At 34.6% G+C, this 288,358-nt stretch overlaps 1 protein-coding gene across 1 annotated transcript; it reads right to left on the bottom strand.

The window, feature by feature from the left end:
• Positions 1-94,061: 94,061 nt before the first annotated feature.
• LOC130885217 (60S ribosomal protein L7a-like) lies at positions 94,062-202,916 on the bottom strand. The gene is made up of 4 exons (XM_057786659.1): positions 202,810-202,916; positions 113,808-113,854; positions 94,292-94,716; positions 94,062-94,241 (listed from the first exon to the last, which is right to left on the bottom strand). The coding sequence occupies exons 1-4, from the start codon at positions 202,914-202,916 to the stop codon at positions 94,062-94,064; spliced, it is 759 nt and encodes a 252-aa protein (XP_057642642.1).
• Between the last annotated feature and the right edge of the window lie 85,442 nt (positions 202,917-288,358).

The following is a 288,358-nucleotide window of genomic DNA, read 5'->3' as shown; positions in this document are numbered from 1 at the left end:
TAATGGCCACCCAACACTGGTTGCTATTACTGGCGGGTTGATCAAGGACAGAGGACTTGGCACCTTGATTCCAACCTGTCAACTCAGTCTACGCCTGATAATTCACCAGTTTAGTCTTGACATGGACTTTGACCTGTGGATTCCTGTTCTTAGCCCATTTCTAGTTATGTCTTCATGACTGAACTGTGAAGTTTTGTTATCAAACCTGATTTCTGCAGCTCCTTCTGGGCACTTGTCTGGTTCATTATCTTATTTATACAACTCTTTCTCAGACCTCTTTTGAGACCGTTTGAACTCTGCTGAAGTCTTTTTAACTTATGCTCATTCTGTAACTCAAATATGCATCTATGGACATGGAGAATTATTAACTGTGTAGTGTGTGATATGAGAAATAACATGAGTAATTAAAGTTGGAATGAACAAATTTACATTCACTTTGAACAGACTACGAAGGTAGTTAAATTATAAGACAAATTACTTTAATTGAAACAAAAAATATTTTGAATTTACTTTTATTAAATAAATCCTTACCTTATAGAAAGACACAGACATGGTTGCTTGTATTTATAGCATAGCACACTAGACACAGGTATTCATTTGTACCTGGTTCTCTTTCCCAAGAGCAATGATGCAGAATGTGTAAATATGTATGTGCTACCCAGTTCTCACACCTGAGTAAAGTCTTCTGACCATCCTTTTGACTAAAGTGTTAAACTTCCCAAGTTCAAACAGACAAACAAACAAAAAACAAAAAATAAAAATAAAAAACCAAACAATGAGAAAAGCACAAAATACTTAAAATATAAAATTCTCTTCTTTTTTTTGCGGGGGGGGGGCACAATGTTAGGTGGCACAAGTTTTCATTTCAGGAAATGAAACTAAATTAAATTAGATGATATGCTTTTACATATATTTTCTTCCTAAAAGGGTGAAAGCTATGAACTTTGTGTTAAAAAGGAAAAGATATTCTTTCTTCTTTACAAAACAGAAATGAGATGGATCTTCTAAATCAAAAAAAAAAAAAAAAACCCTTTGAAATCATGGAAAAGAAAAATCAAATAAACAGGAAGTTTAAAAACATATGTCAAATGAATTTCATAGAAACATAATCCACAAAGATCCAAAATAACTATATAAATTGTAACTTAAAACAATACAAATTTAAAATTCTAGCCTATATAAGAAACAAAAGGTTTTTTTTTATTTTCTATTTATCTTCTTTATAGTATATAGTGCAAATAAAATTGAAGTATGATTTTAAAGTTAGAGAAAATTTAGGTAAAATACATAAAAGAACAAAATAGAAAATTAACCAAATATTTTATTAAATGTCAATGAATATGTACAATATTATCAACAAAAGAAAAACAAACTGTCTTTATCTATTTATATATCTGTTTATTCATCTGTATGTTATCTATCTAGATGTATGTATACATACATATGTAACAGTATGATCACTGATTCTAGTAATTAAATAGAAGAGCAGAGAAATTTTAATTCTAATTATGATGATATAATAAATAATATCACTTTAAAAATCATATCCAACTGGGCGGTGGTGGCGCACGCCTTTAATCCCAGCACTCGGGAGGCAGAGGCAGGCGTATTTCTGTGAGTTCGAGACCAGCCTGGTCTACAAGAGCTAGTTCCAGGACAGGCTCCAAAACCACAGAGAAACACTGTCTCGAAAAACCAAAAAAAAAAAAAAAAAAAAAAAATCATATCCATAACAGATTAGAACATAATTTTATAATATAGATACACTTTCAGAAGTATTATACATTCATATTTATTATTATATTTTATTTAACAGAGTGTATTTAAAGTTTATTTTCATGGGTATGTCATACAAAAATTTTGTCTCAGTCTCTTCTATAAAAATGAATAATAATATCATTGAGTTATAGTAGAGAGAAGTATAAAGTATATAAAATATTAAACTTACAAACACATAAAGTGTGCAACATCATTATATTTTAAAACTCTTGAATAAAAAAGAATATTTAAAGCAAGTATATCAGCAGATGATAGAATACCTTTCAGTATCTGAACTTAAAGTTTCATGTGTTTGGATATAAAATATTCAACTTCTTTATACTAAAAAAGTTCATTTAAATTAATAATGGATGCACTAAAATATGCTTAACTTTTTACACAGTTTGAGTATTATTAAAGAAATGAATTACAACATTCTGAGAAAAAGAAAATTAAAGTAAAATACAGCCATAGTTAAGTTTACATGGCAAAGATTAGCAAGACTGTTTTTATTCCTAATGCCCAGAATCGGTATTATTACCATGAAATATAGAGTGCTTAATAAATCACAAGGTGTGTAAAATTAATGACTCAGAAAATAGTTTAAATCCTCAACTCATTTAAAAAATCTGCCATTACCATGAAAAACGAAATAACAGTGGCTCTCTTGGAAGTGAGGAAGACTTTGTTGAATTACTTATTGACAAACAGAAGACAGCAAAGCACTTGGTTAGTATTGAAATGAATGCAAACAAGAAGGATACATAACTTGCATTCTATAGAAAATTAAAAATTCTACTTACTCTGTTGATGTTTTTTTTTTTTGTTTTTTTTTTTTTTTTTTTTTTTTTTTTTTTTTTTTTTTTTTTTTTTTTTTGCCAGTGAAAGTGCAATGATTTATTAAAAGGGAACTCAGTGAAGGAGACATGGAACAACTAATGATTTTAGGTTTGTATAAAGATGGTATGATTATAAGTTCCTAGATTTTCACTAAAATAATGACAACAAACTAGAAAAAGAAATACATCAACTTCAAATCCTAGGACATACACAAAAATACAATAGCAGAATAAATGTAATATTACAATGTATAAGATTAGATGATGGTTAATTTGCAGTAGTCACAGTAGTCACATAATTGAATAAGGAGAGATCTGGAGAAATGGTCTTTTAATATTTGAGGATGTTTTCCTGGAGGAATTTGTAATGATCAGCATGTTAAATGTGAGTGGTTCTTCTGGGGAACGTCCATCCTCACGGCAAACAACTACCATCTATTTAATGGTGGTTTCACTATGAACCCAAGAATTATTGTAATTCCTGGAGCTGGATATACATATTTTAATTTTCTGCTGGTTTCCATCACACTTACAAGTTCTCTGCTCTTAGAACACCAGGGTTGACAGCAGTGGCCACACAGATCCTCAGGCCTTTATTTAGGGACAGGGAATGAAACTACAGTTTTCCTAGTTCTGGGATTTAAGATACTAGGATTGAGGCACACTACTGACACACTGGGAAATCAATTGTGTAATGATTTACTGTGGAAGTACTTGTTCCCCATAGATTAATGAACCTGTGTGTATGCATATATATGTACATAAAGCCTTTGTATCACCTAATAAATACCTATAATCCATCTATCTATCTATCTATCTATCTATCTATCTATCTATCTATCTATCTATCTATCTATCATCTATCTATCTCTATCATCTATTTATCTATCTATATGTCATATATCATCTACCTATTAGAAATATTCATATGTTTCTAATCTGTATGTCATCCTTACCTATCATCTATTATCTATTCTATCTTCTACAAAGCAGCCTATCAATCTATTTATCTACCTATTTACCTCTCAGTGCTTCCCTCCATCTCTCAAGAACTCAAATTAAGGCAACATGTAAATTAAATTTGGTAAGAAACCATTCAGACACTACTCTAGAAGAGAAAAAAAATCCCTAAAACACAGGAAATCTTCTTTTCCTGTTTTATATATGGTTGCCATTTTTCGGAGTCAGAGGCCCAAGTATAGAAACCATAACCAAACACATCAATCAAAAAGGAAACATCCAGAAACCAAAATAAATGAAGATGTTAAACAAGAAAGCAAAAGCTTTTAAACATTAGACAGAAACCACTCATTTCTGTAAATTTAATATATATGGCCCTGGAAATATACACTTTTTCTTAGCTTTTACATTTTTCTTTGATTGTTTAACATCTATTGAATGTTTGATTTTCATTCTCAAGTCTACATGCTAAGTATGAATAAAAATAAAATCAATGAATTGTATTAATCTCTCAAACCTGATAAAACAATAGGATTGCCTTCAGAGTTATGAGAGAGAAAAAAGATGATCCTACCATCAGATGAAATGTTTAACTATTCTTGAATGTTTACGCGTGGTTTTATTTTATACTTCTCTACCATCTTTTTTCCCACCTTCCTTTCTTTTTCCGTCCCTCCTTTCTTTCTTTCTTTCTTTCTTTCTTTCTTTCTTTCTTTCTTTCTTTCTTTCTTTCTTTCTTTCTTCCTTCCTTCCTTCCTTCCTTCCTTCCTTCCTTTCTTTCTTTCTTTCTTTCTTTCTTTCTTTCTTTCTTTCTTTCTTTCTTTCTTTCTCCCTTTATCCCCCTCTCTTACTTTCTTTACTTATTTCTCTCCATTTGATGTATCATGGAATCCAATATCAAAGAAAGTTGGAGAGATACTACTATGTTTGTTCCACTGTACTTTGCAACATTGAAGGCCTTGAATTCAATAATAACCTGATGATCTATTTAGGATACTCTATTATACATTCATATCTGTATTACCAGGAAACAATATACTTAGATATCTGATGAGTGAATAAGCAAAAATTGTAAAGTAAAAATAGAATATTTCTTATAACTCTAAATGAGAGCAGCTTATGTTCTATTTTTAAAAATTTTGTCAAACATTTTCTATTCATATTAATGAATAAATGTTGAAGAATTCTAGATTTATTTTTAAATTAGATGTTACTAGCTATTTTTATGGTATGATGATTACAGATTTATCAACTTTTCCTGTATCTTACATACTTCTCATTAGTATTACAACCATGACTTGTCTTGTCTTAATCCCATGCTTTCTTTGTTCTCCTTTATAGTAGCTCTTGTATGTTATTCTTTTTGTGTCAACATATAACTGGAGGTTTCTCTCCCTCTGCCATTTTCCAAATATATACACATATATATGTGTATATATATTCTGAGGTTTAATATTAATTATGTAAGTATTGCTGGTGGATCAGGCTTATTAATAACTAGTCCTCTCTTTAAATTAACCCATTTCTATTATTTTATATTTTACCATGAGTCTTGTGGCTTGTTACCTCACATCTTACTCCTCTAGTTGCTGCTCACATTCTCCCTCAACTCCATCTTCTCTCCATTTATCTTTGCTGGCTCTATTCTTCCTGGCTATTGGCAAAATCAGTATCTTTATTAACCAGTGTTAATAAAACATATTCATAGCATACAAAAGGGCATCTCACACCCTCTTAACTTTTCTGTCTAATTAAAAAGGAAGGTTTTAACTTTAACATTATAAAATTACATATAACAAAATGGTTATCAAGCAAGAATTGATAACCTTTGCTTGATATTTTTAGTGTATTTTTATTTGGCAAAATTAAAGAAAATATTCTATTATCTTCTTTACCTATGTTACTCTAAACTTTTAGATCTAATTTGTCATTTTTCATAAATAAGGAAAATTATAACTTTCAAGTCTTCAATGACCATCAAAGACCCCCCCAAAATATGATATTGCCTTAGTAACTAGGAAGTGCATTGTAACCAACTTATAAAACTGTAGAAATGACAGAGACATCTGGCTGCCTGGACAGTCATCCAAAGTACTGTAACATTGGGTCATTCTTCTTTAGCCTATAGGCCTAGAATGTCCTGCAGGAAATTTGAAGGACGGTTCCACCCATTTTGGCCATCAAAAAAAAAAAAAAATCAAAGAAAACACAATCCTGTACATAATCCAGACTCTGTGTGTTTTTCATTTTTACATGTCTTATTATTTTTATATTACTTTTACTATCTTCTTAAGAACTTAGTTTTATTTTTTAAAATTATTTCTTTTTATAACTGCCTATACTCTTTTTCCTCTCTCTCCCAAGACTACATACATTTTTAAAACACACTGTGACCCATTTAGAGGTTTACTTTTGCCTGAATCTGTCTATTTTGTTTCTTTTTTGTATTTTGTGATCACTGTTTTAAACTGGCAAGCAGGCATGGGTAAGACCTAAGTTCTTTGAAAGGCTTTGACCATGGGTTCTGCCCCCTTTCACTTTTCAACGTGGCAGAGGTATGTTTACCACCACTTCTGGGAGCCATGCTGACTTCAAGAACTCTGGGAAGCAGTGTGTCCATGCTGCCATCGAGCACACTTCCAATTCACCCTATTCACAATGCTCCCCAAACAGCTCTCTGTGCCTCCAACATGAACCAGAAAGTTGTCTCTTAAAGAAACCATGCATCTGCTTGTGACCAGAAAACAGAGATTATCTGCAAAAAAAATAAAAAAATAAAAAAAAAAAAAAAATAAGCTGTGCTTGACTCCCAATTTTGTGGGTCTGGATGCTTTTTTTTTTTTTTTTTTTTTTACCATTTCTAGGCTTTGTGTGGCTGTACTTGCCCCATGCCATGTGCCATTTGTAACTGGATGTTTCTCTCCCACCCACCAGTTCCTGAACATCCACCTTGAGGCTTAGTATTAACTATAAAAAAAATTGCTGATGGCTCGGGATTTTTACTAACTATCTGTTACTTTTAAATTAACCCATTTCTATCAGTTTGTATTTTATCAAGAGGTTTAGGGCCTGTTACCTCATTTCTTACTACTCTGGCAGCTGCTGGCCTCTCCCTCAACTCCACCTCCTTTCCCTTTATCTTTGCTTGGAATTCCTGCCTGGCTTTATCCTTTTTGGCTGTTGGCCAAATCAGCTTCTTCATTAATCAATGATAATAAAGCATACTCACAACATACAGACGGGCATTCCAAATCATCAACATGAGTATATTACACATATTTTAGATCTCTTGGAGTACTTGATAATATTTAAGACAAAGCTAAGTTCCTGCATTCCTTAGGACAGTGAATGCTTGCTATCGTCTTTTCCTATCATATCAAAATTATAGAAATTGCAAAAGAGATATACGAACTAAAATTATGTGGTAAATATTTAAGAAAGCTTAAAGTTTTGGTACACTGTTAGTGAAAGTGTGTACACTTTCACTTGGAATTGATTTCTGTAGACATTCTTACCTGATAGTTAAATGGAAAGTAAATATTAGAAATTTTTGACTGTCTCTACACTGTTAATGCCATTGATGATAGCCAGGAAATCAGAATTGCCTCTTGGGTTTTATAGTCTTTATATTAATAGAATTTAAAAATGAAATCAAGTAAAACCTCAAGTACAATTTTTTTAAGTCAAAAAAAAAATGCCTGCACCACACGTATATTGTAAACTTTGGCAGCTAACCAAATGAGGACAATGGAAAAGAGAAGGAAAGAGGCCATGCTATTTAAATTGAGCTGGCATAGAGGCCAGCCTCATGTTTAAAAAGCAGCTGCATGTTGGGTGAAAAGTAGGCTATTTAGAGAAGTTGTATAGTCCAGAATATTAGGGGAAGAATATTTTGAAAAGACTTAAAAAGAAAAGAAAAAACTTAGACCAATCTGATTAATTCAGAAAATTTTCTAGACAAATCTGTAGCTCAGTAAGAGCTACAGTGCACTAGTTCACAGTCTCTCAGAAAGTTACATTATTTCCTTGAAGGGATGATAGTTCCTCCCATCACATTAGTAAGACCTAATATGGATCTAACTTTCTGAGAGCTTCCCTAGTCAGGCAATTAACCCTCCAAAATGGAAAGTTAGTTTTTCACACAGATCAAAAAATTTATTTCATTGACTAAACCTTGCCACTTTAGAAAAAAAAAAGCAACCTTAAAGTCATTTGGAAACCAGACTGGACATTTCTGAACCCCTGCCAAGGCAGGACCAAAGTCACCTTAATTTTAAGACGAATGACATGAAAGGAGATTCCAATCATAAACTACCTGTTCCATTTTTATTTTTTGCCTTCATTTTTTCTCTTCTGAAGAAGTTACCCTGACTTTATTTTAGAAAGTAAAGGAGATTCCAATCATAAACTACCTGTTCCATTTTTATTTTTTGCCTTCATTTTTTCTCTTCTGAAGAAGTTACTCTGACTTTATTTTAGAAAGTTGAGGCAATGACAGAACACATGGTCTTCCTAATAACTGGGGGTCACTGATGTGGAAGTTGGGGTAACTGTACAGTGGACCTATCTAGGAAATCTCAAAATTTTATCAATACTGCAACTAGGTGTAGGGCAGAAAGAAAATCCTTGTCAAATGCTTGGAAAGAGAAACTATAGGTAAGGAAATCAAGTAACAAGAAAGGAAAATTGGAAATAAAGTCCTTTCCAAAAAGATTTCATCCTACTGACATGGGTACGAGTTAGCAGGAAGTTTAGTATCAAAAACTGTGGTGAGAGAAGCAGAACAAGCCAGAATAGGTAAAATTTTAAATTGTTCAAATCAATATTCATTAGAATCTCTGGATAGGATCACAAAAGCATCCCTTTTGGGGCTTCTACTCAGTGTAGTGTCTGTGGTTTCCAAGACTGAACTGAAGAGTGATGAACCCAGGATTGTCTTTCAGGAGCATCTATACCTGATGGGTAGCTACAATCATGGTGGGACATCACTCCTATGTGGTGTTAAGAGTAAGTGGGAGGAATAGAGGGAAGGAAAAAGAGGAGAGAGAGAGTGAGAGAGAGAGAGAGAAAGAGAGAGAGAGACCTAACCACCATTGATCATTGGATTCCCAGGTTGAAACAATAGTGCACATGTCACTCAAATGCAAATAAGCACTGTGCAGATGAATTAAACAAGGTTACAATGCCATGTCACTGTGTACTAAATACTTGTAAAAAAAATCAGTAGTGAGAAACATTTGTAGAAATAGAATTTCATATGGGTTTGAAAATATTTTCTGGGAAGTATGAATTTTGAGATTACTAAAATAATATATCAATCACTTAATTTTTTTGTTTGAACATTCTTTGAAGGTGTGCAAGACCAAGCAGGTGTCTGGTGTAACTGACTGTCAATTCTCTGTCAAGGACAGTTGAGTATCTGGTACTCAGGTATCACTTGGACCTAGGAGGAGCCCTTGACTCCTTAAACATTGTTTCTTTGTTTTGAGAAGTTGTTCTGTATATGGAGAATGAGTTAAAGACCTTGGTTGAATTTAGTTTCTATCAGTGTTTATCTTAATGCACAGTGGTGTGGTGACCATTTCCCCAATGGCATGAGCTCTAAATCACAACCTAGTTAATACCTAATTGGTGCAAAGGGGAATGGTGTAATAGTAAGTCAAGTCTCAGGCATGTGTAATAAACAGGTATGCACATAGCAGTTTCACAAGTTTTGTTTAGAATACTGACCCTTGGGGGGGGGTCACAGCTTTCTTTTATAGAAATAAAAAATTCTCACAATCTCTTTTTTTCTCACAATTATCATATATTTTCATACTTTTAAAAAACAAAGCTAGAAAATTCTGATTTATGAAATCCCTAGTAATAGTAAATTTTTGTTGTATAATAAGTTGTTGGAAATTTATTGTTGAGAGTGGTCTCTGTGAGTCTCTGGAGGGCTTTTCTAATGATAGGAATGATTTATTCTGATTATACCTCAACATGGCTCAAAGTAATCCTCACTCTTATCAATGTTTGATTATCGTTTATGCCAGAAATTCAGTTCTCTTAACTGTAAAAGTTTTCTTCTTCAGGGTCTTTACTGCTATTCACCCACTCATAAACTGAATAAATAACCATACCATCATTTACAAAACTGATCAATATTCAGAGACCCCAAATTCTTGTGGAATCTTTAAACTCTGGAAAGAATAATATGGCCAATAGACTCAATGACATTTCTGGCTTTTAGCAGAACAAACATAAGAGTGGGTTTTTTTTTTTTTGGGGGGGGATAGGATTCTTACTGTAAACATGACCAATTTATATCTCCTATTCTTCCCTATTTTTAGCGTTTTGCCATCTGCAAAGGTTACCCTAATCTACCATTATGTAATTCCATGCAAGTGTGACAGCTTTATAGCGAAAGGTATCCTGACTGTTAAAGGGACGTTATCCTAGATACAGCTCTGAAGAGAACGGTATCCTGACTGTTGGAAGTCAGATTATTCCTACAGCTAAGAAGGGAAGTAATCCTAGATATGTACAGCTGTGATTAGAAGGGTGTATGGACTGCTGGAAAGTTGGGCTTTACCTGAAGCTGTGAAGGAAAGTTATCCTACAGCTCTGAAGAGAAAGGTATCCTGACTGTTGAAAGTCAGGCTATACCTACAGCTGTGAGGGAAAGGTATCCTTGATACCTAGAGCTGTGAGCTGAAAGGTATCCTGACTGTCAGGAAGTCAAACTATACCTGAAGCTGTGTTCCTGTTGGTCACCTGGCAGGGCGTGGAAATCCTGCTCCTCTCTTAGAAAGAGTTATTAAAGCCGAGCTCTGCTCCACTCTGCTAAGCTAGCTTCCCAGCAGGTATCATTATCTCTCTGCTCCACTCCAGTAGGGAGTTTCCAACAGAAACTCTGCTCCACTCTTGTGAAAGAAGTCCTTCACTGAAAACTCATTTGAGATATTTATTTGGGAGAAAGGAATCCAGGCAAGTGACTACCGCCGCTAGAGTGAAAGAGGCAGCTACCAGCTGTACAGCCCAAGGCTTGGATAGTGCTTTTTAGGAGCATAGTTTTCCAGGGAGAATATTTTCAGAGTAGGAATTCGTGGGATTTCAATCCCCTGAGCTTGGATAAACTCATATATTGGCTAGATTTTGTGTTTAGGAATTGATTGGTTTTGTGCTCAGTTTTCAGGGCCAAAGAGTATTTCTTTCATTGCCCCCTCTCCCCCCTTTTTTGGTTCTCATTCCCAGTATTTCTTTGGCTCTGGTTTCAGGATAAAAATGTTTCTTTCACTGTCTCTGCTATGAACGTAAGGGTGTATTTCTTTGGCTGGCCCTTTTATGCCTAATCGACTTTTTTTACAGTTGCAAATAGCCTTCTATGAGCTTTTTCTAAAATAACAACAATAACAAAGTCAAAGTCAATCTTTGAATTTGTTTGTATAACTATCAGAAATAGAAAGGAACAAAAGTCTTTGATTGATAAAAGAAGTGAGGGATAGGGAAAGGTAGGAGTGGTTAGCCTTGCAAATACTAGGCAGGGTATTATGGAAAACTAGAATAAAGACTGTTTTTAAAATTCCCAAATCAAAGTCCATTAGCATCCACTGATGGGTTCACAGTGGAATCTGGTTTTTTCCTTCTCAGGTTTTTCACTTGTTTGATTGATTTGCTGCGATTATTTTATAGTTTTTGTTAGTTTGCTTTGCACTGGCCTCCAATGTTGGTCTTGAGAGTGATAAAGCCAACACCTCTTCAAGCATTTTGCCATCTGATGGAGTAGCTAGAACTTTAGTACAGCTTCTAGAGAGGGAAATAAAAGTAGAAAGTGAATTAAGTACTGCTTGATTTTCAGTTTAAACTAACAATGGTCCTGTCTCTCTTGAATGTAAGAAGGTAGTACAGTTGAGTTAAACTGAGGTTTGATAGCATTCCTCTTACCAGATAAAAAGAAATCACTACTAAGAAATATGTGTTCAGAAATATTAGGGATCAAATTATTCCTGAGAAACATCTGTTTAGAAATGTTAGGACTCAGTCCACTTTTAAGCAGAGAGTATCAGGCAGATCTAGGTAGTATGTGTCTTAATCCTAGCACTTGGAAGAAGAAGATGAGTATCTGTGAGTCCAAGGCTAGCCAAGTCTACATTCAGTTTAGGCCAGTCAGAAATACATAGCTGGATACTGTCTCAAAAAAAGAATACTATTGTTAAGCAACAATAGGAACAATGACAACAATACTGCCTCCAAGGGAATAACAATAATAACAAAAGAAAATATATAAGAATATTGAGCACTGGAGGTTCTATTAATGAATTTTGCTCTTTATGTGGCCAAGTATATGAGCCTCAGTAGTGTGTACATAAAATCATTTTTTTTCATATTTGGGAGAAAATGTCTAGATCGCAAATGTTTTTGCTAACTGTAAAAGTGTCCAAGACTTTAGCAGCCCTCAAGACTTTAGGACAACTGACTCCATGAGTCAAATCCCAGTTAGGCTATAAAACTTATCACGTAGAAAGTACCATATGCCAAAAATGAAACATAGACGAACTCCATCAAAGCCCATAGATCTAGGAAATAATCTCTAAAATGTACTAGCCTTTTTTTCTTTTTTGGCTTCTATTGTTCTTCTAGCTAAATGTTTTTGTTAGCTGATTTCAACCAAAAACATGTGTTTGTTTGTTTGTTTGTTTGTTTTTGATTAAAAGCTAATCTCAAGGAAGGCTCCGTGCTTCCCTAAGATCCTGAAGAGCCTGCATTGTTGCAGACTGGCTAATAAAGACTCTCTCTTGGCTTAAACCCTTAGCCATGTCTGAGCAGTATTCTCTGGTGAATGCCCCACAACACTAACCTCTCCTGAGGATCCCTCAGCTAAATTATATTATGGAAAATGGGAGCATAATGAGATTTCATTTGAGAAAATATCACATTTAAAGGTGGGAACAATGCAATGGGGGAATGGCTAGCTGTGCTCATTAAAAATGCACTTTCATGGAAATAATTATGGTTGGACATGAAATTTCTTTCACAGATGCATGTGTTTCCGTGCTTGCATCTAAAGCGGTGACATTAATTTAGACCTGTGGGACTCTTAGAATATTGGGCCTCATGAAAGTGGTTTTCTGATATGAAGTCGGGTGTTAAGGGTTATAGCTTAGCTCTACGTTTACATTGATACTTCCTCTGCTCATGCTTTCTCTCTCTCTCTCTCTCTCTCTCTCTCTCTCTCTCTATCTCTCTGTGTATGTGTGTATGGGGGTGGGTGGGGGGATTGGGGGTGGGGGAGTGGGGGTGTGTGTGGGGTGTGGTTGTGGGTAATTTCTTGGATGGTTCAGATATGAGAACTCACCCTGATGTTGTTTCTACTACAAATGTTATCCACTCCTGCCAGCATTCCTGTCTTATCCAGGTAGAAAATAATCATCAAAGTAGTCAAACTAGAGGCTTTCATTCTTAAAGTGCCTTTGGCTAATTATTTGGTTGAAGCAATGGAAATGATAACTCATAAGGGATAATTTGAGAGTCTACAAAGTGTAGATTATCCTTTCCAAGGCTAGCAGTATCATAATCACTTTCAGTAGATTCTGCCACTACGAAGACCAAATATTAAGCACATCAAAACTTAAGAACAGAATCAAACCATATCCAAATGATGACAGTTCCTGTTCAATTACTTGTCACTAAAAGGCCTCTGCTTTTGATTTGTTTCCCAGGTGTTCTTTATGTACAATATAGTGACGCTATCCCTAGATTTACAAATATTTCTTAGGAGAGATTATCCCAAGACTTTAAGACTTAATTCTGTCTTCTAAAAAAAAAATGACTGACAAGCTTCTTGGAAATAAATCATTATTCAAAACATGCTATCTGTGTGGCTAGTATTATCAATTTGACACAAAAACTAGCTTTACCTGAAAGGCGGGTTCCTTAATTGAGGAAATGCCTCCGTAAGATCTGGCTGCAAAGTGTTTTCTTAATTGCTTTTGACAAGGGAGGATTCCATCCCTGGGCAGGTGGTCCTTAGTTCTATAAGAATGCAAGCTAAGCAAGCCAGTATGCAGCACCCCTCCATGGCCTCTGCATCAGCTCAAGCCTCCAGATTCCTGCCCTGTATGAGTTCCTGTCCTTATTTCCTTCAATGATGAACAGCAATATGAAAGTATAAGCCAAATACACCCTTTTGTCCCATCATGTTTTTAGTACTGTTGTGTCAGTATAAACGCTCACTTTGCAGCAGTATAAACTCAACTAAGATAATATCTGCATACAGAAATATAGTCCACAATTTTTGGGTTTTTGTTTTGTTTTGTTTTCAGAGACAGAGTTTCTCTGTAACTTTGGAGCCTGTCCTAGAACTAGCTCTTGTAGATCAGTCTGGTCTTGAACTCACAACGAGCTGCTTTACTTTGCCTCCCGAGTGTTGGGATTAAAGGCGTGCAGCACTACCATCTGGTTCTAGTCCACAATTTTTAAACCGTATAGGAAAACTGTTTAAATCTTTTAGCCCCCAGAGCAACACCATGGTATATCAAAGAACCAATAGTCCAAAGTAAGTTCAATGATTTTTTTTTTCAGTTTATTCAGTTTCCTCTTTGTTTCAGTGTTTTGAATTTGTCCAAAATCCCAGTGTTATTGTGATGGATTTCCAACTGTGGCTTTGGATAATTTTTTTTAACTCACAAAGACTATTCTTGTACTCATGGAGTGAAGTCCCTTTACGCATAATTCACAGAGCATTTGACTAGTGATCTCCTGCTCTTCTCTCATTTTGACAGCCCAGGGTTTGCCCTTCTGCCTCCGTGACTTCTGCCACGTGAACTAGAAGTCGCTCATTAGACAATGCCTTCATTTTGAGACTGGTTAACTTCTAAAACCTGGAGAAATAAACTTTGATCTATGCAAATTGATACGTTAATATGGTATCTATGCAAATTTATTGAAATGCAAATATGATATGCCAACTTGAGTTTTTGATATTCCTTCATGGTAATACAGCCGGCTACCCCTGAATGCCCAGCAGAGGCACTATCCTAAAAATGATTGATTAGTAAATAGTCTTGCGTTTTACACTTAAAATAATCACAGTTACAGCCTTAAGATTTACTTTTATCTAAATATGTATACTTAGGATAGAAATCACCATAGAAATGAGAAATTATTAGTTCATTGTTTTCTTGCTTTTCATGCTACTTTTGTGTCAGACATCTTGTGAGAGAAACAGCAAGAAGCTTTGAACTGCAGGTAAAATAGCTTCTTGATCAGCATAATCCTGGAGGGTGAGTCTTGGAGAGGCAGAGCTACAAGGACTAAATTTCCTGAGGACCTCATGCTGTATTTTAGCATAGCTCTGCTTATTGCCCCCTGAGGTCACAACCTCCCTCATAATCTATGTTGTGTGGAAACTGTAAAGGCGTTTTTAGGTCCTCACTGGCCAGTGTCTTTGGTGCTTACAATAATAGTGACTGACTTTTTCCAAGTATTGCTGCTAGAGCAGACTAGTGATTCACAAACGAGTCTTAAAAAGAATCTAGAACTATAGATTATTAGTAAAGTTAGGTTAAGATGTTGATAATAGTTTTGATGCAAAAAATATTGGAGGACAACTTAAAATCTAGAAGGGCACACTTTTGTTAATTGAGATAGGGACTCATTGAGGTCAAGAAACAAGAACAATGGCAGCCCAGTTATTGCTAGTTGATTATCTTTCTTGCTAAAGATAGGTTAATATCCCAAGGCAATGATTAAATTTCTTGTGCCATTTTGTGCCCTCAGTTCCCAGTAGGTTTTTAAAAAGTATTGATAAGTAGGTATGCACTCTAAAGACTTAAAGTAGAAATATCTGATTGTGTTTTATATATAAAAGTTGTGATTTGTCATTGTTTTAAGAATTTTTATAAGATTATATTTTGAGATTAAATAATAATACAATAACTGATCCTTTCTTTTAACTTCAAACAGCTGCCTGCCGTACAAAAGGAACTGGCTGAAATATATTTGTCTTTCTTAAAGCTTTGTTAATCAATTATAAAAGAATCAGTGCTTTAGGGTGAAGATGTAATGGTAGGAAAAATGAAACAGAGGAAAATGTCTAGCTACTTATGTATTGCTATGAAAAGCATATAACTTTGTGAAAATAATGTGATTTCTTCCAGTACAATAATTTTAATTAATTTTTGGAAAATATGTCACTTGTAGTTGTGAATAAATCTTTGTCTTAGGACATTTAAAAGGAATCAGAGAAAAATTAGAGAGGTAGAAGAAAGACATCAGGGAAGTGGTAGAAGGAAAACACCAGGGAAGTTGGTGCAGGAGGTTCTTCTTTCTATGTATTGCTTTTATTGGTTAATGAATAAAGAAGCTGCCTTGTCCTATTGATATGGCAGAACTTAGGTAGGCAGGGAAGACAGAACTGAATGCTGGGAGAAAGAAGGGTGGAGTCAGGGGATGCCATATATCTGCTGCCAGAGATAAATGTGCTGGAACTTTGCTGGTAGGGCATGACCTTGTGGTAATATACAGATTAATAGAAATGCATTAAATTAAGATGTAAGAGTTAGCCAGTAAGATGCTAGAGCTAATGGGCCAAGTAGTGATTTAATTAATACAGTTTCTGGCTGATTATATCAGTTTTGGACAGCCAGGACCAACAAGCAGCCTCCCAGGAAGTAATAGAAGGAGCACTACAGGAAAGAATAGAATATTGCTGTGAAATAATGCTTTTGTGTATTGTAAAGATTTGTCACTCTTATTGGTTTAATAAAATACTGATTGGCCTGTAATCAGACAGGAAGTATAGACAGGGCAGACAGACTAAGAGAATTCTGGAAGAGGTAAAACAGAGATGCAGTTGCCACCCAAATGCAGAGGAACCAAGATGAAATGGCCTTACTTAGAAAAGGTACCAAGCTACATGGCTAAACATAGAAAAGAATTATGTATTAAGTTATGAGTTAGTAAATAGTAAGCCTTAGCTAATAGGACAAACAGTTTATAATTAATATAAGTCTCTTTGTGCTTCTTTGGGACTAACTGCTGTGAGACTGGGCAGGACAGAAACTTCTGTCTAAAGAGAACGAACATAGCAACAACAAAAAAGAAAAATAAATGAAGAATTAAGCTTTGACCTCTTCAGATAAAGTCTCCTCTGCATGTATGCAATTTCACCAACTTAGTGCCTCTTTTTCAGTACCTGACCTGCTGACATCTAGTTACCTTGGTACTTTTGTGTATTCTGCTACAACCCTAGCCTTGCTTAATTCTAGGTGATCTATTTATTTCACTCTAGAAGCCATGGTGTCACTTTTTTCACTATCTTTAAGTTCTATTCAACTTTATTATTTTCTCATTATATTACCCAGTGGCAGAACATCTGTGGCCTTGATGTAAGGAATCTTGCTCACTCTGGAACTTTTAATAAGGTCAATTAGTATACAATAAAGAAAGATTGTATACAAACTTCACTATTAGTTCCAAGAATTTATTAAAAATACAGCAACACCACAAAACCAAAACCAAGCCAACAAACAAAAACCACAGAAATCTCGACATAACAGTAAGAATACTTTTTCATCAAGTTCTTTTTATTTATTTATTTATTTATTTATTTATTTATTTATTTATTTATTTAAGATTTCTGCCTCCTCCCCGCCACCACCTCCCATTTCCCTCCCCCACCCCCAATCAAGTCCCTCTCCCTCGTCAGCCCTAAGAGCAATCAGGGTTCCCTGCCCTGTGGGAAGTCCAAGGACCACCCATCTCCATCCAGGTCTAGTAAGGTGAGCATCCAAACTGCCTAGGCTCCCACAAAGCCAGTACGTGCAGTAGGATCAAAAACCCATTGCCATTGTTCTTGAGTTCTCAGTAGTCCTCATTGTCCGCTATGTTCAGCGAGTCCGGTTTTATCCCATGCTTTTTCCGACCCAGGCCAGTTCTGCATGCTCAAATGGAAGCAAGGGTGAGTTGCATGAAATTAAAGTAATTATTTTAAAAAATGTTGTTTCATGTATACATATAATTTTTGAGGGTTCATTTAAAGCAGCAAATCGTTGCAAGACAAATTATCCAAGAATCTACAGTAAGTGACCTCACACTTAGTAAAGATGGAGTTAGGCCCTATCTATGCATCAGTATTTCAGTTTCTGCAAATTTTAAATTTGCCCAAAAATGCAAGTAATTTTTGAATGCAGACTCTTGAATGGTTACTTCTCACTTTTCTTTTCTAAGTGAGAGAAATCAAAATATAGAGCAGGGAAATGAAAAACAGATATTTTTGAAGGAAGGAGGAAAACAGATGCAGAAAAGGTGAATGCAGGAAAAATATTGAAGTCGTTAAAGAGCTTACTAAAGAAAGGCCCTCAGTTTCAATTTCTAGCAATAAGAAAATGGCCTTGAGAACAAGGTTCCTCACAACAAGGCCACAGATGTTCAGAAGGCAAATTCATTTAAAAAGGAAAAACAAGACAGAACCTCCTGTCGCTGTGTTAAGTAAGTAACTTCTACAGAAGTGTGCTGGGTCAAGGTCAGTCAGCTAGTTCTTTAATGGCCTAGGAAGTACTTGTAGGCCAACCAATCAGCTGCTTAGTGACCTTGGAAGTACTTGGAGAGGTTGACTATGACTATTCAATGTCCCCTTTATTCTCTCTCCCATAGGTACACCTGGCTGCTGAAAAGGCATTTTGCTGATCAACAGCTCTTGACTATTATTCTGTGTAATATATCAGTGATATTAGTTACACAGCTACACACATTTCTAGTCAGATAGGTAGAGCATTAAATTTACTGAAATCAATTCAAAATACTTGCTTTACAAGACAGTCATTTAAAGACTGGAACACAAATTGATCCTTAAATGAACCTTAACTTCAAAACAATTTTCTAAGTAACTGAAAGTCAGAAACACAAATGGTAGAAAATATGAAGTAATTTTTTAACAAAACACAAAATCATATCTTAGATTTACAACATGAAACAGTTTCTTTCCGAAGATAGCAAGCCACTATTTATGGGATATAAATACATATAGTCCCCACTCAGGTATACAAAGCATGCAGATTACTTGGAAAACAACTACCCAGATCCACTCACCATATTAGAATCAAAGTGACTAAAGAGGAACTGCACTCTTAAAAATAACTTCATATAATTTTTTCAGGTTGGAAAAATGGAAAGTTACAAAACTGGTTGATTAGCTATCCTGTCTTCCAAATTGCATACATGTTGAGATACTAACTTAAAACACACAAGCATAGTCACACTTTGAAATTGGTTAAGAGATCAAAACACTGGAATGTTAGCTGGTTTTAAGGGACAATGATCAAATGACCTAGTAGGAACCACAGATAAAGCATTTACACACACTCTTTCTCTCTTCCTCCCTCCTTCATAAATGTGAAAGAAATAAAAGACATTCTTTTGAGCTTCTGCTTGTGTCTCTGGTTTTATTTTCTTAATACAACTTCCCCACCCCTTAAGCAATCAGGGACACATTTTGCATGATGAACATATATCAGCTAAACTAAACTGAACATTTTCCTTTTTTTTTAAAAAAAAATCTTTTTTAAAGTAATAATTTACATATTGCTCATGTAAGTAACATCTTAAACTACTGTAACAAAAGGAAGACACAGCATCAGAGTCTTTGTTATTGTTTTATTTCTTTTTCCTTTGGGGATACAGTTTCACAGTAGCTATGGAGCTTGTCCTGGAATTCTCTCTGTGGAGCCAGCTTGCCTTGAATTCAGAAACCCAGCTGCCTCTGCCTCCTGAGTTCTGGAGCCAATGCCTGGCTCAGTACCAGAGTTTTAAACAAGCAAAATACTTAGCACTGACCACAGTTAATGTAATTCCAAGCTTTTAAAATGAGAAGGGCCCAGTATTTTGAGGAAATATAACTATTTGAGCAAAATGGAAAGAATGAAGAAATTATCAGGTGATGAGAGAGAATGGAGTTCAAAAAGCATTTTTAAGGGATATCTGTCTGATTAAGAAACAAGTAGCTAAGTAGACACGTAAGGTTTTTTTAGACCTGCAAAAAATTTTCAGAAGAGTCAGCACAAAACTCCTCTCTTCAAGGAATTTTTGGTTGTGAATAAAGAAGTCATTTAAGCAAGGGCTTTTAAATATATTTTCCCCCAGGGATCTCTCATTTCTGTTGTAAGAGGACTGTTCATATATCCAATCCACCCTGCCAATAAAACAATCTTGAATCAAAGGCCTGAATCAGTGATTGGCTGACCAGGATTAGCCATAAAGTTCTTGGAGGATTTAGGAAGGTGGCTAGAGAGGACAGGAAAAGAGAGTGAGAAGTTCCTGGGTGATTCCAGGGCTTGTGGTTCAGAGAAAAATGTGGAGAGATGGTCTATAAATCATTCTACTTTCCTTGGATATTTCATGTCTTTATTTCAATTTATGTCCCTGGGTTTTTATTAGACTGAAACAAATTAGGCAATTGTTACCTCTGGCAACCTCATACTTCCAACACTAGGCCTGCATAGTGTTTTTTCAAGCCAGAAATCAAATGAAACTATGTTGTTTGCTTCATTTTGAGACAGGTTCTCACTATGTAGCCTTGCTTGGTCTGAGCTGATTTTGTAGTTCAGGTTGACCTTGAACTCAGAGAGATCCTCTTTTGTCTGACCCAGGAGTACTAGGCTTACATGTGTGCATGACTATATCCAGTAAAGAAGCAGTGCTAAATATTTTCTATGTTCTTGCTTTCTGTATTAAAATGAATATAAACCTCATTTATTACCAGTATGTAAAATATTTGTATTATATAAAATATTTAAAAGAAAAACACTAAAAACTATCCCTTACATTTCAGGTGTTATAATTTATGAAGTTACTAAAATAACAAGGGTCAAAGTCTATTGAATAGCTAAATATTTAATATCTTTGATATCAGTATTATTTCTCATTTTCATTTTAAGAAAAACTGTCTAACAACAATACAAATGTAAGAAGCAAATAATGTTTATTTTGTCAGGCATCTATGATTTTATTTTTTAAAAAATTTAGTTCTTCAATTTAAATCCACAACGTTATTGACTCAAGAAAAATTATTCTTTAACTCATTACTTGAAAATATATTTAATTTATTTTATTTCAATTTTAGGTTTCTGGAAATGTTAATGGTTATTTGATCCCAAGAAATTTATGGCTAAATTTTCAGTAGAGTGTTGAAATGACAGAGGGGAATTAAAGAAGTGAAGGAAGGATAAGAACAAAAGCAAAAAAAAAAAAAAAGTGTATGAGAAGAGAGAAAAAGCAGACTATAAAAAAAAGGAAAGGAGACAATTTGGAAGCTTCCATTATATTTTATAATTTCTACCTATCTTGCATTTCCTCCCACAACATAAGAGCTCCTCATTAGTTTTAATTCACTGGACCTCTCGACTATCAGTCCACTTATCATAAGTTTGAACTGAGTCAAAAGCTCCATGCTGTAACTTTATTAGTTTCCCCATGGCTTCGAAAGATCAAGGAAATTTTCAAATTTTACCTACGGAGTCACTATTAACCTTCATGTCACATGAAGCTGTAGGCCTGTTGAGTATCTTTGCCGGCAGACACAGAGGCTAATGATTGATGAACTGAGGGTTTGCAAGCAGAGTGTCCTAGGAGGAATGACATCTTTAGCCTCACATTTAAAGAGGTAAAACTGAATTTTGTTATGCCTAAAGGAAGAGAAGATCTTTGTTCATTTTGTAGTTGACCTTATTTTCAAAGGAACTCACAGATTTTTTTTGTTCTGCACTGAAAAAACAAAATAGATACAAGCAGATAGATTTTGGACAAACTTTTAGGAAGAAAGATAATATTTTCTCATGTCAGTCATTATTGACCCTACTTTGTAATTTTAGAATATACAGAAATAATTAAATTTTCTATTAGAATTTCAATAACTAATAGAACTCTCCCCATTGTACCTGAATTTTATTTTGAAACTTAGAAAGTTGTGATGAATGGTTTGCAGGTGAAATATACCAGACATTTTAAAACTGTCTTTCTGAGCGTGACATCACTTTTACCTTATCTGAAATCCATTCTGGGAGTCTCAGTGGGAACAGATATCTGTGGAAACTGAAGTGCACTTCTCTTTGACTTTTTGGTTTTCAAAACTTTAGAGTAACTTTCACTGTAGTTGAATTCTTTTTTGAAGGAGAAGCAGACTTTCTGTCAATATTGTACTTTGCCACTTTTACATTATAGGGTAAGTAATAGAGACAACTCCTTGACTTCATTTTTATGGAAAAACAGAGAGAAGATTTTAATTTCTTTATGGGGGAAAAATTCCTATTCTTGAGCCCCTTTTGAAAAAGGTAGCTAATTTTATATAAGAACTAATAACAATAAATATGTCATTTGTCCACATGCTGAAATATGTCTGCATACTTTATAAACATACCCTTTAAAGAATCCCCTCAGTGCACAAATATTAAAAAAATATATTCATCAAGAATGGTGCATTCAATAGATCAACAGCAAAATGGAAACTCAAACTTTCTTTGTGTCTTCTGCTGAATGTGTCTGGGGTTAAAAGTTCGATAGGTCATGAAATAAGGAAGGACAATTTTATACTTATCTCACGCTTCTGCCTCTTAGACTTCCATTTTCTATTTTTTAAATTAATTTATTTGTGCTTCTAGTCTGCACATATAGGTATGAGGGTTCTCATAGAAGTCAGAAGAGGATGGCAGATTCACTGGTGCTGTCCTTTCAGGCAGTTATGAACAATTCTATGTGGATTTTGGGCACCAAAACATGGGTCTTCTGGAAGAGAAACAAGTTCTCTTTCCCACTTTGCCATCTGCCCAGCCTGGCACCCTGTTATTTAGGTTCTGTGTCTCATCAGTCCCATCTCTGCAATGGCAACAGTATGCATCAGACTGATGATCACTTTAAGGAATAGCATCCATTCTTGGAAAAATGGTATTGGTAAGCCCCAGAGAATAGGTATTGGCCTTAATAATCTCAATGAGCACTTGCCAAGCAAATTATATTCACAGGGCAAATTATATGCCCTGCCCTTGGCTATTTTAGTAAACAATATTAAAAGTGCTGCCAAAAAAATAAGATGGATTTGAGTATGCAAATCTTGAAATTGTATTTGTTAATTAAAGTCAATTTTCCCTATAATATTATTATTTTGTCATATAAGTGATATAATATAAAAATGAATTAATAGCTGTTGGGCTCAGGGTTTCCACACTGCTCCTGAAGAGTCCAGTTTTCACAAAGTTATTCCCTAGACCAATAGTTCTCAACCTTCCTAATGCTGTGATCGTTTAATACTGAAATATTGTAATAGTTTAATACTGTAGTTCCTCGTGTTGTGGTGACCCCAACCATAAAATAATTTTCATTGTCACTTCACAGCTGTAATTTTATTGCTGTTGTGAATCATAAAAATGTTGCCAAAGAGGTCATCACCCAGAGGTTGAGAAATCATGCCCTAGAAAACATTAAAAATCTCCTTAAGATTACATTAGTATGGTCACTAGCCATAAATGTGATTGATTTTATTTGCTCATATTTGTGATTGATTTTACTTACTTTTTATGCTATCTTCATCATATGCACTACTATTTAACAGTCTAAACGTTTTAGAAAAGTTAATAAGTAGTTAATGATTTTATACATAGTGATCTCAAAACACACATAAGCTAAGAAATTTTCACAGAGCCACACCATCCAAAAGACATTTGAACCAAGATATGTTTGTCTCTGTGTATCAACCTCTTTATCTGATTAGAAGACACAAGAGACATGTTCAATGCTGCAATGTGCTTTATTTAAAAATTTACTAAAATATATATCAGGATGAAAGTGAGTGTATCAAGCTCTTTATCTGATTAACGAACACAGGAGACATCTCTAAAGCAGCAATGTGCTTTATTTAATCATTTTTTTTTATTTTTATTGAGCTCTACATTTTTCTCTGCTCCCCTCCCTGCCTCTACCCTCCATATTCTAGAATATATATCAGGATAAAAGTGAGTAACTCTTTCTAAAAACTCCATGTTTTTGTAATTTTTCTACTTTAATTTCTACATTTAAGGAACTAATTCTAATTTTATAACATAATTCTATATAAATTCTTTCGGAGTTTTCTATCATGTAATCCAATCCTGCTCACCTCCCAGGCCCAACATACCTGCCCCTCACCCCTGTAACATCTCCCTCATAATTAATAAAATCTCCCCCAAAATTAATAAATTAAAAAAGCCAACAAACAGCCAAAATCTACTAAGCTCCTCCATCTTTCCAAAACCTCTTCATTCATCGTAGTGGCACTGGTTGGTGCAATGTGTCACGCAATATATACCCTTTTGTTCAGGCGATCCCACCCACAAGTGTTCCTCGTAATAGTTCGTCTGGTTCAAGGCCTTTGACACACTCTCATAAGAGGACCCTTTACCAAAATTCCTCTCGAATATACTTCTGTTGCCCTGAGTCATGGAGATCCTGTCGTTAATTTTCCAGATGTTCAGTCCCCTCGCACACTGGAGCAGGTCATAGATAGGATAGACGCTAGGATGGGCCAGTTCAAGGGAGAGGATGGTCTGTGCCCCTGGAACATCCCCTCCTTAGTTGGAGGGCAGAGCCAGCTCTCCTAGGCCCATGCCACTGGGGCCAGCTCTTCTGAGTCCGGAGTTGCAGCTCTTGCACTGGGAGCAGGGTCAGGGCTGGCTCAGCAGCGCTCTTGGAATTCAACAGTCATGGTCAGGAACTATAATCTAATAACTAAATTTAGTAACACTTCCTAGCTATTTCGTTGAAAACAGATCATTTTAAGTTTTTAAATTTATTTTTGAAATATTTTGCATAGGTTCAAACGTGGCTGCTATATTTACGTTACTTCCATCTGACTCTTCAGCCCCTCTGAACTCCTCCAGTTTACCTCCCACTCCCTCTCAAATTCATATCTTCTTTAGCTTTGTTTATGTATGCTTGTATACAACCTGCTGAGTCAATAAAGTGCTGCTTGTATGTACATGTACTTAGGACTGACCATGTGGGCTTAGATAACCTGTCAGAGAACTTCTCTCTGGAAAGAGTCTATTCCTCATCTTTCAGCAATCATTAGTTCTTCTGGAAGTGAGACCTTCTGAAATTTTTTACCATCCACATTGATGTATCAACTGATCATTCTGACCATCTGGTTTCGGCAAGCAAAATGCTAGTATTTCATGGGGGCAGGTTTTCTGATACGTTTAGAAGACACTATCTTGCAGTAGACACTTTAGTCATCTGTATCTTACAATCTTTCTGACCCAGCTTTTGTATATTAAGTTCTCTGCGTTTTTACCCTTTGTGGCTCTCTGTAATAGTCTCCATCTGCTGCAAAAAGAAGCTTTCTTGATGAAAGGTGAGAGTAATATTTATCTGTAGGTATATGGATAAGTATTCAGAATATATATAGAAATTTTTTATTGTTCAAGGGAAGCAGCAGTAGTATCTTTATCTTCCGGGTCTGTCTCCTTTCAAGCTACTAGTAATTGGCTAGTTTTACAGTAGCAGGCATAAATTCTCTCCTATTGGGAAGGCCTTAAGTCCAATGACATCAAAATTAGATATACCCCATCTTCCCCACTCCCCACATAAATGTGCCACTATTGCACTACGGGAAACACTTTGCCTGTTCATCACTATTACTGTTCTTAGGCTTTACAACTGGGTAGGACTATGAATTGCTTTTCTCTCCTGTTAGCTTGCATAACACCTTCTGTGTAACCACAGGAGCCAGTCCTTGGGGAATAGGTTTTTGGGTTAGAATTGCAGACATAACGCTGTTTCTATTCATAATTCTAACATAACTCAGTGTCACCAATGTTATATGTTTAATTCATAGGTTTAAGACATATTTAAAGCATATTTCAATTGTTATACTGAAAATATATGGTATGATACAGTTTAAATATTCTTGTACATATTTTATGTGCATTGTTTGTATGGAATTAGACAGTAGTCTGATTATTTGAATGATTTCTGACTAAGATAGCATGCAATGTTACTTATGTAAATCCTGAATTACCTTTTCATAATTTTGTTCTTACTATGTATATACTATCAATAATACAAAATAATAATATTTTCTAATCATAATACATAATTATGTAATAATATAACTGTATTAAAACATGTTGTGGAAGTTGATCCATACAATATTCTATTTTTGAGTGTACACAAAATTATATATTTGTGGGATACTTTGCAAAGTTTTTTCACGAATGTGTTGTGATAGTTCAGAAAGAGTAAAACTAGCTATTTTCTACAATATCAGTTTTTCATACGGAAACATTCAAAATATTTTTCTGTATTTTTCTAAATATACAGAATATTATAATTTTGTGTTAGCATGCTTGTGTATACCAGAAAACAGAGCAGCTGACTATTGTCAACTGTAACTTAAAGTCCACTGATAAACTGCTCAAAACTAGTTCATTCGTAAAGGACTTTTCTAATAAGCATAAGACCTAAAGTGGATTCCCAGAACCATGTAAAACCTTTACCAAAGTGGCATTTATCAAAGTGCTTGTAGTATGAGTGCCGGGGAGGTGGTGAAGGGGAATCTCAGGTGCTCACTGGTAGGCAACCCAGTCTTATCTGTGAATTCCAGGCCAATGACAGACAGAAATGACAAATCTAAAACAATAAAGTGATTTGAAAAACGAATTTAGGCAATTCAATACAGAACACTATTGGCTGAGAATTCTGAACACAAGCCTATGTAGAGCTAACCATTAAAGTCTCTTTATAAGGATCTGTAAGGTTCAGAAGCACTAATAATATGGAAAGATCATTCATCTTGGAATAGGCACAAGGATTCTCTTTTAAAAAGGTACCTGGATCATGATTATCTTAATAGGTTTATTTGTGGACCACTGGTTGCTTGAGAAATATTTTTTAAAAGGTATATATTATATTGATATGATTTTATTACAATTGAAGTGTCTAATGATTACAAATACTTTTTATCTTTCCAGTATCCATGTATAAAATTGTCAGAGAATTTCTAATATTGAATTTTGAAATTCAATAAAGAATATTTAAAACTCAAAATATTTTACTGTAGTCATTATAGATTATGAAAATAGAATATTTACTTAAGCTCCATTTTACCAACTGAAAACTGCAAATCTTCCCAAAATCATTCACTGCATCTTTAAAAATGTTGTTGTTGTGTGTTGCTAGGGAGGAACAGAACCTCTGACTTTGTTTTTCTATGAAAAGGATGCAAATGTTTTTAAATGTATTTTCAAGTAAGGCTTTTTACAGAAACTTTCTCACTGCTCAACTTTCCCAAACAGTTCAAAGTCAATCTGAAATGTAATCCTTTTTAAAGAAAACTAAAGTAACAATCACATAGGTTTAAGAAAACAAACAAATGAATTTCATTTTGTTTTGAGTTGACTTTTTCCCCACAAAAATACTGATTTATGCCACTGTCAGGTTTCAATGCATATAATACAACTTTCCCAGATTGAATCCAATTGATTTTCTATAACAATGTCAAGCATTCAGTACATCACAGGAGCACCGAGAGTGTAATAAATAATTCTTTCAGGAAGAAAGTGATTCTTCTTTCCTTAAACACAGAAATAAAACTTGTTTGTTTTTTAATTTTTCTATCTTTAGAAACTAAGGTGCTACAACTCTTAATTTTTTCTGTGCAATTAATGCCAAATTACTTCCTATGAAATTTCTTCATGACCTTCTTTTCTTGCATTTTCTTTCTCTGAGACAATTGTCAGAACTAATTTAATTTCAAGTAAAGGACTCTGAATTTGCATTCTAAAACTAAGTATGGGAATTCAAGATGATGTTGACAGAGATGGTTTTAATTTGTGATGCATATAAAATGAAAGTTTGATTCATAACAATTTGCAAGAGATTTTTTGTACTGTAACTGAAACAGGATAAACAAATAGAGAATTATCTTATTTTGATGTATGAAAGAGAGCAACAAAGCAGGTAACAGGAATAACTTTTTGTATGTACAATTGCAGTTCATAAAGTAACAGTCTTTGCTCAGAAACAGGTTTGAACTGCACAAACATCCCTGAAGCTACAGCACAATAGTGTTAGGGGATATTTTGACTGTAAAAGTTTATTTGTTGCCTTATTTTCATTTGTGTATATCCATTCTGTATAAATAGTCCTGTGTTTCATAATTCAGTTGTGGAAGTATATATAATTATTGTTACTTATATAACAGACCATAAGATGGCAATACCCATCTAGTTGCAGCCTGGACAGAACAAGACTCAAGGAAATAGCAGTCCTGTTTGCCTGCCTAATTTCACTCTAAGTTTGTCTGTCTCGGTGTTGTTGCTGCTCTTATCCTTTGCTGTAATTAGAGCTCAGGTTCAGCCACATTACACATTAGAAGCCTTTCTACAAGACCTGTAGGTCTTCAATAATAGACAGGGACTGCTCTTCTTTAGGTGAGCATTAAACTTTGTTCCCAGCCTCTCTAGCATGTATGTATATGATTTTATTGAGCTTTACACTTTCTCTGCTCCCATCCCTTTTTCTCCCCTCCACTTCAATCCTCACCTATGGTTCTGATGTGGTTCTGTCTTTGTGTTGCTTTCATTGGTTAATAAAGAAACTGCTTCATGCCCTTGATAGGGTAAAACGTAGGTAGGTGGGGAAAATCAAACAGAATACTGGAAGTAAGAAGGCATGGATCCTCCACCTGAGACAGACACCGGTTAGAATCTTTACTGGTAAGCCACCGCCATGTGGCGATATACAGATTAATAAAAATGGGTTAAATTAATATGTAAGAGTTAGCCAATAAGAAGTGAGAGCTAATGGGCCAGACAGTGATTTAATTAATACAGTTTCTATGTGATCATTTCGAGTGCAAGCTAGCCGGGCGGCCGGGAAGAAGAAGCATCTCCCTCCTTGCAACACCCATGCTCAGGAGATCTTGTCTTTGCTTACTTCCCATGTAGATTAGGTCCATATATGTCTCTTTTAGGGTCCCCATTGTTGTCTTGGTTATCTGGGGTTGTGATTTGTAGGCTTGTTTTCTTTGCTTTATGTGTAAAAACCACTTATGAGTGAGTGCATATGATATTTGTCTTTCTGGGTCTGAGTTACCTCACTCAATATGATGTTTCTAGATACATCCATTTGTTTCATTTATTCATCCATCCATAAATTTCAAGATGTCATTATTTATTTACCCATTAACCTGTTAAAAGTTGCTTTAAAACATCTTTTGAGCCAGGCTGTGGTGGCGCACGCCTTTAATCCCAGCACTCGGGAGGCATAGGCAGGCGGATCTCTGTGAGTTCGAGACCAGCCTGGTCTATAAGAGCTAGTTCCAGGACAGGCTCCAAAACCACAGAGAAACCCTGTCTCAAAAAACCAAAAAAAAAAAAAAAAAAAAAAACCAAACAACAACAACAAAAATCTCTTGAAAGTGTGTTTCTTCCTTCCTCTCTCCTTTCTTCTTGTCTTCCATCCTTCCCTTCCTTATTCCTTCCTTCCTTTCTTTTATTTGATATCATAGCATTTTGCTTTTTTGTTTTAATTCTTCCAAACTTTCCTCATACACCTGTTTATGTTCTCGTTCAAGCTGATGGCTTCTTTATTCACTAATTGTTATGGTATGCATATATATTTATATAAAAATTTAAAAACAATCAGTTCATGTTAGATACAGCCATTCTACAAACCAGAGAAAAGTGGAATGCTGTTAATATAGTTTTCACTCATATCTATGTTTAAAATATTTTTGTATGAAATACCAGTTAATTTGGAAAGGTGTTTCCAAACAAAGGTACATAAAGCTGAAGTGGAAATGCCAAGAGTGTCTGTTCATCTGTAGAAAGAATTGTACATCCAACATTCCCCACTGTTGCTATAGTTGTTTATCACTGTGAACATACTATAAATTGTTAGTTGGTACAGTTTTAAAGAGAAGGTTTTACATTGTATGAATTGCATTTCAGTAAAACTGATTTTAAAAGGAGGGAAGGAAATTGGGGAACAAGACCTGAATCAAAGTTTAGCATCTTTTAAATGACCACGCAACATCTACACAATAATTCTGCCTCACATCTGTCCTCAGATGGATGAATTTATGTTTAGCTATAAGTAAGGGACGAAGAAATTTAACATCTTGTTAGAAAAGACTTTATGGAAGTTAACTCATATATAGGACAGTGACTGGTAGATTGTATTGGGGACAGAATAGCTTATACCAAGGGAAAGTGAGGCGACACCAAGTAATAACTAGAACTGCAGTCTCCAAAGTTGCTATGGCTTTGTAGGTAGAAGAGGAAGTGAAGGTCAGAATTTCCTGTTTTCAGGTTAGTTAGATACTTACAGCTTGTCATCAGGCTCTAAACTGTTTATATTTTCCTGGAATAAACATTTTAAAAGTTTTGGTTGTTACAAAATAAATTGCAATGAATCAATACAATATGTTTTCTTAAATTTGTGGTGTGTTTTAATATAAGTATCTTTAGGAAGTTAGAATGTATAAAAATCTACAAATTGCCAAGTGGTGGTGGTGCACACATTTAATCCCAGGACTTGCGAGGCAGAGGCAAGCAGATCTCTGTGAGTGTGAGGTCAGTCTGGTCTACAAGAGCTAGTTCCAGGACAGGGACCAAAGCTACAGAGAAACCCTGTCTCAAAAAAAAAAAAAATCTACAAATTATATAAATAAATTTGCATATTTAATCCACTTATCTTCAGAATTTTCTTTCGTACAAGGTATTTAGGGATAATGTAATACCAGGTTTGTTAAAGCAATGTAGAAATAATGCAAATCACAGATGACAATTAGGAATCAGCAGGATTCAAGTGTTTTTATGCCATTTTGCATTTTATGTGTTTACAAAGTAGCAACCTATTGGCATTTAATTCCATATTTACTGTGTCTTGTGTCTCATTTCACAGTAGGAAATAGAATGAGCCATAAACCTGTTATCATAAGTGTTGCATCAAATAAAAATTTAATTAAATCACAAGACTTTAAGATTTCCTTTCTGTGTTACCCTTGGGTTTGGCATTCTTTGCTCACACTCTTTTTATCACTTTATGTATACTGAATTATAAAACTATATACTAAAGAAGATTGCTGTATATATCAAATATTGGGAGCCAAAAGACTTTTCCTTAAACTCTAAGTGTATTAAAATAAGTTATTTAACTTTACTGACTTGAAAATTCATATAAGCCTGTAGTTTAAAGTACTAAGGGCCCTAAATATAAACATAGTACTATTACATGGAAAGAATATTTTTTAATTATGAATACTTCATGTAAAATTTGCTGTAAGCTGAACACAGTGTTGCAAAATTGCCTGTTGGGACTTGGAAGGCGAAGGAAGGAGAAGTAGAAGTTTAAGATCAGCTAATATTTTAAGCAAGTTCATGTTAAGTCAACTCCTATCAAAAAAATTCCCTGATTGTATATTTTAATTCAGATGTAAACATACATGATCAAATTACATTTTATATGGCCTGAAGACTAAGTTATTTTATACTGGAAAATCAGACATATTTTTTGGCAAGGATTTATTTACTTAAGAAACTCATTTCTTACAAAGGAATAAAATAAAGATAATTCTTCACCTTGTCTTCTGCAAGTGAAGTAAAACCATAATTATGTTAAGTGCAGTTTCTTTGCAGCATTTTTGAACTAGCTAGGGGTAACAAGGGAGGGTGGAAAGGTGAAGATCCAGTATCTATAATTTGTTCACATCAGAGTATTATAAAACTCTGAAAACCTCATTGCAGTTCCATTTTAAAAGTGAGAAGAAAATTAGCAGAAAAAAATGATTTCTCATCAGGATGTGGGGTAGTACTCAGAATTTCAGTTGAAAATAGTAATAATTAAAGAAATGATATGACAAAGAGAGTTCAAATCTAAAGAATTTACAACAATGTGAAGAAGATTTATAATTGGTCTAGTTGAGAAAAAGTTCAAACAAATGTTCAAACATTAAAAGCAGTTAATTCAGTTCAAGCCAACAAAGAGGTTAAGTTCAAGAAATTCAACCTTATAAAGACCAGGAATATTTAAACCACCTACAAATTATTGACAAAAATTATATTGAGATAATAAATAAGATTTAATAACATGCCCATAACAAATTGGAAATTTGGAAATGAGCTTTAATAATAAAGTGAAAAAATTGATTTTGTTAAAACATAGTTTGATGTGAACCAAAAATTATGTCATTATAGAACATGTCTTTCCCAGCTCTGATTTCATATTTGTATGTTGTTAACTATGCACAAATGAATAAAATAAAATTTTTATGAAAAATTAAATAAAAGAATTTACATAGAAGCAACGAATTGCCTCTTAAATATCAGTGTTTTATAATATATTCTGGAATTAATCTGGCTATCATGTAATTTAGTAAAAACACACCACTCCTGGGAATATACCCAAGAAATGTTCTATCATACTACAAAAGCATCTCTTCAACTATGTTCATAGCAGCCTTATTTGTAATAGCCAGAACCTGGAAACAACCTAGATGCCCTTCAATGGAAGAATGGATCAAGAAAGTGTGGACTATGTACACATTAGGGTATTACTCAGCAGTAAAAAAACAATGACATCTTGAATTTTGCATGCAAAGGATGGAAATAGAAAACACTATCCTGAGTGAGGTAACCCAGACCCAAAAAGATGAATATGGTATGTACTCACTCATAAGTGGATTCTAGCCATAAATAAAGGACATTGAGCCTATAATTCGTGATCCTAGAGAAGCTAAATAAGGTGGATATTGGAAGGAGACAAGATTGCCAGGCCAAAATTGGAAATTTGGGGGTGGGGGTGGGGTGGGGGAAAGAGGAGATGGGGAGAAAAAAGTGAGAAGGGGGGATGGGGAGAGCTTGGGGAAATGGGGCAGTTGGGATGGAGGAAGGGTGGATATGGGAGCAGGGAAGTATAGATCTTAATTAAGGGAGCCATTTTAGGGTTGGCAAGAGACTGGACTCTCGAGGTGTCCCCAAGTGTCCAGGGAGATGTTCCCAGTTAGTTCCTTGGGCACCTGAGGAGAGGGAGCCTGAAATGGCCCTATCCTATAGCCATACTGATGAATATCTTGCATATCACCATAGAACCTTCATCTGGCGATGGGTGAAGCTAGAGACAGAGACCCACATTGGAGCACCGGACTGAGCTCCCAAGGTCCAAATGAGGAGCAGAAGGAGGGAGAACATGAGCAAGGAAGGCAGGACTGCAAGGGGTGCGCTCACCCACTGAGACAGCGGGGCTGATCTAATGGGAGCTCACCAAGGCCAGCTGGACTTGGACTGATGGAGCATATGATCAAACCGGACTCTCTGAACATGTCGGACAAGGAGGGCTGACTGAGAAGTCAAGGACAATGGCACTGGGTTTTGATTCTACTGCATGTATTGGCTTTGTGGGAGCCTAGTCTGTTTGGATGCTCACCTTCCTAGACCTGGATGGAGTGGGGAGAACCTTGGACTTCACACAGGGCAGGGAACCTAGACTGCTCTTTGGACTGGAGAGGGAGGGGGGAGGGAATGCGGGGAAAGGGATGGGGGGAGGGGGAGAGAAATGGGAGGAGGAGGTGGAAATTTTTAAGTAAAAATAAAAAAAATTAAAAAATAAAATAAATAATAATATAAAAAAAACTGATTTTACTTCAATGCAGTGTGAGGAATAGGTTCCCAAGATGCAGTCAAAGTTTAGGGACAGTTGCTACTACCATTGTTAGAAGTTCCACAAGTAGACCAAAGTAAACCACTGTCACATATATGTAGAGGTCCTAGTCCGGTTTCATATAGGCTCCCTGGTTGTTTCAGACCTTGTGAGTTCCTATGAGCCAAATGAGTTCCTCTCTCTCTCTCTCTCTCTCTCCCTCTTTTTCTCTCTCTCTGTATCGGTCTCTATCTCCTTCCTCCCTCTTTTCATCAGAATCTAGAATTCCCCAAACACGGTCTAACATTTGGGTATCCATCTCTGCATCTGTTTACAGAAGTTAGTGGAGGAAGGCTCTCTGATGACAATTAGAGTACTCACCAATCTGATCACAGGAGATGGCCAGTTCAGGTTATGCATCCACTATTGCTAGGAGTCTTATCTAGTGTTATCCTTGTAGATTCCTGGGAGTTTCCTCTGCATCAGGTTTCTATATGACCTTGGAATGCCCCCCCTCCATTTTCAGTTATCTCTTCAATACTCTTCCTCTCTATTCACGGCGGAGTCAATTGCTCATGTTCCCATCCCCACCTGCCCCTGCACTTCCAGGAGATCCCTTTTATTTCCCCTTCCCAGGGAGATCCATTAGTATTCTCTCGGGTCCTCCTTTATCCGTAGTCTCTCTTAGACTATTAATTGTAGAGCGATTAAAATTTATTTTACAGTAATATCCACTTATGAGTGAGTACATACATGACTTACTAGTCATCTGGATCTGGGTTAGTTCACTGAGGATTATACTTTTTTCTAGTTCTATCCATTTGCCTTCAAATATCCTGATGCCATTGTTTTGAATACCTGAGTGATAATCCATTGCATAAATGTATCCTGTTATCTTTTATCCATTCTCCAGGTTTTTTCCAGTTTGGGGCTATTACAAATAAAGCTACTATGAACATAGGTGAGCAAGTCCTTTTGGTATGAGTCAGCATCCTTTGGGTAAATGCCTAATAGTGGTGTATCTGGGTCTTGAGGTAGATTGATTCCCAATTTTATGAGAAGCCACCACATTGATTTCTAAAGTGGCTGTACAAGCTTGCACTCCCACCTGCAATAATAGAGTGTTTTCATTATTCCACCTCCTGTCCAATATTAGCTGTCATTTGTGTTTTTGATCTTAGTTGTTCTGACAGGTGTAAGATGGAATCTCAGAGTCATTTTGATTTGCATTTCCCCAATAGCTTAGGAATTTGAATACTTAAATGTTACTCTGTCATTTGAAATGATTCTGTTGAGAATTCTCTATTTAAATCTCTATCTCATTTTTTAAAAATTGGATTTTTTTATATCTAGTTTCTTAACTTTTTATATATTTTAGAGATCAAACCTCCATTGGATGTGTGGTGCCGAATAACTTTTCCCAGTCTGTATGCTACCATTGTCTCTTATTGTTAGTGTTCTTTGCCTTACAGGAGCTTTTCAGTTTCACAAAGTCTCACTTATGGATTGCCAATTTTAGCATTCTATGCTATTATGGCATTCTATTCAAGAAGTTGTCTTCTCTGTTAATGTGTTTGTTTAAGGCTTTTTCTCACTTTCTCTTCTATCGGGTTCTGTGTAACTGGATTTATGATGAGGTTTGATCCACCTGGGCATGAGTTTTGTGCAGTGTGATAGATGTGACTCTATTTGCATTCTTCTAAATGCTGACATCCAGTTATGCCAGCATCATTTGTTGAAAAAGCTTTCTTATGTCCATAGTATAAGTTTGGCTTCTTTTTTTTTTTTTTCTCTCAGAACTTCAGGTAGTCTTTATTTATTAAATACAATTAAAATGCCTCTACATTTCCCCTTTTTGTCAAAAAATAATAAAAAGAAGGCTATAATTAACATAAGAAAACTGAATACAATAAGTACAATGAATATATATATACTACATACAGGGAAGAAATATATCTATATTATTTTGTCCATTTGCATTTGACAAATTCAGAGAAAATATTTCATATATATGTTATCTTGTTGAGTCCAAAGGCTTATTCCTAATTTAGTTCCTATCCTTGACTTTTGCCACAAAGAAAGTAAACTCCATGAAGAGTTTCTTCAGTGTCAGTTATCGTCTATGAACTAGATTGGTCTGCTCTATTTTCCTAAACAGTTGATATGCTACTTTTCTTTTTTTTTTTTCCTTTTCCATTTTTTTTATTCTTTTTTACTTAAAATTTCCAACTGCTCCCCGTTTCCCATTTCCCTCCCCCTCCTCCCACATATTGCCCCCTCCCCCCGCTCCCCTCCCCCTATCCCCACTCCACTTCTCCTCCCCCTAGTCCACTCCCCCTCCCTCTCGATACTGAAAAGCAGTCCAAATTCCCTGCTCTACAGGAAGACCAAGGTCCTCCCACTTCTATCTAGGTCCAGGAAGGTGAGCATCCAAACAGGCTACGCTCCCACAAAGCCAGTTCATGTATTAGGATCGAAACCTAGTGCCATTGTCCTTGGCTTCTCATCAGCCTTCATTGTCCGCCTTGTTCAGAGAGTCCAGTTTCAACCCATGCTTATTCAGTCCCAGTCCAGCTGGCCTTGGAGAGCTCCCAATAGATCAGTTCCACTGTCACAGTGGGTGGGTGCACGCCTCGTGGTCCTGATTTCCTTGCTCATGTTCTCCTTCTTTCTGCTCCTCATTTGGACCTTAAGAGCTCAGACGGTTGATCCAAATTGGGTCTCTGTCTCTCTCTCGATCCATCGCCAGATGAAAGTTCCTGTGCCATTCTCCTTGGCCTCTCGTCAGCTCTCATTGTCCACCACATTCAGAGAGTCCGGTTTTATCCCATGTTTTTTTCAGTAGCAGTCCAGCTGGCCTTGGTGAGCTCCCAATAGATCGGCCCCCCTGTCTCAGTGGTTGGGTGCACCCCTCATGGTCCTGACTTCCTTGTTCATGTTCTCTCTCCTTCTGCTTCTCATTATAACCTTGGGAGCTCAGTCCGGTGCTCCAGTGTGGGTCTCTGTCTCTATCTCCATCCATCGCTAGATGAAGGTTCTTGCTTGGTGCAGGCAGGCTGGAGAAACAAAGGAAGTCTCGCCTGCCTACTTGCCCTGAGGATTTGCCCCCAGCGCCAGACAGACTGAGCTGGATGGTGTTATGTGCCCAAAGAGGAAAGGGGGCAGAAGGAAGAATGGTTCTGGATGCAAGCTGGGTGGGACCAAGTTTGGCTTCTTATAAAAAATCTGGTACACATCAGCATGTGGATATACCTGGGTCTTGGATTTGATTCCATTGATACATCTGTTTTTTTTTTTTGAGTGTGTGTGTGTGTGTGAACACCATATTGTTTTCATTACTACAGCTCTGTAGTAGAGCTTAAGATCAGAGATCCTGATACCGCTGACAGTTCTTTCATTGTCCAGTACTGTTTTATCTCTCAAGGGTTTTTTTTTCATATGAAATTGATTATTGTTTTTTTTTCTTGCTGATTTTTTTTATTAATTAATTAATTTAATTATTAAAGATTTCTGCCTCTTCCCCGCCACCACCTCCCATTCCCTCCCCCTCCCCCAATCAAGTCTTCCTTCCTCCTCAGCCCAAAGAGCAAGCAGGTTTCTCTGCCCTGTGGGAGGTCCAAGGACCACCCACCTCCATCCAGGTCTATTAAGGTGAGCATCCAAACTACCTGGGCTCCCACAAAGCCATTCCATGCAATAGGATCAAGAACCCATTGCCATTGTTCTTCAGTTCTCAGTAGTCCTCATTGTCCATTATGTTCAGCGAGACCGGTTTTGTCCCATGCTTTTTCAGTCCCCGGCCAGCTGGCCTTGGTGAGTTCCCGATAGATCATCCCCATTGCCTCAGTGTGTGGGTGCACCCCTCGCCGTCCTGAGTTCCTTGCTCGTGCTCACTCTCCTTCTGCTCCTCCTTTGGATCGTGAGACTTCAGTCCAGTGCTCCAATGTTGGTCTCTGTCTCTGTCTTCTTTCATCGCCTGATGAAGGTTAATATTCAGGGGGATGCTTATATGTTTTTCTTTGGGTTCACCTTCTTATTTAGCTTCTCTAGAGTCACGAATTATAGTCTCAATGTCCTTTATTTATGGCTAGAAACCAAATATGAGTGAGTACATCCCATGTTCCTCTTTTTGGGTCTGGCTTACCTCACTCAGGATAGTGTTTTCAATTTCCGTCCATTTGTATGCAAAATTCAAGAAGTCATTGTTTTTTACTGCTGAGTAGTACTCTAATATGTATATATTCCATACTTTCTTCATCCATTCTTCCATTGAAGGACATCTAGGTTGTTTCCAGGTTCTGGCAATTACAAACAATGCTGCTATAAACATAGTTGAGCATATACTTTTGTTGTATGTTTGGGCATCTCTTGGGTATATTCCCAATAGTGGTATTGCTGGGTCAAGAGGTAGGTTGAACCCGACTTTCCTGAGAAACCGCCACACTGCTTTCCAAAGTGGTTGCACAAGTTTGCATTCCCACCAGCAATGGATGAGAGTGCCCCTTTCTCCACAACCTCTCCAGCAGAGGCTATCATTGGTGTTTTTGATTTTAGCCATTCTGACCGGTGTAAGATGGTATCTTAATGTTGTCTTGATTTGCATTTCCCTGATTGCTAAGGAAGTTGAGCATGATCTTAAGTGACTTTTGGCCATTTGAACTTCTTCTGTTGAAAAGTCTCTGTTCAGCTCAGTGCCCCATTTTATAATTGGATTGATTAACCTTTTACGGTCTAATTTTTTGAGTTCTTTGTATATTTTGGATATCAGACCTTTGTCAGTTGCGGGGTTGGTGAAGATCTTCTCCCAGTCAGTGGGTTGCCTTTCTGTCTTAGTGACAGTGTCCTTTGCTTTACATGATTATTGTTTTTTGATGTCTGTAAGGAATTGTGTTGGAATTTTGAATTTTGATTAGGATTTCATTAAATCTGTAGATTGCTTTTGACTTTTTTCTTTTATATTTTCCAATTTTGTGGAGCCTCTTAACCACTTAGTCATTGCTCCAGAATCCCAGTGTGTTCTTATTTTATAGTATTATGCTATGCTGTCCCTACAATGTATGTCACCAATTGTTTTAGTTTCCATTCCGCTTACAGTTCAGAAATGCTAATAAGATGAAATAACTAGAGCTAAATTAGGAATAGGAAATGTGCATTTTTATGGAAGAAAATGTGCTCACTCTTGCTTCAAATGTGTTATTTATAAAACATATTTTCCATAGTATAAACTTGAATTCATAATAAATCAGCAAAACTTCACAAAATAATATGTTGTCACAGAATGGTATACACAGGAATCATCAGCATTTTTATGGTAATAATAAGAATATTTACTTTATAATATAACTATAAGTTAAGGATTTGGCATTCTTCATCTTCTGAAAAATTTCACATCAAATGATAAAATATGAGTTCTTATAGTTTTAGAAAAAAACAGATTCTGAGAAGGATAAGATTAAGATAATTTGCTTAAAATCCCAAGGCTTTTCAAGTGGCAAAGGTAATATTCAAAGCTTTCAAATATGTTTATGTAATTTAAAAAATATTTCACGTGATTGTGTGTGTGTCTGTGTGTGTGATGTAAACACAGACACCAGAGGAAGGTTCTGGGTGTGTTGTTCTGTGTCTCTCTTGTCATTTCTTGAGACAATGTCTCTGACTCAATAGGGTGAGCAAGACTGGCTGGACAGTGAGAAAGCCCAGATACCCTTCTATCAACACACAACTGAGCTTTAAGGCACACACAGCCTGTGCTTTTCTAGGTAGGCAGGAAATGGAGATTTGATTTTCAGTGAAAGTGTTCCAGGTCATTTGTGTAGGAAATTCTGTAACTTCATTTTATTAATTCCATTGAATTTTTAACAAGAACTGTCTGTGTGACCACTGGATTGACATTATTCTTTGAAGCCTAAGGGCTTGTTAATCGATACACAGGTGAAGATCATGGCTGTCCATCTCAGAATTCATCACGACATGAGCTGCTTCCCAATGCATGACTGGCTGTTAGTAGACTTAGTCTTGTGTAGACTTAGTACTGGCAGAACTGGCTGTGAGATCTGGCTTGCAATTATATTCTCTTTGAAGTTAGCATTCCCCAGCCCTGCTCTCTTTCTTCTGTCTCTTCAAGAAATTTCTCTGAAGCTTGAGAAGGTAGTATGCCAGTCTTGTTTAGTGGTGAGCATTCATCCTTTATGTTCTTTCCTCTGGTATGAACCATTAAAACTATAAATTTAAATAGGATAGTAACAAGAGAGATAGCTGGGCCTAAAAGCCTCTGCATATTAAACAAAAATCTTAGGACTACATTCATTGTTGTTCATTGCAAATATATGCTTCTATACTTAAAAGCAATGGAAGCATTTATCTATGATTATAATGCAAAAGCTTAGAATACAAGTTGATACAATGTCAATTTTGTTAAAAGACAGTTATAAGTTACTGGCTGGGCCCTAAAACCTCCTCAGCCATGATCCCTGACTAGGATTAGAACACCAAACATGTAGTCCTTCTTTTGAAGCAGGCTTCAATTACAGCGTGAGTGGACAACAACCCCGATAGCTCACATGGTGCTATTGTACTACTAGGCACATCTTATAGAGCAGGTCATTTTTTTGCTGACCATCCAATGTAGCATCTTTTCTTATTTTTTATTTTGAGATTATAAAGTAATTACCATATTGTCCCCTTTCCTTTCCTCCCTCTAACTCTTTCCAAGCACACTCTTCTGATCAAATTGCAATCCATGGTCTCCTTTTTGGGTCACCTTCTAAGACTATGAAATATAAGAAGAAAGAAAGATGTTTCCATCTCAGTTTAACATGATTTCTCTGTATCTTGAAACCAAGGTGCCTAGCATCTTTAGCAGCAGGTCTTATCAACTCGTTTATAAGATATCAAGAGAAATATCTAGAACAAATATTGAATTGTATTGTATCGGTGCCCTTAGGTGCCTCTCTAGATAACAAGTCATAAGGAAATATCCTATAACTGGCACTTTTTGTTAAATAAACAATGGCTTCTATGAGCAGCATTGTTCACCCATGAAGGACATATGTATTATAAATCTCTTTTCTCTCTATTCTCTCCATATGTCTTCAAAAATTGGTTCATCCAGGTTAATGACTATTTGATTTATTTTATTTTACATTATTACATATTATAGAAATAAATCATGCATTAAATCTACATGTATATAATATTCTAAGTTATTATATAAAACCCAACAACTGCCAATGCTAATGACAGTATATTTATATATGAAGCTAAACCCAACAATTCACTGTTAGGAGTCCAGACTGGTCAGAATCTGTGTGTATAGTCTACTCAAAAATTTAAAAATAGAACTGCCATATGACTCAACTAATCACTTCTGGGCATTTACTCAAAAAACTCCATATCTTACTACAAAAATGCTTACCCATATTCATTTCAGCTCTATTCATGATAGCTAAAAAGAGAAACAGATTGGAATCCATCAAAATGCGAATGGATAATGAAAATATACAAATCAGAGTTTTATCAGCTAAAAAAATGAAGATATGGAATTTCAGAAAAATGAATGGAGCAAGAAAAAATATATCAAGTGAGCTAATCCAGGTATAGGTAACTTTTTCAATATATTATGCTTCATAGTTTGGGATCCATGTTTGAAGAATGCCATTTTATTTGCTTATTCATTATATTTACTAATATATGTGATTATAAAATTATGTTATCTATGTGATAATAAAATTTCCATAACTTTCTTACAATATCAAACACTTGATGTGTTACAATATCGGTAAATCAACATTTCATAGATTTTAATTGTTGAAGATATTGTTCTATTGAAACTGTTAGAAATCTTGCAAATCATTGAAAACATAATTCTCGTCGTCCTTACATCTCCTGATATTCATTTCAAATACAAGTCTACAAATACTAAAGCTAGGACTTGAAATAATATTTCGAGTGAACTCTACTTAGACAAAATACATCAGTACACACAATCTTTCTGGGCAGTCAGCTTTTATCAATTCCATACTGGTAATTTATATTGACCTTCTTTCCAATAATGTCCTTTGATGATTTTTATGTAAACTACTGTCAAGTCTGATCTCTACTCTTTCTTGTGCTCTTAATGATTTCTCTATAGATTTTTAAATACTGCATAAATCAATTCCAGTTTTCATCATGGTTCAGATGGTCATTTCAGAATGTCAGTAATTTATTTTTAATGGGTGTCAAGCAACTTACAACTCCGCAGGAAATTTTTATGTTATGCAGTATTGAATAGCAGCTATCCTATGAGTGGGTACCATGTAAAATAATAGTTACAATTGCAAAGAATAAAGGAAACTAATTTAGTAACATGAATAGGAGTGCCCAAATTCCATTCCTGGGAGCTCAGTCCCAAAATGGGTAGTGGGATTTTATTCCTAAAACAGAGTAACTGAAAAGCAGGAGTTTAGAACTTAAAGTAAGAAAAAGAAAAAAAAAAAAAAAACAAGGAGATGTATGTTCTAAGAATTAGGTAATTCATAAAGGAGGGAAAATGGGGATAAGTTTGATAATTTGAATGAGAATGACCCCCAGAAACTCACAGATTTGAATGCTTGGACACCAGGGAGTGTAGCTACTTGAAAGGATTAAGAGGTGTGCCTTTGTTGGAGGAAGCCTGTAATTGGGGGACAATTTTAAGCTTTCAAAATCCAAAGCCAGACCTCTCTTCCTTCTACTGAGAATCTAGATGTAGAACTCTTAGCAACCTCTCTAGTCCCATGTCTGTCTGCATGCTGCTGTGCTCTCAGCTATGATGATAATGAATTAGACCTCTGAAACTGTAACCGAGACCATAAGAGTTGCCATGGTCACAGTGTCTCTTCTCAGCAGTAGAACACTGACTAAGACAGGAAAGTAGGTGGCAATTTTACACACCTACAGAGGTAGCAGTGGAGTCCAGAGATGGGGAAAACCAGAGACTCCAAAGCACAATCAACACTGCAAGCATCACTGAGAAGTCCTTAACTACAACCTACAGGAAACTTAAGTACAGTGAACCAGATGTGACTGTTCGTGGGGAAATATCTTAACATTTTACTGTACCAACTGGGAGAAGTGAAGCGATGTAAAAATGTTGCCTGATGAGTTGGCTGCTAGATGCCTCTAAATAAAAAGGTCTATCCAGCATGATTTAAGAACATAGGAATTTCTGAAAGGACTGTTCTCAGAGTACAGGTGTTCAGATTACGACCACCTAAGTAGTGAGAGGAGAGGAAAAGTTCAAATCATAACCATAAGTGCTAAATATGTGTACATTGTCTGGAAGTGATTGGATTGATTCTCTTAAATAAGGTGGGAGGTAAAACCACTGTATGCACAATTCTCTGCCCGGGATTTTGGGCAATATAATTCAATGGTTCTCATCCTATGACTTATGATTTCTTTGTGGATGAATGATCTTTTTCTACAGGTCACATATTAGATACCTTGCATATAAGTTATTTACATAGTGATTCATAACCTGATAAAAAAACTTATAAAATAGCAACAAAAAATTTAATGTTTTGAGATCACCACAACATGAGGAACTTTATTAAAAGGTCACAACATGAAGAAGATTGAGAACCACTGTTATAAGTAGAAGTGATATGTGCTACAGCAGGCATGCATAATTTTAGACTTCATATATGTAGATACAATGTGAACAGCCAGCCTCGTTGCCCTTTCATGATGTCTGTAATACCTGCTGCTATGGGCTCCCTGTCAAAAGAACTTCATCAGCTTGAATGGTCTTGGCCAAGTGTCTGTGTTGATTTTCACTGTTTTCTTGGTTTTGAGGATTTTTAATACATGGTAAATTAAGTTGCTATTTTCAAGTTTTTAATGTTATTTTGTACAAATCATAATTTGCTGAATTTGAACTCCATGTTGGTAGTTCTCATGATAATTCTCATTTTCTCATCCATCTTTGTGAGTATTTTTTTTCATTTTGTTTTGTATTTCCTCTTTATGTCCTGAATTTGTACGCTTCCTTGTATTTAAGATCATTGACTGGTGTTACTAGAAAGATTTTCAATGTTAAACCAATATTGGAGATATTTAGTTTTTAATTGAAGCATTACAGACTTATAATATTTTCTAGTTGCCAGTAAGGTTGTCTTTCTTTTCACTGTTCCTAGTGTTCCAATAGTATTATTTGTATGTGTTTTAGGCATCTATTCTAGTTTTGTTTGGGGAGCTTCTTATTAAATGACCCACTCTTGAAGCTCAACCCCTATACTATTCAAAAGGGAGAAAGCAATTGGAGCAGCAAAATGTTATAGATACAGAAATAGGGCTTGGAGGATGGCTCAGTGAGTAAAATGTTTATTTTCCTACAAGTGTGTGATGTGGGAGTGTCATCTATTTATCTGTTAATAAAGAAACTGCCTTGGCCCTGATAGGACAGAAAATTAGGTAGGCAGAGTAGACAGAACAGAATGCTGGGAGAAAGAAGCCGAATCAAGCAGTCGCCATGATTCTCCCGCCGGACACAGACACAGGTTAAGATCCTCCCTGGTAAGTCACCAGCTCCTGCTGCTACACAGAATATCAGAAATGGGTTAGATCAATATGTAAGAGCTAGCCAATAAGAGGCTGGAACTAATGGGCCAAGCAGTGTTTAAAAGAATACAGTTTCCGTGTAATTATTTTGGGTAAAGCTAAAGCTAGCCGGGTGGTGGGAAGCAGCCCCGCTGCTCCTATTACAAGTGTGAGTTCTTGACTTTCGACTTCCAGAATTCATATCATACAGATGTGTTTGGTTTCTGTACCACCAGCAATTCTACTAGAAATGGCTATGCAGAAACAAAAGACACTCAGGAATCTCTTGCTTACGAAGAAGCAAGTGACAAGGAACTGTGTCTCAAGTAGGTGGAATGTAAGGATATTCAGAATGAGGTTGTGATCTGACCATTACATTTCCACATGACACAGGCATAAATTACACGTGAGCATGCATACACACACACAAACACATACATATCACAGCAATATAAACATATATAAAGGTTTTTTAAATGATGTAGAAATGCGGTTAAAATGATAACAGTCTACCAGTACAGCAGCAATGGCCACATATTCAAAGAGCATAAACTAATATAGTATGGTGTGAATTTAAATATTATTTAGTATGCAGATCGAACTAGTAAACAAAGTAGATAAAGGAAGAAGGAAAAGAGAGAAATGGAGGACAAATCAATTTAAAATTAAATAGAAAAGGAGCATTGGAGATAAATTTTATTGAGAGAAAGAAAAAATAACAAAATAATAAATACAAAAAACAAAAAAGCATTTCTCAATATTATTATTTGAAAGAAAATCAAATATCTGTGAGGAGAAAATGCAAAGCTAACAATAAAAGCAATTTCTTAATAAATAAGAGCTAGTAAAATGGAATAAAAAAGTTACTGAAAATACAGTGTAAGGAAGCATACAGGTAATTATAGATAAAGTAAAAAATATAGAGGCAAAGAGAAGAAAGGTAATAAAAACAAGAGAAGAGAATGGTGACAAAGATTTGTCAACAAAAGTAGGCGAATATTTGAAGGGCAATTCAAATAAATAATTAAAGTTATTTGATATGATAAAGGTACTGTAAAATGTGCAGGAAAAATAACAAGAATACAGGGAAGAAATACGAAATCCTGGAACAGTTTCATGTTAATTGCAATTGTCATATATAGATATATAAATCTATACACATTGGCTTTTCTATATTTAGGCTGATATATACCCATATTGTACAGGACTTATGTGTCCGTCATACCTGTCATCATTTTAATAGGCTTCCTGCTTTGTCTATGCAATTTCCACTGGCTGCAATGAGGTTTATCATAGGACTGTGGGCTGTGCAGTTTTTCCCACTGTCTTCTCCCTTCTGAAGAATCCCCAGAAATTACCCATAGTCGTTATAAGAAGTGATAGGCATTGGTAGTGGGAGAAACGAGAAGACGGAAGACTAGTATGAATGGAAGATCTGTCCTGGTCTTTTATGAACTAAGTATAGTTCACCTGCGAGGAGTGCTTCGAATTTTTCTGACTACAATAGTAAACAGCAGCCAGGTGTTTCCATAGGTCAATCAACCCTCTGCCCTCAGGTTCAAGGCTCTCAGATGTCACGGTTATCTTATTTGGTGAGGTTTTATTTATCACGTCCTGGCAGGAATGCTGGTACTTTCTTCTTGACGTTTACTGCCTAAGCCAAGCTGCTTTCTCTCAGCAATTCAGCATCTGCATTCTACTCTCTGCACCTGCTTCCAAGGGCTCTCGCTCATTAAGAGACACAGCTGGATGAATTTTGGCTCATAGAACTTGTTGTCACTGCTTCTTTTCATGCCTGTAGTATTAATAAAAAGGTTTCTTCTCAAAATGGTGTTGAGCACTGACCTCCAAATCAGAGAAGAAAGTGGTCGAGTGGAAATTTTTTCCCACTGCTGACAGAGGTCAAGGGAATCACTTCTCATTAAACCTCTAGGGCTTGTGAGGACTGTAAACTTGCAAAGATGGGACTACCAAGCTTTTTTTCTCCATGGCTACCCAGCTTAACTTTTGGGAGTGACACTGATTTCCGCTTGTCCAGCTGGGGAGCATAGGTATTCTTTGCTAGATTACATGAATTTTACCCTACAATTTTGGATTTCTGATTCAATGTTCCTAAATTGCTCATGTTTGCCATCTTTCTCATTTTCATGTTTATTTTATCTTATCTCTCTGACATTCTTTGTCATCAAAATCACACAGTACTTTCTTTGAGTGTACCATCATACCTGAAAGTCTGTTATTCTTTGATTTTCCATGTAGAGAAATGAAATACAACTTTTTATTTATTCTGCATTTGTTCCACAAAAGTTGCATAACAAAAAGCAGTTTAAAAGCTAATTTACTGAAATTATATGACATTTAATTTAATGACATGGCTTACAGAGATAAATGTACATTTGTGTAGATATCTATATAACTATATATACACATGCAAAAATATATTTGTGTAGAGTATTGTATGTATTCTGTGTATCTGCTTAAAAATATATACAATATACTTACACATATCTACACACATATTTGTGTGAAATGTTATAGTGTATGACTCATTTTATATCATACTAGTCATTAATTTATCAAGTATATAATTAGGATTCAATGGGCTCAATAAAAATGTTTCTAGACTCAGTCAAAAATATTATTACTCAGAACAATGTTTTAAAATCTAGTCTTTCATGTGTGTATGTGCTTATTTTAACACCATTTTCTGATTAAATGAGACAAAACTTTAAAAACGTCAAAGGAGGATACAGAATATCTCTTTAGGATTTTCTGTTGAATTAATACTGTTTTCTCTCTAGTATTTTTACAACTGAAGGTTAATAAGGTGAAGTTTAGGCAAATGATTTTTTTTCTCATAGTAAGTATTATAATTAAGTTGCTGAATTTTTTTGGAATTTTACATGAAGTTAAATATGTATGCACATATTTATACATATAAATATATATAAGTAAATATATTTATTTATAAAATCACAAATAGATAAAGTTCATAATTAAATAATTTAATCTGTGTTTTAAAGACTTTGCCTGTAATTTACCATCTGATATTTAATGAAAATGTAAGATAATCAATTTAGCCCTGAAATCTATATTTCTCAACTATTGAAAAATACCTTGTATCTTTACTTTCTTCTTTTATTTTGCTTAATTACAGATGCTAAAAACATAGTATTTAGTTATAAAATATGTGGAAACTAAACATATGTATTAAATTATACATGGATCATTGTATATATGTGTGTGAATAGAAATATTTCTATACAAACAAAATCTCTATATCTTTGTTACTTAAGGCAGATTCAAAAACATGGGTAGAATCCAGTATATACATCGTACTTAGTAGATTTAACTGTAAGTGTACATATATATATATGTATATATATGCTTGTGTATATGAATAACATTGTCATAAACACACACACACACACAATATCTCTGGGGGGAAATGAAACTTGATTGTCTCTAGTTTTCCTGAAAGTTGCTTATACTGAGACAAAAATCAGGCATCTTATTCATCTCAAGGGTCTCTTAAAATGAAAATAGCTGCATTATTTTGTATCACTTATATTTCCCTGTCCTATGAATTATTAATACATCAAGAACATAATGAAAATTTCATGGGAACAATAGAAAGTGTCTCTAGACTCACCAGTCAAAAACATATTTTACAAAATAGTGAGTTTCTAAATCTACTTTTTCATTTTACAATGTCAACCCAAGACAGAATGGTAAGGTAAAACCTTAGCTAATTCTAACTTCTTTTTAATGACTGGAAGCTTTATAAACTAGCAGCTGTGGAGCACATGAGGAGTAAGATGCAACAGAGTCTTAGAGTATGTGTTCACATAATTATTGATTGAAAACAATCAAATTAAATGCTGATAATTTATGATAAAATGATTTGTTTTATTATTGTCTGTGTAAATTTATGTGCCAAATTTATTAGTTTAAAAGCAGTCATAAACAATAAAATAGTTATCAATAAGAAAATAAAGAATTGATTTTAAACCAATTTTACTATTTACAAAGGACACTAAACTGAATATTTCTTTTAATACTTCTATTTACATATCTATGCCTGAACATGCATAAGTTTATATATGTTATAATATTTATATGCATGTTTCCTTCTGAACAAATCAATTAACTTAATTGACAATTCATACTGCTCAAAGAGATGCCAAAGAAAGTAAAGATATATAGAAGTTGTTATATAAAATGTTAAAACATAGTGGAGGCTTAGAGTAGGATTGTAACCCTCTGCATCTCTCTAATTTTAAGTTCTTGCTTATAGAGTTAATGAAAATCACTGAAGTATCAGCTTTCATCTGTAGCCTCATAGCTGATGAAAGATCATCCTATAATGTCCAGCATCATGTATAATAGCTAAGGTTTAATTTTAGTTTAGGAAGAGAAAATTTTCACGTGCATGCTTAGGATTTTGTGTCTTATATGGAAAGCATTTTCTCAGGGAAGCATTAAGGATGGGAGGCAATCTATTATATGAAGGATAAAGTTCCTGTAGCAGAGATAATTGTCCCCAAGTGATTTGCACTCTACATCCCATGGACAACATTTTATTTTCTATATTGTACCAGACAAAGGTTATACAAATGTGTATGGAAGAAATGTGCATGCAAATGAAACATACTACACATTTTTCTTTATGCCATAAATCTTCATGGAACATTTTTAACAGCATGAGAGGGATAGAAAACATTATCTCCTGAGTTGTTTCTCATAGTCCAATCTTTGGAGAGTATCTCTGAGTATCATTATGTTTTTTTTCTTGCTTTGTTTCTTGATAATTTATATGGTTCTTTTTACTGTCCTGAGTGGCACTATTTTTGTCCCCTTAGATCTGGTATTAGGAGTTCCTTCTTATAAAGCTCATGGAAGTTTTAAGCTATCACATCATCTGGCAAGCTACAAATTAAATGAATTACAGATTTAATTTTTCATCCTTTTTCTATTATTAAGTAATAAAAACATTCCATTCATGTTTAACCCTCCCAAAATAATAATATGTTTTATTAATGCATCTCAATAAATATTTAGTTATAAAGTAATCAACTGGCATGTTTCTGAAATGAATGCTTTTCTTGCAGCATTGATTTGGCATGGTAGGACAGCACCTGATAGTGAATGCTACTCTCATTTCTCATAAAGGCTGAAGAAAGCCAAGAACTACTTTTAACTTTGGTATAATTTTTGAATTACTGATTATATGCATCTTCCATTGTTGTTTGCTATTTATTTATTGAATGGTTCTCTCCATTGGTAGCTGGTAAAATACCTTCCTAGTCTACGACAGCTAGTCCTCAGTGTGGAAGTTTTCAGGACAGATCCAGCTAGGCATCTCTGTGTACCTCATTCAAAGGGTATGGTGTCTTTGTCAATCAGGACTTAATGTCAGCATTTTGGAGGTAACTAAGCACAACAACAATAGCCTGTATTATTTTTCAAGTCTCTGAGACTCCATAACCAATAACTCTAAAAGGAAATTGTCATGTCTGACATTGGGGTTTTTATTGAATTCTCTATAGCTTTTGGGGATATCTTTGCCAGAGTAATTGACTTAACTTCATTTAAGCTATATATGTATATGTGTGTCCACATACACATACATATTGTAAGTAATTTTTGGTAAATAAAAAACAATATTTCTATAGCTTTTGAAAGTGTCTTTTGTGTGTATTTTTCCTCTTCCTTCCCTCTCCTGTGTTGACATTCCTGATCTTCTCCTATGGCCCTCTGCTCTTTCTCTATTCATATTATCTGCATCTTGTACGGCACCAATTTTACTGACAGTTGGAGTAAAGGCAGGGATGGAAATTAATAAAACAATAAGGTAAATGGAAGTTTTAATATTTTATCTGAACTGCAATATTGTTCACTAAACTCTAATCAAAGTACATCCTAGGTCCTTTGGGGTTTGGTTCCAGAACCCTAGCTAGAGGTAGAGAAGAAATGAAAAAGAACACATGAACACACACACACACACACACACACGCACACCTATGGTGGAACTGAGATCAGATGACATTTATCAGGTACAGCTTGGGAGAGGGTTAGGTAGTCTAGGTTGGAGGTCTCTGTAGTCGAGCAGTCTCTGGCTATAAACATCCAGGAAAAGGAAATCGTAGTTGCTGGTATTTGTTCACATCTATTAATTGTCTATAAACACTCACTCCAAGTCCTGAGAGAAGGATTGACATTTCTTCTCAGACTGGTCCATATGGGTAACTTTTTTGCCTATTTCCCATGAGTCAATTGTTCTTTCAGTCCTTGGTAGGCCACACCACTGTCAAAATACACTTTCACTCAGGAAGGGCATCTCCTGCTCCCTGCAGGGAGATTTTAATATTTTTATTATTGTTTTTATTATTTATTATTATCGTTATACTTATAAGGAACATCTTTTAAAATATTTTGTGTACATATTCAAATTTAAAATAACATTGCTCCAAACAAAAACATAGACAACTATAAAATAATTTTTTTCATTTTTGACACACTGAAAACAAAACCTTGACTTTCGCCAGACTTTCATAGTGGAATGTATAATCTTCCTTACAATCTTCAACTACATATTTCTTCAAAAAATAGATCTATCTAAAAGACTTAGTTACAATGCTAGTCTTGTTTATTTGTATGTAGTGTGTTTTGTTACTTACAACTTTTTAATAAAAATGTTTTAAAAGTAAAAGTTGTATATATAAATTAAATATAGAGATTCTATCAATCTATATTGCTGATGAATAAAATTTTATTAAAATCATTATGAAATAATTGAGGCATGAGACAGATTTTCAAAAGCTCGGGCAGTAAAGTCAGTGTGGTCACTCTTAAGAAGTTTACAATCTATTCTATTTCCACTTCACAGGGAGATACATGTGTGCCCACCTTGAATCCACTTGTAATTTAACCTTTATGGCTCTGTGTGGATTTTGTTAGCAAATTGACTAGGGACAGATAGAGATAGGAACAGGAAGGGTTATGTGGGAGATTGGAGGGACAGAGGAAGGGAGAGGGTACTAGGAGAGACAACTAGAGTTGGGGGCCGTTTGGGAGAGGGTCATGGAAAAACCTAGTGTAGTGAAAACTTCCTGGAATCTGCAAGTACGACCATAGTGAGTCTTCTTATAATGAGTGATATGTAGCCAAAACTGGCCATCTTCTATAACCAAGCACGGCTCCTTGAAATGGAACTGCAACATCAACCCAGTCACAAAACCTATAATCTTTCCTGCCTGTAAGAAGTGTTGGCCTAACTGTAGCTCAGAACTTGTAGAAGCCAATCCATGACAAGCATAATTTGTGGCACATGCCACAAGAGGGAGCTCAATTCTTACAATGCCTGGATGGCCAGGAACCAGAGGCAGGATAACCCAAAGACCCAAAATGTAACCAAACATGACTAGGAAAAAAAAGTTAATGAAATGATTCCTAATGATATTCTGCTATACTCATCGATCGGTGCCTTGCCCAGTTGTAATCAGAGCAGTGTCGCAGTATCATCTGGCAACAAATAGGAGCAGGTGTACAGACCCACAACCAAACATTGGGCAGAGCTCAGGGATTCCCATGGAAGGGGGACAGAAAGATTGCAGAAGCCAAAGGAGTCAAGACCACCAAGAGAACACAACCCACAGAATCAACTAAGCAGGGCTGACAGCGGCTCACAGAGACTGAAGAAACAAACACTGCTCTGTATGGGGCTGATGTAGATCCTCTGAGTTTATATTCCTTATGGTTGTATAGTTTTGCATTCTCTCTCTTTTTTTTTTTGCTTTTCACTTTTTTAATTAATTCATTTATTTATTAATTAAAGATTTCTGCCTCCTCCCCAACACCACCTCCCATTTCCCTCCCCCTCCCCCAATTAAGTCCCCCTCCCTCATCAGCCCAAAGAGCAATCAGGGTTCCCTGCCCTGTGGGAAGTCCAAAGACCACCCACTTCCATCCAGGTCTAGTAAGGTGAGCATCCAAACTGCCTAGGCTCCCACAAAGCCAGTATGTGCAGTAGGATCAAAAACCCATTGCCATTGTTCTTGAGTTCTCAGTAGTCCTCATTGTCCGCTATGTTCAGCGAGTCCGGTTTTATCCCATGCTTTTTCAGACCCAGGCCAGCTGACCTTGGTGAGTTCCTGATAGAACATCACCATTGTCTCAGTGTGTGGATTCACCCCTCGTGGTCCTAAGTTTCTTGCTCGTGCTCTCTCTCCTTCTGCTCCTGATCTGGACCTTGAGATTTCAGTCCGGTGCTCCAATGTGGGTCTCTGTCTCTGTCTCCTTTCATCACCTGATGAAGTTTAATATTCAGAAGGATGCCTATATGTTTTTCTTTGGGTTCACCTTCTTATTTAGCTTCTCTAGGATCACGAATTATAGGCTCAATGTCCTTTATTTATGGCTAGAAACCAAGTATGAGTGAATACATCCCATGTTCCTCTTTTTGGGTCTGGCTTACCTCACTCAGTATAGTGTTTTCTATTTCCGTCCATTTGCATGCAAAATTTAAGAAGTCATTGTTTTTTACTGCTGAGTAGTACTCTAATATGTATATATTCCACACTTTCTTCATCCATTCTTCCATTGAAGGGCATCTACGCTGTTTCCAGGTTCTGGCTATTACAAACAATGCTGCTATGAACATAGTTGAGCATATACTTTTGTTGTATGGTAAGGCATCTCTTGGGTATATTCCCAAGAGTGGTATTGCGTTCTCATGGAACTCAAGCTGTGGGAGTAGGAAGTGTCTCTGACACTTTTGCCTTGTCTTGGGATCCTTTTCCTCCCTCTGGGTTGCCTACTTCAGACTTGATATAAGGCTTTGTGCCTATTCTTATTGTTATTTGTTAAGCCATCTTCAGTGTATATCCCAGGGAGGCCTGGTCTTTTATTCTCAGGAAAATGGAGGAAGAGTAGATCTTCATGAGAATGGAGATTGGAGGAGGGACTCAGAGGAGAGGAGAGAGGACAAACTATGGCCTGAATAAATAATTTATGAGAGAAGAATTAAAGAATAACAGCAACAACAAAAGAGAAGTTTAAAATAAGAAAGAAACAGCATGAGAAATTTTAGCACTTTGGATTGTGTCATCGAAAGTTGTGACTGCATTTATTTGCACATCCACGCAGTCACTCTGCAAAATCAAAATGAAGGCCATGCCATCACCTTGGCAGAAAAATAATGCTCTCCATTCCACTGTCTTCCTGAATGGAATGCTTACTGTCTAACCTTTGCTCTTTCCAGCAAAACAAAATTGTAAAAAATTAACAAAAATGCAATTTTCTAGCTTTGAAATAGCTGTGGGTAGAAAAAAAGACCAAGACTAGATTTTGAAAACACTGCTTTCTAAAGCACTTATAGGGTCCAAGATATTTTAGATGTACCCAAGGAAGACTGTTCTTGATTGATAATATCTCCCTGCCAAAAATCAAAAGCATCATCATTAATAAGCAGGAAAACGTTTTAAAATGATAACTTGAAATACACACTAAACATATTTATTTTGTCAAGCATCCTTGCAATGAAAATGATTAGTTATTACAGAACTTTTCTTTCTTTTTTTTTTTTTGGATTTTTCGAGACAGGGTTTCTCCGTAGCTTTTGGTTCCTGTCCTGGAACTAGCTCTTGTAGTCCAGGCTGGCCTTGAACTCACAGAGATCTGCCTGCCTCTGCCTCCTGAGTGCTGGGATTAAAGGCGTGCGCCACCACCGCCCAGCTAGAAATTTTCATTATCATTTCTTATTTAATAAAATATTAGTGGCTTAGGGTATATCTGGTGGGTAGAAGACAAATCAGATCTAGGTTCAATTTCTATCACCCAAAACGTGACCACTTTTTGTTGTTGTTGTTTAATTAAGGAACTGTTCAGCTTTGCATTATTGTTGCTGTGACAAAACACTTCTTTCAAAAAGTGACGATTATTTGTTTGGCAATTACAGATCTTAATCCATCATTGAGGGAAGTCAAGGCCAGATATCAAGTAAAAACCAAGGGACAAAGCTGCTTCCTAATCCACACTATCACACTTGCTTAACTCTTTTGTACAGCCCAGGACCACCTGCCCAAGGAACTGTGACAGCCACAGTAGTCTGAGCCCTTTTAAACCAATTGGTAATCAAAACATTACCTACCAAACATGACCACAGACCTAGCAGATAAACCTGATACCAGTTGCTCTTCAGTCAAGGTTTCTGCTCAGCTAAAGCTAGACAGCATCTAGTTGACATTTAAGATCAAACATGACCCTTCAATGTCATATATTGTTGGAGGGAGAGAGGATGCTTATTGGTTCCTGGCTGCTTAGCCCTGAAATAATTACACAGAAACTATACGATTTAAAACACTGCCTGGCCAATTACTTAAGTGTATTGCTAGCTAGCTCTTACATCTAGAATTAACCCATCTCCATTATTTTATATTTTACCATGAGGCTCATGGCCTACTAGCAATAATCCAGCATCTGTCTCCAGCAAGACTACGTGGCTTCTCTCTGACTCAGTCTCCTTTCTCCCAGCATTCAGTTTAGTTTGCCCCACCTAGCTCTGTTCCCCTATAGCTCTGCTATAGGCCTGAAGCAGTTCCTTTATTAACCAATGATATTCATAGCATACAAGGAGCATCCCATACCAATATATAATTTTAATGAATTATTGTACAAATCTGTTTATAATAACAAGATACTATGCTTCAAATCTTCACTCATGAATCATGTATGATAACTCAGACACAATGATCCTGAGAACATGATGCATTTTGAAGATTGAAGGCGTAAGTCATAAACAATCCCACACCAGTCTGGAATTATGATTAATAGGGTGGTATTTATTTAAAGGGGAAAAAACTTACAGATCACCGTCCCAGACAACAGCCCTCTGCACAATTAGGAAGAAGTCTAGTCACCAGAACCGGAGGAGGAAGTAAAGAGAGCGAGGAGGGAAGTAGCCGCTTTTTTAAAGGGAAAGAGACCACGCCCCAATGGGCTGGTATCTCAGCGGCTATTGGCTGGAGGAGCGGAAGGACCTCCCGCAACAGAAGATCTGAATAATTTTTAAATCAACCTGATCCATAATGTATTTCTTACCTCCTTTTCCATTTTATATCCAGATACATGAGGGATTTGCTTTATTTTTTTTAAGAGAGAACTAAAGCCATAATGTTTTTATTAGATAAAAGTTTTTATTATTAAATGACAATACCATAACTCTTCTGTAACAACAGACTTGTTACTATTTTAAAATAAGAATTTAAAATTAGATTTAATATTTTAATTTATATTTGTGCAAATGGTAAATATAATAGTTTCTAAATTGAGCAAGCTTATAAATTCTCAACTTATTTTTTTAACATTTACAAAAACTGAAGACAGATTCTTAATAATGATAATGTTTTTTAATCTCCTTTATGGCCTTGATATAACCATAATGAAATCTACTTTATGAAGAATATCTACCATGTGCAGAAAGCTGGATCATTCAAGGGGAGAGAATTGAAGGAAAGATAAGCAGAATAATTTAAATTTTGAATCTTTTATTTTCTGGAAGAGTAATTCCATAAATTATTTCAATTTTCTTGTAATATTAACACTAATAAGCACACAGGTACTAGAAACTTCACAAAATAAACAGACTAAAGTAGGGTTCAATAATGATTTGAAAGTTAATCATACCTCTACTGGTGACAGATTTGTTTTAAATAGACTGGTGCTTCACCAGGTACTGATGGTGATTTCAGAAAACATGCTGAGTAAGAGGTAAAGGAAAGACAACCAGAGCAAGAAGAAATACAGTCAAGGCCTGTTCTATAAGAGAACACATTAACTATACTCTGACTGTTTTCAGGAGAGGATTGTATAGGTCATAATTTATAAGGGTAAAAAGAAGAGATTAATGGATCCATGGAGGCTTAGTGGGAAAAGGACTTTGTTTTCAATCTTGATGAACTGAGTTTGAAAGCCAATACCCACACGGTAGAGGAGAACTGCCTCTTGCAAGCTGTTTTCCATTCACTATACATTCACAAAGACCAAAATTTACAAGAGGCAAAAAATGGCTTCTGCACAGATTTGGAAGAAAACAATGTCTTTTTTATTTCTAGTCATATTTTCCTTGTCCCCATTTGTTCAACGCTGGCTGAGCTCTAAGGGAGCTATAGTCTCCCCTCTGTCTAGTATTGTACCATTCCCCAAACTCCTAACTTATTGGTTCAGGATGCAAAGCCTTATCTGACATATGTATACAGGGCTCATTCATATACCAGACTGCCTCTTGTTTTTAAGTAGAGGATTACCTGCTTAAAAGCATGCTTGCACAAGAAGCAAACGTCAGGGAAGATGTGGGCCTAGTGACTCTTTTATCTCTGCTTCAATGTGCCTTTCATGGAAAATGCATTATGATGATTGATTTCTTACATATACATGGACTCACACACAGGCCCACACATGTATCTTAGTAACATACTTTCATTTGGACACACATACCACCAGTGATTGCACAGGCACAAACATGTCAATCTAGCAGATATAGGGGAAAGTTGAAAAAAAAACCTTCCAATCAGTAAATGTTGCATAACTATGAGGATATGAAAATTATTAGTACATGTACTTTCTCTCAGGGTGAATTGAGTGGAAATAATATTAATAATGTGTCAGTATTCATCATCAATAATCTCCATTTTATATTTTCCCAGTAGCTAAAAGTTACTTTTATTCACTAAATTAAAGCCATTTAGGAGAAATAAGCTTGAGTTAACAAACAGACAGCTCAGAAGTTCTACTCCTATTCAACACTTCACAGATGCTAACAGACTGGAGCCTAGGGGCACACTGCAGGAAGTGGCTCCTGGCACCAGTTGGGCAGTGTTTGAACCCTGACTCCAGCACATGTGAGCTAAGCATTTAACAATTACTTAACCTACTGTCATTTTTGTAAAAACAAAATAAATAAATAGAATGAAATTTAAAAGAACATAGCCTGTCAGATTAATTTTTTTGCATATTTAAGAGTGCATGTACAGTTTCCTTCCCCAGGAAGAGTATTTCTTATTTTCTATCTTGGAGACTTCTTAGAACATAAAGAACAAGAATGCATAGTTTTTTTTTATTTTTCAACACTCAGTTCATTACTGGCACTTTATTTTAGAAGTTGGGTTTTTCCTAATTGTGTTCTAATAAGAATATATGCCCAAAATATTCTCTTTTTAGATTCCAAGTTTGGGGAAAATAAAAATCTCCAGTTTGTCTTTTCCTTTTTTTTTTTTTCACTTAACCTGGTGACACAATTGGATTTTTAAGAAATGTAGGATTTAGGATAGTATAAATGTAACAAAGGCTGAGAATTACCAACAAAGCACCAGACGAAGTAAAAATATAACCATATGAGAAAAGCAGACAGACTTCCCTTGGGGAGATAAATCAGGTCTACAAAATGCCCTTCAAATGTTTATGTAATTGTTCTCAACTACTGAGCATCATCTGAATGTATACTTTTCCACTTCCCTCTAAGATACAGTTATTTTCACCTAAAAGACTTACATCTATAATCTTACCACACAAAATAAAATCATTCATTCTATTTATCTCTCCCTGGGGGAGTTTTAATATTGCTTTTAAAGGTGGCAATGTTCAACCTTCATCCAAATACAGACAACCATATTTGTCTCAAACAACATCATAAAAAGGTTTCCATGGATACAGAAAATTATTTTTCTGGAACTTTTTTCAGACATCCATTACCACTAGAGAACTAGAAGATTGGGGCCAGTAGGAGATTTAGAATGCCTTTCCAGAACGCAGTGGCATCCTCTAACTTGTACGTTCTGTCTGCTTGATAGTCAAATGAGAAAGGCTGCTATTTGCTTCCTTTTGCAGTTGAGCTTTGGATTTTGGACATAGTCTTGAAACTTTCTCTGAATACTGCCATCTGTTCAGTTATAGCTTTATTTTAAGATATTTACAACTCTCAATTGCCTCGCTGAGAAAGTCTTTGAGAACATGATAAATTCAAAAGGCTTTTCTTCGGTGATTCTAAAGTGGCAATGTTTCACTCTGCAATCTATAATAACATTAAATCATATCCTAACGCTGTTCTCTCATATACTTAATTCATCAATGCATGTAACTGCTATCATTCTCAACTAATTATCCATCTGCCTATTTCCATTCAGCTCCTCTTTTGCTTAAGTCTCAATTCATCAATTAATTGACCCTCATCTTATTTTACTGAGATATTTAAAAATCCTTGTAGATGCTTCTTCACTGATATATGTTAGGAGAGCTGATAAATGCAATCCATTGTCCAAATATTAAGTGGTGTGCTTTGTTTAAGAGTCTGTGTGGTGATAGTTGTAGCCTCAGTGAGTGAAAATTTCTAGTTGCTAAAGCTTGTTAGTTTGTGATATGAGAAAGTAGAACAAAATGAGTAGGTTTGGAGTTCATAAACTGTAATAGGAAAGTTTTTTTATTAAGGTGTTACTTCAAAAGACTCTGTGAAAATATTGGTTTTTTTCTTATTTATTTTTTTTCTTTATTTTATTCTTTTTAATTAAAATTTCTGCCTCCTCCCCGTTTCCCATTTCCCTCCCCCTCCTCCCACACATCGCCCCTCCCCCCACTCCCCTACCCCTGTCCCAAACCCTCTCCCCCTCCCCCCACTCCATTCCCCCTCCCTCTAGGTACTGAAGAGCAGTCCAAATTCCCTGCCCTGCAGGAAGTCCAAGGTCCTCCCACTTCTATCTAGGTCCAGGAAGGTGAGCATCCAAACAGGCTAGGCTTCCACAAAGCCAGTTCATGTATTAGGATCGAAACCTAGTGCCATTGTCCTTGGCTTCTCATCAGCCTTCATTGTCCGCCATGTTCAGAGAGTCCAGTTTCAACCCATGCTTATTCAGTCCCAGTCCAGCTGGCCTTGGTGAGCTCCCAATAGATAGTTCCACTGTCACAATGGGTGGGTGCACCCCTCGTGGTAAGAGAATTTGACACCAAGGAAGTTGAAGTTACTTCCTGGAAGAAGGGAGACTGGTGTGAGAGCTGAAGAAAGAGTAGGTCTTTTAAATAGGTGGTAAGGGATTTGGAAAGCTTTATCCTGGAGGGAGCAAAAGGTACAAAAGTCCCAAGGATGAAAAGATAATTTTCTGCATACCTTTGATCTAGAGGGTGACACATGAATCACATTGTTCAGAAGATATTCTTCTATTATGATAGTACCATTTTTATCTAGACAAGATGTTAATATAGCATTATTAATTTTTTTTTCTTTTTTTTTTTTTTTTTTTTTTTTTGGTTTTTTGAGAGAGGGTTTCTCTGTAGATTTGAAACTTGTCCTGGAATTAGCTCTTGAAGACGAGGTTGGTGTTGAACTCACAAAATTCTACTTGCCTCTACCTCCTGAGTGCTGAGATTAAAGGCCTGTGCCACAAAGCCCGGCTGCATTATTAAATTTCAAATACATATAAACTTCCATGACTATTATTATTGAAAACAGCAAAAAACGTGGTGCTTATAAGATATATGTTTTTATAATTACTGTAGGTTCTTAAAGAATAATATTTGAAGAATTTTGACACAAGTTAACTTCCATCTACTAGCTACCACAATCAAAATAAAAGATTAAAAAAAAAAATTAAAACTTTGCTTTCCTGTGGTGAAGACTCATGTCAGTATGAATAAGTAGGCCATTTCTGGTTGGCTTTCTTCTTATAATAATACAACTTCATAGTTTGAGGTTTTTATATAAATTGGAAAATATAGCGAGTGCTCCTTAAAACCCGATTTCTTTCATTTAGTATACTTCTGAGATTCAGCCTTTCTGCTATGCAAATCAATAACCCATAACTTCTTTTATTGCTGAGTAGTATTTTATTGTATGAATAAAATATAATTTGTATATCAATTTACTTCCTCATAGGCATTCGGGTTATTCCTGGTTCAGGGTGCTTATGAATAAATATGCTATAAATATTGGAGTTCAAATATATTTTTAGACATACATTTTCATTTCTTAGAATCAATGCCTCAGAGTGGATGTGTAAGAATAGCGGTTATGCCATCCCCTCTTGTAAAACTCTGAACTCTGTTGTTTATTTAAAGTAAGAAGAGTCATATAATTCAAATTATATTTTGATATATTAAGGTAGTATAATAGGATATAACAATTATTTTACTTGATTTAAAATCTAGCATTTTATTCTCACCAATTCTATTCATTCATTTATTTATTTGTGTGTGTGTGTGTGTGTGTGTGTGTGTGTGTGTAAAAGAGGTTAGGGGAGTTTCTTTGTATGTGCTACATGTTGAACTTGAGTTCAGAATCCTTTGGTATGGGCCCCCACAGCTGTGATAAAGGCACTCCAGGATTCATTTATTCTTTAAAGCCCCATATTCTTCATTGCCATCTACCTGTAAAGGCCAGTACTCCTCAGTCTGCCTATTATGTTTCAAACTATATTTCAAACAATTAATTATGCCTTTAGAGACCTAGTGCCTAATCAACCTCATCCAGGAGCCCTCTGCCATCCTATCCTGTCGCTGCTCTATTTTTCATCTCTCCTTGAGTGCCACCTCAAGCCAAAAATCTTCCTTCTCAATTATATCATTTTTCTTTTAATATCTCTTTATCACAATATACTTGACTGGTTTCACTTTGATTTATAATGGTCATATACCTGAATTAAAGCTTCAAGATATAAAACATATTGTATGAGGTTTACTGTTCTGTTTCAGTTGTTTTCAAAATTCTTTAGGCTTTGTTTGTGGGAAAAAGTAAGAATATATGGAGGGAAAACAGCTTGATTGGAAGCAATCTATAGCGGTAGTGATAAAAGATATCATGGTATAGCTATGTATTTATACTGCTTTCTTTGTATTCCTTCATATTCTCCGTGTGGCATGGACCTCCTCTGTACGAAATCTTGCTATCTCTTTATATAATTTCTATTTATGTCCTAAGATAAATGTTAAAAAAAAAAAAAAACTGCTCAGCAGCAGGCTGTATCTCCCTGTTACTTGGTGCTAGATAAGTTACCACATTTTAGGTAGTGAAATGTGAGCACATGTCAAAAGACATGTTATCTACAGAAGACTTTTATCCTACTCCCTCAACATAGGTGTACAAGGATAATGCATTTCAAAAATTTGTGATAGGTACATGTAAAGTGTGACAAAACTGGAAATTGACCTCAGTTCCTATAGAAAAAGAGAGAAAAGAAAGCGCTTTCTCACCTCCTCACAAATATTATACTGAAGAAAAATATCAAAAATTCAATTTGAGAAAGTTTTATTGTTTTATCATTTTTTCCAGATGCTTGGATGATAGCTTGAATGACATCTAAAAGGAGTACTTGACATCTCTTCATGTTTGCCATGTCTTTCCTGTTAATTTGAATTTCTTCATTTTTGCCAGGTGAATTACTCTCATTTAATTCCACAATTCTCATTTGTGGCAACTATTTACAGAGTCCCAGTTTGAATTAGAGGTTAAATCATTTTCAATGCTCGAGACTCTGTCCTATTAAAAAAAAATCCTGTAGGACATCATTTCTCTATCCATCTTATCCATTAAAGTATCTGTTCATTTTTTCTATGAATCATCATTGTAATTAAAACACACAAATTTGTAAAATTTTCATTGGTCAGCAATACGTATGGGTGCCTTCATTTGAGTGGTAGCCCATGCATTTTCTTTGCATCCCCAACTTGATGAGAAAGGAGTGAGAAATGAATTTTGAATTAACTTACGATATTTTTAATAAAACTAACCAGATTTATTTCTGGCCCATTATATTGTAAGTACATTAACTGAGTTACCAAATGACATTCTTGAGACAAAAAGTGTTGTGCTTATAGCTTTCTTCTTCCCCCTTTAGAAAAATATTGTCACTAATTTGGTAGTTTGCATCTTTATCTAATGCACTGTAATATAACTAACATGAAATTTAACTAAATGCCTAATTTAGGAGCATGCTGTCATTCATTCATCTGATCCTCAGTTAATCACAGATTACCAACTACTTAGATCTTGTTCAAAAAGTCAAATGCCAACTTACAACTGTTACAGATACTTATGTGTCTGCCTTTGATTTTTCATATGAACATTTTGTCAGATTACAGATGGAGGGAATCATAAAACCTCTTCTGGCTTCAAGAAATGTTCAGTTTGATAACTGGTTGTTCCTTTAATCTCTCATATATTTGAATTTTCTTTCTTCTAGATGTACTATTTCTTAAAGATGACTAGAAAAATATATTCAATTATTATTTATACACATCTACAGATGTACATTATTGAATTTATAAATACATGATCTGTAACAGCATACTTCAACATTCTCCTTATTGAAGCTTGGCATGATGGCACACATCTTTCTTTTCAGCAGTCAGGAGGAAGAGGGAGGTCTACATAGCAAATTTCACAACATCCAGGGGGGTTACACAGAGAAATACTGTCACCAAAATCTAGAAATGAAGACATGATGAGTAACTTCGAGATTGCTCTAACATCATATCTTTAGAGAAAGACTGAATAAGAACTAAAGCTCCAGAGATCAGAGAAGTAATGAGAATGCAGTTTGAAAGAACTCAGGTACATTAATCTGTGTATTATGGAAAGAGTAAAATCAGTCGTTGGATTCCTAACCAACATTGGTGAAAAGGAACTGGAGGGATATAGAAGTAGTAAACAAAATAGTAAAGGGTTGTGACTGAACTTTTACAATTGCTTTGATTTCAATGCAATTCGATTTCTTTATCTGAATATCACCATAGAATCTTCGTCCAGCGACGGATAAAGATGGAGACAGAGACTCTCATCAGAGCAATGGACTGAGCTCCCAAGGTCCAGTTGAAGAGCAAAGCAGAAGGAGGAAGACAGCAAGGAAGCCAGGACCTCGAGGCGTTGGTCCACCAGCTGAAGCAGTGTGCCTGATCTAATGGGAGCTCACCAAATCCAGCTGAACCGGGACTGAATGAGCATGTGATCAAACCAGACTCTCTGATTGTGGCTGACAAGGGGCCTGACTGAGAAGCCATTGATAAAAGCACTGGGACTTGTTTCTACTGCATGTACTGGCTTTTTGGGACCCTAGTCTATTTGGATGCACAGCTTCCTAGGCCAGGATGTAGGGGGAAGGTCTTGGACTTCCCACAGGGCTGGGTTCTGTGCCCTCTCTTAAGGAGGGAGGGAGGGAGGAGGGTGAGTGGGGGAGCGGGAGGGGAGTGGGAGGAGGGGAGGAAGTGTAAATTTTTGAATAAAAGATAAAAAAGAAAAGAAAAGTCTGACGAACGGGATGTATCCTCACAAACTGGTTTTCTAAATTGCTAGCAACCTAATTAAACAGCTTCATGTGTCAAAAAAAAAAATAACAAAAGGGAGGAATCTCATTAAAAGTGCCATATTTGTAGTGAGTCAATTTCAGAAGACCAAGAGTCAATGGTAAAATTAAGAGAAGAACTTGGGAATACAAAAAACTTAACCAATTATTGGAAGACTATCCTGGATGACAAATCTGGTGGATTTGACTTTAGAGGCGAACAAGAAGTCTAAAATAAGGAAGCACTCACCAATATGTGCGTGATGATAGGATAACGCATGGATGTGCATTAGAGGAGATAGGGTTTAAAGTTCAGCATTGGCTGATGAAAATAGGCTTGAGAGCCTAAAGGATTTTGTCTCAATTGCCTTTCCAGACCGTGGCTACTAAGTGCTGTGGTCTGAGTATTTTCTGTGTTGGCCAGGCAATATATATCCTGAAGCTACTCACTAAGTAAATTGGTAATGGGCCCAGAAATTACAGATGCTGATGGTGCCTGGGCTCTAAGATGGCTGGGAAACTTCTCACTCATGGGATATATTTAAGTGCATGATGTATACTTGCTAACAGTGACTTTATATTTGAATATATAAATTATAAATGGATCCTTACCCTCTGTGGGTGATCTCAGTGTGAGTATGTCTGTACATTATATTTGTGAATTTGTCTGGAAGAGCTCAGCTAATTACAGAAGTGCACTTAAGAAGCCAAGTCTTCAGGTTCATTTCCTTTGGGTGTTTTTACATCTGCAGACTCCACAACACATAATAAGACATTAATAAATATAGGTTTATTAAATGAGTGCATGAATATAATATCCAGAGGGCAAAGAAGGGACTTTGCTTAAAAATATCATCACTCTCTACTCTTTTAAGGATTAATTTTGAATTGTCTCAAGTTATCATGTTTGGGAATTTATGCTTCAATTTTAAAGAAAATCTAATTTAAAAAAATGAACACATGAACAAAACTGTCACTACTGTCAAGAAACAGCCAAAAGGCACATTCTTCCAAGTCAATGTGGACAATATTATATAGTGTGCTAAAAGAGAATAAAATAGTATGTGTGTGCATGTGTGTATATGCATGTGTGCATGTGTTTGTGTATGTGTGTGTGTGTGTTTGATGTGTGTAAGTAACCATTTGATATCTAGTTTGTGTCAAAATTGGATGACAACCTCTAGTTTGGTACTTGCTTACTACCATTTGAGACAGGTTATCATTTGAGACAGGTTATTTGCCTTTTATTCATTGAATATACCAGCATAGCTGACTCTTGGACTTCTGACTATTCTCCTGTTTTGTCTGCTGTTTTATGGTAGGTCTGCTGGAATTAAAGATGCTTGCTATTACATACAGATTTTCATGGGTTTTCAAAACTCAAATGCAGAGCTTCATCCCTATGCTAGAAGATTCAACTAATTGAATTCTGAGCAACATGAATTCTAAATAATTTTGTCAGAGTGTCTCATTTGAATAATTGAAAACACAAGGGATCTCTGTTTTCATAGAAAATAAAAGTAAACAAATGGTTGTTTCTAAATTATTTAATAAAGTAGTATAAATAAAAATTGAATTAATATATTTAATTTAATATGATAAGAGATTATTGCTTATTATTTCTAGGTTACCCTTATATTTTGAAATATGTGACATTATTTAATGTTTCTATTTATTTTCTCATAGTATATAGGTTTTATGCAAATCATATGATAAAATCAAATTACTGTGCTTAGGAAAGTATAAAATATTGAATGTAAATCATAAAATAACTTATCTTATTGAGAATGAATAGAGAGTATATATCCTAATAAATTTTGAAGACATAAGCATTACTTAATATAAATTTCATAGACATTTAATATCTGACAAAATGTTCTAGGAACATAATTTCCATAAACTGGAAATTAAGTTAAATTCAAGATATTTATTACTTATTAATTTTCTCTTTGCATATTAATTTTAATAAGGCCTATAATTAATATTCATTGTTATGTTCTATTTCTTATACATAGTTGGGACTAGAAAAACAGCACAGTGATTAAGGGAATGTGCTGCTCTTAACGAGGACCCAGGCTCAGCAATAAGCATCTATTTGGGTGTGTGTTTAAAAGCATCATAACTTCTTCTAGCTTCTTCAAACCTGTTCATGTACACACAGACACACACAGAAACACACACATATAAAATTTTAACACAAAATATAAGAAAATTCATTAGCACTGAGTGGTTATACTATATTCACCTTATCTATTTAAAACAAAAATAATTATTGAATTCATAGACACAATTCCAAATACACAAATTGTAAATGTTAATGAGATTACTAAATGTTCAATGTTATTTCCATTAACTAATCCCCTGTTCTGTTGGAAAACACGTTTATGACATTGTATAAAAGAATATCATAGCATCAGCAAACTCCCAAATTTCTATTCAAACTCTTGGAGATAAATTTCAAATGTGTTTTATATATTACATGTTATACTTTCATATAAATTTAACAAATATTACATTACTTCATTTTACCAGAAATTCTTTTTGTTCTAGCTAAGTTAACAAATAATGAAACCCAACTAGTTACTGTGGACAGAGGGGAAAAGTGGGGGATTTTGCTTATGCAATATTGAGATTCATACTCTGCAGATGAGGAATTTCTGAGGATATCAGAAAGAAGAACATAATTATATTTAAAACTACTTAGCTCTTTTCACTCAAAAGTTTAGCTGATTAGTTTTATGTAATGTGTTTTAATCCCAATAAACATACAGAGAGACACATGTACAAGCAGAGAATCAATTCTGAACTACCACAAAATTGATGTTAGATTCATTTTAATAGTGGCAGCTGAGTGGTGCCCTGTGGCTTCCTCTCTGAGACGTTTTTGTTTTGTGTATCAGTCTGACTGTCATCATTCTACATCTGTTATGCTGTAGCAACATTGCTCATTATAATTCTGTGTTTGTTCTATCAAAAGGCTCTTTGGGTTCAGTTTGCCCTGCATCTTGACAGATGAACTGTACTATCTCTGCACAGAAGTTATTTTTACACTTTACTTGTGAAACTTAACTGCTTATATGTGCAAAAGGAAAAACACTGTTGCATTCTGTCTCTGTACCATTAGAAGAACTTTCACCATCTGTAGCTCATCACTTTCTTGGTCAATTATAGATGAACAAAGTCCTAAAACACTGAATGGATAATTTATCAAATGTGTCCAAAGGCAGACAACTTTCTCAAAATCATTTTCCAGTCAAGGTATCTGTGCTATTGTTTGAGTATTTTTTTGGTTTATGTGCTTGAACCTGAAATGTTCTATGCAAAAAAAAAAAAAAAAAATTAGTGCGGTCACTTGAGGTTTATAATTAAAAGGAGAGAAGAGTTAACACATAAAAAATATATTACATTTTCTCTATGGTATCTTCAGTGTCTGAGATTCTTTCTTCTATCTCTTGTAATCTGTTGGTAGTACTTGTCTCTGTAGTTCCTGTTTGTTTATCCAAATTTTCCATCTCCATCCTTCCCTCGGTTTGTGTTTTCTTCATTACTTCCACTTCATTCTTCAAGTCTTGAACCGTTTCCCTTACCTGTTTGATTGCTTTTTCTTGTTTCTCTTGGTTTTCTTGGGTATCTTTGAGAGATTTATTCATTTCTTCTACCTTTTTGTTTGTAACCTCTAATTGATTATGGCAGTTTTTCACCTCCTGTTTAAGGTCCTCTATTATTTTCATATAATTCACTTTTGAGTCGAATTCTTCTAATTCTTCTGGAATAGGGTGTACAATTCTTCTTATTTCAGGATTCCTGGATTCTGGTGATGTCACGTTGCCTTTCAGGTTGTTGGAGGAATTCTTGCATTGGCACCAGCCCATCTCTTCCTTCCAATGGAGCCAGGAGAGGCCTGGTGTCTTGGTACAGTCTTTGCTGTACTAACTCCCTGGGTGTATCTCCTCAGTGTAGGGGCAGGAACCCTTCCCTTCAAGATGGACTCCTCAACACCAAAACATGGACGCCTGGTAGTCCAATGACCCGCGGACAAAAGGGCGAATGTGGGGGTAGGGCGGGGTCAAGTAGAACACAGGCGACCCTGCAGCACAAGCTGGAGGTGCCTACACTCCCTTTCGGGGGTTCTTGAGGCCTGCCCTGTAGGCAGGCACTCACCACTCTGAGTGGGTAGCCTTAGTGTAGGAGCAGGAAGGAAGCTGTTCCTCAGCAAAGGACCTTGCAGACAAGGCAGGCTTGGGGGGGGCGGGGGCCTGTGTAGGAAAGAAAGCCCTGCAGCAGGAGCTGCGGGAGGGGGGTTTGTGCTCTCTTCCTGGACAGTCTGCCCCTGGATAGCACACACTCACCCGTCCAGATGGAACTTCTCAGCACCTACACAGGGACACCTGGTAGCCCAATGAGCCAGGGACAAAGGGAAGAACGAGGCAGGCAGGGCAGGTCCAGAAGAGCACAATAGACTCTGTAGCCCCAGCAGCAGGGGCCCCGTGCTCCCTCTCGGGGACCTTGAGGCCTGCCCACTAGTCAGGCACTCACTGCTCTGGGTGGGTAGCCTTAGTGTAGGAGCAGGAAGCTGTTCCTCAGCAAAGGACCTTGCAGACAAGGCAGGCTTGGGGGGGGGGGGGCGTGTGTAGGAAAGAAAACTCTGCAGCAGGAGCTGTGGGAGGGCCGTTTGTGCAATCTTCCAGGACAGTCCGCCCATGGATAGCACACACTCACCCATCCAGATGGTACTCCTCTGCTGGAGAGGTTGTGGAGTAAGGGGCACACTCATCCATTGCTGGTGGGAATGCAAACTTGTGCAACCACTTTGGAAATCAGTGTGGCAATTTCTCAGGAAATTTGGGATCAACCTACCCCCAAGATCCAGTAATACCACTCTTGGGAATATACCCAAGAGATGCCCTATCATATGACAAAAGTATCAGTTCAACTATGTTCATAGCAGCATTGTTTGTAATAGCCAGAACCTGGAAACAACCTAGATGACCTTCAATGGAAGAATGGATGAAGAAAGTGTGGAATATATACATATTAGAGTACTACTCAGCAGTAAAAAACAATGACTTCTCGAATTTTGCATGCAAATGGATGGAAATAGAAAACACTATCCTGAGTGAGGTAAGCCAGACCCAAAAAGAGGAACATGGGATGTACTCACTCATAATTGGTTTCTAGCCATAAATAAAGGACATTGAGCATATAATTTCTGATCCTAGAGAAGCTAAATAAGAAAGTGAACCCAAAGAAAAACATATAGTCATCCGCCTGGATAGGGGAAGTAGACAAGATTGCCGGGCAAAAACTGGGAACTTGCAGGTGAGGTGGCATGGGGCTAAGGGGAAATGGGGTGAGAAACGTGAGAAGGGGAGGATGGGAGGAGCTTGGGGGAATGGGATGGTTGGGATATAGGAAGGGTGGATATGGGAGCAGCGAAATATATATCCTAACTAAGGGAGCCATCTTAGGGTTGGCAAGAGACTTGACTCTAGAGGGGCTTGCAGGTGTCCAAGGAGATGTCCCCAGCTGGTACCTTGGGCAACTGAGGAGAGGAACCTGAAATGACCCTATCCTATACTGATGAATATCTTGCATATCACCTTAGAACCTTCATCTGGCGATGGATCGAGATAGAGACAGAGACCCAATTTGGAGCAACGGACTGAGCTCTTAAGGTCCAAATGAGGAGCAGAAGGAGGGAGAACATGAGCAAGGAAGTCAGGACCATGAGGGGTGCACCCACCCACTGTGACAGTGGAACTGTTCTATTGGGAGCCCACCAAGGCCAGCTGGACTGGGACTGAATAAGCATGGGTTGAAACTGGACTCTCTGAACATGGCGGACAATGAAGGCTGATGAGAAGCCAAGGACAATGGCACTAAGTTTCGATCCTAATACATGAACTGGCTTTGTGGGAGCTTAGCTTGTTTGGATGCTCACCTTCCTGGACCTAGGTAGAAGTGGGAGGACCTTGGTCTTCCTGCAGGGCAGGGAATTTGGACTGCTCTTCAGTACCTAGAGGGAGGGGGAATGGAGAGGGGGGAGGAGAAGAGGAGTAGGGATAGGGGGAGGGGGTGGGGGAGGGGTGATGTGTGGGAGGAGGGGGAGGGAAATGGGAAACGGGGAGGAGAAGGAAATTTTAATTAAAAAAGAATAAAAAATAAATAAATAAAGATAAAAAAATATATTACATTATATCCAGAATAAAGTCTGTTTCATTGTCATTTTAAGGAAAAGATTTAAGTATTGCATGCTGGAATAAAAGGGCCGATGTAGCTTACCCTTTAACCTACATTTTTTAATCTCCTGGCTTGGTTCACATACCTCCAGTTGCTATATCTACACAATCCTTACTGATGACCAACTGAAGGCATGGTGTATTTTAACTAAGCAATGTTCCAAGTTAATTACATCCCTAATTCAAAATCCTAATCCTTTCCTTCCTTCCTTCCCTTTCCTTTTCTTCCTTCTACCCTCCTTCCCTCCCTTCCTACCCCCTTTCCTTCTTTCTTTCCCTTCTTTCTTCCTTCCTTCTGTCTGTTCTTCCTATTTTTCTTTCAATTTCCCCTTTGCTTCCTTCTGTCATTTCTTTCTTTCTATTTTTTCTTTCTTCTTCCCTTCCTTCCTTCCTTCCTTTCTTTCTTTCTTTCTTTCTTTCTTTCTTTCTTTCTTTCTTTCTTTCTTTCTTTCTTTCTCTGTTCCTTTCAACAAAGGGTCCTTTTATTAACTGTGTTTTCTCTTAAAATGACCACAATGTTGGCAAATTGAAAGTGATTGTTCCTTATGAAAAAACTGTATATCAAACTACTAAATTCATCTGCTTTTGATTATTAATCACATATGACTCCACTATATTTTAAAACTATTCATGCTACTTATAAAGCATGTCACAATATCTGTATTAAATATATTTTGTAGCTGGGATACAACACCATAACAAAAAAACTTAGTAAAGAAATTATAGTTTGGATTATAGTTCTAGATCAATGGTTCTCAACCTTTCTAATGCTCTGACCCTTTAATACAGTTCCTCATGATATGGTGACGTCCAACCACAGAATTATTTTTGTTTTACTTAATAACTGAATTTTTTGCTACTGTTATAAATTTTAATGTAAATACATGATATACACGACATCTGATATGTGTCCCTCTGACAGGGTCATTCCATCCCCTAGGATGTCATAACCCCAGGTTGAGATGTGCTATTCTAGATGGTTAAAGTTCACAATGATAGTAGAGCCATGAGAACATGCACATGGAGCTGGAAACTTGTGAACACATTTCAACAACAAATATAAGATATGGAATTAAATGTAAGTGGGCCCAGGCTATAAACCTTTTAAGCCTATCATTATGATGTTTTTACTCCAACAAAAAAAAGTATTTGCTGGTCATTCCGTAGCATCCCCAAACAGTACCACAATTTAGGGAAGAAGTGTAGAATAGTGTGACGTTACATGACACATTACTATTCAAACCACCACATGCCATTTTTTGATCCAATAGTCTCATGGCCATATGATGATATGAAACACACTTAGTTCAGTTTCAAAATTTTCAATAGTCTTTCAAGGTCTCAGTATTTTAAAAGTTCAATGTCTCTTCAGCAAAGTATGACATTTTTTTCCTTTTATTATTAGGTATTTATAATTTTTTTTTTATTTTACAAAGCTATCCCTGTTACCACTCCCTCCCCTCCTCCCACTTTCTTCACCTTCTCCTACCCCACCTCCCCATCCACTCTTCAAAAAGGGTAAGGCTTCCTATGGGGAATCAATGAAGTCTTACACTCCCCAAAAGCTGAACAAGGTATCCCTACAAAAAGAATGTGCTCCTAGACACCACTTCAAGCACTAGGAATAAATCCTGGTCCCAATGCCAGTGGCCCCAAATACTGTCCAAGCCTCACAAATGTCCCCACATTCAGTGGACCTATTGGTCCTATGCAGTTTCGCCTGGTGTCAGTCCAGAGTCAGTGAGCTCTCAGTAGCTCAGGTCAACTGTTTCTGTGTGTATCACCCTAATAGTCTTGACCCCTTTTCTCCTACTATTCCTCCTCCCTCTTTTGGGCTGGTCTCAGGTAGCTCTGCTCAGCACTTCACTGTAGACCTCTGTATCAGTTTCTATCAGTTGCAGGTTAAAGGTTCTATGATGACAATTAAGGGAGTCATCAATGTCTTAATTGTGATTTCCTTTAAATCAAAGGGCAAAACATAAACTTTTAACACACACACACATACTTACATATATGTAAATATGTGTGTGTGGTGTAGGAATTCCTCCTGTCAATAGCCTTTAAATTACCCACCCACTTGGGCGTGGCCTCTTATACTATTTATGCCCAGGTAAAGCATGCAACTGACCTCTTTTCTGGTTGTAGGATTCGGTTGCTGTTCTCCATTCTAGCAGAGGATTATAATTTGTGAGTCTACCCCTAAATAAATAACCCCCTATTATTCTTAATTATGAGCTAGTGTGGAATTTCTTTTAAGCGTCCTTCTTAATCTGGCACCCCACATGGATTCAGTCTCCACATCTATCAGGCGGACAGCTTGATGGCCTAACTGATCCACAGCAGAAAGTCTCCCAACCCTTTGATCAATGATCTAAAATTTCCCATAGTCCACTACAAAGTATGGCCAGATTCATGACATATGATGTGAAAATCTGATTTTGTGAATTTTTGCTAGATTTTTCCACTTCCTTAATCCTCTTTTTTTTTCATGTAGCCACTTAATGGATGTAGACTTGAATTGCAGAACACTTTCGACCATTATATTCTAGGCCAAAATCTTTTTCCTTGAGAGTGTATTGGCTGTATGCCATGATTTTGAGAAGTTATACTTTCAGTATAATTTCAACTCGTCATTAGCTGTTTTCTAAATTCATTCACGATTTCTCTAGCAACACATTAGTATGTTTATAAGTACTTTTTCATTTCTAAATATGGTGGCTGAGAAAGCCTACTGATCTTCTTAGTCTACAGTTTAAATCCCATTAAAGCCACAAAGCATACTGTATATGATGATATTATGTTAAAAACTGACATGTGTGTGTAGTCCAGCAATTAGGGATTGCAAATATAAGCATGAGCTTATACTATTAACTATGACTTAGATAAATACTTAAGAATTCCTTCTTAATCTGCAATATTACTATTGAATTTATGTACTTTACTGATTAGAAATGTTGACTAAAATAAGCAATATGAAAATATGAATATAAATTTTACGATAATTTTCTAGTTCACTTCAATTTTATTTTAATTTCTCTCTCTCTCTCTTTGTATGTGTTTGTGTGTGTGTGTGTGTGTGTGTGTGTGAGAGAGAGAGAGAGAGAGAGAGAGAGAGAGAGAGAGAGAGAGATGATGGGAGATGGTATCTCCTTTCCATCATATGAATCTCCAGTACTGAAGTCAAGTTCTCAGCCTTGACAGCAATGAAAGCAGATACCCGTAGTCACTGAGCTATTTTATCAGTCTTCTTTTTCCCTTTAAAATGTCACAGTGGCAATATTTCTATAGTGTTAATTATCTGAGAGTTGAGGTAAGAGGATTGTTAAGTTCTAAGCCATACTGCGGGTAGCACAAGCACTCAATTAGACTAAACTAAACAGCAACAATATTAGGAATACAGTCAACCTTTCATTCTGTATGCTAATATTCATAAATTCAACTAATCATCAGTCAAAATCATTTGGAAAAGCACATTATTATCTGATTAATTTAGTTTAGAAAATTCTCCTATGACATTTCTATTATGTTAGGTGCCATCCACAATTATTTTAATTATTTTAAAATGGCACCTATTGTACGTGTAAATGCTACACCACTTAAATTAAAGGGAATTGTCCCATGGTCAACTTGACAACCAAGTGCAACACTAATTGGACTCAGTAGGTTTCAGATTTAAGTATATATAGAGAGGTTTTATATATAAATGTAAACATATGTTTATATAATTTTGTTTTATCTTGGCTGTTTTATATATATATGTGTGTGTGTGTGTGTGTATAGATATAGATAAATAGATGACAGATAGATAGATAGATAGATAGATAGATAGATAGATAGATAGATAGATATTTCTAATGTAGTATGATTTTTGGAAGGGACATTTACTAATAACTAATAAACATATTCATTCACATATTTTCCTTCTATCTGTGTTAGATTACTAAAGGAGAGGGCTATACGGAGATGGAAGGAGAGAAAGTCTTGGCCCGACTTTGCTGGGCTAAACAGTCACAGTACATCGTACAAACACATTACATGTCTATTATGTTCATAATTTCATAATAAGTGGGCTTGTTTCCCATGCATGTAAGTGGCCAAAAGGAATAAAATTTACAATGGCTTCATACAGATGCAGAATTAGGCGGAAATAAATTCTATTGCACACAAGGGAATCTGGGAAGTATTGTTTGTCAGCAGAAAAGTATCATTTCTAACTCTGAGATGCTATAAAAAATTCAGGGCAGAGGTATTAAAACTTTTTTGTTTAGTTGGTCTGCTTCTTTTTTGTATTTTTGTTTTGTTTTTGTTTCCTTTTTGCATTTCTTTTTTTTTTTTAATGAGAAACATCTTTGTCAGAGGGAGAGGAAATAGCTCATAGAGTCAGCTCAAGAACTTTATGTCATGGAAGTATATTGTAAATTTAATTCACTTTACTAATTCATTCAATTTTTCATAATAAAATTTTAAAAAGTATTCTTCTGTCCTAGCATTTTTATTGCTCTGAAGACACACCATGGAACATGGCAACATTTATGAAAAATCATTTAATTGCGGTGGCTTACATTCTCAGAGGATTAGTTCAATATCATCATGACTGGACATGGCCAGATACAGACAGACATGGTACTGTCGAAGGAGCTGAGCAATTTACATCTTACAGGCAACAGAAAAAGAACTGGGACACTGGATGAGGCCTGTGCATGTAGGAGAGCTCAAAGCCAGCATCCACAGTATCATGCTTCCTCCAACAAGGCCATACCCACTCTGACAAAGCCATAACTCTCATTAGTGCCACTCCCTTTAGAAATCATTTTCTTTCAAACCAACATATTTCACTCCCTGGCATCCAATGGCTGATAGCTATATTGCAATGGAAAAAAGCATTCAGGCCACATGATCTATCACAGTCTCAACAATGTTCAAGAGTCCAAAGTTCAAAGTCTCTTCTGAGATTCGTGCAATCTCTTAACTTTATTCCCTTATGAAGTAAAAATAATTAAAAAACATTGCATACTTCAAATATATAATGGCATAGGAAATACATTACTGATTCCATAACATATGGAAGGGACCATAGTGAGGAAATATTCGGCCAAAGCAAGAAGGAAAACCAACTGAGAAAACACCAAACTCTGTATCTCCATGTTTGATGGTGAAACGTTCTTCAGACTTCCAACTTCTTTCATTTTTCTTGACTGCAACACGCTTTTTTGTCTTCTATTGGTCTTCCTCTCTCAACTAGGAACTTTCCTCAGGAGGTATTTCACAGCTTCAGCATCTCCAACATCTTGGAGTCTCCAAGAAAGTCCAGGCTTCACCTAAATAGCTTCATGCAATGTCTACCCCATGCCACTACAATTCAGGGATACCCCGGATACATGCCTAACATCAGTTGGTTTTCCCTAGTCATAGAGGGATACTCCATAATTCCTTTCACCTAACCTTGATGATAAAACCAAGGCACAGTGCCAAAGTTCCCAAATTCTGCTGCTTGCTCTGCATGGCCTAGCCCCCTTGTTTAATTTTATCTCCACCAGCTTTCTGTCCTTTACTACTTAAGCTTTGCTCTCCTTCAACTTGCTCTGTAGACCAGAATGACTTCAAAATCATAGGTCCCCGAACTTCTGCCTGTTGAGTGCTGGTATTAAAGGTCGGCAGTACCATGCCTGGCTCTTAACATTTCTTTATTTCCTTTTCACAAGTTGGAAACTTAGCTTGGGGGAATCGGGACCCAAGGCCACCACTCCTTTCTGACATTTGTTTTTTGTTTTCTCTATTTTTTATTGTTTTTATTGAGCTATATATTTTTCTTCTATCTTCTCCCTTCTTCCACCCTTCCCTTCTGTCCTTTCCCATTATCTCCATGCTCCCAATTTACTCAGGAGATCCTGTCTTTTTCTACTTTCCAGGTAGATTAAATCTATGTATGTCTCTCTTGGAGTCTGCTTTGTTGTCTAGGTTCTCTGGGGTTGTGAATTTTAAGATAGTTTTTCTTTGCTTTATTTCTAAAAACCACTTATGCCAGAACCTGGAAACAACATATGGAGTGAGGTAACTCAGACTCGGAAAGACAAATATAATATGTACTCGCTCATAAGTGGCTTTCTTTGATTTCTTAATCTGTTTATCTCGTTGAACACAGAACTTAGATCCATTCTCCTTTCTTGTGCTGCTTTCTCCTCAAATTGTACATTTTATAATTTACCCTGCTCAGCTGACTCCTTTTCCTTATAAATCAATAGAGTTACCACTAATAACCACACAACAGAGCCTATACTAGGTTATTTTGAGATTTTCTCTGCCAATGGAATTAATTCAAAATTCACTTTAATCTTCACTTTAGCTTCAGGCAGACTCTTTGGACAAGGGCATTTTAAAAAGCAACCACACACCATTCTTCTTCAAAACCTCTTGATCGAACCACCCACAGTTCTAATCGCCCTCACCACCACTGACTTCAATGCTCCAACTGTATCTCATTAAGCTGAACTTAGAGCATTCAATTGGCTTCCCAAACTACAGCTGCCAGCTTTTATTGCTATTAAGAGACAGCATGACCAGAGCAACCCTTACAAAGGAAAAATCATTTAATTGGGGTGTTTTACATTTTCAGAGACTTAGAGTCCACTATCATCATGGTGGGACATGGCAGCATACAAGCAGACATGATGCTAGAGAAGGAGGTCAGATTCTATATCTTGCAGGATGTGAACTGGAGCACTGGCTATGACTTGAGCAACTGTGATACCTCCAAACCCACACCCCAGTGACATCTTTACTTCAATAATGTTGATTTTGCTCTGTTTCTCTACTCTAACAAAGCCAAACCTCCTAAGAGTACCACTCCCTTTGAGTCCCTATTCTTTAAAACCCACAGGTATCTGATTTGGAAAATTATTTTACACTAAACAAACTTTGGGTTTATTTCAAGTTGCTTTAGGCTTAATTTTGACAGCACATGTAGAATACAAGTTTCTCCCTGTAAAAGAACTGCATTTGTACTAACCATTAAGTAGTATATCTTAATTTTATTTATGAGTTTACAATAAACTAGAAACTTCTATAAGATTATGACTTAATATTATATATCTTGTTTGTCTTACAAAATTATAATTCTTGAATCAGAGATTCTTCAGTGTCAAAATAAACTTTAAAATAAGTACAGTCCACAGAGAGACTAGAGAACCTCATTTTCCTGATTCTTATATAATGTATTTTCACAAAATATCAATTTTACATATGCCTCACTTTCATAATAAACCTTCTTAGAATCCTAGTGTTGCTTCCTTAGCCTAATAAAAAATATGTACTGATCAGCACAGGGCTCAGTATGTCTTGTTATTTTATGAGTACTGCCCTGCTTGATTTATACCATGTTCGCCTTAAATAAAGTCATGTTAAATCACAAGGCATACTCTTTTTTCAACTTTAAAAAGATGGTGGCAGAAACACCTGACTTAACAGATGACAACAAGATTATCTGGTTGCCATTTACTCCCATGTAATCCTAGGTCATCAGCAAGACACCTCTTACTTCAATGTAAGCCTATCAGGGCCATACCCTTTTTCTAAGCAAGAGTTGAATCCACATTAAATACATTGGTATTATGTGTTGTAGTTTGAAAGTAAATGGCCCCATAAACTTATAAGTAGTGGAATTATTAGGAGGCGTGGCTTGTTGGAGTATGTAGGGCCTTGTTGGAGCAAGTGTGTCACTGTGGGTAATAACTTTGAGGTCTCATATTTGCTCATGTGCCCAAAGTTATAGACTACTTCCTGCTGTCTGTAGGCCAAGATGTATTAACTCTCAACTACTGCTGCAGCATCATGTCTGATTTCATTCATGGCCATTTTTACTTTTTACTCTTTTTTTTTTCTTTGTCACAGAGGCAGGTGACAGGCATAACAAAGGACAGAGAATGTAGTGGAAATTTTTAAACAAACATGATTCTATCTATGGCAGATGGGGCAAAAATCTATCTCCAGATTAAGCCATTTCAACAGAGTGGAAAAACATGAAACAATTTTTCCATACCCAGAAGTTATTTGAATATCCGTAAACTGAACCCAGTTATCACTCTATCCATAACCAGTTTGTGTGTGTCTGCAGATGAGAGGGAAAACCTAAAATCCTTTTACCTCTTTGATCTTAAATCAGGATCTTTCAGGTTTGGAGATACAAAGATACAAGTAGGCCAATACAAAGTGGCTTAAGGCAAAGAAGTTCTATAAAGATGCAAGTGTAGTTTCTGCTTTTAAAAATATAACATTCTCATATGCAATTTTAATCAATATGTGGTGCTGGGGTAAAGTGGCACAGAAATTTGGAGAGGCATCCAAAAATGAATGATTCTGCTTGAGACCCATACCATGAGAGGGAGCCCACCCCTGACAATTTTTTTTTTTTTATTATTATTTTGAGCTCTACATTTTTTGCTGCCCCCTGCCCTATGTCTCCCCACCCCTTCAGCCCTCTCCCAAGGTCCCCATGCTCCCGATTTACTCAGGAGATCTTGTCTTTTTCTCTGTAGTAGAGTTTGAAGTCAGAGATCGTAATGCCTTCAGAAGTTCTTTTATAGTACAAGATTGTTTTGACTATCTTGGGTTTTTGCTTTTCCATATGAAGTTGAGTACTATTTTTTCAAGGTCTGTGAAGAAATTTTGCTGGGATTTTGCTGGGCATTTCATTGAATCTGTAGATTGCTTTTGGTAAGATTGCCATTTTTAGTGTGTTAATTCTACCTCCCCAAAGAGCATGGGAGATCTTTTTACTTTCTGGTGTCTTCTTCAATTTCTCTCTCCAAAGATTTAAAGTTCTTCTCATACAAGTCTTCTACTTGTTTGGTTAGAGTTACTCCCAGATGTTTTATGCTATTTGTGGTTATTGTGAAGGGTGATGTTTCTCTGATTTCTTTCTCAGCCCTTTTATTATCTGAGTACAGGAGGGCTACTGATTTTTTTTGTTGTTGTTGTTAATCTTGTATCCTGATAAATTACTGAAAGTGTTTATGAGTTGTAGAAGTTCCTTGGAAGAATTTTTTGGGATCACTTATGTAAACTATTATATTATCAGGAAATAGTGAGTATTTGACTTCTTCTTTTCTGATTTGTATCCCCTTGATTTCAGTGGGATCGCTGGGGGTTTCTCTCCATTTAGTTTGATATTGGCTTGATTTGTATTGTCTTTATTATGTTTAGGATTGTTCCTTGTATTCCTGTTCTCTCTAAAAAATTTATTTCAACTTTAATTTCATAGTTTTCCTACTGTGGTGGGATTAGCCTTTACTACACATATTACAAGTTTTACAGGTACATTAAAACTCAAATAATTTTTTTAGAATTACTACATTTTAAAAGACCTATTAAGAAATACAATACTTTGGAAGATTTATTCACGTTAAAGAAGAGCAGCTTTTGGATAAATCTGGTCTAAAATGAAGAACAAAAATATATATTTATATCCATATATGTGTGTATATGTAAATATATATATATGCATGTAGACATATATATGTGTATATATACTACACATATAGAGATTTCTAAGCTATAAAGAATCCTAATGTTTTGTCCTTTACAGAAAAACATTGATGATAATCATAAGTGAGTTAAATGAGTTTCAAAAGCACAGATAGCAGGTTTGCTCTAACTTTTGGTCCAGTGTCTTATATAGATACATAAAACCATATACGTATATGAATATACATTCTAAATTCTCCATGGGAACAAAGGAAAGAGATAGAATGAGTAAAAGTTAAGGAAATAAAGAGTAAAAAATATGGTATGGGATATGGTCAACATAAAAAATATACTTACATAAAATTTATTTAAAAAATAAAAAATGAAAAGAAAACATAAAAATTTGTAATACTGATGCTTAATAACAAAAATTTTGGTTCTCTAGACATTATCTGACAAATGGATACACCTTTATTATTATACTATGAAATTGTCATTCCTCTATCTTAGAGTATAATATTCCCAAGGGGAAAAATCAAGTTGAGTATTTCAGTTTTAAAATTTAGAGAAATTATCACCAGAAATTGTCTTTGGTTTTGGAGGGAAAAAAATCAATGAAAGTACCATTTTCAATTCTGCCTTTTCTCACTTTAATTACAGTTCAAATGCTAAAAAGAAAAGGTACATCAAAAATCTAAGGCAAGTAAATTAATATAATCTTTCCCTAGTTATCAACTGTCAGATTTCCTGAAAACTTGTGATAATAGGATCCATTTTAGCTATTCATTCTAATATAGATAACAATTTAGTTAAAAAGATGTAAAAAGGGAATCAGTTGGATCAAAAAGTAATTTATATTATTAAAATAGACTTCTAAAGTGAAAAGTTCTTAGGCAGAGTTATAGATGTGAAAATTTGATTGTCATACATTCATGGTCAAAGACGACTATTGTATGTACTCAGAAAGCTTGCATTAGATTTTCAAATTTTTCAATTTCTATGAAAATTGCTAAGGATGTTAATATTACTTATGAATAAGTGATGCAAATAAATCATTAATTTCAAAATTAATGACCGAGAATAATACATTACTTTGTTGTATTACAACCAACCTTGTTGTGATTCAAATTATTTCTTTTTTTCTAATAATGTTTTTATTACTTTATTAATAATATCATTCAAAATTTCCACTTCCTTTCCTCCTCCCACTTCCCTCCTGCTCCTCCAATGCCCCTTTCCCCTTCCACTTCAGTCCTTAGAGAGGGCAAGAGACCTTGCCCTGTGGTAAGTCCAAGGCCCTCCTGCCTCCATCCAGGCTTAGGAATGTATGCATCCAAATAGAATAGGATCCCAAAATGCAAGTACATGCAGTAGCGACAAATCCCAGTGCAATTATGATTGGCTTCTCAGTCTGGCCCAAAAAGTTTGATCTGCTGCTTGTTCAGTCCCAGTCCAGCTGGATTTGGTGAGCTCTCAAGAGCTCAGACACACTGTCTCAGTGTGTGGACAATGATGGAGGAAGGTCATTGGTTAAATAATAAAGAAACTGCCTAGGTTCATTGGATAGGCCAACCCTTAGGTGGGTGGAGTAAACAAAACAGAATGTTGGGAGAAAGAAGCCGAGTAGGGAGTCGCCATGATTCTCCCTCTCCAGACAGACGCAGGTTAAGATCTTTCCTGGTAAGCCAGCTCGTGGTACTACACAGAATATTAGAAATGGGTTAGATCAATATGTAAGAGCTAGCCAATAAGAGGATAGAGCTAATGGGCCAGGCAGTGATTAAAAGAATACAGTTTCCGTGTAATTATTTGGGGGCATAAGCTAGCCATGTGGGCGGCCGGGTGCCGGGGACGCAGCCCTGCCGCTCCTATACTGCAACAGAGTGGCACCCAACGTGCTAATGAACTCCACGTAAAACCCGAGAGGGCTTAAAAAGGACACAGAGAGAATTTAAGACAGCTTTTTGCTGTTTATGGGTTGCGTGCGGCAAAGAAATTGTCCTGACTCAGCAACAGGAAAAAACTGGCTGTTTTAAAATGCCGGCTTTCTGGGCTGTGCCACCATTGCGATCTCTGTCTGGCTCCTGCGGGAGAAAGAGTCTTTGAATGGAGCATTTGGAATAAAGTGCTATGATTTGTTTGATGGTAACTAGACTCGCTGTGTGCCTAAAAGGAAGTCATTGCGTGCTGTGGCTCAGGGGCACCAAATGGGTCTGATGCAGGAGCGCTCAGCTCCGCCATGCTGAACTCTGCTGGTCTCAGGCAGGAGCTACCGTAATTACCATAATAACAGCGCAGTTAAGGTTTGAACTGAGCAGGGCACAGGCGGTACCGTATTATCTGTACGTGGTGCAACTTAAGTTTTTAAGAAGTGCTTAACATTTTAAAAAATGCTCCTGGATAGTAAAAAATTACAGATTCACAATAGAACTGATTCAGACACTGTTGGATGAATGTACGTAGGCTTGAGAGAGAGAAAAATATATATATAAAGAATAAAGTTAATGTCTTAAAAAAGGGTAAAGTCTTTAAAGAGACAGAGTACAGATAGTTAAAGATTAAAAGAAATAAAGAAAAATAAGCCACGTAAAAATGGAAAATTCACAGAGAGTCTGGATTCTTTGTATTATTGTGTTTTCTTTAAAATTTTTGACTGTGAAGGAGCTAAATACAGAGAGACATTTCATTATATGGGCTGCCAAGCTAAACCAGAATGGATATAAGGGTATTATGATTTCAGAATATGGGTCTAAGGATATGATGCTTTGGAGAGGGTCTTCTTTTGTTTTCACAGAGGATGCAACCCTGTGGATTTCTTCTATCCCAATATGGTATGATAGACCACGCCCTCCTGAAAGGTTACTGTGAACCCCTTCAAAAAATTACTTCACACAACTGCCAACCGAGATGACCCTGACACACAGGTCACACCATGAAAGATCTGAATAACAGCGCCCCCATTCAGCAGGAAGCAGTTTGGAGAGAAAACTGCGCCCATGTTCCCATATATTGTTTATAAATGTTCTTTTTTACATTTAAAGGGGGATATGATATAGATATGAATAATTTGCATTGGTGTGGATTTGAAGGTCAATTTTGTTATATGTATATGCATATTTCTAATCTTGATTAAGGTATTGTGATTGTGTAGTTCATTTAAAAATGTAATGTATAATTAAGAAATATAGATTAATGGATAATCATCAATAGTCAAGCTTGTAGTCATGTTAGTTAGATTTTCTAGATATATAGAGATATATTTCAGCTAGATAGGCATTCTTCATATCTTTCAAAGACTGCAGAATATGGCATTTAAATGTTTTAATAATTTAGGGCTTTTCATGACAATGAGACACGTCTGCTTCTGGCAGCACCAGCTACTTCAAGAGGAAGATGGGCACCGAAGAGGCTCCTTAAGGAGTTTGATAGCCATTTGGGCAAGAAACTGTTCTTGCCTGGACTGTTGCACAAACTGGACACAGAGAACCCGCAGAAAGAGGACTGCTGAACTTGCATAAAGGTCAGATGGTCTTTCGGGGTTCCTGACTCATGAAAGAGTCTGCGAGACATTCTGCAAGACACAGCAGAAAGTGACTGAACTGTCTTTGGAATTTCCTGCTTGATGAAAATGTCTGCTGGATACTATGGGCCTGAAGGCTGAAGATGGATGCCCCAACGGTACAAAAGAACTTTGGGTGACTGTACAGGCAGCAAGATGTCTCTGTCATTTCTAGAGTTTGAAGTATCTTACTTCTTGTTTGCTTAGGTAATATTATATCCTTCTGGAGTCTTTGATGGAGTTGAAGAATGGTTAGTTATAGTTTTCCTTACTTATGATAAAAGATAAAATAGATATAAATATTGTAACTGTAATTCTTGCTTGATAACTGTTTTGCTATATGTAATCTTACTATGTTAAAATGAAAGCCTTTCTTTTTTGTTTAAACAGAAAAAGGGGAAATGATGGAGGAAGGTCATTGGTTAAATAATAAAGAAACTGCCTAGGTTCATTGGATAGGCCAACCCTTAGGTGGGTGGAGTAAACAAAACAGAATGTTGGGAGAAAGAAGCCGAGTAGGGAGTCGCCATGATTCTCCCTCTCCAGACAGACGCAGGTTAAGATCTTTCCTGGTAAGCCAGCTCGTGGTACTACACAGAATATTAGAAATGGGTTAGATCAATATGTAAGAGCTAGCCAATAAGAGGATAGAGCTAATGGGCCAGGCAGTGATTAAAAGAATACAGTTTCCGTGTAATTATTTCGGGGCATAAGCTAGCCATGCGGGCGGCCGGGTGCCGGGGACACAGCCCCGCCGCTCCCACTGCAACAGGACAAACCCCTCGTGGTCCTGACTTCCTTTCTCATCTTCTCCCTCCTTCAGCTCTTCAACTGGACCTTGGGAGCTCAGTTCAGTACTCCAATGTGGGTCTCTGTCTCTATTTCCATCTGTCGCTAGACGAAGATTCTGTGGTGATATTCAAAATAGTCATCAGTCTAACTATGGGACAAGGCCAGTTCAGGCAAACTCTTCTCCACTGCCCAGGGTCCTAGATGGGGACCTCGCCATGGAGACCTGGGAATCCATCTAAAGCCAAGCCTATTGCCAAATATAAAATGACTCCCTTAATTAAGGTAACTTTTTCCTTGCCCTTATTCTGTCCTTCCTCCATATCAACCATCCCACTCCCCCAAGCTCTCCTCAATCCATGCCATTTCCCTTCTCTCTCCCTCTTCCTTTCTCCCCGCCCCACCCCCATCCCCAACTCCCAACTATTGCCTGGAGATCTTGTCTGCTTCCAGTTTCCAGGAGGATCTATATATGTTTTTTGGGGGGTTCACCTTGTTTTATGGCTTCTTTGGGCTTGTGAACTATAGGCTTAATGTCCTTTGTTTATGGCTAGAGTCCACTAATGAGTGAGGTATATTCAACTTTTTCTGTCTGGGTTTTCTCAGGATAGTGTTTTCTATTTCCATCCATTTGCATGCAAAATTCAAAATGTCATTATTTTTTACTGCTGAGTAGTACTCTAATGTGTATATTTTCCACACTTTCTTTATCCATTCTTCCATTGAGTAGCATCTAGGTTGTTTCCAGGATCTGGTTATTACAAATAATGCTGCTATGAACATAGTTGAACAAATGCTTTTGTAGTATGATAGGGCATCTCTTGGGTATATTCCCAAGAGTGGTATTGCTGGATCCTGAGGTAGATTGATTCCCAGTTTCCTGAGAAACTGCCACACTGATTTCCAAAGTGGTTGCTCAAGTTTGCGTTGCCCCTAGTTATGGATCAGTGTTCCCTTTACTCCATATCCTCTCCAGCAGAGGCTATCATTGTTGTTATTACAACCAACCTTGTTGTGATTCAATTTATTTCATGTAGTTAGAGTTTTTATTTCTTTTAATGTTAATTTATTAATGAATATTATTGTATAATTTATCCTAATGTAAAATTTATTCCATTATTTATTTTTCTTTTATATTATATTTAATATTACATTAATAATTTTATTACTACATTAGTAAATGCTTATTTATTTATTTAAACTTACACAATCCATTGTTTGTATTCTCTTCCTCATTTTAATTTCTTGTTTCTGTCTGGAAATACTGAGTATTTCTTCATACTTTGTTTTCAGAATAGTATTGGTTGAATGACTCATGCTCCACCTAGTGTGTTTGCATTTTTTTTGTTGTTGTTAAGAAATTTCTTCCCAGTTGTCTTGATCTCTTCTAGGACCCGAAAGACTAAATGTCAGAGTGCATTTTTAGTATACATCCATTATTTTGTCAAAATAAACTTCCTGTTTGAAAGGTTCCAATAGAGAATCAGGATCATTCTATCATTTTGTTCTCCAACCAAAGTGTGATTAACTTCAAATTTTTCAATTAATTATCATAAAGTTTTACAGACAGATACCGGATCCCCTTTATTATACTTTCTATTTTAAGTTCTATTTGTAAGTACTTTACTGAGATTCTGATATTACTTGCTTCTCACTTGGAAATAGAGATGATAACAGTGGCTATTGTGAAACTTTATTTAATTTCTACACAGTTTGTGTCACTAAATTGGACTTTCCTAATGTAGACTGACATTTCAGGTAATTGCTTTTATATTTTTCCTTTAGTTAAGACATTTCAATATTATTATATTATTGTCAAATAATTATCATTTGAAAGAAGAATCATTCATCATATAGACTTTTAAATTGTAATTAACACTGTTTTTGAAGTATTGTTTTCAATTTGGTAGTCACAATGCTGAAACATTTGTCTAACATCAAAAAAGCACTCAATGTCATTTAAATAAACAGTTAAAATTTTCAATAAAATTTAAGTAAATATTATAAGTATGCAATTTTTATGAAAGCTACTACTATGCTAAAGAAAGCTGATTATGGTTTCCTGATAAATTTGAATTTGTATAAACAACATATAATAAACCTATATTTATCATGTGTGTTTATGAAAAAATATATGCAATCAAAAGAAGTTGATAAACACTAGTTAATGAATTTGAAGTAAACAGGGATAATTATAGGGCATTATTTAAAGAGACAAGAGAAGGGGAAATATTTTAGTTACAATAATAGTTGGGACTGAACAAGCATGTGATCAAATCAGACTCTCTGAATGTGGTTGACAATGAGGGCTGACTGAGAAGCCAATGATAATGGCACTGGGTTTTGATTCTACTGCATGTACTGGCTTTTTGGGAGCCTAGTCTGTTTGGATGCTCACCTTCCTAGACCTGGATGGAGCAGGGAGGGCCTTGGACTTCCCACAGGGCAGGGCACCCTGACTTCTCTCAGGATTGGAGAGGGAGGGAGAGGGAAGTGTGGGGAGTGGGAGGGAAATGGGAGGAGGTGGAAATTATTTAATAAATAAAAAAACACAAAAAGCAAAATAAATATCATAATTAAAAAAAATTTAAAAAGCAATGAAGTACAAATCCACAAATATATATAAATGATTTGGTCAGATGAAAATAAAATTTCAAAATGTATTTGAGAATATATTAACTTCTACCTCAAACGTTCAAAATGACTTGAAAAAATATAATCAATGTCTACACTTTAGAAAGAACTAAGTAAAAATTACAAGACAAAATGTCCCTTGTCAGAGTTTTTGTGGATGTAAGTTAACAGAAAAAGCTGGAAATCCTGAAGCCACATAATAGAGTGGTGAGATGGAACACAAGATGTAAGAATGAGGAATAGTAAGTTTGGCAAATAGAGAAAGGTGCTTGTGACCAATCCTGAGGATCTGATTTCAGTTCTCAGCATACACACGGTGGAAGGAAGTACAGACTGGAAGTTCTTTTCTAACCTCCAGATTCACATCTTGGCATTTGTGTCCCTGACACTATAAACTTGGGGTGCACCCACCCACTGTGACAGTCGAACTGATCTATTGGGAGCCCACCAAAGCCAGCTGGACTGGGACTGAATAAGCATGGGATGAAACCGGACTCTCTGAACAGGGCGGACAATGAAGGCTGATGAGAAGCCAAGGACAATGGCACTAGGTTTCGATCCTAATACATAAACTGGCTTTGTGGGAGCCTAGCCTGTTTGAATGCTCACCTTCCTGGACCTAGATAGAAGTGGGAGGACCTTGAACTTCCTGCAGGGCAGGGAATTTGGACTGCTCTTCAGTACCTAGAGGGAGGGGGAATGGAGTGGGGGGAGGGGGGAGAAGAGTGGGGAGAGGGGGGAGGGGTGAGGGGGCAATGTGTGGGAGGAGGGGGAGTGAAATGGGAAACGGAGGCGGAAATTTTAATTAAAAAAGAATAAAAAAAAGAAATATAATGAAACATGAAAAGAAAAAATAATATTTTTTCATAAAAATTTAGAGATAGAAGACTGTACTGTGGAACAATCTTTTGTGCACTATGAATCCGCATTACTCTTATTAGCTAATGAAAGCTAATTGGCCAGGCAAAAAGTACAGGTGGGGTGGTTTAAAGGTGGATATAGGGAGAAAGAAGGGCAGAGTCAGAGAGTCAAGAGGAACTGTGGACAGCCAAGATGAATGTGGCATGCTAATATAGATACTGCCACGTGACAGAGTGTAAATAAGAATATGGTTAATTTCAAATGTAGGAGTTAATTAGTAATGAGCCTGAGCTATGGAATTTGCATTTACAATTAACATAAGCCTCTTGTGTGGTAACTTGCAAGTGGCTATCAGGACAGGAAAACTCTATCTGTATATGGCACTCATCATTGGACAAAGATCCATAAAAGACCTGAGAAAACTTGAAAAAGGTTCTAAATGCTCTATGGAGCCACACTGGGTTTCCTAGGCTCTCATGCTGGCCACTGGGCAGAGACACACCTCTGAACAACTATCTACAAAATAGAGTTGATGGCCAAATATGCTAAGCCTGACATATTGGCTAAGCGTTTCCAATTAATATAAGTATCTGTGTGGCGATTCAGAACCAGTTCTGAAGCTGAGAAAACTAATCCACCTACAAGAATGAATTCAGGCAATGAAAATATAAGAGAGAACTGTTCTATGTGAGACACAGTTGTATTTTTATATATACTGTATTTTTTATCTCTTCCATAGTCTATGTTTTAAGTATAAGACCTCATGACTTCCAAGAGTATTTTTCCTTCACAGTAATGACACCCTGAGAGTGGCATAATTAAATTGCATGCAAATTCTAAAATCCCAATATGGGTTTTAATTACTAGAAATACCCTAAAATAATAATTTTCTGAGATATAAAACTCATTGATCTAACCTTATTTTACCATAAAATTTCTTTGTGTTTCGAGAATAAGCTTTGCCTTACAGTTTCAAAGAATTTTTTTTCAAATAGCCATAGGATATACTATTCTTTTGCATTTTTCGTTATACTAATAATCTAGCCAAGAGAGAAACCTGACAGCTTTTTCTCTGGCTTTAGTTATGAGAGGATTAACCAGGAGAGAGAGAGAGAGCATGACATAAATTTATTTGGTTTATTTAACTGTGGACACTGGCATTACTGATACTTTTAAATCAACCCCATAGGCCGTAATTTTAGTTAATCCTGAAGTCTTTGGACTACTGTTTTAGGACATCTAAGTAGAATAAACCATGGCCTGGAAGCACAATAAGATTGTATGATGTGAACCCACCTTCTATATATTTGGTTTCCATATTTAAATTACTGCAATTGCTAATCACATCCAGTATTAAACCAAATAGGCTAATTATATAGCATATTAAATTAGTCCAATGTCCACCCCAATGTGTCTTCTTTTTATCATACTCACTCATTAATACATATATACAAAGAAATAAGTTATATTTCATTGGTGTTGCGGGAGGTCCTTCCGCTCCTCCAGCCAATAGCCGCTGAGATACCAACCCATTGGGGCGTGGTCTCTCTCCCTTTAAAAGAGCTGCTACTTCCCTCCTCGCTCTCTCTTACTTCCTGCCTCTTCCTCCTTCAGCAAATCCTACCAGACTGCTCCACCAGAACGGCTTGGTCTCTCAGCGGCTATTGTCTGGAGGAGAGGAAGGACCTCCTGCAACACATTACAGTCATTTTTATTTCTCTTTTCAGGAAAAAAGAATAGAAATATAAAACTGGAGGAAAGCTTCAAATTGTGTTTGACAAGAGAAAGAGACAGGATAAGAGAGATTTGTCAGGCAAAAGATAAATACATTTATATTTTATATAATTTATTTATATTTATCAATATTAGTATAATGCAATAATTTTGGCAGAATTAATATTTGTGTGTGAAGTTGGTTATAACATATACTATACAAATATTCTGAGTAATTTGTAAGGGTGTTTGTGTTGTCTAACGTTAAATTAATCAATTACATTTTCTTCCTTGATTTTTCTCCCTAATGTGGATATGTCTTCTCCAATAGGTGAATAACTGGTTAGTAAAAACTAATTTTCCATAAGGTAAGATAAAATCTTTGCGTCTTTTGCATAGCTTACCCATTTTCCCAGGTCTTCAAACTGAACTATATAACTGTATCTTTCAGGTCTTCAGCTTACAGACTATAGAGCTTAAGACCTATGGTACTTCATAATTACATTAACCAATTCCTCCTCATAAGTCTACAACTTCCTTTATCTGTCAATATCTATTCGTGCTCTCTGAGAGACTCTTATGATCATTATATGTGTAATATCATATATGATTATGCTTCATTAAAAAGAAAGTAAAATATATGATGAAATATTCAAACTAATGAGCTATGTAATACAGTATATAGTACACACATTAAGAATATATGTTTTACTTTCATATTGAATATTATTCTTTTTTTCTTATTTTGGCTTTTTGAGACTGGGTTTCTCTGTGTAACAGTCCTAGATGTCCTATTTAGCTATTTTAGACCGGGCTGACTTTAAACTCTCATAGATCTGCCTGTCCCTCCCAAGAGCTAGTAATAAGAGCATGTGCTAACACCACCAGGCCCTATTATTATTCTTATTTACTCCTTATAAAATCTTAAAGCTATTTTTGAAGCAGATGGTGGTGCAGCACATATTTCATCCCAGCACTTAGGAGGCAGAGGCAGGTGTATTTCTCTGAGTTTGAGGCCAGCCTGGTTTACATAAGCTAGTTCCAGGACAGGTCCAAAGCTACACGGAGAAACCCTTTCTTGAACTGCACCGCCCCCCCCCAAAAGTGATATTTCTGAAAATTAAAGAAAAATTATGTAAACTTTTTTACAAAAAATACTCTGAAAATTCCATCTAAAAGTGTATCAATAATTAAGGGTAATAAATTGATATATCTCTATTACTTCTAAATAAATTTTACAGAAAAAATATTAAAAGAAAGCAGAATTGGTGCAATGAACTATAAGACTTTTTTAGAAGAACAGAATAAGTTTACTTTTTAAATTTACATTTTTTTTGTTTTTTGTTTTTGTTTTTGTTTTTTGAGACAGGGTTTCTCTGTAGCTTTGGAGCCTGTCCTGGAACTAGCTCTTGTAGACCAGGCTGGCCTCGAACTCCCAGAGATCCACCTGCCTCTGCCTCCCGAGTGCTGGGATTAAAGGCGTGCGCCACCACCGCCCAGCTTACATGTTATTTTTTAAAAACATGAAGATGAGATGACAACGATATTTCTATTTTATTCCTTTTATTATTCTGCTGAATTAGCTTCAAATCAGGCTAATAATTGTACTCTAATGTTAGAGGTTTATAAAATGTTAAATGCCAGAAAATAACTTTGATGATTGCTTTTCTTGTCGTTGCAGAAAGGTATTCATCTCTTAAATTTTTAAGGAACATGCTGCAACCTAAAAAACTTTTCTCTGTTTGTTTATTTGTTTCCTATAATCACCTTTGTACAGTACTCTTAATAAGCACAGACTAGGAAATTTCTGGAGGTGTTATAACAGTACATGTACCTTGAAAATAACAGTTGCATTAAGACAATATTGCACATGAGAACCTATTGAAATATTCAAATTTGCTTCTTAGCTTTAATCTTGGTCACTCAAAAACAGGTATTCATAAGCAAAAGATAGGTATGTAGAAGTAAAAATAATGTGTGAACAACTAACAAATGAATTTTGTAGAATTTCAAAGGAATTAATACACATAACCATTAATGTTATATATTTTATCACTATTTAATAGCATGCTATAGAATATCTAATATTTAACAAAGTAGTAAAATTAGCCTTTTTGTGATTTCTGCTGTAAAATTGAAAGATGGGAATACGGTCAAAAACCATAAAAACATCAACTGATCTTTTTCTGTAGGAATAACCTTACAGGGTATAAAGAAAGTAAAAACTGATAGACTTAGAATTTCAGTCTAATTTTAAATAGAATCTGTGATAATACACAATACAGAGCTAGAAAGATGGAAGCTTGTCCAATTATTCTCATTAGTAAAAAGTCAACAGGAAGGAAGAAATTACATAAAGAAAACATCTGGATTATTGGAGGCAAAGTAATTAACTTGGTAAGGGAAAAAAACCATGAGAGCACTGAGCATCAAGAAGAGAGATAATAAAGGTTGTAATCAGAATACTGAAATGGACTGCACTCACCTCCTCTACACTGTTTTTGCAAGAAAACATATATTTACAAGAAATTGTATTCTAAATATACATTTGTGATTTGGAGCACAAAGGTTTTTTTTTTCTGAATTAAAACACATTTATAATCATCGAATTGTGCCTTTTTAAAATTTATTTATTAAAGATTTCTGCCTCCTCCCCGCCACCACCTCCCATTTCCCTCCCCCTCCCCCAACCAACTCCCCCTCCCTCATCAGCCCAAAGAGCAGTCAGGGTTCCCTGCCCTTTGGGAAGTCCAAGGACCTCCCACCTCCTTCCAGGTCTAGTAAGGTGAGCATCCAAACTGCCTAGGCTCCCACAAAGCCAGTACGTGCAGTAGGATCAAAACCCAGTGCCATTGTTCTTGACTTCTCAGCAGTCCTCATTGTCTGCTATGTTCAGCGAGTCCGGTTTTATCCCATGCTTTTTTTAGACCCAGTCCAGCTGGCCTTGGTGAGTTCCCGAAAGATCATCCCCATTGTCTCCGTATGTGGGTGCACCCCTTGCAGTCCTGGGTTCCTTGCTCGTGTTCTCTCTCCTTCTGCTCCTGACCCAGCAATACCACTCTTGGGAATATATCCAAGAGATGCCCTATTATACAACAAAAGTATATGCTCAACAATGTTCATAGAAGCATTGTTTGTAATAGCCAGAACCTGGAAACAACCTAGACGCCCTTCAACGGAAGAATGGATGAAGAAAGTATGGAATATATACATATTAGAGTACTACTCAGCAGTAAAAAACAATGACTTCTTGAATTTTGCATTCAAATGAACGGAAATAGAAAACACTATCCTGAGTGAGGTAAGCCAGACCCAAAAAGAGAAACATGGGATGTACTCACTCATAATTGGTTTCTAGCCATAAATAAAGGACATTGAGCCTATAATTAGTGATCCTAGAGAAGTTAAATAAGAAGGTGAACCCAAAGAAAAACATATAGTCATCCTCCTGGATATTAACCTTCATCAGGTGATGAAAGGAGACAGAGACAGAGACCCACATTGGAGCACCGGACTGAAATCCCAAGGTCCAAATCAGGAGCAGAAGGAGAGAGAACACGAGCAACGAATTGTGCCTTTTATATACTTATTCTCTTTGAGAATTAAATGATATAGTTTGAAATTTCAATCACTGAACAAACTACCACAAATATCGTTTTTGAAAAGAAGTATAAAACACCTTTTATACTCTATGACCTGCAGGCACTAAAAAATATCACCAATCTTCCCTTTCCATTGTAACTATGCATTCTTTTAATAGTTTTTCAAATGAACATATATCAATAAATACTAATTTAGTTTGCTTGTTTGCAATTTGTGTAAATAAAATTATACAATTATATTTTCAATAGTATATTTTATTCCATAGGTAATTTGTGTTTTATTTACTGTATTTTAACTGACATTTAGAATTCATTAAGTGTAATATAAATATATATGCTATTGTATAATTGTGATGTTATATAGACTCAATTCTAATTCAGAAAATAATTTATTTCACATACTAATTCTTATCTCACATCAAGTAGACAATGTTATTTAACTTTTTTTTTCTAGAAATAGAATTATCCTATTATGTTTGAACAGATTCCCAAAGTGTACAACTGTTCTTTGACTCTTGCCTTGACCTTACAATTGTAGGGAAACGTATTTAAGAATATGACTGATTTGTGAGTTCTTGTTATCTAATATAGTTCAGAATAATGCTGTATGTGTTATTTATTTTTTTAACAATCTTTTTGTTGAAAATCTATTCATTTTATTTGTTTGTGGTTTTATTTAATGCAGTTGTTACTGCAATATTGTTAATGTAACATTTAATGGAGAAAAAATAAAAGTTGCAAGCCAAACATCTACCAAACACCACACAAAGGGGACTTTTGAAAGTATGTTAGGTTAGAGATTGCATAAAATCTGCTGTGGAGTGTAAGTATATTACATTCCTACTTTATTACTGGTGTAACTAATGGTTGAAGCTTACCCACTTTCAAGAATGTAAGATTTTTATTGACAGTTCATTACATATTTGAATTGCTGGCCTTCTGAATGAATTCAGTCTCTTACCTTTTGGCAGTAGGAGGTAAGATTCTAACTAAATGGCTCAAAGTCCTGGTCTCCAGTCACATGTTTAGCCTTCCTGACATGGCTACCCTCCATCCTGAAACTGTGCTTAGTCTCATCCTGACTCAAGTCATTAGCCCAAAGTCAGGTGTGGTTGAAAAGCTTGTCATAAATAAGCATGATACTATCTTCTTATTCAACTTTTATTAAGATTTAGTATAAAACTATTTTTCAGTCATATTAATTCTCCCATGATCTCTTCTCAGATCCTTTTCCCTTCCATACCTATGTAACTAAGTGTCTGCTAATAATACTATATGTTGGAAGCAGTGAGACTTCAGATCCTGAATTTCTTGTAATCCCCTGATCTGAGTGCCTACAGCTGCTCTGAGCAAGAGACCTTCAGGAGTTCCTGATGGCAGGAGAGTGGTTTCTGGTAGGTTTGGCTAGGGTGTGGCTATCTCTATGTAATCTGCCCCTGAACACAATAAAGGGGACATTCTTGGGGAATTCAACGATGACCCATGTCGCTGTCTCTCTGTCTGTGTGTGTCTATGTATTTTAGCCTCCAGCCCCCTTGTCCGTAGCTGGCGAACTGGGTCCAGCGCACAGAGCGCAAACACGGGGGTGCGGTACGCGGCAACTATACATACTCAGAACATCAAACATTATTTTTTTGTGTGTGAAAAAATGCTATTTCAAGGTGTCATTCTATGCTAAATAGTGAATTAAGTCATCATGAGGATTTCAGCTCACTGCAGTCCAAACTACCACTATTTTCATATACAAATATTATTTTAATTTTAAGAATTTTATACTTTAAAAGAAAATAGTACATATTAAACTATATCATTATTTTTGTCTTATATGATTAGTTTTATATTGCTAAAAGCATTTTGGTTATTAGAATTATTTTGATGTGCTATGCTGAGGTCCAAATCTAGGACATTGTACACAGTAAGCATCTCCAGGCAAATTACAAACCAGAAAGACTGAACATGTGATCTTTTTGTGTCATTCACTCAGTGGTTACTGCATACATCACCACAATTGCCATGTCTTTCGAGTTTAGTACTAGTCAAAGATAGGGAACAAATTGTTCTTTTTTTTTTTTTTTTTGGAAGGTTTGTAATTATATTTATGTACAGAAATCTCAGCAGTACATTTAACCCACTTTAGTGGTGAGTTCTTTGGCCTTTGCCTTTTCCAGCTTGGCAATTCGAGCCACAGATTTATGATCCAGGACGTTGCCTCCCCAGTGGCGGCGAATCTCATCATATCTGTCGTAACTGGTCCTAATAGCATCCACCAGCTTGTCCAGAGCACCCTTGTCTTCCGAGTTAACCTGTGTGAAGTGGTGCGTGTCTTCCTATGGACCAGCTGCCCCAGTCTGGCCTTTCCCTTAATGATGCAGTAACGGACCCCCATCTTCTGACACAGGGCAGGCAGGAAGACCACCAGCTCAATAGGGTCTACGTCTTGGGCAATCACCACCAGCTGAGCCTTCTTGTTCTCTACCAAAGTGGTGACTGTATTGACGCCAGGTGGTCTCTTAGTTGGGACATCCCCTTTTCCAGAGGCTTTCTTCTCAGCACGGGCCAGCAGCTTTTGCTTCTTCTCCTGCGTTGTCTCTGGCCTGTACTTGTGGGCAAGTTTAAGCAACTGGGTAGCTGTTTGCCGGTCCAGGGCCTGGGTGAACTGGTTAATGGCAGGAGGAACTTTGAGCTGCTTATAGAGGATGGCCCTCTGCTGCTGCAGCCTGATGTAGCGGGGCCATTTGAGGAAGCCTGTGAGGTCTCTCTGGGGCTGGATGTCCTGCCCTGGGAAGTAAAGAGCGACACTATGAATCAGGAGTCATTGCTGTGCCGGGCTCCATCTGGGCACTCAGGATGGTGGCTTCTTTTTACAAGTAAACATTCAATTGATCCTCATTGTACTTTGAAGACTTATGAACTTACATATATTGTTTCATAAACCAGCTGATCAATATTCAGGATGTAAAATGTGCTTGTTTTTCTCATTCCTTATCCTTGCTGTCAAACCAGTATTTAATCGATGACACTTCATCAAACACTTTGATATCAGTTTAATTACGAAGGCTCTGCTGTTGCTTGTATGTTGTGTCCTATGAATATTTACCCTTTGCATTTATGAGTGATTTATAATATGAATTTCCTGTGATGATATACATGAAAATTTAATATGATCTTTTAATTAGCATCTCAGTTGTCAAGTTCTGGTACACTATATAGAACAAAAATAGGTAGACTTACAACATAGTTTCACAACATGAATATGCTATGTTCTGTAATTGACATCTTTATATAGTTTTTCTTAACTTTTACAGATTTGGGGATAAGATAGTATATAATTTTATATTTAAGCTGATGCAATATCCTATAACTATTTACAACAATATACTTTGTGAAAGAATTTTTATTCATTTTAAGTATTTTCTATGTGTATATGATGAATTTTTACTGTAATCATGTCTCACTACCTCCTCCCAGAAAGGTGCTCTCTTTCCTTTGACTTTAATAAACTTATTAAATAATAATTTCTGAATCAAGTTAGTTCTACCTATCCCTAAAAGTAATTGATTCTCATCTTCTGTAGCTTTCAGCTTGCAATAGCTTTTCATCTAGGTTGAAACTTTATGAGCCCTTCCCCCATGCATTGTGGAATACTGACTGGCTTGATCTTGTGAAGGTCTTGTGAATGCAACTCCAGATGCTAAGTTCATAAATGGGATGACCATAAAATGCATTTTTAATTACAGTTACTAAATTTTTGTTTCTATTCTTCTGTTTTGTTTGTCTATTCGGTTTTTAAACTACTTTAGCACTTCTCTCTGTAATGCATCTCTTCATCAGCAATTTTTAAACATTGTGCCAGAAATTGAGGAGGTCTACAATATCAGCAAAGGATGGGAAGTCAATATTTTTTCAAACCATCTTTGATATTGATATATTGTTGGAAAAAGTATATTCATGAATTTGTATGAATGTAATGCATGGATCAATATAGAGACATCTGTAGCTGATCATTACAGTTAATAAGTTTGTGGCGTTTTTGTCTTTAAACCTTGGAGATTTTGATTCAACTTTCTTATTTTGTTATTGAGTTAATATTATATTTGTTTTCTTAAGTTAATGTGTGTGTGTGTGTGTGTTTGTGCTTGTGTGCTTCCATCGCCTCTAACTCACTTTTTATTGATTTTTTTTTTTTTTTTTTTTTTTACCTATTCTAATATAGAGCCCTGGTAACCAGTTCCTGTGTATCTATCCTCGCTGCACTCTGGTCCCTCCAGGCCAGTGATACCTGCTCTCCTACTCATTCATCTAAGTGCTCTCACTTTATACTTTCTCTTTGATGGTTCATTTTTTTCTTAGAGTTTGTTTTCAGGAAATATAGACAGAAAATGAAGAACTTCCATTTCCAAGATGAAATGCAATTTAATTTTTCCCAAACAAAATGAATTTTGAAGTGAAATGAAATCAAATATGATTTCATAACCACGTGGCATTTTGGAGAGCATAGTTTCTTCTCAATAGTCTGCCATCTTCAGGCATGACTGAATTCCTGAAAGCACTTCATGATGCACAGTGGCAGGAATGAACCCAAATACACATAATAGCTGTTCTAACAGGTGACAGACAAATCAATGACCTTCAGAACTCAGGCTTGTCATTTTAAACATAGTTTATATTTTTCACACACAAGTTTGTTCTTACTTCTACTAGTTTATATATAGCCACAGGATCACTTTTGGTTAGAACTAAAACTGTGCACTCAGTTCGTATGATTTGTTACTGAGACATATCTGAAAAATTGATAGCTTGGAGATAATTAATGATAAATGATATAGTTTTTGTATTTTTGAAAATATAAGCAAAATGTCTAATGGCTGTGAAATACTCCCTGATTATTCCTGTTTTGTCTTACACCCTACCAGGTTCTCCCTATGATTAAGCTATTATATCTCATCTTTGTACTTCAGTGGTGGAAAGTTCACCCTTCTTGTTAAATTTGTTACTCAACACAATGGTCTCTCTTAAAAGTACATTTCTCAAAATGACTGTCAGTACATTTCCTCATGCAGCTAATACTTTTGTTAAGTTTTCTTATAATATTTCATAAATGGCCTTCATATATCTTATCATATTTTATTTACCTGCAATTTTATAATTATAATTTTATTAATGCAGTCAACTAAACTGCCTTGAATCTACAAGCTCTATTAATTAATTTGCTGAATGAATGGTAGAAAAGACAAATGACCTGAGTTTGCAGAATTTTGTCACAAGAGCATGGCTGCCTTTCTTGAGAAGACATGTGTAACGTGTAACATATATATATATAACATATATATATAACACATATATTATATATATGTTATATGTGTTATATATGTTATATATATGTTATATATATGTTATATGCTATATATGTTATATATATGTTATATATATGTTATATATGTTATATATATAACATATATATAACATATATATGTGTGTGTGTGTACATATATATATATATATGTATATATCCATTCTGAGGTTTTCTACATACTTCCACTCTTATTTTGTATTTCCTATTAAACCTATCTATATCTAATGAAATAATACTACTGTATTTTTCACTTCAATTACTTTATTTCTAAAGTCAGATAAATGCCTTTCTTTTTCCCATACAAATATTATAAACAAAATTGTTAATTTTTATTAAAGAATTCACAAAACTTAAAATATCATATTAAAATATTCTAATATTGAAATGCCAATCATCACGTATTCTTATATTTTAATGTAAAAGGCATACAAAGATCCCTGAAGAGTCTAAAATTCAATAACTCAGTGATCTTCCTAATGAAAAAAGATGTCCATGTCAAAGATGAAAGCATTAGAGTTCAAAATCAATGTTCATTCCTATCTGAGTTTAAAATCAAAGAAATTAAAGTCTAGTATAATTTCCCTTTCCACTGGATCTTACTCTCAAAGCCTCTCTTAGGCTAAGATAAATGGAGTCTTTTCAGAATCTGTCTTCTGGGCCATTTCCTTAGGAATAAATTTGGTTCAATTGCAAGCTCATAAGTTGAAATAGTTTTGCTACAAATGGTTGATAAAAATTATGTTTTAGAAATCTTACAGAGTTTACCAGAGAATGTTTGATTTCTCTGGCTCCAGTAGTAGCACACCATCATACAGATGTCAATGTCCACAATGCGGTCCAGGTAAAGGAAATAAATTCTTTCATTTCAGAATACATTTGCCCATTCTCCAATGCAGTATTAATGCAGTAAGATACAGAAACTCTATCAGACACAGAAAAAGAAAGAAGAAGGCAAATAAAAACTAACTTCATGCAGTAAGTCAGTATATGCTGGTCATAATTCCAAGCAACTGAAAGAAATACACAAGAAAGTAAATAAACTTGAGGTTATATCTTTAGGATTAGTGAAGCTGTAAACTTTCCTCTTTGTTTTTTATTCCTTGATGTCCTGGGAGTAGTAAATTTTCTATAAAACACCAATTATTAGAAAGGAATGCTACTGATAGCATTAGATAATATATCTTAAAAATCTTTCATTCATTCTTTCATCTGATATTCAAATTTTATCAATTATTTTTGTTATATCATTGTTTTTACTCTGTATTTTTGTAAATTCTCACTATGTATCCTATTCTGGATTCTAATACATTGTTCTCTTGCATTAGTCTCCTGGCAGTTGGAAACAAAGAAATGTGCAATCATATCTAAAAGTTTTTAATTCTTAGTTTTAATTGAACAAATTTTTCCATACATCATAATTTTATCATGTGTTTTTCCTGTCTACTTCTTCTTCAAGATTCTCTACATATATTTATCAAACCAAATTTATGGTTTTTTTTCTTTCTCTCTCTTTCAATTAGACACAAAATAAGAAATAAACCAAATAAACAAACCAAAAACCAGTCTATCCTGGCAATGGGGTTGTTATACACAGTGAAACTCACTCGGAAAAAGAGACTCATTTTTCCCTTTGCACATGGGTATCACATGTAGATAGTTTCTTGTATAAGTGTGGGATCTAGTGCCTATATTCTCATCTCAGTACTGAGACACCATGTGGCCTGATCCTTTTCAGATCTTGTGCATGCTGCTAATTCTCTGTGAGTTTATATTGCATCAGTCCTATTATTTGTTTGAAGATAGGTTTCTAAAAGTTATCCATCACTTCTGTGTCTTACAATATTTCTGCCTCCTTTTCACATAGATCCCTGATCCATGAGGGCAAGGAATTGATGAACACATTTCATTTAAAACAGCATGTTCCTAAGTTTTTTGCTTTGCATACATTGTCAGCTTTTGAATCTCTGTACTAATTTTTATCTACGACCTGAGAAAACTTAGCTAGCATGTTTTGAGTGAGCTATTTATCTGTGAATATAGAAGTAAATCACTAAGAGTCATTTTACTGTTATGTAATATGTTTGACTTTAGCCAAATAATAGTAGGCTTATTTTGTTTTAGCCATATAATAGTAGTATGTTTTCCCCTAGGCCTATAACCTATTTATTCTCAGGTTCTTTGACACTTTATAATTATCAGGTATGGATTCTATCTCATGGAGTGGGTATTAATAAAAAAGTAGTGGTTATTTCCATACATTTATGCCAATATTGCACCAGCATATCATCTAAATGTTTTGATCGCATGGTTTGAGGCTGAGGATTATCTTTCTCCTCCAGCATAATTTTCAAAACTATGAACGATAGTAAGTGGGGGCTAAGTTCCTATTTAGGCATAAGCCTCACTTACTCTGTAAGTAAGTGTTGTTTCATTGCTTTATCACCATCATGTTGTGGAGAATAACCAATAGCCTTTCATTATCTTCCGCTTTAAATTATCCTCTTCTAGTTTGCCTTTTTATCTCTCTGCCATACTGTCTTCTATTTCCCACTCCTTACCTCCTTGAGAGAACTATAGTGGTATTTTAATTGTAATTATAGTAAGTTGCAAGAAGTTACAAAGATACCTACTTATTTCCTCTTTAAAACAATGCATACTCTTAGCGGTAGACCTCCCACTCCAGTAGGTTCCTTTAATATTCATTTTTTATTTCTTATTATTTATTTATTTATTTATCATTTATCAATCAACCTATCTACCTATTTATTTATCTCCAGCCTCATACCAATTTCCCCTCCCTCCCTCCTCTCCTCCCAGTGTCTCCTACCATCCTTCCTTCTCTTCCCCATCCTCTTCTCCTTTATATTCAGGAAAGGACTGGCCTCCTATGTATATCTGCCAACCACAGGATTTCAAGTTTCTTTCGGCCTAGGCACCTCCTCTTCTATTAAGACTGGATGAGGCAACCCAGTAGAGGAAAGTGTCCCAGAAGCAGTTTACAGAGTCAGAGACAGCACCTGCTCTCTCTGTTGGGTGTTCCGTAACAAGATCAAGCTACACAGTGTAACGTATGTATAGATAGCCTATATTAGTCCCATGAAAGCTTTATGGGTGACAGGTTAGTCTCTGTGAATCCCTAATAGCCCAGATTTATAGATTCCGTGGTTTTTCTTGTTCTGTTATTGGTCCCGCTGGATCCAAGTAGATAAAAGACCTCAATCTAAAACCAGACTTTGAAACTGACAGAAGAAAAGTGGGAAATAGACCCTAACACATGGTCATAGCAAACAACTTCCTGGACAGAACAACAATCATGTAGGCATTAAGATCAAGAATTAGTAAATTTTATAAATAGTAAATTAATAAATGGGATCTCATGAAACTGAAAAGTTTTGTAAGGTTAAGGAGACCATCAAAAAAAACCAAAAAAACAAAAAAACAAAAAACAGCAGTCTACAGAATGGGAAAAGATCTTCATGAACCCCACATCTAAAAGAGGATTGATTTCCAAAATATAAAAAGAATTCAAGTAAGTAGATTTCAACAAAACAAATAATCCAACTAAAAACTGAAGTACAATCCTAAACAGAAAATTCTCAATAGAGGAATCACAAATACCCAAGAAGCTCTTAAAGAAATGTTCAACATCTTTTTCTATTTCTTACTGCATATGGAAGCATTCATGTTTAGTAATAAGAAGGTTGTAATTTAAAAGAAAATCTTGAAATTGTGTTATATATTGGCATCATCTTTCACTTTGGTTTGTCTTTTTTTTAAGTAAATTTATTTACTTATTTATATACTTACCATTTTCTTCTCCATCCTTTCCTCCGATTTCCTCCCATCGACCTTCCCTTCCTTCCCCCAATACATTCCTCCTCTGTTTCTATTCAGAAAAGAGCAGAAATCTCATGGATATCAATCAAACATGGCATATCAAGTTGCAATAAGACTAGACTAGGCAGTTCCCCATGTAGAAGGCTGGACAAAGCAACCCATTATGGGAAATAGGATTATAAAAGCCAGAAAAAGAGTCAGGGATCTTCCCATTTCCCACTGTTGGGAGTCCCACAAGAAGACCAAGCTACCCAATTACCACATATATGTAGTGAGCCTACTTTATACCCATGCAAGCTCCCTAGTTATTGGTTCAATCTCTGTGAGCCACTTAAATATATGACAGTACATGCTATTTTTGACCTAGTATCATGGTGATAGAACACACTCTGAATATCATAAGAATTTTAAAGAAATAAATAATCTCTTATCACCATGATCGCTCCTTCCTGTGACTACCTCATATGATTGTTATAATGGCTAGCACTTGCTTTATATTAATGTCAACTTTGTTCTCATTTTAAATAATTTTACCACCATTTGCTGAAACATGTCATGCTAAAGGTCAAACAAAAATATTTTAATTTCTCTATATCTTTGAGTTAAATATGATATATAAAATATTTATCATTTCAACTCTTATGAAGAATACAAATTGTCATTACTAAAATTTATAACAAAATATTCAATTAATACTCCATTACTGAATGAATATAGGAATAGGAGAGATTCAGTTTCATAATAGTTTAGGAAAATGGTTTCATTCTTCAAATATTTTATTAATTTTTAAAGAATTTTTTACAATGTATTTTTGCTATATTCAACTGAATTCCATCCTTTAACTCCTTCCAGATATGCACTCACCTTTCTGCTTGTCTTATTTTGGTGTCCTCTTTTTTTCTTTTGCTTTTATTTGTTTTCAGTATGTGTTATTCACATAATTCTGAGTTTTGGTTATCTACTGAAGGGTGATTTACTTACAAGGAATCCTACTCTTACAGAAAACCAATTTTTCTTTCTAAAGTTAACATCAACTCTCGATAATTGTCTCAATTAAGAGTGGGAACACTATGAGTTTCTCATTATACTAAAATTGAGGGCTTCATCTTGTGCAAGCAACCACAGCTGCATGTTCATAGGTATAGTGGTCTTATCATTTCCAGAAAACAATGTTTTTCTTCAACATTCAGCAAGACCTGCTTCTTACAATCTCTACACAATGCAGAGTTGTCCCTTATACTTGTAAAGTAGTTGTAATACAGATGATCCATTTATAGCTCACTACTCTCTCCATCCTGAACTGTGACCAGATGTGGGCTTCAGCCTTAACCACTATCTTCTACACAAAGAAACTGCGCCAGTGTTGGGTAGTAACTGTGTTGAGATGTTGGCCAAGAGATATATATTTCGACCTCAGCTTTAGAGTGCTCTACATTCATAAAAGTAGATTCATCCTTGGAGTCTGCAAGTTTCCCAAAATGTGTTCTTGGTCAGGTTTTCAGTATTAATCTCTGCCAAAAGAGATTGCTCCTTTTCAGACTTGTACCTTAGATTTGAACTCTTGAAAGTGCAGCATCTAGAAACTTACTGGTAATTTTTCTGATTCCCTGACTTTTTCTGCTCTTTATGTTTTGGAAAAATTCCAACATCAATGCTTCCTCCCCATTTCTAGTCCACAAGAAGCCAGGGATTTGCCTCAGATTAGTGAGGAAATCATATTTTATCTGTCTGAACAAAGGAATATATCTTCTGTAGACATTTTAGACTTCTTGTCTGAAACACTATTTGAGAACTAGGGACAGAAAAAAATGGACTTATTAAATGAAAAACTATTCAAGAAATATGCTTGCTTTACTAAGATTCTCTCTCTTTCTTTTTCATTCTCTTCTCCCCTCTCTCCCTCTCTGTCACTCTCATTTTGAGACAGTGTCTCACTGTAGAGACATGATTAGCCTTGAATGAACAATTTTCTTTCCATGTTCTTTTGAGTACAGCAATTAGAGGTGTGTACACTATGACATTTGCTTTCTTGTTCTTTCTATTTTAATATGCTTTTCTAATTTTTGATTTCAAAATATAATTGTATCATTTTTTCTTTTGCTTTTCTTTACAAATTTTCCTTTATACCTGTCAAAGCTGCTAAAATCAAAAACACAAGTGACAAGTCATGCTGAACAGGATGTGGAACAAGAAGAACACACCTCCATTACTGGTAAAAGTACAAATTGTACAGTCATTTTGAAAATCACTGTGGCAGTTTCTCAGAAAACTGAAAATTATTCTGCTTCAGATTCAGCTATAGCACTCTTTGGCATGTACCCAAAGGATGCTCAATCCTATCACAAGGAAACTCAGTCAACTATGATCATAGCAGCTTTATTTGCAGAAGACAGAACTTGAAAACAATCAAGAACTTGAAATCAACTGAGATGTTTCTAAATCAAAGAGTGGATAAAGAAATTTTGTAATATTTACCAAATGGTGTGTAGCTCAGCTGTTTAAAACAATCACGAAAGAAATTTGAAAGGACATGGAGGAAGGTAGAAAAAAATAATCCTGGCTGAGGTAAGTCAGACCGAGAAAGACAAACATAGTATGTACTCACTCATAAGTAAATTTTAGATCTAAAATAAAGGATAACCGTAGTACAAGTCACAGACCCAAAGAGATTACGTAATAAGGAGTATAGAAGAGGGACACCCAAGTATCTTTGAGCAGGAGAAATAAAAGAGATTTCATAAGTGAAATGCAGGTGGGTAGGGATGAGAGCATGAGAGATCAGGTTGGGGGGTAGAAGAAGAGATTAGTGAAAAAGACAGCTGAAAAACAGGGGGCTCTTTCAGGGTCACTTAAGACCCTGGCACTAAGGACTGACAGTTAATATGTATGTACAGCCAGTAATTTTGGTCAAGTGACTGTGGTTGTTATAATCAGAGCCTGACTCTGACAACTCTAGTGAAAAAGACTTGGTTATCCAACCACAATGTGCTAATTAAGAGACAGGTGAGAGGGTGCAAACAGGAGAAAAAGTTCTGTTTTTTGATCATTACATGGAATGAAAAACAAATGACAAGGTCCAGTGACAATTCTTCCCCATATCCATATTTGAGATCAAGACATAGGTTTAGGCTTAAATTGAGTCCGAGAGGTATGTGTAGCCATTGAAGGGGTGCTCCTGCCCAGCATCATAATTTTAGACAGACTCTCTCCTTGAAAACATCTTGATGATGTTGAATCTGCATGTTTCCTTTTTGGAGAAGCAACTTCTCTTGCCAATAACAGAAGTATAGACTATTCTATTCTAAACTGCAATTCATTGCTGCCCACTGTGTCCATGCTCTAACACCTGTGTTAAGGGACAAGTGCTTCTCTTAGAGTATCTTCTTCCCTTTAAAGATGGTACCAGAGAAGCTATCATATAATCAATCATTTTCTCAAATCTGGTGATGCAAGGTCTTTTGGTCAACATAAATATCATTATTATTTGAAGGGAAATTTTGTCCCTATTATGCAGTGTCTGTTTGCATGATTCCCTATTTCTGGAATGAGACATTTGCTGAAGAGAAGCAAGAAATCTAAACCAGAAGAATTCTAAAATACAAAATGTAATTTGAGGACAGTGACTGCATCTGCCTCAAAATGTGATAGGTGGTATTAGAACAAATGTGGAAGGACTATGTATTGAAAAAACATACTTTCAGTGTAACTGGGAAAGATTATTATCATTGTGCAATTATGGTTGTCTCAGAATATTTATAGAATAATATTTCTTGATTATGTAATTTTATAATTCTTATGTTTTTAATTTTTGCATAGAAGAAATATACATACAACTTAGAGTCAAATAGATTATTGGTCATTTACAGAAGTAAGTGGGTGTTCATATATTTCTACTTCATGCAACTGTCATTTATTTCTAATTTACATGGTTTATTTGATAATATAAATAAAATGAAAAATGTGTAAATCTTTCTAAGAGCAATAAACTTAGAATTTCTCAAGGAATGCTACTTTAGACTCGATGTACAGCAAGTTATTTTCATTTCATATTCAGGAAAATATCTGAAGATCTACTTTGAGCATTACCTAAATATTGGAGGAAGCTATTCATCTTATGAAGCATTCTTTGATATCAGATTGTTCTCACGTTTATTTTTCCAGGTAATATAATATTTTGTTAAGTCTTCCCGGTAAAAATATATCAGTCAGATATCATTATATTATGCTTTAGGATTCTCAACAGTTTAGACTAATTGCTTTTGGAATACTTGGATAATGATGGTCAAATTAGATGCAAATACAACTCAGGTAATTAATGGTTAAAAATGAGTGTTAGTTTTTCTTACTAGGAATACAATCTTTCTTAATAAATATTTTCTTACTGTGTGTGTGCGTTTGTGTATAGGTATGAAACTGAATGTATAGTTCTGATCATGTGTGTATCATTGCATGTGGGCACATGCAAACATGCAGAAGAAAACACCAATTGTCCTTTAATAACTATTTCTCTTGTTTTTTGAGACAACATCATTAATTGGTTTGCAATTTGTCAGTTAGAGTAGAAATTCATGGCCATTTTCTTGTCTCATTCCTACTATTTCTGGGTTATTAGCATGTGCCACTTCTTCATTTTACATATGTTCTGAGGATAAAACTCAGATATTAATTCTTGTAAGGCAAACACATTACCAACTGAACTATCTCCTCAGTCCATGTTCTAATTTTTTAATCATTTCTTATTTTCCATCTGATATTTGAAATGAAATACTTATTTTATCAAATTTCCTTAATTATAACTGAAATTTCAGCATTAAAATGTTCATAGTAAACTTCTAAATTGAAATTACATATGCATGTTTGTATATGATAAAAATATTTTTAATTTACTTGTTTGCTTTTTGTGGCAACAGTTCATGTTGTGTATATATAGCTGAGAAAGGCATTAAGCTTCAATATTCCTGCCTGCCATTGGCTAGAACCATAGGTTTATGACACTATGGTTGAACCTATATAGACTTTGAGTAATGGCAATTCTTTTAGTAAAAACTAAACAAACTACAATCACGTTTAACATATGTCAAATTTTCACTGCCTCAGGAGTGACAAAATAATGACTGACTACCTACATGTAAATATTACTATTGAAGCAAATGGAATAGCAGCTATCATGACTTATTTTTAATTACTTATTAAATGGAAATTATGTAAATAAACAAAGTATATCCATTATTCAATAAACAGTATTCATTACAATCATGCAAACATGCCACTTCACTAGTCTTCTGCAAGATATACAGAGATTTAAAAATTAATAGAAAGAGTAATTTTTAATTTACTTATTATAGAATTCAGTCTGGACTGATAAAAAGGAGTCATATGCAATTTACAGATACACATAAAAAGAAAGATACTGGTCCACGCTCCTGGAGTCCAGTCATAGAGAGTGAGTTGTGATAATACGAGCAAACAGGTGAAGACCGTGATGGAGATATCCATAGAAACAGCTGATCTGAGCAAGTGGGAGCTCACTGACTCCAGAGTGACAGCTGGGGAACCTGGATATGACTGATTAGGCCCTCGGAATGTGGGTGACACTTGTGTGGCTTGGGCATTTTGTGGGGCCACTAGAAGCAGAAAATATTTATCTGCAGTGCATGAACTGATTCTTTGGAGCCCATTCCCTATGGAGGGATACATTTTTGAGCCTAGATGCAAGGGATTTGTTCCTGCCTCAAGTGATGTGATAAATTTTATTGATGCCCCATGGGAGGCCTCACCCTCTCTGAGGAGTGGATGGGGGTGGGGAAAGGAGGGTAGGGAGAGGGAATTGGGATTGGTATGTAAAATAAGATTGCTTTTAAATAAAAAAATAAAGGAAGATATTTAAAAAGAGTAACTGTTCTGCTTTATTTTAGGACAATATATTTACTGTAAAATAAGGATATGCTAGAATTTACCCTTTTTGGTAAAATAGCCTGCACTGATACACTGCAGATAGTTAAAGTGAGATTAGAGTAAACTGGCTAACATATGTTATATGTAGACACATATGCGAGTAGATACTTTGGAAAAGAAAATGTATGTGAATACAATTTGCTCAGTTCATATGACATTGCTTGTGAACATATAATTTCATCTCATTTTGCTTAACCACCTGAGGGGCTTTCCTATAGAAGCCTGTCTTTTCCCACTCTCAACAATTTGTGTTTTCTGATGTTCTTTGTGTTGATGTGGGGCCACATAACATTTTCCTGTCTATGTTCTTTGTCTGTTGGTGTTTTCCTTATTCAGGTCTTGCTTGACAGCTGTATTGTAAACAAATTATTATTTTTTATTTCAGATAGCTACAAGTTAATAAAGGCACTAACGTCAGTATAATATAAAGAAGCATCATTCATAATGAGTGATTTATAAATTGAGAATACAATTCTACCTTGAATTGTTAAATTTATATGCTGAAAATTATATTTTAATTGTCCTTTGGATTGAATTAAGATGTGAAGTAAAATTTGGAGAAAGGTGATAAACCTTTAAATATAATCTAAAGAAAAATTAAAGGTGTATTTGACTACTATATTATGGTAGTTGAAACACAGAACTTATACATAACTGTTACATATGAACATTTATATTTTATAAGATCATTTATGATGTTTATATTGTTTGTTGCAGTTACAAACATATTTTTTGAATTAAATAATATTACTATTCTTTCTTGTTTCTCAATGAATGATCCAGAAATTCAGAATCTGAATTCCTTGTTTATAATCTCAAAAGAACTTCCATGATTTGAGGCAGCAGCAAAATTTTCATAGGAACTTTGAAGGGGAAACGACATTTAGTTTGCTGAGCATATAAATAAGACCTTTCATTTAGCATTAATAACTTTGCAGTTTAAGATAAAAACAAAAGGTCAGCAACAATGAAACCCAAGTAATTGCAGAATAGAACAGGATATGGTGGAAAGAACTAAGAAAATTGCATACCTTCTGTAGTAGAACTATTTATATTGCCCTGGTTTCTACATTTATAAACTAATTCCCAGTGCCATTACAATAGTGATCTACCATTGATATTTCCTGGTCATCACATTTTTTCATTTTTGGTTATTACCCATCTGCAGTATGAATACTCCACTTATGAGACTCCTAATTCTTTAATTTTACTCTTGACATTCTTTAAATTCTAGAGGGTTTCCATATGATAAAGTAATAGACCTCCATTCCATCAGAGCAAGTATAGATTCCTGTGTCTCATTTTAATGCTTCTAAATCCTCACTCTATCAAGCCGGTTACCATGAATAACCTTTCTAGTTTTGTTGGAGAAATTCTTTTCTCTGTAATACGATAAAGTTTTAAAATACTTGTAAGATAATTAGTGGCTTTTCTGAATCAGTAACTTTTATCAAATTGAATTAGTGCTATATTACATCAGCTCTCTTTCCCACTATCACAACATGTGAGTTTTTAATAAGATAATTTTGTAATATTTTAGACAAATTTAATATTCATACATTATGAAAAACACTGCTAATATGATGGAAAACTGCTAGGAGGAGCAAACGATTTCATTAAATCTAAAATAAAGCTCACTTTGAATTTTTCACCTCCTTGAATACCTGTCTTTACTAATCAGATGGTAGAGAAGGCAGGTTGAGCCCTGGAGACTAGATAATACATAATCCATATTCTTAGCACAGTCTGATGTCACTTTTCAGGCTTAAAATTCTGCTAGAATGTGCTTGGGATATTTTAGTGTAGAAATATTTGGGATGTTTTAATTTAAAATGATCATGGCTCGCTCTATTTTGTCTTGGCACTGCTAATTTATGTCTATCATAGCTGCATAAAAAGAAATTTGTGAGCAGTGTAATAACTTGGTGAATCTTCATGAGCTCTGAGTCAATAAAATGATGACACAAATTTCACATTATTTTAATGCAGCATCTGGTTTTTCAGTTGAAAGAATTACATCTTTGCTTTGAAGAAGACATAATGAAACAGAACAAATCTTAATAGATAACTAAGATGAAAACATTCTTCTCTTTCATGGATAAAGACAACAACCATTCTCATTGGAATTGAATCATCAGAAATGTTCAGTTTTGCAGAACTTTAAATATCTTATCTGAACTTAATGTAGAAAGATCACACATAATCGTGAAAGTACAAAAACAGGAGAAAAATCCTAAAAAATAAAATCAACATGTGAGTCAAATTGTTCCAGATTTGACTATAGAAAGCAGAGGTAAATGTCCTATTCAATTTTTTTTCCTTTCAAATTTCCTTTTCAAATATTTTGAAAGAGTTCATTTGACTTATTTCAGTGCGAAATGAAGAGAATATGTCAAATGTGAACTCTAAATACCACCTATCACAGAAATGAATAATATTAAGCAAAATACAGTTGATATCCTACAGAATAGACCATTGTTCATTTATCCATTGTAACCTAGATCGTTACCTCTTAGGAATAAATTAGGAAGTTATAGAGGAATGTTGCATTTGGGGAATGTGTCAAAGAGCTGGCTTGTGGAAAACACATAATCATTAATGTATAATGATTTTCCAAATTTTACAGCTGTTCTTATTTGTTTTCTCAAGTATTACTTTGTATACACCTAAAACTATGTTGCAAAGGATACGAGTCAGTAGAGAACCCAGAAAAAATGAAATGACTTATACTGTATTTACAGTGGTTCTGACCACTCTTACAGATTAGGAATCTTATTCAAGATAAACCTCACAAGCCAATGAGATTTAGGGTTAGAGTTCAAGGACTCTGAAGAAGCAAGATTAACAAACCAAGTGGACTAATATGAGAAAGGATATTTTAAGTGTTTATATTCTTGTTTTTTTTTAATTTTATAAATATATTGAAAAAAGTATTTTATAATAACATTTGGGCAATTATGCAGTCTCTCAAAATGTGTCTCTCAAAATGTGTTTTTCTCTTTCTTTTATTCTTTTTTAATTAAGATTCTGCCTCCTCCCCGTTTCCCATTTCCCTCCCCCTCCTCCCACACATCGCCCCTCCCTCCACTCCCTTCCCCCTCTCCCCAATTCTCTCCCCCTCCCCCCACTCCATTCCCCCTCCCTCTAGAGACTGAAGAGCAGTCCAAATTCCCTGCCCTGCAGGAAGTCCAAGGTCCTCCCACTTCTATCTAGGTCCAGAAAGGTGAGCATCCAAATAGGCTAGGCTCCCATAAAGCCAGTTCATGTATTAGGATGGATACCTAGTGCCACTGTCCTTGGCTTCTCATCAGTCTTCATTGTCTGCCATGTTCAGAGAGTCAGGTTTCATCCCATGCTTATTCAGTCCCAGTCCAGCTGGCCTTGGTGAGCTCCCAATTGATCAGTTCCACTGTCACAGTGGGTGGGTGCACCCCTCGTGGTCCTGACTTCCTTGCTCATGTTCTCCCTCCTTCTGCTCCTCATTTGGACCTTAAGAGCTCAGACCGTTGCTCCAATTTGGGTCTCTGTCTCTATCTTGATCCATCGCCAGATGAAGGTTCTAAGGTGATAAGCAAGATATTCATCAGTATGGCTATAGGATAGGGTCATTTCAGGTTCCCTTTCCTCAGTTGCCTAAGGTACTAGCTGGGGACATCTCCCTGGACACCTGCGAGAATATTTTAACACACAAATTACTGAAATAATTTTATTTCTATTTTAATGTGAGAAAAAACAAAAAAAATAAAGTTTTTGGAACATGACATAAAACTGACCATATTACAGAGAGAAGATGAGGTAAAGAGGCTATGTGTTCAATTTTATTGAAGTAGAAACATAGCATATTATTACATGGCTATGAAGCTCAGATATTAACCAGCCATCTGGCTATGGGGTAAAATAAGTTGTCCCGTTGTCTAGGATTTAGAATTTATTTCTTTAAATAAATTTTGTATATTATTAATAAAGATGATGAGATCAGAATAACTCAGCTCATATTGTCCACATTTCTTAAAGAATAAAAGCACAGCCATGGTCTCATTAGTTTACTCAGAGTATTATAAGATGAATACAGTTTCTGCATGTATTGCTATTTTGATTATTAATTTATGCTAAACTTATCCAATTATAGCAAATTGTAGCATCTGTACTTTCATTTATGGTGCTGAAGGAAAGTGATTACTGCATTATGAGGCAACCAAACTCCAGAGTATAACAAAACATGAAATACAACTGGGTTGAGGGCATTCTTATTTCCTAGCGATGTGGTGATCTCTGAGGAGCCACATCTTGTAGTTACCAGATGTTCCACAATAACAGTAACTCTGGAGTTGCTTAGTTGTTATAACAAGAAGATTTTACTACATAGGAAAAGATTGGCATTTTCTCTGTTGGAAGAAAATGAAATTGGTCATTTAGAGAAGCAGTTTTAACTGAGCTACGTGGTTTACGTTGATTAATCTATCTCATTAGAATATTAGGCAGCCAATCAGAACTTATTCCTACCCACTTTCAAATCTATGCCATATGTCTAGGTCATAAAAAAACCATTTTCTTTAATTCTAGCTAACATGGAATCTACACTAGAAAAGAAGCTGACCTTTTCTTGTGCCACAATGCATTTGTAAAATGACTTTTATTATTTTAGAGACTTTTTCTGTTCTGATTCAGACTTCTTATGGAAATAGAATATTGACAATTGTAGAAAATCATTTTATTTTCTATCTTGCTTTTGTGTCCCTTTTCTTGCATTTCAATGACAACAGAAAATGGCAGAGTTGCTTATAAGCATAATTACATGCTATTTTAAACATGTTTGTCGTGGCAACTTGAATTTGTGCTCTATTCAAAATTAAGTGTAGAAAAAATTACATATTAAGTGGTCTAGAGGAAAAATACATATCATGTGAATCATATAGTGGGAAAACATAAAAACAAAACAAAACAAAAGATTGAGTTCCTGTTCTGCATTCCTATAAAAATTCTTTATATTGATTCTGTATAACAGCATAGTAGGCTTTACTCACTCAGGATGCAATAAGTTAAAAGTAATCAGGAAACTTCAGCCTGAAGACGTACAGGGAAAACCTTTCTTTTCTGTCTGAGCTTTATGAGATTTTGTCCAAAAAATTAAAAAGAAAAAAGAAAACAACCAATATGACACCATCAAGTCCATAGGGTGGGAAATCAGAAACTAGCTGAATACCTGTGGACCAGGCAAATTATTTGGAGAAAGAAAATTCAATAGAAAAATCGTAAATGAATCCTTTCTTACCTAGTCATCTAATACTTTATATAGTAGCTCATGATGCAAGGTCTGAAATTGTAATTAAATATCATCCTTGCTAACAGTGGCTACTCACAGACTAATGATTTCAGAGCAAGCTACCATTCCTCTAATCGGACACATAAGTCTCAACCATTCCTTCATGGGGAAGAGAACTTCCAGATCCTTTTATTCTAGATGTGTTATAGAACAAATATAGTGATCTTCTGCTGAGGTCTCCGATGTCATCTGCATACCCTATGTGCTCCTATTTTGAACACAATGTCATATACCAGCAGACTTAACCCTGTAGCCCTCCATTCAACTTAAAATATTCTACCAGATAATTTTGAAGTCACTGAACACAAAATCAACTCAAAAAATCAGCTGCACTCTTATATATAAATAAACAGGCTGAGAAAAAAAATCAGGGAAACAATACATTTTTTAGGCACATATAATATGAAATATTTTGGACTACCTAAACAAGAAAGTGAAAGACCTGTATAACAAAACTTTAAATCTTTGAAATGGGAGTTTGGAGAAGATATGAGAAGATTGAAAGTTCTCCCATGTTCATGGAATACAGGATTAACGAAGGAAAAAATGGCCATTTTACCAACAACTACAGATTCAATTAAATTCTCATTAAAATTCCAACACTTTTCTTTACAGAACTTTAAAGAACATTAATCAACTACATATGGAAAGACAACAATAAAAAAAACTCACGGGATAGTTACACACAATTCTTTATAATAACATAACTTCTGGAGGTATCACCATCCCTGATTTCAAGCTCTACCCCAGAGCTATAGTAATAAAAACCTCATAATATTAGCATAAAACAGACACACTTATCAATAAAATCAAATCAAAGTAATAAACATAAATTTATAGACCTATAGACACCTGATTTTTGACAAGGAAGACAAAATTATATAATTGGAAAAGAAAGCATCTTCAACAAATGGTGCTGATCTAACTAGGTGTTTGCATGCAGAACAATGCATAGCTACTATCCTGTGAGAAAATCAAGTTCAAGTGGAACAAAAAACCTCAACATGAATCCAGATACACTGATTCTGTCAGAAGAGAAAGTGGGGCATTGCATAAATGTATTAGGACAGAAGACAACTTATGGAACAGGACACCAATAACGCAGATACTGAGATTGCTAATTTATAAATGCGACCTCATGAAAGCGAAAAGTTTTTGTAAGGCAAAGCACACCATCAATAGAACAAAATGGTAGCCCACAGAATAGGAAAAATCTTCACCAACCTCTTATCTGACAGGCTGACAGTGGGCTGATTTCCAAAATATATAAATAACTAAACAAAATAGAATTCAACAAACCAAATAATCCAATTAGAAATGGGGAACAGAGCTAAGATAATTATCAACATCTGATTCCCAAATGTCAGTGAAACAGTTAAGGAGATGTTGAGCACCACTAACCATCACGGAAATGCCAACCAAAGTCACACTGAGATTCCATCTTATACCTGGCAAAAGAATTAAGATCAAAACCACTAGTGACAGCTCATGGTGGAGAGGAGGTGGATCCAAGGGAACACTCCTCATTGTTGGTCGGAATGCAAATTGTATAATCACTTAAAAATCAATGTGGCAGTTTCTCACAAAACTGGGAATCAGTTTACCTCAAGACCCAGCTATACAACTCTTGGGCTTAAACAATGAAGCTCAATTATTCAACAAAGAAACTTGTTCAACTCTGTTCATGGCAAATTTATTTTAAAAGCCAGAACTTGGAAATAACTTAGATGTCCCTCAAAGGAGGAATCGATAAAGAAAATGTGATACATTTCAAATGGAGTATTATTCAGATGTTCAAAACAATGACATCAGAAAATTTGAAGGCAAATGGATGGAACTAGAAAAAAAAATCATCCTGACAGAGGTAATCCAGATGGAGAAAGACAAACATTTAGTCATCTATATGTGAATATTATCTGTAAAATAAAGAAAACTATGCTATAATCCACAGATCCAGAGAGAGGAGAATACAACGGAGATTCAAGGGAGGATGCCAAGATCTCCTTAGGAAGGGAAAATAGAAATTTCATGAGTGGACTTCAGGTTGGTGGTGATGGGAAATGAGAGCTCAGGTTGACAGGGATAGAAGGGGAGTGAACTGAACAGATTACTAGAAATAGGGATCATTTTGAGGTCAGGTGAAAACCTGGTACAAGGTAATCTCTCAGGAATCTGCAAGGATGATCCCAGTTAAGACTCCTAGAATAATGGATATATATATATATATATATATATATATATATATATAACCAGGCAGGACTTCGAAAGGGGGATGTTGGAAATCACATAATACTTTGGCCTATAGTCTGTCCTGCTTATAGAATGTGCTCAGAACCAGGTGGCCCAGGGATTGATTGAGTGGCCAACCAATGACTGGTCCAGCCTAAAACCTATGCCAGGAGAGCAAGCCCAACACTGACACTCTCTGGTGTACCGTTACCCACAGGCTAGATGACCCTTAGACTTAGCACAGAACCAAACATTTTCATTGTTTATTCAGAGAAGCAATATGTGTTGTATTTTAGGAAAGAAAGGTAGTACAGACAGAATTAAGAGAGATGTAGATGGAGCAAGAGAGATTCATTTTAATTTTGGTTCTGATTTAAAATTTAAAGCTACTTTAAAAAATGGACAAATGATATATTTTATTTTAAGGTTTTCTGATTGTCACTAAAAATATGTTCTCAATACTAAGTAATGTCATTTTATGAAGATGGCAGAAATGATTTACTTCTTTCCATTAATCTTATTGTCAATCAATATTTATATAAAACTCAGAAGTAACAGGACTTCCAATAACAGTTGTAAATCAATTGATAATTAAAGTACAATTACACAGGCATTACCTGACAATGTATGTGCTGTCACCAAGGGTACAACAGAGAATGGTTGATATGCTTTCCATGAGCACACAGTTTAGAAGAATAGGCTTGGCTAAGGGGATGCCCAAATGAATGTGAACCAACAGATGTCAACAGAGCACATTCAAATCCTACAGAGTCCAACCTTTCTAGAATTTATATGAGCACTAAAAATTCATGACATTGTTACAGAAACAGTATTTCACAGGAAGAAATAAAATACTATCGAAGTTTAATCAGCAAATATCAAATGTATGACATTTACTTTTCACAGACAAAGCTACACAAGTCCCTTTAGTGCAGTTAGCAATTCAGAAGAGATTTGCCAAAGATCACTTACTCTAGAATGTTTCTACCATTTGTTACAATGTATGGAAAAATAGATATATGTTTGCCAAATGAGTAAGAAAGGAACCACAGCAACATGGTATGATAGGCAAAGATATCCTGTTATGTATTATATATCAAAAATAAATATAAAAAATCACTAGGGGAGATAATACTGTTTTTGTATCCACTGAGGTTTATGTATTCAAATCCCTGAGATCTTGTAATACCATGAATACATTATCAAGGAAGTAAAAACTATGAAATCTATAGTACCATTAAAAATTAGTGTAAATGTCTGAAAATCTCATAACATTCTCTAACTTAACAAGATAAAGTGGTGATGATTGTCTTGCCTAGATATCAAAAGAAGGTGGAAGACAAAATTCATGTATATTAGTATTGATCTCACGGGCATGAAAATAAGAGAGGAACATTAGAAACACTGATGTACTCATGAATTTTACAATATGGGAGTCAATCTCATGAGTGTAACATATTATTATTATTATAAAATCTTAAATTTGTAGCAACATCTATTCTAAATAACAACAAAAGGATCAATAATGTATTGCTGTTTGATGCTGTCAAGAATTTAAGAAAGAAAATATTCCAACATTAGGGAAACACTTAATAAACAGAAGTAACGGTTCATTGTTCACCCTAAGAGGTAACTTAATAGCCCAAAGACTGAAATGCGTAGTGTACACACACACATACATCGGCACATGTATGCATACACACACACACACATACTGTGACACACTCTGCACTGAGAAGCTGATCCTGATCCTTACATAAATCATTATAATTAAAGAAAGGACACCACATTTTACATAAAAGTGGTGAGTGAATTTAATTAGCTGGACTATTCACTTGTGTAGTCTGAACAAAATGTTTTCTCCTCATGTATACTTATGACTAAATTGATTGCTTTTCCAATAGATTTCTAATGGAATTGCCCAATATATGTCTCCTGCATTGTAAAAGGAAAAAAATAAGTTAATAACAGGAACATCAGAATGTAGAAATCCCCACTTTTTATTGGTCAGTTTCTCCTTTCCTCCAAAGACTTAATACCATGCTAGCAACTTTTGTCATTTATTTTGGGTGGTCCCCATTTAATTTTAGAGATTGTGGTCAACGAAGTCTGGCTTTACAATATTCTACATTGTCCTCATTTTGTGTGGGCTGCCATAAATTCTATAACTACTTAAGCATGAAATATTAGGTGCTGTTTTTTAATACCTCCCACTGTGCCAAGGTTTAGTTCAACTCAGTAGTTGTCAGGACTGTGATATGGATCTGTTCCACCAGGCACTCTAGAGCAGGTAGAATTGTAATCCAGTGCTTTTAAATTATCACTTTGTAAGTTAAAATAGTTTTTTCCTCGATGAAATATATAGTCTCCAGAAACAAAGTAAGCTTTTTAAGTGTTGTTAGGTAATCTTAGAGCCAGACATAATTTTTTCTTTCTGTTAAAATGAAATATTTTAAATGATCAATTTAACATTTGAGTTCATAGTTCTACAATTTTTATTATTTGTGTACTATCAAAACTAGGATAGAAAAATATCAGTCACTAAATTCTCCTTTTCTTTATTCCTCTTAGTACTGTTGATATACAATCAGTAACTACTCATTTGCTCTTCCTTTTTTTCTCTCTCTCTCCTCAGATTTTTTTCTATGAAGATCCTAGAATGCAAATTACAAAGGAATTTGAAGGCTATATTTTGCTCCAATAATGTATTTTGTATTAATTTTTGGTTTTGTATGAATCAATAGCTCATTTCACTTTATTAAATAATTCCACTGTAAGACCCAACCACAAACTGTTCATGAACTGAGCACTTGGAAAGCAAACAGAGTGTGTTGTAGAGTTATAGATAGAATGTTGAACACTTTGTACAAATGCTTGTGTTGATATTAGTTCTCAATTAATATTAAATATCCCCAGATAGCATTCATCACTAATGTGATAAATTCAAGGTACATAAATTATTTACTTTTTTAACTTGCCTGCCCATTGTCAGATATGATGTTCTTAGATATTTAGCAGCTTTACCAGCATCAATGCTTGCTCTTTGCTAAAATTGAGTGATTGACATGCCTATGCCAGCCAGCACATCTCTTGAATACAGAAGGACTTGTGTACTTTATCATTTATACCCATAGAACTAAAACTTTAATACTAGTCTCCTAACATCAGTTACTGTTGGCAATTAATATAGAAATATAAAAACTTCTAGATTATTCAACTTCTCTTAAACTATATTTTGTTAGAGATAACAAAGTTAATATAAACTTGAAGAAAAATTAGAATGAATGTTCCTAAATACAATTTGTTAGTGCAAAGTGCTTCTTATTTTTCATTCCTGATGGGCTATTAGAAAATAAATTGATTTGCTCAATACTCTTTTATCATTCAAATGAGTACATATTATTTTCTTCTGAAGAAAAAAATCACTACCATCGTAGTTAAGATTACTATGTCACTAATATTTCTAAAGTCTGCTCTTCAATTTTAAATCCTGTCTGGTAGGTAATGGTAGCAATTTAATGTAGTTATGATATGATTATCTTCTCCGTTTTCTGCAAGTACATAAAGGAGCCAATAATCAGTGTTATATTGTAGAAGAAGATAAATAATTAATATGAGTTGTCTTCTGTCCTTTGTCCATGCATGCTGACAAGCATGTTCACACACTCACACACACACACATACACACACACACACACTAATAATTTTAAATAAGTGAGCATAAGCCCTCATGTCTGTCATCCCAGAACTCATAATAATTAGCGGGGTGGGTGGGTTCTATTTTTGATTTATTTTGTTTTTGTAAGTTCAAAACCAGTAAGGATTAGGTAATCTGCTCCAGGCTATTCTGGGATACAAGCTAACACCTGTTTCTCTGCCACACACACACACACACACACACACATACACACACAAATTCTAAAAAGGAAGAAATTGACTGCTAAAGAAAGTTAGCCAGAGAGAGAGAGAGAGAGACAGAGAGAGAGAGAGAGAGAGACAGAGAGAGAGAGAGAGACAGAGATACAAACAAAAGAAGAATCAGTATCTAACTTCTTGTTGGGTTATTATCTTAGGTTCAATATGGCAACTATAGTGAGAAAAAAATAACATACACTTACATGTTGTCTTACCTACTGCAAGAATTCTCATGTCCTCAAATGTGACACACACACACACACACACACACACACACACACATGCACTGACAAATCAGAAACCAAATGGCCTAGTATGAATTATAAATCTACCAGTGTGAACTTCCACATACCATGGAAATTTGATATCTTCACATAAGTTTAATAAAGATAAAAAAGAGTACTTAACAAATGTGTGCCATTTCAGCTACACTTGTCATGCATTACCCTCTGTAATCCTGAGTTTTTATTAAAAAGTACAAAGGTCAGCTTCATTACAAGGAAAACTCTAGGTTCATACAAAATCATTCTACATTGTGTAAGCTAAATTAGCTTTTAACCATTTTCACATATAGCTTTTAAATTATTGTAGTCACTGTCACTATTCAATAAAACAAATATATGTAAACTGTTGTTAAAGTATGTTTTAATTGTATCTCACTTTATGTTCTATACTTTCACTTCACATATATTTCAAAAACATGAGTATTTGAAATTTAAAAGATGCCACTGTACTACTTTAATTATGAGATGACACAGATGCCTTGTTAAGTGAGAAAAATGAGGGGAAGTCAGGCTGAGTGAACCTGTAAATGCTAACTTCCAACCTCAGAATCTTTCACTGTGTAAGTTATTAAGAGTAAGATGTTTGTTCATCAAACACAGTATCAACTATAAAGAAAAAACAGAAGATTTTAACATGAGAGTAACAGTCAAAATATTCTCTCACACACATGTATGTTTGTGTGTGTGTGTATTTCTTACTTACCAAGATACTTCCATTTAACTTAAATGTTTAATTTTTCAAAATCATATGTATTAAATTATTAGAAACCTAAAAACATAGAACCAAAATTTTGAAATTTTTTTCAAGAATATTTAAGAAATATAATAAGCATTTGAATCTAATTTTAAAAATAGATCTATAAGTTACAGTTGATTAATTTCATGTTGAGTATTTGCTATATATAAGTATTTTTCATTATAGTCTCACCTTGAAGATGAAGGATGCTTGAAAGAAATGTCATACTAGCTCAAAATTGAAAATAGATGATTATGTATTTAGGGGTAAACTCACAAATCATGATCCTCTGACAGGATGTTTTTTATGAAATTCTGAGGTCTGTAATATGCTTTCAATCAATAATTGTTCAATTTTTTTCCTTACCTTTTGCTAGAGGACCTGGAAGATCTTATAGAATTGGATATGTGTTATATATATATATAATCCTATAATATAATATTATATAATAATCCTATAATATTATATAATAATTATATAATTATTATATAATAATAATCCTATTCCTGATTATGTCTTGCACCTGTATAAATAATGAAGTCAATTCTGTATCATCTTTTATAACTTCAGTGGTTTCAGTATGCAAGACAACTCTTTCTGCGTGTTGTGAATCAGTAACTCTATTAAGAGTTTGGTGTAAGAGGTCCTTCTCTTTGTTTGTTGCTTTCATTGGTTAAGGAATAAAGAAGCTGCCTCAGACTAGTTGATAGGGAAGAACTTAGGTAGGCAGGGAAGACATAACTGAATGCTGTGAAGAAGAGAGGCGAAGGAAGAGAGATATGCCATAGGGCCACCAGAAACAGATATGCTGAATCTTTCCCGGTAAGCCACTGCCATGTGGAGAAATACAGATTAATAGAAATGGGTTAAATTAAGATGGGAGAGTTAGCCAATAAGAGGCTAGAGATAATGGGCCAAGCACTGATTTAATTAATACAAATTCTGTGTAGTTATTTTGGGGCTAATCTAGCCAGGCAGCTGGAATGAACAAGCGGGCCCTCTCCCTACAAGAGGTCCTTCTACTTGCATATACCGGCTTCATGGGATCCTGTTCTCTTCAGATGTATACCTTGCTCAACCTAGACATAGTAGGGAGGGCCTTGGACTTTCCACAGAGTGGGGTGTATGACACTCCCTTAGAGTTGGAGGGGTGGGGAGAGGATCTGTGGAGGGAGAGGGAGGGGACTGGGAGGATGGGAGGGAGTGGGAATTTGGATTGGTATTCTCTTTAAGTAATAAAAAAGGGGAAAAAAGGAAAAATATCCCTTATCACCCTGAGAATAGCATATAATTCTGCCTTCTGGACAGAATTACAAGGGCTTTGTTCACCTTACTTAAGTTTTCTGATTTGTAAAGACTATATCATTCCTAAAATTACCATATTCTTCCTTAATGATAAAATATGAGGAAAAGACTGAGTCCCAATACCCAAAAAATTGAAGTATCACCATTAGCATATAAGCCTCACATAATACAATTCATAATATTAGAAAAAAGTTACTACAAGTTTCAATATTAATCTAGTCTGTCATATTGATTTATTAATTACCTATTATGTGATCTGTTAAACTGAAATATTTATTGTTCAGAAGATGCCATGATTGCGTAGTTGTGACTAGAAGCAATACAACCAGTGGCAACAGGAATGATCCTGGGCTACTTTACTTTCTAAGCCACTCTAGTTTTCCGCCTTGGTACTGCTTAAATCTGAGATATATGCTTTGCTTGACAAATTAAAAGCAATTAAATCAATTCCATACATGGAGCAAGAAACCCAGAACTCACAGGCAGGGAGCAGAACCTAGAAGCTACACAAATTGCCACGTGGAAAGGAACCGTGCCAGGGAAGTGCGCCAGGTAATGCGGCAGTCGTGCGTGTGCTTTGGAAATTTCCAAGTTGCCACATGCAGTAAACTCTGCTGTGGTGAAGATTCTACAAAAACAAACAAACAAACAAAAATAAAAACAAACAAGAAAAAAAAAAAAAACTTAGGTAAAAGCAAGCCAAAGCAAGCCAAGCAGGCAGGGCTGGGAGACTGTCTGGGCCACGGACCAGCTAGGCCGTTAGTCTGTCCACCCAATATTCGTGTTGTTCAAATCAACGTGGGCACCAGATGAACATAAAGGACGTTTAAAGGAAATCACACACTAGCTCAGAAATAGATGGTTATTTATTGAGGAGTAGACTCACAAACCAGAATTCTCTGCTGGAAAGGAGATCAGAAACTGAATCCCATAGCCAGAAGCATGCTCTACATCAGCACAAATAGTATAAGAGGCCATGCTCCCGTGGGTAGGTAACAACTGTCTGTAGGATTTCCTATATCAGTTAATGGTTTACTGTCTAAGCATTCATGAGATTCAAACTCTCTCATCAATTTTTTGTTTTCAAATTTTTCCAAATATATTCACCTTTCAATGTACCCAATTTTGCCTCAGTAGCTAGTTCTCCAAATCACACTTTGAAGTAGTAAATGAATTTTGCAGAACAAACACTGTTACAAAAATAAACACTGACTCTTTAAGACTTATTCCAACTCTTTTCTCTCATTTTCAATTAAGTAAAAATAATGAAGGAGATAAGCATTGAAGAAAGAAGTGATTGAAAAAGCTATTTTGATGTGTATAAAAATATAAAGATCCATGGAAATAAGAAATGTCATCATTTTGCTTTAAAATTGTGAATGATTAAATAAATTTACATTGTATCATTTTAGATGTATAAAAGCTAAAATAACGTGTAGTTCAGAAGTCTAACTTTATTGGTAATCTCAGTAAAATCAGAAGTGAATGTGAATCTTGTAGACCTTTTCTCTCTGACTCACAGGGAATTTTAAAATGGAGTTTGCAATTTTATTTATTATAATTTTATATAGTAGTACTGCCTTATGAGAGTAATTTCAAAATAAGAAATTAATTCTGACCATTTGGCATACAAATTGTATTAGTCCTTTCTTCCAGTCTTTTTGTGTTATCTATAAGTTTGGAACACTTTCTGAATAGTCCAGATTCCTTCATAGTTTCAAGAAAACTTTTTCTCTTCATTCATCATAACATTTGGGTGTGCCACGAGATATTGGTGGTTAGTATAATCATGCAATTTATACAGTTTCTCAACTATCTTAGAGAGGGAATATATTGTTTTGTTATTATACTCTTGAAGGTAGAAGAATGAGAACTTTATTGAGCAGGGAAAGTAAAGATAAAAGAGCAATAATTTGGTCAGGGAAATGGCTCTGATATTAAGGGGCTTACAGGGAAACCATGATGATCCGAGTATAAAACCCTTAAATCATGTAGAATTATTTCTATAAATCCAGAGTTTGCATAAGGGCTAAGTTTTGGGGGAATGAAAAATAGACATGTTGATCCTTGGGGCTTATTGACTGGCCCACTGAACCAATCATGAAGGCCCAGACCCTTGATAGATTCTGTCTATAAATAAAAGACAAGGAATGATATCTGGTGTCAACCACTGGCTCCCAAAACAGATGCTCATGCACATATACATATACACACATTAGTAACTTTTTTATGGTTTCTTCACATCCTGCTAAATGTATTCTTTTGGTCAGAAGAGGAATATTTTATTTTTATTACCTGTGTTAAACATATTTTCTTTCTCAAAACAAATGATTTCTGAGGAATGACTAACACAGATGATATTTTATAAAGATAGTACTTTTAGAACACATACATTTTTGGAACAAAATATTTTTAATCTAGATTTTCATGTTATTTATAAAACATACCATTAATAATAACATGCATTTAGCTGCTAAGTGAGACTAAATATTTGAGAATTTTTATGCTCTTGTAGTATTGTCTCCATAAGCAAGTTTTTTATGAATACAGCTCTAAACATTTGTGTAAGTTTATATGACCACTGCTTCATAAGTATTATTTTCAACATTGTCTCATAGTTTTATAACACTACTGATCCTATATATACACTGGATTTTAAATATTGTATTCTTTTTAATGAACACCATACATTTTGTACATCTGCTACTATTTTTCACGACTTCCTGTGCCTCTATACTGTTACTGTTTTCTAGCTTCATTATCATACCTTTTCTTTATTGAAGCAAAAGTCACACCTTGCTTCCAATTGTTCTGCTTCTTATGTTAACCTTTCTTTTTATTTCCCATTGTTCTTTGTATTCTTTTCTTTGCAATTACCCATTTGATCTAACAGCCACTAACAGTATGAAAAGGTTTAGGCTGGTGTGTCCTACATTTTTAGAAAGACTTCGAATCATCAGCACTGATAACTAATAAAAAGGTACTAACCAGCAACTTTCTAAGCTTTTATGAAACTTTACAATGAATTATTTATAGAGTCCAAAGATGATGATTTTTAGTTTCCATCTAGCTTATTTATGAACCAGCTCTACTTCTCTGATATTACATAAAATGGCTAGCTTCAAATTTATCACTTAATTAAAATGTGAAATAGAATCTTAAAGGAAAATAATTTCCCAAAGATTATAACACCATCTTATATAAATACAAAAGGTTAAAGAATACACAAAGGTAGAATTAACATAGTAAAAATGGGAATCTTACCAAAAGTAATCTACAGATTCGATGCAATGCCCAGCAAAATTCTTCACAGTCCTTGGAAGAACTATATGCAACTTCATATGGAAAATCAAAACATCCAGGATAACCAAAACATTCCTGATGTGGGATTCCCCTCTATATGCTGTGAATTGGTGAATAAAGAAACTGCCTTGGCCTATTCATAGGACAGAACTTAGTTAGGTGGGAAAAACTAAACTGAATGCTGGGAGGAAGACTGCAGAGTCAGAAAGAAGCCATGTAGCTCCACCAGAGACAGATCCTGGAACTTCAGCCAGTAAGCCACAGCCATGTGGTAATACACAGATTAATAGAAATGGGTTAAATTAAGTTGTAAGTTAGTCAATAAGAAGCTTGAGATAATGGACCAAGCAGTAATTTAAATAATATAGTGGCCAGGAAACAAACAAGAAGCCTTCTTTCAACAAATTGACACCTATGTGGCCAACTAAACTTCACTTAAAAACCTGAGAGACCTTGAAAAGGAATTCTAGACACAAAAATACAGAGTTTAACACAGCTTCTTGCTGTTTGCTGGTGGTATGCCACAACTCAATTAAGAGAGATTTTCCTGATTCAGCAGTAGCAGAAAAAAAGGTTCCACTGTTTTGAAACTGCTCTGTTTTGAAACAGTGGCTTCCCGGATTTGTGTCTTGCTGCTGGCATGAATACTGACTCTTTCAGGTGTCTGAAAATTTAAATGGGGTTTGTGGAGAACATTCTACAACTTGCTTAATGATAACATAGACCAGCCATGTGCCTAAAAATGGGGCAATGTACATGGCTCTCAGAGGCAGTGAACATCTTCACCATACTGGACTGGGCAGGACAAGCAAAAAGTGCTGTATTTCCCCTAGAAATGGTACCACTTAAGTTTATAAGAAGCTCTTAGCATTTTTAAGAAGCACTTCTGGTCAGAAAATAATTACAGATATGCAATAAAGACAAATCCAGATGGAAAAGACCTCTAAATGGGTCATAGTGTTGGATAAATGTCATAGGCATAGGAGAGAAAATAAAAGAAAAAGTATAGACAGTTAAACAAAACAGTCTTTAAGGGACAGAGTACAAACATTCTTAGATTAAAGGAGTAAAGATAATAAAGGAAATATTCAAAAGTAATAGATTTAAAACAAGCCAATTAAAGAAAGAGAATACACAAAGAGTTTGGATTATGTATATTTTATTGTGTTTTCTTTTAATTTTTTGACTGTGAATGAGCTAAGTAACCTCTCTCTCTCCATATATATATAATTTTAAATGTATATTGACTTCAAAATATGTGTTTAAGAATATGTTGATTTGGAAAAGAGGATTCCTTCCAGGCTAATGTGGTTTGATGCACCAAGACACCTGATAGGTTCCTGTAAACACCCTTAAAAATTGCTTTACCCAGCAAAAAGCAGAAAGCAGTATGGAGAGAACTATGTCCGTATTTCCAAATATTGTTTATAATTGTGTATTTACATTTAAAAAGGAAATATGCTCTAGAGATTTGTATTGACGTGGATAATAGTCAAACTTATAGTCATGTTAGATTTTCTAGATGTACAGAGATGTTTTTCAAATAGATAAGCATTCTTCAAACCTTTCAAAGACTATAGAATATGGCATTTTAAATGTTTAAGAATTTAAGACTTTTCATGACAACTAGAAACAGCTGCTCCTTGCAGCACCAATATACTTCAAGAAAAGTTGGGCATAAAAGAAGCTCCTTATGGAGTTGGCTAGATGTTTGGGAAAGAAACTTGTCTTGCCTGTACTGCTTCATGATCTGGACATGCAGGACCTACAGAGAAATTACTGCTGAGCTTGCTTAAAGGTGAGACAATCCTTTGGGGTTACTTCTTCATGAAAGATTCCACTAGACAATCTGTAGAATACAAAAGAAAGTGACTGACAACTAAATCATTTTTTACTCAATTTGTTAGCTTAAGTCACTTTGAAACACTGATCATTTCTTTAATGTTAACTTTAGAAATTTTTTTAGCATTTTAACTATTTTATTTAATGTATTTGCTGAGTACATGGGAGTTTATTGAAAGCTCATAAAGGCTTCTATTTTTATATAACTTGTTCTTCTGCTGTGCTTCGTGGATCAGAATTAGGTAGGTAGGTCTATGATAATCCACATGAAAGGATTACTCCACTATGCAGACAGGTCTATAATTTTCACCTGTGCCCTGAAGTGTGATTGTATGCATGAGACTGAGTACACAGCACTTTCCATCTTCAGATATTTGGAATTATATACATTCAGGAACTTTGGCTTTTTCAACTAATGGGCTTAAGTGTAATATCAAAATGATTTCCCCCTGATAAAATACCTAGAAAGTTAGAGAAACAAGCCACACTATTTCTTTCTTTCTTTTGTATTTATTTGTTTTGTTTTGTTTTGTTTTGTTTCAAGAGAAGAAGCTGAATCAGAGAGTTGCTATACAGTTCATGCATTGCTGAAACTCATGCAACTGTCTTGCTTGAGTCACTTGCATACAAGCATTGCAGGTATGAGCTAGAACACCTGTATGACAATTCCATTTATCCACTTTTATTAGTAACTAGAAGGAATGAAGAAGCTGATAGTCCCAGGATATGAAGCATCATTTTTAAACTTTTAAGGTTTGTATTTTGGGGGTTTTCTTATAAATATTATGTGTAAAGGTCTCATGAGCCTTGCTAGGAAAACAAGCAAACAGGACAACTTATAAAGAACATTGATTTTAAGATCATACAAAACAATAAAATATTTTCATAGTAAGCATTATGATATCCAACCATCAGCCGGTACTAACACAATAAATGTAACTTTAGCTTAAATTTTTAATAGGCCATTGATTTAGAAACCTCCAAATTACAATTCAAAGAATAATTACAGTCTTAATTGCACCTAATTTTAGGGTTAATAATAACCTGTAGAAAAGCATACATTGTCATGAAATAAACAAAGAATAAAAGCCGTAAAATAGGTAAGCATCACTTATTTCCCATTCCTTAAAAATAATAATTTATGTTTATGTTTAATGCTCTTAGTATTTGAGTTTTAGCCATGTGAATTAATCCTAAATGATGTTACTGTGATACTTTCAGATTTAAAATAATATAGTCTAGATTATATCTGTGTTTTATTGTCCTTTATATTTTTGTCTGCCAGTAAGCCATTTGATTGATACTATTGTAATTTCTTGTTATTACTAGCAGTCAAAAATAAAACTATCTATAAATATGTATGTGTAGACATCCTCATCTTGATGAGGCAAATACTTCTGCCTTTTCCATTCTGTAAAACATACACTGAATATTGCAATATAAACACATAATTTCTTTTCTAATAGTGTTATCAGTATCTCAGAAACAAAATAAAGATAAACAAACAGCAATGTACGATGTTGAAAGCAACAATGCATTAGACATTTCTTGAATGTCCTAACTCAATTAGAAAGTTATCATCGTTAGGTTATTACCAATGAGCAAATTCTAGCAGGAAATCATCCATTTCTCTTAAAATTAAAGTCTTCTATTCATGATATCACTGCTTCTAACATTCCCAGTTTTATGCATTTTTCTCCTCATTCTAACAAGGTAAAATAAATAGCCTAATAATAAAAAAAGCAATTATTCGCTGGGTGTTTTATATGCTCTATTCCATTTTATTCTCGGCTAATAATTTTCTCATAACTAATATTAAGATACTCAAGATGGTTAGGAAAATATGCAATGTTGAATCTTACATGCCAGAATAAAGAGGTTTGGTTACACACATAAATGGGAGTTTCAGAAAATCTGTATTTGCTAAACATTATCATCTACATCTGTCAATTAAAACTGAAATAATTTTCTTTCCTAATGTGCATGGATCTTCGCTACAGAATAGAAAGCCAAAATAAAAGACTGAATTTCCTTGGGAAGGAGGGACACAACTAGGAAATTACAATCATTTGAAATGAAGAATCTGCTTTACCATGGCTAATAGTGATTGTCAAGCTGACTAAAATTAGAATCAGCATATACATATACCTATTTACACCTCTGGTGGTGGTTCTAGCTGAGGTTAAACTGAGGAAAGAAGATTAAAACTTATTTTGAGTTGTCCCCACAATTGGTCTGTCATTCCAGAATAAAAGTAAAAGCAGAATTAAGCATCACAGCAGCATTCCGTGTCTCTGTGCCTCCTAAAAGGGAACATAGTGTGACGAGCTGTCTCATCTCATGATGGTGACACCATTTTTTCATTACCCTTAGAGATTGTACTCTCAAAAAACTCTCAACTATGAACAAATAAATGTTCCTTCTAAATATCTTTATTCCTTTTTATCTTTTGCTTTGTTTGTGGGGCATCGTATTTATACACAGGAATGAGGAGAGTAACCGATACAGCATATTCTTGGATTTTCATCAGCTGGTCTATGCCATAAATTTTTGGCTTGTCAGCTTCCGTAACTATAAGAGCTAACAACGATTGTCTTAATTTTTCTCTATTTGTACACAAATGGTGTTAACATTGTTCCTCAAGAGAAGCTGGAATAAAATAGAATTCATCCAGAATATAATCTATAAATGTCTTCATCAGCTACTATTCTCTGTGACAACATACCTGAGCTATGCTGCTTAGATAATTGGTGTATTTGGGTACATTTGGGTGTACACTTATTCATTACAGAGAAGACATGTTTGAAGGACCATGAGGAGGGTGGTCACACTTAATGAGCAATGAGGAAATAGGGAGTGATGAATGCTTGTGTTCAGCTCCCGTAGGCTTGGTTTCCATTCTGGTAACAGAATTCATGAAACTGAGTTGCCCACAGTTGGGAGTGGTAGTCCCTCCTCACAAAAATTAATCTAGAAAAGGCTTTGTGCACATGTCAAGCTGTCTGATTTCATGAGGATTCCATGTAGGCAAATTTATAAGAGCCCATTTATAGGGATATTAAATATTTATTCCGATACATTCACTGGTGTACAAAAAAATTGATAGCTTCCGTGGTCTTCTGTTCTGCCCAGGTTTAATGAAATAAACAGTTTGATCTCATATCACCATGAGAGAGAGAGAGAGACAGACAGACAGACATAGAGAGAAAGAGAGAGAGAGAGCAAGAGCAACTGTCCCTGTCTTTCCTTTATTAATTTTAACTTCTTTTATTGATATTACTGAGTTAATTTTTCTCTGCTCTTCTCACTTTCTCTTCCATTCCATTCTACCCTCCCCAAGCTGCCAATTTACTCAGATCTTGCCTTTTTCTATTTCCCATGTAGATTAGATACATGTATGCCTATCTTAGGATCCTCATTATTGTCTAGGTTCTCTGGGATTGTGAATTTAGGCTAATTTTCTTTATTGTATGTCTAAAAACCACTTGGGAGTGAGTAAACATATTTGCCTTTCTGGGTCTCAGTTACCTCACTCAATATTATATTTTCTAGATCTGTCCATTTGTCTGAAAATATCTGGATGCCATTATTTTTTCTGTTGTGTAGTACTCCATTGTGCAAATATACCCACATTTTCCTTATCCATTCTTTGTAGAGGGGCATTTATGTTGTTTCCAGGTTCTGATTATGACAAAAAATGCTGCTATGAACATAGTTGAGCACATGTCCTTGTGGTACAATTGAGCATCCTTTGGGTATTTTTGGGTCTTGAGTAAGGTTGTTTCCTAATTATCTGATAAATTGCCATACTAATATCCAAAGAGACCATACCAGTTTGTACTTCTACCAAAATGGAAGAGTGTTCCCTTTACCCCACATCCTTTAAGGCATAAGTTGTCATTAATGTTTTTGATCTGGGTTAATTTTTACTGGTGTAAGATTGAATCAAAGACTTGTTTTGTTTTGCATTTCTCTGATGACTCAGGATGCTGAAAATTTCCTTAAGTGTCTTTCAGCTATTTTAGATTCGTCTGTTGAGAGTTCTCTGTTTAGGTCTGTAACCCATTTTTTTTTTTACTGAATTATTTGTTCTTTTGATAGCCAATTCTTGAGTTCTTTTCATATTTTGGAGATCAGCCCTCTGTCTGATGTGGGATTGGTGAAGATCTTTTCCCATTCTGTAGGCTGCTGCTGTTTTGTCTTGTTGACTGTGTCCCTTGCTTCATAGAAGCTTCTCAGTTTCAGGAGGACCCATTTATTAATTGTCTTTCTCAGTATCTGTGCTACTATGGTTATTTTTAGGAAGTAGGCTTCTGTGACAATGCATTCGATACTTTCTGTTATATGAGATTCATTGTTGTTGGCTTTAGGTTGAAGTCTTTATCCATTTGGACTTGAGTTTTGTGCATGGTGATAGATAAGGATCTATTTTTATTCTTCTACATGTTGATATCCAGTTATGCCAGCACCATTTGTTGATCATGCTCTCTTATTTTCCATTTTATACTTTTTTGTGTCTTTGTCAATTCAAAGAGAAGGACTGTATTATGTGTATGCCTCTTAACAGGAACTTAAATCAGTTGGTTAGATGGCCTGAAGTTGAAAATTGTGTAAATGAGAAATACAACTACTGAACCTAAGTGAAGAGCACAGAATTAAAAATAACTATTAAGAACAAGTTTCCAAAACCAATTCTGCCATCTTCTTACAAAATAAATAAGGAAGTTATAACCCTCTTGATATAAGAGTGTACTTTTCTTCTATAGTTCCTTGGATTTTGACTCATTTCTCTGTTGTTTAGTCCATTCTAGCTCTCCATTATTTTTTTCAGACTTCTGGATCATGGTTTGAATTCAGAAGATTATGTTTGGAAAATGAAGGCCTTTTCTAACATGTAATCACCAGTTGTGCCTACGGATTATAGAAGTCTTCCCAATTACTATAGAGAACACAAATGAGAAGTTAAGCTCATTTATATCAAAGATAAAATATAAGGAACAATTTCCTCTGACATATTGTCACAGTAAACTAGAAACTGTATCTTCTCTTAGTTCCTTTGTTCTTCCCAGGCTAATTTACCCATTCCTTACTAAATTCTTGTAGGAGCACATTCTGCATTCTATGAGCTTGCTATATAAGAAACAGAAATAGCACATTTGTGTTTTTCAAAATAGTATATATTTTTAATAATAATGATATTCATCAGAAGACATGACATTTTATGGGAATAGTCTGCCAGGCAGTCCAATGCTATTAATTGCAATATTAGTTATGCTAAAATTACAGATTTCACATTAGGAATCACAGAACATATATCTACATATATGTAAATATTTAGTCCGTAAAAGGATTAATGAGGCAAGAAGTTTCACAAAATCCTGAGAAGTTAAAGCTGGGAAAGTAATGTGGAAATAAGAGTCTGCATTACTAAGATAATGAAGTAAATGGTGCTAGAAGAAGAGATGTATAATGTGTGGTGATGAGACAGATCATTGTGTGTCACATTATTGAAAATGAAGCTGAGAGGAGGGAAGGGAAACAATGGTTTATATGTAAAATAAATGAAAAAATTTAATAAAACAATAAATTTGACTATAAAAAAGAAGATGAAGCTGCAGTGTGTATCCAGATATAGAGATTAAATGACAGGACCAGGAGCCAAGGGAGCAACACGCAGTTGAATGGTCAGCAGACCAGCTTGGTAAAAGATAATTCGGGGATAAGAATGTTAGAAGGTTATATCAAAGGTAAGATTGAGCCACACAGAAGCCCCTGGGACAGTTCTGTTTTCTCTGTTTGTTGGTCTTTGTTACACAGAATGAATGCTCACAGGACAGGTTGCTGGAGGTTGTTGTCACCATGAGTGTAGATGCCCTCCTCTGCATGTGGACCAGATGAAGAAATTGTAATTTTTTTTTCAGTCTGGCATGTCTGAGAATTTCTCAGAACTTCATTTTTCTGAGATGATTTGAATAGGACTTTTATCCCTTCAGTCTCAATTGACCTTTACAAGTTTAAAGGATTGTTTGTCGTATAGACTCAGGAATATATCATAAATTAGTCTTTGCTGTGAGAATGATGCCTGAAAAATGGAAATATGCACATATCCTCAAAGGTGAAGGGTCATCCTCCTCACATGAAATGAACACTACTTTTCAGTTTTCCAGGGCATGGCACAGTTTTTAAAAATAGTATCAGCAAAAGCACATAACAACAACAACAACAACAAAACACTCTTTCATACAATATGAAGTTAATTTATGTAGGTCCTTTATGGAGAAACTAAGTATATACAATTGTTTCATTTCTAAAAATAACATAGTAAGGTTGTCAAAGCCAAAAATTCACACGATAAAAACATGTGTATTTATAATTAGCATTTATCATACTGTATAAATTTTTTCTATATTAAAGCATAGTCAAGTTTATCCATTCTATAGCATGCATATCCAATCTACATGGGGAGGCAAATAATTAAGAATCATTACTCTAACCAAGCATGGTACCCCAGCATGCTAGCAATTTAAGATAACAACCAAAAAGGGTCACTTTAGTAATCTTATTGAGTCATAGAGCTTGTGTGACAAATTGCTCAACAGTGTAAATGAGAATGGCATGATTTGAAAAGTGAAAGGGTAAGGAAAAAGTGAAGACAGTAGAGTACTGTGTGAAATGATTGCAATACAGAAAAGTTTCACTAGTTATTATTATTACAACATTTTTAGTCAGACAAGATAAGTGTGTGTTTCTTTGAATTTACATTTGGGTTTGTGATGAACATTCATGCTTGTTCATACATGGTGTGTGTGTATGTGTGTGTATGCATATGTGTGTATGCATGTGTGTGTGTGTGTGTGTGTGAGAGAGAGAGAGAGAGAGAGAGAGAGAGAGATAGAGAGAGAGAGAGAGCAATTCCTCTGTGTTAAACTATGTTTGAGAAGCAGGATTATATTGGGTCTGAAAAGATGTCCAGAAACTATATTGGCATTCTATGAAATATTCAAGAATTTACTTCATCCTCAAGGCATTGTCAACTCTCTAAAGGATGTTAGTAGAAAATAGAATGTTAGAAAGGGAAGACTGGAAGCAATATTAAGAGTGGAATTGTGGGCACCAATGGTAAATCAATTTTGAACTTATATGCCAACTCTGATCAATTGGTGGAGGCTGCCTGTGGCATTTGCAGAGAAGGATTTTGAGGTCTTGTCCAGACTTAGTGAAAGACGGCATCATGATTGATTATCACTGTCTTCCACTTATTTCTTTTGTCCTACCTCCCTTTTTATTGAATCTGTCCACTATAGTGCCTATTATAGGCATTAGAAGATATCAGGTGTTATCATCATAAGTGAACTACTGATGGAAAGCATTTTATCTGAATGTTTCTAACTTTGAAAATAAAGTAAAATTATTTACCATCAATAATCATATAGACTTACATGCAATTTAGTATGCACACATGAAAAATTTTATTCATCCACTTGTACTTACATAAAATTACTATTTAAAGACAAGGATTTAAGCCTGGCGGTGGTGGCGCACGCCTTTAATCCCAGCACTTGGGAGGCAGAGGCAGGTGGATCTCTGTGAGTTCGAGACCAGCCTGGTCTACAAGAGCTAGTGCCAGGACAGGCTCCAAAACCACAGAGAAACCCTGTCTCGAAAAACCAAAAAAAAAAAAAAAAAAAAAGACAAAGATTTGTCTATTATAGCATTGAATTAAAATAAAGTCTTACATTATTTTATAAATAAATTATTTTATAAAGTGAATAAGAAGATCTTGGTTATGAGATAATTGTAGGTTTCTGTAAAAGAAAAATATTTTTAATTAACCTTTATTTAACCTTTATTAGCCTTAAGTTATATGAATTGACTCCTACATATATTCTTTTACCTATTTCCTTACTTATATATGCTTAAAAACATATAGCATTAATCTGAAAATATTTCCCAGTATGGCAAAGAATACAAAATATGGAATCAGAAAAATCTACTTTACAATTTTGACTTTTACACATGCTAACTGTCAGATGTCAGGCAAATCTGACTTCAGGTTTATACTCTAAACTTGTGTGGTTTATTAAATAAAGTTATCCTGAGGCAAACCCATCAACTATATGTACAGAAATCAATAAAGTACTTAATCTAATGGCAACCCCAAGTCATGGTGTATATTCCCGCTTACAATAAACTTTTAAAAGAACCTATAGTTTTGTGAAAAGTTTGTCTTGTGGTAATATTACTGAAAATTAAGAATATAAATTTTTAGTACATAATATGCTAAAATTATCAGTATTAATACACTTAATTTAAAATTCCATGCTTGGAAATATAATAACAGTATAAAGAAGTTGTATGTTTTATCATATTCATTAGAAAAAAAATAATTTTTCCTAGGTTTCCTAAGGAAACCTCTAAAGAAAGTCATGGGACTGATTTTAAATGTAAATTTTTCTAAAACTACATTTTATTGAAGAACACTGATGTATTTTTTGTAGTATGCAGACATTATTCATATAATTCTAGATAGAAATATTGCTTCAAATATGATTACATTTTCCAGATTACCAATATAGAAGATTAGATGTGTGCATAATATAGTAGATTCTTTGTCTCTTTAATAGAAAATAATAAAGTGTTCCAAATAATGCCATACTTAGCGGAGCCACTTTAATTATAAACTTTGTTTGATGCTCCTGAATAAGTTAGTGTTGGACATGAACCCAATTATTTTACATAAATTGATTGTCATAGTCCTCCCTGTAACTTAAGAGAATTTCGGATTGCAGTGACGAATTTGAGAAACATTCAGTTGTTTCTCCGTCAGTTGCTGCATTAATATTACCCCAGGGGCTAGAATTTTAAAACAGAGACAATAGAGTAAAACTTGTCAAGAGAATGGTTACTACAGCAAAGGTTTGGGAAAATACTCTTCAGAAAATTAATGTCCTTGATCTAGTAATAACTGCAAAATAAATTCACAGAAACAAGCACAGCGTGAAACCAATACCGATGTTTATTTTATAAAAATTAAAGTTTTTGTAATATACCCATTATAGTTTTAAAAACTGCTTAAGGACACATTGACTGGATGACCAATTATCACATCATCATTGCCTCATTGGCCAGTGTAACTATATAAAAACTCAAAGAGCACACAAATGAGCCATTTTATCATTTTTAAACTATATTTAGATTCTGAATCTGTCATTTTGTAATCTTTGCATTTATGTCAGAGATTATCTTTTTTTTTTTTTTCATTTAAGAGAAGCATGGGGAAAGAAAATGTTATATCCAGTCATGGTTGACTTTCTTTATGTTTCACTTCACTTTTCTGGGCATTACTAGTAGTTTTAATTTCACAGTTGTTTCTTGTTTAAGTCTCAAGCAAGACGACAACAGCATGGGGCAAATCATTTTTGGCTGAACTTGAAATGCTGTTTTCAGAGCAGCAATTCTCATATGCACAAGTAAAGATCACAAATGTGTTCTGTTTCTCCCTAGACAAACTACAAATAGAAAAACCACACAATAGCATTTGTAAAAAGATAAAATAATTAAATGGTTAACCCATTCCAGGAAAGTTAATACACACAAACATACAAACACATATACTTGCATACACTCTCATGTAACTTTATATGTTGGTACAAAATCAAGGTAAAAATGTGGAAAATAAAACTTCTGTATGCTTAACAATACTTACAATTGAGGTTGCAAGTGCACAGATTCAAATATATAAATACAACTTTGAGTTTCTCTAGCGCTATCCATGTGTATATAAATTTAGGGCTAGTCACTTGATATGATTTAACCAAAAAAAAAAAAAAGTGCTTATTCCCAGTGTAAGAGAATTTTCCCAAATCTCAGCAACCCATAGTGGTCGGCAGTCTTTGGCTATTGATAGGGCCTTATGATTTCTTTCTTTTATATTAGCACATCTATTTATGTGGTACTTCCTCAAGTCTTGTTTAGGCAAAGATATGATTGAAATTTCATAGGAGAAGTTTCATTGTCATTTTTATGAGGCTTATTTTCACAAAAAAAAAAAAAAAAAAAAAAAAAAAAAAACCTTTCCACTGCCTTAGCTCAGACAGTCTTTAGGCCACTTGACTGTGAGTTGCTCTGAACCGGAAGTTCAGGATCTGTGTTGCACATGTATCGTCTGGGGCAGATATTCCATAATCATTTGTTCTCATCTTTTAACTGGATGTATTTTTTCTGTGATGCTTTCCATCTGTCTCAAAGTAAAGTTTCTTTGATGAGTGATAAGAGCTAGTTTTTCTCTGGGTATGAGGACAAAGATTTATAACGCAGTTAAGAATTCATGATGCTTTAGTTAATTGGTCTTAGTAGGTTCTTCTCTAAAACCTGTGACCTCACATGTCCTGGATAATTGTTGGCTAGATTTCCAGTACCAGGAATCATTAGTGCTCCTGTTGAGAGGGTCTTATGTTCAATTAAACAGCTGTTGCTTGCTTCCAGGTATATGGTTCATTAGCATGCTAGCTACATAGGTTGGTTGTTTCTCTCCAATGGAGAGTAGAGTAACACATTGCAGCAACAGAGAAGGAAAGAAGGCTTTCAAATGAAAGCCAGGTGGGATCTTAATGTCCTATGTGTGAAGAGGATGCTATCTGCAGGAATATGGTCACACCTTTAACCTCTGGAATGCAACCAAGCACGGTAGCAATAGCTTGGAATGTTTTGGGGTCTCTTGGACTTTCCTAACAACCGAAAGGAAGATTTCTCATGCCAGGTATTCAGGTTCTTTTAGATAGTGAAGTATTGTCAATCCTATTTGTATAATTTCGACTAAGGTATGTATCTATATAACTAGGCTATATATTATATGCAATGTTAGAAAATAATAATGATCCCTTATCGATTTTTCAGACATTCTTGGTGTTATTTTTCTTTCCAGTACTGACTTCCCTCTCACTCCCTAACTAAAGCCCCAAATTTTAACTTTCAAATTACTTGTATCCTGCTAGTCATCTCTCTAACGCCACCCACCTCTCAAAATTCCCTTTTTACTTGTCATGTTAATATAGGTACTCCAGGTTAGATATTCACTTTTGCACATCTGGAGCTAAGGACTGACAGACTAAACAAAGAACATGAGGAGTTTGGTTTTCTGGATCTAGGTTTTCTCACTTGATACAACACATTTAGTTCTGTCATTTAACCTAAACTTTTATGGTTCCAGTTTTACATAGAGATGAATAGTATTCTTTGGTATATCATCTCTATCTCTATACCAAATTTTTATTAAACAGTTTCCAATTGAACTTCCATAATCTAATTATGGTGAATATAGTGGAGATGAATAAGACAGAACAAATATCTCTGGAATAGGATGATGAATCTTCTGGAAATATGCAAAAGTGTAGAATAGCTAGGTCAAATGGTAGATTTATATTAGCCTTTTCTCTATACTTACTTTTAAAATTGATTTATCTTTTTTGTTTTTATTTAGCTATACAGTTTTCTCTGCTCCTCTCTCTTTCTGCCTGCTCCCCTTCTACCTTCTCCAGTGATCCTGACACTCCCGATTTACTCAGAAGAAATTGTCTTTTTCCACTTCCTATGGAGTTTAGATCCATGTATGTCTCTCTTAAAGTCCTCTTTGTTGCCTAGGTTCTCTGGGTGGGTGAACTGTAGGCTGGTTGTACTTTTCCTATGTCTAAAAGACACTTATAGGTAAGTACATATTATATTTTTCTTTCTAGGTCTGGGTTATCTCACTCAATATGATGTTATCTAGATCCATTCATTTGTCCACAAAGTTTAGGGAGTCATTTTTTTTTCTACTGTATTTTTTCTGCTCCATTGTGTAAATGTACCATTTTTTTTCCATTTTTTTTATTCATTCTTCAGTTGAGAGGGATTTAGGTTGTTTCCAGGTTCTGGCAATGACAAATAATGCTGCTATGAACATAGTTGAGCACATGTCCTTGTGGTATCATTGAGCATCCTTTGGGTATATACCCAAAAGTGGTATTTTGGGGTCTTGAAGAAGGCAGTTTCTTAATTTTCTGAGAAATTGCTATACTGTTACCCAAAGTGACAGTACCAGTTTTCACTTCCACCAAAATGAAAGAGTGTTCCCATTACCCCACATCCTCTCCAGAATAAGTTGCCATCAGTGTTTTTGAACTTGGACACTCTTACAGGTGTTAGATGGAATCACACAATTGTGATTTGCATTTCTCTGATGGCTAAGGATGTTGCTTATTTCCTTAAATGTCTTTCATCAATTTACAATCTAATCAACAGTGAATGACAGTTCCCCTTTTTTATGTATGGAAAAAAATCAGTAACTCATATCTCTTTAATATTGTATTTTATTATTATGTTTTTACATCTGAACAAAATGGATGATGGATATTACAAGCTACAGTCACCTTTGTTACACATCAATGCCACTTTTTAATAGATCCTTGCAGTTGAAGTAGTGTATTTGTATTTTGACATTCTTTTATTGAAAATATTTGTAAAGTCATAACCATATGTATTTCTATACACATAAATGATATAATTGTTGATATAGTTATTATATCTGAAATTAGGTTGCTATAAATTGTTCTCTAAAAATCAAGGCATTCTCCTGTATCTGGTAAAATAGTCATTATTGTAATTTGACTTTTATTTTAAACAATGTAGCAAATTACTCCTGGAAAATTTGAGAAATTTACCATAGGTAAGCAATATTTGTAAAACTGTAAGAAAAAACAAACAAACAAAAAACCTAAATGATGCAAACTACACCAGAAAGTGTGAATGGTACAAATTAGAAACTTGATCTACAGATACTAAAAGTGCCTGCTGAAGCAAAGAGGGTCAACTTTGAGGAAGTCTCTGTCTCTATAGAAATTACAATGTCTGACTCTGACTCAATAAAGGCAAAGAAATTAGAATTTTAGAATTTTTGATGTATGTCAGAAATGGAAGAAAACATTAAATTAACAAGAAAAGTGTCAGGATATACGAGATTTCTGCTGGGTAAAATACACATCTGTAGACAAAAGTTTCTCTCCCACCTGGTCCTGTAGCCATTTGGGTACTGTACCCAAAGAAATACAGAGGTTTCTATTTATTGTAAACTGTTAGGCTTAGTAGCTCAGGCTTTTTTTTTTTAACTACCTCTTAAAACTTAAATTAACCCATAATTCTTGTCTATGTTTAGACACGTGATTTGGTAACTTTCATCTTGAGGCATTCTCATCTCATCATGAGGCATTCTCTGCATCTTACTGTTGACTGCACCTCTGCCTTTCCTCTTCCCAGAATTCTCTTAGTCTGGTTACCTGGCCTTTACTTCCTTCCTGATTACTGACCAATCAGCATTTTAGTAAACCAATAGGAGTTTCAAATCTTTACAGTATTCAAAACATTCTTCCCACAGCATTTCCCTCCCCCCCTTTTTTTCAAAATGAGAACCCTGAATATAATATCCTTTGTTTAGCTTTTTTTTCCTGACCATTATCCATAACACACATTTTGTCAAATCTTGGAAATCATTGTGACAGATGTGCTTGTGCATTATGTATGCTTATCAGACTCATAAAATGTACTCAGTGTGTTTTATCACAGCCCTAAGAATTTACAGTCCTAATCACAATTTTCAAAAGTGTGCCTTTTGCTCTTCTCATACACTTCTTGGTTCAGAAAGTACAGTCATTTTTATGGCTGACTTTGAGCTTTTAATGGTAGTGAAAGCCTGCCTTTCCTGCAGGACTGTAAACTTCCTCATACTCCTGCCATGATCCTGTGCTGCTAAACTTAATGTAAAGCCAATAAATTATTATAAAGTGAAAGAAAATAATTGTAGACTATCAATGTCTATTGACTATACTTGGAAGATGACTTGATCTTGTTTTGAAAATAAATCAAATTACAGACAAAGAAGTATTTGTTACTTAAAGTGACATTAACACAAATTTTTAATTCTTCATTAAAAGAAAAATGGACAACACTTTTTAATCAAATATAAAAAGGTTTTAATTATTTGCCATTGGTCAACTTTAGCTACTGAGTAGAAAACGACTATTAGTTCCCACATTGTGAAGGAATGCTCTCACAGAGTGACATGTGAACACCATGATATGTTAACTGTCAGGTGTCTCTCTATCCTAAAAGTTTTGAAACATGCTCAGAAAACTATTCAAAGGTCACCATAAAGTGCAATATTTAATGCGTCAGAAATTTAATTTGAAACTTGCTCGGAAATATAAAACTAAGATTTTTTTTTCTTTCTCATTTTCTGTCATGTTTCCTAAACAAACTATAGCATCACTTTGCTCTTAATTATTTTCAGTGTTTGCATAACTGATTTACACTCTGAGGCAAAAAAGGAAGGCACACACAGACTTTTCTCTATGATAAGGTCAGGTAATCAATTTTCTATCCCCAAAGACAAAACTAATAGAACTGAGGATTATCACTAAATACAAGCAGCTGCTTTGGTAAGACCAGAGATTTTGTAGAGAATGCCTCAGTAATGGAGCTGGAGGAAACAGAACCCTACACATCTCTGTCTTTGAATTGGTAAACCCTGAACAGGTGTTGTTTAACTACTGATGAAATAACGATTAATTTTGCTTTGATTCCAGTAATTACTATTAAACAAAGATTCATTAGAAACAAAATGTGGGATGACTGTGAATAAAGCAATATTTCCTTTGTTCTGTGTGTCACATAAGATTATATCCTTAATAACTTTAATTTTTAAAAGGAAAGAGTGAAAAGGAATTTGCCCATTATGAACCTTTTCATGTCATTATTAACTTTTGAATCCATTTTCTATAAATAAGATACTCAAAGGCCAACAAAATTTATAACATACTTATTTTATAGGATTAAAAATTTATGTATTTTTTCTCTTCATAGTTCTTGCTATTTTTTATATTCTATGAAGACTGATTAAATACAAACAGTACTTTAGTTTAATTAATTCAATAGATCAATTTTATTCCATAAGAAAATATATATGTAGTTTTATTTTCCTCTAAGGGATTAATTTTAAAATCTATTGATGTAATGTAACTCATTAATATTTCAAACACTCCTTAGTTTTAATTTTAGACCTCATACATGAGAAAAACTATAGTTTTTCATGGAATGTAAACAAAGTAATTCATAATCTTAATACAAAATTGAAATTATCTTTTTACTGTATGTAGTCAGTAAATTTCTGATCACAGCAACAATAACCTAAATGAACGTTTCCCTTTAAATAGTTCCCATTGGACCACCATCAGAGCCCATGTTTCTTCTCATTTCCTGGCCAAAACATCTATTATTGAACATGTACATCAATACCAGATTTTATAACAATTCTTTCTGAATCCTGTCTTTTCAGTTACATATTATATATGGGCCAATTGATTTATAATCATATCTTTAAAAACATGTTATATTTCTCCTAAGTAGGCCTTTCCATGTCACAATCGAGTCTAATATATCTGATTGATTCTCAACATTTCTTATTTTATACATATTTATTAGCCATTGCATACACCTACGACTTTCCCATGATCATCACTTCCTGAATCTAAATAATTGAGTGAGGCAGTTCAGTTTCTCTGTTTATCTCTCTTTCAAGACACTTAGTTCAATCTGACAAGTTAGTTTTTCTTAAAGTGAGGGCTTATGCTTAATATGATCTTATTTATCCATTTTTTCCTGTAAATATTGTTTACAGCTCCACTGCTCTACAGGTATCTGAAGTGATAAAAATTATGAAACACATCTGGGGAGGCTTCCTTTCCCCTCTGCCATCATCCTAAATTAACATGTATCATCTGAACACTATGTAAAGATTTATTTTCACTTTCTTTTGTGTTAATCTAGCCAAAGTACTTGAGGGTACCAGTGGAGGACAAAAGATGTTCAAAGATGTTTTCTCTGAGGCCAGAGTTACAGAGGACTGTAAGGTGCCAGACATTAGTGTTGTGAACAAAGCCTTCAGGTCTTCTGGGAGAACAGAATCCACTTTTACTGTTGAGTCTACTGGATAGATCCTATCCCCAAAGGCCTGTCTCATTTCGCTTTTAGTCATAAAGCCTGCATTCTAATTACTCTTCTAGGAGAGTTTTACATAACTATGATATTCTAAAGCTTCTATGGTACAGTTTAGTCTTTCCTATAATAACTATGCTAATTCATAAATCATAAATCACTCTAAGTCATCTTCTATTTCTGATTTAAAACTTTAGCATAAATTTCTTCAGCTTTCCTTCCAATTTAAGAGTTTTACTTTATGTGGGTATTTTTTTCTAGCTCCTTAAAAAAATGAAGAAAATCAAAGTCTTCCTTTTATTATATCAATTCTTCTGTTTTCTGATGTGAATTTGTACTCCACTAGTATGCCTCTTAAATGAGGAAACAATAACTTTGTTTTACAATTTCCTAGCTCTCAGAACAGAGTCAGCAGAATGCCTTCCTATTGGACTATGGAAAATTCAAAACTACACACCTTCATGTAGGCTCCTGGGCTAGATGCTCACTTCTTGGCAGTCAAGAAGCAGATAGTGAGAGATTTGTTCTTAAGTGGCAAAGCTTTTTGTCCAAATCTTCTAACCAAGCATTACATAGTTTGTCTACACTATTTCCCAATAATGTCACCAGACCACGATTCTGTCAAAATATTGATTTAGAATGCTAAGAAACTATGTCTCTGTCAGTAAAATCAATATAGACTCTCCATGACCCAGCTGTGTCTAAATCAACCTTGTACATTCATACTTTTAAGAAATGAAACTTCTAAGCCGGGCGGTGTGGCTCACGCCTTTAATCCCAGCACTAGGGAGGCAGAGGCAGGCGGATCTCTGGGAGTTCGAGACCAGCCTGGTCTACAAGAGCTAGTTCCAGGACAGGCTCCAAAACCACAGAGAAACCCTGACTCAAAAAAAAAAAAAAAAAAAAAAAAAAAAAGAAATGAAACTTCTGGTGATACTTCATATTCAAATTATATCTATTATTTAAATTCTTTATTTGTTTCTATTTTTTATGTTTTAGTGATTGTTGTTCATGAGTTCTGTATTTATATCATTTCTAAATCTTTTCAAATACACTTACTCAATATGGCTCATTTTCTCCCATAATTATCATTACATATATAAACAAAAAGATAATAGATTACATGGTAGATATTTGATAGATAGAGAAATAGATAGACAAGTGGTGAGTAGATAGATATAGATAGATAGATAGATAGATAGATAGATAGATAGATAGATAGATAGATAGATAAAAAGACAGACACACAGAAAACCCATTGAATCCTTTAAGTGTTGCTCATATGCTTGAGTGTTTAGGGCTGAACACCTGGGATTGAATAAGTTCTGAGGGAACTCATCTTTGAAGAAATTTGAATCTCCCATTATCTGTGTACAGTGATTTTCTGTAACTTTTCATCTAGAGATGGGACCCTACTTTAGCATATCAAATGGTGTTGTCATTAGGCAAGTATTATCTAGGCAACTGTTCTGTGGATATTCTGTGGGTACAATAACCTTGTCATGTCTCAAAGATATTATGTAGCAGCAAATGCCCTGGTCTCCTGGCTTTTACAATTTTTCTGTCTTTTTTTGTGTGATGTTCCTTGGGTCTTCGTTGTAGGAGTTCCGCTGTAGTTGTTGTAATCAGGACTGGGCACTGCACAGTAACTTATTCTCTGCATTTTGAACAGTTGTAGTTCTCTGAAATAATTTTCCTCTGCTGCTAAAAGAAACTCTTTAATGATTAAGTGCTGCACTTATCTGTGTGAATAAAAATAGTATTTAGAATTCAGTTAGAAATTATACCGCTTTTTAAAATGGTAGTTTTAGGCTCTCCTGTAGAGTCTATGATGCCTCCAGTCAATATTATTTATCTGAATTCACACGTACAGGCACTTATTGAGTGGTTCTTAAGTCTAAATAGACAGCTATTGGTTATGCCAAGATAAAAATACCACTAATGCATCTTTGGGAATATATCCCTAGGGTATCTTTCTGTACTCAGTAGGCATTTAAATTAGTAGGACAACGCACTGCTTGTAACACTGATTGCTTAAAACTTTCTAATATTATAAGAGTTGGTCTACCATGTTCATTTCACCTCCATTTCTCCAAATCTTGTGTCTGGAATGCATGGGGTCTTAGGCAATAAGTTTTTAACTTTAAGTTGTTGATGATAACAAAGGATAATGCCAATATTCTATATTGTTTTAGGGGTTTCTTAAAAATCCCTTAATCAAGAACTCAAATGAAGGTTCCTTAAGTCTGGAAGTAGAGATTTTTTTTTCATAAATAGTCTTTACCTGTTGAGAAGAGAATGATCTCTCCTGTGTAGTGACAGTAACAAATATCATAGGAAAGTAATAACCACATCTCTCTCTTTTGTCTCTCTCTGTGTGTTTGTAGGTATGTTTCTCTATGAGTTTTCTAAAGACCTTTACTATTATTTTCCTCTCTTTCCTATATTTATTTCCTAATTTTCTCTCCTTACCATAAATGTCTCCCATTTCTCTTCCTCCCTTTCCTGAAACCCATGCATTACTGTCCTCTCGCTGGGATTTCTACCTTCCCCCTTCCCTCATGGTCCTGCTGTTCGTCTTTCATGACTTTTATTCAATATATATATATGATAGATATAAATATGAATAAGTGATATACATAATGAAATATATAATATATACTATCTGACACACATCACATACACACACATTATATAAAAACTGTATGGCACCAGAATTGCTAAGTAAGAGAAAACCTGAGGACCTCATCACAGTGACAATATCTTAGATCAAAAATAATGTGAGAACAAATCTGAGAGAGAATGTGGTGAAGCAGTGCTGTAGAAAGACACTGCTCATCCATTTCCCAATTGCCCTGACCTGAATTATCCCACAGAGACTATATTAGTTACAACAGTTTTGAACAACAGCTTAGGCATTTTCCTAGCTAGCTCTTACATCTTTAATTAACCCATTTTTATTAATTTTAATCTGTATATCAACATGAGGCTGTGGCCACCTCTCTCTCCCAAGCCTATGTAGAAATTTAGAACATACTATGATCCATTTAGAGTTTTTGTCTGAATCTGTCTTTATTGCATATCTGTAATAATTTTCTGATCAGAATTTTCTCTTAATTTTAAATACTAAGCAGGCAGGCATGACTAAGAACAACTCCAAGGCCCTGCCTATTAGCTCTGCCCAGTCCAATGCAGCAGAGCTACATTCACCACCTCTGTAAGACATGCTCACCCCTTCTGCTCCAGGGATGCAGCAGGTCTATGTCGCCATTAAGCAATTTGTAACATGTTGTTCCCAGACCACATTTAAGGGCAAGACCTCCCGAAAGAGACAGAGTTTACTCTGTCAGCATAAAACAGGAAGCCAGATATGGAAAAAGCAGTGTAATTTTTTTTCTGATAACCCTGAATAAGGAAGATTTCCCTTAAAGGAGCCATGCCTCTGTTTGTCACGAGCAGAGTATATCTGAAAAAATGTGGTTACCAAGAAGCTGTGCTTAACTCTGTTTTTTGTGCCTAGAATTACTTCCTAGATTTTTCAGTTTTTATGTGAATGTAGTTGACCTAAATCGGTGCACCATTTGTAAGCAGAGGTTGTGTGTTTCTTTCCCAGATGCTCAGACTTGAATAATCACTCAGAAAAAGAAAATATTAATTACAACATTCCTTAGTCAACAACTCAGGCACATTTCTATCTAGCTCTTATATCTTAAATTAACCAATTTCTACTATTTTGCATTTTACTGTAAGGATTATGTTTTATTACCTCTTGCTTCTTGGGCAGCTATAAGGCATATTTCTCCTTCAGCACCTACATGGCACCTCCTTGACTCCACATACTCTATATAGTTCTCTTCAAATTTCCCTTCTGACTTTACTCTGCTAAGTCATTGGTAGAACCAACTTTATTCATTATCCAATAAAAGCAACACATATACAGAAGGACATCCCACATCATTGTGTCCTCATTTACCATTTCTGGGATTGAAAATTGGAACAACCACTATATGAATAAGTGTGGGGAATTCTCAAAAAACTAAGAATTATTTACCACATTACTGAACTAACATTTCTTGGCATAGACCAAAAGTAAAGCTGATAGATTCTCAATAGCTAGAACAAGAAAACAACTTAGCTGCCCTTCATGTATTGAATAATGAAAATGTGGTATAAATACAAAATGAAAATCTGTTCCACTGAATAGAAAATGAACTCGTCAAATAATAAGAGTAAATCAGTTAGCATTACTGACATACCCTACAGCCAAAAGCCACTTAAGAGATATAGTATTTCATTTTGCATTTAAGCATTATCTATTTGTCTTCCATCTATCACCTATCTATTTTAATCTGACATCTATCTTTCAATTTCATGATCTGTCAATTATATTTTTAATCTAGAAGTTTATCCAGCTACTTATCTACCTATCAAGATTCAACTGTTTATTTTTATTTTAGATTAAGTTCCTAGAGATACATATTTCAATATGTTTTTTGTGTCCTGTTTTTTAAATTATATTTTATGTCTAAGTGTATGCCTTAAGTATAATTGTTTTCCAAGAAATTCTTCAAAGATTCATACATAGATAATTGGTAAAAATTAAGTAACATTGAATAAATGAAAAGAAGGAGATGATAAATCATCAAGTCAGTACACATATAACTTGCACTTAGGGTGAGAAAATTAAACATATCAAACTTTCCTATTTTTGAAAATAGTTATACTTCTTACTAATACGCTTATTATACTTGTTCTTTCTATATTCATGCTTACTATTATTGTGCTCCTTATATTTTGTATGTTAAGTCAATAATAAACATTTGAAACTTTAATTCTACTATGCATGATTGAAAGATTCAATTATAAGAGCAATGAGTACTTGCTGGGTATAAAGATACACAAATAATCCTAGCACTCTTCAGGCAGAAGCAGGAAGATCTCTGAGTTCCAAACTAGCCTTGTGTACATAGTAATTTCCAGGATACCCAAGGATATACAGAGAAAAACCTATCTTGAAAACAAAAGCAAAACAACAAAAATAAATTATATTAAGTAGAATGTTGTGAAGTAAAAATTAAACAAAATTGCATTTTTATAAGCCTCTGATTTAACCCAAGTTTATGGCCAGTTTAATTAGGTTTTTTGCTTATAAAAATATAAAGGAAATGGGAGGTGGTGGCGGGGAGGAGGCAGAAATCTTAAATAAATAAGTAAATAAATAAATAAAATATATAAAGGTTAATTATACATTTTTTGCCAATATTCAGGGGAAAATTAATATATTTAAATGAATAATATTTTATTTACTATTTTTGAGAATCTTGCTATGTTTTTCTAATTAGAAATTTATTTTGGAATTAACTTGTTATACATACTTTAAAGCACAGAAAGTAATAATGATCCCACACACTTACCATAGAATGTCATTATCTTATTAAAGGTTAGGTTTATCCACATTTTAATAATGTTTGCTGATTTAATCATCATTGATAACAAATAATATCTAAGTACCCACTAACCTATTTGAAAGTATTTACAGTGTTTGCTAAGTCAGCAGGAGACTTTGAAGATGTTTGCATCTCTGTTTGGAGCAGCCACTTCTGTGAAAGTCAATAGCAGAGAATGATCAAATTTGCAATATTACACATTAGAAATGCTAATAAAACAATTCAAGTACTCTGTTTATGGCATAATTCCATAAAAAGTGGAAACACAAACTGTAACATTTAAAATATAGTATATGATGCATTGTCAGTATGACTGTACTGCACATTTTAACATACAAATTTAACCTCATCTAAATTTAATGAATTCTGTTGAAAATGTAGTATTCTTGGTACCTTACGTAAAAATGATACATATTACATTTCTCTAAATGAGCTTAAACTCAGAAATAAGACTCAGAGTTCCACTATGGTACTATATAGAGTCTGTTCTCATATTTTAATGTATTAAGACCAAATACTATATAAACAATTTTCAAATTGGGTTTCTAAGCCTAGCAAATTTTAAAGTGTTAACCTTTGGATTAGATTTTCTTTAGTATTTGATAGGTAGAAACATAAAAAAACTTCAATATATAGAATTATACCAAAAAGTCTAAAACATTTAGTTGTATGCAATGGGAAGAGATCTAGCTAAAGTTTAAAAGTTTAAATATTTCCAATATATATTTAATCAGCATATCTTTATAGCAAGATTATATTTAATAATGTTTATGTGGATATTATTTACAAAGAAAATTATAATTATTAGATGTTCTAGAGAAAAGCTAGATAATATCTGTACTTTGAAAATAGGCTTTATCAAGCATAATTCTGGTATATGAGAAAGCAGGCTATTTTCAGCACAACATGCTAGTCTTTGTATAGTCCCATCACCCCAAAAATTTTGTCTGTGGTTTCTGTCCTGGCCAGTTCCCAAAGTCCCAAAGAAATCACACCGAGGTCTACATTAGTTATAAACTGATTGGCCTAGTAGCTCAGACTTCTTATTAAGTCTTATAACTTATATTAGCCCATTATTCTTGTCTATGTTAGCCATGAGGCTCAGTACCTTATTTGACGAAGCAGTTACATCTTGCTTCTTTTGTGGCTGGGTCAGGACTAAGTCCAAGTTTTCCTCTTCCCAGAATTCTCCTGTTCTTGTCCCCCACCTCTACTTCCTGTCTGGTTGTCCCACATAAACTTCATGTCTGGCTACTGGCCAATCAGCATTTATTTAAAAGATAATTGACAGAATACAGACCATTGTCCCACACCAGGCTTTATCAAGCATAATTATGGTATATGAGAAAGCAGGTTATTTCCAACACAACATGCTAGTCCCATCACCCCAAAGCAGAAAAATATAAATTTAAGAAAGGTACATATCTAAATTTGTTTCAGCTGTCAGAGTACAGTTCTTAAAATAGAAGTTCCCTATTCTCAGAAGCACTTGGATACCTATAGTTCTTTGTGTAGGGTTGGAATTTTCCCCATAGACATTGATGTGTCTATGTTTATTGTTCTCACCATCTCATGCTTCATCAGTCTCATTGGTAAGACTTTATGAGGGCAGCCTCTAACATTCCTAAGAGACACAGTTTCACAGCAAATTCTGATACTGTGGCTCATAAATACAATGTTTTCTGCCCATCTTCTCTAATATTCCATGAGTCTTAGGCATTGGAGTTGTTTTAAATGTATCTATTTGAAATAGATCACAAAACTCTACATTTTGATGGTGTACCCATCCTTCCTTCTTTCTTTCTTTCTTTCCTTCCTCCCTATTTCCCCTCCTTTGTTCTTGTTTATCTGAGGGCTTCACCCCAAACACCTGGCATCCATATTTGAAGGTTAGGTGGCAAGCTCCATTTCAAGCCACATCCTCTGGGAGTTACCTCAGTACAAACTCCACCTCTGAGCAAGCCCACCAAGACCTCCCAAGGGAAGGTCAAGACCACTCTCACAGGCTATTTAAACTTCCCCCTAGAGAATGAACATGTGGTCTCCCAGCTTTCTGTGGTTCTTTTCCTTCTCCTTTCCCCCTCTTCATGTTTTCCCAGGGGGTCACCTGGGAGTACTGCCATTATTAAACCTGGGCATCTTCTAATTTGGTCTGATTTGGTCTGATTGAGATTATTGTGTTAGCAGAGAGGTTTGTTGGCCAAGAAAAAAAAATACTTAATGATTCTTTCTTTCTTTCTTTCTTTCTTTCTTTCTTTCTTTCTTTCTTCCTTCTTTCCTTCTTTCCTCCCCCCCTCCCTCCCTTTCTCTCTCTCTCTCTTTATTTCTTAAGCTACCAAATGCAAAGAGAAATTTCCTTGATGAGAGGTAAGTATTTATCTGTGTATATATGGAAAAAATATTTACAACATATTTAGTTATTATGCTGGTTTGTTAAAGTGATGATTGTAGGATCTCATATATGACCCATGACATCACTAGCTCTAACCTAGGTTGTCAGTACCAGGCATAATTACCCTGTAGTTGAATGGTTCTTAAGTTCAATTTGTGATGTTAGTTACAACAAAATTTATGTGTCACTACTCTGCTACACCTTTAGGGTTATCATTCCATGCTGTTCATTGGTGTAATTCATAAACATCATTGCCGAGTAAAGCTGTTGGTTGCTTCCCTCCTTTGTAAGAATGCACAATGCTTTTTGGTGCCATTAAACCAGTCCACCACAACAGTAGTGCCTGCCTTTAATCCCAACACTTAGGAGGCAGAGGCAGGTGGATCTCTGTGACTTTGAGACCAGCCTGGTCTACAAGAGCTAGTTCCTGGATAAGCTCCAAAGCTACAGAGAAACCATGTCTCAAAAAAAAAAAAAAAAAAAAAAAAAAAAGATTTGTAGGATTGCTTGTTGTCTAAGGTTTCTGACCTGCCCAATTCCCACAGTCATTAAGTCCCAAAGAAATCACACAGAGGTCTACATCAATCATAAACTAATTGGCCCATTAACTCAGGCTTCTTATTAACTCTTATAACTTATATTAGCCCATTATTTTTATCTGTGTTAGCCACATGGCTCAGTACCATTTTCAGCAGCGTAGTCACATCTTGCTTCTTCTATGTCTGGACACGACTATAGAGGAAGCTTCCCTCTCCAGAATTCTCCTGTTCCCATTGACCCGTCTCTACTTCCTGTCTGGTTGTCCTGCCTATACTTCCTGCCTGGCTACTGGTCAATCAGCATTTATTTAAAACATAATTGACAGAATATAGACCTCCACCATTTGTTATTTACTATCCAGTCTGGGAAGTCCAAAAATAGTTGTCTTCATGTTGAAGAGATTGATCAATGAATGAGGTTAGAAGCCTTAGTAATCCTGATGTCATGTTAAAGGTTCAGTGGGTTTCTGGAGTTCTTCTGGTCTTCAGACTGTGTTTAAAGGCTAGAGAGGAATCATTCTGATATGAACAAAGAATGGCAGCTAAAGGGGTAGCCAAGCAGTACATAAACTTAGAAGCAGAAGTAGCAGGACATGCAATATTGCAAAAGGAGGGAAAATTCTCCCCCATTCTTTCTTTAATTTGGGACACCACTTGCGATTGTTACTCATATTTATTTAGCTTTGGTCTTCCCATTTCAATTATCTTCATAAAGAAAGTCCCTACCAGACATTCTAGAAACTAATGTTATCTGATTAAGTCTCACTGGGGTGTACTCAGATTTCTATCTCCTAGAATAGTATGGACCATGTGAGATTTATAATCAGCCTCAATCATCAAATCTTTGTTCATTTATATTAAAGAAATATTGAAAAATGGAAGATTCTCCATATGCTAAAGACAAAATTTGAAGTATAAATTTATATTTATTCTTCATTTTAGGCAGAATTTATTTTTTTAAAAAAGACATCAAATTAAAATTTCTTTAACAGAATGTTTTAATTTGTATACATAATTTAGTTTCATTAATATAATCCCCTAAATAATTGAAAGATGAAAAATAGTATATGCATACTATATGTATTTGTATATATTTACATACATACATGAACATTATTATATCTGTCACAAATTATTCTGACTTTATCCATTATTAAATATATTTTGCATGTTATGAAGAAATCATTTCCAAAATCTTGTTTCCCCTAAAAATACACGAAAGTGACATTTTAGTGATTCATTTAGACAGATGTTTTCTCAAAATATAAACATATTTTTTTAAATAATATGTTTTCCCCAATGTGGAACATATAAAATGGGTTGATGTTACATGGACAACACAGATATAACATATATATATATACATATACATATATACATGTATATGTATATATATATATATATGGAAATATAAACTGTTTCATTTCTTAATAGGGTCATGCAATATATATGAAGGAGGCTCTTGTTATTTGATCTGAATATTACTTTTTTGTATATATTAGATATTTCTCAAAGGCATTTTCTTTAAAATAAATTCTAAACATTCCACACTGGCTTGCATAAAGTGGAAATCTAATTTCCATAACAATCACCCAGCAATACCCTCCTGAGAGGTATCACTTAATAAAGGCAAATTGATAGGTGTACACACTTTGTGCACTTCAAGAGCAAATGAATTTGCCTCGGAGAATTGGATGAACTTGGATACAATCATTTTCTGTTTGTCTTATTCTATATTTACAAAGTATTTGTTTTTCCTGAAAGTGATATTCTTAGTAAAACCTGTGCGGAATTTGTCTGCTAACATCCCCATTGTTTATATTACCAATAAGTCAGAGAAAAGAGCACTAATTTTTGAGAATATTTTATTTCAGTCATTTTTTCTACTTATTTATATGTTACATGCCATAAAGTTATACATTCTTTATTTTATCCTTTTTGCTTTTTGGCTTAACAGTCTGCCATTATGAGTTGGCAGCCTCTATTATAAAGTAGATTATCAATTCACTATAGGAATAAATCAATGACACTGTTTCTATGTAGATAATCACAAAGGAAATATATCATAACATTTTATCTTTTTTTAACATTTTATCTTTTGTCAAAAATCTTGAAGCCCTAATATCAACAATTTTATAGTATGGAAAGAAGATCAAGGTATCTTTTATTTTTAATCATGTGTTTGAAGTCCCCCCGTTTTCTTAGCAATTTAATTTCACTACTTTCATTATTTCAGATTATCAAAATTTTGTCCTATTTAAAAAAATATTTTCTAGATTGTATAATTCTTTGAAAAGTGTAAAATACCTATAAGGTATTTTGTGTGTAAGTTATCAGAATTTGACTTAGCTCCTTTGAAATTCAGCTTTTATTCATAATAACATTATCAAACATCCAAATCAAGAAGAAAACATTTAAAGAAAAAGTCATTATTAGAGCCTTTATAAAACCAGATGCTCAGACATTCATCTTAAATTGCTCCGTAATATGTTTCACATATTAATTCAAATATTCATCCCCATTTTAAATCAATATGAAACATAATATAGACATTTAAACAAAATAATTTAGATCTTTAATAAATAAGAACTTACATAATATCATGTATGTTAGGTACATATACAGATGTTTTCATATCCTACTGAAGTGATTACTACAGTCAAACAAGAACATGCCTTGCTATCATACATTATATTTATTATTTCATTATCTTATTGTAATTAAGTGTTAAAAACATTAATGTGAAATTCAGAAGTAATGAGTATAGCAACTTACTATATGTTGTTCCTGTAGGTGGACTCTTTTTGAATTATAGGATTGTTTGCTTTGAAAACCTGTGTTCATTTTTCTTCATTTTCCTCCCTGGCAGCTACTTTTCTATTCATCTTCACTAAATTCAACTTTATTTTTTAAATTTTTGTATACAAGGGAGAGTACAAAACTTTTTACTATGTGCATGATTTAATTAACATAACACAATGTTCTCCATGCTTGTCCATAGTATTGCAAATGATAATACCACCTCATTGGAAAAGCTGAATAACATCCAATTAAATATAGCACAAATGTTTGCACCTGCAAACACATATACTGACAAAATTTATTCTTACATTTATCCACAGAAGGAAATTTAAATTGCTTTAGTATTTTGAACCTCATAAAACAATGTTGCAATGAACAAGAAAGCATGGGTCATTCCAAGCTAATGGAGTAATTTCTTTCATTACATACTTGAGAAAAAGATGACAGCCTTCTTTACCATTTTATTTAATTATTGAGATGTCTGCATAGTATTTTCCAAAGGAAATTTATGAACCTTGTTTCATAACAACACTGTATAAAAGTCCCCCTTTTCCACAACCATATTGTCCCCTGTCTCTTTGATAGGGGTGATTCTTACTAGAGTGGATTATGTTTCTTCTTCTTCTTCTTCTTCTTCTTCTTCTTCTTCTTCTTCTTCTTCTTCTTCTTCTTCTTCTTCTTCTTCTTCTTCTTCTTCTTCTTCTTCGTCTTCGTCTTCATCTTCTTCTTATTTTTGATTTCGAGACAGGGTTTCTCCGTAGCTTTTGGTTCCTGTCCTGGAACTAGCTCTTCTAGACCAGGCTGGCCTCGAACTCACTGACATCCGCCTGCCTCTGCCTCCCGAGTGCTGGGATTAAAGACATGTGCCACCACCGCCCAGCTGTTGTTTCTTCTTTTATTTTATTTAACTTCTTTTGAATTCAATGTGATTTTTGGGGGGGTTTTTTAATTTATTTTTTTTAAATATCTTTTCTCATTTTACATGTCAAATCCAGTTCTCGCTCCCTCCAATCCTCCTGCTCCCTCCACCTTTCCCAAGCCCGATTCCACCTTCTATCCACTCCTTAAAGAGGATAAGGCTTTGCATGGGGAGTCAACAAAATCTATGACATTGCTTTGAGGCAAGAACAAGGCCTGTCCCACTCTGTCTAGGCTGAGCAAGGTGGACCTCCAGAAAGAATGGGTTCCAAAAAGCCAGAACAAGCAGTAGGAATATATCCTGGTCTCACTCCAGTGGCCCCACAGTCTTCTCCAGCCACACAACTGTCACCCACATTCAGAGGGCCTAGTTTAGAACCTCCAGGGAATCATACATAGATTCCCCTTGAAAGGAAAAATAAACAAGATCTCCTGAGAAAGTTGGGAGCATGGGTTGTGGGGGAAGGGAAGTCAGAAGGGGAGGACGTGGGAAGAAGGGAAGGAGAAAAGAGAACTCCATTAAACTGGATGATTGTGATGAGGGGAGGAGAGAGACAGAGAGCAAGGAAAGAGATAATTTGATTTAGGAAGCCATTGGGGGACTAGCAAGAAAACTGGAACTAGGGAAATTCCTAGGAATCCACAAGGATATTCCCAGCTAAGACCCTAAGCAATAGTGGTGAGGGTGCCAGAATCTGCCTTGCTCTGTATTCAGATTGATGGCTGTCTTAAATATCATAGAACCTACATTCAGCACTGATGGAAGCAGATGCAGAGATCTACAGCAGAGCACTTGGCTGAGCTCCAAAAGTCCAATTGAAGAGTGGGAAGAGTGAGAATATGAGCAGAAATCAGGACCATGATGGGGATACCTACTGTAATAGCTTACCTGAGCCAATGGGAGTCCACCAACAACAGTGTTGTTTCTTCTTATTTCTTCACCATTCTTGACACTTAGCACTCTTTTATTGCCTCTTTTTTTTTTTTTTGTATTGGAATAGCATCCAATTGACTCTCATTTTAAATTATTTGCTTCTCTATGTGTTTTAAGTTTCTTTCAATCTTTCATTTAGTTTTGCTGTTTAGTCAATCCCTCAGACATTTTGGACAGTAACCTTCAGAGATAGGTAGTTTGTATGTATTTTCTTTGTCCATAAACAAACTGTCTCTTTTTTACTATATCTTTGGCTGTCATGTGAAGCTGTTTGTCCTAGTCTTCCAGTGTTTGGTTTTTGTGTTTCTCATCATCTGTGTTTTTCTTAAATCCCCAAATATCATCACGAAGGAAAAGTTTATGAAGTTTTTACTATATGACTCACAAAGTCATGCCTTTAATTTGTGTCCTTAATCTATTTTTATTTTAATATTGTATATGATGTAAGGTAAAGCTTACCATTCTTTTCATAAGGATACAAGGCTTTCACGAGAATATATACTGAAGCCAGGTGGTGGTGACATATGTCTTAAATGCCAGCAATTGGCAGGCAGATCAAGGTAGATTTCTGTGAGATCAAGGCCAGCCTGGTCTACAAGAGCTAGTTCCAGGACAGGCTCCAAAGCTACAGAGGAACCCTGTCTCAAAACAAATAAACAAACAGAAAAAGAAGATTATATATTGAAAATCCTATACTTTTCTTATTATTTCTGAAATACTTACAATTAATTGATTACATATGTGTGAGCTTATTTTAGTTTTCAAGTACACAGTTGTAGATAATGCTAAAAGATTGAGAGGCACTATCAACTCTTAGCTTTCTACTTTTGTGGCTGTACAAATATATTTCTCTGAACAAAGAATTGTTGTAAGAAAAATGGGCAAACTTGATGGCATTTTGTCTTTAAAATAATATTCTATAATTATGGAAAAACGGAGGCCCTAACATCAGTTTTTGTGGGACATATGCGTGAAGGAATAAACAACTCAGTTTATCTGCTAAGCTGCTAAAGCTCAACATTGTTATTGAGTCTGAGAAACAGATTTAAGAGATCTCTATTTCTTAAAAGCTTCTTCAGCTGCTTATTTTAAAAAAAAAAAAAAACAAACAACAAAAAAAAAAACCTTACCCTATCATATTCACATGAACATCTTTAGAGCCACAACTCTGCCTCGGGCACTTTCTGGTGTCAGAGGCTACCATCTGGAAGGTGGTTGTGTATAGTAAATGAGTTTTAACGGCAACAATTGTGCTGCTTTCCTCCAGAGAGAAGCCCTCACTGAAGAGATTCACATTGCATTTTTCAGTCGCAGAGTCTACCCTACCTATTTCCTATATACTAGCTCACCACCAGCTGTTTTATGCACTCTTGGCTCCCCAGCTGAGACAATTAAGGGAACAAGATTTGGCATTCTGAATAAATATGAAATAAGACTCTGGAGTTGTTTTCATGTTGGCAGAACACTGGATAAAAAAACAAGTCTCAGCTCCAGAAGGAAGACTTCTTAATCTTTCAGGCAATGATCTGGGAATGAAAGGGCAGATGCTAAAAGGACAATGTAGGGAGTGGACGCCTGCCACGTAGCAAAATATTGTAAATTAAATTGAGTACTGGGGAGTAGCTCTGCCCTGTGAAAGAGGCTAGGGTAGACAATGTGAAATGTTTAGAGGGGCCTGTAAATTGGGAATGTTATTCTTTGTCTATTGTTTTTTTCTGCACACTGCATCTAGAAACACATTTTCCTTTGTAGTCACACCCAGACTTAGACGTCTATTTATACAATGCACTGAGTTATTTGTCTGAGTTCCTGCTAAGTAAATCCAATAGTGAGAAAGGAATTTTTAAAAGGTAGCTGGTGTAAGAATGTTTAACTACTTAGTTAAGCAAAACAAATGTTTGTGATAATTTAGACACAACAATATTATACAGTGAATATCCTTACCTTTATACTTTTTTCTTCATTCAATATTATCTTAAAATCTACTAACATTATAAAGGTTATTTACGTAAGAAATAATGATATTTTGCTTTAAACTTTGCATAATTAACATGTTGTTCTTAAATATGTTAAATATGTTTTTTCTTTTAATTTTAAATAATACAAGTATTTGAAATATTTTGGTCTAGATAATAGTTTTTTTTAATGAGCAGATTACAATATTAGTTTTAAGGTTCAAAAGCTAACTACTATATTTATATCAATAAGTATTTACTTAATGTCTCCATAAGGTAAACATCTCAGCTAAGACCCTAAGCAAGAGAGGAGAGGGTCCCCGCATGGCTTTGCCATGTAGTCAGATTGATGAATACCATAAATATCATCATAAAACTTTCATCCAGCAACCAATGGAAATGGAGGCAGAGACCAGCAGGGGAACATTGGGCTGAGCTCCCAAAGTCCAGCTGAAGAGTGGGAGGAGTGAGAATATAAACAAAAAGATTAACAGCATGACGGGGACACCCACTGAAACAGTCTACCTGAGCTAACTGGAGCTCACCAACTCCAGCCGGACAGGGAAGGAACTAGCAGAGGTCCAAACTAGTCCCTCAGAATGTGGGTGACAGTTGTTTGGCAGGGGCACAAGGATTTATCCCTACTGGTTTTAATGTCCTTTTGGGAACCTATTCTCTTTAGATGGATAGCTTCCTCAGTCTAGATACAGTAGGGAGGGTTTTGGACCTTCCCCAAAGCAACATGCCTTACCCTCACTGAGGAGTGGATGAAGGGTGGGATGGGAAAATAGGTAGAGGGAATGGGAAGAAGGGAGGGAATAGAAATTGGGATTGGTATGTAAAATGAGCAAAAATAGTTTGGTTTCTTTTAAAAAATATTATAAAATGGTATCACCCAATTATCAAACCTAAAATAACAGTGATACCCTTTTCCCTTCAATTTTCTAGCCAAACAATTGAAAGTTAATTGATGAGGATTTAGCATTGCATTACCTCTAAATATGTGAATTGTGACAATGTCTGTATGTGGATTTTAGTAATATATGGGTCTTTTCTCTTGAGATGTATCCAGATAGTGCTTACAGTCTTTCTGTGAAAACAGACCTTCTACCTTCCACACATTTCCAATATTTTACTGTCGTCATTGTTACTTAAGTTTCATTCTTACTGTTTCAAACATCAGCAAATTAGGGCTTGTTCAGGGAAATCCACACTGTTGCATGTAGCCTGGTTTCCTCCGGTTTTATTTTGTTTTGATTTCCTTTCCATAGCTACTGTACCCACAACTTCATAACTCTTTAATATGGAGTGCATAAAAAGTCAAAATGACTCATATGGCATCAGCTCTGGGCAGCTCAATACAGCCATGCTGTTTATTGTCATAGCTGATGCAACTGTTGGTACTTGTCGAGAGGAACATTGGAATTCATTTCCAAGGAGTCCTGTCTAAACAGGTATGTGCTTCAGGCATTCTTTCCTCGGACACACTCCTTTCCAAAGAAAATATTTCAAATGGGTTCGGGTTTTTCTACTTTGAATACTTCGATAAATGGGGTTTTGGCCTCAAGGCACATTTCCTGTTTTCTCCCTGAAAGCAAGACGTTCTTTCTCAATAATGATACTGATTTCTTTGACATCTGCTAATTTTTGTGTTTACTTACCTCGTCTGATAATCACGATATGTTGATGCACCTATCCTAATTATACAACATTTGCATTTTCAAAATTTTATATTTTTATATTTTCCTCAGGCTTGTTTTATAAATTGCTTAAAATAAAAGCATCCATTACACAACAGTCTTAAGGTAATTTTATTATGAAATTAGTTTATTTTTTTTTCAGTTCACTGTACTTGAATAAGTCAGCAGTAACACAGGCAGTTTATTTTCTGGAATAAATAATGACTGGCTACTATTCTGATTTTTTTGATGTAGTCCCTTTTTCTCTCTGGAATCTCATGAGCAAAGTCTTTATCAATTATATATTTACATTAACTTTCTGTTTTTTTTTCAAAATATAAACTACCAGAATATAAACTCTGTTTTCAGCATTCTAGGACTCCTCTTGCCTACCTAAAATACTTGTATCGCTCTCCTGCAAACCATCCAGAAACAGCATAATTACATTTGTCACAGCAACAAAACCATTTCCTGATATTGGTTCACTGTATTCATTACAGCTGCTGTTGGAACATAAAATATCCCCTGTAGGTTCATGTTTCAATAATTGCAGTGGTCCCTAGCTAGAAACAGTTTGGAAAGTTTTTGGAGGTGGGTCTTTGCTGGAGAAAGTATGTCACTGGGTCAGGCTTTAATGTTTTAGTCTGTCCCCCACACTTTTCTCCCTGTTTGGTTTATGTGAATCAAATGTGTCAGCCAGTTTTTTGCTTCTGTAGCAATTACCTCTCCACCAATTGAAGGACTCTATTCCTCAGGATTGCAAGCCTTTATTTCCCTAGTTACTTTTTGTCAGAATGTTAATCTACAGGGACTGAGAAGAAAGCAATACCATGCACTGTCTGGTCGATGTCACAAAACACCTGGAGATGTTAAGAGAGGGTCGATTTATTTTGGCTTCTGGATTGGGAGGATATCACCATGATGAGGAAAGCATGGATTTGCTGTGGAGTCAGAACTGTGTGCAGAAGATTTGTATGTCTTGTCTCAAGAAACAGAGAGCTAAGGTCTGCACCGGAATTGTACAACATTCTGAAGACCTATTCTATGTGATCCACTTGTACTAGCTCATTTATGGTGTGAAATGTTTCGATCATGCCATAAAATGCCATTGCATGCAGATTCAGTTTTCAAACACATAAGCCTGTGTAAGGGACACTGAGTAGCCAACACCCAAGCAAAAATAACTTTTTTTTTTTTTTTTTTTTTTTTTTTTTTTTGGTTTTTCGAGACAGGGTTTCTCTGTGGTTTTGGAGCCTGTCCTGCCTGGAACTAGCTCTTGTAGACCAGGCTGGTCTCGAACTCACAGAGATACGCCTGCCTCTGCCTCCCAAGTGCTGGGATTAAAGGCGTGCGCCACCAGCACCCGGCAAAAATAACTCTTAAAACATTAACAGGTTCTTAAATCTCCGTTGATTAATTTTTAGTTAATAGTTATCATGATTTCTTAAAAATATTACATTTAATTTATTATTATATGGGGGAAATATGTGAGGGGAGAGAAAACATGAGGAACTCAGTTCTTCCCTTCCAATGTGAGCATCTGGGGATAGAACTCAGGTTTTCCAACTTGGTAGCAGCTGGCTTAACCTGCTAAGCAATTCTGCTAGCAGTCACAATGCATTCTCAACCAACATATGAAACTAGTGCAGAAAGAACACTTCTTAGGCTTCTTTATGTAAACAGGTTTGCAAGACTAGAAGCAAGGAGGGCTTAAGCAGCATCATTCTGTTTAGTATAAACTAAGATAAGGAATGGCAACTAGGAGCACAATACATTTAAGTTGAGAGGAATACAGCTGGAAGATATCAGAATGACCTAGTAGATTCATGATCAGAAATTGATACAAATATTTTCTGCTGCAATAAGTCTGCAAAGAAAATGTGTTTTTTTGCTGATATTAGCTATGTTTATCTGCTAAGTGTAGATTAATACACTGAAATCCTTTATTCTCTGCATGACTTAGTTCTTTCTCTCAGATCAATGCCAATGACAAGAACGTTGTGATATCAATATGCTGATCAGTAAGGAATAGTGTTTTAGACAGTTCTCAATTTTATCATTAAAATACTTATGTTTTCAAAATTATAAAAGATTAAAGGTAATTACATGAAATATTCCTGTGTATTGCATGGAGTTATTCTGGCAATTAACAGAAAAAAATGTGATTTATGATCACATAGTGATGATTTAAAAAAAAAGAAGCTGTAATGCCATGCAAAAGCAACAGTGTACACATTAGGAATTTTTAAAAAGACATTAATATTTTGTCAGTCTGACCTATCTTCCTGGACCTTCACGTATGATCTATCTGACATTATCTTATCTAATTATTATAAACATAGAAGTTTTTATTTCTGTGAATTGCTCTAAAAGTAAGCTAGATGGTGCTAGAGAACATTATTCTGTTTATTATGCAGTCATATTCATAACAACTTTTGGAGGTAAAAAGGAATAAGAAGTTTCAACACCTTTACATTGATCATCAGTTGTGCACTTCACAATAAATTAAGCAAGGAATGTTTACTCTCAGGTACACTCAATAATGGGCTGAGATTAAACCTATTATTGTTTAATGGTTGCATGCAATAGTCTGACAATTGATACACATTAATGTCTAATATTTTAAAAATCAAATAAAAGTGTGAGAAAAGGAGAATGTTGAGTGATCTTGAAACATTATCTCTTTAAAGCAGTGCCATACTGACAATAAATTCCAGGATAGTTAGATTTTAGGCTGATCTTATGCTTATTTTTTCTTTGTAATTCAAAACACAGTCCCACCATTTTTTTTTTTTTTTTTTTTTAGAAATTCACAGTAACATTCTCCATTTTCTTTCTCAATTTTCTTTGTGAAGAAATGGAAGAAAAATCTGACAGTGTTTCTTACTGTGTCTGAGAGGTAAGCAAACTTGTTGCAGGAGTCAAAATGTGAATAAAAACACATACATACTTACAACCAAGGGAACTGTAAAGTGCAAGAAATTGAGAGCAGATGGATCAGTTCTGGTGTTACAACCATAACAAAATCATCTCAGAGTGGAGACTGGTTTTTTTCCCCCATTCAAAGCATGTACCACAGACCATCCCCGAAGTTTAAAATCAAATATACAGATTAGGCTGGGTTGAAAAGTTAATCATGTAAAGCAAAACTGAAGGATTTACATTTCACCCAGCAGCATGTACAATATGCATGCTAAATATCTGAAGAGAAAATTCCATCTAGGTAATTGAAAGGCAGATTGAATGCATTTAACATTAAGAAACATATAATTATAGCAATGTCCTGCAATGGTTGATTTGCTTAATGAGAAACAGTTTAGAAAGATGAACTCTTACAATAAAGTGGTTGGGAGCAGAGTTCCATATCGCAAATTCTCTTTATGCCTTCCACTTCCGCCTTTCTATCTTTATTCAAAATACATAAATGACGATGGTTGAAATCACCTCGAGCAACCTTTGATGTTTAAGAACTGATTTATTGTTTGTGGAGTTTACTGCATTACTCATGTAAGTATTTTGTGTCATGAACTCTACTAAAACATTAAACCTCTTCATGGGTGACAGAACTATACTCTCTCGGTGTCATAAAATAGATTAAATTATTCTTAAGCAAGAAAAGCTTAATTAGATATTAGCAAAGATGAACCAGAAAACTATGGACCATATTACATTCTGGCTATTTAGAAGCAAGTAATGAAAAGCAGAACAAATGTTGTTCTCCAAACATTGAGTAAATGGAAACTAGTAATTTTGTTCCATGTGACAGAAATCTTAACCCAGAAATCATATGACTTTGTGGTGTTTCCTAATGCAAGAAAGCATTATGATAATGCTACCATTTTAATGATATCATTATAAATCACCTATCTTCCAATTATATTTACTTCTAATTATACTCAAAGATATAACTTCCTCCTGTTGTAGAAACTACAAACTCTTATCAAACTTGTCAACAGGTCAACAGATGTGACATTAAAAGTGAGGAACCACTTTTAATGTCATCTCACACTGTATCCCTGTGAGTTCCTTTATCTTACTGGGGACATAAAAATCAAAGTCATATAAAAAGTGTGAAAGACTAATTGATGACTAGATTTGAGGAACATGTACATCATCGTTCAAGAGGTACAGTTTTGTTTTTGTGATTTCACTTAGAACTGTCTTAACTGTTAACTTTCTCTCTTTTTCCTTTTAGAAATGCATTTTGAAATTCCTCCACAATCAGGATTCTTAGGTATTGCCAGGATTTCCTGGTATAATTCCCCTCAATCAGTGTATATGAGATAGAAATATCTTAGAATATAAAATATTTGATTAAATCACATGTGGACAACAACAAAAATATATCCTGAAGATGCAATTTGCAGCCTCTTGTCAGCAAACTTGGTTGCTTGGCAGGAGAACTCTCTCTGTTAGTTACTTTAGCAAGATGATACTCTGTTAATCAGTAGAAAATATGCTGTTATTTTCATTGACATTCATATTCTTTCTATTTACCACAGAGATTCCTGTTTTCAACCTCAGGAAAAATTAGAGGAGAATATTAGGTTTTATATGCTGCAAATAGAAAGAAGAGAATATTCTATTTTGCAGCTTAAAAAGTAAGCAAAGGTTTTTGTAGCATTTTTTCTTCTGTCACAGATTATGCTGCACTGCAATTCCCCGTTCCACTACTCTTCACAGTGCCACCCCCCCGCCCTCTTCTGCAAATCCACTCATCCTCCATTTCCCCTAAAAAATAAGAGCAAGCTTCCCAGTAATATCTACCTAACATGCCATAAAAAGTTACAGTAAGACAGGGCATAAACCCTCAGATCACGGCTGGATGAGGCAAATCGGTAGAAAGAAAAGGGGCCCACACAAAAGGAAAAAAGTCAGAATCAATCTCATTCCCATTACTTTGAGTCCCACAATAACAAGTTACACAGCCATAAGGTATAAGCAGAGGACCTAGCTCAGACCCATATAGACTTCAGCCTCTATGAACCCCTATGCTCCCTTCTTAGTTGATTCTTTTGACCATGTTCTATTGCTGTCTTATCCCTCTCTGACACCTACAATGCAACTCCTTAATTGTTCTATGTCTGACGAGTGGTTGGCAGTGGATATGTGCATAGGCTCCTATCAGTTGATGGATGATGTTCTTCTGATGACACTTGATAGGCATCATTCTATGAGTATAGCAGAATATCATTAGGAATCATTTCACTGACCTGTGTTTGTTTATTGGTTTTTGCCAGTCATGTTTAGTTCTGTCCTGGGTCTCTCGACTGTCCTGCTTCTGTCTCCTGTATGTTCAAGCAGTGTTATTATGCATGGGCTCCCTTTTGTGACATAGTTTTCAAAGTGAAGCAGTAATGGGTAGGCCACTCCCACAAGTTCTGTGCCGCTATTTTCCCAGTACATCTTACAGGCAGGGCAGATTACTGGTGGCTGGGTTGATGTCCCAGTCACATTGCTAGTAGCCTTGACTGGTTGTAGAAAATGGCCAATTTGAGCGAAGTATCCCCAAGTCCTAAAAGAATTTGCTAGGGTCACTCTCCTGGATTCCAGGGAGTTTTCACTGCATTAAGCTTCCACATTGCCACCAAATGCCTCTCACTTCCTCTTGTCTCTCCAAGTACTCTCTGTCTGTCCTCCCCCCATTCGTCCTGTACCTATCTCCGCCAGCCCCAGTTCACTCTCAAAATCTATTTTCCCTTCTCCCTACGTCCTCCTTGAAACTAAACAAAACTTTATATTGTAAGTCCTTATTAAGTTTTCTCAGACCTGAATTTGATTTTCATTACAGAAATTTTAAGAGAAGTCAAAAACAAGAGGAATAATTTACACATATACTCATGCACACCCAAAGAAAAAAGAAAAAACAAGAAACACTTATTTTCTTTAAGCATATACAAAGTTAGAAAGTCAAATCAAAACTACAGAATAGTCACTAAAAGAAAGAAGTTAAGGTTCTTTATCGAATGAAGAGAAGATTCCCAAATGAGACCCTGAAAACAATGACAATAGATTCAGAACACAATGGAAAATGGGAGGAGTGTGAGGATTATAACCCAGGAAAGAAGCACAAGAAAGCAAGTGATTCATTCCCTCTTTCAACTTTTATTATTAAAGATTTTTTGTTTGTTTGGTGGCTCTTTGTTGTTATTGTTCTTGTGTTTTGTTCTCTCTCTCTCTCTCTCTCTCTCTCTCTCTCTCTGTGTGTGTGTGTGTGTGTGTGTGTGTGCTTGTGTCTGTGTTCAGCTGTACTTACTCATGTCTGATGCTTGAAAACCTGATATCAGTTTTACATATCTTCTTCTATAGCTGTACATCTCAGTTTTTGATTTTTGAGACTGGTGATTTTATGGAATCTGAGCCTAACCAACAAGCCACAGAGGTGTCCATGTCTCTGATTCTACATATCCTGGAGTTACACATGAGCCATTCTTTGAGGTTTTTATGCTGCTGCTGAGAGTAAAAACTCAGGTCGTCATTCTTGTACAACAGGGACTTGAACCACTTGAGCCATCACTTTTTTCTCTCTTTTTTTCTAAAATCCTTCATTGTTTGCCCAGGAACTGTCTTGTCTGGACATGTTAAATGACCTTAGCTTGACCACGCATCCCTCAGCAGCTTTTCTGGTGTACATCCGTTGTTCTGAGAATGTCCTTCAATGCCAGCCTGTGTGCACCTCAGACCTTCACCTGGTCAACTTACTCATTTTCATTTGTTTCCTCAGCATTTATTTTCTCTTGGAATTTTACTCTGACAGTCTTGACAAGGACAATTTATTTGAAGAATAGATTTTGGTGAAAGTTTCTATTCCCTACTGTCCTATAAGTCTGTTTTCAAGATCTTTGCAAATATATACTAATGTACTAAATTGCTATGCCTCAAACTTTCTTTGTCATTTTAATATTTTCCAATAAACATGTAATATAATTTCACTTACAAAAATTTATTGTAAAATTCCCCATTAGAATTTGTAAGTAAGTAGGTGTGTTTATGTGTTTACGTGTGTGTGCAATATTTTCAATTCACAATGAGAAAGCCTTTGAAGCAGACTGTTATGAACATAGGAAAAGCTCATTTGCTCCCAGAGAATTGCTGTATTATCAATCAGCTATATGGTGACAACAAAGACCAAAGCAAACATAGAGGATACTCCAGTGGCACAACCTGTTAGCACATAGTCTTCATAGAGGAATGCAGAGACACGCTTTTAGGAGAAATGGTATTTCTCTCTAGTTTACTGTACTCCTTCATAATATTGCTCAGTTTCATAAGATTTTGGAAGCTAAGCAAGGTCATTACTGCTTAGATTTGTAACTTAAGAAGACTTCACACTGTCAGGTCCATTAAAAACTTTAGAAAGACATAGAGTTTATATTGTTTCTCTGTCTGATGCTGCTTCTTTTGGACTTTCTCTCTTTGTGTTACTCTATTTCTGTCTAATTAAATTAATTAAAAGAAACATACTTTGATCCAGCCTTATTGCTCTATCCTACTTATGTGAAATCAAAATAAAAATAACACAATTAAATTTTTTAAAGAAATTTTCTAATTATGGATATGTGTATATGTAACTGTTATTTGGGTGTCCATGTATATATAGCTGTGTGACAATGGAGCCAGAAGAAGGTGTAAGTTCCTCAGGCAGTGGAATTGCAAGCAGTTGTAAGCCATCTGGCTTGAGTTATGGGAACCAAAATCTGGCCCCATTGTAGGATAGTATTTGGTCTTAACAACTTCATCACCTCACTAGCCCCCATTATTAGATAGATGTTTATATTATTCCCTCTAATAACTCTGTTGCCTCTCCAGCTCCCATTTATTACATTGTTTTGAGATCTTTACATTGGTTTGAGATTGTAATAGAATTTTTACATCATTTGGATATTATAATTACCACATTTCTCCCATCTTTTTTCTCCCTCAAAACCCTACCATACAGCCCTTCTGACTCTCTTTCAAATTCTTGCTCTCTTTTTACATTCTTTGTATTCCCCAAATTACCTGCTTGGGCTGTAAAATGTTACAGTAAATATGCTTGTGGCGATGACTAGTTGAGATGGGGTAATCAATTTGTGTAGTCTCCGCAGAGAATGATGATTCTGCCCCTCAGCACTCTTTATTTGGCTGTAGTCCTTTGTGTTGATTTGAGACCTGTGGGCTTTCGTGTCCACTTTGGCATGTCTGTAGGTATTGCTTTAGTTTAGGCAATTGTGTTGGTGAGATTTTATTGACTTTTTTTATGTATTCTAACCGATGGAGACCATTACAGAAAACCACAACCAATTAAATTGCAGAATTGTGAAGCCCACTTGCAATCGATACATCTGAAAGATTTCAATACCTAAGGCTCATAGAACAGTGCAGAAGAGGAACCTGGAGATTTTAAGAGCCAGAGGACCAGATAATTTGCTGTTAGACTATCTCCTATTAATTTCATACTTAGTTTTTAAAGTAACTATTCTCTAACTAACAAGTTTTAGCTTTATCGTTTACATATCTCTTCAAATGCATTGGGTTTAACTATTCCTATGTACCGCATAGTATTTGTTAGTGAATGCTTTTTAAATTGTACATTTTAGGGCAATATATGCTGTGCAGTTCTAATTTTATTTGGCGGTTCATAATTTATGTTGGAAGATTTCAGAATAGTTTATATAAGCAAACAGAGGTATTTATTCATACATAAAATTTCAGAATGAAATTTTTGACCTGGCAATGATGAAGCATTCATGAAGACCCTATATACAGTGGTTCTATTGAACTTTTCCTTATTGGGTTTCAATGTCTAAGTTGATGAGGATGACTGACCCAGTCTCTTCCTTAAGAGGGCACCAGATTGGTGTAGGAGGTTCTTCTGTTCATGTATTGCTTTCATACTTTATTGGATATTAAAATATCATCAAATTAACAGTTGATTTTATAGGTTCTTGATGAATAGGGATTTGTGACATCAATGAATAATCTGACACTTTTAGTTCTTAATATATTTTTATTTAAATTCTAAGTATTTAAATAATAAATAAATCACTAATGTGGTTTATTGGAGTAATAGTTTGTAAATAAAGAGATACATGGTCAGCACTTGGGAGGCAGAGGTAGGCGGATCTCTGTGAGTTCGAGACCAGCCTGGTCTACAAGAGCTAGTTCCAGGACAGGCTCCAAAGCCACAGAGAAACCCTGTCTCGAAAAACCAAAAAAAAAAAAGATATACATGGTATAATATTTTAATGATCTTAAGTCATATATGTTTTCACACTCGAGAAATAATTATATATATAATTATATAATTATGTATTACATATATATTCATATATAAATAAATAAAAACATTCAACCTTCTTTCTTCTAGCTTTAAAGAGTGTATAGGATAGTTTGTACCTACAGTCACTCCGCAGGTCCCAGAAATCCTTGCCTCTATTTTTCTAAAACTTGGTATGTATGGATCAATTTTTTCCACTATCCTTCCAAGCCTTCAGTAAACACTCCTCTTTTCTCAATGTTTATGGAACCAACTAGTTCACTTTTTACTGTGAGTTAAATACTGTGGACCTTGCCATTTTGTGTTTCAAAGTATAAAATAGATTTGATTCTCTTAGATTATTAATAAAAATTTGAGAAATGTGTATAAAACATTCCTTTAAGACATTATAAATATTAGGGAAATTGCAACACTGTCTAAACAAGTTGTACAAAGCAAAAAAAAAAAAAAATGATTGTTTATTCTTTGGCCTCCATGTACTTGAAAAAGAAGCAATTCAAAATATTTTCATTTGTTAGAGGGATGCTTAACCTGATCATCATAACTAACAGATGCTGGGGATGAGAACATATGGTTTATTCATAGCACCTAAACTAAACTTTTAAACCTTCCCATGTGTCTCCTTCTCCCCCTGCAAAGTATCCTATGCTAGATTTTGTGTTTCAACATCACATTGTTATGCTTATTGTCTAGTAGGCAGAAAAGGACCTTGCAATATCTTCAGCATTCATACATGGAGAATCAAAAAAGATGATGGACTTAAAGTAGTCAAGAGTGGTAGGCTATTCCTTTGAATGTTGACTGCTTATTTTGCATTGATGACACTCTATTAAATTAATGTGACACAGTCAATCATTTTGTGTTATGGTTTTATTTAAGAACTGACAGAAACTTTAGAAAAATCAATATAATTTTGTGCTGACTGACTTGACACAGGTGTCCTGTCATAGGTGAAAAAATGAAGAAAAGACTTTGTTAGTCTCTAACAATAGCATCAGTGACAAATCCCATTATGATTCTGGGCCTCCTGAGTTAGAGCCTGATTTTTTGTCATTATAAAAGAAAAAAAAATCTCTTGGTGTCATCTAAAGCATTTAAAACATTACAGATATATTTTATACTACAACTGAATAATCAAATATTAAGTCCTATAAACGCAATTTGTATTTAAAACAATGAAAATGTTGTCTTATTAGTAATTACAGTGCCTCAGGAAAATTAAAATAACTAGATATTCTAACATAGACTTCATTTTTAAATTGGTTCATTGAATGATACTTAAATGGGTCCTTCAATTGGGAAATTACTTAGAAAATTAATTTTGTGTATGAACTTTATTGTACATGGATCTTGGATAAATATGCTTTTAGCATAGATATAATTCATTATTACAGATTTCAAAAGAATAAACAAATACTTTATATGTAATATTATAATTAATATGAATGTGGTATATTTAATTTAGCACATATCTTTGCAAATAAAATTCAATGAAATGACTAAGTAAGTTGTGCTCCTCTTCAAAGTATTTTATTTAAAATAGTCAATAAACATTTATGGAAGAATAACATGCATTTTTAAAAAATATATAGTATTAAGTTTTAAAATTAAATAAATAAAATTACTCTATTGATTAAAATTGTTACATACCAAAATTTAAGCAAATAAATATTATGTTATATGTGTGGTTTGAAAGAAAATAACTCCAAAAGAGAGTGGCAATATTAGGAGTTATGGTCTTTCTGAAATAGTTGTGGCCTTTGTGAGGCAAGTGTGTCACTATGGATGCTGGCTTTGATGTCTCCTAAGCTCACAATTCTACCCAGTGACCTACACCACCTCCTGTCACAAGGAATTCATGATTTAGGACACTTAGATCCATCTCCAGCACCATGTCTGTCCTCACACTACCATGTTGCACTATGATGATAATGGACTCAACCTCTGAAAATGTAAGCAACCACTATTAAATAATATTTTTAACTGTTGACATGGTCATGATGTTTCTTCATAGCAATAGAAAACCTAAGACAATATGTACTCTTTTCAGCTTTAGTATGCTTGTATGCTACACCTGCCTCCAAGGTGACTGTATATATTTTGCCCATGCTCACATCACTTTAGAGGCTCTTTTTTGTCGGTGTTAGCAATCAAAGTTGCCAAGAGAAAACATCCTTTGTTACAGCCCACATTATAATCTATGCTCTCGATCCTACTATAAACATACTCTCCAGTTAGCAATAAAGTTAATTCATCACATCATCTTGTGATTCTGAAATTACTATCTACCAATCTTTATTCCCCAAGCCATTAACTGATCTATATGGATAAGTCACAACAAACCACAAATGATCAAAAGCATCATTTCTTTTGGTACTCATTGGACTTCTATGTATATCATCTTTCTTCCCTTAAAATACTTGTAAAACAATTCAGAAATGAAAAAATATTTAATTAATATATCATATGGCAAAATATAAACTAAACATGATAATAGAGCTAAAACAATTACACTACAGCAAAGAGATACCAAGAATTGGCAAAGTTTTGTTGGGCAGACTCAAACATGAGCAACCAAATCCACAAAGAAGTCAGAATTATCAATATGATATATGTTGAATCATGGAAAGATGAAATAAAGCAGGTTATGGATTTAAAGTTTTAAAACTGGACCTGCCTTATCCAGATTTATTTAGAACAATTTTAAGTTTACAATAAAAGCAGATGGTACAGAGACTTTTATAACCTTTACATTTCATAAAAGCATAATAGCTGACCTCATTATCAGCATCTCATTTTTGTTGGGCTTGATAACATTGAAAAAATAATGTTTTTCATTGTCAATCATATTCCATGGTGCAGATTACATTAGTGATATGGAATTTACCATATTGGCAACATTCTTATGAGCATGCATGCTCTAAAACACTGTCATTTACAAATTACAAATTCACAATTCCCCCTTTATTCTTTGGCCCAACTCTCAATTCCCTGAAAATGTTCTTTCTTATGGGTCACAATTTTATCTTCTCAAAATATAAGAATAAAATAACAATAAGAACCTTTCAGGTTAGCTACTTCCTCTTACAAATATGCAGTTCAGTTTCTTCCAGGTTTATCCATGGCTACAAAACTTACTTCTTTTTGTAGCATAGTAATATCCTATTACTCGATTATATCAAAATTTATTTATAATTTCAGTCATAAGATTATCTTAATTGCTTCAAGATTTGACAAACAAAGTAAAGTCGCAATAAAAACCAGGTTTTCTTGTTTGTAGATACATTTTTTAACACTTTTGAGTGAATTCTAAGAAATAAAATGCATGTATTATGTGGAAAACGAATCTCTGATCTTAAGGAGCAACAGTGAGTGAAATAGCTAGATACTAGTAATCTGATCTAGAAGGTGTTAAGAGTGGTCAGTGCTAGATACAGAATGAGAGGGAGGCCAATACAGAAGAAGCATAATGTATGATAAACTAGTAAGGATAAATGCAAAAGTCATAAAGAATAATATCATTAACTACCCACTTAAAAATTCTATACTACATATAAACCTATATATAAATATATATATATGGTTAAATAAAATCTCCACAATTACGTTTTAAATTTGCCAGTACAATATGCATTCCACATTTTTACTGTAGCATATGGTGGCCTGTGATCTGTAATATGCTTGTACTAAAACTTGTAGCAATATTTCACTGTTTTAATTTGCATCTGTGTAATGATATATTGTGTCACATCCTTTAGCACAGGCAAAAAAAAGGAAGAGACAGCTCCCACTGTTATTGTTATAGATCTCACAACAACACCAAGCTACACAACCATAACATATATGCAGAAGATATAAGTCAAACTTATAAACGCTCCCTGATTACTGGCTCAGTCTCTATAAGCCCCAGCATAATCTTAACAGAGAGACTTCATTTAGTTACTTATAAAAGCAGAGACCCACATGTTCTTAGGCAGAGCTAGTTGAATCCTATTCAAGAAAGGAAGGAAGAATTTCAGAATACTAAATATTTCTAAAGGTAAGGTTATCTTTTTATTTGAACTAATTTACTTATTTTTAAATGATCTTTTCTCATTTTATATATCTACAGCAATTTCCACTTTTCCCCTCATCCCACTCACCTCATCTTCCTTACTCCCCACTCTCAATTCACTCCTCAGAGAGGGAAAGGCTTCCCATGGGGAATCAACAAAATCTTCCAAATCACTTTGAGTCAGGACCAAGGTCCTCCCCTCTATATTCAGACTGAGTAAGGTATCATTCCAAAAAGAATGGGCTACAAAAAGCCAGTTCAAGAACTGGGAATAGATCCTGATCCCATTACCATGGCTCCATGGACTTCTCATTCCACACAACTGTCACCTACATTCAGAGGGCCTAGTTTGGCCCTATGCAAGATTCCCTGCTATCAGTCCTGGATCAGTGAACTCACACTATGTCAGGTCTTTTGCAGGAGAGGCTGTTTGTTCATTTCTTGATGCTTAGCCCCAAAATAATCACACAAAAACTGTATTATTTAAATCACTGCTTGCCCCATTACCTATGGATTTTTATTTGCTAACTCTTACATCTTAATTTAACCCAAATCTAGTAATCTGTGCATTGCAATGTGGCTGTGGCTTACTGGGTAAATTTCCCTCTGGCTCTGTCTTCTTCCTCCCAGAATTCAGTTTAATCTACCTAAACACTGCCCTATCAACTGACCAAGGAAGTTTTTTATTCACCATTTGTATTCACAGTATACAGAGGGAAATCCCACATCATCTCCCTTTTTTGTTTAAATAAAAAAAGAAGATTTTAACTTTAACATAGTAAAATTACATATAACAAAACAGGTATCAAGTAATAATTAGTTATAATACTTATTTCTACTTTATCTTTTATCATAACTAAGGAAAACTATAACTATAAATTCTTAAACACCATCAAAGTCTTTAGAATGATATAATATTACCTAAGTAAACAGGAAGTACATTGTAAACAGCTTCCAAAACTCTAGAAACGACAGACATCTCACAGCGATGATGGTGACCCAAAGTTCTTTGTACCATTGAAGTATCCATCTTCAGCCTACAAACTCAAGGTATCCAGCAGACTTTCCATGAAGCAGCAATTTTTTTTTAATTTATTTATTTATTAAGCATACAATGTACTGCTGGCAAGGAAGGCACCAGATCTCATTACAGATGGTTGTGAGCCAACATGTGGTTGCTGGGAATTGAACTCAGGACCTCTGGAAGAGCAGCCAATGCTCTTACCCTCTGAGCCATCTCTTCAGCCCCCAGGAAATTTTTTTTCTGTGTCCTGCAGAATGTGTATCAAATTCTCATGAAGCAGGTTTTCTGAAGGATGATCTCACATTTAGGCAAGTTCAGTAGTCATTCTCTGTGGGTCCTGCATGTCCAGTTCATCAAGCAGTCCAGGCAAGAGCAGTTTCTTGCCAAATGGCTAACAGACTCCATGAGGAGCCTCTTTTGTGCCTATCTTCCTCTTGAAGTAGTTTGGTGTTTCCAGGAGCAAATGTGTCTCATTGTCATGAAAAGTCCTAAGTTCTTAAAACATTGTAAATGTCATATTCTGTAGTCTTTGAGAGATTTGAAGAATGCCTATCCATCTGAAATACATCTCTGTCCATCTAGAAATTCTAACTCACCTAGCTACAAGCTTGACTATTATAGATGACTCTCTATTTACCTGTATTTCTTTTGATTAGTTCTAAATATATTTTATTTATTTTTTATAGTAGCACTGTAATTTTTGTATTATTAAAAATTTACACCTCCTCCCCTCTTCCAATTTCTCTCCCACTCTCCACACTCCCCCTTCCCCTCCCTCTCCAGTCATAAGAGAAGTCAGGGAGTACCCTGCCCTGTAGGAAGTCCAAAGCCCTCCTCTCTCTATCCAGGTCTAGAAAGAATTCTTTTCAGATCATATAAATCTTTCACCTTTTACCTATATTTCTTAATTATATATTACATTTTTAAATGAGATGCACAAACACAATGCCTTAATCAAGGAGCAGAAATATATATATACACAGTATAACAAAATTGACCTTAAATTTGTTTGAATAAATCAAGATCCATACCAATGCAAATCTCTATAGCATATTTCCCTTTAAATGTGAAGAAACATTTATAAATACTATTTGGAAATACGGGTGTAGTTCTTCTACAAACTTTTTTCTGCTGTTTATTGGGTGAAGTAATTTTTGAGGGACGTTCAAAGTGACCTTTCAGAGTGTCTTGGTCTATCAAACCACATTTGCCAGAAATGAATCCACAGGTTCAGAACCTCTGTGGAAACAAAAGAAGGACCTCTTTTCCAAAGCAACAAATCCTTAGATCCAAATTCTAAAGTCAAGATACCTTTATAATATCCATGTTGGTTTATCTTAGCAGCCCACACAATTAAATGTCCCTTTGTACTTAGCTTCTTCAAAGTCAAAAAATTAAAAGAAAAAAACAATAATATACAGAATCCAGACACTCTGTGTATATTGCATCTTTACATGGCTTATTTGTTTTAAGTCTATTACTTTTTAATATTTATTTTATTATCTTTATTTCTTTAATCAATGATTATACTTTTTTAGATATTAAGAATAATAAAATTGTGTTACTTGCATGAAATTTATGGAAATATTTATATCACCACATATATCAAAGTAAGTGAGATATAAAGAAACTAACAGAAATAAAAAAAATCAAAGGAGGAGGCATTGGAGTGTGAATAGTAGAGATAGCAGAGAACAGAAAACAATTGTAGCCAAAGATGAATAGTGTTTGGGGGAACTACCAACAAAGTAATAGGTTCATCTATGATTTGGTACAATTAGTTTATACTAATAATAAATACATAAAAATGAAAAACTAACATAGCACATCATATTTGATTAGAGGTTATATTTGATGAGAACTCAAACTACAAACATAGGCTTAAATTAATGCTGTGAAGAAGATACTTATAAATATGTATCTATGCAAAATCACAATGAAAATAAATACAGTAGTTTTTCTTTTTTCTTGATTTAAATAAGATATTATAGAAAATGTGCATCTTTGAGTCAGACAAAAATATATGAAAAGAATTTTGCTATGAATATAGGTTTTTATGAAAGGATGTTTATGTGAAGAATGTCTATGAGTAAGGGGATGAATATATTGTAAATCTGCTTCATAATTTCAAGATATATATTTGCATGATTTCATAGCCAAGTTGTAAAATGTTATATAGTAAGGACACTTTTAAATAAACACCATTCTCTTTTTATAATGCAATATACTGTCAATCAATTTTGTATATATTATATTATAATAATACACAGCATATATGCATATAATCCTATGCATTTCAGCATAGTTAAGATTAAATGTAACATTGCTGAATAATTTTATTTATATTTCTATGATCTCAATGTAATATTTAATCTCAAAGTATATCAGCATTTAAAAGTTATTTATATTTTATTAAATGCATTTAGTATATTTTAACTTGGCATGATTTTGTAAAAGTAAATATTTTTGATTAAAGAAATTTATAAGATCAATGACATTTTAAGTAAATGGAAACATCTGTGTTGAGATAACATTACTCACTCTAGTAACGTGCAAATCAGAGCTAGTTTCAGATCTCTGACTAATGCATATTATATTGAAGAGAATTAAATATATATATTATATACATGCTATATATACATATATAATATAAATTTAAATTTTGGAAGGTAACTGTATGTTTTAAGACAGCTAATTAAATATTAACCTATATATGTATCTTCTAAATTAGAAATACTAGTATACTGACAGAAATTGAATCCTTCTCTTTAAACTAAGGGGAAATTTGTATATAGATACTGAGGTTGAGTAGTGTTGTGTGAAATTTAGCCTTTGACACTATGCAAATTTCTCTGTCAAAAAATCAGAAAAAAATGGGAGGTCAGATATTTCTGAAAAAATTATGACTTATTTAAAGGTAAGTCAGTTCTAATATCTGAAGTTAAATTTACTTACTCCATTAAATCACTGGATTTTTGTTGGTAGAGAATAAGGGGGTGTTGGCATGTATACAGTAAAAAGCTAAGAATATATTCCACATATTGACATATGTGCTAATAAATTATAAAAGAAACATCCCTCAAAAACTATCAGATTTCCAAAAATAGGTTCTTATATCTTTGTTTTATTTAAGATATTTAAGACATTTAAGATCTCCCATATTTTCATTGAATAACTGATTTAAAAATCTTAGTCTCTGAGTGAGCTTTCCCAGACTTAGAAAGACAAATACCATATATACTCATTCATAAGTAGCTTTTAGACATGAATTTAAAAAATAAATAAATACAATTCAATCCCAGAGAACCTAGACAAGAAAAGAACCCTAATAGTAATCTAAAGTGAATGGGAAGTAGAAAAAGACAAGATCATCTAAGTAAATTTGGACCATGGGGACCATGGGAGAACATAAGAGGGGAGGGGGGGAAGGAAGGGGAACAGAAAAAAATATATCGCACAATAAATATAATGTTTAAAAAGACCTTAGTCTGGATCTTTATTAAGTTATCTGAATAAATTAATTGATGTTTATGTCTTGCAAAGGCTTATTTTTACATTGTTTAGGTGTAAACCATGTTTGTATAAATGTCTGCCATTTGTGTGCAAATGTTCACAGACCTCAGAGAGGTGTTGGATACCCTAGATCTGGTGTAACAGGCAATTGCATGCTGCCACATAATGGATCATGGAACATAAATCCTGTCCTCTAGAAGATCAGGAAGTCAACACAAAAGCTGATCCATGGCTCCCCACCCCTTTTCCTTTTTATTAAAATGATTTTATTATTTGTTTACATCCCCACTAAAGTTTCCCCTCCCTTTGCTCCCCTTAATCCTTCCCCACTTCCCCTCTTCCCCCCATCTGTTACTTTTTCTTTTCTATGCAAAAAAGGGAAGGCCTCTCATGGATATCAACCAATCATGGCCTATCAAGTTCTAGTAATATTAAGCACCTACCTTTGTATTGTGACTGCAATTAGCAACCCAGTGTGAGTAATAGGGCTCCAAAAGCCAGCAAAAGAGTAAGAGACAGCACCAGCTCCAAATGTTAGAAGTTTCCAAAACAGATAAAGTTACATGCATGAAGCATATATGTAGAGGGTCTATTAAGGTCAGTCCCATGCATGCTTCTGTGTTCTCATATCAGTGAGACCCTATGAGTCTAGGTTACTTGATTCCGTGGATTTCTTGTGCTGTCCTTGACCTGACTCCTTTGGCTTCTATAATCTTTCCTTCCTGTCTTCTGTATGATGCCTGAGCTCTTCCTAATATTTGACTGTGGGTCTCTGCATCTGTTTCCATCAGTTACTGGATTAAAGGCTCTCCGATTACAACTGGACTAGGCACCAACCTATGAGTGTATCAAAATATCAGTCATTGCATTGACCTTCCTTCGTTCCTTCCTTCCTTCCTCCCTTCCTTCCTTCCTTTCTTTTGTTTTTTATCCTTTCTGCCAGTGTGTATGATTCTTTTTTAGGTCTCTGAGCTATTCTGTCTATGGGTTCTGAAGGTCCAAGTAGTGTGAAGGATGTGTTCCTTCTCACAGCATTAGTCTCAGGCTGGACCACAATTTCTGCTCTGGTGGTGGTATCCCATGTCTTCAATCCCAGCACTCCACAGGCATAGGCAAACAGATCTCTGAGTGCAACAATAACAACCCCCCCCCAACACAGACACACACACACACAAGCCCCAAGATTTTCAGAAACTTCCTACTTAACCAGAAGCCAGGTCAGCGCCCTGAACATGAGAGAATACTGCATTACCCTGCTAGTGGCCTCCCAGCATAACCCCAACTGCAGCTCTTATCTTTGACATCCTAATTTGACCCGCTCCTCTCCTGGGAGTTTCCTAAACTATCAGAGGCCAGGTCAACTTCCTGAACTGGCTCCCTCCACTATATTTAATGTTCTTAAATGCATTCTTGATAGATTTTTGAAGCAGGCAATATGTAAATGTAAAAAGTCAGCTGCATTATATATTTACAGTACCACTTAATCCTTTAGATTATTATACACCATTTAAGTGTGTACACTATTGTTTGGAGTTTGCTTATTCAGTTTCACATAAATGATTTTTCATAGGTTGCCACTGTTGGCTATAAATCATGTTTTTTTTTAATTCTTTGTTGTGTCAAGAAAACAATGCAGCTATTTATATCAATATAATATATGCAGATATGTAATTAGGAAGCGATTCTAATTACTATATTGCTTCCTGATAACAATAAAACTCAGTCAGTTGATGACATGTTGTATTTCAACACAATTCTTCTAATAATGTTAATAGTGTATAGTTAATTAATCATTAGAAACATTACTTTATAGGTAAAACCCACTTGTGACTCACAGATTATATTTTGTCAGAGATTTTCCTTGCAAAATAATAAAATGTCAAACAAATACATTTGGGGTTATAAAACTGTAAGATTTGCTTCTGGATAATAATTTATTTTAATTTGCAAAATACCCTTTTAGTTATAAATATAGAAGGAAAAGTGAGGGCAGATGCAGTTGAGCACATACAAAATTTCTTCACTTGCCAACAGATGTGTACTTCAATTCAAACATCTGTTTGCTCTTTTTTGGTGTCTATTCATGCATGAGTATGTAATTTATATTAATTTATAAAATGATCTTAAGAAAACGTTGCCTTAATGGAATCAAAACTTCCAAAATTTGCATGCTTTTCTAATCAAATTTTGTATAAGAAAGAAGCAATAGAACTTAAATTCAAAATTGAAAAATGTATGTACAATTTTAAAATGGTAAGTCCATTCATGCTTTGAAAACGTTACCGGTAATTTTTATAGCCATCTTTAAATTTTTGACAAAAAAAATTAATGTCTCATTACAGTTATTTCCTCTGAAACATTAATAAAGAGAATAGTGTGAAACAATATGTTTTACTTAACTTAGTTCCTAACTAATAATTAATAAGTAATTTTATTAAAATGATTATCAGTTCATTAAAAAAGTATTCATTTAATATAAAGAAATGCTGAAGTCATATCTAATTGGCCAGGAATTTTTATCTTTGTAAATACAATCTCAGTCAATGAAATAAAATTTCAATTATGCTCCTTTATGTCTTCATGATTATGGCTAACCTAAAAGTGTTAATTTGAAAATCTTACTCCAGTAAATTGAAGTGTGTTCATTAACTCTTACCTAGGCTGTCTGACTTTCTCAACAACAATAGATATCCTCAGAGTTAGAACTGTGATTTCCACAGTCCAGGTTGCTAGTCAATATTTTTGATATTCTGCAGCCTAAGACTCCATCTTAATTATTTCTACAATTATAATTTTCCTACCCAACTAATGAGTAATTGATTACCTTCTCAGGTGGCAAATAGTTCTACTTAACAATCCTCTCCTTCCTAGGCACAGTAAAATGTGACTTTTTCTCTTACATGGAAGACACTGGCTATGTTTGTAATTTTTTCCTGTTTGAGGGTCACCTAGAAATTCTCTTTTAAAGTGAAGGTATATAGTAAAGTCTTTCGCCCACCCCCCCATTCGTTCTCTCCCCACTCTTTGTATGTGTGTTTCCTCCTTCCTCCCTAACATTCTTTTTCTATTTTGTGTTCCCGATATTGTCAATGTCCAGCTGCTGGGAAGGCTTCAAGTGTGTTCCTAGGGTGTCTCATTTCCTTGGCCCTCATATTCCTCGAGAGTATTTTGCATTATGTATTTTCTCATTTAACTTCCTTTCTGCTAAATTCCTGTTTACTGAAGGAGATAATTAACTCTGGGTGATTATGATAATTTTGTCTTCACTCTCCAGTTATGCTCCCAGTAGGCACACACACAGAATGCTTAGCACACTGGTTTTCTGTTCTTCTCAGAGAGCTGCAAGCTTTAAGAAGTAGCCTTTGCTGTTAGTGTTTTGGATTGATACATCAATACCCCAGATGCCTCCTTAACTCAAACATCTGCCACACTCCAAAATAGTATAGGAAGTCTTAGGATTTATCTCTGGTTAATTGTCCTTCTCTCAACCATCACATTCTCACAACACATTTGGTATAGACTGAGTAAGGGAATGCTGGGAAAAGCTAAAAGCTAAGAAATTTTTCTTCTGGCCATTCCTTGCTCACTAAATCTATTATGAAAAACAAGCATTAATAGATAAGAATTTTTATTCATTTCATGCTAATTATTAAAAGATATACTCATAAATATTTATATATGTAAATAATTTAAATTATGAACATTTCAGTTATGTCAGAGCTCACTTTTTATTTGATTTTTTCCCTATTTTTTGTAGTTTTGAGTAGACTAATTCTGTGGACTCACCTTGATTACACAAAGCTGTAACAGGGTGATGAAGGTTGATACATTTAGACTAACAGATCCCTGTTTTTAACTGAATTGAAATTTCTTAGGTTTTAGTCTTTATTAATTGGATCTTCAATTCTGCGCCTCGATATATACAATTTACACATATCTAAAAGACCAGTGCTTTAGATTTTGAAAGGTCTCCCCTGGGCTCGTGTGTTGACTTATGGAGTCTCCAGTTTGTAGCATTGGGTTTTTTTGTTTGTTTGTTTGTTTTGGTTTTTGGTTTTTCGAGACAGGATTTCTCTGTAGTTTTGGAGCCTGTCCTGGAACTAGCTCTTGTAGACCAGGCTGGTCTCAAACTCACAGAGATCTGCCTGCCTCTGCCTCCAGAGTGCTGGGATTAAAGGTGTGCGCCACCACCGCCCGGCCTGTAGCATTTTTTAAAACATCTTAAAATATTATGAGGCAGGACCTAGGTAGAGGAAAAAAATACTATTCTATTATTTATCTTGTCAGGGACTAAGGATTATTATAAAATTACATCATTCCTACTCTCCTTTTCTTCCTTCCAAACTCTCTCATATTCATATATATATATATATATATATATATATATATATATATATATATATATTCCCTTGTTATTCTTCCTCCACTTTGGCTTGTCCATTTGTTTTATTCTTTGTCAGCTCAGTCATGTTGGTGCCACATTATGGGTATAGCTTTTGATATTACTAGGAAAATGTCTCAGAACCAACTCCCTGATGTTTTCATGCTTGGAATCTTTCTACCCCTATTTCCACAATGTTTCCACAGACTAAAGTGTTTTGTATCTCGATCAATTGAAACTGAGCTGCACAGCCCTCAATTTGTTTGGTTTGGTTTCTCTGTGAAAAATAAATGAATGGAATTTATGCCCTGGCATTGCTGAAGCATGCATGGGCAGCCCACATATGGTGGTTCTGTTGAGCTTGTCTATATTGGATTTCATGTGAATGAGGACGATTGAAGAGGTCTCTTCAAGAGTACCGGATCTTATTACATGATGCTTGTGAACCATCATGTGGTTGCTTGTAATTGAACTCAGGACCTTTGGACAAACAGTCACTGCCACTCATTGTTGAGCCATCTCTCCAGTTGTTAAGAGTTTCCCCAAAGAGTGATGACTATGTTTAAGTGGCTTTAAGGACTAATGATTATTGGTTGTTTTAAGGATCTCGTAGGTTTAGTAAATAAGTGGTAGAGGATATTACTGTAATAAGCATGACCGCCCACACTGAGTAGTTAGCTCTGTTTCCATTACCAAAAGTGGTTTCCCTCTAGTTGAGATAGTATAAACAACAGGTCTCAAGTTGTAATTTATTTCTTTTCAGTTGTTTTTCTTCCAGGTATTTGTCTCATGGTCAAGAGATTTACTACCAACCACCACACAGATATTCAAAAAGTAAATCTGAGGTTCATAAATTCAATCTGCAAGGAGGGAACATTAATATTTGTGTTGTTGGAATCTTTTATAAATACTTTTAAAATAAAGCACAATAACTTCACTTCACTTCTTTTGTTCTTCACCCTCCAACCCTTCCAAGTACTTTTCTTCCAACCTTTCCCTCATTCCTGTATTCTCAAATTAGGACTTTTTTATTATTATACACAAATATATAAATACAACCCACTGAAGCTGTTTTTGTTGATTGGGTGTTTATGGCACTGTGACTGACCACTGTGGACTAGATGACAATGAGGGGCCTCATCCCTGTGAGAGAGTAATTCTCCCTCTTCCAGCGGTTTTCTTTAGTTCCTTGCCTAAGGGTGGAATTTCCCCAAGCACATTAGCATGTCACAGTTGACTTCCTGGTATTCTGCCTCTTACATTCTCTCTGCCCTCCTCTTACACAATGTTCTCTGAGCCATAGAAGCAAGAAGTTTGATGCAGATATAAGGGCTGGCTGTGCTGCATCCATTAGAGCTGTTCTCTTCATGATCCATTGATTTCTGCTTTTTGTTCATTATTTTCTGTGATATTATCCATTTGTTGTAAAGACAGACTTGCTTGATAATGGGTATAGGTATCCTTATCTGATAGTCTAAGAATCAGATTCAGAATGTAAAAAGGCATTATGCTAGTAAAGCAAAACGAAAGTAGTAGCTTCTTTTTTAAGATCCATGCCATTACTAGCTCTGGTATGTTGGTAGGCTTTCAGGATTAGAGAAGATTTCCTTCCTGTTGAGTGTGCCTTAAGTCCAATTAGATAGATGTTGGTTTGAGACCTGTGTGATATATGTGTGTGTCTACACAACTATATTTACATGCATTGTGAATATTTTGGCAAATATAACATAATGTAATTCCTTAAGACTTTTTTCAAACAACTTTGGCCCTATTTGTCCCTCATCCTTTCTTCTTCTGTTTTTTGACCTCCTTTCCGCACTTTTAAACCCTTAATTGAAACCATTCTCATTTTTGTTTCCTACTGAAATCTTTTTAAAATTGGATATGTTTGTATATATTGTTTTTATGCTCAAGATGCATTGCAATAAAAACTTACATATTTCTGAATACATTTTGAATTTTCAATACATTTCAATGCATTTTCAATTAAATACATTCAATACAATGTAATTGAATACAATACAATGTGATTGAATACAACTGCATTATTAATAACTGTATTGTTTTCCAAGTGCTCTCAACAAATCATCTTGTCATGCTCAAATTATTGTTGAAATCCTAATTTCAATGTGAGAATATTAGGCTTTTGCTAGAAGATTAAGCCTTGGAGACAGACATTAATTTTTAATGGATGATATGACTATCCTTATTAAAATTATCTTAGAGATATACCTATAGCTCCTTAGTGATACAGGATGAAGGCTGTTGCTTCATGAGGAAGGATGCTCTTTAGACACCTGGTGGACCAGTATTTTTGACTCTGTTGTCTGTTCAACAGTGAGAAATAATGGTCTGTTCTTTGGAAGACTCAATCTAAAGAGAATTTGCCATGCTCATTTAAACTAAATAGAAAATCTAGTTCATACATTTAAACTCAGCCTGTAAAGAAAATTATACAATAACAAAATAAAGCTTGCAATTAAAATAAAATATTATTCTTCCTGAATTTTTAAGGGTATTTTATAATTAATTTCTTTAGGCATAGTATTGGCAAAACAAACCTATCCTTTGAATAAAAATCTCCATAACATAATATCAACAAGAAAAGGAAAACTTTAATACCAAATGACATTCCATGAATATGGTTTCAAGTTATCATAAAATTCAAAATATACGGATGGAAGAATTATAATCTGTAAAATGGACTGAAGACACATTAATCTCCTGAAATCTTAATGAAAATCAATAGAAACACTGGTTATACCACATATAGTTTATGAGAAATATATTTATCATGCAGTCACTGATATTCAATTATTAAAAATTCAAGTTTTGCATACCTATAATTTAAAAGTTATGTTTTTATTCATTCATTCATATGGGTGTCATAAATGTAAGCATTTTTACATGTGTGTAAACACGTACATATGTTAAAATGCTTATGCATGTGGGCCTGAGATTGATATTGAATATTTTCTTCAATGGCTTTTACCTATTGAGGGAAGACTTCTTCCTGAACCTGGACCTCAGCACTCGTGTTAGGTAACTAAGGTCATGTTAGGTAATGCGGCCAGGTTCTCATTATGTAGCACTGGTCTGGAAGTTACTTTGGTAGATCATGGTTGGTCTTAAACACACAAGGATCTACCTGGCTCTAAGTCATGAGTGTTGTAATTAAAAATGTTCTCCAGCATTCCCAGAATGGCCTTGTTGCTCTATCAGACTGTTATACCTTCGAACTGAAGCTTTGTGAATCCAGTGGTTGGTGCATTCAAAGAAAAGTATCCTTTCTTCTAATACAATCTCTTACTTCAATGCTTATGTAACAATCTCTTGCATATTTCCTAAAGGAGTTGGTGCCTATGTCTTCAAGTAATTTTTAAGACTTCCATGGCAGTTTGCTCACGTCGTCTCTCCTCTGCAAACACATAACTGAACAAAGGCTGAGTTCACAGGAAAATCATTTTTCTTGGGTTAATATTTAGTACCTAACATGCTATGTAACCAATGATTACATATGCTTAGTTACTTAACATATATGTAATAATTTATCTTCCAATTAAGTATATTGCCGAAAACAGAAAAGGTTTTTCTGTTGTGGACAAAGGCATTCATCAAAGTTCACATGCTCAACTAAATTGTCTAGGCCTTTGGAAACATTGATTTTCCTCCTGCTTGGAGCATCAAGAATGATTATGCTCCATTGCAGCTGACTGTGCTTACCCTGATCTTTTTAACTTCTATTTGCTTGCATTAGCATGGACTAATACATTTTTCATTAGAAACTGCATCTCATGCTCATTTCATACTTATTTTTGCACTATTAATGGTTTCTATGTTTTGAGACCAAAGCAATCTAAGCGGTGGATAATTGTATAAATGGAGGATCATCAGCATGATGCAGGAACTGTTTTGATCCAGTGTTATAAATGTTTAATTTCTGTGATTTCTGGTGTGACCTCCCCTCTCACATGGCTTAATTGCGCTTCTTAAAGAGAGCAAGTCAATCAGCTTCACTAGATGCACTGCCGTTTAAGTTGGAATCAAACCCACAGGGGAAAAAAAAGATTTAAAAGTGGCAAATGCACTAAATTCCTCTTTCCAGGTTGGATACAGGAGACATTTTACTTAGGCTTTGATTGAATTTGGGGTTTATAGACATCTTCAGCTGATGTGTTGGATTTCAACAACAGAGTACAGGACAAAAAAAGTGGAGACATTGACATTGATACAGGAATAACTGTTCAGTGCAAGAAGAAAATTGGATACAGATCCAAAAAAATAATTTAAAATTCTTTCTGCTCTCAAAAAATTCTTATTTAACATCAAAACCTTATCATGTTTTCTTGTGTGTGTATCTAGATTGATGCCTGGGGCTTATGCAGGCTGGGCATGCAGCCTACCTTTGAGTAATATAACCAGCAATTTCTCATTATTTTCCTGCTATTTTTATTAATTCTTAAAGATTTCATATTATGTATTTAAATCACATTCATCAGCTGTTCTCCTGATAATTCCTCTCAGATCTACTCCAATCTCCCAAACTTCTCAACTTCTAATCTTCTTACATTTTTATAACCCATGATGTACACTTTTTGCTAAACATATACCTCCACCATGAAGATTATTCACTAAAGCCTGAAAGTCCTACTAGAGACCATAGCCTTCCAATAAACTGATGCCCTCTTGCCTATAAGTAATCAAAATCTACACTCAATGATAAAGATCAGTGGACACTGCCCTTTCCATGCTAGAATGTAGGCTGGTTTGAACTTGTCCCTGTCTTATGCAGGTAATTGCAGGTGCTAACTTATGAGTTCAGTAGCCCTGTCATGTCAGAAATGCTCTGGTTTGCTTCCCCAAACTTGCAATCTCTGGCACCCTCCTCCATAATGCTTCTTGAGTCCTTGACAGGAAAATGTATTGTATATGTAAAATATATATGTGTATGTGTGTGTACAAATGCCCTAATTTGAGTGAGCACTCCACAGACAGTTATTATATGCACTTTAAACAACTGTGAATTTCTGAATTAACCACTGTAAATCTCAAAAAAAAACATTTTTGATAATACCCAAGAGCCTTCATAATTTATTGGTAGACAGATACCGATTTAGAAGGGCAGTTTGATATTGTTACCATTTAGTACACTAGGAGTAATGACATTATCGATGAGGGCCTTTGAGCTCTCTAGCTATGCATTCTGAGCCAAATCTACAATGTCATCCATGTGTTTCCTATTGTAGAGTAGGCTTTATCCAATCAGAAAGTGGTCTATTACTGTTTGTGTGTGTGTGTGTGTTCTAAACTGGTTTTCTATAGTTTTGGCAAAAGACTGAACAAAAGCAACAATCAGATGTTATGAGTTTATTTCATACATTTGTAAAAAAAACCTATAATAATAGTAATAATAATATTAATAAACTATGTTAGGTAAAATGATTGAGTGATGTTTAGTCTGAAATCTAACAATAAGAATCAGTTATGATACAAATCAAACATCCTTCATTTTCCTTTGTCAAAATCAAGAAAGGATATATGTCACCTGTTATCCCTTAGTAACGAAAGATGACATAAAATTATATCAAAACATAATAAATACTTTATGAAGACGTGAATTAATGGGGTTGACACTTATTGAAAGTTACATGGTCTCACTTCCAAGCCCAAGGCAGTTAATTGTGGGGCTCTCTGCAAATCGGGGTCAACAGAGTAAAGATCTACATGAGGCAAGAAAGAAACACAGTTCAACAGGCCTCAGTAGCTGGCAAAGTTTCAAACATCTATAGTGTGACCATGGGCAGTTTATTTTAGGAATATTATATGGTATACCTTTGGAAATGTTTCCTGGTGCAACATAATCAAGTAAAGGAGTAAGTCACAAAACAATCCCACACTAGTTTGGAATTATGATTAATAAAAGGGTTATTTATTTAAAGGGAAAAAACTTACAGACCATTGTCCTAGACAACAGCCTCCTGCGTGACCATGAAAAATGTCTGGTAGCCAGAAGCAGAGTCCGAAGCAGGAGAGGAAACTATGCAGATACTGCTGCTTTTTTTCAAGCGAGAGAGACCCCACCCAAGTGGACTGGTATCTTAAAGGTTATTGGCTGAAGAAGCGAAAGGAGCTCCGGCAGCAGTCATGTGTGTGCACAAGAAAGCATAATTCTTCAAAATGGTTTTTTTTTTTTTTTCAAAGTACATGTATCTTCTTCCATGAGGATGGTTTCTATAAATAGGCTATATGTGTTATCTTAAGTGTCCAGAGGATGATCTGGTGTGGTCTCAGTCATACAGATAGCTTACAGGTCACCTAAGCTGTTAACTATCTCTGACTGTGTTTATGGGAAACTGAGGGAGACAGATGTGCCTTAGCTCAACAGATAGCATAGAAATCACTTAGTCAATTAACCACCACCATTCCTAGCTCTCTGGGCAGAATATGGATTATTTATCTCTTTCCTTTGAAGAGACAAGCCTGAATCTTGGATATATGAGAAATACAGTTCCACATTAACTATAACTATAAAACCTATCACAATGACTAAAAGGAAAATAATTTATAAATTCCAATGTTAATAAAGACACTTAAATCCAAGCATTTCAAGAAGGAGTATACAATGATGGCCATCTGGCAAAATGTTTGATTATTGGAAGGTAATGCATGCTATATTTTTGATATTTAAGTTTATTTTCTATGATGTCTATTCCCAAGGGAATTAATACCACTAGAAAGCCAAAGGATTGGTCCCAATAAAAAAACCTATCTTGATAAATATTTATTGTAATAAGTGTACTAGAGGTTATCTGGGGGATTTCAGAGTTTATTTTTTGGTACTAACAAAGAATTAAATCATCAGAAAAGACTGAAGACAAAGCCACAAAGAAATGTAAAAACACTGTATATTCTGTAAGTGAGAATTGCAAAGCTTTAGATGATGACTTGGGTATTTTATTAGAGCCTATTCTTTTCCGTTTTGGTCCTGTCTAGTTATCCATCCTTGTTTCTTCCTGACATTTATCACTTCAGAGTCTATTAGGAACCAGAAGCTATACCTAAGGGAACCCATCCTTGCTTTCCTGTTCACATTCTTCTAATTGTGCTTTAATAAAATAGTAAAAAATCTCTATGTTCATCAGTGATAAAAAACATTGTAAAATTTATGTAATACAATACTAGAGAGAGAAAACACAAAATACTTATGGTGCTATTTATTTAATAATTGTGTATGCTTCAAAAGTCAGAAAGCTGGGTGAATTCTCTAACTAATAAAGGGTTCATGCCATGTGAGTCTGTGTATTTGAAATTTGACAGCATGCAGCATAGTAATTTCAGAGCTCGTGACTCATTCACTGGGCTGTGATTCCTCTCAGACTAATGAAGTCTCCTCAGTACATAAAATTTCTGAACACATAATGGTCTCTATTACAATTTTGTTTAGAGCTGATTTGGAAGATATCCCCCAATGTCAGCATTCTAATACCTCTTGATAAATTAATCATTCTATTTACAGAAGTTTAATGACTATTTTATCAAAATTTACCATAGTAAAGAAAACATGTCTTTACGGGTACCCTTTCAGCAATATACTGAGGGGTCTTGTTCTGAAAACATTTCATGCTTTATCCCAGTTGATTATCAGGTATAAGGAGGGAGTTAGAACATTTTACCTGTATGAAGACTAAAGAAGAGAAACAGTTAAAAATACAGTAACTCCCCTTTAATTTTCTGTGATCATCTTTTCTCTCTTGTACTTTTGTGGTCTTGCTCCAGCACAATTCCATTAGGAGATGTGCGTGTCAGAGAGTTTGCTAAGGCTTTTGTACTTTCTACTGTACCTGCTATGTATTAGATTTACCTTAGCTATTCTAATTTTAACGCTACTCAATAAGTAATACTCGTATTTAAATCAGAGTGGATGATACTAGACAGATACTGTTTACTTATTCTCCCAAATTTATGCTCACCACTTGAAAAACTATTTAATGTATCTTTTTTCTGACCTTACTTGAAAGTAATCATTTATGTTCTATATCATTTTCCTAAGTCATGGATTACCAATATATTTCTGTCAGAGACTTGTAATGAAAGAAGAGGGCACTTATGAAGTGATATCTGGGGACCAAAGATACAACGGTTAATGGGAAAGATAATTATAATTACATTCTATTATGTCATTGATTAGAGTGCTTCTATGAATTAGAAGTATCATTATTCATTGAGACTTATCATTATGAAAATATATTACAGAATTCTTTAGCACCATATCTTGCTGTGCTGATTTCAAATAACAGGTCAAAGTGTACTGGTAGCTAGCTATAATTACATATCTAAAAAAATTGAGTAAGGCATTTTAAAATTTAAACATGCATGTGTTCATTGATTTAGTCATTATTTTAAATTTCCATTTAAATAATATGCAAAATATTAAGTAGCATATAACTAATTATATATTAAATAATGTTGTTACTTGCATTTTTATGTTATATCCTAGCCATAGTTTCCCTCCCTCTTCTCTTACCACCACCTTCCACCACCACCACCGCCTCTGTTCATGCCAGAGTCCTCTCATCCCCCTTTTATTTTCAGGAAAGGGCAGGTCTCCCATGAATACCAACAAAACTGGTATATCCGGTTTCAATATGACTAAGACTGTTCCCATGTATTAATGCTGGTAAAGGCAACAAAGTATGAAGAATGGAGTCCCCAAAACCAGTAAAAAAGAGTCAGAGACAGGCTCTGCTCCCAATGTTAGGAATTCCACAAGAGGGCAGTGGTAGGTTAAATGTAATAGGTTCCCACAATCCCGAAGGAGTGGCATTATTAGAAGACGAGGCACTGTTGGAGTGGGTATGCCCTTGTTGGAGAAAGTGTGTCACTGTGGGAGCGGGCTTTGAGATTCCCTTTGCTCAGGAGAACGCCCAGTGGTCAATCTACCTCTTGTTGCCTCTAAGATGTAACACTCTAAGCTCTAGCGTCCTGTCTGCCTGCATACCACCATACTCCCTGTAATGAAGATAATGAACTGAACCTGTGAAAATGCTATGAGTCAGTCCAATTCAATGTTTCCTTTGTAAGAGTTATTGCAGCATGTATTCTAATTGGTATTAATAATAAAAACCCAGAGTCAGGCTACAGGGGGTGAAAGTTAGAGTTATTACCTCTACCAATGCTCAGACTAAATAGGCCATCCTGTCCTCAGACTGTATCCTCAGACTGAATACCTAGACTGCGATCTCTGACTGACTGCGGTTCAGACTGCATCTGTCTCCACCAAACCTCAGGCTGCAATGAGCTTCTATCTTCTCTTGCCCTATAGTCCTCTCTCCACCCAGCCATAGCCCTCCTGTCTTCACCTCCCTAGTCCTGTGATTAAAGACATGTGATCCCAATTGCTAGGATCACCTTTGTGTGAGCTATGTTTGCTTTTAGTCTAGATCAACATTGTGTAGACCGAGGTGCCCTTGAACTAACAGATACATCTGCCTCCGCCCACTGAGTCCTGGCACTAAAAGTGTGTGCCACCACTCCCTGGCCTCTAGTAGTTTATCTCTGTACGCTGATCTTCAGACAAACTTAATTTGTTAAAACAAACAAGATATCACTACTGTGGTCATGGTGTCTCCTCACAGCAGTAGACAACCCCAGCTAAGACAAGGACTAAGATTCACAACTGCAGCATATATGCATAGTGCCTACATCAGTCCCGCGCAGGCTCCCTGGTTGTCATTTCTGTCTCTATCAGCCCAGTTTAGCTGATTATTTGGGTTTTCTTGAGGTGTCTTTGACACTTTTGGTTCCTACAATCTTTTCTCTCCCTCTTTTGCAGGATTGCCCAGGCTCTAGATAATGTGTCACTGTCAGTCTGCATCTGTTTTCATCTGTAGCTGGATGAGGCCTCTCAGATGACAATTGGTTTAGGCACTAATCTGGTCACAGGAGTTGGCCAGTTCAGGCTACATGTCTGTTATGGTTAGCAGTCTTAGCTAGGGTCATCCTTGTAGATTCCTGGGAGATTAACTCCTGCCTGATTTTAATCTGACACCCAAATGACCACCTGCTTTTTAGTAGTCTTAGTATGCTAGACCTCTGTCCTCCCCAAACGTGATCACACATTCCCGTCACCGCAGTTCCACAGTACACTCACAAAAATCTTTTCTATTTCCCCTTACTGATGAGGTCCAAGCAGGCACCCTTGAAATCTGCTTCTTAATTGGTCTCTCTGGGTCTGTGGATTGTAGCATAGCTCTTCATTTTTTTAATCTAATATCCACTTATGAGTGAGTACAAGGAACGTCTGTCTTTCTGAGTCTGAGTTGCTTCAGTCGGGATGATCTTTTCTAGGTCTATCCATTTGCTTTCAAATTTTTTGATTTTATTATTTTTAATAGCCAAATAATAGCCTTTTGCAGAAATATACCACATTTTCTTTGCCAATTTTTTCATGTAATGTAATCCATCATATAAACAAACTGCACAAAAACATATACACATACACAATCATCTCAACATATGCTGAAAAATTCTTTGACAAATACAAACAACACCACTTCAAGATACAAGTCTTGGAGTGATCATGGATACAAGGGACAAACCCAATCATTAAAATATATATATACATCTACCCAATTGTCATCATCAAATTAAAATGAAAGTGTTGTGGGATATTTAATCACACTCTGAAACTCTGATACTGTTAATAAACTTATCAAATCAGAAGGTGAAGCCAGATACGGCTTGAAAGGAACTAGTCATAAGAAGAAGCCAGGATCCAGGAATAAAGAAAAAGAGATGCACAGGAAGGAGTAGAGGACTTAGATTAACAGTTTGCTTGTTTGTTTGGAACTTGTGTACAGAGACCTTCTCTAGCTGACCTCTTGCCAAGAAAGAAGTCTCCTGGTTGTTTTTTGGCTCCTCTGATATAGCAGATTTTGAAGCCAACATTTGATTTCTAAGTTTATTAGTAAATAGAAAGATAGGATCTATTCCTGCTAATTGATGAAGTCTCAGTTTTCCTTTTAAATTCTAAAACTCAGAGACCTTTTCCACAAAAGTTTTAATTTTTTTTTTTTTACTCAGTTTATGTGATAAAATGATCCATTCTAAGGTAATTTCTCCCCTCTGCATTAAAACACCTATAGGGGAATGCAAAGAGGGTAATTTGACTAAAAGGCAGTTAAGATTTGGATCCACACAATCCACTTGGAATCTGTAATTTCTCTTCCACCAAAGCCAACTAACTCTTTCAGCTCCAGCTGATCATTTCATGGGACTGTTTACATTCTTGTCAACATTTAAGGTTTGGTTTAAATTAATTAGTTCATTGGGTTTTATTCCAATAGTGGGCTGTAGTCATTAAGAGTCTGCAATCAATCTCTCCTAATTCATACTTTTTGGGGTCTAATGTTTTGTAGATCTATTTTATACCATAAAAAATTGATATAACCTCTTCCTCATAATTTTTTTCAGAAGCAATTTGCAATCCCCCAAAAGACAAAAGTTTCTTTTCGTCTTCAAACTTTCTAAATTAATAATATATGAATAGGCTAGTTAAATGATATCCATGCAATAGTAAACTATAGATTGAGGAACTTGGTTATTTATTATTTTTTCAATGACTGACTTACCAGATATTGGCACAGGGTATAGTATGGCTAGGCTGAGAGAGGAAATGGTAAGACAGGAGGAAACAGGAAATCAGTCTCTTTTTGGCTGGAAAGTGGAGATGTAAGGTGGCTGTGTTTTGCACATTTGTCTTTCTATCTCTCAGCATTTTCCCCAATGTCTGACTCTGACCTTTTATTATTAAGACCTATGAGAACTCATGCTACAACCACTGTTGCAAGACTCTATTCCAGCCACTTATGCCACACACACCGGGACTCTTCATACGAACTCTTAAGGGTACCTTTGCACTCAGGAATCATTGAGAAATTAGCAGATTTGATGAGACACCTACGAACTTTTTAAGGATATAGTTAATTACTATTTAAGAATGAAAGATCTTGCCCACATTAAGAATGGGAAGGATCACAATGCAGGATGTTAGGACTCTGTAGTGCTTGGCTTAAACAGGTGACTTAAAAATGGAAAAAAATAAATGAAGAGACATCTGATTTACCTATGACTGATATAATGTAAATTATAATTACTAACAGTTTAGTAATTCATATTTTATCCTTAAAAAACTGGCTTGATAACTGTGCCAAATACAAAAAATTGGTTGATAAGCTACAAGCTTTAGAAAGACTTCCTATTGTTAAGATACAATTCTTTGATAGATCTACTAATGAAAACAAGAAAAATACTGTTAACAGGTACTGTGTTTCCATTTCTTGGCTGCCCAGACACAAGTAATCACAAAAAAAGGATACTAATTACAAGTGTTTGGCCAATGTCTCAGGCATGTTCCTAGCTAGTTCTTATATCTTAAATTATCCCATTTCTGTTAATATATTAATTGAATTTTTAACTTTTGAAGATTCTAACTCAAAATACAAAAGGGTGATTAGACCTTTAAAGGTAATATCAAAACCGTACATGAATGGATTAGAAATATAGTTGATATTGGATCCTACGATTATTATCATACTTTGAGAGAAGTCATTCTCAGAAATTTTAAGAAAAATCAAAATTGCAGATATAATTATAGTAAATAATGTCATTTGAAAAGGGATTGTAGCAAAGGAGTTGATGGAAGGAAAGTTTTTTCAAGTGATAGTACATCCATAAGGCCCCAGGCTTCTGGAGTATGTAGATGGTATGGCAAAAGTGAGCATTGAGCTAATGGATTCAGATGGGCAGGAAAGGAAACCCACTGCCATCAGAAATGCCTTAAGGGCCTCTTACAGGCCCCAACATCAAATTTGCTTCAATTACTCACTGCCAGCATTAGAGAAACTCATCCACAGAGCAATTAAAAGACTTAATAATACACTTTTCTGGATGTGATTAAGGAAGAACAACTTCAGTAGATACCATAAAAATTTCTGGAGAGACCAAAAAGCAAAGAATTTGGCAAAGTGCTATATATGATCAAAGACCAAAACTAAAAATACAAATAATTGGCATTGAAATTGTAGGTTTATTAGATACAGATATAACAATAATTTCACAAAAATCTTGTAAATATTAAACTTCTAGAGATTAAAACTTTATCTCAGGTTAAAAAAAAGTACAAAATATATTAAATGTAAAGGGCCAGAAGGGGAGTGTGACTGACTTAACGAAGAATTTATGGAGATGTGATTTGTTGCAGCAATGGAAAACACAGAATAATATTATTCCAATATAGAAAAGAATCCATAAAATAAAAAATAATTTAAGGTATTTATTTATTTATTTATTTTTGGATACTATGTTCTGCCTGCATTGCATACATGCCAGAAAAGGGCACCATATCTCAATACAGATGGTTGTGAACTACAAAGTGTTTACTGGGAATTGAACTCAGGACCTCTGGAAGAACACCCAGTGTTCTTAACCTCTGAGCCAATTCTTCAGCCCTCATGAGCAAAATATTAAAAGGTGTTATCAAGCATAGCCACAGATCATTCATGTTGTGTATAAATAAGGCACAACAGCTTTTGGGTTAGAAGGTACCTTTAAAATGGTTAACTTACAAACTTTTGTGGGTGTAAAACCACCCTTTGATATTAGAAAAATTGCAAGAACTTGAACAGCTTATACAGGAACACTTAAATATTCAAAATATTGAGGAATCTACTAGTCCTTGGAATTCTCCTGTATTTGTCATCAAAAAGAAATTTGGAAAATGGAGAATGGTAACTGATCAGAGAGCTATTAATAATGTGATTCAGCCAAAGGGCTCTTTAAAGTCTGGGATTCTCTTGCCTTCATTTTTCACCAAAGGGATGATCTATTATAGTCATTGACTTAAAGACTGTTTTTTTAAACTATCCTTACAAGAGAAGGATAGTAAAATACTTGCCTTCACAGTGACACAATAATTCTCAACCTGGTAGAAGATAGCAGTAGAGATTCTGCCACAATGAATGTTAAACAGTTCTAACATGCATCAATATTTTGCACATTAGCCAATAGCAAAATGCATAAAGGCTCTCTCATTCTATACGTTAACATTATATAGATGATATCTTACTGTCTGGTTCAGATGCAATGTCCTTAAAATAAATGTTTGATGAAGTAAAGAGAATATTTATTTATTGGGAATTACAAATTGCTCCTAGAAAACAATGAAGAGTAGAGTCTGTTAATTACCTATATTATAGATAAGTTTATAGAAAATTTAATCACAGAAAGTACAAATCAAGAGAGATCAATTTTGAACCCATAATGGTTTTCAAACTTGCTAGGAAATATTAACTGGCTATGACCATCAATTGAATTAACTATTTAAGAGCTAAATAATTTATTTCAAACCTTACAAGGTGATAAGAATATAAATAGTGAGGTCTAGCTAGAGCAATAAGGTACCTAAAGGAAACTAAGGAAATATAAATCAGAAATGAAGAAGTCATGGTACCATTATTTGCAGATGATATGAATGTATACATAAGTCACCATATTGGAGAAGGTATGAGAAAAGGAAAAATCTCCCATGCTCATGGATCTCTAGGATCAACTTAGGAAAGATAACCATCTTACCAAAAGCGATCTAAAGATTTACTGTATTCCCCATTAAAAAAAAAAAAAACTCAACACAATCATTTACATACCTTGAAAGAACAATTCTCAACATCATATGAAAAATGAAAACAAAACAGGATATTTAAAACAATCCTGTATAATAAAAGATCTTCCAGAGGTACTCAAGTTCTAGCCTAAGATAGAGTAAGGAAAACTGCATGGTATTAATATAAAAACAGTTGGGTCAATGGAATCAAATCAAAGGCTCACCTGTAAATCCACACACTAATGAACACCTGATTATCAATAAAGAAGCTAAAGTTATATAATGGAAAAGAACACATATTCAACAAATGGTGCTGGAATTACTGAATATCAATATGTGGAAGTAGATCTAAACGTATCATCCTGAACAAAACTCAAGTCCAAGTGGATCAAAGTCTTCAACATAAATCCAGATACACTGAACCACAAGGGAAAAAATGGTAAATAGCCTTGAATGCACTGGAACAGGAGACCACTTTCTGAATAGGACACCAATAGTGCAGACACTGAGATCAACACTTAATAAATAGTAATTCATAAAACTGAAGAGTTTCTGTAAGGCAAAGGAGGCAATCAATAGGAAAAAGTGACAGCCTACAAAATAAGAAAATATTTTCACCAACCTCTCATCTCACTGAAGGTTAATTTCCAAAATATGTAAATAATTCAAGAAACTAGACATCAACAACCAAATATCCAATTAAAAAGCGGTACAGATCTAAACAGAATTCTCAACAGAAGAAACTCAAATGGCACAAACCATTTATAGTACTGTTCAATATCCTAGACTTCAGGGAAATATAAATCAAAACTACCTGGAGATTCAATCTTACACTTGTCAGAATGGCTAAGATCAAAATAAAGCAAATAAAAAGAAAAAAATCTTGGTTTCCTATAGATAATATTAACTACTTTATTTAGCAACTTTACTTTGTAGCCCTGGTATTATTATTTTGAACTAAAGTAAGTATAAGGAAATCATGGTCATAAGTATATTGATATTAATTCATATTATTTTAATAAGCAATGTTTTTTTTACTGAAAACTATAGATTTCCCTGTAAAGAGATATTCTACAATACAAATAAGAAAACAAAGTGACTTCATATTCATCTTTTAACAAAATTTATTTATTGCTACTTTGGGAATTTCACATCATTGACCCTAATTTCACTAATTTTCTTGTCCTTCCATATCTTTCTTTAATTCTTGCAACATTCTCCCCAAAAGAAAAAACAAAGAGACATACAAGCTACCAAAAATGATAATTTACTGACTGTTGTTCTATTTTAATACTTGCTGGAAATTCATAAACAATTTTAACTTTTACATTTTATTGAAGGTGAATTAATATCACAACAATAAACATTAGATACAATGATTTCTCATTTATGGCACGAAATGAACATCTTTAACTGTACGAATGTTCATTTTTTATCATCAATGATTTTAAAGCATTAGAGGAAAAAATAATCTTACATAACTTGGCAGATAATCTAGCTATTGGAATCTAAATTACTAGTTTAATCCTTCTAAGCACTGAGCATTGCTGAAGTACTGCTCAATTTGTAATAGTAATCATCCATACCCACAATTTTTCACACTATTTGCCATCATGAAGTCTTACTTAAAGAGTTAATCAGTTAAACACTTAAATGATCCGTGTTTTCTTTAATTTTTATCAGTAAAAAGTATGTCAACCCATTGGGTGACGTATTTTCCCATGATCACATGTCCCTAATTTACTTTAATGAATGGATGCTGTTACATTTTTGAAGAATTGAATGTATTTAAGTATACCATATTCTCATTTAAGTGAGCACATTTTTGAAAAACGCCAGATGCTTTAACTACTGACATTTAATAGGATAATCCTTTTAGGATGAAATTATATATTTCAATTATCTCACAAAATAATTGAGCTAGTCTTGTAGGACCCAGGGTGGCTTGGTATACACCTGCCAAGATAGGCCCTTTAGACAAACAAAAATGTACACTTGAGTCTTAGTTTACCCTAAGAAAATACCTGGTTACAAGAAAGACAACGAACTGAGTCCAGCCATGCTCCACCCAGAAACAGACCATCCAAAGGCAATTCTTAAATTTCCAACCATTGTAGATAGGATCATGTGCCAGTACACACCCATTGCTTTTTAACAGGACATCTTAGACCAATGTCAGGCAATCAGGCGTCTTGAATCTTAGAAACCCCTCACCACTACCTTTCCTGTTATAAAAGCTTCAGCTCAACTGAATTCAGGGCTCTCCAATCATGCCAATATGTTAAGTACCCAGGGAGTCCCAGTCTGTGATCTTGTGAAAGAATAAAGGCACTTTGCTTTCATATACAGGACTTGGTCTCCTTGGGGGAACTCTGTGAATCTGAGTATAGAAATCTTACTTCATTTTTGTGAAGTTAATGCATTGTTCATATCACACAAACACTCACACACACACACACACACACAGAGAAAGAAATCAAGAGAGAGAGAGAGAGAGAGCGCACATTTCTATGCATCCAATTGAAATTAATAGATAAATAAATAATAAAGGAAAATATAGATCTTTGTATAAAGGATGTTGTTTGAATTATCTATTCTTATTGAAATTATAGACCTTCAAATCTTGCATCAGTAACACTATAGAAGTCACAAAGATTCTCCATATACTCATGTTTATTATACTAGTAGATTAGCATAGGCAAATGTGAACATAAGCAAAATATAGCATAGACATATATTTCTGTGGGCAACATGGAAAAATTAGTTATTGAAATGATTACATAGATGTATTTCAAAATCAAATTTTTGGTCTTTATAATACAGATTCTAAAGAAATTTGATGGAGAGCTATTGTTTCCTAATTATTATTATTTTTTTTTACTTTTTGAACAAAACAAGTGCTTCCACTTCTTTGCTAAAAAATTAAAAATTATAAGGGATACTCCTCAGATTAAGAATGCTGAGTGAATGAAAGTGAAATGCTTTCTAATGTTTGAGACATAGCAAGTGACCATGCCTCCACTTATTCACCATTAAGTCTCTACAAACCCAATATTTATCTTCAGTCTATTCTTTCTTTTTTCTTTTTCTTTCTGTTTATTCTTTTATCCTTAAATCAAGAGAGACTTTATTATTCAAAGCTGTCATTTCTAAGTTTCAAAGCTGTTTCAGAAAAAGTTAGTTAAGCATAAACTGCTGATAAATTCCATAAACCAAACCATAGGATAAGAACAGAGAAAAATAGACATTTTTAAAGAACAAAACATATGATCTAATAGTGAAAAAGCTGCTACTGTAAATTGTTGAAAAACACTTTGCAATAAAAATCGACATGTTTATTCTGAACAAATCAGATATTGGTTGGATTAAATGAAGAGGATACATGATCAGCAAAATTGTAAATACAAAAAAATATAAAATAAGAAGAAATATTTATTAATGAAAAAGGATTTAAAAGGCCATGCAAGTTCCTAGAAATTAGATAATAATATGTAAAATAAAATTGGCCAGTGGTTAATGTTAATCTTTTAAATAGGGACTAGAAGGTAAGCTTAGTATTTGAATAAAAGTTATATATAAGACTGAAAAACAAATGTGCTACTCTCAGATAAGGACTCCCACTCTGTGCACCTAAAGATCGATTCCAAATGGATCAATGAACACAACATAAGACCAGATACTCTGAATCTACTAAAGGAGAAAAAGGAAGTACACTTCCACTGATATGCACTGGAAATGGCATTTTGACCAGTATCCCAGCAGTGAAAGTTTCAAGACCAACAACTGATAAATGGGAAATCATGGAACTAAAAAGCTTCTGAACAAGATAACAGCACAGAAGTAGAGTAGCAATGTACAGAATGAGAAAAAGAAAATCTTGATATTTTTTTTTCCATTGATGTCAGGAAACTCATAAATATCTTAGAAGTATACCAGGCTATGGTTTTTACTCTTTGCCTCCATCCAGAACTTAGAGTTATGATGCTATTGCTTAGGACATCACTGATTTTATATTGGAACCACAAGTCTTTGAAAAGTCAAGACATTAGAGACCTGGCAGCTTCATATTTACCAGTGGGAGCCTAGGCTGTTTGGATGCTCACCTTACTAGACCCGGAAGGAGGTGGGAGATCCTTGGACTTCCCACAGGGCAGGAAACCCTGACTGCTCTTCGGGCTGATGAGGGAGGGGGAGTTGGTTGGGGCACAGGGAGGGAAATGGGAGGCGGTGGCAGGGAGGAGGCAGAAATCTTTAATAAATAAATAAATAAATGAATAAATAAATAAATAAAAGAAAAAAGAAGACACAAACCAAGAGAGAAAAGAAATTGTCAGTTGTTCCTAGCTGTGTAACCTATAAGGTCCACTTAAAACTGTCCTGTGAAGATACAACTACTGGTGGAACAGTAGTACTAATATTACTGAAGCAACCAAATACTCTTGATTATATTTAATGACCGTTCCACTTGTATTAATCCATTGTTGACATGAATAATAGGGAAGTATAACTAGATCATAGACCATTGAAAATGACCTACTATCATTATTTGAATAAACTGAGGAGCCTATCCTGCAACTAGCTCTTGTAGACCAGGCTGGTCTCGAACTCACAGAGATCTGCCTGCCTCTGCCTCCGGAGTGCTGGGATTAAAGGCGTGCACCACCAATGCCCAACTAAACTGACAGAGTATTAAATTGACTCCTAATGACTCATTGTAATACATAAGAACAGTAAATTTTCAAACTCTTATCAGAGATATTTCTCTTTCAGTCTATAGAAATTAATATGGAGAATCATAACTAGAAAAAGTACAGAAAATAAAAGATTGGGGGGTGGTACTAAGGCTTAATTCTACATCTATATCACATTCCTTCCCATAGAAGAGGTATGAAAGAATTGTAGGAGAAAAAAATTACAAAAAGGAGAAAAATTACAAAAAAAAATTTCTGGACATGACAGTTGTACCAATAAACTCTTAACAATTTTGGCATAATACACAAGACTACAAGCTCAGAGACAACTCGCAGTCTGAAGAGTAGAGATGGTCAAGAAATCACAAACTTAGCTGTGGAGACTTTTGCAATTAGTGGCTGCTGGGTGAGAAAAAGTAAATTTTGTTCAGATCAGTGGCCCTTGAGTGCCTGTCCTTGTTAAAATGGATTGCCTTACACACATGAGTATATATTATCAAAAATATGTAGACTCAGTGAATAAAAGAAAATAAGAGTAGCAAGAAATACAAGAGCTTTGGATAGGAAGGCATGAGGAGGACTTAACTATAACACCTATGTTTATATGCAACTCTAAAGTAATAAAATATTTAAGGATCATCAATATTTGAAACAATGAAGGGCAGACCAGATAGATATGTGCACTAAAGTGATTGCCACCAAAGCCCATGGACTTCAGTTAAATCCATTCATCAGTGAAAGCAAAGAACAAACTCCCCAAAGTTGGTCTCTGACCTCCAGAGGTGTGCTATGGCAATTGTCCTCGCTCATATACATATATCTATACAAGTTCACTTCCAAAACACAAATGCACACAATAAATAAATAATTTTGAAAGGATACAAATAAAACTATAATTTGTAGCAATGTCAATATGATTCACACAATTTTAGTTTTTAACTTTCAGAATTATATCAAGTCTCATGTATACGTACTGCCAAACCAGAGAAAACATGCACTGTTCATCCTTAAGTAAATGCTTTCAATGTGTTAGATTTTGCTAAACCAATAAAAGCAATTAGTTTAATGTTTGAATTTAGCAAGAACTTTGTGCAAACTAAACAAGTTTATAATGTTGTAGTGTCATTAAGAAAAGGAACACTTTGAAAAATACTACAAAAGTAGAAATATTAATATTTTACCACATATGGAAACTTGCTAGCAGTCACTTCATTGGAGGAAGTCAGAACAGGAACTCAAGGGGCTGAACCTGGAGCCAGTAGCTGGCTGAGAGTTTATGGAGTCAAGTTGGTACTGGCTTGCTTCTCTTGGCTTGCTCAACCTGCTTCTTATAGAAACAGGACAACCAGACCAGGGATGGCATCATCCACCATGGGATTAACCTTCCCACATTGATCACCAATTGAGAAAATGCCTTACAGCTGGATCTCATGGAGACATTTCCGCAACTAAAGCTTCTTCCTTTCTGTGGTTGCTAGCTTTGTTAAGTCTATACAAACAACGAGCCAGTACAACTGACACCCTGCCAACTTGACACATAAACACACCACTATTGAGCTACAACTTTTCCTCTCTTATTCATCCACAGGATCTCACATTAAAATTGTTGGGCCAAAATTATCTCAGGACCTGTACCTTGAGGCCTGTAGTACAGAGAAAAGCCTGGCTCAAGTTTGAGACAGCAAAATCTAGGTAGAAGCCACTCCAGCCAGAGAAAGGGCTTGACTGTCTTTCATTGGTTCTTCAGGAAGGAACCAGGGCACTGTCACAATCTGAACAAAGCAAAGCAAACTCCAAGGGTATAAATAACTCAATGGGTAGTTATCTGGATTCACTCATGATCTTCTGAATTCCTCCAAAAGGTTCGTGTCATTTCTCTAGTTCTTCCCTCTGCAGCACCCATAACTTGTCTTTCAGGCTTTGGCTGCCTCCACTCCACTGGGGCTACCATTCTCTGTGTTCCTTTGCTGCAACTAGGCTGCACTTCCACCAATAACCTAGCGGAGGCACTCTTCATGGTGTCAATCCTCAATTTATTTGCATAACCCCTTCCATCCTGAGCCTGCAACTGCTACTGAGGCTGCATCTTTTTGCCAGTGGCCTCTCTTGGGGTCTCACAGTTCCAAGATTAACTGCATTCCTTTCATGAGTGTAAGATCAGTACCATCTCGGTGACGCTTACACATTGTCGAGTTCAGCTATTGTTCAGTTCAGGTGCCTCTGGAACAGAGATTCGTTGTGCTCTCAGAAAATATTTCCAAGATTTCACATTAGTGATGTTATTCTACCTTTAAATGCCACGGATTTCTTAGCTCCAGCTGATCAAGGATCCCAGCAAAGCAAAGTTTTCTTTTTGTAGCTCTGGTACCTAGTTCATCATAGCTGATTTTTCAGCCGCCGCTACGCCGAACCACAGAATCATAATACAAACAAACAAATGCCCTTGTAGGGACTTATAACTTCCCTCTGAAATGTCACAGGTCAGGTTTCCATCTCTGAAATACTCTCAATATTCTTACCTTTCAAACTCCTTCATAACATCCCAGAACTTTTGAAGCTCAATGACTCTTCTAGCCCGAAATTCCAAAGTCTTTCCACAATCTTCCACAAATTTGGCCAGGTCCATTACAGCAATACCCCACTGCTGGTACTAACTTCTGGCTTAGGGTTTCTATTACTGTGAAGAGACAGCATGGCTACGTCAACCCTTAAAAAGTAAAAAAGTTAATAGTGGTGGCTCTCTTACAGTTCAGAGGTTTAATCCATTGTCGGCATGGGAATGAAGACAGCATCTAGGAAGGCATGGTGCTAAAGAAGGAGTTACGAGTTCTTACACCTTAACAGGGAAGCAACAGAGAGTAGTTCATCTGATTGAGCACAGCCTGAGCATACATGAGACTTCACAGTATGCCTCCATATTGTCACACCTCCTCCAACGAGACCACATCTACTTAAATAAGACAACACCAACTAAAAGTGTCATTCACTTAGGGAGTAATTTTCATTCGAATGAACAGTTTCTAAATGTATGAAATAATAGTATTTGGATGACTTTTTTTTACCACAATATAAGTTTTTTCTTGTGAGAATTGAATACATATATTAAATGAGTTATGTTCATATATCTAACTCCCTTTTTGTTTATTTTCAAAGCCCACTGATTCAAAATTGTATTGTCCAAATAATCTTCTATGGGAAAGCAGCTCCTGGATCTTTATCTATACTAGGTAGTTATGAACCCTGTTATCTTACAGTAATAAAGAAAACTAACTTTTCCCCTCCTAGAAATTATCAGTTTTCAGTAGTCCCTTATTCAAAGATTGAATGTCAAGTCAATCCCCTGTTCCATATTGAGATTGTACAAGTCATTGAGATTGTGTAAGTCCACATTGTAGTAACTCTTGTGAGTTCAAATGTGCAACTGCCTCATTGGATGAAAAAATAATATTTCTCTATGGTCATTTTTACACATGGTTTTTACAATGTTTCTTTCTCCTCTACCATAACAACCACTGAACATTGTTGTATATGATATGATATAAATGACCTATTTGGGTCTGACCATTACAAATCTCATATTCATGAGTAGTAGTTGGTTTCTGAGTTTATCACTATACGTGGAAAGAAGCTTCCCTGATAAAGCAAATTAAGAAATGTTCTAATTTATTGTATAGCATTAATCCATTCAGAGTTGGCTTATTAAAATGTCCATATAGCAGAATAACAGCAAATGCTTTTCCCTAGAATCTATGACCTATCAAACCATAGGTCCCTGGTCCTACCAATAGTTTCAATTATGGCTTTCAGAATATGAGGTTAACCATAAATTCAACAATGAATCATTTGTTCACTTCCAAAACATTCATGCAACCATTGCACCAATGTCCTTATCTTTTAGATCAGGCATCACTGTAGATAACAGGTTTAGTTGTGTAATATTGTGATTACTTTTCTTCCCTGTGGTACACATAGCACCTTCCAGTATTAGTTAGCAGTCAAAGCTGTGAATTGAGTATTAGGTAATTCACCCATGTTCTGTGACTCATGTATACAATGAGATTCTTAAGGGTCGAATCCCAAGACTCTCTTCAGGGTTCAGAATAGAAGCAACAGCAAAGAAAAATGACTTTTTCCTCTAGCTATCTGAGGGCAAAGAAACAAACTCTCTCACACGTCCTTTTCCAAATCACTCACTTTACTTTTCTGTCTCAATTCTATTTCTCCTGTCCTACTTCTAATTCTTCCTAGCTTCTTTTCCTTGCTTCTAGCCTAAAATCTCTTCCTCTTATAGGATCCTTGAGCAATAAAAAATTATAAGAGGTACCTCTAATTGGTCAAAAGCACATTCCTAAGGTAAGCGGTAGGGAATCAAGCAATTGTGATGGCAACACAAGGTTCAAGGTCACAGGAATGAGACCATCACCAGATGGAGGGACACACTGTCCAGTAACAAACTTTGAAACATAGGTCTATTTGTAAATAGAATTGGCAAGCAAAGAATTAACATACTTTTCTTAGGTTACTTAGGGTAGTTACCTGGCTAGACTTCTTTGACTCTGTGCATAGCTGTAAAGTTTTAAACTTTTGATCTAATTACAAAAAGCCTTTAATCTTGTTTGAACTTGCTTTGAGGTGAAAGTGAGCTAATTGTATGCAAAAGAAACATAACAAGCTTTTAAACGTCTACAAACCTTGTAGGACAAAGAGGTCTAGTTATGAATCATGGCCCAGTATATACTCTATATACCAATACTTTATACCTAAATGAAAAGTCATTTTTCTGACCACTCACCAATATTTCTGCCCATAATATTTAAATATAATCATGAGATTGCATGAAAATACATGGTAATGGGCAAACATCATAGTTGTTATTGCACAGGTGAAATTACAGGTGAAAGCAACAGTTTTCTGAGTCAGTGGTCTACAAGCCTTGATGACAGAATACCCCATGAGGCAATACTTCCTCTAGTGGGTTGACATCTATTTATCAATTGCTATAAGCTGCAATTACATCATGGCCTGCGATAGCTCCTGACAACTGCTCCTGACATGTATGCATTCTCTTCAGGAATCAGGTCTTGCTAAAAGATTTTGGGGGATTACCAAGGGCAATGGTTATAGCCTGTAATGATTGGTGAGAGGTTAATGAATCCATTCCCACAGGCCAACAACTCTAAAACAGGTAACCCAATGATAGCAATGGGTTTATTTATTTAGTTAGCCTAGAGTGTTTAGTAGGGGAGCTTTTGGCTCATTACAGGGTAGCTATTAAAATTCTGACTCTGTATTATCTCACTCACTATGATAAAGAATCATCTTTATAAGAAACTTTCTTTGTTTTTCTTTTGTTTTTCCATTCAACTTTTTATTAACGTCATTTTCTGGAACTAAGAGTAGCAAAACATTAATTTTAACAGATAACCATCATAATTTTTGTTTCATTTTATTATAAAGTAAAGGCACGTTTCACAAGTTCTTTTTTCTTTTTTCTGATATGGTTATTTACATAGGTGTTCCTCTTACTTCAAAGGAAAGGATACCATGTCACAAGGCTGAAGAAAGACTGTTAAAGGAGCATTTCAGGGACCTGAAATCATAATCAGCATAGATGTCATTAAGAGATTATCAAGCTCTGCCAGCTCTCCATGCTGGATGCATCACAATACATTCTGTCTGTTGGAGGTGGAAACAATAAAACTTTCCTGAAAGTATGGCTCCTAGGAAACACATTTGTTCTTGATCAATACATATTACTGGACTCAGTGGGACTTGAGAAATGGCCAAGACATTCTCTGTAATCAGCTACTTGTATTCTTATCCAGGTGCTTACTGTGCAAGTGATGACAGGCCTGCTAGCTCTGTGGTTAAGAGAACTATTTATTCTGTGTGTGACTTAGACAAATCAAGTAAGGCTATTCCACAGGGGCAAACTCAAGTTCAAGTTCTATCTCTATAGTAATTATTGAGAATGAAAATGTACTTTCGTGGTGTATAAGAGTCTGGCTATAGCAAAAATTCCAATTAATATTGTTCATGAAAGAATCATGCCAAAAATCCAAATAAGCAATGGTGAGCCAAAGGAAAAAGTGCCCATGCTTTGGAGAAGGTAAGACTTTATAGATTTTTGATGGATATAAAATTAGTAAACATATCACTAATAATCATGATGCCTAATTATAACTGTTGTCTTCCATATGAATATGTTGCATTTTTACAAATGCAAATTTTCTATATTTGCTCTTGTAGAGTAGCTTAAAACGTTAACTTGTGTATTTGAAAATAAGCAAGTTTAAAACATTTTAAGAAAACTCTAAAAAATAGTCTTCTCATAACCATCCACACTATCTCGTGGTCACTACTTAAGTTGTTTAACATTCAGGCATTTAAAGGGATTGTAGTTGATTGATGTGAAGCTGAACAAAAGGAAAAATGGCTGCTCATTGATATTTCTCACAGGGTCACTGAGCAGAATTTTTTCTTGAGGTTTCCTACCTTTGTCACGCAGAATTTCTTTGTGCAATACTAATCTCTAAACTTTCTAATGACTTCATTTATTAAATAAAATACTATCCATTTCCTAACACAAACACGTCTCATGTAACCTTGTGTGTAAGGGACAGCTGTCGATTTATTTTATGTTCATTTTCTTGGATAATAGATAAAATGACAAGAACCTTAAAAGGAATATTAACTTTCACAGAGCTAAAGACTCATTAGCAAAACCAAGAATATTTGTTGGCACTTTTTTTTTCTGACTAGCAGAGAGAATTTAAATTACAAAAGCCTCATTACTAGAATTTCAGAGGGGGTCAATCCATATATTGACTTTTTTTTACCTAAAACTGAGATAAATTTTTCTTCTTGTGTTCTCGTTTCCTTTGTAAGCATAACAAATTCATTGCCATTTCAGAGAAAGCAAAAGAGAGTGTAGCTTTCTGAAGACTATAATGAAATGTGTCCAAGTCCATGGCGAAATCCCAAACTTTTGAACATTATATGCATTTTCCTTTTAAAAATATTTTTCTTTACAGAAATGCTTCAGAAGTCCATACTATGGAATAGAAAGCAGGTTCAGGTCTCTGTTCATAAATAATGTTAGTGAGCAATATTCCTCAGAACAATTTGTGGTCTAGATCCCATTGCAAAGCAAGAAATATGCAATGGATTTGAACTTACAAATCCACCATTATCTTCAGCTTTATAACGTGCTTGTTTGCCATTTTGAAAGGTAAAAATCATACTCATTATTCCCTTATTGTTGCTCTCTATGCTTTGGCTCCTGTCCCAGAAATTGTAAAAATACCATTTCTTGAACATTGCAATGATACATATAAGACACATATTTTGTCCCAACATTGTATGCAAAAATTTAGACTCAGTTAATTGAAGTTATTTATTAATAGTTGAATAATTAATAATAGTAGACAAATGGAATATGTTGTTCATACAAGACATTCTTTTCAATTGTTCATAGAATTTTGCAAATATATTTATATGAAGCCTAGAACTAGAAATCTAGGCGTAGTCTATGAATATGGACAGAGATGATTGAGAAAGTTCTTCAGATGCATTAATTTTCTCATCATATGCAATTTACATTTATGGTCATAAACCCATTTGAATTCTGTACTAAAAATAATGCCTGGTTTATTCTGATCTGTCATAAAAACCATTTGTTAAGCAAGAATACCTTTGTATTACTTCCTACAAAAATATATAGAAAGCATTCACAGAAACACCTACCTAAAAGAAGCACTTCAAGAGCGTTCTTTGTGGTCAATCAGAACAGGAAACTAGTTGTATTTTCCAGCAAAACTCTACAAACTTGTAAATGCCTTGTGAAAGTAACAAGTATTTATCTTGATTCTTGTAGTGTAAGCTGTCCTTGAAAATTACATGACATGTTAAAATGTGGTTGTGGTCATTATTGAATGTGGATATCTGTTTACTGCTCTGTGTTACAATCTTGCACTCTCCCCCCAATACAAGAGTGTTTGTAAAGATGAACCTTTAATTACTAGTATCAACAGAATAAAGTGGATATCTAGCTAATTAACAAAGTAGCCACATCACACAAAATGAACTAAAATTATTTGCTCTTGTCATAGAGAGGAATAAATCTTCTATGTTTGTATAAAATGTACTGAACTTCTCTGACTTTTTCATAATTTTCACCATATTACAGATTTGAGGGCTAAGATTATAGCTCAGACAGATAGCCTTTGACTACTGCATGCAAAGACCTGTATACTATCCTCTAAACCAAGAAATTGGATATATTATAAAATAACATTTAACAGAACAGTGATCTGATAAATGGTGTTCATTGTTGTGTAATTTCTATGTGTTTCTCTGTTACATTATCATCATATTTTGTGATGAGTTCCATCTATAGTATGTCACTGAAGACACTCTTGAAATGAAGGAGAAAGCGAGTGCACTTATCCCCATTTCAAAAAGGTAAAATTTAAGCATTTATCCATCTGAAATGCCTCTTTAAGAAATCTATCCTAATGTAACCTCCCATTCTTATGCTCAGTCACTCCCAAACTGTTACCAGGATTAACAACTTTCTTTATTCCTCTGAAAGCCAATTTAGCAACTTTATTTCCCATCTCTTCTTTTCTAAAAAGCCTAATAGCTCTTTTCTTTCTATGCTTTTGTATATTGTTGCATGTTTCTATTTCTCCCTTACTCTCTTTCTCTCTTCTGCTGAAACAGATGGTTTTCCAATTTCCTGCTCCAGTGCAATCATTTGCCTCTCCTTAATCTACACTGAAACAAATGGGAAGCAATGCCTAAGAAATGATTCTGCAGTGTCTTAAACATCCCAGCTTCAAATTGAAGAGAAGGCCATAATGAGTTTCCCACTGCCCTGTGAGATAGGTGAATCTGTAATTTCTTGACACATTTAAGAATTATTTTTCATTTCGGGTGGACTAAAGGTAGTGTTTCTTGTTCCCAGAAACCAAGGGACTATTTGCTGGCTTCTTAAAAATGTTTTATGAGTAAATTTAGCTCAATGAGCCCAAGGAAAAGGTGGAAGTAAGTCATGCTGATAGACAAAATGGAAAAAAGGACAGGCTCGCTTCCCAGTGCATTAAGGAGAACTCTCCCTTTTCTTTATACTCATTACCTGTACTTTCTCTCACTATATTCAGAGAGACCCAAGTAATGAATGTTTTAGCGGCTTTTAGTACAGAATTGATTTTTGAAATCAATGGAAACTCACAAGAAATGTGATAGATTTTTTTTTTTTTTTACACATTTTGGCAATGGAGAATGCTGTAATAGCCAGCGAATTAACTTGGTGGCTAATCCCTGCTTGTTATATAGATACTTTGTCTACTATTTTTTGAAACTGTATTGAAAACTGCAATTGTATCTTTTATAGATAATGTTCTAATAATAATAAATATGTATCAAAACTCTTCTCTCACACATTAATCACTAGCTTTGCTTCCTTTTTCCATCAAGGAAATAATTTAATTTCTAATGGCAGGAAGCCTTTGTATTATACTACGAACTTGTGTACTAAGTGATCAAAACTTCTGCGGTGGATTGTTTATTTTAATTTGTATTCCTATTTTCAAACAAATTTTCATTTTTTTCAAATGTACAGGATACATGTAAAAGACAAAGTGTTGCTATAAAATTGAAACATGAATGGATAGTTACTTTATGAAGATTTCTATGATTTATAATGAAAAAATATAAAATAATCCCTTGCATTTTGCAGCTACCACAAGGCATACACGATGGGTAGGCCATTTAATATTTATCAAGAGCACAAAGGTATCTTTAACATTTTTGAGTTTTTCAACTCATTTTTCTGGTAACCTATACACACTAAAAGTTTTTTTTTTTTTTGAAAAAAAAATTTCCGCTTCCTCCCCACCTCCCATTTCCCTCCACCTCATCCCGCCCCTCTCCCCATCCTCCCACTCCTCTTCTCCTCCCTCTCCAGTCCCAAGAGCAGTCAGGGTTCCCTGCCCTGTGGAAAGTCCAAGGCCCTCCCCACTCCATCCAGGTCTAGGATGGTGAACATCCAAACTCTCTAGGCTCCCACAAAGCCAGAACATGAAGTAGGATCAAAACCCCGTGCCATTGTCTTTGGCCTCTCATCAGCTCTCATTGTCCGCCATGTTCAGAGAGTCCAGTTTTATCCCATGCATTTTCAGTCACAGTCCAGCTGGCCTTGGTGAGCTCCAAATAGATCAGACCCACTGTCTCAGTGGGTGGGTGCACCCCTCGTGGTCCTGACTTCCTTGCTCATGTTCTCCCTCCTTCTGCTCCTCATTAGGACCTTGGGAGCTCAGTCCGGTGCTCCAGTGTGAGTCTCTGTCTCTATCTCCATCCATCGCTAGATGAAGGTTCTATGGTGATATGCAAGATATTCATCAGTATGGCTATAGGATAGGGTCATTTCAGGATCCCTATCCTCAGCTGCCCAAGGAACTAACTGGGGACATTGCCCTGGGCACCTGGTAGCCACTCCAGGTTCAAGTCTCTTGCCAACCCTTAGGTGGCTCCCTTAACTAAGATATGTGCTTGCCTGCTCTCCTATCCAACCTTCCTTTATCCCCAATCATCCCGTTTCCCCAAGTTTCCCCCATCCTCTCCTTCTCACTTTTCTCTCCCCATCTCCCCTTACCCCCATCCCACCCCACCACCAAGATTCCAATTTTTTGCCCGGCAATCTTGTCTACTTCCCATAGCCAGGAAGAGAACTATATGTTTTTCCTTGGGTTTACCCTCTTATTTAGCTTCTTTAGGATCACCAAGGATAGCCTTTGCTGGAGAGGTTGTGTAGAAAGGGGTACCCTCATCCATTGATGGTGGGAATGCAAACTTGTGCAACCACTTTGGAAAATCAGTGTGGCGGTTTCTCAGAAAAATTGGGATGAACCTACCCCTGGACCCAGCAATACCACTCTTGGGAATATACCCAAGAAATGCCCAATCATATGACAAAAGCATTTGTTCAACTATGTTCATAGCAGCATTATTTGTAATAGCCAGAACCTGGAAGCAACCTAGATGTCCTTCAATGGAAGAATGGATGAAGAAAGTGTGGAATATATACACATTAGAGTACTATTCTGCGGTAAAAAACAATGACTTCTCGAATTTTGCATGCAAATGGATGGAAATAGAAAATACTATCCTGAGTGTGATAACCCAGACACAAAAAGAAGATCATGGGATTTACTCACTTATAATTGGTTTCTAGCCATGGATAGGGGCCACTGAGTCTATAATTTGTGATCCTAAAGAAGATAAAAGTTTTCTTTATGATATTAATCACAATGTATATAAAGAATATGTTGTGTTTTTCCTCAAAATAGCATTGTTTGTTTTTTTCCCTAACATTTAATGTATTTTGGCATTGCATTCTACCAACCAATCATCATGCTACTTCCTTTCATCTAAGTTTTACTTTGCAGTCTTTGACAACGCTGGAGAGCAGAACCCAGGCCTTTCCTCAGGCTCTATTCACATCGTTTCTCACAGAGTTTCTCATTGGTCTGGAACATGTAAGGCAGGCTAGCTTGGCTGGTCAGTGAGTACCAAGGATCTGCCGGTCTCCATCTCCCTGGTACTGTCATTAGAAGTCTGTGCCACCTTACCAATTAATTTTTTCCACTTTGTTTCCGAGCATTGAACTCAGGCCCTTGTGCTTGTTACATGAGCATATTGTTTCTTGAGCTCTTTCTCCTTCCTGCACAATTAAAGTGTGAAATTGAAAGTACTACATAGTACAGATAGTCCTGTATCTAAAGTGAAGCATTTATTTCAGATGAGGCACCTAAGGATTTAATGTAGACACATATATTGAATTAAGATATTTTTGTTTCTATGTATTCTTTGCATTTACCATATTTTATTCTTGGTTTTGATTTTATAGAGAGGAATCTTTAAATGATTAATATCTTCTCCTTCAAAAAGAACTCTTTCTCCAATACCTCTACCACCAATGACTTAAGAGCAAAGAAAAAGACTGCATTTCCTTTAAGCTTAGAGAGGCATATAGAAAGATTTCTACCACCCATCATTTCTATTTGAATGGATGCTTTAGCACAGTGCCTGCACTACAGGGAAGTTGATTATTGAGGGGTTTCAGAATTGAAGGGAAATTCTTGTTGTATTCTCTGTGTAGTACTGTTATGATGACTCTACTTTTCATTTGTATTTAAACATCGACATAGTTTATGAATCAGGAAAAAAATGTAATCTCCACCTTCATCCGGTGTGAACTTCAAAAGAAAATGTCTCATCTTGATATTTGAATTTTCTCATTTGTAGAATGGGTGGCATAATGAGGTGATAAGTAATTTAATCATTTCATGAACCTTTTGTTTCTTTGTGTCTGTGACTAATATGAAGATCTTTGCAGAATTATTGGGGTGGCAAGTAAAATAAAGAAAAAATATATGGTAATAATATTAAACTTTAGCTATTTATATTCTTCTTCTAACTTAAAATGAGCATAACACATAATACATTTTCTTTTTCTGAGAGTTAGCATGACTAGAATTAAGGACAAATATTACAAGTTAATGGAAATTCTAAACTTACTCATTCAAAACATAGACACGTCTATTTGATTGTGCTATTAAGACATCCTTCACAGATGTTTTGATGAAATAAGTAAAGTTACTTTTTAAAAATTGAAAACTTAAGTATCTCAAAGGTAGATGAGTCAAATCAGATAAACCCATCAATTATTAAGCCTTAGGTCTTCCCAGATGGAAGGTAACACAAAGAATATTTCCTTCAGCAGTTTAAGGAAAGGATAATCAGCTACATTTTCAACTATCCGCCAAATTGACCTGGTAAATTAGCCTCTGATATGAACAAAATAAACTATTTGCATTTCAATAATCAAAGTTTTTTTAACACAGTACCTTAATAGAAATATGTTTTTTTTTAAAAAAAAAAAAAGATTTATTTATCTACTATGTATACAGTATTCTGCTTGCACGTATGCCTGCAGGCCTGAGGAGGGCACCAGATCTCATTATAGATGGTTGTGAGCCACCATGTGGTTGCTGGGAATTGAACTCAGGACCTTTGGAAGAGCAGCCAGTGCTCTTAACCACTGAGCCATCTCTCCAGCGCCAATAGAAATATGTTTAAATATTCAAAATGCATTATCTAAAGTCAAAGCAAAATAACTGTATGACTTATCAAAGCTTTTAGTTATCAGAGGACAGATAAACTAATTTGCCACTTTGCAAAGGATACTAAAGTGATAGGCTATTTATTTAATGTTTTCATAATGAAATTGACTCTATATGTATGTTCCTACTGAATAGAAAGTGCAACAGAAGTTAATTTGAAAATGTTCTGCTCATTAAATAATAATAAAAATATTGTGTTTTGTAGACTTATAAAACCAGAACAGAAATACAGATTTCAATGAGAAATAAAATTAAGAGTCTTGCTTTATGATAGTTTATCAGTAACTATTAAGTTCTCATAACTATAAATTTAGTTTTAAATATTACCTGGAAGCAATTTTCATGTTTTAATGGTGTTTGTTACAGGTAAAATTGAAAATACACAAATGATGAAAACAATGCAGAATGAATGAGAGAAATAAATAACTAAAATAAAATCTTGCTTTAGAATTCCTGTTTCATTAATGAATCAAACTAATTGTAAAAATCCCCCAGTGTTGCTGCATTATCAACATTAGCAAATATAATCTCTTTTCTAATATTTAAAGCTGTAGTAGAAACAATGATTATATGGACTATTTTTAATGAATTTTAATCCCTATGTATTTTTTTTAGTAATTTCCAGTTTATATAATACTGTGAGGGTATGAATTTAGTGTTTTTCACTAACACTAAATTCATTATTCAATGTAATTTTTGATTATTACATATGCACACATGTGTCATGTTCTTTGACCTTAGAATTATTTCCTTTTCAATCTTCTTCCTCTCACTAGTCTTTTTCCACTAAGAAAATAGTTCCCTTCCCTGTTTCCAAGCATGGTATTTGTGTTTTGTTATTTATTTGGATTTGTTTGGCATGATGGTCTCTAGACCTGTTCAATTTTCCAGTACAAAAGCTACTGTTTCTTAATGGCTGAATGGTGTTGGAACATATATGTTATATACATATGTACATACATATATGTATATTACATCTGTATATGTATATACAGATACACATTTATTTTCCATATAGCCCTTTTAGTAATATATATATTTATATTTAGTGATATATATATATATTTAGTGATATATATATATATTTAGTGATATATTTATTTTTAGTGATATATATACATACTCAACTTGTCTCTATGTATGGATCACCATGAAGTCATGGCCTACCAGCAAGGTTTCAGCATGTCTATCTATAAGGGTGACTCCATCGCTTCTTCTAACTCTGCCTTCTTCCTCCCATGCCATAGGCCAAGCCAGTTCTTTATTCATTAGCCAATAAAAGCAAAACAGACATCCAGCACCATGCCAGGTTACAGAGGAGGCCAGAAGAAGACTTTCAATTTCCTGCAAATGGAGCTCCAGCCTGTTGTGAACAACTATTTTGGTACTGGGAACTGAGCTCAGGTCCTCTGCAAGAGTAGAAGAACTGAGAACCAATGGACGATTTGTTCACCTCTCCATTCATCTCTTAAAAGCCATTTAGGCTGATTACATAACCTGACCTTTGTGGAAAGTACTAAGATAAACATGGATGCGAGTAGAGGTTTTCTTCAGTGTCAGACCCATTATTGCCCTATGCAAAATCCATTCTTAATCATTCCCTTTCACAGTCCTCCAAAACAAAATCTCTTAAATTCTTCTGAAAATATTGTACTTTTTCCTATAAGTGATAACAATGTGAAGTTTTTCATATGTACAAAAAATGACACTACTTTCACGTTTATTCTTCTACTCCCAAAATGTCTATTTGAAGTGCATCAGAAACACACAGCATATTACAGAGCAGTAAAAAACCATTTTACATTATTGGGGCCAGTTTTTCTGAGAGCACACTTCCCTTGGTTTAGCTACTACATTATATTCATGACTAATAAAACAATTAAATGAGACATAAGTTCTTGAACAGAAATTTAAAAAGTTTTAATATTAAGTGAAATAAAATATTAATCCAGAAAATATTGGTGACTTTCCTTTATGACAACTCAGACGATGAGAAGCAGGAACTGCATCTCATATAGTCTCATTGCTGTGTGTAATGCTTCATAAATGTTAGCAAATTGACCTTGTGTAATGGTTTCAGTTACATTAGTCAATATGACATACTTCTTTCAGAGGGCATCTAAAAGTGTCATAATCTTGATGTCATTCATAAATATCATGTTGGAAAATCATTTATATTTGGCAATATTTATCTCTAGGTTAGAAAAAAAGTATTAAATATATAAATTTCACACTGGTATTAAGCCTCAGTCAGTATCTAAAGATGAATTAAATTTGTTATTTTATGATTGTAATCCACTTGTAATATTTCCCAATTACAAGACATAGAATTAATGAAAGTTACTTGAAGCTATCAAAACTTGAGTCAGACTAACTTTGTCAAAAGCACTGACGCAAATACAGTGGCAAATTAAATGGAAGAGAGTCACGAAATTCACACACTAATAAGTTGTGAAGACTTTACACAGAAGGATCACAGCTGGAGACAAGCAGGTATGATCTAGATGCAAAACAGATAACCCATAATTATCCACTTCCACTATGTTGACCTCCAGCAGGTGTTTCCTACTATAGTTTTCTGCCACAATTCTCAAACCCTATATAGAGTTCTAAAATTGTAGAAAAGAAAAACACACATAACATAACATTGCATAGCATAAGATAGATAGCACGGCCAGCAAAACTCAACCCAACGCAGCGTAACATAATGTAACATAACTTAAGATAACATAACATGATAGGGGAATCATGAATTCTGTGCATAGTATGTAATTTTTCAGTTTATGTTAAAGATGTGTTTTGTGTTTGTGTGTGTGTGTGGTGTAGGAGGTTCCTCTGTCCATCTGTTGCTTTCATTGGTTAAGGAATAGTGAAACAGCTTTTGGCCTGATAGGGCAGAACTTAGGTAGGCAGAGAAGACAGAATTGAATGCTGGGAAGAATGGCAGCGGGAGAGCTGCCATGGAACTGCCAGAGTCAGACATGCCAAATCTTTCCCAGTAAGCCACTTCCAGGTGGTGATATACAGATTAAAAGAAATGGGTTAAATCAAGATATTAGAGTTAGCCAATAAGAAGTTACAGCTAGTGGGCCAAGCAGTAAATTAATTAATACAGTTTCTGTGTGGTTATTTTGGGTGTAAGCTAGCTAGGTGACCAGAACGAACAAGCGGGCTCTCTCCTTACATCATGAGTGTATGTGTGTGTGTGTGTGTATTTGTGTGCATGCACACACAGGTATTTATAAATTTTTGCAAAATAAGGTGCAGGTATCAGGGTATTAATAAAATTCTAATAGTAATTACTATGACTGTTGAGATAAATATGAATAGTACAATTTATTTAATTGGTGACATGATAAATGCATTCTTGCAAATGATGAGTGTTTCAGAGAGAGCTGAATTAAGTGTTTAGGATATTTTAGCTTCTTGTGTGTTAGTAGATAAAATGTGGTTTGAGATTTCATGTAGTATGAACTCAAAGCCCACAGAAGAAATATTATTTGAGAACCCAATTTGAAAGATAACAGAACAATTTAAACATATGAATGAATGACATTACATCCAGAGACATGAATACACTTTAGACTTTGAGGCTGGAGGATTTTTGACATGTTCAAAAAAATAAATGAGAACAGACGAGAAAAAAAAGGCTGTAACAGATCGTAAGCTTTTTTGGTATGCTGCGACACCTTGATATTTATAATTTGTGCGACTGAAGTGACTGATCTTGGGGTAAAGAGGTCTACCTTAGGATTTAGAGACATTTTACTGTAACCTACCAACTTGTGGGAATGTAAACAAATTTGGATTCTTTTTAATTTGAACACATGTGAGCTACATAACGAAAACTGTTGTTTTAAGCTGTATTACTGAGAAGTCTATTCTTTGTGCTGTAAAGCACACAACAGATACCTCTCACGTCCTAGTTTTCTTTGATATTTGTATAAAAAACTATTTATTCCATAGATTTTGTCTTACATAGTATTATTTCATAAAAATAAACGTAAGTATACTAGTGAGGTAAGTTAAAATAAACTAATTTAGACTTTCTTGCATTTAAGAGTGGTTAAATGTATTGTTAAGCATTTCTGGATGATATTTATTGAAGTGTTCAAACTCAGGCATATAAAAAAGGCAGAATATTCAGTAATGTATTTATAAAAACAAATGGATATCATATATCTATGACTTTAAAATTATCATAGAATAATACATGAGAAGAAATGGGCTCAGAATATGTTTTCATGTTGCCGTGGCTCTTTATTCAAACACCCTTAGGTATTCTAAAACCTGTACATTGCACCAGACAGTAGGCCTCATGGGAGTGTTTGTGAGCTTTGATTAGGAGTCAGCATATGATCATTTTCAGCTAATGCACCCCCTACAGCAGAAAACATCAAATGAACACACACTGTTATCTGCTCTGAATACAACATACCATAATAACCAGAGGTTGTGTTCCAGACAAGTCTATCAGCAGGAATGTTGGGGTCCAATGATATTCTGACAGAAACAGTCACAGCATGCAAGCTGATTGTGGAGATCTTCTCCCATTAAGTGTATGACAGTAGGTGCGACCTTGCCTCTAGGCACCAAAACCCTATAGTTTAGATGAGCTATTTTATGTTAAACAGAAACTCGGTGATGCTCATTGTTTGATTTTGAGTCTTAGTGCTTTTCTGCAGCACACTTGCTTGAAAAGGCACATTTACACAGTAATGGAAATCATTCAGAACAGAAACTGGAATGAATACCTGAGATGCACTTTTTTTTTTTTCGACAGTGAAAGTGCTGCTTAACTTTCAAATTCCATGTGATATAAGCTTTCTGTGTAGCCACTGCTATGCCATTGCAGAGGAAAGATGAATTTTTCATCAGGTGTATTTTATTATATGACTGGTAATGGGTCACTGGGGTAGCAAACATAACAAGTAGCTACTTATTTACCTTGTTTCATGATGTTATCTACATGACCTTGGGGACTCTTGGACTTAAAATGATTTTACTCTATAGAAAAGAGACAGTCTGCGTTTTTTATTAAAATGCTAGAGATGTAAAACATCTCAATTGTTAAATTTAACGCATACGATATAGCTAAAGAGTTTTGAACATTATTTTTAAATTTTTCGCTCTCAGTGTGTTTGTTTCTGTATGTCTGACAGGTATAAACATAGTATGATAATTTGCTAATAAAATGTGACATTTTTCATAGTATGATTGGTACATTTTCTTTGATATTATCTGTTCAAACTTATTGTATACATGAGTGACTTTACTTCTTGCTAATATTAAACAACCTTGCAAGGAAAACCTTTGTGTGTGTGTGTGTGTGTGTGTGTGTGTGTATGCGTATCTCAGCATTAAAAGGATACAGTGCATCATGATGGAGCAGGAGTGATGTATGGTGACTCCAAGAAAACCACTTTCTTGAGTCTCTGTGGGCCAGGACAGACAAAGAGGAAATCCAGAAGTCTAGCTAAACTTCATTTTTAAAAATCCTTTTATGCGGTGTAGGACCCCAGTCCATGATCTGATATCACTTATATCAGGATGTCTTTCTCCCTTAGTTATCTTCCTCAATAGTATACATTGTTAACTTCCTGGGTATTACTTAATCTAGTAGAGGTGACATCACAAATAGTTACTTCCATATTTAGGAGACATTGAAATACTGTTTTTAACATTAAATATATAATAACTCTATTTTTAAATTACTAAGAAATGAATTAATATATCACAAATTAAGTCACCAGCAGTTTATTTTGAAATATGTAGATATCCATTCATAAAATTATCAAATTGAGGTTCCCCCCCCCTCAGGAACTATACATACATTCTTGAGATATTTTAAGATTACTAAATGGGAGACGGGCAGTGTACATGTGGAGAGATGATATAGCCCTGCCAGTCTTTTGTTTCCAAGATTTTTTGCTCTAATGTGCTGGGCTCATAAGCCAGAGAGAAATACAGAATTTTCGCCAGAGCCTAAAAATGCTACAGGAGGAACATGAAATACCAGGAAAAGGCATCCTTCCTTGGTCTGGTTGTCATTCCGTTTCACCTCATACCCTCTGATTAAACAACCTGCAGAGTGGAAAGAACTGAGCAGACAGGAATTCAGGCTTCCCCCAAGTGAGTGCATATTCTGTGTAGATGCTGGATGGCAGTGTTTGACTATATCTGTGTTCTGTGTGCAAGACACGAGCAAAAATAAGCACATGGTACTAAGACCCACGTGCAATTAAGGTCTTTTGGGGAACGAGCCAAAAGCCAAAATATGGTGAATACCATGATAAATATACAGTGCATGGTTAGATTATCTCATAATTAATGGATACACTTGGATTTAGCTCTTGGCAATCACATATGGGGTATTATGAAATTTAATCATATAATAACTGCGAATATGAAGGGTAGTAATCTTATAAGTATCTTTGTCATAGTTTGACAGTCATTTTCAATTATTTAATATCCCCTGTGCCAAGCAAAATGAAAGGTTATTTACTAGAGTGAAGGCCTTGCTAAGGTTCAGTTTCGCCAGACCTTTTACTGAAAATTTACATTTGTCTCTTTAAGGAAAAGCTGATCTCTAAGAGTCTTTATTTGCAGTAGACAGGTGAGAGGAATATACTGTTAAACTTGAAAGTTGCTGTCAGTAACAGTTTTCTTTGAAAACTCAGTGGGAGAGCTCCAGGTTTTTAAGCAGGGCAGGCCTGGAGATTTCACAAGACTTTTATCTACCACTTTTATGTGTAAGTGTACATAAAGACTAACTAATACACCTGACCTGGAAAATGGTCAGACCTTGCATTATGCTTTGTGGTTTGAAAGTTCCCAGTGAGAGACTCTGCAAGAGCAACCTGCTTTTCTAGTGGCCCTTAAAAAGTGTCCCAACTGTGTGGTCATTTGCACTATACAGAATTTTGTAGGTTTACCAGCTTATTCATTTTAGAAACTAAATGGGTTCAGTTCCTGTCCATAAACAATGGTGAAATTAAAAACGAATTGATATTTTGAAGAATTTCTTCCCCTTAAAATTGATTCTCATATATATATATATATATATATATATATATATATATATATATATATTGTTTTTTTGAGACAGGGTTTCTCTGTGGTTTTGGAGCCTGTCCTAGAACTAGCTCTTGTAGACCAGACTGGTCTCGAACTCCCAGAGATCCGCCGGCCTCTGCCTCCCGAGTGCTGGGATTAAAGGCGTGCGCCACCACTGCCTGGTTTCTCATATTGATATTAAAAATACATTTTGACTTACACTATTGGTAAAGAAATTTGAATACATGATACCACTCTCATTATATAAATGCATAATATAAATGAAATTTATATATATATATATATATTACAGATAAAATGTATCATATACTTAATGTATTATTTACATGGATATTTCAGGAATGCCACACTAAATTTTCATGGTAATATTTAAACAGGGATTTTCTATCTATCTATCTATCTATCTATCTATCTATCTATCTATCTATCTATCTATCTATCATCTATCTATCTATTGCAAAACATTTCTAGACACTTTCTATTTTCTAGAATAAATTTCTTGTTTTCTTATTTATAGTTTCCAAACCATCAGGTAAATTTTTACTCTGTCAATTTTATTTCCATTACACTAATCCAAGTAATTTATTGCCCCTTAAATCATTAATTGGTTATATGCATTTTATAATTTTTGAAATTATAAGTATAAAATCAAAAATGAGTATAATACTCTTATAAAAATTTAATAATTTCCTAAAATGATGCCTGATTTTACAAGTGTCTTTCTGGTAAATTTATATAGGAAGAACATTTGGAAATAATCTGCTCACTGAAGACTAAAGAAAATTCAGCGGAAAAAAAATTCAGTGCATATAAATGAATTTAAACAAGGTGTTTGATAAAATTTTGTTGCTGTATCTTTTAGGATTTATGTGAATATCAATTTCAAAGTTTCCTAAGTTTGGTAGACTGAATTTTCTTTTGTGCTCACAACAGAGTATCCAAATACAAATAGGGACACAATCTACTATATGACTATGGTATAATTGCTGTGATTTCCTGTTCAGAATATACTATTATGGCAATAAAGTCATCTTGTGATATTCAATGGTTATCAATATTCCCTTGTTTACAGTCTTTTGAGAACTAAAAACATCTCTAGCTTTAATTAATTGTGCAAAATAAACACAGAAAATACCTAGAGAAAACTGATTTGACTTCTAAGTGAGACCAGTGGATTTTTGATAGTTTCTGTTGTTTTTATACTTATATAGGCTTCAATCTATGTTTCCATAGAGAATTGTCTAATAATTAAAAAAATAGCTATATAGATAATTGTATCTAGGTACCTGCATGTATATGATATAACAATTTGAAAACATTTATATAGGAAATTATCTCTTGATCTAACAATTCAAAAACATTTATATAGAGAATTGTCTCTAGGTGTCTGTACATGTATGATTTCTCTGGAAACATCTGCTTGGTCCCAAGAGTGTAATTGTGACACATGCCACATGTCACCTTCAGTGATTGTGTCCCAACTGTATTGAAAATTAAGAGAACTGGAAGACATCCATATGTCAGCTGAAAGAATGGCAGAGAGACTTGTGTGGTAATAAATAATTTGTTTAATCCTATCCAGTTATGAGGACAGCTGCATCAGATTCTAGCTGATCCCTGAATTAGTTTTGGTTTGTTGAAATAAATTAGCTTGCAAACAGCAGAAATATTTGCCAATTGTTGTAAGGAGACCACTTGTTCATTTCCCAGCCACACAGACTCTCGAAATTATCGCACAGAAGATATATTATTTATATCATTGCTTGGCCCATTAGCTCTAGCTTATTTGCTAGATTTTACATCTTAATTTAAACTATCTCCGTTAATCTGTGCATCACCACAAGGTCTTGGCATACCAGCAGAGTTTCAGTGCATCTGTTGCCTGCGGTGGCTCCATGGCTTCTCTCTAACTCCACCTTCTTCCTCCCTACATTCAGTTTAGTTTTCTCCACCTAGCTAAATTCTGCTTGCTATAAGCTTGAGTCAGCGTTCTTTATTCATTAATGGTTATCACAGCATTCAGAGGGAAATCCCACATCAACCAATGTCCCTTATATTAAATTTGTTCCTTTCCACTCCTAGCACTCACAGCAGACATTGATACCAATACTTGTTCAAATGTCATTCTGATTTTTATCCCTTTCTACCTTTCTAGAACTAGTTTCAAGCACCTTTCTTTATTTTTCCTTTTTTTTTTTTTTTTGGTAATTCTATGTGCCTTTCACTATTCATTAGCTTTTTAACTTTTGCATTGCAAGGGAAATCCATTTTATGTCATTTATTACCTCTTCAGTCATTGCCTTAAATTTTCAATAAATATTTACTAACATGGGACTCTGTGTTGGATGATTTATGAAATTAAGGAAAACAGAAATACTTCTGTTTAATTTCCTTATTTTTAATTTGTTTCTTGTCTAATTTTAAAATTATCATCTAGCACTAAAAGTTACAAGAAATATGTTATATTGAAGTTTGTGTGATTAAAATAAAACAAACATCAAGTGTTCCAAAATTTATCATTATAAAATAAGGAATATTTCTTACATTCTGAATGGCAAGAACTTACTAAACTGAGTAAGTATTATTTTAAATAAATAATCTAGGTAGTTGCACCTTCACAAGCACATAAACATTTTTAACATAATATTTTTATTGGTTATTTGGGAGTTTCACAAAATGCACCCTGATCACATTCACTGCCCAAGCTTCACAAATCCATGCCCACTCCTTTGTGACTTCACACAAATGACAGAAGAAAAAAAAAAAAAAACAAGTCCAATTTGTGTTGCTCATATAGTCAATGCAGAATGGTAACAATCCATTGGCCAGTCATTTCAAGAAAATGAGAACACAAAGTAGCCTGACCACAAGCATTTCCTGCTCTCTGTTCCCACAGCAGATCCAATCCTACAGGTTCATCCCAGTTGCACCTTTCCTGTGCCCCTGTACATGGCTCCTGTTCATCCCACAGACCATCTCATAAATTAGCACCTAGAACTCTAATAATCTGAAACCCAGATACCTAGGAAGCATCATAAAACACAATAAGAATCATGGAATATGACTGCACTAGAAACCAGCTATCCTGCAACAGCAGGTAATAAATATTCCAATATAGATATAAAACTAGAAAAACACTGTAAAACTACTTGTACGAGTTGATAGAGATCCTTAAAGAAGAAATGAATAAATCCCTTAAAGAAATCCAAGACAGTACAAGCAAACAATTGGAGGGTATCAATGGATCCTTTAGAGAAAGTCATGGAAAAATGGTTGAAAGAAACTGCCAAAACTGTTCAGACCCAAAATGGAGAAAGAGAAGCAATAAAGAAAAAATAAACTGAGGGAATTATGGAAATGAAAAGTTTAGAAATTGGATCAGGAACTAAATAGGCAAACTACATAATCCAAGAGATAGAGGAGAGCATTTCAGTCATTGAACATATAAAAATTGATACATCAATCACAGAAAATGTATATCTAAAAAATTCCTGACAAAAAACTTCTAGGATATATGGGACACTATGAAAAGAACAAATCAAAAAATAATAGAAATAGAGGAAGGAGATGAAACTGAGCCCAAAGGCCCAGAAAATATTTTCAAAAAGATCATAGAAGAAAATTGTCCTAAATTAAAGATGTCTGTAAAGGTACAAGAAGCTTACAGAATAATAAATAGATTGGATCATGAAGGATAGTACTCTTCCCACACAATAACTAAATCATTAAACACAGAGCAAAAATGAAGAATATTAATAACTTCAAGGGAGAAAGACCAAGTAACATATAATGGCAGACCTATTGGAATTAGACCCGATTTTACAATGGAGATTCTAAAAGTCAGAAGGGCCTGGACAGATATGCTGCAGAGTCTTAGAAACCATAGAATCCAATGAATACTAGTATACCTAGCAAAACTTTTAGCCACCATAGACAGAGACAATAAGATATTAGATTATAAATTAAAATTTGAAGCTGGGTGGTGGTGGTGCACACCTTTAATCCCAGCACTCAGAAGGCAGAGGTAGGCAGATCTCTGGGAGCTCAAGGCCAGCCTGATCTACAAGAACTAATTCCAGGACAGACTCCAAAGCTACAGAGAAACCCTGTCTCGAAAAGCCAACTTAATTAATTATCAACTAATTAATTAAAATTTGAACAAAATCTATGTAAAAATCCTATTTACAGAAAATACTAAAAGAAAAATTCCAAACTAAGTAGGTTAACTATACCCATAAAAACACAGGAAATATGTAATCTCATACTAAAGAAACCATAAGAAGGGAAGGACAGGCATACACAGATATACACATACAAATGCACACACACACACACACACACACACACATCACCACCAACATTACTACCACAACCACCACTAACAACAAAATAACATGAATAAACAACCATTTGTAGTTGACATCTCTCAATTTCCATTATCTCAATTCCCCAATAAAAACATATAGATGAGCAGAATTAAGGCACAAATATGATCTATACTTCTGCTGTATTCAAAAAATACACCTTAACATCAATAATAGATTTTATCTTAGGATAAAGCATTGGAAAAATATTCCAATCAAAGTAATCTACAAATCAAGGTGGTGTAGTCATTTTAATAACTAACATAATAGACTTCAACTCAAAACAAATGCAAAGAAGTAGGGAAGGATACTACACATTTATCCAGGAAAATATGCACCTAGATGATATTTCTATTCATGAACACCCATTCCCAAACACAAGGGCATCTATGTTTTTAAAAGAAATGGTACTACAGCTTAAATCACATATTTGTCCTTACACACTAGCAGTGGGAGATTTCAATACACTATTTTCACTTCGGACTAGTCATCCAGACAAAAACAGAACAGAGCAATACTGGAGCTAACAGGTGTTATAAACCAAATATCTGAACCTTACAGATATTTGTAGACCATTTCAACCAAACATTAAAAACTATAGTTTTATCTTAGCACCTCATTGCCCATTCTGCAAAAAATGACATCATACTCTGTCACAAAGCAAGTCTCAACAAATACAAGAAAACTGAAATAACTCCATGCTTCCTATCAAACCACTGCATACTCAAGAAAGAAAGGAAATTACCCACTAATTTGTTCATGAACAGTGATATTAAAATACTCAATGAAATACTGCAGACTGAATCCAAGAACACATCAAAAATATCATCTATGATGATCAAGGAGACTGGGTAACAAAAAGGCATGGATGATTCAAAAATCAATATACTTTATCATATAAACAAACTGTGAAACACACACACAAAATCATCCCATTAAATGTAGAAAAGACCTTGAAAAATGCAACAACCCTTAATAATAAAAGTCTTGGTAAGATCAGGAATACAAGAGACATAACTAAATATAATAAAGGCAATTACAGCAAGTCTACGGCCTATATTCATTAAAGTAAATGAAGAGCAACTCAAAGCAATTCAATTAAAATCAGGAATAAAAAAAAGTTTTCCACTTTCTCCTTATGGATTGAATATAGTGCTTTGAAGTTTTTGCTAGAGTAATAGGTGATGGAGGAAGGTCATTAGTTAAATAATAAAGAAACTGCCTAGGCTCATTTGATAGGCCAACCCTTAGGTGGGTGGAGTAAACAGAAGAGAATACTGGGAGAAAGAAACTGAGTCAGGAGTCGCCATGATTCTCCCACTCCAGACAGACACAGGTTAAGATCTTCCCTGGTAAGCCAGCTCATGGTGCTACACAGAATATTAGAAATGGGTTAGATCAATATGTAAGAGCTAGCCAATAAGAGGCTGAAACTAATGGGCCAGGCAGTGATTAAAAGAATACAGTTTCCGTGTAATTATTTTGGGTAAAGCCATGCGGGCAGCCGGGTGCCGGGGACGCAAACCCGCCGCTCACACTTCAACAAATAGGATAATCAAGGGGATTCAAATTGGAAAGAAAGAAGTCAAAGCATTAGTATTTGCAGATGATATGATAGCACAAATAAAAATAGCAAATATTGTACCAGGGAGCTGCTTCAGCTGTTAAACTCCTTTAGTGGGGTAGCTAGATATAAGATTACTTTAAAAAATAGCAGTATCTCTCATATATACAAATGAAAGTGGAGTAAGGAAGAAATCAGGGAAATATTACACTTGCAACAGTCTTAAATAAAATAAAATATCTTGAGGTAACATTAATCACAAAAGTGAAAGACTTGTATGACAAAAATTTCAAGTGTTTGAGGAAAAAAGTTGAATACGGTATCAGAAGATGGAAAAAATTGTAATTCTTTTGGATTGGTAGAAGAAACATAGTAAAAGTGGTCATCCAAAAGCCATCTATAGATTCAATGAAATCCACATCAAAATTCTAACACAATTCTTTGCATACCTTTAAAAGACAATTCTCAACTTCACATGGAATACCAAAACAACACACACACACACACGGAACATAAAACAATTCTGAAGAATAAAAAAGCTGCCGGAGCTTTTTTCCATCGGTGACTTCTACTACTCTAATTTCTTAAAAATTTTCAACCATTTATACATTAAAAAGCGATTTATAACCACATCACAGAAGCATCGCACTTAAAACTAGCAGTGATTCCATCAGTGATTTCCAGTTGAACTACAGAGCTAAAGTAAAAACAAAAAAAACAACAACAAAAAAAAAACTTCTTGATATCAGAATAAAATAGGCAAGTTAATCAATGAAATTGAACCAAAGACCAGACATAAATATGCACACCTATGTACACCTGATTTTTGATAAAGAAGCCAAAAATATACACTATACAAAAAGGCAGCATCTTCAGCTTTAAAAATAAAATATACAAAATAACATTCACTGAGTCAATTTACTAACATTCACCAAAATAGTCTTTAATCAAAAGTTACAAGTACACAACAGGCATTAAAGTGATGAAAATCAAGTAGCCACTACAATTGCATACCTGTGCACGTAAGACAATATTATACCACTTATTATAAATTCAACTAAAAATTATATTATTAGAAAGTTCAACAACAAACATTGTAATAATAACCAACTTTCAGTAATTGATAATTAACTAGACAGAAAATCAAAAGGACTAAAGCCTTTTGTTCCTAGTAGAGTTACCTATAGCAAATTCACAAATTCCTCAAGTCCATAAAAAATAGAGTCATTCTTTTGGATCGCCCATATAGTAGAACACAAAATGCCGCACTTACAGAAGTGGAATTTTGCAAAGATTCTTTTTCTGCAATACAGTAGCATAAAAATAGTAAGAATATTAGGAAATTAACAAATACTTAAAATTTTAAGAGAGAACATACCTTATTTAGTCGATGGACTAAATAACAAATAATTATATGATATATAGGATATATATTAATAAAATAAGAGTAAATTGTAGAAAGGAAGTGAAATGATAATGGATCTTTACACTCTGGCATAACTACTACTCTAATTTCTTGAATTCTTTCAACTATCTATACATTTAAAAGCGATTTCTAACCACATCACAGAAGCATTGCACTTAAAACTAGCAGATAAATGATTGTACTATTTGACACTTGATGACCATATCTTTAAAAACTAAAATAGAGTAATTCATAATAAAATTACTGACAAAATTAGAGAACAGAAATATGTGACAGAGTTTATACCTTATTTCCATGTTCATGTTTTAAGGAAAGCTGTTACCTAAAGACATGGATTGGTGTTAGCGACTTTGCCTAGCATGCCCAAGGTTGTGGATTTGATCTCTAGCATTGAAGGAGAAAGGGTAAGAGAACTGTTTCTTTCAGGAAAATAGTTGTGTACATGTGGAATCATATAGAAAATACTGCGGTCAAATGACTCCGAATTTGCAGCTGAATGTGGGGATAAGGGCACAGATGTGAAGAAGATAGTTGGTGATGGATTATGGGAGCGAAATAAAGGCTATAACCAAAGCTAGATAATGATAGAATTTTAGTCAGAAGAAATGAATCACACCATTAAAATGTTAAGCAACCATCACACCTCAAATTTGGAGAAAATCCCCCATGACACTGCAGACGCTGACTCCCAGAACTGGTAAAAATAAGAGAAGACAGACTTACTATCATTTCTCCAGTCTAACTTTTAACACTAATGAGAAAACCTCACGTATTCATACCCTTCCTTGCTATTTTGTAAGGGTGTACAGCTAACTAAACTTAACTATGTCCTGAGTTGCCGTCAAGGGCACACCAAGTTTAGAGCTTACTCACCTCATTGCTCATATACAGGTTCCAAACAGTAGCCAAGCTCACCTCCTCTTCTATTAGTGGTCATTTCCAGAAATACTTCTTTTTTGAGTTATTATGCTTATCTATTTAGGAAAATAATTATGATAATAAAACAAACAAAGAAAACCAGCAAAAGCATCATTGAATATCCATTAGCCACAGCCTAGGAGACTCATTGCCCTGTACTAAACATTCTAATGCCTTTTTAACACCTCCTCAACAGATGTCACTCCAGCCCTCCGACCCATCCCCAGGGGTAAGATTGACATTTCCATCCAACCCCTTCCATTACATATTCCTTTGAGTAATAGTTCAGCATAAAAATATCTGTCACTTTTCTCTCAGCACACGTACCCAACTTGAAATCTGCCTCTGGTCACAATTGTAGTATTTTAAAATATTTTCATGTAAAATTCATGATTTTATATAACAAAGTCCCGTTTTTTTTCTCCAAAAGAAATCTCTGAAAATAGTTTTAATCTATTTAAACTGCTCACCATCAGTGTCTCTTTATACCATAGCGGTAGATGAACATCTAGTCCACCCTGATTCTGAGGATATAGCTCAGTATTTAGGCTTTTTCTGTCATGCTTATTTTTTTTTAATTCAACACATTGAAAGACACATATAAATAAAAAACAAATAAACAAACAACAACAACATAATGCCCAGCCTTCTTCTGAAACCTAGTAAACAGATTGGCTTTTATTATTGCTTTAAAAAAGGATAATCTTTGAAGGCTTTGAATCAGGACAGTGACAAGACACTGGTTACATTGTAGGTCTTCCAAAGACCATTTTATTCTTCAAGTACTCAGCTGTTTTAGAAAAGTGAAGAGTCAGTAAGACAATGAAATGCTTGCTGGTGGGGTCAACTCCCCATTTCTTCAATAGAGAATGGAATTCTATGATCAGAAGCAGATACATACCATCATGATGAGAGAGAAAGTATTTTGTAGATCTATGACTTATAGCTTTACAAGAATCATTTCATCCAGGGAAAAGTTTTGCATGCGGAGAAAATGCTTATTCTAGTGAGATTAAAATATCACGTCTTCTGTAAAGATTCTATAAATGTCTTCCTGTGAAGTTATGCTATAGTTTATTTCAGTATTGGCCTCTCCAACATTGATTAAGTTATATCAACAATGGAGAAGAGAAGCCGATGTTCCTAAGGATGTGGATTACCACCATTTTGATATCATTGTTACTTTATTCATTAGCCATTGTGAAACCCTTTTATACTCTAGATACAGGTCACCCGATTCACTTAAATGTTAATACCTTCTTTTGCAAAGGTCTTCAATAATTGTGTTCACCAAATTGCTCATAGAGTGGGTCTACTCACATGCCTCACCCACAAATTTGTCACTGAATTTGCAGTTATATTCTTTCAAATTTCTTGATGATCCACATATTACCATGAAATCCCTTTTCTGGAAAGTTTATCTGGTAAAAGTGAGAAATTATCCTAGAAAAAGCTAAATGTGTTGCTTGAATATTTGTATTTTAGGAAAATTGGCCTTCATCATTGTAATTCAAACATTTCTAGAGAAATGACTAAGGGACTGTGGAATTTCATATTTAAATGATTATATAGTATGTTTAAAAATAAACAAAAATTTATGCTTTATCTTTTTTCTCTATCAAATAATTATAGAACACTTCCCTTTGGGCTATAAACACGTGGTAAAATGGAGAATGCAGTATAGTAGAAAGAGTAACGGTGAATATTTCCTCCTCAGTGCCATAAACTTATTTGTAGTAATAGAATAGCTCATGCCTAACTAAATTATATATGAATGTGTATATATATGTATATACTTGTTGTGTATACTTGTTGTGTCCAACTTGTTTGAGCACACTCAGCTCATGATAGATCACTCAGTACTTAAAAAAGGCATAACCACCTGCATCACAATAATAAGAAAAAATTTCTTGCAGAAGATATCAGAACATTGTTTTGAAAGTCTAATGACCTATAAAGCCATCTATCCCTCAGATATTGTCAAGGGCCCTGCATCACCAATATATGTCATTATTGCTTCAAGAACTTTTAAATATTATGGATGCTCAATATCCATAATAGTTCAGTCACTTCTAATTAAGATTTCTCTTGTTGTGTGTTCCAGTATATTTGAACTTTTTTCATTGTTGTGGCATGTGTGGTTGAATAATCAGCAAGGACTATTACAAAATGATGAATATGTTTCTTCCAAAATCCAATAAGCTTATTGCACATCTAGGTTTTTCATATGGATTAGAATCCGTCACGGCAGATTGTTGATTTAAAGGATCTCTGTTTGTAAACAACTTCCAAAGAGCGGGTTTATCAGGCTCAGTCACCAAGCCAGACAAAGGTTACCAAAACTGTGATGAAAGTCTTAGAATAAATATCTAGCTGGCAACATGTTTTGCATTCACATAAATTCTAAAAGTTGTCATACCAAAGAGGCTTGTACTAAGATTCATAAAATCCTTCACAGTAATGTTCCCTACTGTCAAAGTCTATTGAAGGAAACAAGAAGAGACCATAGTGTAAATATGAAGTTGAAGCTAAGATGTTGTTTGACATTATTTGAGCTGCCACATTGGTGCTGTGACTCAAACCTGGGTCCTCTCAAAGAGTAGTCAGTGCTCTCGACTACTGAGCAGACAACTCACTCTGTAATGTTAGGCTTTTAAAAGCTGCAAAAAATGCACTTTGATTTTACATCATGAGGTGCTAGTGAGCATATCAGAGTAATGTGTAGAATGCTATAATTTGAAAGTAATATTTTTATCTAGTAGATAAGAAGGAGACATTGTGGTTAATCTCAGTTGCTACCTTCATAGGATTTAAATGACATTGATAACATATCTCCTTGTATTATGTGGGAGTTTCTAGAGATATTTAACCGAAAAACCTTGAATATGGGTATCACATTTTCATGGACTGAATTCCTAGACTCAGAAATGTATATAGTAAAAGCATCCATGTATCTTTGGTCCTGACTGCAGATGCAGTATGATCACAATCCTCAAACTCATGCTGATATCACGGTCACTCCTGCACTCTGCTTTATGCAAACTATGGGCAAAAATACAACTTTCTTAAATTGTTTATATGATATTTTATCAGGGCACCTGGATTATGAACTTTTACTTACGGATTGAGTATACTGTCCATCATGATTTTAACTATTTTCTTTTTTTAATATATTATTTTCTTTTATTTTCTTTGCATTTCATGTATTATTTACTTTAACTAAGTTTTTATCTTCTCTACTCTTAACTTTTCATAGTGTTCTTTAGAATGAGTTAGTAGTTATACACACACACACAAACACATATTTATTTAAAATTTATTTACAATATACACATCTTTATAAATATGTATATTGTTAATAGACACATAAATATATTTTTAAATCCTTGCCAGTCCTTCACCCAACCCCCATTCTCACTCCCCAATCCCCTTTTCCTTTTCTGTTTAGGAAAGGGCAGGTCTCCCATGAGTATCAACAAAACAAGGCATACAAGTTGCAGCAAAACTAAGTAGTCCCCATATATTAAGTCTGAACAAAGTGACCCAGTATGAGTAGTAGGGTCCCAAAAGCCTGTGAAAGAGTCAGAGGGTCTCTGTTCCCAATGTTAGGAGTTCCACAAGAGGACCAAGCTACAGAAGAGTAATACATATCCAGAGTGCCTAGGTCAGTTCCACACATGCGCCCTGGTTGTCCGGACATTCAATCTCTGTGAGCCCTTGTGAGCCAAAGTGAAGGGCTCTGAGTTTTCTTGTGGTGTCCTAGACCCCTCTAGCTCCTAAAATTCTTTCAACTCCTCTTCTGCATGAATCTGAGAACTTCTCCTAATGCTTGTCTTTGGGTCTGCATCTGTTTCTTTCAGTTGCTTGATGACACTTCTCTTAATTGGGCTAGGCGCCAGGAGGCCAGTTCAGGCTACTTATCCACTATCACTAGGGGTCTTAGCCTGGATCATCCTTGTAGATTCATTGGAGCTTTCCTAGCACCAGGTTTCTACCTAACTATCAAATGCCCCTTCATCAAGATGTCTCTTTCATTACTCTCCGTCACCATACCCACCAATCCAATCCCTCATGCTCCCATCCCAACAGGCACCCAGTATTACCAGGAAATCTCCTCTATTTCCCATTCCCAGTGAGATCTGGGTGTTCCAGTCTCTGTTTCGGCCTCCCTGTTACCTAGCCTTTATGAGTCTGTGGATTGTAACTTTATTATTCTTCATTTTACAACTAATATCCATTTAGTAAGTATATACCATGTTGTCTTTCTTAGTCGCGGTTACTTCACTCAGGGTGATGTATTACAAATAATAATATCCCAAAGACAAATATAGGTGTTAAAACTGAAGATCAAAGAAGCAGAGCAGTAAGCCACTAGAGAGAACTTTTACCTCTGCCAATGCTATGACTGAAAGGGGTGATCCACAGACTGCCTAGACTGCACTATGTCTCCACCCAACTTCAGATTCCACACTCCAGTGAGTTCCGGTCTCTTCCCTTTTATATTCCTCTTTCTGCCCAGCCATCTTGGTCCTCTCTCTGCCTCTCTGTAGATGCTTTTTTTTTTTGAGGTTTTATCAATAAGCATAATCCTTTTATATATTTTGTTTATGGTTTTCTGAACATTTTTAACATGTTCTGAATCTCATGAATTTTACTAAATTCATTATGATTGATACTTCATGTATTTATTCTGTTCTTTCTACTTTTTTCTTCTCTATTAAGTAATTGAAATATTATATGACATATTGATATTTTGTTTAAAACTTGGTGCATTACTTAAATCTAAATGTTTAGTCTCAGAAGTATCTCCTTCTCCTACAAATGCCCTTCACTGACAGGAAATTTGTAAAATTAGAATTCAGATGTTCCTGAACACTAAGTATGGCTTCTGTTTTTTTTTTTTTTTTTTTTTTTTTTTACAGGTAAGATAGTTGTTATGGATCCCTGCACGCCTTTTTCTAAATTTTGGAGGGGCTGGAGAGATGGCTCAGAGGTTAAGAGCATTGCCTGCTCTTCCAAAGGTCCTGAGTTCAATTCCCAGCAACCACATGGTGGCTCACAACCATCTGTAATGGGGTCTGGTGCCCTCTTCTGGCCTGAAGGCATACACACAGACAGAATATTGTATACATAATAAATAAATAAATAAATAAATAAATAAATATTTTTAAAAAAAAAACAATGTGTTCTAAATTTTGGAATTTTGATCTGTGTTTTCCCTTCTCTGATAAATGGAAAGCAATGGTTCTACAAGCTTCAGCTCTTTGTAAAGAGGAGAGTGTTAACACCACATATATTAATGTTTATACTAGAAGTAGAATTGTGATATTAGACAAATATGAAAGAAAACTTTACACTAATGTAATAGCTACAACCTATGAGGAGGGATGACTTAGTTTAATTCTGAACCATAAGTTGCATCTCATGCACAATTCTCCACACACTTCAATTTCTACGTGTAACATAAGAATAAGAACACCCATGCAAATTACTTATTTTTGAATAAAACCGTGGGAAATCAACTGATTAACTAAGTTCAACTCAACTGATGGATTAATTGGGGTTACTGTTAAATAATAAGAAAGAGAGTCATTGAATGTATTCGGGTTACATCATCACTTTATTTTCATAAGTGGGGAACTCAAATACCCTCTGTGTCCTTAAGTGTGAAACTCAAATAACACCATAAGTGTAATCTGGCAGCTTAGAAATGCACATTTTGGATTTTATCCCAGACATACTGAGTCAGAAATTCTGGGAGTGAGGCCCAACAATCTGTTTATTAAATTTCCTTCAGGCTATTCTATTGCAGGTGAAAGTTTCAGAACTGACTCATTAAGCCATATTCCACAATGATTTCACCACAGTATCTAGAAGGTCACCAGAGCATTGGCAAGTGAATCCCCACCATCTATTTCTTGCTTCCATTTGTAACACAACAGTAGAAATTTGATTCTGTCATGGGGCAGAACTATATGATGAATTATTATGGCACTACTAATTCACTATACAGTAATTTCTTAAATATTGACCGACTCAAAGGTCTTAGTTGAAAATTTGTCTTCATGATTGACTTGGATATATGAAGTGATGCAGAATCTTCACTTAAAATATTGTTGGCAAACATGAAAGCAGCTGTCCTTGATGAAAGAGAATGGAGCTGAAAGGTAAAATTATTTCAAAGCTAAGATGAGACAGATGATGTTCTTTCTCAGTTCCCTCCTGTGTTCTGCCAGGGCTTCTGATTCTTTATAGAGCTAAATAGCTTCTCCTGACTGGAGTCTCACAATGAGGCATACATGTACTTGCAGCTAGGCAGGTATTTTTGTCAAGTTAACTTACTTGTTTTTCTTGTATATCAAAACTATAACCATGAGGTTACATGATGACCTTCTGCTGCATTATTAATGTTTTATTATATTTATTTCTTATATTTATTTAAAAATAGACAGGCTGACTGGGCGGTGGTAGCACACGCCTTTAATCCCAGCACTCGGGAGGCAGAGGCAGGAGAATCTTTGTGAGTTCCAGACCAGCCTGGTCTACAAGAGCTAGTTCCAGGACAGGCTCTAAAGCTACAGAGAAACTCTGTCTCGAAAAACAAAAACAGAAACGAAACAAAACACAATAGTTAGGCTAACTAATTTTGTGATTCAAAAGAGGAGTTTGAGTAAAATCTTGAGAGAGAGTATACGTTGCTATGTCTTTGTTCCAGTGAAAGGTTATATTGAATCAAAGGTTTCTTTTTAAAATATATATTTATTTTTGTTTGTGTACCTAATTTTATGTATGTGTATCACATGCACGCAGGGTTAGCAAAGGTCAGAAGAAGTGGAGAATTCCCTGGAATTGGAGTTACAAAGGCCTGTGAGCTATCAAGTAGGTTGTGAGAACTATGTCCTCTGCAAGAGGAGTAAATGCTCTTAACCACTGAACCATTTCTCCAGCCCCAAATTCTCCAGTTTATGTCTTCTTTCTTCTTTGTTTGTTTTATTCTTTCTTTCTTCTTTAGTTGTTTCTTCTTCTCCTTCCGCTCCTTCTTCTTCTTCCTCTTCCTTTTCCTCTTCCTCCTCCTCTTTCTTCTCCTCCTCCTCCTTCTACTCCTCCTCCTCCTCTTCTTGTGTGTAGGAAGTTGGTTCTGTTATTGGCGAGCTTTTATAGGAACCTTTGGGTACTTATGCATATCTTTATTTGTACTTCAGTACTGTATGTCAACACCCCCGCACACATACACACACACTATCTTCGTGATTTCTTCATTCAGTGTCTTGATAGTATACCACCGCAAGTAATATGTGACACTTGGGAGAACCTCATAGATTTCCCTGTTTTTCAATATGGGAAGCTGAAAGTTTAAATATTAAAATTTGTGTCTACATAACCACTATATGTATATCTGATGTTGTGTTCACACACCTCATTATAAGGTAGAACGTGCTTCCTGTGGGACATATTCTTAAATAAATACTAGAAATAAAGATTATCAAATAAAAACATAATTAAGTTCCTAAGCATGAAAGTTCTGCATAGTTGTGATTTTATTTTGACTGTTTAGGTATCTTTTCTGTATAGTACACCAAGGAAATGCCACCAACAACCACAACAAAAGAGACCAAGATGATGTAACATTACTGTTCATTGAAATAAAAAAGAAAAAAAAAACTTAAGTCTTTTCCCATGACAACTACTGTAAATGCTTACTTCCTCCACACACAGAACAAAGAAATTTATAGTAACTATAAGCTACAGTGGATGCTTGTAAGTATGTATACCTCAACATCTCAAAAGTATGGGGAGAAAATTGAAAATCCAGTTGCTAACTGTGCTACATATTAAGTTTATGGCAAAACTGGACAACTTAGAGAGACCCTGTATCACAATAAAAGGTAAAAGGAGCATTCTGTGTAGAGTTCAATCCAGAATACTTGCCTACCATACAAATGAGGTGCTATATTCAATACTCTGAAATACCCTATATGCAGCAACTAAACAGGGAAAAAAGCTGTAAGTAAACATGTGGTGTTGATTCTGTAATTATGAGAAATGAAATGAAGGATCATTTCCAGTTAAAATAATTGAAATTAATTACATCGTAATTATTAATGGATTTTTAGTGGTTAATAAATTTCGTATTGTTCAGGTGCCAAGGTCTCTTCATTTTACAGTACTAATATTCTGCATTTGTCTGGTCTAGTTTCTCCTCTTCTCAGACTTTGTAAATCATTTTTCACCTTTGCAAGTCTTTAATTTTAACTATCTGGATATTTCAGTGAATCACTAAGTGCTGAACTTGTCCCTTGTTGAGTGGCTAACTACAGTCAGCATACATGTTCTAGAGGTTAATCCATGTTGCAGTATAATAGAATTTCTATTTATTTCTGAGATGAACAATGCTTACGTGTCCTTGTGCATCATATTTTCTACCTACTTTGAATTTTCTTGTTTTCCACCTTCAGGTTATGAAAAGTGTGTATATAATAAACTTGTACATGAGTATTTAATTCCTACTTCAAACCAATTATTGATATATATGTCTCTCAAAATAACATAATTGGATAAGATAATTTCATTTCTAGATTTTATGAATTGTATAGTTCTTGACACCACCTAAGATATAGTATATTCCCATATCCAGCCCACAGGATTCAAAATGTTATGAAGCCTCAAAAACACTCATAATTTTTTTCTAATGTAAGCCTTATTCATATGTATGCGTTCAAAACTCACATGACTTTGATTGCATTTAGGCTACAATTAATAAATATTACAGTCAGGCAGCGGTGGTACATGGCTTTTTTTCCTGCACTCGAAGGCAGAGGCAGGCAATATCTGTGAGTTCGAGGCCAGCCTGGCCTAAAAGAGTTAGTTCCAAGATAGGCGCCAAAGCTACAGAGAAACCCTGCCTCGAAAAACCAAAAAATAGATAAATAAATAAATAGTACAATGTGTGTTTGTTACACATTTGTATGCCTTCCTTAAAGAACAAGTCCTTTTACAAATAACAGTTTATGTTATTATTGTTGAGCAGTGGGAATTCAATATGTAGCCCTATTTCTCACACTTTATCACAAATGTTATTTACAATGTGGTGATTGCCTTCTCTCAGATTTTATGTCTTTTGGAGACCAATTTGCCTATTTTTATTTTTGTGAGCACTCTTTTCTTCAGAGTTTTGCAAATTTCTATCTGTTTTCTTCTCGAACTTTTAGAGCTTTTTCACTGAGTATTTTAGTAGGTAGCCTATGTTTAGGTGATTTTGTCAAAGTTTATATTTTTTGCTACTACAAAAACTATTATTACATTCATCATCATCATTATTATGAGTGTGGTGTGTGTGTGTGTGTGTGTGTGTGTGTATTAGTATGCATGTGCAGGCATTCAAATTGATAGAAAAAGAACTTTAGAATCAAATGTCAACTTCTCCTGTGTTTGAAGCAACATTCTCAGACTGTCGTATGTATCCAACAATATTTTTATCCTCTGAGCCATCATGTCAGCCTTCCAATGAAGCGATTTCAACAAACAAACAAACATACCCAGTGTTTTCTAAAAACACTGACTTCACTCTATGCATACCTGTATGTATCCATTCTTCCCAGCATTATTGCTGAAACACTAATGATTAGGACTCCTGTTGTGTAGTGTTGATATTTTTCTCAAAGGTCATCTGTCTATATAATCAGTGCTTTGTTTTCAAGTTCCTCTCTTCATCATTCTGTTGTATTTTCTTTTGATCTCTAACTACATTCTCCTATGTGTGAAAAAAATAGTATTTATGGTTTAAGTTGTTGGGAGCAGTGAGACCCTAGATCCTGAATTTCTTGTAATCCCCTGATCTGAGTGCCTACAGCTGCTCTGAGCAGGAGACCTTCAGGAGTTCCTGATGGCAGGAGAGTGGTTTCTGATGGGTTTGGCTGGGGCATGGCTATCTCTATATAATCTGCCCCTGAACACAATAAAGGGGGCATTCTTGGAAAATTCAAGGACGACCTGTGTCGCTGTCTCTCTGTCTGTGTGTGTCTGTGTATTTTAACCTCCAGCCCCCTTTTTCAAGCTCGAGAACTGGGTGCCAGCGCACAGAGCGCAGACACGGGGGCGCGGTGCGCGGAATTAAGTAACTTTGAACTTTTGAAGATGGGTTTTTGCATAGTATATAAAATATATTATAGAAAGCTCTTGTGTACATAGAAGATGTTTGTCTTTTGTTGTTAAGTGGAATGTTTTGATATATCTGTTAGGGGTAACGTGATCATTTTGATTTGAGGTCTCTGTTTTTTGGTGACATATTGTATTTTTATATTTATAGCTGAAAACAGAGCACTGTAGGCTTCAACGATTATCGCTGAATATTTCCTATTTCTTCTCTATGTTCACAAATTTTTTGCTTCATACATCTGAGTAGTTTAATACAAGATGGTTAGTTGTTATATAATTGACATTTTATTATATCTGTCATTTTGTTTTGCTTTGTACAATGTCTACTTTGTTTTGCACACATATATTCACTCCTGTTCTTGGTCCTATTTCATGGAACTTATTTTGTATCCTTTTATTCCCAGTCTAGGTATATTCACTTGGAGTCCATGTCATTTCTATAGGTTTCAACAGACCCTATGTTTCGGCTTCTTTATTTATAACATCACACTATCTTTAACGAGACATTTATTTATAATCACTGGTAGGAAAGGAACACTACCATTTTGTTTATCATTTCTTGTATGTCTAAAATCTCTATTATCTGTATCTTTTTCTGTCTATTCATTGTTTTCTATTCATACTTCTGTGGTGTTTTGGTTTTACTACATTTTAGTTTTGATAAAATTATGTAGATATTTTCTTTGTAATTATTACAATTATATAACTTTTGGAATTGTTACAATGTATCTTAAGTTTGCAGTTACTTTACTTCAGCCACATGCAACAGTTTTACTCCTATACATGTATGCCTGCTTCAGTGTATGCTATTGATGATACAATTACATATTCTTATATTTAATAGGATAGATTTATAATTATATTTCATGTTCTATTAGTTTAAATGCCTTTCTAAGTTAAAGAGAACTTATGGGCAATCAGGAATAGTGGGGCATACCTACTCTCAATATGGGGAACTGTGAGGCAGGAAAGGCTTAAGAGTTTAAGGCCAGTCTCTGCTACATATCAAGATCCAGGCCACTTGAGCTACAGAGTGACATCATGACAAAATAAATACATTAAATACTGCAATTTTCCAGCTGTTATTGATGTATATTTTATTTGTGCTTAAAAAGGAGTTTTTCATTTACTATGGCTTCATATTACATTTAACATCTTTTTCTCCAACACTCTCCCATGACATATCTAGTTGGGATATTTTCTCTTCCTCTGGTGATACACATATTAATTATTCTACTCTAGGTATCTGGAGAATTAATATATTACTTTGATCAGGCTACATGTGCTTCTTGATATACCTGTAAACTTTTATTGCCCTCTGTATATTTGGGAAAAGTATGTCCATTGTCTCCATCATTAAACTCAAACGTCAGACAGGTAGAACAGGTTTTTCATTATTCTGGCTAGAGATCCATGTAGTATCTTCTCTAGATGTGTCTTTCAGGGGTCTTCTACCCGTGAATCCTAGTTTAGAAATATTTATTTCTACTCAAGAGTAGTGTTTATCCTTGGAACTTCAAGTATGCTGGTGCTACAGCAACTTAAGATATCTTCTTGCCATCTCCAAACTTTGTCTGTGTATATCAATAATTAGGTTCAAGTAAAATAAAACCAGTACTCCATGGAACCCTGTGAAAAGCCCCAAGGTTTGACACGTTTCACTGTTCTCTCTTCAGGGAAAAGTTAGATGTTTTTCCCAGTGGAACTGGGCTCTGCAGCAGAAAGTATGATAGTAAGTCAATGACAGAAATTTTACTTCTAGCTTAGATACAACTCTTCCTAGAGTTCTTACACTGCAGGGAAATTTTAGCTGGTTACTATATATTCCACAAAGAAACTGGTACATTAAATATTCTTACTTCATTTTATTTCTCATTGATATATATCTGAGGGTTCCTGTTCTGAAGTGTTAATAATGCTATGCTTTTTGAAGGATATTTCTTAATTCAGCGAATAAAAGGTATATTTCTGCATGAGAATACAAATCCAAATACATTTTAAGCGGCTATTCACTAAAAACACCAAGGAATTATAAGTCAATGACAATAGGTCATGCACAGCAATAGAAGATGAAAGAATAAGGCTAACATTTTTGCTAGAAATGGTATCATTTGGAATTAGAGAAGTGCAGCAATTTAAACCTTTGATATTAGACTGCACTCATTACTTATAAGACATTCTTGCTTTTTATTAAAATTGTATTGATTTTGCAATGCCAAAGGAATCCATTTGATCTTGACAAATGGCATTTCTTAGTAGCAGCACAGGATAAAACATCCTTCAGAGCTGATATGACTCCTTCTATAATTTGAGTACATCTCATTGATTCTCCTATGGACTTCATTAGAGACAAACATGACCAGGATACTTGCCTACAGTGTAATCCATATTTATAAATTCAGGCTCTTGGGCTAGAAAACTCAGAGTGGAAATGATGATCTTTCACTTGCTTGTTGAGAGATCATGTATAAGTCAGTTAATATCTCAGAATGTTATTCAGTCATAGCTAAAATCTTGCCAAAATAGCATCTGTGTAGTAGCATTATTCTAGACAGTAAATGATAGCAACAGTTAGAAAAATAAATACCAATAGCAGTGAGTTACAGCTAACACACTGATAGCTTCATATGTGTTTGGAAGAATTATAAGAGATTTGCATGTATTAATTCATAGCACATTTTCTACAACGGGATATTAACACTCAATAAATGTAAACTCATTGCTATTATTACTGCCACTATTCATGAAAAGCACCAAATTGAATTTGATTACAAAATTACTTGACAGGTCACTTGAAAATGTTGGTATTGAAGGAAGCAATAGAGAATTCTAATGTTAAAGGACAAGTAAAACCATGTATAACAGAAAACAAGTCTGTAGGTTTTGTGATTGGACATCAAAATTTCTTTCAAAGAAAATCTGATATGGGAAACAAACAAAGAAAATCTAGGCATCCATTTTTGTCTCTTCCAAGATTTTTATAAGTTTCTCCATTATCTCACCAATACTCCTATTTAATGTGATGCTTCTCTGATCACTTAATGCTTCCCCTTTTTTAAAGTTACTGTTTTTGAGAATTGTGCTTACATAATTTCTATCCCTTTTCTCATATCAACTGTTTTGTGTCCCACACTCCTCAATTTCATAAACTCTTAGATAATTGTATTATCACATAGACACACACAGAGGGAGAGAGAGAAAGACACAGAGAGAGAGAGAGAGAGAGAGAGAGAGAGAGAGAGAGAGAGAGAGAGAGAATAGAAAGAGAGAGAGAGAGAATAGAAAGAGAGAAAGAAACAGATTTTTGCATGTATTTTAAAGTGATTCAATGGTTCTAGTCTTCATTTCTTATCCATATAAGAAAAGTTTTTAGGTTTGTTGTTGTTGAAGTTATATGGTTATTGGGTTTCTTAATGTAGTCCTGGGTACACTTCAATATTCTTACTATGTAGACTAGGCACACCCCAAACTAATAAAAATCCACATGTTGCTGTATCCTGACTTCTGTAATTAAAGGTATGTGCTACCCTAGTATGTTTGTACCATAGGTTTTAGCTCTTATGGTGACAAATTAAAATCTGATAAATGTATTAAAGTACATAGCAATTAAATCATGCTGTTTTTCCTCATTAAGGACAGTTTGATTATTACCCCTCAGGTGAGTATAGAGATGTATCTTTCAGTCTGTCAACATTTCTACTGTAAAAGCAAATGCTTTATTAATATGTCTAAAGTTTATGTTCATATTTCTTATGCTGCCATAAAAAGATCAAATACATTTTTCAATAATCATAAACTTCGGGGTTGTTTTCATTTCATTTTTCTGTCTCCATAAATGTTTATTCTATTCTTCCCATCCCACATTTGTAGACAGTCTACTCATTAACATGAGTCATCAAAGTTATTAGTAATTAACATCCATATTTCTCTTGACATAAAATACAACTGTTCTTAAAGATTTTTGACAATACACGTAATGCTAAAACTCAAACTCTGGTTTACCCATCCAGGTTTAAATGCGTGGATCCTGCGTGGATCAAATTAAATGTGATAATAATTTTGAAATGTCATCCAATATTCAACCAGGTTGAGCAACATTAACATAGGAAATAATTTGAGATAGTAACTCCTTCATTCCTCCAGAGAAATATAAGAGGACATGGTGCCAAACAAGGTTGCTGAGGCATGAGACAATTTAATAGTCTGTTTGTTTCTCCACATCAATGTTGAAATATTTCAATGATCCTTTTAGTTCCCATGATTATTTCGAAAATGCAGATACTTATTCTCTAGGTCTGCTGTGATATTTTAGTTTTGTGCAGCTCTAATTATTTCCTAAAACTTTATAGGAAAATAATATATTTTCAAACAACTTCCATAAATATTTTTAAAGTGTCAGACAAATTAAGAAGCTTTTCAGCAACCACTTAATAACAGTGTTAATTCAAAATGTAAATCTAACTCTGATTCTGATACCTGAAAAAAATTTAGCATAGTTTGTTGCCTATACCCAGAATATGTCTTGGTTATCTAGTTGATTATAAGGCAGGGTTTTCTTCTTTTAGTTCTGAACAATATTCAGCTGTGTATCTGTACTATAACTTCCTTATTGGTTCCTATTATCAATGAGCAATTTTAGTGTCCTCATGGATTAAGGTGCGGTGATAATTTTAAATACATTATCCAAAAAGAGAACACAATCACATGCTAGTTCTATTTTTAATATTTCTGAGAAAAGTCCTAATCATCACTGTCTGTAGAGAACAATATGGTTGTATTAATACCTCTATAAAACTTATAAAATATCTAACATTAGACCTGCTTAAAGTCTCCTGAGCATAGCACACATTTATCATATCCTTTTGAAAGTTTCCTTTGAGAAAATGTCCAGGAATTGTGGGATTTTATGAAACTATTAAGCATGCTATTTCATTATTTGTCAGATATATTCCTAAATATTTTAAGTACTTAGAACTAAAATAAAATAAATTCTTTAATTCATGTAGGTAGTTTTGAAAAATTTCAAGCCTTTGATGACACAAAATAAGATTTTATTATTGCTGTATATTGACATATACAGAAGTTAATATACACCATAGAGTTTTTAACTAATATTAAGGCATGCTGTATATGTGAAGTTATTTTTAAAAAGCCATTCATTCCTTTAAAGTATGCCTGAGTAAAACATTAAAAAAAAAACTTTTTAAAGCCCTCATACATAAGACTCTTCAAACCTAGTATTTTTATTACTTCTCTATTATCTCTATTTTAAACCATTGACAAGCACAGTGAGATGATTTTTAAATCACTCATTATAAAAAATATTCTATTATCTTACATCCATTATAACTTGTTAGGAACTTTTAATAATGCATGACTCAAGAAGGCAATTCTCTGTAATAGACACGAATACTTAAATATTACTCCATCTATATTTTATTATTCTATGAAGCACACTGGCAGCTGATCATGTAATTTTGTCAGAAACAAGAGGTTATGGAGTAGTTTCAAAATTAACCAAAATATTAAATATGACAGCATAAAATTACCAATTTCATTATCAATTTTTAGTACATTGTTTTTTTAGGAAAAAGAAATGAGTAATTTTAAGTGTTCTTATGAACTCAAAAATTCAATAAAAAGGTAAAGTCATTTAGACTTGATTAATACCCAGTATGCTTCATATTATCTCAATAAGAATACTATAATTTGTGATTTTTTTTCAATAGGGACATTCACTTGTGGAAGAATCTTCCCATAACTTCTCTGGTCATCAGAGAATAAAAATTAATCACTCACATGCTAAGCTGCAATGTATGTTAGATAAATGTAATACCTATAATTTGACTCTGTTTTCAATTGTAAATGAGGGAGAATTTCAAATTTCATTAAGTCCACTGACAGAAAATTTCTCCAAAAACAGCTGTAGTTGCAGAACCATCAAGCACTTAATAGTTTCTTCAGTACAGTTCAAGCCATGAGAAGGTGTGAATGTTCTCCCTACATCATATTTTATCTGTTATATTTAAATTATTTTCTATTATTTTGTATTTTATGGACTAGAATATATATAATTATTTTGTCATAATTTATTAGGAAAAAAAGTAAAACAGGTCAATGTTTGTCAGCTAAATACAGAGATAGTACATGGTATCCTTGCTACCAGCATCTGTGTCCAATAACAAAATTTACATTTTATGGATTATTTATTTAGTATAAGGCACTTGTACCTGCAGGTCTATGTTTGTATCACAGATGAATATACTTACTGGTGAAGAGATTTATCAAATATTTTTGCATAAAAAGATTTATCTGCTTTTATATAAAATTCCAATTATTATTATTATTGAGACAGGGTTTCTCTATGGCTTTGGAGCATGTCCTAGAACTAGCTTTTGTAGACCAGGCTGGCCTCAGACTCACAGAGATGCATCTGCCACTGCCTCTAAAGTGCTGGGATTAAAGGCGTGTGCCAACACCACCCAGCAATTCAAATTATTATAATATAATATTCAAACTTGGTACCGAATGTGACTGAGGATCAAGGTAGTCATTTCAGTAATCCAGACTATTTTTGATACTGTATGGCTCACTGAATGATTGCATTCTGATTTCATTCTTTTTAATATGTATATCAATATAAAATTGTATTTATTTTAATTAAAAATATCTCTCATTAGATATATCCAGAGACAGTTTCTCTTCACTGCAATTCTTCATGCTCCTCCACAACTCTTCTCTCTTCCAGATACTGTATTTTCTGTTTTTCTTCAGAAAGTAGCATTGTGAAAGGAAAACATATACAATTAATTAAAATATTAATGTTCTTAGCCGTTAAGTTTCAACATTTGTCCAGTCTTAGAAAGATGTACTTTGGAAGACTGGGTTCAATGCTAGTTTTCAGGGATGTTTCACTTTTTTATCACAAGAAAAGAAGTAACCCAAATTATGAATACTAATATAACGTTTTAATCAAAGCAAAACAAAAATCATAAGTTGGTGTTTTCTACAAACCTTTAAAGTATGTAATCTTAAGATATAAGAATTAGACTGTAACACATATGCACAGGGGTCTGCTTCCTATGTATAACCCTAGTAGCACTGATAATAAGAGCAACAACAAATAAATGGGATCTCCTGAAATGGAGAAGTTTCTGTAAAGCAAAGGACACTATCATTAAGACAAAAAGGCAGTCTACTGAATGGGAGAAGATCTTCACCAACCCCACACCAAAGGTCTGATTTCCAAAATATATAAAGAACTCAAGAAACTAGACATTAAAATTCTAAATAACCCAATAGGAATTTGGCTTTTTTCCCTTACCCTCATATCCTGATTTTACACATCTGAGCACTATTATAAAAATGACAATGTACAATAAAAGTTCACTATATTAGTGAATTGTACAATTCAGTGAATGATATTAATATTAAACATTTTAGCTAATATGCATTTAGGAAATGAACTATTCACAGAGGAAACAAATTTCTTAAATTTGAGAATGTACATAAAGTTTCTAATTTTGTGGCATACCTTCAATTTTAATTTCTCTCACTCTAATTCATGAGGAAGTAATGGGATTGCATATATTTTCTTATTTGTGGAAAATTAACAAGAAAATCAACCTGTTATAGATACAAATTAGAAAACAGTATTCCATACATGCATTTATTAGTAATATCCTTTTTTAGTCCCACAATATGAATAGGTTATAATTCAAGAATATTTTATTATCCACAATTAATTGAGTATCAAAACATATCCTAATATTAGGTTATTTTACAGAATATTCGAATAATACATAATTAAACAGACTTTTCTAATAGGAGTCATTTTGTAATACCATTTAATTTTTTTTTTCTTATGTAGTTGTGAAGATGGTTCAGCAGTTAAGAGAACTGGTTGTTCTTACAGAGTCCCCATATTCAATTCCCAGCATCCACATTGCTGCTCATAACCTTCACAATTCCAGTTTCAGGGAAGTGGATAATCTCTTCTGACTCCTTTGAGCACAGCACACATGTGCTGCACAGCCATACATGCAGACAAAACACCAAACACATAAAATAAAGTTAACTTTTTACAGAAAACCACAATCTGAATATGCTGTGGGACAATGGTCATTTATCCTATCACTTGTATTATTTTTAATAAAATGCTAATTGGCCAGTAGCCAGGCAGGAAGAAGTATAGGCAGGGTGACCAGACAGGAAATAGAGGCAAGGCAATGAGAACAGGAGAGTTCTGGTAAGAGGGAACCTTAGTCTCCAAGGCTTGATCCAGCCACAGAGGAAGCAAGATGTGACTGCCTCGCCAAAAAGGTATCAAGTCACGTGTCCAACATAGACAAAAATTAGGGGCTAATATAAGTTGTAAGAATAAGTTAAGTAGAAGAGCCCGAGATACTGGGTCAATCGGTTTATAATTGATTTGTGATTCTTTGGGACTGAATGACTGCAGGACCAGGCAGGACAGAATCCTCTGACAACAAGAGTATATTGTATGAACATACATATTTTTAGTAAAAAGAAAAAGATATGCCAATTAAAAACAATAACAAAAATAATTTACTTTTTGTTGTATTTATTTTTATTCTAAGTCATAGAAAACTTAAAAGTATGTTATGTTGGGATTTTCTAGAAACCGAAATTAATTGTTTATAAAATTGTCTTTCCTCATTCTTCAAATGATTAATTAATTTAACAACTTTCTTTTATTTCCTTCTGTTGGGCATTTTTTTCATTTCATATTGGATTTCTAAAGTTAGATCAAGATAATATATATTACTATTGAAAAAGAGAAAAAAATAGCAAAGATGATGTGGGACATTCTAGTGACCCAAATTTTAATGCTTCTCAAAATATTATAGGTACACATTTAAAGACATATTTTTAGTGAGAATCCTGAAAACTAAAAATTGGGGGAATAGATAGCAAGTGAACAGTTGATATGAAAATCAGATTTATCATTATTGAAATGATATTTTTCTTTATACCTTAAAGTTTTGAGGCTTTAGTTGACAACTTCTCATGAAAATTTCACATATAAAAGAGAATCCACCATGCAAACAATATTATCCAGTGATATGAAAATGTGAGAAAACCTGAAGACATATTTCACAGAAATCAGAGGAGCACATAGATTTTTACATCCTTCAGGCAATGTTCTACAAATATTGTATATTTGAAAGAAGCTTTTGATAAACTTTGAGTAGTTGAAAGCATAAATTTCTTCCCCATGGCTATTACCAGGGGTGTTGCTCTTATCTACTGTGTGGATTGAAATCTGAGGCATGTTCCTGACTAAATATGTTGTTTCTGTAATGTTAAAGATGATTGCACAAGGATACTATAAAGATTGAGACCAAGGAGAATTCCATGAATAATTCCCATGTGAATTTCATTCTCAGTTAAATTAGAGAGTTCTTTTCCTGTGAATTTAATATTTACTCTTTTCATAGAATACATTTTTACCATACATTATAGCATCAAGGATTTATATTGCTCGGCACATGTAAGATAACCAATATTTTATGCTGTTTTTTCTCAAGGAGCAGAAAATGAATCTCTGAACTAAAATAAGATTTTATCAAATGTCTCCAACAAGCAGTTTTTTCAAACTATAGTGATCATCATATAATTAAAAAATTAATAATAACACTTTATTTTATCTCATAAATTAAAAATATTAGACAACTAAACTGAAGAAACAGTCTAAATAAAGAATACACAAAAGATAAATAAGTGGAGAACTCCTTCAATAAAAATAGATTCATGGAAGGTCTTCAAAACTACATGGACAATGAGCCTAGTGTCAAAGATGAATTGAGAAATAATTTTTACATTTGCAAACCCACATTGAAATCTTTTTGAGTGATTTTTAAATGAGCTTTTACATTGTCTTTGTTTGTTTGATTTTGTTTTTGATTTTCTGTTTTGTTTTTGTTATTGGTGGTGGTGGTGTGTGTGCCTGTATGTATGTGTGCGTGTGTTCATGAAAGCATGATGCTCGCTACACACACCGCACACACCACACATACACACACACACACACACACACACACACCACACAATTTAAAATTTATTACCCTAATTGGGGTTTGAGGTTTGGAGAGATGGCTTAGCCAGATGAGCTGAGTTTCATTTCATCCTGGAATCCTAATGTTTCTGTCACTTCTGGTCTTTATGGACACCTTCGTGAAAACATATTCACTCATACACACACACACACACAAACACACACACACACACCCTAACAATAAAATAAAATGTTTTTAAGAACACTATAATGAATATTTATTGTCATTATATAATGTAATAGTATATTATATATGTAATGGTCTTATCATCTTTTATTCTAGTGTTTTTGCTTTTATTGCTTTAAAAATATCTGATTTAATTCACTAACCAACTCATGTAATGAGGCATTCTGCATTATCCTGATTGCAATGAACTGTGATAGTCCAAAGATTTTTAATACTGATTTGCTAATCACATACATCTACCTGCCTAAGAAAGGCTACCAAACCATTTCAGACAACAGTTTCACTAACTTTGGTTCTCCTTCATTAATTATACTTTAGTGACAGTTTTTAATTTTGTGAATAACTGTGTTTAAATATTCAGAGAACAGATTTTTTTTTCTGAATGACTCATACAGGAACACTAATTAGAACAAGAAAAACAGAGTTGCAATTTTCCAAAATAGTATCTGCACCAGGTGAACCCAAAAAAATGCTTGTGTTCCTGATAGCTTTTATATAGGAAGTAGCAAATAATACATGTAATAATGATTAATGGTTTCCTTCTGGATATGTAAAAAGAGATGCTCGCTGTAAGTCAGGACTGCTGTTTCCTGTTGCAAGCTCAGTAACTCATGGTTGTATAGATTGACCTTCTGTGAGTGTTCTGACTCATTCTTGTCTTAATTCTTTTCGAAAAGGATAACACGAGAAGTATAATTAAATGTTAACAGAAAATATTCTTCATAAATGGCAAAATAAAAGAAATCTCCTCCACTGAAAAGACGCTAGCTTACACAGTAATTTTAAATGTTTAAGTTAGATTTTTTTTTTCTAAAGAAGCACAAAATAGTGCAAATATTATGTTTTGCCATTGAGGAGCCTGCACGAACTAGAAAGAGACTTCGATTTTTTTTTCCATTTCCTAGTCACTTTTAGGAGAATAATCGTTTAAAATATAATTTAAGGACCCCAAGTCCGCAGTTAGGTCTGAAATCCTAATGCCTGCTCCACAGACATCATTCCTTATTCACTCAAACATTTAGATAGAAGATTCTGCCTCTTGCAGCACTAAAAGAGAATTTTCTTTTCGTTTGGTCACTTAAGTATATTTTAACTTACTTGAAATTACATTTATCAGGCTCTTTGAGAGAAAAAAATAAATTAAAATATATTTTCTGATTATTTCAAATTAGCTATTGAATGCCTAAAGATTTTTTCTCAATTTTCTCTGTACAGCACTCCATGCTGCCCAGTTCTATGACAGTAAGGATATAACAGGTATAAGTTCAGTTCAAACGCCTATCTCCTCTCATAATCTAAATAGAACTCTGTTGGTAGTTAGGTAATATGCCAATCACCCCTTCAGGGTTTGCTGCTTGGCAATTGTGCTCCTTTACCAAGGAAGGGGTAATACCGCCAGGCCCAGTAATTGTGTCTGTGCTCATGACATTTCCAAGCAAACACCTTCAAAGATCATTTCTCGCAACACAAACATCCTTCGCAGGATGGGACGTTTGCTTAAGATCACACTGGCCCTCGTTCAAGCTTTGCTAATGCTGCAGTATTTAAAGTCTTCCTGAAAATAAATCGTCTGATGTTTTTCTACAGTATGCAGAAAGTACCGTACCTGAAAGATGGGACTAGTCAACTCAGCAAATAAAATTCCCTTTCTGGCACCAAAATAAGCTCCAAGAAAATAAAATGATCTGCCCTCTTTACAGTGCCTTGCGCAGGTAGATGCTCATTAACTATTTGCAGCTAAGAAACTTTTATTCTCTATCTGTATTGTGGGAGTGAAAGTGCTTGCGATCAAATAGTGGGCTCCTCTAATTTTTCACGTTAACTCTCAAGGCCATTAAAAATACCACCTGCCAAGACACAGTGTAGCTGTGGATTTACAATAAACTCAGCAGTCCTATCCAATTTGTTAGCAGATGCTGAACTACTAGGGAATAGACAGATACTCTGTGGTATCTGGTAGCAATTAAATTTGAATTGATTTTCTGGTGGTGGAAATGTCTGATTTTTTATTTGCATGATTATTTGCTCGTGTTAGAGAGTTGCTGCACATCAAATATTACACACACAGAATAAGGAACTACAGGGACTTTAATAAACTCAAGAGTTTTAAAAGAGAAACGGGTTTGAATCCTCAAACTTAATTCAAAATTTAAAATAATGTACAGAAATCCCCCAAACAAAGATATTCTGAGCTTAATTTACACTTACAAGTAGTTTAGGTTTTTGCTTATAATGTAAATGAAGACAGATATCCAGTGGAGGGGACAGCTTGCATACCTGAAACACAACATTAGAAAGAGGGAGAGAGGGAGAGATAGAATGGCTTCTTTATGTCACAATAATTATAAGCTTGTATCTTCAATGTTTTTGTTTCTTATTTCTTATCAAGTCCCTTTTCTGCTTTCACTTGTTACTAAATACAAAATTTGGGCTGTGCATCTTTCTAGGCAGGGGAACTATCTACCAATCTTCTGCCTGATGGTTAGTTCTCCCTGTCAGAGTAAATAACTGAAATATACAGAAACGTTGTTGTTTTTTATTAAATACCCAAGAGCAGGCACACTCAATGATGTTTTTGCATATGTCAATGTGACAGTAGTGCATGCTCCTAAATGCTTGCAGCACCTGTTTATTCCTAAATGCAAAAGATGATATCAGATCCCTAAGAGCTAGTGTTACATGTGTTTTGAAACCCCTTTCATATTTCATGGGTTCTGAAATATCTCCCCAGATTCAGTTACTATACATTTTTCTAAGCATGGATTTACGCATTGTGTTTCTTTAAGTACTAGATTATTCAATCTCAATTTCTTAATTTTGCCAAACTATATTCATTGGTTAGAAATGAAACCTGGATTACTGAAAAAAGCACACTTGTTCTTTTGCCAAGCAAACCACCTTAATTAAAAAAAAAGAGTTATTAGAGGTTTCTTAGAAGGTGTTTATTCACCAAATATCTGTCTGATACTCTTGATATAAGTGTTACTGGGAATTTCTAAAATTCATTTCTTCAAAGCAAATTCCTCTCCACTTACTAAAATGTTCATTAGAAAGTATCATCATTTTTTTTGGCATGTACAATTGACATTAGTGCAGAATCTTTTCAAATGTTGGCAGCTTAATAAAATAAGGTTAATTTGGCAATGAATATCCTGAAGAATTGATTCATAGAAGACTGCATTTTGTGATATAGAAAGTTTGGATGTCATGTAAATATGAGTAAAATTGTAATTGTTGAAACAGTGAGAAGCTGAGAAAAACAGAGAACATAGCAATGCATAGAAAAATTTCAAGTGTCATTCTTGAAACTGAACCTTTTATAATTAAAGGTAATTCTCTTCCAAAGGAAATTAAGTTATGTATGCAACTCAGTTAGCTTCATCCCTGTTATGGGTTATTGTACAACTCCTTAATGTATACTATAATTTAATTATATGCCAAATAGAATAGTCAATTAATATTTTAGTAATAGAAAATAAGTATTTTTTATAAGAAAGACATACCATGTTTACTCCTTACCTACATGAAATCACACACACACACACACGCACATGCACATGCACACACACATCCAAAGCATATAGTTCAACAACCAAGTACACACACTTTTCCACACACCCTGTTTTATTCCAGTTGTGTTTCAACTACACATATCAGGTCCTCCCTAATATATGTTACGGCTGTTAGCTTGTTAGCTTGTGGCTTTTGGGGGACTCCTAACAGTGGGAACAAGTGTGTCTCTTATTCTTTTGCCTGATCTTGTGACTCTTTTTCCTCCTATAGGGTTACCTTGTCCAGCCTCAATAGGAGAACTTTTGCCATGTCTTATTTTATCTTTTTTTTTTTCCTTTTTGTCCTGTTTCGTTGTTATTCTTTGACTGCTGCTCATTTCGGAATGGAAATGGAAGTGAGTGGATCATAAGAGAAGAGATGGTAGATGAGCTGGGAGGAGTGAGAGGGGGTGGTAAGTTGTGATTTGGATTTATTGTTCGAAAGAAGAATCTATTTTCAATAGAAATGGATGAACACATTGAAAAGTCAGCATAAAAACATATTTACGAGTAACATTATATAGACTGAATAGTTTAAAACACAGACACTCACACACATAACATTGGTGAAAGAGGCCACACATTTTAAGGAAAATAGGGAGGAGTTAGAGGAAGGAAAGTGAAGGGAGAAATGAAGTAACCATAGCCTCAAAAACAAACAACAAAAGAAGCAGAGATACAGCTTATGGATAGAGCACTGACTGACCACCTAGAACACCCCAGGTACAATGGACAACACAGCTGAACTAAATTTTAAAGGTTATAGAAATGCATTTGAATGTATTCCTATTATTTTCTATGAGAAACAGAAACAGAGAAAGCACAATTTGCTGCATATATAAGTAAACTCACAAGCCAAACGAACAAAGCTCTTTTAAAATCTAGGAATGCCTACTACATGTTAGTTGAAAACAATCAGGGAGGATTCTTGACGAAAGCTTTTTAACTGTGCAATGCACCTTGGAAAAAATGATCTGTGCAAGAGGATTTTGTGTTGTTGTTGGCAGTGGTGGAATGTCAAAGCACATGTGTAGCACTTAGAAAACTACATACTATGCTCTAAAAGTTAGCAATTATTGTACTTCCTGCATTTCCACAAAATGTTGTCAAAATATTCAGAATAAAAGCCTACATTAGCTTTCTTGTGATTTTTTTCCCATTAATATAGTTATATTGAACAAGTTAACACAATTTTGTAAAACACTTATGTTCCGGGGTATTTTTTTTTTTTTTTTTGAGGCAGGAATTCTTTCTGTAGCTTTGGAGCTGTGCTAGCACTGGCTCCGTAGAACAGGCTGGTCTCAGACTCACAGAGATCTGCATGCCTCTGCCTTCCAAGTGTTGGGATTAAAGGCATGAGTCTCCACTGCCTGGACTCTGGGAGAATTTCTGCTCCCTTACTATTTGAAGTAATAATCAAACTAAGGCAAAGGGCCTACACTTTCTGAAGCCTTGTGAATTATCTTAACAATCTAATAAAACTTCAACTGTCAACTTAGTAAATGTAATAATTCCCTAGCAAAAAATTAAATGATATGCTACAAAACAAAACATAGCCATAATTTACAATATACTTTGGGAAATTTTATTGATAAACCCTATGTTTTGAAGCATCTTCCTATTGTTGATGATTATACCTTCAAGACAGGAGAAAATTAGCTAAGATATTGGTATACTTTATCTCATGCAGATTAGAATAATTTTTAGAGGGTTACCTCATCTGAACAAATGCCAGATACTATCTACAAGACTGAACAATTTAACAACCCGCTGTGTCCCAGATGCACGAATCCTAATAAATGCAGAAACTAATCTTACCAAACACAGAAATTCAATGTTAATTACATTTTTTGTTCTATAAATTATATGTTTTACAGACTCTTAAATGGTTGACTGTTTACCTAAAGGCCATTATGTCAATTTATTTTCCAACTATGTATGATAAAATTCTCAAAAGCATTTTTGTAATACAGTGAATTTCTTCAGATTTGTTTAAGATAATAATAGTTTTCATGATAAGTATGCATTTTTCTTGGCAGAGTATGATTGTGCTATATAGTGAGGTTTGTTTTGCGATTTTAAGGAAATCCAGGTCCTAAGTGTCTAAGTGATTAAGACTAACTGTGATTTCAATACCCTATTCGTAAAAAGGATGAGGGAGTCAGAGTCAAAAAGGTTGAATGTTTACCAAGCAGTTTTCACATTCACCAACTAAAACAACATTAATTATTAGGAGTCAAAAATGCCATTCTATGGAACTTGGTAAAGAAAATGCAGAAGGCTATCATTATGTAAACACGAGATATTATAAAGGAGACACTTTCAAAGTAAGATCACATTAAGATTCATTTAAGTTTCATAGAATTAGTTTTAGTATATGTGATTATTAGCTTGTACAGAAAAAAATATCTAAGGAAATAAAATATTAAAATTCTCTGGGCCTCATTTGTTTCAGTAGATTAGGATAGATTATAAACCTATTACCTGACACTTTGCCTACATCTAGAGTGCATTAAGCTAAGCTTATTTTTTGCTTGCATGTGTTTGAAATTTTTGCCATAATGTCAATATAGCATGTTATACAATGATTATTTCAGAAAATATTTAGTAATAATATCAATCTATTACTTTAGCAAAATATCCTAAAGTTGTGATTTTCCCAAGGGCCTCTCTCTATTCTTTTATAGCAAAGTCACTCTTTCAAAATGTACTTACTCTCAACATTCTTTCCACTCTTTTTCTTACATTTAAACAAGTTCAAATTTCTAATACCTTCCTTCATTAATCATTCAAATAGTACTCGATTTATTTGCATAGTTCAATAATAAGTAATTTTTTTTTCCAAAATTGAGATGCCTGATTGGATCATGTCCATCTTTTGTCCTTAACATCAAGAGAAAGGTGATTGAGAAACTTATGTTTTCATGTAGTAATGAAGTAATGATGATTGACAGTAAACATATTAGGGTTTGGGTTGTTAAAACTAGTATTGAATATTCAGAAATGATAGCATATTTGTTATGGTTTTTCCTTTTTAATAAAAATGTATATGGTATCTTAAATGCCAGCAGGGAGTTCATTTGAGTAGCACTTTCTGCTTCTAATTTTATAATTTAAATAAATTATTTTCAGAAAACTGTTTTATTGCCAATGATACCCAAAGTTTTGTAAGCATTCTTTATTCCTTTGCTAAGCATGGAAAAACTTCTTTGAGATCTCACAGCTAAAAATGTATTTAAAGCTTAGTTTTATGAGACTTCTGGTAAGCTGTTGATTTGTTTTAATTTGAATGTCAATACTCAAAGCTTCTTTATTGCCTCCATGAGATGTTAGTTTTTCAGACATTTTTAAAATAGCAATTGCATTCTTTTAACTGTTCTCAATTTGATAGCTGTTTTTAAAAACATGTTCAAATGTTAATTCTAGTTATGGATTCTATACCTCTGAAACCTCACTTAAAATTGCATGCCATGAAACAATATTTTGTACATACATACAAGTCCATTTTTGCTGCACCGGGGTGCTCAGCTTGCTTCTTAAATTCTTGAGGAGATCATAAAGCAGATTGCTAATGCTTTCAGAGTCGACCTGTTTGCAGATAACTGTCCTAAGATGTGCTTTACTCAACTAATCAAGGGCATTCAGAATCATTCCTCACGAGCACAAACGCCTTGGGCTATTTGAGTGACGGCACTTTCAAAGAACAAAAGCAGACTTTCTAAAATTTCTGTTTGTACTGAACCTGACAGGCGGTAATCTTTCATAGTCCTCCCCTCCCTTAAAGAGACTTATGCCTCCTGTCATTTCTTTCACCTTAAATCCTTTTTGAAAAAAGGACAGTATCTTTTCCAAAATGACTGTGTCTTACCTTTACTAACATAGTGTCTCTCATTCATCACTTGAAGATTGTAAAATGCAGACGCACATTCATCAGATCTAATATGAACAAATATTTCAGAGACTTTTCCAATATATTGCTGTAAGGCTTATATAACTTCTGAATTTAAATTTAAAATTATTGTTATTATTTTTCAAGTTTTGTATGAATTTTATGCAGTTCTAAGAGATTATATTCTAAATTATTTCTGTATTTTTTTTTGAAAGGGAAAAATTCAGACCTAACTTAACATTTTTTTCTTGGGGGCAAAGGTAATAATAACAAACATCAGTCTTTAAAATTCTGGAGTAGTTCTTATATTGACTTTTTGTCTGAAATATAAATGCTATTTTCCCAAGGAATAAGATAGCATCTGAGAGTCAATATTAACAATAAACCGCAACATTTGATTTCATCAGATTTACAATCTAAATAAAAGCATGTGATGAATAAAAATGATTGCTCTTTGTTACAGGGTCCTAGAGATGACTGGGTACTTAAAATGGCTTGTTTCTCTTTCAAGAGACCTAAGTTTGTCATAGCCAGAACGTGGAAATAACCTAAATGCCCCTCGACTGAAGAATTGATGAGGAAAATGTGGTATATTTACACAATGGAGTACTACACAGCAGAAAAAAATAACAAGATCTTGAATTTTGCAGGAAAATGGATGGAGCTAGAAAACATTATTTTCAGTGAGGTAACCCAGACACAGAATGACAATTATCACACTTAGAACTAGGATGATTTTGAAATTTATATTTTATTTAATTAATTTTATTTAATTTGTTTTATTCTTCCTCTTCAACTTGAGGGCTGGAATTATAGGAATATGTCATTATGCCAGACTATCCTTTTGTAATTTTTAGATTTCCTCCCTTTACCAAATTTGATAAATCTTTGTTAATCATATATAAAATTATCTTTGACTATGCCTCTAACTCTCCACCCTTGGTCTTGCAGCCTGAATCCATACTTCATTTCAAAGAATCAAGATTGCTAGCCTGTTATTCCTCTAAGGGGAAAATCATGGCTGTGCATACCGGGAAGAGGAGATTAATATGCAGCTAAATAAGTAAACCAAAAGAAATTTATAAAACACCAAAGGCACATTTGTGACTAGTATTCAGCTAGAATTTACTCCAAAATTTGAGTGTTTTTAATGTATTTTATCCACCTCCAATTGTGAATATCATAAACCACATAAAGTTTTCCTGAAACAAACTGAGAACAAGAAATTAACAATGGGTATTAATATAACCCATCCTCTCCACCTCCTGGGGCAAAGTTCATTTTATTTATTTGTTTATTTATGTGATTTGAAGTTCCAAACACTGTATATAATGAGTTTCATTTTCAGGTCCCAACTCCCACTATGCTGAAACATTTCTTCCCAATGAGTCCCATGGTGAGAAACTTCCTACAGGGAACAGAATACTTTTCTGTTGAAGTGTGCGAGTAAGTCTCATCTCTCTGGTCAGAGTTGACTCCCTGTCTGTGGTGGCGGGCTACCCTCAAGCCAATATTTATTAATATACCTGTTGACACCCCATCAGATGGGCAAGTGTGTCTTTAACGAATAAGGGGTTGTGTAGAGGGGCTACAAGCCTTAAGCTAACAAAGATTAGAGATTGTCTCTAAACTGGAAGAAATATCAGGAATAAGGAATGAGAGATCTGTTATAGGAATCCCTGTTTACAGCATAATGTCTCATTTTTATGGGAATTGAAGCTTAGAGAAATTAAACGACCCAAGGTCACCCAGATACTATGTGATGGTACCAGATATATAAATAAACTCTCAATTTCTGAAAAAAAAGAAATTTCCAATGAATTAATACAACAACAACAACATCAACAACCAGTTTTTGTGTATACAAAAGTGTCTTTTGTTATCAGAGTTTGAGACCAGGGCTTCATACATGCCAAATGTGCATCAGCCCTGAACTACAGCCTCAAGCCACAGGCAATGCCACTTTAACATTATTATTCACTTAGAAATATGTTCTCTTAAGATTATGAAGGTCATTCCAAGCAGTGTTGCCAGAGACATTTTCCAGCATCTTGATCAGATTTGATCTGACTGTCCCTTGCACTTTCTTGGCCCTGTTGTGCTTGACCTTTTACCCAGGTGGAATTTCAAAAGGAATAATGTGAAGTAAGCATTGTGAACCTTGCAAACTGCAGAGTGGATAATGCAATTGTCAGACAGATTCTCAAAGTAACATTTGTCTGTAGTAGACAAGGCAGTGACAAGAATATTTCCATATTTGAAATAAGTTCCAAAATGTTCTTCTCTACCATTTTAGTTTCTGAAACTTTTAACCAGTTTTCTTAGCACAAATGTAAATAATTTTCTTTACTTTTTATGAAGATTAAAGTTATATGCCCCTTATTACATTAAATTTATTCCAAGTTGTTCGAATTTTATTGAGAAGTATATAACACTTACAATAGCTTGTGTAAAATAATGTCAAGCTAATACATATTTATTTCTTTGTCTATAAAAATATCTTAAAATATAAACTTTCAAAATGAGGAGTTCAGTTTGTCATTTCCTTATTCTTTTGTGTATTCTAGTCAGAATGCAGCCTCAAACTCGCAATTATAAAGAAACCTTCAGCTTTATAAAATTATTATACGCCCTTATGGCTTCCAGCTTATAATTACTCACCATTTAAGCTTACTGATATTTAGTATATTTTCAGTACACTATTTTTGAATGTATGACCCTTAGACATAACACAAGTATTCAAATTTTTGAGTATTTTGGCCCAAACGAAAACCGTCAAGAGACAAGGAAACAGAACCAAAGAATTAAAGCATACAGGCTTTTGCTCAATAAAATTATTGCCTCTTAACTGTTGAGTTGGCATGGCCAGCTCCCTCAAGCTCTGGCCACTATTCCTTTTGATTTGTCACAGACAATAAATTGTAAGCCAAAAGAAACTCTTTGTCCTTTAATTTTCTGTGGTTTGAGCATTTCATCACTGCAAAGACAAAGGTAGTAAGACAACCATCTGCTACTTTTAACTACGTTTCAAAGAAGGTGATTAGACAAATTTCATGCATCTCATTCAAGGTGCAACAAAGTAACACGATAATATACATGCAGCTTTGGGAACACTTAGCAAACCATATACAGGAAGCTCTTATTTTCTGTAGTCAATAAATTTAAAGCATCGTCGTGGATATGAAACCACCCAGACATAAGATTAATTGCTGTACATAAATTTCTATAGCTTATATAAGAAATGATTAAGTGATAGTAATTTTCAATACATATATATTCATATATAAATATAAAATAGCCTTGGAATGAAGAGTATTGAATACATTGCTGGTGCCGAAGTTTATGGTAAATGGTTTGCTGTCATTCAAGATCTAAATCAGCCACCACTTCTTTTAAAAATATTCATTTCTTTGATGCAATACTAATTTTCCTGAAAACTCTGAAAGCTTGTTGACTTTGCTAATTCACCATTTTCTTTGGAAACTTTTATTAATTGTTAATAATATAGTTTAATAGGCCACAACTTTTATCAAAAATAATTAAATTCTATTTTTACTTTGCTTCTTTATTACTTTATTTATTATGATTTATTAATTTATTATTTCTCTTATAATTAAGAGAGCATATTTAGTCTATTACAAAGGAATTAAACATAAAATAACTAAAAAAATGCAACCTTACTTTTTCAGTTGAAACATATTGCTTTATATAGATAAACCCATCCAATGTCTACCAAGTAGACATTACAGTCTGCATTTATTTGCTGTTTTATTGTCTGTGTACAATAATATACTATTTGACACAGTCGGATCTCCAATGATACATAATGCATATTATTGAGCATATTGGTTTATAGTGAAGACCACAAATATTAGTTCAGCTATCTTAATCCATATTTGTTATATCGTACATTCTTTGATTATGTCTATGATTATACATTAGAATATGTGACTTGCAGTAATATTCATGTGACATGACTCCAAAGAGAAAGCTTCTCCTAATTTTGAAATAAAATCATAAGACATTTATCCACAGCAAGAAAATTCAATTAAATCTTTATTCTGAATAATATATTACCGCAGGTGGGTTTTTTTTTACTGTTTAAGAAGCATACACTTTTAAAGACTAATTCTTACTTCATCTTCCATACCAGAAAAATTTTTATTGATGAATTACTTTATTAAATAAGTAATCATGATGGTGATTGATATTGTCAACTCCATATGATACAGAAAATTTAATAAAGAAAGAAAGAAAAGAAAATGCAGGTTTCTGGGTCAGAAATAAAATTGTATCAGTTTTTTTTGTTTAAAGAGATAAACTATCAACCCATCTTTCACAAACTGATAATCTATATGCTAATCTGAAATGAGTACTAAACCATAGAAGTTAAGTTTTCATAATGAGTTGACAAAGGAAATGTCCATTCAAAATGAAGTGACTCTCAAAAGAGTCTCTGATAATTAAATATAATACAAATTTTTCAAAACATTACTAAAATATATAATGTTATCAGTATTATCTATATAGTTTGGCAGACAATAAATCTAAAAACAAAAGAAAGAGTCTGGTCATAGTTCCTAAGGAGGAAGGATATTGATGATCATTAGCTAATGTTACAGAAATCTAGAGAAGGTAGATGAACAACAAGATGTCACTCTCAGACTTGAAAGTTTTTAAGTACCAAGCCAGGTTCTGAGGCAAGGCTGAAGTCACTATAAAGAACATGGGGAGAGTATATGTCTGGAACTGTCTTCCAGGCATAATTGGTTAAAATCACGAAAAGAAGGTACAAGGAGTAGAGTGTTTCTAGAATGGCCTTACTAAAATATTATAGATTCAATGCAAGGTGTGTTTATCATCTGTCATCCCTGAAGTCACACAACTTTAAAAAGGGTGATGGAAGAGGTCTGCTTCTGCAAGGCATTAAAATCCTCTCTAGTCTTGTCCTTGACTCTAGACAGAGGTGGGCAGTCTTTACTGCACTTGTGTTATTTGTTGTTCAGCTTGTGAGTTCTCTTCATGAGGACACCTTCTTAGAAGGATACCAATAATACTGAGTAACTATCTTACTCAAGTATGATTTCTCTGTTAATAACTATATCTGCATATTCTCCTAACAAAGTTATATTCTGACACCCTAGGAGTTAGAACTTACATGTATACTTTTTGGAGCCTGATTTCAACCTATAACAAAGATCATTTGACAAACTACTATGTTATATGAGGTAGGAAGATGCTACTAAAACACATAATTATGATTATTATAAAAATCAATAACAATGCACAAGAATGAGCCAGGAAACAAACTGTCCTATTGTGTAGCTACTGTGTCATCTGTGAGAAAACCTGGAGTGATTGAAAAATTCATATACTAGGGTCACACTTTACATATATAATAAAAAAATCTTCTTTGGAACAATTTCATGTTATGAAAGCTGAAATCACTAAAGACAACTGTAACTATTGATAACAATAAACTAGTTTTTTGTTTCTTATTAAAATTTTTTATTCATCCTCCATGATAATTCTATCATCCAGAACAGCTTGTTGTTTTTTATACAATAGGCACTAGATATTTTTAATTGATTTTATTGAGCTCTACATTTTTCTCTTCTCCCCTACCTTCCTCTCCCCTCTCCTCAACCCTCCTCCAAGGTCCCCATGCTCCCTAGTAACTCAGGAGATCTAGTCTTTTTCTACTGACTTCCCATGTAGATTAGATACATGTATATCTTTCTTAGTGTCCTCATTGTTGTTTAAGTTCTCTGGGATTGTGATGTGTGGGATGGTTTTCTTTGCGTTATGTTTAAAAACCACTTATGAGTGTGTACAAGTAATATTTGTCATTCTGCAACTGGGTTACCTCACTCAAATGATGTTTCCTAGCTCCATCCATTTTCTAATTTTCTGGGGAAGCATGCCCTCCATAGTGGCAGGGAATGACTGGACCCCATTTGACCAGTGGGCCTATGAGAATCCCCCAAGGATTTTCCTAACGGTAACAGGTTTCCTTGTTTGTCCCTTATTGATCTATATTCATTGTTCAAATGCCAGCCTTTACCATATCTTCTACATAATTCAGAAGTTTGAGACCTTCTATTTTTGGCATTAACCAGAAGAAACATTATTTCTGGGAATGTCTTGTCTATAATCCCTTCTTAGATGACTTATTCTTCCACAATTAAGCATTTGGTATTTTGATGTTTCTTCATACCTTTGAAATTGCTTCTCCTACGCAAGCCTCAGTATTATAGTCAAATGATTCAACATTGACTGTGTGCAGGTTCTATTCATCCACTGGTGCTAATCTGAAATTTAAAGTCCCATGTATCTTTCTGCATTCTAAGTTGACATTTTCAAAAGACAGAGATTCATTAAACACTTGTCTAGTTTCTGGATCTGTTACCCTTATTTGTATAGCTTCAGTTAATCTTTGTAAAAAAAAATCACTGAAATATTCTTGGTTCTTGAATGACATTATTATATGATTCAATTCTTCTTTCTGTTTTTTTTAATCTTGTCCCAAGCATTCAAGATTGCACAGCTGCGAAAAATTGAAGCCAGTCATGTAGTGTAACCTTATAGCTTAAAGCCCATGTCTTCACAAACTCCCTAACATACAGTGAATGCATACCATGAGATACTACTGCTTGCTTAATATTTTAGATCTTTCATGCTATCCTTTTGGGATCTCTTAAGCTTTGAAGACAGATAATTATAGTTTTCCTTAGTTATGATAAAAGATAAATTAGATATGAAGCCTTCCAGATACAAATAGACTGACTATTATAATTTTTTCTTGATACCTGTTTTGTTATATGTAATTCTACCACGTTAAAATTGAAACCTTACTTTTTATTTATACAGAAAAGGGGAGATGATGTGGGTTTTCCTTTTCTATATGCATTGCTATTATGGGCTAATGAATAAAGCAGCATTGGCCTATGACAGGGCAGAATATAGTAAGACTAGAAGAGATATAGATAGAGAGTAGTCAGAATCATGGTGATGCCATGTAGCAGCCAAAGAAGAGAGTCAATGCTGTAACCTCACTGGCAGTCCACAGTCTCATGGTAATATACAGATTAATAGAAATGGGTTAATTTAGGATGTAAGAGCTAACTAGGGATACTATTAAGCTATTGGCCAAATAGTGTTGTAATTAATATAGTTTCTGTGCAATTATTCATGTCTGGGAGGCTGGTAAATGAATGAGCAGTCTTCATTTACACAGTACTTTCCACCAGTATTAGATTTTTGTGACTTTGTCAAAACTAGGTTTGGTTTGAGTAGTTGGTCTCCTATTAAGCAGAATTTCAATAGGTTTCTGATTACCCTTCCACACTTGTACAATACTAATGTTATCAATAATAATAATGTTAAGATGACAGTGTGAAGAAGTTTTATAAATATCATATACCATTTTCAGTGCTCTACAACAGAAATGAACACACACATACACACACACACAACTACTGAACCCCTACACGTAAACATTTGCTATGTGTGCAGTATTTTATAAATGTGATTTGATTTTAAATTTCTTACTCAAAGATTTGTCCTTTTAGTATTTGTGTTTCATTTAATCAGTTTCTTTAGTTTAGAACTGTGTACTAATAATTGCAACTTCATTGAGGGAGATTTGGACATTATAGATATGGTATGGTCTGTCCTTGTGAATTGTCATAGGCATCCAGGTAATGCTAATGCTCTTGTAGAGTTTATAAACTAAGAAGCATTAAGGGAAACTCTCTTCTAACTATGTAGCTATAATACATGTTAAATTTTTTTTCTCCTTTTAAATATAGCAAACAACAGTTTGCTAAGTTGTTACATTGTTAGTCTGTGTAGAATTATACCCATATGCATAGGATAAAGTATGATTCTGTAAGAAAAACGGTATTTTTAAAAATCAGACAATTTAAACTTGAATATATAGTCCAATATTGGTAAATAGAAAAAAGATTGACTTATATAACTCAATTTAATTTTTTACACTTTAGAAATGAGTTTATGATATAATCTATACACATTAAAATATGACTCAGGAATTCAGAATTTTAGTGTATACACATATATTTAAAATATTCCTTATATCTTTATGTTTTCAGTTCTAGTTCTCAGCACCACAGGTCTGTGTCCTTTATGATTCTATTTTCTCACTTCCGGAAACTTCTTCAAAAACTGTCACTCAGAACATGCACAAATTTCCAGTACTCACTCAACTAACTGAGAGAAATAGCAAAGGCTGGAGGAAAAAAAAATCTTCCTATTCAGTTCTAGTTATACAGCTTAAACATAAAAGGAGCAAATCATTGTGGAATGGCAAATAAATTCTGAAATGCTTTCATTGGTTTCATTTGTATTCTAGAGTAGTGTCCTTATGAGCTTTTAATACCTCAGAAAGTAAAAGAAAAGTGCTTTAAAAATATTAAAAGGAATAGGTCATCTTCACAAGGATGATTATTATAGCCATTGATCATGTTAACAACATAGATAAGATTCTAATCTTCACAGCTCGCTACAAACCAACCAGCAACTTCATATTTGATGTATAGATGAAGTGAAATTGTTTTAAAACTAATACAGAATTTGTTTGTGGTACACAATTTATTACTATGCATGGAGATGAATTAAACCCTGCAAGCTATATTAAATTTAATGCATGAGGGAAGGAAGTAATGAATTACTTAAAAATCATTTGAAAGCATCACTGTTAAAGTGCTGTTAAACCACAGTAGTTCTAAATGTAGAGACAAATGTTATTAAACCTGCCAGAGTTGTTTTACACAATTCTGTAAAGAGCTTAGGCAAAGGCACTGACTCCAAGAATTTTGAATAAATATATTATGATAGTGTACATGTTAAATCTTCTATAGAAGTTAACAATTTACAATCCTCATAAAATAATTCTATCTTTGATGAATAAAACAAAAGTTGCTTTCATTTTCCAGAAAGAACATTGAAATTATTAACTTTTATATTTCAGATAGAATAAGGAAAATGTGATAAACGAAGAGATGAGCCTAAAACTGCTCTTATCCAGCTTTATTTAGCATCTGTGCTCAGTTAACTGACTTCTCTATCTTGAGCTCTAATATTGTCCCGGCTAAGCCTTTTAGTGTGCACTAAATCCTAGCCGCATAAAAGTGAAGCTAAAGAGTATTTACCGGTCTTTTTTTACATAAAGTGCAAAGCAGCATTCCATTTATAATCCTATAATAACACTTTGTAATCTGCATACCAAGGCAGTGCAAATAACACATTTACTTTAGAAATGAGCATAATTAGATTATATAGATCATAGCAGGATTAGATGGAGTGACCTTTTCCTAGCATTCTCTGATAACTCAGGAACATTTTACTACTTGGCTGCTTTTTCTCATTTATTCTAAATGATCAATTTCTGGCACAGACCTCAAAAATCTTCAGAATCTTTCACAGTTTAGGATTTATATGGAAAGGACTTTTTTCTCTCTTAGATGAAGAGAGTTTTATTGTTGAGAACTGAGTACTAGAGTAACTATTTCTGTATAAATTTTAGATTAGAAGAAACCCAAAAAAATGCAAACTGAGAAGCAGCATAAAGTGAGTTGAAAATGGTGATCATGGTAAAAATTTAAGGTTAGCTATATTTTTGAAAAATAGGTTGATATTTTATTATAGCTTAGATTCAGTTTAAACTATGTTCTGCAAGGTTTAAAGGTAGCTGTCTACAAGTCAGAAATGCATTTAGGTTTTATTAAAACAGTTTTTGTAGGCTCACTGCAAATGTCAAAGTTAGGACAAGGAGCAAAGGCTGTTCGTTTCAAAGAATTTTCCTTCTGGAATGTAAAGCAAGATTCAAACAAAAGGGATATGCACTTGTCAAAACAGCTATATCTTGCCGGGTGGTGGTGGCGCACGCCTTTAATCCCAGCACTCGGGAGGCAGAAGCAGACAGATCTCTGTGAGTTCAAGACCAGCCTGGTCTACAAGAGCTAGTTCCAGGATAGGCTCCAAAACCACAGAGAAACCCTGTCTCGAAAAACCAAAAAAAAAAAAAAAAAAAAAAAAAAAAAAAAAAAAAAACAGCTATATCTGCTAGTTACTCTCAAAAGAAAGCAATATTGCTGTCCCTTAGGAATATCAAGTAAACAAAAAGCCATTTGTAACTTTAACATACTTCTCTCCTTTCTCATTGAGATCTCAGCAATAAGTAGACACACATACAAAGTGAACATGATTATCTAAATAGATAGTAGACTGGTGAACTTGCCTTTTCAAGATCATAGAGACTGTATTCCAAAACTGCTGCTCCGGTATTGCCCAAAGAAAGCTTAAAAAATGAGGTGTAGTATCAAAAAGGCAACTTTGATTTGTGTGTTTCCCATCTACTCTATCAATTTAATAGTGGAAAACTTGTCTCCATATCATCATCAACTCATTATTATATTAATCATGTATTTGTATTGTTTACAAAGAAAATGAGAATATTCTTTATCAAAATTACCTAAAGTATACTTGCAAATGGGATATATACTCAAGGCAAAGATAAATATAATTATTACCTATTTTTAAAAATCAATAATGATGAGTAATTATTATCCAAAATTGCTAAATATGCATTAGATTGTGTGAATATGTGTAAAATTTGTAGATGGGTACTTTGTACCTGCTACACTGTCTATTGTATGCTTATATAAAACCCTGCATTTTTGTAATAAGCTTTATGTGAGTCTCATAAATTCAAAATATTAATTTGACATTTAATATACTTTGTGACTTTCTGTGACATCATTTAAATAAAGCTTCTCCAACTACATTCCCAGGAGAATGCATCTGACTCCTTTCCTTACCTTTGTGCATGTTGAATCTCACTATTTGTTTACACTACAGACATATTGACTTTTTTTGTATATTTTCAAAGTCCAAGGTACTCCATTGCCCCTGTATAGGAATGTTAAGTAAAATCTCATCTAAATAAACAAAATATTATATCTTCATGTCTATCATTCTGGGTCTTTTTATGGTTTTTATCTCAAAATTGTATTTTCATTTTTCACTTTGTTCCATTATCATAGGCTCTAAATATATTATAGTTTTACTTATTAGCTCTTGCAAATCCTTTTTATCAGAGGATTACTATTCTTGCTAGTTCATTTTATATTTCCTTGTTACAGTGTAAACATTAGGCTACCACATTGTAATCCCAAGCTGGAAGTGAAGATATATGATTCAAATGTAAGATGACCATGAATCCATTTGCCTTTTGCTTAACTATACCATAATTTGAATATAATTTTGTTCTAAAATATATGGAAGATTATCATATTGCAATTACATTATTTTGTATACACAAAATTAGTAACAATGTGTTTATATGTATTGACTAAACTGAATTTACTGAAAACGTTTTTGCATTTCAACGATTCTAAATATTTTAAGGTTTTGAGACCATTGTGAGTGGCTTTTTCACAAGTTTCCATGTCCCTTCACAATGTCAAATGGATTCTTGTCTGGAATTGCCCTTTCCTGGAATTGGATATATTGATAGTAGCATAGCTCTTAGTACTCTATTCTTCACCCTTATCTCCTCACATTGCTAACATCAATGAATTTCCTCCATGCTCAAGTCCAGCTGCTACATTTAAACTAAAAAGTTCCTTTCCAATGTGGATCTCTCACTTGCATGAACCTAATTCTTACAGCATCAAGTGCACTGGTATTCAGATAATGAACTTTCATCGTAGTCTTGATGGATTAGGACAAAAAAAAAAAAAAAGAATAAACTTCCCTACATTTCTTTCTGCTTACGTATTTTCTGTTTCTTCAGTTGGTAAAGTCTAAGGCTAAACCACTTGATGCCATCTTTCAATCAATGCCTTTTAGCTTGTCTCAGTTTGCTTTGTTTGCGAAGTATATTTCCTCCACTATCTTTCTTCAGACTTACCCTTGCTATGATTTCTTTTCCCTTGATCTGCACGATAATCCTTAACTCAACCTTAAATACCTATAAATATTTCCTGTCTAGTTCACTGCTTCCAGATTTCTTCTAAAGTGTACTTCTATAAGATTATATTTTGTTTAAAAGAATTTAAAAATGTTTTTTACTTGAACAAAAGAATCCACAGTATTTTCTAATAATATGTAATACATAACATATGCATACACATATTGGCACATGTTCAAACCTCCTCACACACATAATTCCTTGAGAAATCCCATGTTGTTAATTTTTTCTTGCTACAGGTATTGCATACTCGTTTTCCTTCACATTTTTTTTATGAGCTAACACTTCCACTTCAAGATTCTCATCTTTTCAATTCTTTAAATAGTTGTATTATGTCATTCATAGCTAACATCCAATATATCTAGTAATTGAAACTTCATTCTGCCCCTCCTGTATACCTCCTTCTTCTTCATGTTTTATATGAGGATTATTCTTGTCTGGTTCTGTTTTGTTTTTTTTTATATTGTAATCTATCTCATCAAGACTATAAAATGAAAGATACTTTAGAAGATTTATGCTGTATAACATGTTACATATCTAAATGAAAGTAGCATATTGTTAGCTTTAAGAAAATGCTAATATATGCACAAGTAAGTATATAACCTACATGAAGACATCCTCACATATGAACTAAAAAGAACTCTTACCTCATACACTGTGGGAATCTAAGAAATAACTTGCTGATTGTATTTATTTACATATTATTTGATATAAATAAATTTTTAACTTGCAACAAATACATATTTAAATGCCATAGCTTTAGTGTTTCTTCATGCTATATATGTATAAAACATCAACTTTAAAGCATATTTAACTTGGGTTTTAATATACTTTTTAATGAAATAATATTGATGAGTAAACAAAAAATATCTGTATATGCCCTACCTCTTCTTTGAACTCTTTTTACATTTAAAATGACTTTGTCTACAATGCACTTATGAGATACTACATTTTGCAATGCTGTTCAAGACAGTGGAGACAAATAGTTTATAAAATTTTTATAGTTAGGAATGCTTCTTTCGCTTCATTTTGACACATCTGGGGCATGCAATTATTCACAAAGGTCATTTTCTAAAGTAGAAAAGAAAAATGACCAAAGGCAACATTTAGGTCTCAAATAGACTATGACAATTTAATCAATGGCAAACCCCAATGTCAAGAATCATCTTATTTATAGGTAGACAGAGAGTGACATTTCATCAGATCCAAGCACAATAGACTTTAATAAAACTAGTCCCCCCAAAGTGACTGCATGCTATTCAGAGAAAAAAGAAAGAAAGAAAGAAAGAATAAAAGAAAGAAATTTTCACAATGAATACAACTTCTCTTTGTTTGATGGTACATTAAAAATGTTCATGATGAACCAAAGAAATTTTATAGTTAAAAATAATCAAATTAAACTTTGGTTTAAGAATATGATTATTCCAAACCATTACAAAGCCCACATCTTAAAATTATTTAACTGACAAGATGGTATTTAACATGACTATTATTCTCCCTCAGTGCAGAAGATACTTTAAACAATACAATGAACATCTAGCAATGGAATATTCTTTATAGTTATTAAATGAGGCTAACTTTTGCATATTCTTTAAAACAAAAATTCTACTGAGAATTATTTAAAAAATTCAAACTACATATATATACATATATATGTAATTTGTAATTTTAATAGTTGCCAAAAGACAGCCATTGTGTTTCACACTGTAAGACCATTTATGTGTGCTTCATAATAATTTTAATACATTAATAGACATAAATATTTGGGATGATGAGTCAGTAAATTATTTAATTTACAATAATGTCTTAGATATAGTTTATTCACACACAGAGATTTACGTAAACACATATACAAATTGGTTTTTGTGAGTATGAACAAATATGTATTTTCATTTATGTGAAGTACTCCTTGATCTTACAGGAATGTATATTTAAACAGAAAGATAGTTGTAATGATATATTTGCATAATTTTTTACTTACTTGCAGAACTAGAACTAGATTTTAGGTCATAAGAATAATAAGATGAATCTGGACTTCACTGGAAAAAGCTAACTTAAACTAATATGTATAACAAAACATATTAGTAATAAGGATCATGATGTTTCTGAAGCAACTAAAATTGTATTAGAAAATGGAAAATTTTAGGATAAAAACTCATATTCAGGATGTTTATGTCAACTTAAATGTTTGAAAAAATTACCATGTGATAAAATTATTGTATAATATATTGTATTGGCACTTGGGGAGACATCATGTTACACCCACACTACAGGATGTACATACATACCAAAGTGAATATTTAAAGATTATTGTAAAATTTATGGTTTATGCATCTAAACTAATTTCAACTGCAAATATTTGCAAAGATATTTAAAATTGAAACTCTAATGTCCAAGAAATAAAAATCTAAGCTGACTACAGGAAAGACGATCATTGTTTATTGACAGTAGAAGAAACATACCGAGAACAGGAATGGTTGATGAAGCATATTGAAATCAGTAATTGTCAAACATCAATTGGTTTCCAGGTCTGCTGTATTGTCAGTTTTTCACTTTAACCTATTTGTCACACAGGCAGCAACTAAATGCACAAGCAGTTTCTGTCTTGCCATCAATCACTTGTAACCCAGATCTCTTTCTCTTTTGCTTTCTTTGACATTTTCCTCTTTTACTAGGAAGCACTGCAATCCTAGTCAGTATAACATTATTAATGGTTTATTGGCATTTTATTTTCATATCACTAATTCTTCCAGACACCTCATATACTATACCTATAACTGTTTTATTGTACACATTAATATATACTCCCTGAAAAATACATATGTTTCATGTGACCAGAGAGAAAGCAGAACTGAGCAAGGGCCCATGCCAATGCATATTTATGATTGCAACTTTGGGGGTATATAAATAGTGAACTTTGTAGAGAATCCCTTACATATTTATTATAATCAGCAGTAGAAGTTAACAAACTACTGCTATTATTTTATACTCTATGCAGAATTATGACAGTGCATGTGTGCTATGTTTGTGATTTCAATTTTCCCCTCAAATTCAAATTAGAAATGGGAAAATAGAACCAGGTAGTAGTGGCATAGGCTTTTAAATCCTAGCACTCAGGAGGCAGAGTCAGGTGGAATTCTGTGAGTTTGAGGCTAGCCTAGTTTACAGTGATGTGGGAGAATTGTCTGTATTCTGTCAATCATGTTTTAAATAAACGCTGAAGCCAGGCGGTGGTGGCGCATGCCTTTAATCCCAGCACTTAGGAGGCAGAGGCAGGCGGATCTCTGTGAGTTCCAGACCAGTCTGGTGTACAAGAGCTAGTTCCAGGACAGGCTCCAAAACCACAGAGAAACCCTGTCTCGAAAAACCAAAAAAAAAAAAAAAAAAAAAAAAAAGGACGCTAAAAAAAAAAAGAAGCTAAATAAACGCTGATTGGCCCATTAGGTCAGGCTACTTATTAGCTCTTGTAGCTTATATTTATCCATTATTCTGATCTCTCCCAAGCCTATGTACATTTATCCAACACTGTGACCCAATTAGAGGTCTTTTATGTTTGATTTTGTCCTATTGTTTATCTGTAATTTTTTTTTTGTCCAGGTGTGCGTCTTAAAGTGCTAAGCGTTTCTTTAAAAATCTAATCTGCAACATTGCTAATGGAAAAACGACACTTACTGTTTGTCCCGCCCAGTCCAGCAGAACTGTTCACTGCCTCTAAGAGCCATGTACGTTGCCCCAGTTTTAGGCACACAGCGGGTTTATGTCCCTCCGTTAAGCAGGTTGTAACATAATATTCATAAACCTCATTTAAATGTTTCGTAGCTGTACCTTGTCAGAATTCATACTGGCAGAACAGCCAAGGATGACACAGTTTCAAAACAGCATGGCTTTTTTTTCTGCTACTGCTGAATTAGGAAAACCTCTCTTAAAAAATCTGCAGCACACTGCCAGCAAAATACTTGGTACCAAGAAGTCATGCTTAACTCTATACTTTTGTATCTACAATTAATTTTTAAACTTTCTCAGGTTTTAAATTTATTTTGTCAACTACATTCAGGCCAATTTGTTGTTGGGAGGTCACTTGTTGGTAATTACTTTAATAGGCCTATTTTTGTGTTTGTGACAGGGTGTAAGATCATTTTCCCACAGCAGTAAGTTGTACTGAGATTTGCATATTCTATAAGTAATATGATTGTAATTGTTTTAGTAAAATATATATGACATATGTCCTTGCTCACGTGATCAAAAATGAAGATATTAAGAACTTCATCATGTTTGTAAATCATATTTTGCCAGTGTAAAATATATGGTCTTTATTATACCAAGATTACAAAAGTTTTATTTGTATGGTCTATTATTAAAAAAAAAAAAAAGCTCAGATACTTTTCACTATCCCAGCAATCAAACCTTTCAAAATGTCAGCACTATTGTTTTGCACTCAGAGAAATTCTTGCACTTCCTAGTCTCTAATTTACTTCATCACGAGTCACTCAATTCTCTTTCACACACTTAAAAATTTTATCTATTACCTGCTTGTGAGGGACCATGTACCATGGAAGAAAATAATTACAGCTGGGGGAACAGTCTTTGGACAATGACAGAGCCTTTGTTATTTATATGCATTGTTGCATAACAGTAGTAGAACGAATTCAAATAAAGTTAGGGCTGCAATTATTTATTGTTATCATTTTGGATAATTTTTTACCTGGGTAACAAAGAAGATGAAACATAATCAGTTCCAGCTGGAAACACTTCTACAGTATGTCAAGGACAATAAGTTCACAAATTGACTTTACCTGCTACTCATGTGGTATATGAAAAGAATCAGGCAAAGGGGAATTTAATTAGTGTCTCATAGTAGGAATAAATAGCAAAAAAGATTGACTGCTGATTGCATTGAAAATGAGTAGCATGCACAGTTGTCAACAACTGAATAGAAGTGGGCTGTTAGAAAGTCTTCGGTCACAGAAATTTTGATTTTATTATGTTATCTCATGTGGAGTCTATCTTGCATATAATTTTAGACATAAAGAGTAAAGGGTAATTTTATTATACTTATAAATATGCAGACTTGCTGTTACCTAAAGTGATACAATGACAGGCATTTATACTAAAAATCTAAAAGATAGTAATGGTTACTGAAAGTCATTTATTCAGGGAAAGAATTAGAAGAAATAAAACCTCTCTAAAAATGGGTTTTACTAACTGGAGGACTAAGTTGATATTTTATAGAAAGGTAAATTATAGCAATGTGAAACATCAACTTTCATTAGGAGAGATAATAAATATTATAGATGGAAATTCTACTTCATTTGTCTTGATCATTCTGTCAATGCATCTGAAATTTTCATATGTCATAAACAGAAAATTGTATTACTATATAGAAATAAAAATAATTTAATTACTATAATTAAATTCCTACTATATAATATATATAATTATCGCATTACTTATATCACTATCATATGAATTTCATAGTTATTAAAAGAATTCTCAAAAGTTAAAAATGAGAAAATTTATAAAGAATTAAAGTTGTGCCACAATTATACATAATTTCTAGTTTCTTGTAGTGTATGAAGAGTCCAGGCAAAATATTTGTACCCATTTATAAATTTAATTTGTAAGATTAATATTAAGTGCTTAGTATACATCACTCAATTAAAAGGTGTGTAATACAATGTTTTCCCAAAAAACTTAAGCACAAAAAGTAAACATAAAATTTTCTTTTGAAATAAATAAAATAGTATTTTCATTAACAAAATTAAAATGAAGACAGAATAATTCTCCATGTTGTGATAAAAGGATGGATTTAGGAAAGTGTTACAGAAAAACATTGGTATGTTGTATGCAATAAATTAATAGATTTCTGATTTTAATTTTAAGTTAAAGCAATTACATGAGAAAATATATAAAAATATGGGGAAAAGAACATTACTTTAGAATTTTTTTTACCACAGTGCTAATTTGCTTGCTTTGTGAATTTGTTTGTTGAGAATTTTCAACAATATATTTTGATCATACATTTTCCCATCTCCTCAGTGTTCTTAGATCCTCCCCTATACTCCAACACTCCTAATTTCATATTTATTCTCTGTCTAAAACACACAAACAACATCACCATCACCAACAACAGCAAAACAAGTACACAAACACAAACAAGGTAGTGCAGTCTGACTTGTATTGGTCAGCTACTTCTCATAATGTGATCTGCCCTGGAGTATGGTTGATAAATCTAATATAATTGAGGGAACTAACTTTCCCTGTCTTACACTTATCAATTTTGCATGGCTTCTCAGCTAGGAAAGAAACTTTGTGCCATACTGGGATTATGTCTGACTTGAGTTTATATAATTGTATGTGGCTATCACAGTCTTTGTGAGTTTGTATGCGCATCTATCTGTTTTATTGTGCCTGAAGAATGTTGTTTTATTGAATTCAACTAACACTCCTTGCTCTTACAATCGTTCAACTACCCTTCTGCTGTACCTCTGATCTTTGACTAAGGATTATCATATATACATCAAATTAACTTTGATGACTCCAAAGTAACTAACTCTTTGCACATTGTCCTGCTGTTATCTGTCTTAATTGCTATCTACTAAAAGAAAAGCTTATCTAATATATTTGAATGATGCATTTATACATGGTATATTATTATTCCATTCAAGAAACATTTTATTGAACAGAATAAAAGTAATTGGTTTTCACCTAGGGCACTATCTAGGGACCTATTTAATTGTAAGTTCTTAGCCTTATTAACAGTGCCAGGAGGAAGAAACTAGTACATAAGCAACATTTATCCATGGATCAGTTCCACGCTCCGGTTTCTGACTAAGTTTGTGTTCCAGCCTTGACTTCCTCAGTGCACTGTGACTCAGGATATGAAAATCAAATATACCCTTTCCTGCCAAGTTGCTTTCGATCATGGTGTTTCATCACAGTAATAGTAACCTTAATAAAAAAAATAGAAAATAAATAGAAGGCTCAGAAGAAGAAGGATTGTTAAAACAATACAAATTAAGAACCAAAGAAAAATTAGTGCTATTCAATACTTTTTCTGTTAATATGCAACTTAAGTTGAATAGGAACACAAAGCAACCCTTCTACCTAATCCTCAGAAATGATGGAATTATATCAGTGGGACACTATACCTAATTTAAAAAATAACATCTTTACTAAACCAAATTTAGCTTTTTATTTAAAAAAATTCTAAGTAAGAAAGGGAAATTTTCTCTAACAGTATCATATCAAAATTAAAGAATAATTTTTGGCATCTTGTTCAAACACACTTCAACTTTTTTTTGGAAAATTTAAATATGGAAGAGACATAAAAGAAAATTATAATAAATGTTATCATTTGAGATGCAATGTGGCAGAAATGATTTTAAGAAATGTGTCCAGAGTTTGAAAGGCACATAGAAAAATTCTAAAACAAGGAAAAGATTCAGAGAGGAGAGTAAGCAAAGGGGGGAAACAGAGAAACAAAGGTTGAAGTAGAATAACTACTTTTTTGTTAAAAATGACACATACTTATTAATTAGTACTGTAGGTTGTAAATTTTGAAAATAAAAACAAAAGGGTATAAAACCTCTTTGTACAATGGCACAAGAACAAGCAGTTAAATTAGGGGTATTTATAAAAGAATCTGTAAATAGCATTAGCAATGCTTTGTAACAAAAATAAACCAAGATATGCTACAAAAAGAGTTGGCAGGGCAACGGCACTTGCATCTCATTTCAGACATTTAAAGATAGGATGTCCACTCTGTTGGTTCCCTCATTTCAATCCCTCGTCTTTTAGTTACTGATCTCTATTTCTGTTAAGATAAAGTGTATTCTTTGACTTTCCAAACCATAAATCCTTAAATATTTCTAATTTTCCTTCTCTCAGAACCCCACTAAATTAAATTTCTATGTTAGTGATGCTATGGCTCTAACAGTGAATCTAAACACTTCTCACCTTAGCCTTGTTAACCTCTTTATCTACTCAGTCCTTGTGTAGTATGCATGCATGTGTCTTTAATTAATGAAGGCTTCACAGTGATTTGTCTTATAAATTGGAATAGATTATTACACAAACTTTTTCAAAGTCCCCTGCTTCTATTTTTCTGGCTCAAAACACTAAAATCTGTTAAACATCTTTGAAAAAAAATTGTGATTGTCCTTGTTTCATCTGTCTTCTTGTCTGCCCCTCCCACTTACAAAAGAATGCAGTTCCTATTTTTATTCTAGAAACACTTCTGAGTCTGCTTCTCTATTCCAAGAGTTTTCTATGCCTGAATATTCTGTTTGAAGGAGGTACACAGGGTAACACTCTATTTCTTTTACTTTGTGTTTAAATAGACAATTCTCGGGAATGCTTACTACAATGCATGACATTCTCTACTTCTACTTCAAATGTCTCTTCTTGTTGTTTTTATTTTAATACAATTAGAAATTTTGGTTTCATCACATAAATTATGATTTGTCGTTTAATTATGTTTCTTGTGAGTTCAATCATCATTGGTATATTATATTTATAAACAAAGAGACTGTTTACTATATTTGAAATTCTCAACTTCTTCTTTCCTGAGCCCCAAACATTACCCGTTACACACTATAGTGTGTTTTGGCATGAATTCTAGGTCTTGATGATAAAAGCCTAGAGTCAGATATAGGGAAAATGGTGAGAGATCAGAGAGATGAAGGAGCAAATCATAGTCACCTTACCTACTCAAGTTCCCAGCCAAAAAGATACTGAGCTCCTGTCTCCTCCCACCTTATTATTCTGGTTCTTCCCAGCCATACACTTCCTTTGTGTCTGTGCAGGCCTACAAAACTCTATGGTTAGTTAGTGGCTAGCCCTGCCCTCTCATCTTCTAGGAAGCTTTATTTGTACAAACAAGATATATCCACATAGTGTCAATAAAGATAGATAAATTAATGTTGATTCATCAGTCTCTTTTTATTTATTAAATAATGTGAAACTTTCAAGTAAATACTTGAAAACTATAGTTTAGAACTCAGGAAGTTAGTCATAACTGGAGAAGAAATTGTGAGTAATTTATCATCATTCAGACTTTATACAATGGAACTACAAACAAGACAAAACCTCCAACCTGATTAAAGTCGAGAGACTAAGGGAATTAAAGGAAAAACTGGAAAAAAAATCATGTATTATGAGATAATACAGGAATTACCAAAACTCAGTTTTAAAGTATTAAACAGTTATTTACCATTTAAAAATTACTTTGCAATAAATTTTCACAGGGTATATTTATCTCCTAAAGAATAGATTAACAAAATATTATTGCTAAATATGTAAATCTGTATGTTTCAGTAGTATTCCATGTAATTGTGAATGAATGTTCTTCCTACCAACTTTTTTAACATCTTCGTATAATAATATTCAGAAAGATGTCTTGGAACTCTGAATTAACTAAAATAAATATAAAGGTCACTTTCTATTGATACTTTATTTTGGAAATCTCATTCATGAGAAATGGTTAAAACCTAAAAAATATAAAATACTTGAGAGGCAGCAAATTAAATACTCAAATAGTTATATTTAGGTAGACAAGGTAAGATGTAAAACATATTCCAAAGGTTAAATGAGTGTATGTCCCCAAGAAATGCCTGAAATGTGGTAGTGGGTATGTTTTAAGATTTGATTTTCATTTTAGAAATTATGTGTGTGCTTATATGTGTATGTGTTGTGAGTGAACTAGTGATGTGTATTAAGAGAGTGCTGTATCTTCCAGAGCAGTGGTTACAGGATGTCATAATGATGGATATACACAACTCTTTTTACTTTTTGGAATTATTTTTAATGAAATTATAGTATTTCCATTTTCTCCCTACAAGCTTTTCCATATCCAGGTTTACACATTCTGTACCATTTCGTACTCATGGCCTCTGTTTATTATTCTCTCTCAGTTTCTGCCTTTCACTCTCTCTTACACACATGTACACACACACGTGTGTTTGTGTGTGTATGTGTGCGCGCGCGCGCACCTCTGTTTGCAGGGATTGTTGCCTGAACAGGATCACAAGGGTGAAGGGTACAGAAGCAGGGATCGGTTTGGATCGTGTTAAGTACGAAGGAGACAGCCCTTCCTGCAACAGGTTTCGTGGGAATCACCTCAGCTTTATTCCAGATTGAAAAGAATATATAGGATTGGGGACACTGAGTACAAACCCTAATTTGCATTAAGTAGCAAGGTCCTATCATAAGGTTCCCAGCATAAGTCTTAGTTGTCACGTGTGCAGCAAGGGGGCCTTCTAGCAGGAATCTATGGTAAGGTCAAGCTAAAGATAAATTAGGCATCTGGTTTAGAGACAGCTTCCAGATAAGGTGAGTTCTCTGGATCCAGCGACATTTTCCAGATAAGGGCAGGTAGAGAGTAGGAAATTTCACTGGAGAAGGAGAGTAACTATGTTGTCAAGCTTTGGGAAAAAGCTGAAAGCTGCTAGGCTGTGATAGACTGTTGACTTCTGTATAGCCAGCAGCAATGTCTTCAAACACACACACACACACACACACACACACACACACACACACACAGACAATCTGCTGAATCTGTTTAGCATTATTTATTGCTGCCCAGTTGGTATTAAGTAGTCAATTAGGGGACACATTCTTAAAGTAGATTAATCCCCCTTTTTCGGGAGTTGTTAGTTGCCCATATTTCTTTGTTTATGGGTGAGTTCAGTTCCCCCAGTACACACTCTTAATCACTGAGCCACCTCTCTAGTCACAGTAGAAGTACTGTTACCTATGTAACTAACAGTCAAAAAGTCAAAGAACATCCTCACATTGCTTGATTTTTCATTTTTCTTTACAGGACAGTAGCCAAGATTATGGAAAATGCAAGTCGCAACTACTACACTCTTTGAAAAGCTAGACTCTTCTTATTTTAAAATTATTCACTCCGCCATTACAGAATTGGCCTATTAGAAAGAAATCAATTAAAAGGAAACTTTTGAAATTATAAACACCCTTTTTAATTCTTAAATTCCAGAAAAACAATGAAGAAAATGCAGAAAAGAAAATTCTCCTCAAATACAGAGAGAAAATATTTAGAATATTAAGATTACTGGCAACATTCTCACACCCTCACAAATTTTAGAAATAAGTATTAAAAATAGGTGCTAATATTAAAACTAGACATGCAAGGCTGAACCTGAAAAAAGCTATATTTATTTTTGAATATTTCAAAAAGTTTTTTCACTGTGAGGTCAATCAAACTATGGGAAAGTATTACTATTGAAGCAGATATGACAAAGTCATATACAAATACATATACATATATCATGACAAAGTTAAATATCTTATTGATACTAGTGGGAATTGTAGGAGAGCTCATCTAGTAACTAGCTATTTCTTACGATCGTCACATTTACTTGAAATCTTATAATCTACGATTTAATATAAAGTACTATTCTACAGATAACTGACATTTTCAATTACAGTCCTTCATTTTTCTATCTAGCTGAGGATATCAAAGTCCTTGTTAAAGATAGTGTAAATTGTGTATTTAAAAACCATGATGTTGAAACTAGCATAAGACCTAAGAAATAAAATTTTGCACAAGAGATGATCCGAAATAATATTTAAAGCAAATTGTTTAACTCAAATGATCCAATTACTGTTTCTAAACATCTGGTAGAAGGTGTCAGGCTGCACAATCTACCTCAAAAGAGGCATTTTTCACCTGTAAAATCATTGTTTGTTTCAATTTACTAGAATTGTGTTTTAAATTTCAATTTTACTTATTTATGAACTAGGCCATTAACAAAATCAGGAGTTGTATAGAAACACCTAAAACTGAGTAGGTTAAGGAGACAAGTTTAGAATAATAAAAATGAAGGGTTTTTAAAAATTAGATCAAGCATGAAATTTTTTGAAATTGAAAAATAATTTTTATAAAACTTCACAATTCTTAGAAAAAGAAAAAGTACGTATTCAGCTATTTACATGGGACTATGCTTCAGATGCACAGTTAAAAATAAATGTAAGTTCCTCTAATGATGCTAATCTTTTTCAACAAAAACAATTTTCTTATTTACACAGACAATATGATCTCTACCACATTTATTAGAGTTAAATCACATATTTTGGTAAGTAAACCAGAACAGCAGAAATTAATTTTTGTATGCTCAGTACTTCTCTCATAATTCAATAGATGAACATATTTTCACAAATTATTCTGACCTTCAGACATATAAAGCTGGACCACGCAAGCACCTTAGACACTTTAAGTGTGACCCACCCTCCAAAACAATTCATAAAGGAATTTTGTTCAATTTTAAATGGTCCACTCCATTTCTCATTTTTCTGAGTAAGAAATATGTATAACACTGACTTTAAAACCACATTACATTTTCCATAAGTTCCTCAGTGTTTAGGCATGTGATTTGTGCCTGAAAACTACTCAGTGAACATCAGTTTTATTTAGAACATCCAGAAAACAAAAAAGGCAAGTATCTACGAGTAGTCAGGACCTGCCTAAGCACTGTGCTAAATGTTTCCTGAACAGTGTGTTCCAAGTGGCTCTACGAGTGGAGGCTCACACAGAGGTAGTAACTGGAGACGTTAGGAACTTGCCTAGGGCAATGTGCATTTCACCTCTTTGGTGGGGTGACTTGTCAGAAGGCTCTTGTCATTTTCCACTGTATCCTCTCACTTTCACTGCCACTCACAGAAGAAATAACTTTTTGGAAAACTAAACTTATATATTCTCCCAGTTATGTATTTTTTTTAATATACTCATTTAGCAATAATACTTTGAGCATATATTTTAACACATATGAATGATAATGCAAGCTATTAGTGCCTATGCTAGAATATTTGGAATCAAAAGCCTGCATAATCAGAAACAGAAATTGTCTGGGACTCTCTCGTAAAAAGCAGGCTTTAAAATACTGCAAGTTCAAAGTACAGAATGCAGCCATGCTTGCTCAAAGAAAGCAGGTGAACAGTGTCCTTCGATTGGAAGAGTAACTGCTCCTTACAAAATCTGTCATAGTCTGAAGAGCGGCTGCTTCAACCGGCTGCACACCTTTGCAGCTCTGATTACTCCACACCACTCTGGTCTTTCCCCTGGTACAATTCTCTGGTATTCTGCAGGCTTCATTTACGTGAAATTGTTCTTTAATACGTCTGCAGCACGTTCCTTCGGCTTGCCTTATTTGAATCTTCCTACATCAGCTCATCATCCAACAGCTGGCCAGGTGTTCTGCTTTCATCCGTTTTCTACACTTATGCAGTCCAGTGGAGCTGCACTGGAGCAAGCCTAACTTCACTGCTGTTGGCTTGGCTCCCTTCCAGGGCCATGTGCTTGTGGATAAAGCTGCAACCTGCGAGGCTCACTAAAATCAATGTTAAAGGTGTTAGCGATATTCAGCACTTCAGCAAATAAAGGCAGATAAGCAAACCTCCATACACCTTACACTTACTGTAATTCTCATTTAGTTAGTCAGATATCTAGTTTACTATGTGTGTATTTTGCGTGGTTAAAATAGAACAACATTAACGCATGAATAAACTGAACAAAAATGATATTATTGGAAGATGACTGGCTATATCATACGTTACATATTAACAACACAACTAGCCAAACATTCAGAAAAAAAAAATTAGTGAACAATTGTGTAAACTACAAAGTATAAAAGCAGTACATTAGAAAAAGTATGTAGCCTAAGATAAAACACATTTAAAACCATAAGCATTGATGATAACTTTAATTGCCATCATAGAACTTTAATTCCAGCAACTGATAGAAGCAGATTCAGAGGTTCACAGCTAAGCATTGGGCTGAGTTCCAAGAGTCCCGTAGAAGAGAGGGAAGCGTGATACTATGAGTCAAGGGGTCAAGGCCATGGTGGGAATACCCAGAGAAACAAGTGACCTAAACTAGTGGGAGCTCACTTACAGCTGGGGACCTGCATAGGCCCAAACCGGGTGCACTGGATGTGGGTGACAGCTGTATGGCTGAAGCACTCTGTGGGGCCGCCGGAAGGGGGACCAGGTTTATCCGTAGTGCTTGGACTCCAAAAAGCCATTTCATGCAAGTCCCTCAGTCTTGATATAGAGGGGAGGGCCTTGTTCCTGGTCCTGGCTCAACCCATGTGCCATACTTGGCTGACTCCATGGGAAGCCTTACCCTCTCTAGGGACTGGATCAGGGTTCCGGTGCATGAAAGGTGGGATGATAGGAGAGAGAACAAACTGGCATTACTTTGTAAACTATATAAGTATTTTCCTAAGTTTCCCTTAGGATATAAAAAATTATGCAGAGTATAAGTTTGTGTTTTGGAAGTAACCACTAAGACACCTGATATAAAAGAAAATATGTATGTAGTCACATATCCTTATGATTCTGAATTATGTGTTAATATAACCTTGAAACAGTAAAATAGGCACGAATTTTTACTTTTCAAGCTACCTGAAGCATAGATGAGTCCACTGCTGAATTACTATTCAGTTTCCATACAGTTTTAGAAAAAAATTCTCCTGAATTATAATTAAGATGACATAGTCGACCATTAAAAGTGAGTCATTAGCATTCACCATGCACATTGAATAGATGATGAAACATTTTTGTTTTCATTTCCTAAAGTGAAAGGATGAGATGGTAAAAGACTAGGGCTAGGATAGTGTTGGAATCACTCTTACAGCTATTAAGTAGTGAGCAAACAAGAATTACGTGAAGAAACTGACAAGGAGTAAAGAGCATCAACAAAAAGAATATAGTTACAGAGCAACTGTGACAATGGCAGACACCTCCTACTGCTATGTAATGGATCATCCAGCTGTAGTAAATTTCAGGACATCTTTGCCCACAAGCTAATCCTCATTCATCTCTTGCATTCCGTATTTAATTTTGTGTTTGCATCTGCATTAAAGATATGCCCCTGGTAATACTGCAAGTCTTCTCACTGAAATCCTACTCATTTGTATTTTTTAATTGTATCTATGTTTAATAAAAAACATTAGAATCCAGTTCTTCAAGTCCACATTCCATTAACTACGTTGCAAAATTCTTTGATGTGCAATATTGAGAAGTTCAAAGTGTAACACTTAGTAACAACATTTTCCACATATTTAAAGAAGACAGCAATTTTGTGACTTTTTATTCTTACAAGATATAACTAAGGTAGTGTCATTCAGAGAACATCATAGCCTACATATTAAATCAAATTTTTATTGGGTTATTCGTTATGTAAACTTACGGGGTGACTTTGAATTTTTTCCTAGAAATCAAATACTCTGGGGAAGAAAAAACTTTTAAAAATTACTTCATTTTTTAAAGATTGATTATGAAATGACATCCTTTTCCTCCCTCCACACCCTCTCTGTTTTAAATCTATGGCCTCCTTTTTCAATATATATATATATATATATATATATATATATATATATATATATATATGTGTGTGTGTGTGTGTGTGTGTGTGTATTTCTATGCTTTTGTATATGTACATATGTGTGTATGTATATATGTGTGTTTACAAACATATATACTCCTGAATACCTAAAACGACCTGCTTAGTCTGTATAACGTCACTCACATTTGTGGTTCAGACTATCTGGAAGAGCACTTCCCCCGCTCTCAGTACTCCTCAGCTGACTGTGCTTCAGAACTCTTAATGGCTTCTCTACAGAAACAAACTTGTTTCTTTCATGTTCAACAGTTGCTGATATTTTAAAATGTCCACAAAATGTCCAGCCTGTGGTATATTAGCCCTGCATTGCCTCAAAGAGGACATTCCACTTGGGTTCTACCAGGAATTTAGAAATATTATATAGTTTGAGAAATGCCTTATAACTTATCACAGTAAATATCTTGACACGATTAACATATTCTGAGAGGACTACATACTGGATCCTGATTTAAATACTGAAGTGAATGAATGTTAGGAAAAGAAAATCACTTCTGCTCAAAAGAAGCTATTCGTTTGACTTAGATAAAAATTTTGATTTATTTGATTAAATAAATTGGTACCTATAATAAATCTGCAGTTTTATTGTGAAGGTTCCTTATTTCAATTTAACAAACATGAAAGCATTGTACTGCAAATATTAACCATATATGCTAAAGAGCAAAAAGATTAGAAAAATTGAAAGAAAAAAAACCTCAACATTTGAGAATTATTCTTATCTACTAACCAAGGTAACCATAAGATTTAAGTGCTCTTTTTAAACTAACTTTGAATTTAAAATAAAAAATATGTGATTTTTTGAGCATTAGTTTACAGATAAGATTATTTTAATGTAATTTAAACTAACTCTAGTGAACTTTCCCTAACTGCACAAAGAATCCAGCCTTCTTTGGGAATGTCATAATAGATTCAAAGGAAGGAAATTTGGGAAACTGTCAAGATTAGTTATTTGTGTGATGTAAAGTCACACTACCAAGTATCTTCTTGAAAAGCAGAGGCAAACCTTGCCCATCTATCAATCAACTTAAATATAGCCACATTTTGCTTCCTTCCCATTTTGAGTCTTTTAAAAATACAAAGTTTAAAACTTTATAGAAATCAAACATTTCTGCATAATTCAATTGCACAGATATTTATTAGTAGGCACTCACCCCCTTAGGCAGGTCCAGGCAATTACAAAGATGACTTAATGGTTAGTTCATACCAAACCTGCTCAGAGCAAAGAAAAGGCAAGGGCATATTTTCATTTTGTATTTTCCCTATTATTGCCTACTGCACTGGAAACTGGGAAAGTCAATGTTATCAGTGTCTCTTTCTCTGAGTTTTCCTATACATGCCAACACTATTTTTAAAAGAGTAAACTTTGAAAGGCCTAAGAAAAATAACGTTATCATTCAGGAAGTGAAATATTTTGCATACAGAAATGTTCAAAACATTGACATTGTGTGCCAACATCCTTTCCTCTGTCTGAATTCATGTGTAAACATTGAACCTCAGTGTTTATGGTAGTAGGAGATGGTGATTTTAGAAAATAGTTAGGTAATAAAGCAGTAGTTTGCATGAACATTATGTCTATCCTCATAAAACACACTGCAGACAGTAACAAGGTCTTCCCCTGTTGGAGAATATAAGTGTGTATTCTGTAACCTCAAAGACAGCCTTAGCCTAGATCATGCCTTACTGATATTCTATTCCAGGACAGCAAATTACAAAGCCATGGAAGATATATTTCTCCGGTTTATAAGCCACCCCTGGTTCGTTCTTTCCTTCCTTGCTTCCTTGCTTCCTTACTTCCTTGCTTCCTTGCTTCTTGGCTTCCTTGCTTCCTTGCTTCCTTGCTTCCTTCCTTCCTTCCTTCCTTCCTTCCTTCCTTCCTTCCTTCCTTCCTTCCTTTTTCCTTTCTGCTATCCTTCTTTCCTTCCTCTCTCCCTCCTTCCTTTCCTCCCTTCCTTCCTTTCTTTTTGATAGTCACCATGTATTACTAAGAATATTGCTTGTATTTTTACATGAAATAGGAAGATAAAATGTAAGAAAACACATTTTGAAAATCTATGCTACTCTTCAAATAACTATAATAATGAAATATTAATCACTTGTTAATCAATGCCAATCCCAATATATAAAGACACTACTTTATATATTAAATGTGTTAATCAATGATTAAACTTTTAGAGGAGGCCTAGAAAGCTATTTCTCATCTGTGCTGTATCTTTTCAATAAATGCTTGATGAATATTATCTTTTTATAATTCCATAATTTTTCCCTCTGTATATAGACGTAGTCCCTTATTATTAAGGGTGTCCAATTGTTAGAATGCATCATTTCTGACTGTTCAAATGTTTAAATTACAGAATAACGCCAAGCCCTTATGATAGATGCTGAACAGTACACAGAAATTGAAAAGGCACGCAGGACATACCAAACACGGTTTTAGACCTGGACACAAAATTATGCTCAGGAGGACTTCCTATCACCAAGAAAAGCACATCTGCGAAGGAGCCTGGAAGTGAAATGTAAACAGACGGGACAATGGAAATAACAGTAAAGAATGTTTTGAAATGAAGCCTGACACTGAAGTAGGCATGAGTGAGGACTGTGCTTCAAGTAGAGTTCTAGCTTGCCACAGCTCCTATATGCCCAAAAAGGCAGCAGGAAACTGAGATATTATAGAAGCTAGTAGGAACAGGTGAAAAGTTAACCATCTCCATCTCAGTTGTGAACAATAAATGCTCGTATGTTTCCAGGTTTGGAGGAGAATAAAGCTTTCCCCACTATTACTCATTGATTACCTGTGAAGTCAAAAAACACAAGAATCTCAGACAAGAAAAGACATATAACCTTTCCTCATTAGACATCCAAGGTTAGTATAAAATACTTTGCTGAACAGGAGGATGGTGCATTAAATTGGACCTAATGTTTAAAAGAAAATAATGGCTCTGGCACACATTTCTCATACCGGAGCAAGTTAGATAGGAAATAACTGGAAAGCAAACATTGTGTATTAAAAGGAAGAGAGTCCTGAAAGGATGATTGTTGTCTTTTTTCACTGAACACATCAGCAGGAAAATTATTCTGCCCCAGGCAGGGGAGGCAAATATCATCAAGTACAAGAGGATTGCTACTTGGGTCTTTCTCTTCTCCTAGAGAGCTGTCATGTTTTCGATATTTCTTTATATGTCATCGTGCAGAAAAAGTCTGTATGACTTGCATGCACTCAGTCTCTTCGGCTGCTTTTTTGCTGTGCCTGATTGTTCCCACGATGAACTTCAATATTCTTAAGTATACAAAAGATGACTGCTTTTTTTCAAATAATATGATGGAAAAAAACTAAAAATAATGTGGACTGGAAAACTTAAAGTAGTTGGGTACGATTAAATAGAGTCTATAACCAAATTATTTCAAAGTTGCATTTACATAAATGTGGTAAATAAATATCAAAGTATACCAAGGACATGCTATAGTGGAAAGTCTCAGTAAAATCAATCCTCAATGCAAAAATAATAATATACTTATCCTGTCATCAGCCACAAAATTCAAGAAGAATATAGCACATTCTTTTTGTATCTATTCCCCAGTATATACTTTCTCTGCTTATTTGATAAAATGTATCACTTTATTACCTTTTCTTTCAGTAAATGTAGTTAGTGGAAAAAAAACCTGAATTTTTCTTTTACTTCCTAGGATTTTTTTCAATCCCATTCTAGACAAGGAAACCTGATTATTTTCTTCTATCTCTAGAATTTCTGTCACTCTCCCTATAATGCCAGCTCCAGTAATACCTCCATTTCCTACTATGCCTGACTTCTTGAATACTGTACTGCCTGAGTTTGACTATTTTAGACAAACCTTTCCCTATATCACCAGGAAGATGGCATTATTCTCTTTTAACTCTTTTCAAATCATTCCACAGCTCTCAACAAAGTTTGAACATTATATTTATAAACTACTACTGAGAAAAGTAGAAGTTATTTAGATTTTGGAATATTTGAATACATGAAACTATATTTTGATAGTAGGACCTCAGAACTAGAGTGTCATCCTTATTTTACTCATGCTTTATACTTACCAGAACTTTGAACATAATTTTAATGAATTTCAACTATAATCTTTTCCATAAGGCTAAGCATGGCATGATCTCCATGTGATGTGATGTCTGAAAGCAGAGTGTTTTACTCTTTAGGATATTTGATTTTATCTTCCTCTTTTTTACTTGTGTGTGCGAGAGAACAAGTGATCCTTCCATTTCTTATTTTTCCCTT

Source organism: Chionomys nivalis, chromosome 12 (genome assembly GCF_950005125.1).
Source record: "Chionomys nivalis chromosome 12, mChiNiv1.1, whole genome shotgun sequence".
In the NCBI taxonomy this organism is placed as follows: domain Eukaryota; kingdom Metazoa; phylum Chordata; class Mammalia; order Rodentia; family Cricetidae; genus Chionomys; species Chionomys nivalis.
Note: the sequence above shows the minus strand (reverse complement) of the source record. Positions and strands in the feature narration are given on the sequence as shown.

Excerpts from the sequence above, each read along its gene's own strand:
- LOC130885217 (XM_057786659.1), bottom strand. The coding sequence starts at position 202,916 with ATGGACCTGGCCAAATTTGTGGAAGATTGTGGAAAGACTTTGGAATTT. Across the intron at positions 113,855-202,809 it reads GTTATGAAGGAGTTTGAAAG|GTATAAGATGGAATCTCAGT; the intron begins GTAAGAATATTG and ends TTCTTTTGCCAG. Across the intron at positions 94,717-113,807 it reads TGGTTGGCATTTCCGTGATG|GGCAGGACATCCAGCCCCAG; the intron begins GTTAGTGGTGCT and ends TTTACTTCCCAG.